Source organism: Bos indicus x Bos taurus, chromosome 7, assembly GCF_003369695.1.
Source record: "Bos indicus x Bos taurus breed Angus x Brahman F1 hybrid chromosome 7, Bos_hybrid_MaternalHap_v2.0, whole genome shotgun sequence".
In the NCBI taxonomy this organism is placed as follows: Eukaryota; Metazoa; Chordata; class Mammalia; order Artiodactyla; family Bovidae; genus Bos; species Bos indicus x Bos taurus.
The window spans coordinates 105,856,438-106,104,794 of record NC_040082.1 but is presented as its reverse complement, the minus strand read 5'-3'; the positions used below and the strand labels follow the sequence as shown (position 1 = coordinate 106,104,794).

The 248,357-nt window shown below is 54.8% G+C and overlaps 8 protein-coding genes, 1 non-coding gene and 1 pseudogene across 27 annotated transcripts; 3 read left to right on the top strand and 7 right to left on the bottom strand.

Annotated features, from left to right (window-relative positions):
• The first annotated feature begins 53,653 nt into the window (after positions 1-53,653).
• On the top strand, positions 53,654-61,458 carry COMP (cartilage oligomeric matrix protein). Its single transcript, XM_027548341.1, has 19 exons — positions 53,654-53,781; positions 54,033-54,118; positions 54,546-54,597; positions 55,023-55,192; positions 55,876-56,013; positions 56,281-56,355; positions 56,449-56,607; positions 56,695-56,799; positions 56,887-56,994; positions 57,201-57,360; positions 57,896-58,014; positions 58,239-58,291; positions 58,388-58,569; positions 58,770-58,948; positions 59,070-59,118; positions 59,334-59,530; positions 60,240-60,412; positions 61,030-61,169; positions 61,254-61,458. The coding sequence occupies exons 1-19, from the start codon at positions 53,703-53,705 to the stop codon at positions 61,298-61,300; spliced, it is 2,271 nt and encodes a 756-aa protein (XP_027404142.1). The 5' UTR covers positions 53,654-53,702; the 3' UTR covers positions 61,301-61,458.
• Positions 61,459-61,832: 374 nt separating this feature from the next.
• CRTC1 (CREB regulated transcription coactivator 1) lies at positions 61,833-147,036 on the bottom strand. Of its 8 annotated transcripts, XM_027548337.1 has the most exons (16): positions 146,867-147,035; positions 95,290-95,406; positions 94,097-94,144; positions 92,455-92,592; positions 91,319-91,380; positions 89,376-89,470; positions 87,340-87,425; positions 84,034-84,074; positions 83,352-83,572; positions 78,649-78,782; positions 76,336-76,488; positions 76,177-76,227; positions 74,076-74,180; positions 69,754-69,840; positions 69,023-69,203; positions 61,833-67,186 (listed from the first exon to the last, which is right to left on the bottom strand). In XM_027548337.1, the coding sequence occupies exons 1-16, from the start codon at positions 146,990-146,992 to the stop codon at positions 66,975-66,977; spliced, it is 1,857 nt and encodes a 618-aa protein (XP_027404138.1). In that variant the 5' UTR covers positions 146,993-147,035; the 3' UTR covers positions 61,833-66,974. The 8 variants fall into 8 exon arrangements, with proteins under 8 accessions (XP_027404138.1, XP_027404133.1, XP_027404141.1 ...); XM_027548332.1 differs by having other exon boundaries at positions 76,177-76,488; positions 146,867-147,036; XM_027548340.1 differs by lacking the exon at positions 74,076-74,180 and having other exon boundaries at positions 146,867-147,036.
• LOC113896700 lies at positions 86,880-86,981 on the bottom strand. The gene has a single exon (XR_003512079.1). It is a non-coding gene; the product is annotated as a U6 spliceosomal RNA (small nuclear RNA).
• A 12,393-nt stretch (positions 147,037-159,429) lies between the features above and the next one.
• KLHL26 (kelch like family member 26) lies at positions 159,430-186,275 on the bottom strand. Of its 7 annotated transcripts, none has more exons than XM_027548330.1 (5): positions 186,168-186,255; positions 167,124-167,299; positions 164,647-164,829; positions 160,642-162,219; positions 159,430-159,619 (listed from the first exon to the last, which is right to left on the bottom strand). In XM_027548330.1, exons 3-5 carry the CDS (start codon positions 164,826-164,828, stop codon positions 159,568-159,570), a joined length of 1,812 nt encoding a protein of 603 aa, XP_027404131.1. In that variant the 5' UTR covers position 164,829; positions 167,124-167,299; positions 186,168-186,255; the 3' UTR covers positions 159,430-159,567. The 7 variants fall into 7 exon arrangements, with proteins under 7 accessions (XP_027404131.1, XP_027404132.1, XP_027404129.1 ...); XM_027548331.1 differs by having other exon boundaries at positions 167,176-167,299; positions 186,168-186,249; XM_027548328.1 differs by lacking the exon at positions 167,124-167,299 and having other exon boundaries at positions 186,168-186,275.
• LOC113896712 lies at positions 183,570-183,669 on the top strand (annotated as a pseudogene).
• A 21,164-nt stretch (positions 186,276-207,439) lies between the features above and the next one.
• TMEM59L (transmembrane protein 59 like) lies at positions 207,440-213,451 on the bottom strand. 2 transcript variants are annotated; one of them, XM_027548322.1, is made up of 8 exons: positions 213,190-213,451; positions 212,112-212,271; positions 211,925-212,028; positions 210,348-210,500; positions 209,670-209,772; positions 208,523-208,640; positions 208,305-208,422; positions 207,440-208,063 (listed from the first exon to the last, which is right to left on the bottom strand). In XM_027548322.1, the coding sequence occupies exons 1-8, from the start codon at positions 213,352-213,354 to the stop codon at positions 207,935-207,937; spliced, it is 1,050 nt and encodes a 349-aa protein (XP_027404123.1). In that variant the 5' UTR covers positions 213,355-213,451; the 3' UTR covers positions 207,440-207,934. The 2 variants fall into 2 exon arrangements, with proteins under 2 accessions (XP_027404123.1, XP_027404124.1); XM_027548323.1 differs by lacking the exon at positions 210,348-210,500 and having other exon boundaries at positions 213,190-213,432.
• A 6,105-nt stretch (positions 213,452-219,556) lies between these two features.
• Positions 219,557-230,295, top strand: CRLF1 (cytokine receptor like factor 1). Its single transcript, XM_027548317.1, has 9 exons — positions 219,557-219,668; positions 224,753-225,034; positions 225,355-225,484; positions 225,635-225,804; positions 226,796-226,953; positions 227,044-227,212; positions 229,126-229,313; positions 229,428-229,470; positions 229,965-230,295. The coding sequence occupies exons 1-9, from the start codon at positions 219,557-219,559 to the stop codon at positions 229,976-229,978; spliced, it is 1,266 nt and encodes a 421-aa protein (XP_027404118.1). The 3' UTR covers positions 229,979-230,295.
• Positions 230,296-230,597: 302 nt separating this feature from the next.
• Positions 230,598-233,365, bottom strand: REX1BD (required for excision 1-B domain containing). 2 transcript variants are annotated; one of them, XM_027548319.1, is made up of 5 exons: positions 233,146-233,365; positions 232,969-233,051; positions 232,469-232,673; positions 231,461-231,540; positions 230,598-230,842 (listed from the first exon to the last, which is right to left on the bottom strand). In XM_027548319.1, the coding sequence occupies exons 1-5, from the start codon at positions 233,245-233,247 to the stop codon at positions 230,824-230,826; spliced, it is 489 nt and encodes a 162-aa protein (XP_027404120.1). In that variant the 5' UTR covers positions 233,248-233,365; the 3' UTR covers positions 230,598-230,823. The 2 variants fall into 2 exon arrangements, with proteins under 2 accessions (XP_027404120.1, XP_027404119.1); XM_027548318.1 differs by having other exon boundaries at positions 230,598-230,823; positions 233,146-233,333.
• Positions 233,366-234,874: 1,509 nt separating this feature from the next.
• UBA52 (ubiquitin A-52 residue ribosomal protein fusion product 1) lies at positions 234,875-237,347 on the bottom strand. The gene is made up of 5 exons (XM_027548316.1): positions 237,246-237,347; positions 236,214-236,327; positions 235,847-235,933; positions 235,153-235,255; positions 234,875-235,071 (listed from the first exon to the last, which is right to left on the bottom strand). The coding sequence occupies exons 2-5, from the start codon at positions 236,314-236,316 to the stop codon at positions 234,978-234,980; spliced, it is 387 nt and encodes a 128-aa protein (XP_027404117.1). The 5' UTR covers positions 236,317-236,327; positions 237,246-237,347; the 3' UTR covers positions 234,875-234,977.
• Positions 237,348-238,497: 1,150 nt separating this feature from the next.
• Positions 238,498-246,054, bottom strand: KXD1 (KxDL motif containing 1). 4 transcript variants are annotated; one of them, XM_027548311.1, is made up of 7 exons: positions 245,903-245,942; positions 245,230-245,388; positions 243,808-243,839; positions 243,267-243,388; positions 242,109-242,261; positions 240,290-240,336; positions 238,498-239,460 (listed from the first exon to the last, which is right to left on the bottom strand). In XM_027548311.1, the coding sequence occupies exons 2-7, from the start codon at positions 245,243-245,245 to the stop codon at positions 239,231-239,233; spliced, it is 600 nt and encodes a 199-aa protein (XP_027404112.1). In that variant the 5' UTR covers positions 245,246-245,388; positions 245,903-245,942; the 3' UTR covers positions 238,498-239,230. The 4 variants fall into 4 exon arrangements, with proteins under 4 accessions (XP_027404112.1, XP_027404114.1, XP_027404113.1 ...); XM_027548313.1 differs by lacking the exons at positions 243,808-243,839; positions 245,230-245,388 and adding an exon at positions 244,839-244,983 and having other exon boundaries at positions 245,938-246,007; XM_027548312.1 differs by lacking the exons at positions 243,808-243,839; positions 245,230-245,388 and having other exon boundaries at positions 245,938-246,054.
• Positions 246,055-248,357: the final 2,303 nt, after the last annotated feature.

The window sequence follows — 248,357 nt, the reverse complement described above, 5'->3', positions numbered from 1 at the left end:
GGTTGAATAAGTGAATGGGGAGAGTCCTTTCCACAGAGCCTAGCACACAGAAAAGGTGGTTGCTGCTGCTCTGGACAATGGTGTTATTCAGAGGCATGAAATAACAGCGATTGGGAGCACTGCTCTGGGTTGAAACCCAAACCTGGCCACCTACTGGCTGTGTGACTTTAATTATACAAGCGATTTTACCTCTCTGAGCCTAGCGTTTCCTCAGCTGGGAAAGGGAAATAATAGCCATTAAGATGGGATGAGGGGAACTTTCCTGATGGTCCAGTGGTTAAGAATCTGCCTGCCAATGCAGCAGACACTGTTTGATCCCTGATCTGGGGTGAGCCCACATGCTGTGGGGCAACTAAGCCCCTTGGACCACAACTACAGAAGCCCAAACCCCCTACAGCCAGTGCTCTGGAACAAGAGAACCCACTGGACTGAGAAGCACGTGTGCCACAGCTAGAGAGTAGCCCTGCTAAATCGTGTGAGGAGCATCCAAGACCCAACACAGCCAAAAATAAATAAAAAGGTGGGATGAGGAATAAATGAGCTACTCTTTACTCCCAGGTATTTACAAAGAAAAGTTCCATGTGGACAGGGGCTGACTTACGGGAAAGGTGCACAATAAAAGTTTAATTACTAGTTTATGAGCCTTAATCTCCTAACTCCTAGCCCAGAGAACCACCCCTCCCCCCCACTTCCCAAGATTCTGGGACTAGATACTTGAAGTCAGTTCACAGGGCTCCTGGTTTGCATGGCTGTTTCTAAAGTTCCAGCTGCTGCATGGTTCCTCATTTTCCAGTATTCCTGTCATGACATGATAAAAGATTCCTTTTTTCCTTCTTCACATCTTTTTTGGCTTCCTGTGCACAAAAACGTGGGAATATAAAAAATGAATAATTGGGTCCCCCCCACCCCTACAGGAAGACACAGTTTAAGGGAGAATCCTAGCAAGCTAACAGATGCTTTCAATAAAATGCAAAGCCCTCTATGGAAAGTATCCAATCGAATTGGTAGCATCATTTAAGACCAATCTGGTAAAACTTAGCAGTTTCAGTGCATGCCCTGCCCTGCCCTTGACCTAGTAATTCCACTTCTAAGGATCTCCTCTTTTTTCCTACATAGCCTCACATTTGCAGAATGACATTGTGGATGGTACACTGCTGCTGCTAAATCACTTCAGTCGTGTCCGACTCCGTGCAACCCCATAGACAGCAGCCCACCAGGCTCCCCCATCTCTGGGATTCTCCAGGCAAGAACACTGGAGTGGGTTGCTATTTCCTTCTTCAATGCATGAAAGTGAAAAGTGAAAGTGAAGTCGCTTAGTCGTGTCTGACTCTTAGCGACCCCATGGACTTCAGCCCACCAGGCTCCTCTGTCCATGGGATTTTCCAGGCAAGAGCGATGGAGTGGGGTGCCATTGCCTTCTCTGGGATGATACACTAAAACATATCAATTTAACACAGAAGAAGTTAGTAATGGAAGAATTGAAAAAAGACATGACATACAGAAAGCAAATAGCAAAATGGCAGAAATAAGTCCTTATCAGTAATTACACTAAATGTAAATGAATTAAACGCTCCAGTTAAAAGGCAGAGGTTTTCAGAGGTGTTTTTCTTTTTTTTTTAATCATGGTTCAGCTATGCTGTCTGCAAAATAATCACTTTTTTTTTTCTCTTTGCCACTTGGCATGTGGGATCTTAGTTCCCTGACCAGGGATCAAACCCATGCTCCCTGCATTGGTAGTGCAGACTCTGAACCACCGGACTGCCAGGGAAGTCCCCAAAGACTCACTTTAGATTCAGAAACAAAAAGGCCAAAAGTAACTGCATGGAAAAGGATACTCCAGGTAAATAGTAACCGAAAGAGAGCTATATTGGCTATACTAGTATCAGATTGGAGAAGGCAATGGCACCCCACTCCAGTACTCTTGCCTGGAAAATCCCATGGATGGAGGAGTCTGGAAGGCTGCAGTCCATGGGATCACTAAGAGTCGGACACGACTGAGTGACTTCACTTTCACTTTTCACTTTCACGCATTGGAGAAGGAAATGGCAACCCACTCCAGTGTTCTTGCCTGGAGAATCCCAGGGATGGGGGAGCCTGGTGGGCTGCCGTCTATGGGGTCGCACAGAGTCAGACACGACTGAATCGATTTAGCAGCAGCAGCAGGAGCAGTATCAAATAAAACAGATGTTAAGACAAAAATTGTTACTTGAGACAAAAAAACATTAAATAATGATAATGATAAAATTTCAATCTATCAGGAAGAAATAATAATTATAAACATGAAAGCACCTAACAACAAAACCCAAAAATACTTTAAGAAAAAATGTGATAAATTGAAAGAAATAATTCAACAGTAACTATAGTTTACTATCAAGGAAATGAGTCAAAAGCTTAGGGAGATGAAAATGTCAGAGTAGATTTATCATTTAAGACCTACTCACCCGCCTAAGCTTTTGAAGACGGATGTGGTTACCATAATGGACAGCAGAGTCAAAGTAGCAATCCGGAGAGAAAAAAAGCAGCAATCAGAAGAGTCTGACTTACAGAGCCCTATGGCATTGACTAGCTGATCATGGCGTTCTTAGAAGTAAAATAGTTGGGAAGCCTACTAAATTCTTACTTGATCTGTTTAAGCAGAAAAGTTTTAGGTCATGTGAATAAAAGTCTAATTTGAATCTTAAAAATGGAGTATCATGGCCCCTCAGCCTGTCACTTTCACTTTTCACTTTCATGCATTGGAGAAGGAAATGGCAACCCACTCCAGTGTTCTTGCCTGGAGAATCCCAGGGACAGGGGAGCCTGGTGGGCTGCCGTCTGTGGGGTTGCACAGAGTTGGACACGACTGAAGCGACTTAGCAGCAGCAGCAGCAGCAGTCAATTCTGACTTGATCCAATTCACAAACCCAGAACATCTTTAATGAAGAGGCTGAGTCCCCTTGAGGAAGGAGCCAGTACACTACCAAAAATTCTTATGTTAAGCTTTCTCCCAGTCTTCTCCAATGCCAAGGTGAACGTGCACTAGGCTAAAGGAAATACTTGGGTCTTTCACAGATTACTAGACAGTGGCTCTGAACCAACACAAATTTCAGGACACCCAAAACATCACTGTGGTCCATCAGTCAGAGTAGGGAGTTATGGAAGTCAAGTTATTATTGGAAGTTTATCTGGTTCATTTTTCAGTGGATCCCTGAACTCATCTTGTGTTATATCTCCAGTTCTGGAATGTGTAATTGGAATAGATACACTTGGCAGCTGGAAGAATCCTCACATTTGTTTCCTGACCTATGGAGTGAGAGCTCTTATGGTGGGAAAGGTCAAATGAAAGCCACTAGTACTGTCTCTTCCTAATAAAATGGTAAACCAAAAATAATACTGCATTCCTGGAGGGGTGGAAAAGTGTCAATTAGGGGTGGAATTAGTGTCACCATTAAGGACTTGAAAGATGCAATTGATTGCACATCCCCATTCAGTTCTGCTCCTGGGCCTGCGCTGAGGACAGATGGAGCTTGGAGAATGCCAGTGGGTTATCACAAGTAACTGGGTAGTGGACTCCGGCTGCAGCTGCCCTACCAGATGTGGTTTCATTCCTTGAGCAAATAAACACATCCTCAGTGTCTGCTATGCAAGCTATAGAGGTGGCAAATGCCTTTTCTCCATCCTTGTCCAAGACCAGAAGTAGTTTGCTTTCAGCTGGCAAGGCCAGCAATGTTCCTTCACTGTCCTACCTCCAGGGGTACATCAGCTCTCCAGCCATAAGTCATACGTTAGTTTGCAATATCTTGATCAAATTACCCTTTCACATGATGTCGCATTGGTCCATTATATTGACGACATTATGCTGATCAGAGAAGTAGCAATGATTCCAAACTTACTGGTAAGACATTTGTATGTCAGAGGGTAGGAAATACATTCAGCAAAAATTCAAGGCTCTTCTAGCTCAGTGATATTTTTAGAAGTCTTTCTTATATTCAGTTGACCCAAGATTTCTCTTTGGGCCTAGATTCCAGAAGATTCTGCAAAACATGCAGATCCACCAGAAGTGGACAGCTGGAAAGCTACAGCCTCTCTGTGACAGCCCTGAAGGGCAGCCATGAAGGGGAGTGCTCCCAGTGGGCAGAAGTTCAACCAGTACACTTAGCTGTTTATTTTGCTTAGAGGGAGAAATGGCCAAATGTATGACTGCACACTGATTCATAGGCTGGATGGTCAGGTATTTGGAAGGAACATGACTGGAATTTGGGGGACTAGAAAGTCTGGGGAAGACGGTGTGGATAGACCTCCCTGAATGAGAGGGTGGGGAATGTGAAGAGATTTGTATCCCGTGTGAATGTTCTCAAAGGCTGAACTCAGCAGAGGAGGAGTTTAATAATCAGATGGACAAAGTGACCTATTCCGTGAATACAAGTGTGTTTCTCTCCCCAGCCACTCCTGCCACGATGCCATGGACCACATCAACAAGTGACCGTGGTGGCAGGGACAGAGGTTATGCACGAGCTCAGCCATGTGGACTTCCGTTCACTAAGGCCAGTACAACTATCAGTTCATTTCGGTTGCTCAGTTGTGTCAGACTCTGCAACCCCTGGACTGCAGCACACCAGGCTTCCCTGTCAGTCACCAACTCCCAGAGCCTGCTCAAATTCATGCTCATTGAGTCGGTAATGCCATCCAACCATCTCATCCTCTGCCGTCCCCTTCTCCTCCTGCCTTCAATCTTTCCCAGCATCAGGGTCTTTTCCAATGAGTCAACTCTTCACATGAGGTGGCCAAAGTACTGGAGTTTCAGCTTTAGCGTCATTCCCTCCAAAGAAATCCCAGGGCTGATCTCCTTTATAATGGACTGGTTGGATCTCCTTGCAGTCCAAGGAACTCTCAGGAGTCTTCTCCAACACCACAGTTCAAAAGCATCAATTCTTCGACGCTCAGCTTTCTTCACAGTCCAACTCTCACATCCATACATGACCACAGGAAAAACCATAGCCTTGATTAGACGGACCTTTGTTGGCAAAGTAATGTCTCTGCTTTTGAATATGCTATCTAGATTGGTCATAACTTTCCTTCCAAGGAGTAAGCGTCTTTTAATTTCATGGCTGCAGTCACCATCTGCAGTGATTTTGGAGCCCAGAAAAATAAAGTCTGACACTGTTTCCACTGTTTCCCCATCTATTTCCCATGAAGTGATGGGACCGGATGCCATGATCTTTGTTTTCTGAATGTTGAGCTTTAAGCCAACTTTTTCACTCTCCACTTTCACTTTCATCAAGAGGCTTTTTAGTTCCTCTTCATGTTCTGCCATAAGGATGGTGTCATCTGCGTATCTGAGGTTATTGATATTTCTCCCGGCAATCTTGATTCCAGCTTGTGTTTCTTCCAGCCCATCGTTTCTCATGATGTACTCTGCATATAAGTTAAATAAGCAGGGTGACAATATACAGCCTTGACGTACTCCTTTTCCTATTTGGAACCAGTCTGTTGATTGAGAAGCTCACTGCACAGCAAATGAAAATGAAGTGTGGCAAGGAATTCACTGGTCTTACCATATTCCCCATCATCCTGGAGCAGCAGGTTTGATAGAGTTATGAATGGCCATTTGAAGACTCAGTTACAGTACCAGCAAGGTGCAGGGCTGAGGCACGGTTGTCCAGGAGGCTGCATGTGGTCTGAATCTGATAGCCAAGATTCACGGACCCAGGAACCGAGGTATGGATATAGAAGTGGCATCATCCACTATTACCACTAGGGAAGCCTAGCAAAATTTTTGCTTCCTGTCATTGTGACCTATGCTCTGCTGGCCTAGAGGTCTTTATTTCATTTTTGTATTTATTTTTTGGTTGCACTCGTGCGGCATGTGAGCTCTTAGTTCCCCAACAAGGTATCGAAGCCTCAACCCTGCACTAGGAGCACAGTGTCTTAACCACTAGACCACCAGGGAAGTCCCAAGGTCTTTATTTCAAAGAGAGGAGTGATTAGACTGGGAGAAAAACAATGATTCTATTGAACTGGAAGTTACAGCTACCTAGCCACCTGGCCATTTTGGGTTCCTCAGGCCCCTGAATCAACAGGCAAGGAAGGGGGTTACGTGCTGGCTGAGATGATGGATCATGATGTCCAAGAGGGAAAGTAGCCTGCTACTCCACAATGGAGGTTCGGAAGAATATGTCTGGACTGCAGGAGAGCCATGCAGGCATCTATCTGTTACTATTGTCGTTTGTCATTGTTCAGTCACTAAACTGTGTTCAACTCTTTGAGACCCCATGGACTGCAGCACACCAGGCTTCCCCACCCTTCACTATCTCCCAGAATTTGCTCAAATTCATGTCCGTTGAGTCAGTGGTGCCATCCAACCATCTCATCCCCTGTTGTCCCCTTTTTCTCCTGCCCTCAATCTTTCCCAGCATCAGGGTCTTTTCCAGTGAGTTAGCTCCTTGCATCAGGTGGCCAAAGTATTAGAGCTTCAGCTTCAGCACCAGTCCTTCTAGCAAATATTCAGGGTTGATTTCCTTTAGTTTCCTTTAGACTGGTTTGATCTCCTTGCAATTCAAGGAACTCTCCAGAGTCTTCTCCAACACCACAATTCAAAGGTATCAATTTTTCGACACTCATACTTCTATATGGTCCAACTCTCACGGGAGTATTATCGTGGTCGTGTGATTAAGGCCAATAAAGAACCACAACAACCCAGTTCAGTCAGGACTACTAATGATCCAGACCCTTCAGGAATGAAGTTTTGTGTCACTCAATGAGGTAAAGAACCATGATCACTCAGGTGCTTGCTGAGGGCAAAGGGAATATGGAACAGGTAGTAGAAGAAGGTAGTTAATACCAGCTATGACCACATGACCAGTTACAGAAATGAGGACTGAAATCATCATGAGTACTTCTTCCTTTCTAAAAAAAAAAAATTATTTATTTTTAATTGAGGTATGATAATTGCTTTACAATATTGTGTTGCTTCTGCCATACCCTTTATTTATTTTTTTTGCTGTGAATGTGTGTGTAATATCTATATAGCAAATATCTTTGCTTTCCTCATCTTATCCTCTGACCATGTAATGATATATTTCTTTATTTATTTGACTGTGCTCAGAGAAGGCAATGGCAACCCACTCCAGTACTCTCGCCTGGCAAATCCCATGGACGGAGGAGCCTGGTGGGCTGAAGTCCATGGGGTCACAAAGAGTCAGACAGGACTGAGCGACTTCACTTTCACTTTTCACTTTCATGCATTGGAGAAGGAAATGGCAACCCACTCCAGTGTTCTTGCCTGGAGAATCCCAGGGACGGGGGAGCCTGGTGGGCTGCCATCTCTGGGGTCACACAGAGTCGGACATGACTGAAGCGACTTAGCAGCAGCATCCAGGTCTTAGTTCTGGCACACAGAATCTTCAAACTTCATTGCTGAATGCGAGATCTTTTATGTAGGATCTTCTCACTGTGGCATTTGAACTCTTAGTTGCAGCGTATGGGACCTAGTTTCCTGACCGCATGGAATCCAAGCCCCCAGCATTGGGAACGTAGAGTCTTAACTGCTGGACCACCCAGGAAGTCCCAACGTTCAGTATAGTGACTATAGCACAACGTCTAAGTAGTCCTGAATATTCATTGGAAGGACTGACGTTGAAGCTGAAGCTCCAATACTTTGGCCACCTGATTCGAAGAGCTGACTCATTTGAAAAGACCCTGATGCTGGGAAAGATTGACGGCAGGAGGAGACGGGGGTGACAGAGGATGAGATGGTTGGATGGCATCACCGACTCAATGGACATGAGTTTGAGGAAACTCCGGAAGTTGGCGATGAGTTGGACATGACTGAGCGAATGAACTGAACTTCACATCGTAGTATTTAACTTACAGGATATCAAGGACAAAAGTAAATATTACCCAAGGACTTTGTATTCTCTGCTAGAGAAAGGGTTAGTACGTTTTCATTGTACACAGGAAAGTTGTAATTGTGTTAGGTAAAAGGATGACCTGGTTAGCATCTTTCTTTGAAAATTAAGTATGGTTTGAGGAGATGTGTATGATTGCCAAGTTGACAAGAGGTCGACTTGTGATGGTTAATTTTGGGTGTCAGTTTCACTAGGCCAGATATTCAGCCAAATATTATTCTAGATCTCTATGAAGGTATTTTTTGATGAGATTAACATGCAAATATTAACACTGAAATGAGTCAGGCCAAGAAGGACAAATACCATATGATTCCACTCCTGTGAGATACTGAGAATAGGCAAATTCATAGACAGGAAATAGAATGATGGTGGCCAGGATATGGGGGAGGGGGGATTGCAAAAGATACAGGGTTTCTTTGGGAGATGACAAAAATGTTCTGGAATGAGATAGTGGTGGTGGTTGTGTAACATTATGCGTATACGAAAATTCAATGAATTGTCGTATTTTTTGTGTGTTTTGTTTTTGTTCTGTTTGTCTGTTTTGGTCACACTGCATCGCTTGTAGGGTCTTAGCTCACCAACCAGAGATCAAACCTGTGCCCAGAATCCTAACCACAGGACCACCAGGGAATTTCCAATGAATTGTCTACTTTAAATTTTATGCTTCAGGATTTGAGTTCAATTTAAAAGTTGCCCTCTCAACATTTTGAAAGTTTAAAATATGTCCTCAAATTCTTTGACACTTCTTTTTGATTGCCCTCCCTTTGAGTGCAACTGGACTTAGTGACTTGCAGCTAATGAATAGAAGGCAATATAGAAGGTGACAGAAGTAATTGCATGATGCTGGAGGAACTGGGGACTCTGCCTTGCCCTCTCCTGGCCACTTACTCTAGGTTAAACAAGCCACCACGTCCTGAGGACCAGGGAGAGGAAACTAAGACCTCTCAAGTGGCTGCTAACTCACTTCAGTCGTGTCCGACTCTGTGTGACCCCATAGGTGGCAGCCCACCAGGCTCCCCCGTCCCTGGGATTCTCCAGGCAAGAACACTGGAGTGGGTTGCCATTTTCTTCTCCAATGCATGAAAGTGAAAAGTGAAAGGGAAGTCGCTCAGTCGTATCCTACTCTTAGCGACCCCATGGACTGCAGCCTACCAGGCTACTCCGTCCATGGGATTTTCCAGGCAAGAGTACTGGAGTGGGGTGCCATTGCCTTCTCCGTCTCAAGTGGAGACAGACTTTATTTTCTTGGGCTCCAAAATCACGGTGGATGGTAACTGCAGCCATGAAATTAAAAGACACTTGCTTCTTGGAAGAAAAGCTATGACAAAGCTAGACAGCATACTAAAAAGCAGAGACATCATTTTGCCAATAAAGGTCTGTATAGCCAAGGCTGTGGTTTTTTCAGTGGTCATGTACAGATGTGAGAGTTGGACCATAAAGAAGGCTGAGCGCCAAAGAATGGATGCTTTTGAACTGTTGGTGCTAAAGAAGACTCTTGAGAATCCCTTGGACTGCGAGGAGATCAAACCAGTCAATCCTAAAGGAAATCAACCCTGAATATTCACTGAAGGGACTGATGCTGAAGCTGAAGCTCCAACACTTTGGCCATTTGAAGCAAAGAACTGACTCATTAGAAGAGACCCTGATGCTGGGAAAGAATGAGGGCAGGAGAAGGGGGCTACAGAGAATGAGATGGTTAGATGGCATCATCAACTTGATGGACGTGAGTTTGAGCAAGCTTTGGGAGATAGGGGAGGACAGAGGAGGCTGGTGTGCTACAGTCCATGAGATGGCAAACAGCTGGACACAACTGAGCAACTGAGAAACGTAACCGTCAGCCAACACCTGCTGCCCCCCGCGTGTGGTGGTGAGCTCTGCAGCCTCAGGAGAGTGTCCTTTAGCTGAAGCTCTAGCCGCCATCTTGACCTCAAGCTCCTCAGAGACTCAGAGCCAGAAATGCCTGGACAAGCCACTTCCTAATTCCTGACCTTTGCAAACTATGAGATAACAAGTGTGTGTTATTTTAATTACTAACTTTCGGCGTAATTTGTTACATGGCAATGGATAACTGATACAGACATGTAAGGTGTTTACATGTGCATGTGCTCAGGCGCACAGTCATGTTCCTCTCTTTGCAACCCCGAGGACTGTAGCCTGCCAGGCTCCCCTGTCCATGGAATTTTCAGGCAAGAATACCAGAGAGGGTTGCCATTTCCTATTCCGAGGGGTTTTCCCAACCCAGGGATCAAACTCATGTCTTCTGTGTCTCCTGCATTGGCAGGCAAATTCTTTACCACTGCGACACCTGGGAAGGCCCTGCAAGATATTTAATTGCAAGTTAGTTGGTAAAAGCAAAAGATTCAAAACAACTTAAGTGTTTGTCACTAGTAACAAATGACTTGTCCCAACCTCAGATTGGGATGTTACATCCCTAAGGGTAGGTCAGCCCCAGCTGTCATGGGCTGGAAGATATCCTGGCTGAGGTGCCTCAGGAAGGAAGCCAGCCCTAGAATGTGGTCTGGAGCAGCTGAGCCTCAAGCCCTTCCAGTGCACTTTAGTTTTCTAGCCTTTTGAGAGACATGGTCACCAGAATTCCAGACCCATGCCTTATCCATCTTTTCCCAGTCACCCCAAGACCTTCCTTTCCCTTCCTCTGATGGAGCTCTTTTCACAACCAGAGTTTGTAACTGAGCAGTACCCTATAGGACCTTCGCAGGGCAGACCTCACTTCCCATGTCCTTCACCTGCCTCTCCTCTGTAGAAATAACTTTAGCCTCCTAGGCCTTCCCCAAGTTCCAAACAAATTTAATCAGAGAAGTGAGAAAATGTAGCAAGAAAGGAAGACAGTCAAGTGAGATACATAGTAACAGTTTAAATAAACAGACTCAAGAAACTTTAGTTCTTCCTCAAGGACTATAGATAATATTCTGAGTCCTGTCCTTTGACTTATTTTGCAGATATTGAACCCCCGACCAGGCAGAAGATGTTAACTGCATGCTGCCCACAGGCACACAGACCCCAGAGCTGTTGAAACCAGGAGGTTGATGATGTTTACTTCCAGTCACCTCACCACCAGCCAATGAAAAGAATGTCCACACGCTGATCACACACCCCAAACTCCCCTCCCTCACTCTGTCTTTAAAAACCTCTCCCTGAAAGCCAACAGGGAGTTCAGGCCTTTTGAGCTCTAGCTGCCTGGACTCCTTGCTTGGCGCCCTGCAATAAATGCTGCACTTTCCTCCATCACAACCCAGTGTCAGCAGATTGGTTTTACTGTGAGTGGGCAAGTGGACCCAAGTTTGGTCCCATAACTCATTGATTATAATTGTGATTAAATTATTGTCAGCATGATTTTTTGATGTACAGTATCTCTTTGGAGAGGATGCTGTAGTTGCCTCACTCAGAGCTCCTCTACTGGCCAGTGCACCCAACTCAGCTGTTGCAAATATTGTCTGCTAACAGCTCACAGTCACCCACTGTGAATGGCCCTCATCCTGACTGCCCAGTGGGGAGGTTACGCCTCCCAAAACACACACACCCTAGGCAAGCCCACACCAGAGACCCACTGGCAGGGGAACCAGCAAAATGAGACCAACTTTGCTGCTCTTCACGCTCTCGGGTCCACCCTAAAGAAGGGGAGGCTTGAGTCCAGCTGAGCCCACTTCCTTGCCTGCTCCTTCTCTAACTTGTCATGCATTCTCTTCTCCCTCACTGGTTTCTTCCAAACCCACCCAACCTTGAATCCCTATCTCAGGCTCAGCTTCTTGAGAACCCAACCTAGGTGGGAGCAAAAGTCAGTTCTCTGAAGGCAGGAACTGTGTCCATCTCATTCACTGTTCATTCACTGCTGTATGCTCAGGGCCTCACACAAAGCTGGGTACACAGTAGGTAATCCGTAAATGTTCCGGTGGTCAAGTCACAGCCCACATTAGTGCTCGGGGAGAACAGGGAGGAATCCTATTACCATGGTTATAGGGTAAAGGGATCAACATGCTTTGTCAAGATCTTCCATTCTCTGTTATCCCTGGCACATTTCTCCTGCAAACTCAAGATCCACCAACACCTTCACCTGCTTTGAGGGCCCCTCAGAAAAGAAGGCGGAGAAGGCAATGGCACCCCACTCCAGTACTCTTGCCTGGAAAATCCCATGGACGGAGTAACCTGGTAGGCTGCAGTCCATGGGGTCGCTAAGAGTCGGACACGACTGAGCGACTTCACTTTCACTTTTCACTTTCATGCATTGGAGAAGGAAATGGCAACCCACTCCAGTGTTCTTGCCTGGAGAATCCCAGGGATGGGGGAGCCTGGTGGGCTGCCGTCTATGGGGTCGCCCAGAGTCAGACACGACTGAAGCGACTTAGCAGCAGCAGCAGAAAAGAAGGCACATTGATCTACTTGTTTCCTCTGTTGCTTGTGCTGTGGGAGTCATTTCCAAGAAACCATTGCTAATCCAAGGTCATGGAGATTAGCTTCTGTGTTTTCTTCTAAAGAGAAGAAATTCACTGCAAGGAGATCCAACCAGTCCATCCTAAACATTGGAAGGACTGATGCTGCAGCTGAAACTCCAGTACTTTGGCCACCTGATGCAAAGAACTGACTCATTGGAAAAGACCCTGACGCTGGGAAAGCTGGAAGGCAGGAGGAGGAGATGACAGAGGGTGAGATGGTTGGATGGCATCACCAACTCAATGGACATGAGTTTGAGCAAGCTCTGGGAGTTGGTGATGGACAGGGAAGCCTGGCGTGCTACAGTCCAAATGGGGTTGCAAAGAGTCGGACACGACTGAGTGACTGAACTTACTTTCTTCTAAGAGTAGTATGATTTTAAACCTTATGTTCAGGTCTTTGATCTATTTTGAGTTAATTTTTGTGTATGGTGTGAAGTAGGGGTCCAACTGCCTTGTTTTTACACGTGGATATCTGGGATATCCAGTTGTCCTAGTGCCATTTGCTGAAGAGACTACTCCTTCCCCATTGAATGGTTTTAGCACCTGTTATAAGCTGAATGTTTGTATCCCCCCTAAATGTGTAATTGAAGCCCTATCCCCCAGTATGATGGCTAGGAAGTGGGGCCTTTGGGAGGTAATTAGAGTTTAATGAATTCATGAGAGTGGGGCTTAATAGTGGGGATTAGTACCCTTATAAGAAGAGATACCAGATCTCTCTGTCTCTCTCTCTCTTTCTCTGCCAGCTGAGGACACAGCAAGAAGCCAGCCATCTACAAGCCAGGAAGAGAGCTCTCACCTGGAACTGACTTGGCTAACATCTCGATTTTGGACCTAACAATTTCCAGAACTATGAGAAATCAATGCCTGTTGCTTAAGTCACCCAGTCTTCTGTTATTTTGCTATAGCAGCCCAAGCAGACTAAAATAGTACCCTTATTAAAAGTCAATTGATTGGGCTTCCCTGGCGGCTCAGTGATAAAGAATCACCTGCCAACGCAGGAGACATGGGCTCGATCCCTGATCCAGGGAGATTCCACGTGCTGCAGGGCAACTAAACCCATGCACCACAGCTACTGAGCCTGTGCCCAAGAACCTGCGTTCTGCAGCGAGAGGAGCCACTGCAGGGAAAACTAGAGAGCAGTTCTAGTTCAACTCCCAACTAGGGAGTCCCCCCTGCTCACCGCAACTAAAGAAAAGCCTGCACAACAGTGAAGACCCAGCACGGCCAAAAATAAATATTTTTTAAAAATCAATTGATCATGAATGGAAGGCTTTATTTCTGGATTCCCAATTCTATTCTATTGATATATTTGTTTATCCTTATGCAAGTACCATGCTGTCATGATTACTGTGGCTTTGGAATAGTTTTTGAAATCAGAAAGTGAGGTTTTCCAACTTTGTTCTTCTATCTCAGGTTGGTTGTTTTGAGGAAGAAATGTCTACTCACATCCTTAGCCCTTTTAAAATTGAGTTATTTATATTTTTGTTATTGAATGGTTAAAAAAAGTTATTTTTGTATACTAAATGTAAGCCCTTTGTCAACTGTATGATTTGTGCTTGTTTTCTTCCATTCTGGGGGCTGTCTTCTTCATTTTCTTGACGATATCATTTGCAGCACAAAACTTTTTAATTATGATGATGTCTAAATTACCTGGTTTTCCTTTTGTTGCCTTGCTTTTGCCATCACAGCTAAGTAGCTAGCTAGTAGCTAGTAGCTCAGTCGTGTCCGACTCTGCGACCGCATGGACTGTAGCCTATCAGGCTCCTCCACCCATGGGATTTTCCAGGCAAGAGTGCTGGAGTGGATTGCCATTTCCTTCTCCAGGGGATCTTCCTGACCCAGGAATCGAACCCGGGTATCCCGCATTGCAGGCAGATGCTTTACCGCCTGAGCCACCAGGGAAGCCCTGTTGCCTATTCTAAAGTTCCAGGTGGCTCAGTTGGTAAAGAACCCACCTGCCAATGCAGGAGATGCAAGAGATGCTAGCTCAATCCCTGGGTTGGGAAGGTCCCCTGGAGTAGGAAATGGCAACCCATTCCGGTATTCTTGCCTGGAAAATTCCATGGACAGAGAAGCCTGGTGGGCTACAGTGCATGAGGTCGCAAAGAGCCGTACCCGACTGAGCATGAGCCCAACCCACTCCATTCTAAGGTCATAGATATTTCCCCCATATACAGCAGGTATCCAGCTCTATACTTTCACATGTAGGTATCCAATCATCCCAACACCTTTTGTTGAAAAGACTGTTTATTTCTCACTGAGCACCCTTGTCAAATGCCTTTTTAGTATAATTGTATGCCATGCAATAATTGGGACAAATTAGGCTAAAATTTTTTCTATGTTTATCTGAAATTCAAATTTACCTGGGTCTTCTGCATTTGTGTTTTCTGAATCCTGCAACTCTATACTGGCATCTAGTGGGTAGAGGGCAGGGATGCTGCTAAACATCCTACAACACTCGGGACAGCTCTCCATAAAAAAAAAAAAAAAAAAATGAAATCTTATCCAAAATGTCTGTAACTCTGAGGTTGAGAAACCCTGGTGTGAAGCAGACACAGGGATAGCATTGCTTGACAACCAGCACCTCAGAAATTCGAAGAGTAGGAGGGCTGCCCATCTTCCAGGAGTGGAAACAGGTTCAGAGGAGGTGAAGCAAACCCAGGGGACACTGAGGGTGGGATTCACTTGGGTTTTTTTTTTTTTTTTTTTGATCATCCAGGATAATCTGTCCCCGAAGGGACAAAGGGGCTTTTCAAAAGGACCTGGGGTACCCGCTATGGGTGCAGGCATCTCAGATCAGTCTCCAAGGATCCCACCCACCACCTCTGATAGACACTTAGCCTGAGAAGAATGTGGGCAGACGCAGGCATTTGCATCTTAACACAACTCCAGGAATTCTACTCAATATTCCGTAATAACCTATATGGGAAAAGAATCTGGAAAAGAATGGATATATGTATATGTATAATTGAGGCACTAGGGCTTCCCTGGTGGCTCAGTGGCAAAGAATCCATCTGCCAATGCAGGAGACAGGAGCTCAATCCTTGATCCGGGAAGATCCCACGCGCCTCAGAGCAAGTGAACCAGTCTGCAGCAACGATTGAGTCAGTGCTCTAGAGCCCACATGGTACGGCTACTGAAGCCTGCATGCCCTGGAGCCCGTGCGCCACAAGAGAAGCCACTGAAATGACACACCCATGCACCGCAACTAGAGAAAAGCCACTTGCCACAACTCGAGAAAAGCCTGCGCAGCACCGAAGACCCAGCACGGCCAAAAATAAATCAATAAGTAAAAATTTTTAAAGATTAATCACGTCACTGTACATCAAAACCAATACAACATTATAAATTAACTATATTATAAAATAAAAACACACTCCACCAGAGCACTTCTTTACAATATCACATGAAGAGGATTAAAAATAAAATAATACTTGACCTAGCCACATTCTCACCACTGGAGCATCCGTGGCCACTTTTGGTTATTAGGTTGTTGGTCATTTTTAAAAGCCTACCAAGCAGCCATTGGTATTTGCCCCTCCAGCAGGTTGTCTGGTGTTCCCGCAAGAGATATGTCCAAGCCTTCACCTCCAGAATCTATGAATATGCTCTCATTTGGATAAAAGAGTCCTTGCAGATGTAATTAAGTGAAAGATTACAAGTGACATCATCATGGATTTAGAGTGAGCCCTAAATCCAGCGACAAGTATTATGAGGGATAGAAAAGGAGAAACACAGAGGAGAAGACCATGCAATAATGGAGGCAGAAGTCAGAGTGATGCAGCCACAGGCTAAGAAATGCCTGGAGTCCCCAGAAGCTGGAAGAAGCAAGGAAGCCTCCTCCCCTAGAGCCTCTGGAGAGAGTATGGCCTGCGACACCCTCATCCTGGACTTCTGGCCTCCAGAGCTGCAAGAAAATAGAAGTCCTGTTGCTTTAAGCCATCCAGTCTGTGCTGGCTTGTTATAGGACTCCCAGGACAGTACAGTCTCACCAGATGACCCTCGTCTCAAACCCCCTATTCAACCTTGTACTGTATTTATTAATAATCTAATAATTATTAAAATACATACGCACCTTTATTTTAATTGTGTAAAAGGCGTCAGGCTGCCTGTGATCTTGAGGTCACTCTTTTTCTCATGGTGATTCTATTTCTGAGCTGTGGCCATATTGGTGCTCATCCCTCTGAGTATACTTTTTAAAAAAATTATTTTTATTTATTTACTTTTTATCTTTGGCTACACTGGGTCTTTGCTGAGGCACGTGGGCTCTTTGTTGCTTCATGGGCTTTCTCTAGTTGAGGCGAGTTGGGGTTACTCTAGTTGTGTGTGGGCTTCTCATTGGCAGCTTTTCCTCTTGTGAAGCACGGGCTCTACTTGCAGCTCACATGCTTTGTAGGTGCAGCTCTAGAGCGTGGGCTCAGTAATGATGGCACACGGTCCCAGTTGCCCATATGCCCAGGAGCATGTGGGATCCTAGCTGCCAGAACGGTGACTGAACCCACATCCCCTGCACTGACAGGCAGATTCTTAACCTTTGGACCACCGGGGAAGTCCCCCTCTGGGTATGATTTTTGATGGCTGTATAATATTCCACCACCACTATCCAACATTCAGGCAGATTCCAGGTGTGGACACCTTCAATACATCTAGCAGTTTCTCCAGGATGTGTCACAAGGCATGTGAGTATTCCACTTGAGGAGGAAGAACCAGGATGTCCACTACAACATGACTGCCCCCTCATACCTGTCTATGAGTTTCCTAGAAGCCCCATTCCCACCACGCTGGGCAATTTTTGCCAACTAGCTGGATGCAGCATTATATCTCAGGTTATTCTAAATTTTTAAATGCAGTTCACTTAATGTAAAATTCACCACTTTGGCTATTTTTCCTAAATGACATTTAGTAGACTTACACTGCTGTGTGAATATCAACTCGTTCCGGAACATGTTCATCACCTCAAAACATACCTTCAATGCAACTTTAGAGCAAAACTAAGTAACTGTTTGATTGGTATTTAATTCTCTTTTTATACTTGTATTTCTTTCTTATTAGTTTATTTTTGGGTGTGTGGGGTCTTCATTGCTGCACAGGCTTTTCCCTAATTGCAGTGAGCAGGGGTTACTGCTTGTTGCAGTCCACTTGCTTCTCATTGCAGTGGCTGCTCTTGTTGCAGGACACAGCCCGTGGGGCACATGGGTTCAGTAGGTTTGGCAGGTGGGCTCAGTGGTTGCAGCTCCTCTGAGCGCAGGGTCCATAGTTGTGGCACACGGGTTTACTTGCTCCAAGGAATGTGGGATCAAGGATCAAGAGCGTGTCTCCTGTATTGGCAGGCAGATTTGTTACCACTGAGCCACCAGAGAAGCCCAGTGTTTAATTCTTATTTGTTTTTCCTATTTGGGAAAAAACAAAATGTATACATGGGGTAGAGGATCCCTGACTATAAAAGTATCATATTATTGATGCTGGAAAAGAAGATAATCAGATGAAATAGAAAAGTAGAAAGAATATAAATCTACCTGGAGTCTCAGAACACAGTGCCCGCCATGACCCCCTCCCCCAGTTGGCTAACATGAAAAAGGATGACACCAGCAAGTGTTGGCGAGGATCGGGAGGAACCGAAACTCCCATCCAGGCGGATGGGAACGCAAACTGCTGCAGTCACTTGGAAAACCGATTTGGCGGGTTCTTCAACAGTTAACTTGAGTCAGCCACTCCCTTTCCTCAGTATTTACCCTAGAGAAATGAAGGCAGGTGTTCATAGAAGACCTGGTGCATGAATGCTCACAGTGGCTTTATTTATTAGCAGTCGCACCAAACTGGAAATAACCCAAAATTTCACCCTCAGGGGAAGAGATGAACACACCGTGGAATGCTTCTCAACAATGAAAAGGTGTGAACTGTCGACACTCAAGCAACCGGGATGTACCTCCAGCCCATTATGCTGAGCGAAAGAATCCAGATGCCAAAGGCTACATACTGCATGATTCCTTTTATATGCCATCCTCGAAAGTGCAAGCTAATGTAAGCTGACAGGAAACAGGACAGAGGTCTCAGGGGAAGGGATAAAAGGAAGTGAGCCTTTAGGGGTGCTGGCTGCGTTCACTGTCTGAATGCAGAGACAGCATCACAGGTGTAAGCATATATCAAAGACATCAAATTGTACACTTTAAAAATGTGCAGGTTGTTGTATGTCCGCTTTAACTGAATAGTACTGTTTTAAATAGCAATGTCCTTGAGAGTATTATATGAAAAATGTATGTGGTAAGAAATGTGTATGGTAAGAAAAAAATTGTAACAAAGGAGACTTCCCTGATCGTGCAGTGCGTAAGAACCTGCCTTCCAATGCAGGGAGCATGGGTTTGATCCCTGGTCCAGGAAGACTCCACATGCTGCAGAGGAACTAAATTCAGCTGCCACAGCTGCTGAGCCTGCGCCCTAGAGCCCACAGGCGGAAGCTGCTGAGCCCGTGTGCTGCAACCACTGACGCCCGCTTGCCTAGAGCCCCTGCTCCACAGCAAGAGAAGCCCCCCCCAGTGAGAGGCCCGGGCACCACAATGAAGAGTAGCCCCCGCTCGCTGCAACTGCAGAAAGCCCTTGCCAAGCAGCCAAGATCTAACACAGCCAAAAATAAATAACTAAAAAAAAGAAAGAAATGTAACGAAGGAATTCAAAGTTGCGACTCACAGATACTTTCATGCGCGAGTTCATAGCAGCCCTGTTCACCGTGCCCCAAGGGTAGAAATAATCCAACTGTCCATTAGTGGATGAACGGGTAAAGGAAATGTGCTCTGTCCACACAATGGAATATTATGCAGCCATAAAAAGAAATGAAGCGCAAATCCACCTTAAAAACACTGTGTTGAGTAAAAGAAGTCAGACCCTAAAGGCTGTGTGCTTGCGTGTTGTGAGATTCTATTTCTATGAAATGTCCAGAACAAACAGATCCACAGGGACAGAAAGCAGATATTAGAGATTAACTAGGGGGTTGGAGAAGGCAATGGCACCCCACTCCAGTACTCTTGCCTGGAAAATCCGATGGACGGAGGAGCCTGGTGGGCTGCCGTCTATGGGGTCGCACAGAGTCAGACATGACTGAGCGACTTCACTTTCACTTTTCACTTTCATGCATTGGAGAAGGAAATGGCAACCCACTCCAGTGTTCTTGCCTGGAGAATCCCAGGGACGGGGGAGCCTGGTGGGCTTCCGTCTATGGCGTCGCACAGAGTCGGACACAACTGAAGCGACTTAGCAGCAGCAGCAGCAGAGGGGAGGGAAGGGGGTGATGGAAGTTATTGCTTAATCAGCACTGGGATTCTATTTGGGGAGATAAAAAGTTTTGGAAGTATCAAGTGGTGATGCTTGCACTACAGTTAGTTCATGAATGTACTTAATACCATTGAATTGTACAGATAAATGCTGAATTTTATGTTAGGTATATTTTTCCACAAAAAAAGAAGTCTGAAAAGAGGGCTTCCCTAGTGGCTCAGTGATAAAGAATCCACCTGCCAATGCAGGAGACGAGGGTTTGATCCCTCGTCCAGGAGGATCCCACATGCAGCAATAGCAACTGAGCCCGTATGCCAAAGCTATTGGACCTGTGTTCCAGAGCTTGGGAACCATAACACTGAGCCTACATGCCCTAGAGCCTGTGCTCCGCAACAAGAGAAGACCCCACAATGAGAAGCCTGCACACCGCAGCTCGAGTGGCCCCCACTCACCTCAACTACAGAAAAGCCCACACAGCAATGAAGACCTGGTGCAGCCAAAAATAAATACATAAAATTATTTTTTAAATTTAAATTTAGGTAATTTCAATTACCTAGGGTAATCGAACAAGGTAAATTTCAATTCAAGGTAAATTCCAATTAAAAAGAATAACACAGGGACTTCCCTGGTGGTCCTGTGGTTGAGACTCCATACTCCCAATGCAGGGGGTCCCAAGTTCAACCCTGGTCAGGGAACTAAATCCCCCATGCCACAACTAAGACCCAGCACAGTCAAATAAATAAATATTTTTGAAAATACAATACATGGCTGTGTTGATGGGTTTGGGTTAACGAAAGCAACTCTGGATTTACATTCCCACTCTGCTCTCGGTTTGCTGTGCGACCTCTCCTGAATGTCTTGGCCTCTCTGCGCCTCACCTGTGGAATGGGATTCTAGTGGCTCCAACACCCCCACAGTGTGTTACTCAAAGGGCATAAGGCAATATCTGGCCAGCAGCCATCCAGCACCATTTCTCACTTCTTTGCTTTGTCTACATTTTAACAATTCACCATTGAAAATTTTTTTAAAAAGGGACTTCCCCGGTGGTCCAGTGGTTAAGGCTGTGCAAAGGATGCAGGTTCGATCCCTGGTCTGAGAACTAAGAACCCACGTGCCCCGTGGTATGGCCAAAAAAAACAAAAATTTTTTAAAATTTATTTCAGACCATGCCAAAGTCCTTACAGGCCTCCACCACAGCCCAGGATGGATTCCAGGTAGATCTCAGCCAATCCCAGGGCTGTCCCACTCAGTGACTTAGCCCAGCACAGATCACGCTCCGGAATTCACTCTCCAGTCCTGAATTCACAACTCTGCCCCACATCTCGGTCAAGCTCCTCCTTGAGTTCCATGCCAGCCTCCAAGTCCAGGAAAATGGAATTCTTCTTTCATACCAAGAGAGGTCCCTCGAGGGTAAGCAGCGGCCATGGCTGCTCCAGGGAAATTCCAAGACTTTGGGGAAAAAAAAGACATTTAGGATCTTAGCTTTCCCCCAGCCCAGCCTCTCTGAAACCCCATCTGCTGGGGTCTTGGCCCCCGCAGAAGTGGCCCTCACCAGCCGTGCCTTGCTGAGTTGTGGCCAGCCCGGGCTGACTGTGGACCCCACTGGGGGCTCTCCCCAGGAACAGTGGGTGCTTGTGGGTTTCCCTGGGCACCGCCTTCCCCCGCAGCCCCATTCTTGCTTTAAAGGAGCCTCTTGTGGGACACGGATCTGTGGCCAAAGCCCCGGCAATGCTGGTAGGGAAAGAAAAATAGGCATGTGTGCATATTTTATGGCCTTCCTCTGCTCTCTGAACAGCCTCTTTGAAGGTGACGATGGGTCACAGCAGGCCTTGGGTGGAGGGGACAGCAGGCGGCCACCTTGATTCTAACTCAACCACAGGCTGCTTTTTTGGGGGATACACTGGGATGTCTGGAGAGGTGGGTTTTGGCCTGGCCTCAAAGGTCCAGTTCCCAAAGAGAGACTCAAGGCTGCTATTGTGGGTGGCAAGGCTCTGGGGAAGAAGGCAGCCTCCGGGGACCCCCATCCCTTCTCACACCAGGCTGCAGGCTGGGATATATTTGGGGTGGAATTTCACTGTGGCTCTTTTAGAAGGTGCTGGGGTGGGAGACTAAATAACATCTCCCAGTGGGCCCCGAGCCTGGTCACTCTCCCCACTTCACAGATACAGTGCGGTTGCTGCAGAAAAGTTCGGCTGTTCCTCAAAAAGATAAACACTGAAATGCCGTATGACCCAGAAATCTCACTTCTGGATATATATGCAAAAACACTGAAAGCAGAGTCTCAAAGAGGTGATTGTACACACGAATTCACAGCAGCACTAGGCACGATCACCAAGATAGAAACAATCCAAGTGTCTGATGAATGGATAAACAGAAGGTGGTGCCTCCATACTGTGGGATATTACTCAGCCATAAAAAGGAGCAAAGGTCTGATATGTGCTACAGTGTACTGAACCTCGAAAACATTATGCTAAGTGAAAGCAACCAGACATATGACTGTATTTCTATGAAATGTCCAAACAGGCAATGTCATAGACAAAGCAGATCAGTGGTTGCCAGAGGCTGGGGGAGCGGGTATGAGGAGTGACTGCTTAGTGGGTATAGGGTTTCCTTTTGGGGTGATGAGAATGCTCTGGAACTAGAAACAGATAATGGTTGTACACATAGTTGATGTATTAAGTGGCACTGAATTGTCACTTTCAGTTCAGTCGCTCAGTCGTGTCCGACTCTTTGCGACCCCACGAACCGCAGCACGCCAGACCTCCCTGTCCATCACCAACTCTCGGAGTCCACCCAAACCCATGTCCATCGAGTCGGTGATGCCATCCAACCATCTCATCCTCTGTCGTCCCCTTCTCCTCCTGCCCTCAATCTTTCCCAGCATCAGGGTCTTTTCCAATGAGTTAGCTTTAAGTGGCTAAAATGGTCAATTTTCTGTCATCTTTTTTGATCTGATTTTACCACCAGAAAAGAAAGCAAGGAGGTAGGGAGGAAGGAGAAAAGAAAGGGCTTCCCTGATGGTCCAGTGGTTAAGACTCCGAGCTTCCAGTGCAGGGGCTGTGGGTTCAAACCCTGATCAGGGAACTAAGATCTCACACGCAGCACTTTTGTGACCAAAAAAAATTTTTGTTCAGAAAAGACAGAAGAAAGTAGGTCCCTGAGGGGTAAGGTGGATACCTGGAAGTAAGCTGGGTGCAGAGCCAGTTTCAGATCAAATGTGTAACTGCAAATCCCTGCCCAGATGTGCCCAGAAGGTGAGCACGGAAGAAAACCCACCAGATGGAGTTAGAGGAGACTGCCTGAGTTTCCTGCAGCTCCTGTAACAATGTATCATAAACTGGGAGGGGGTGTTTAAAACAACAGAAATTTATTCTCTTGCAATGAGGGAGGCCAGAGGTCCTATTCTAAGCAGCAGCACAGTCACACTAGCCTTGATAGCTCTAGGGGCAGGTCCTTCCTTGTCAATTCCAGCTGCCGGGGGCTCCAGGCCTCTTGGCTTGTGGCTTCATCAGTCTCGTCTCTGCATCTGTCTTTACATCACATCCTCTTCTTCTTCTGCCTCTTATAAGGACACTTGTTACTGGATTTAATGGCCACCCAGATAATCCAAGATGATCTGATCTTGATATCTCCAACTTAATGGCACTTCCAGATACCTTTACTCCAAATAAGTTCACATTCACAGGTTTTGAATAGACATGTCTTTGGCAGCGGGACCACCATTCTACTCTCTAAACTGATTATTGCTTGCATTTACAGAGGGATGTCCAAGACTCAGAGGATAGAAGCTATTTCCTTGGGGTCACTCTGAAGTGTCTCACTCAGACCTGGGCAACATCGAAGTCCCTAGGAGGTGAATCCAAGGCCCGGTGACATTCACAAGTTCAACGTGACTCTCCGAGGGCTGTCCACTGAAGCGTGAGGCCCAAGGGATCGGAGGAGTTTGAGGGCAACACAGTGGGTGTTTGCTGAGTATCTCTGCATGCTGGGCACCCTCACCCCAGGCTGGGCAGAGTCTGTGTACCGAAAGCTCAGAGGGGCCCTGGGGCAGCAGCACAGTGGGTCTTGTTAGGGCTAGGGGTTCTGGGGACTTCCCTGGTGGTCCAGTGGCTAAGACTCCATGCTCCCAATGCAAGGAGCCAGGGTTTAATTCCTGGTCAGGGAACTAGATTCCACATGCCACCGGGAAGATCCCACATGCTGTAATTAAGCCCTGGCTCAGCCAATTAAAAAAAAAAAGGATGAGGTTCTGAATTTGATTCCTGATCCAGGCTCTTCCTGATTTAGGACCCTGTCTATACTCTTTTCTCATCCATCAAATGGGGAAAAATCAAATCCTTCGTGTATGAGTTAAGTTTCCCGCAGATAAACAGAACCAATCAGTTATATCAATATATAGATATAGAGAAAGAGATTTGTCATGAGCAGTTGGCTTATGTGATTATGGAAGCTAAGAAGTGCTACAGTCTGCCCTGGGCAAGCTAAGGCCCAGGAAAGCCAGTCATGTAGTTCAGTCCAAACCCCGAGACCAGGGGCGCTGACAGTGGAAGTCCCAGCTGAGTCCCAGAGATCAAAAACCAAGGTGCTGATATCTGGGGGCAGCAGAAGAGGCAGAGTCCAGCTTGACAGGGACAGAGCAAGTTAGCCCTTGCTCCATGCTTTTTCTGTATTCAGGTGCTCAGTGGGGTGGGTGATGCCCACCTGCACTGGGGACGGTGGACTTCCTTACTCAGTCCTCTGATGCAAATGCTAGGCTCTCTGGAAGTGCCCTCCCAGATGCAGCTAGAAATAATGTTTTCCCAGCTCTCTGAGGATCCGTTCTCTAGACAGATTGACACTTGAAATTAACCATCAAAAGCTAAAGGAGATACTGTGAATGCCTGATGTCACACTCACAAGTTCTCTTGTTAATTGCAGTGACTGCTAATTGACAGTTGTTATTTCTCTACGCTAAGCACATTTTTTTTCTCTTTTCTTATTTTAAGCACATTTCTCTACCCTAAGTTATAACAAACTTCAGTTCAGTTCAGTCACTCAGTCATGTCTGACTCTTTGCTACCCCATGGACTGCAGCACACCAGGCTTCCCTGTCCATCACCAACTCTCTGAGCTTGCTCAAACTCATGTCCATTGAATCGGTGATGCCATACAACCATCTCATCTTCTGTCATCCCCTTCTCCTCCTACCTTCAATCTTTCCTGGCATCAGAGTCTTTTCCAAGGAGTCAGTTCTTCGCATCAGGTGGCCAAAGTATTTGAGCTTCAGCTTCAGCATCAGTCCTTCCAATGAATATTCAGGGTTGATGTCCTTTAGGATTGACAGGTTGGATCTCCATGCAGTCCAGGGGACTCTCAAGAGTCTTCTCCAACACCACAGTTCAAAAGCATAATTTCTTTGGTGATCAGCTTTCTTTATAGTCCAACTCTCATACATGACTACTGGAAAAACCATAGCTTTGACTAGATGGAACTTCTTGGCAAAGTAATGGCTCTTTTTTTTTTTTTTTTTTTGGTGGCTCACTGTTCAGGATCTTTTTTTTTTTAATTTAATTTTTATTTTATTTTTAAACTTTACATAATTGTATTAGTTTTTTAATATGCTGTATAGGTTGATCATAGCCTTTCTTCCAAGGAGCAAGAGTCTTTTAATTTCATGGCTGAAGTTACCATCCATAGTGATTTTGGAGCCCTCAAAAATAAAGTCTCTTACTGTCTCCATTGTTTCCCCATCTATTTGCCATGAAGTGATGGGACCAGATGCCATGATCTTAGTTTTCTGAATGTTGAGTTTTAAGCCAACTTTTTCACTTTCCTCTTTCACTTTCATCAAGAGGCTCTTTAGTTCTTCTTTGCTTTCTACCATAATGGAGTGTCATCTGTATATCTGAGGTTATTGATGTTTTTCTCGTCAATCTTGATTCCAGCTTGTGCTTCATCCAGCTGGGAATTTTGCATGATGTACTCTGCATATAAATTAAATAAACAGGGTGACAATATACAGCCCTGACATACTCTTTTCCCTATTTGGAACCAGTCTGCTGTTCCATGTCTGGTTCTAACTGTTGCTTCTTGACTTGCATACAGATTTCTCAGGAGGCAGATCAGGTGGTCTGGTATTCCCATCTCTTGAAGAATTTCCACAGTTTGTGGTGATCCACAAAGTCAAAGGCTTTGGCATAGTCAATAAAGCAGAAGTAGATGTTTTATTGAAATTCTCTTGTTTTTTTTGATGATCCAGTGGATGTTGACAACTTGATCTCTGGTTCCTCTGCCTTTTCTAAATCCAGCTTGAACATGAGGAAGTTCGTGGTTCATGTTGAAGCCTTGCTTGGAGAATTTTGAGCATTACTTTGCTAGCATGTGAGATGAGCACAATTGTTCAGTAGTTTGAACATTCTTTGGCATTGTCTGTCTTTGGGATTGGGATGAAAACCGACCTTTTCCAGTCCTGTGGCCATTGCTGAGTTTTCCAAATTTGCTGGCATATTGAGTGCGGCACTTTCATAGCATCATCTTTTAGGATTTGAAATAGCTCAACTGGAATTTGCCTTTGGAGGCCAGTGGGATTTGATTACGGAATTTACACAGGACTGGGGAAACAGACTCTTGGAGGGCACAAACAAAATCTTGCGTGCACCAGGACCCAGGAGAAAGGAGCAGTGACCCCACAAGAGACTGACCCAGACTTGCCTGTGAGTGTCCAGGAGTCTCTGGTGGAGGCGTGGGTTGGCAGTGGCCTGCTGCAGGGTCGGTGGGCACTGCGTGTGGCAGTGTGTGCCCTGGAACTTTTGAAGAAGGTTGCCATTATCTTCATTACCTCCACCATAGTTTGGTCTCAGGTCAAACAACAAGGGGGGATCACAGCCTGTTTTCAACAGAAAATTGGATTAAAGATTTTCTGAGCATGGCCCCGCCCATCAGAACAAGACCCAGTTTCCCCCACAGTCAGTCTCTCCCATCAGGAAGCTTCCATAAGCCTCTTATCCTTCTCCATCAGAGGGAGACAGAATGAAAACCACAATCACAGAAAACTAATCAAACTGATCACATGGACTACAGCCTTGTCTAACTCAATGAAACTATGAGCCATGCCGTGTGGGGCCACCCAAGACAGATGGGTCATAGTGGAGAGTTCTGACAAAACGTGGTCCACTGGAGAAGGGAATGGCAAACCAGTTCGATATTCTTGCCTTGAGAACCCCATGAACAGTATGAAAAGGCAAAATGATAGGACCCTGAAAGATGAACTCCCCAGGTTGATAGGTGCCCAATATGTTACTGGAGAAGTGTGGAGAAAAACTCCAGAAAGAATGAAGAGGCGGAGCCAAAGTGAAAACAGTGCCCAGGTGTGAATGTGTCTGATGATGGAAGTAAAGTCTGATGCTGTAAAGAACAATATTGCATAGGAAACTGGAATGTTAGTTCCATGAATCAGGGTAAATTGGAAGTTGTCAAACAGGAGATGGCAAGAGTGAACACAAACCTTTTAGGAATCAGTGAACTAAAATGGACTGAAATGGGTGGATTTAATTCAGATGGCCATTATAACTATTTCTGTGGGCAAGAATCCTTTAGAAGAAATGGAGTAGCCCTCATAGTCAACCAAAGAGTCTGAAATGCAGTACTTGGGTGCAGTCTCAAAAATGATAGAATGATCTCTGTTTCCAAAGAAACCATTCAATATCACATTTATCCAAGTCTAGGCCCCAATCAGTAATGCCAAAGAAGCTGAAGTTGAATAGTTCTATGAAGACCTACAAGACCTTTTAGAACTAACACCCAAAAAAGGTGTCCTTTTCATTATAGGGGACAGAAATGCAAAAGTAGGAAGTCAAGAAACACCTGGAGTAACAGGCAAATTTGGCCTTGGAATATGGAATGAAGCAGGGAAAGTCTAATAGAGTTTTGCCAAGAGAACACACTGGTCATAGCAAACACCCTCTTCTAACCACACAAGAGAAGACTCTAGACATGGACATCACCGGATGGTCAACACTGAAATCAGATTGATTATATTCTTTGCAGCCAAAGATGGAGAAGCTCTATACAGTCAGCAAAAACAAGACCAGGAGCTGACTGTGGCTCAGATCATGAACTCCTTATTGCCAAATTCAGACATAAATGGAAGAAAGTAGGGAAAACCACTAGACCGTTCAGGTATGACCTAAATCAAATCCCTTATGATTATACAATGGAAGTGAGAAATAGATTCAAAGGATTAGATCTGATAGACAGAGTGCCTGAAGAACTATGGATGGAGTTTTGTGACATTGTACAGGAGGCAGAGATCAAGACTATCCCCAGGAAAAAGAAATGCAAAAAGACAAAATGATTGTCTGAAGAGTGCTTACAAATAGCTGAGAAAAGGAGAAGCTAAAGGCAACGGAGAAAAGGAAAGATACACCCATTTGAATGCAGAGTTACAAAGATATTACAAAATATAGTTACAAAAATAGTAAGGAGAAATAAGAAAGTCTTCCTCAGTGATCAATGCAAAGAAATAGAGGAGAACAATAGAATGGGAAAGACTAGAGATCTCATCAAGAAAATTAGAGATACCAAGGGAGCATTTCATGCAAAGATGGGCACAATAAAGGACAGAAATGTATAACAGAAGCAGAAGATATTAAGAAGAGATGGCAAGAATACACAGAAGAACTGTACAAAAAAGATCTTCATGACCCAGATGACCACAATGGTGTGATCACTCACCTACAGCCACACATCCTGGAATAAGTCAAGTGGGGTTTAGGAAGCATCACTACAAACAAAGCTAGTGGAGATGATGGAATTCCAGGTGAGCTATTTTAAATCCTAAAAGATAACAAATTTAGACAGCGTTTTAAAAAGCAAAGAAGTCACTTTGCCAACAAAGGTCCATCTAGTCAAAGCTATGGTTTTCCCAGTAGTCAAGTATGGATGTGAGAGTCGTGCCATAAAGAAGGGTAAACACCAAAGAATGGACGCTTTTGAACTGTGGTGCTGGAGAAGACTCTTGAGAGTCCTTTGGACTGAAAGGAGATCCAACCAGTCAGTGCTAAAGGAAATCAACCCTGAATACTCATTGGAAGGACTGATACTGAAGCTGAAGCTCCAATACTTTGGCCACCTGATGTGGAGAACTGTCTCATTGGAAAAAACCCTGATGCTGGGAAAGATTGAAGACAAAAGGAGAAGAGGGAGGCAGAGGATGAGGTGGTTGGATAGCATCACCGATTCAATGGACATGAGTTTGAGAAAACTCCGGGAGATAGTGAAGGATAGGGAAGCATATCAAATGTGTTATTGCATTCACCCTCCTTGACCAAGCAAGGACTTGCATAATCAGCATTGTATAGACAGACACCAAAGCTCAGAGAGGCAAAGTCACTGAGGCCACACAGCTGGGAAGTGTCTAAGCTGGGAAATCAATGCAGATCTGTTGGATTAAGAATGCCTTTCGCTTCCAGAAATTTCATGCTTGTCAAATGTCTTGTGGAAACTACAGTTTCATTACCAGCTCCCTTCTGTTTTCCCCAGAAGACCTTATTTCTGTTCTTCAAAAGCACATCTAGTCTCAGGGCCTTTTCATAGGCTATTCCCTCTGCCTTGAATGGTGTTCCCCACATCCCTGACTTACTAACACCTTCAGATCTTGGCTTGGATGTCAGGTTTCAGGGAAGCCTTCGCTGGCTTTCCCAAGATGATCAAATCACCCTTTTTTGCTTGTGCCATTGAACTGATTCCCTCTTCTCCCAGATATAACTTTATGTGGTGTGTCTATCTATCTTTCTCCTGCCTCCCTTCCCCTTGTGAAGTATTGTGAAGCTCTAACACGAAGTCTGTGAGTTTCTGGAGGCTGCCATATAAAAGACCACAAATGGTGGCTTCCAACATGAGAAATTGATTCTCTCACAGTTCTGGAGGCCAGAGGTCTGAAATCAGCAAGTCAGCACGGGGGTGGTTCCCTTTGAAAGTCCTAGAGAAGGATCTTTCCTTGCCTCTCTCTGATTCTGGAGGCTCGAGCATTCCTTGGCCTGTGGCTGTCTCGCTTCAATCTCTGTCTCCATCTTCACATAAAGTTCTTCTCTGTATCTGTGTCCTGTCCTCCATTTTTAAAAATTTTATTTATTTATGGCTGTGCTGTGTCTCCGTTGCTGTGTGTGGGCTTTGTCTAGTTGCGGTGCATGGGCTTCTCACTGCAGTGGCCTCTCTCGTTGCAGAGCACGGGCTCTAGAGCACGTGAGCTTCAGTAATTGTGGCACATGGGCTTAGCTGCCCGAAGATACGTGGAATGTTCCCGCAACAGGAATCAAACGCGTGTCCCCTGCATTGGCAGGCAGATTCTTAACCACCGGACCACCAATGAAGTCCCTCCCTGCATTTTATAAGAATAGCAATCATTGGATTAAGGTCCATCCTGCTCCAGTATGACCTCATCTTGATGACAACTGCAGATTCTTTTTCCAAATAAGGTCACATTTGTAAGTGCCAGGGGTTAGGATTTCAACTTATCATTTCCCAGTCAAGTTCAATCTATAAAGAGGTCTACCACACAGTCAGGCTCTCTGAACGCTGGTTGAACAGGTATGTAAATGATATTATATTAAGACTCCTTTCCAAGTTCCCACTAGTCCGCAGGGCATGGCCTTAGAGTTTGTCTCTGTGTGTGAAACTCAAGCGCTGCTCTCTTCCCAGCCTGAGTGAATTTCATGAATATCTGAACTATTTCTAGAGGGCAAAAACTAGCCCCCACTCCAAAGCAGGAAAGGCTATGAACCAATACATCATAGCAACAGTAATAATAATGGAAAAAAAAAGGGCTGAGATCTAAAGCAAGATAAAAAAGCATACAAATTGAAAGGTCAGTGAGAGGCATGACTGACTTTCACATTAGCCCTCTTCTAAGTGTGAGAGATAAAGCTGAAGGGATGAGGATGCAGTGATCAACTCTGTGTGTGTGAAATTCCCAATGGGCAATGTGGGAAAAGGGACTCAAGGTAGAGATGCACAAATCATTTAGCTGAGGCTTTGCACATCCAGCAATTTACTCGGATGAAGTCACACGGGCACCCATGGGGTGCAGTTCTGGGATCTCTGCTGCCATGTGGAAAAACCAGAAGCTACGTGTGCAGAAGGTACTTAATCAGAAGGGTCTGGTGAGTCGACTGCTGTGTGCCCTTATAATAGAATCTTATGTAGCTTTCAAAAAGGAGGTAGAGGGACTTCCCTGGTGGTCCAGTGGCTAAGACTCTGAGCTCCCAATGCAGGGGGTCCAAGTTCCATCCCTGCTGAGGGAACTAGATCCCAAAGGCAGCAACTAAGAGACTGCATGTCACGACTGAAGTCCCAGCGCACTGTAATGAAGATCGAAGGTACTGCATGCTGTAACTCAGAGCCGGCGCAGCCAAGTAAATAAAACAAAAATAAATATTTTTTAGAAAGGAAGTAGAGAGCCTTCCCTGGTACTTTGGTGGCTAAGAATTTACCTTCTGCTCTTCTCTGGTGAAACAGTGGGTAAGAATTTGCCTGTCAATGCAGGGGATCCAGGGCCAATCCCTGAGCCATTAAGATTCCACCAGCCAAAACTACTGAGCCCATGTGCTGCAGTTACTGAGCCTGTGTGCCTAGATCCTGAGCTCCACAACAAGAGAAGCCCCCCCAGAGAGAAGCCCATGCAATACACCTGGAGAGTGACCCTCACTCTCCACAACTAGAGAAAGCCCCCGCACAGAAACGAAGACCCAGTGTGACCAACAATAAAATTAATTATTAAAAAGAATGGAGAAGGTGATGGCACCCCACTCCAGTACTCTTGCCTGGAAAATCCCATGGACGGAGGAGTCTGGTGGGCTGCAGTCCATGGGGTCGTGAAGAGTCGGACACAACTGAGCGACTTCACTTTCACTTTTCACTTTCATGCACTGGAGAAGGAAATGGCAACCCACTCCAGTGTTCTTGCCTGGAGAATCCCAGGGACGGGGGAGCCTGGTGGGCTGCCGTCTATGGGGTCGCACAGAGTCGGACATGACTGAAGGGACTCAGCAGCAGCAGAGAAGATAAATAAATAAATAGGTGGCAAGTTCCTAAAAATGTTAAACACAGTGACTGCATACTAAGCCATTTAAGTTGTGTCTGACTCTTGTGACGCTATGAACTTGTAGCCCACCAGGCTCCTCTGTCCACAGGAATCTTCTGGCAAGAATGCTGGAGTGGGTTGCCACACCTTCTCCAGCGGGTCTTCCCAACCCAGGGACTGAACCTACATCTCTTGTCTCCTGCATTGGCAGGCAGGGTCTTCACTGCTAGCACCTCCTGGGAAGCCAAACAGAGTTACCAGCAATTCTGCTCCTAGGAATAGATTCCCAAAGAACTGGGAACGGGGGCTCTGAGAAAAACCTGTGAACAAACATCCATAGCAGCACAAGTCGTAATAGCCAAAAGTGGAAACAGGCCAAATGTTCATTGACAGACAAATGAACAAACCATGATGTGTCTGTGTGTGAGATGATAGAGAATATGTAGACAGATTTCTCCCACCAGTTCCTGGCACAGGAACAGCAACAAGAAACTCCTGTTACCCAAGAAGTGATAGAAGCACCAGGAGCATCTTTTGTTCAAATGAAGTGATTCTTATTGGGCTCCTGGATGGCAGCTGATCACCAGAAAGATGGAGCCATGAGTAGAAGATTGGAATTTTCAATCTTACCTGCTATGCTCCAGAAAGAGAAGAGGGGCTGGAAACGTAGTTAACAATTGACCACGCTTATGTGAGGAAGCTTCCATAAAAATTTCAGTAGTATGGGGTTCAGGTTTCAGGTGTGTGAACACATCGGCACAGAGGGAATGATGCATCCCAACTCCACACGGACAGTTCCTGGGCATAGGACCCTCCCAGACTTCGCCTATGTCTCGCTTCATCTGGCTGTTCATCTGTGTCTTTTATCATATCCTTCAATAAACTGGTAAATGGACGTGTTTCCCTGAGTTCTGTGAGCTGCTCTGGCACATCATTGAATCCAAGCGGGAGAAGGTCACGGAAGCCCCTTCTCGTCAAGTCAAACAGAAGTTGTGGGTAGCCTATTACTTGTAACTGGCCTCCGAAAGGAGGGGCAATCTCATAGGACTGAGCCCTTAGACTGTGGGATCTGATGTTTTCTCCAGACTGACAGTGTGAGAACTGAGTTGAATTGTAGTACACCCAGCTGGTGTCACAGAATTGCTCAGTTTGGGGGGAAAATGACGCATAGAGCTAGTTATCAGAAGTGTTGTATGACTGTAGTGTGTGAGTAAAGGAGACACACAAAAGGACTGGGTTTTCTTCTTGTACAACATACAATCCAATATTATTCAGCCGATAAAAAGGAGTGGAGACTGACACGTGCTGCAACATAGATGGAAACATTACACTGAGTGAAAGGAGCCAGACACAGACGGCCACATAGTGTGCTGTTCTGTGTGCATTAAATGCCCAGAACAGGGATGAAAAGCAGGTCAGTGGTTGTTAGAGGATGAGGGGAAGGAGGGAGTCAGGGGTGGCTGTTCAAGGCTACCAGGTATTTCGTGGGCTTGATAAAAAATGATTAGAAAGTGGAGAGAAACAACTTCCCACCACACAGCACAGGGAATTCTATTCAATATCCCGTGATAAACCGTAATAGAAAAGAATATATATATATATATATATATATATATATATATATGTGAATCACTGCTGCACAGCAGAAATTAACCCAACACTGTAAATCAGCTATACTTCAATAAAACTAAAAAGAGAAAGCAGAGAGAGCGGGTGATTGCACAGCATTGTGGATGTACTAAGTGGCCCCCAAATCATCCACTTTAAGATGGTGAATTGCATGTTAGGTGAATATCACATCCATGCAAAGGGGAGGAGCAGTGATAAGGACTGACCACCTGGATATGTTGTAAGTGAAAAAAAAACTCACAGCACAGAACAGGGCACAAGAGGTCTACCCCTGTTACCCCACACATGCGAACAACAGGGAGGTGGACATGGGTCCCTGAGAACATGGGTATTTGTGGAAGGAGCATAATCCAGGTACATCTAGAAAGGATTAGATGTGCTAGAGGTTTGTTGGAGCCCACGGAGGCCAGCAGGGCCATCCCAATAATGCAGGTGTCACCCTGAGAGAAGAGAGGGAAGGAAAGGGAATGAAGAGAGGATTGGGTAGGAGCAAGGAGAATTTTCCTGCCAGGTCAAAGTTCTCTTCCCTTTCTTAAAGATTTTATCTTGATGTGGGCGATTTTTAAGTCTTTAATCTGTTACAATATTGCTTGTGCTTTAATTTTTGTTCTTTGTTTTTGGCTGTGAGGCATGAGGGATCTTAGTACCCTGATGGGGGATCGAACTTGCATCCCCTGCATTGGAAGGTGGACTCTTAATCACCTTGCAAAGTCCCAAAGGACTCTTCCTGATCCAGTTCAGTTCAGTCCAGTTGCTCAGTTGTGTCCAGCTCTTTTTGACCCCACAGACTGCAGCACACCAGGCTTCCCTGTCCATCACCAACTCCCGGAGCCTGCTCAAACTCATGTCCATGGAGTCAGTGATGCCATCCAACCATCTTATCCTCTGTCGTCCCCTTCTCCTCCTGCCTTCAATCTTTCCCAGCATCAGGGTTTTTCCAATGAATCAGTTCTTCGCATCAGGTGGCCAAAGTATTGGAGTTTCAGCTTCAGCATCAGTCCTTCCAATGAATATTTCTGATTTAGGTCCTGCCTGATGTCAGCGTTAATCTCTGTTGCTGGAGCGTTCCAGATCATCACAGTAAATGGCATGAACCACGTATCACTCTTCTTTGACCCACGGTCCTTCTTGTCACTTGCCTACCACGTGACAAATGACGAAGGCGGCTGGCATTGGCCGGCTGGGTCACGCGGTCCACATGGTTGCGCCAAGCCTGCATCATGGTGGGTGATTTCCGTGTGCCGTTCATGCCGATACAGGGATTCCTGTGCTTTAGTCCACTCCCGATTGTCCATCGATGCCAGACCTCCTTGACTTTTTAAAAATTAATTAATTAGTTATCTTGGCTGTGCTGGGTCTTTGCCGCAGTATGTGGGATCTCGTTACGTTATGCAGGATCTTTCGCTGTGGCACCGGGCTCAGCAGTTGTGGCTTATGGGCTTAGTTGCTCTGTGGTGTGTGGTATCTTAGGTTTCCTGACCAGGGATCAAATAGTCATCCCCTGCACTGGGAGGCGGATTCTTAACCACTGGTCCACCAGGGAGGTCCCCTCATTGCGGTTTTGATTTGCATTTCTCTGATGACCATCGAGCGCCAATAAATTTTAGGTTAAGTATTTTCCACGTAGGGGCTTCCCTGGTGGCAAAGCAGTAAAGAATCCAAATGCAATGCGGGAGACGGGTGTTCAAACCTTGGGTCTGGAAGATCTCCTGGAGAAGGAAATGGCAACCCATTCCAGTATTCTTGCCTGGAGAATTCCATAGACAGAGGAGTCTGGTGGACTAGAGTCTGTGGGGTGGCAAAAAGTCAGGCACGACTTAGCAATTAAACCACCACCACCAAAGAGAGACTGAAGGGAAAGTGAAGCGAAGTGAAAGTCCAACTCTTTGCGACCCCATGGACTATACAGTCTGTGGAATTCAGGCCAGAATACTAGAGTAGGTAGCCTTTCCCTTCTCCAGGGGATCTTCCCAACCCAGGGATCAAACTCAGCTCTCCCGCGTTGCAGGTGGGTTCTTTACTAGCTGAGCCACAAGGGAAGCCTGACTTAAGGGAGATGACAACCAAATACAGACTTTGTTTGGAACCTGATTCTAACACACCAGCTGTAAAATGTCATCTTTTGAGACAGCTGGGGAAATTGGGAGATGGGTGATGCATCGTGGGAGCCTATGAAAATTCCCATTGTTTTTCGAGCCAAGTGGCAGAGAAACAGAGAAATGACTCAAGGCCTGGGAGCGCTTTAAAATAAAGTAAAAATGCATTGAAAATAGAGTAACCTTGAAAACATCATGCTGAGCGGAGGAAACCAGCCACACAACCCCGTATCATGTATGATTCCGTCGATCCACAGAGCTAGAAAGCCAATTAGCTGTTGCCAGGGACTGGGGAGGAAAATGGGAGGGATTGCTCATGGGGATGGGGTTTCCTTTCGGGGATGAAGGGAGTGTTCTAGAATAGAACTTAGAGGTGATGGCTGCACAACACTGTTTTAATATATTAAAAATGATTGAATTGTACACTTTGAAGGGCTTCCCAGGTGGCACTAGTGATAAGGAATCCACCTGCCAAAGCAGGAGACATTAGAGATGCATGTTTAACCCCTGGGTCAGGAGGATCCCCTGGAGGAGGGTATGGCCCACTCCAGTATTCTTACCTGGAGAATCCCATGGACAGAGGAGCCTGGTGGACTAGAGTCTGTGGGGAGGCAAAAAGTCGGACACGACTGAAGTGACAGCACACACATACACGTTTTAAAAGGATACATTACATCAAAATGACAGTGACGTATTACATCAAAATGACAGTGACGTATCCCCTCATACTGGTCTGAATGGCCATCATTAAAATGGCTATAAATAACAAATGCAACAGAGGGTGTGGAGATGGGAGCCCTCCTACACTGTGGGAGGGAATGTAAGTTGGTGCAGCCGCTATGGAAAACAGTATGGAGTATCCAGAAAGCTAAAAATAGGGTTGCCATACAATCCTGAAATCCCACACCTGGGCATATATTCAGACAAAACTCTAATCCAAAAAGGTACATGCACCCCAATGTTCATTGCAGCACTTTTCACAATACCCACAACGTGGAAGCAGCTTACATGTCCATAGCCAGATGGATAAAGATGTGATACATATATACAATGGAATATTACTCAGCCATAAAAAATGAAACAATACCATTTAGACCAACAAGGATGGATGCAGAGATTATCATCCTAAATGAAGTAAGTCAGAAACAGAAAGGCAAATACCATATGACATCACCTATATGCAATAAAATACGACACAAATTAACCTGTCTATGAAACAGAAGCTTCCTGGATATACTTTCACTTGTAGCTTGTGTGAAAGGTGTTTTAAAATAATGAAGAGGGTAAAGGAAGCCTGTGAGGCCAGTGCTTGACAATTTAGAGTCTGAGAAATGGGTCCATGGAGGGGGTAATATGTGATTCTCTCAATTTGGTGGTATGTTTCAACATTGCCTAGAGAATCCCATGGACAGAGGAGCCTGGTGGGCTATAGTCCATGGGGTTGCAAAAAGTTAGACATGATTGAGCAACTAATACTTTTACTTTTTCACTTTGAACATTTTTATAATGAACAATGGGAGTACTTCACGGAGGATGATGGACATTATTAAACCAGTGGTTCTCGCCTGCTCTAATAGAGCAAGATCCAAGTGGCTGGCAGCCCTCAGTGATATGTCCTGGTGGGAGGTGGACCGGGGGCTTAGTCAGGGGCTCAGGTTGGGCTGACTACAACCTGGGGCCAGGACCCAGACTCCGGTCAGTAGGACAGGACAGCAGTCACTCAGGCCTGAGAATTCCCTGTGCCAATGGAGTTTCAGCAGAAGGTTTGCTGAATCATGGAGAGAATTAACATGGACAGTTCCTGGGCACACGGTCCTGGGGCACTGTCAGCTGATTTCCTGGCTACCTGGTTCTGGGTGGGTCAGAGTGGCTTCTTGGGTCTGAATTGTCCAAAGAAGGGTTCATGTGTTCCTGGTTTACCAAACTCAGCATAATGAACCCAGCTTTGCTGCAGAAAATGTGGCTTCCCTGATAGCTTAGTTGGTAAAGAATCTGCCTGCAACACAGGAGACCCCGGTTCGATTCCTGGATCAGGAAGTTCTGCTGGAGAAGGGATAGGCTGCCCACTCCAGTATTCTTGGGCTTCCCTTATGGCTCAGCTGGTAAAGAATCTGCCCGCAGTGTGGGAGACCTGGGTTCAATCCCTGGGTTGGGAAGATCCCCTGGAGAAGGGAAAGGCAGTATTCTGGCCTAGAGAATTCCATGGACTTATAGTCCATGGGATCACAAAAGAATCAGACATGACTGAGAGGTTTTCACTTGTCGCAGAAAACAGGTTTGAGGTTTATCAAACAGTTCCACATGGAATTTACATATGATCCAGCAATCTCATTTATAGGCATAGACCCAGGAGAAGTGATGGAGAAGGAAATGGCAACCCACTCCAGTACTCTTGCCTGGAGAATCCCATGGACAGAGGAGCCTGGTAGGCTACAGTCCATGGGTCACTAAGAATCGGACACAACTGAGGTGACTTAGCAGCAGCAGCAGCAGGAGAAGTGAAGACACCTGTTTAAACCAAAATTTGCACACACATATTCAGAGGGGCACTAATATGGAGACTAAACAACATCTACTAAAAAACCAGTGGGTCGGCCTTCCCTGGTGGTCCAGTGGTTGAGAGGCTGCCCACCAATGCAGGGGTTGTTTTTGTTGTTCAGTCGCTAAAGTGCCCAACTTTTTGTGATTCCACGGACTGCAGCACACCAGGCTTCCCTGCCTTTCACTATCTCCCCGGAGTTTGCTCAGATTCATGTCCATTGAGTCGGTGATGTCATCCGACCATCTCATTCTTTGTCGCTCCCTTCTCCTCCTGGGACACATGTTCAATCCCTGATCTGGGAAGATCCCACATGCTGCAGGGCAGCTGACCTGTGAGCCACAGCTACTGAGCTCGCACATGGCAACTACTGAAGCCCATGCTCCACGGCAAGAAAAGCCACCACAAGGAGAAGCCCAAGCACAGTGGCCCCTGCTTGCAGCAACTAGAGAAAAACCATGTGCAGCGACAAAGACCCAGAGTAGCCAAAAATAAATAGGTTCATAAAAATAAAGAAACTAGCTTATAAGAATACTTTATTAAAACCAAAACCAACAGGTCAGTGATGAAATCAAAGAGGAGATCTTAAAATATCTTGAGACAAGTGATTATGAAAACAGTCATACAAAATCCATGGGATGCAGCCAAAGCAATTCTCAGAGGGACGTTCATGGCAATACAGACGGTAAAAGGGGATGAAGCAACACATTGTGGATGAACGTCAAAACCATTACAATGAGTAAAAAAAAGCCAGACACAAAAGGCTGCATGTCGTATGACTCCATTTATGAGAAACATCCAAACAGGTAAATCCATAGAGACAGAAAGCAAATTAGGGCTTGCCAGGGGTTGGAGAAGAGGGGTGGGGAGCAACTCTTAATGGGTACTAAGTTTCTTCCTGGCATGATGAAAAGGTTCTGGAATGAGGCAAAGGTGGTGGTTGCACAACATGGTGAATGTACTAAATGCCACTGAATCGTTCACTTTAAAATGGTGATTTCTACATTTTGGGAATCCAGCCGCAATGAGACAAAAGCAAGGTGGCTTTGGAACTGCTCTGCCTGTGTTGGGTGCTATGCCTTCTCTTACTTCCTGTATCATCTCAAGACAGCTGCCTCCTTCCCTGACCTCCTTTTGTAAGTTTTGGCCATGCCACGCAGCGTGCAGGATCCCAGTTCCCTGACCAGGGATTGAACCTGCGTCCTTTGCATTGGAAGCTCTGAGTCTTAGTCACTGGGCCACCAGGGAAGTCCCCTGGGCCCCTTTAGAGCCCTGTGACCTGGGGGTGCTGTAGCCCCCTTTCCCGGCTGATTCTGGTCCCCACTCAAGGACGGGTCGGTCTCCCCTTCTTCCTATGTCCCCAGCACCCAGCAGACAGCAACACACAGTAGGAGCTATGAATAAATGTTGGGAAAAGCATGAGCTCCCAGCTTTACCCTGAGCCTCTGCTTTGCTGGGGAATTTCTCCTCCATCTGGGGGACAGGGGTGAAGGGGGGCTCTGCTTGGCGAGGAAATCCTGCCAGAACCTGGGCGTCTAAGGAGGGCCCAGGGGGCCAGCAGGGTCCGAGCCGCTCTGCCGAAGGAACAGCGTCATGACACGGCCTTTCCACTCTGCGGTCAGCCTCCCAGACCCTAGAACCATAAAACAGCCCTGCTCGGACTGGAAACATTTTCTTTTTAATATATTCCTGGAGGCGTTGGCAGGGCCTGCGAGGAAAATTCCAGGGGAGTAAGGAGAGAGGTCTTTGGCGTCCACTGAGGGCCTGGAAGGGGTAGCCAGGCCTAGGGCCTGGGGGGCCCAGCTGTCCTCAGGGGAGGCCGAGGGGCCCCAGCAGGGCCATGATGCTGTTGGGGTGTTATCTGGGCCTGGAGGCTCCTGAAGACCAACAGACCTCCCCGAGTCCTGTGGTGGCGCAGATGGCAAGCGGCCTGGCCCGTCAGAGACAGTTCTCCACAGGAATTCATATAAAGCTGCTCTGAGATGTTCCCAGCAAATATGAGCAACCCGCAGGGTGCTGACGTCTAGGGAAGGAGCCTCCCAGTGCCCAGCACAGCGCAACGGGGTCCACATACCTCCCATGTCTCCCTGTTGCCCCAGGATGAAGTCTAGACTTCATTGTCTGGCCTGTCTCCCCAGCCCCCTGCGCTCCACCACACCCAGGTCTGGAAACACAGCCTTGTTCTCACCACCCTCAAGCTTTAGCCCACACCGGTCCCCCCAACCCGAGCACCCTTTGCGGACTCTGACTAGTTTATTCTCACAGCTCCTTCAGCTGGAGCTTAGATGTCCCCTCCTCCTGGCCCCCCATGGCTGTACCCCAATCACATCTCCAACCATTCAGCCATGTATTGAGAGTGAAATTCTTGCTTCTAAATTCTGGGGCATTGCTGGGAAGGTTAGGGGGCCGCAGAGGGGTAGATGTTTCTCAAACCTTGACACTGGGGCTGGTATATCCCTTCGTCCTCGAGAAGACAGCACTCCGTTTACTGTGTGCTGGGAGTGATGGTGCAGGCTGGGGGTAAAAGACTGTATTTCTATGAACACACACACAAAGAAGATAATTTCAAAGAGTGAAGAATGTTGGAAGAAAGTTGAGTGAAGGTAATTTTGCTCGGGAGTTGAGGAGGCCTCCTGAGGATGGTGATATTTAAGCTGAGATCTGAACGGCAGGAAAGTACCTTGTAAATATGAAGAATGAGAATTTCAGTTAGAAAGGATGCCTCATGCAAAGGTCCTGGAGTGGGAAATGGCGTGGCTGTTGGCAGAACAGTGAGGAGGCCAGTGTGGCTGGAACAGGGCAAGGGAAGGAAGAGATAGGCGGGAGGGATGGGTGAAGTCAGATCAGGTGGGGCCTTGCAGGCCACAGACAGGAGGTGGAATTTATTCTGAGAGTAATAGGGAGCCATGGAGGGTGTGTGAACCAGAGAGGAACAGGATCTGATTTATGAATCGGAGACATCCCCTGCGGCTATGCTAGGGAAGTGGGGGCAGTGTCCAGGTAGGAGTCAGCAGGGCGGAAACAGGGCCAGGCTGCAGGGAGGAGCAAATTGCTTGGATTTGTATGTTTTGGAGCCTGAGGGGACGAGGGCTGGTGACAGAGCGTGGCGGGGGGCGGAGGGAGGAGTCTCAGACGCTGCCCAGGCCTTAGGCCCAGCGTGCAGTGGATGGGGAGGCCGCTGGGAGACAGACGGCCTGGGAGAGATGACATCAGGGTACCAACAGCCGTGTCTTGGTCATGCGGTCAAGGTGTCTGGTTGGCACCACATGCCTGGGCCAGGCTGGTCGGGCTCCAGGTGGAACCGTGGGCCTTGTGGGCCAAGAGTGGCCTTTGACATCAGGCCTGGAGCGGCTCCACCTGGGAGAGGCAGGCAGGGGCACGGACCCGGCCCTAAACCCCCAGGCTTTGTGCAAGCAGGCAGGGCTCGAGTTTTCTCCATGCGGATCCTTTTGTTCCAGCTGGAAACCGGGACCGAGTCGAGAAATCCAGACGTGGAGTTGGAGGCAGCCCCAAGACCGTGCGGTCTGGGGAGGCCTGGCGTCCAGGCCTCCAGTGGGTCAGGCCTCCGTGTGGCATCACTGGCCATGGCCCGGTCGGCTGTGGGGGGCAAGAGCGTTTCAGCTTTGTGTCTCTGGCTGCAACTGCAAAGGTTAGAAAAATAATCACCAGTGCTGAGGCCTCACCCCTCCTGGTGTCAACCTAAGCGCCTGGTGGAAAAACAGGCTGCGGGCCCCCCGCCAACCCACAGAGCTGAGACCCGCCCAAGGGCCTGTTTAGGAGTGGTGACAGGGGTCAGGAGGGCAAAAAGCTAGGTCCCAACATTTCTCTGACCATGAAAGGTGACTCAGTTTCCCATCGGAAATGGAGGCATTGCTCTGCACTTTCAAGGCCTCCTGAAGCACCAGTTGCATGTCCTGCCCAGGACCATGCGCTGGGGACCAACCCCTCAGACCAGCCAAGGCCCACCCTGTCCAGAGGCCCTCCCAGGCCCACGGGACGGGGTTTGAGATTCGCTAGACGTGGGCTGTCACGTGCCTGGGCCTCAGTTTTCTGTCTCTACAATGAGGAGAACAACAGCCCCCACCTTAGGGAGTCAGCATTATCCTCATGACAACTTCCTCAGGTCAGCCCATTCACGACTCAGTTTGGCATCCAGTGGACAAGACCCCAGCAGTCCTAAACCTTCCAGAACAGGGGCACAAGTCAGCGGCTTAAAATCAGATGGGGTGAGAACCAAGTTGAATCGCTTTCCAGTCTTCTGATTCCAGTTGCTAGCAGGAAGTGGTTCAAGTGTGGCTTAAGAAGTGGGGAGAGGGGCTTCCCTGGTGGCTCAGTGGTAAAGAATCCACCCACCAATGCAGGAGACACAGGTTCAATCCCTGGTCCCGAAAGATCTCACATGTCACAGAGCAACTAAGCCCATTGCGAGCTGTGCTCCAGAGCCCGGGAACCTTAGCCAGAGAAGCCGCTGCCTGAGAAGTCCGTGCACCGCAACTAGAGACTAGCCCACACTCTAACCCAACTAGAGGAAATCAGGCCATCGGAGCATCAAAGACCCAGCACTGCCAAAACTAAATTAAATAAATACAATTATTAAAAAAAAAAAAAGTGGAGACAAGTGGCGGGGGCTGGGGAGTTACTTGATGGGGACAGAGTTTCAGGTTTTCAAGCTGAAAGTGTTCTGGAAATGGATGGCAGGGATGGTTGCCCAACAACGTGAACACATTTCATGGCAGCGAACTATACACTGATTATAATGGAAAGTTTTATGTTATGTGTTTTTTTTTAATTATTATTTTTGGCTGTGCTTGGGCTTCATTGTTGTGCGTGGGCTTTCTTTAGCTGTGGTGAGCTGGGATTACTCCCCAGGTGTGGTGTGTGGGCTTCCCATTGCAGTGGCCCCTCTTGCAGGGTTCTGGGGCGCAGACGTCAGCAGCTGCAGCACGTGGGCCCTCGAGCACGTGGGCTTCGGTAGCTGTGGCTAGAAGGCACCGCAGTTGCAGCCTGGGGGTTTAGTTGCCCCATGGCACGTGGACTCTTTCCAGACCAGGGATCAGACCCATCTCCCCTGCATTGGCAGGCAGATTCCTAACCATTGGACCACCAGGGAAGTCCATGTTATATGTTTTTACTACAATAAAACATAATTTTAAAAACAGAGAGGGTGGGGTGGGGGGTGGGGGGAAGGAGGCTGAAGACAAAGAGGCCGTATATAGTTATGACTGGTTCAAGTTGCTGTATGGCAGAAACCAACACAACAATTATCCTCTGGTTGGAAAAAAAAGGTGAAGACTAAATCAGATCTGCTTCTTCTTTACTGTGTGGCCCTGAGCAAATGTCTTGCCCTCTCTGGGCTCTGTTTGCTCCCTGCCTCCTTCCTTTTTCTGCTCTGGATTATGGTCACAAACCCGATCTTCATGATTCCTTGTGATTCTGTATTTCCCCCATTTCAACACCTCAGGGCTTGCAGTGGGGCTGGGGGAGTGAGGGAGACAAACGTCAGGTGAGCAGCCTTGGCATGAGTGATGGGATGAGAGATCAGTGACCGTGGGTTCCTCTGCCACCCGCCAGCCATTTGGAAATAATAAGACTATTGGTGGCAGCCATTCCAGGCAAAGCCTGTTTCCTTGTGATGTTCAAGGTTGCCTGGTACCCAGGGGAGGTCAAGAGGCCAGCAGAGGAAGGAAGGGCCTGGGCTGGGCCTGGAGCTGCCCCCAGTGGCAGGGTTCCAGGGAAGCCTGGGTCAGACCTGGGACCGCCACCCTCCCCACAAGCGGAAGGTAACAAGAAGCGCTTTGAACACAGCGTTTGGAAATGGAGGCAGAGCATGGAGGCTTGGCACACTACCAGGGTCACCTCCCTTTCAGATGGCATCCGACAGCCTGTAATCCCAGGATGGCCACTGAGGCAGGAGGCAGGGAGGGGGTCCAGTCTCCACTGTTCACCTCTGGTGGCGTCCAGGAGGGTCTGACCCTTTCCCCCCACCTCAAGAGGATGACTTCAGTCTCTGGCCTCTCCAATCAAAGCCCTGCCTCTACAGACAGGAACCTGAACTGGGCCAAGAAGCTTCAGTCCGAAGATCTCTGCTGGGCCTCGCGGGAGAAAGGTGCTCTGTTTCTGCTGGATCATGGGGATGGAGAAATTTAAGCCTGACCTGTCTTCGCCACTCCAAGAAGCAGGAAGAAGGCTGATGAGGGAGACGCAAATCAGAACCATAAGCAGACATCACCTCACACCCGCTAGGATGACCGTAATCAAAAAAATCTAAAAACCAGGTGTTGGCAAGAATGCGGAGAAACGGAAACCCTTGTGCATCGCTGGTGGGAGTGTCACGTGTTGCAGCCGCCGTGGAAAAGAGTGCGGCGCTTCCCCAGAAAGTGAACACAGCCCATCATAGAACCATAAGATCCTGCGGCTTCATGCGCAGGTATGCACCCAAGAGAGCTGAAAACAGGTGTTCAAAAAGTTGCACACGCATGTTCACAGGGTTCTTTATTCACAACCGCCAAAAGGTGGAAATCACCCAAATGTCCATCACCTGGTGAACGGATAAACACAATGAGGTCCGTGCATCCACTGGCACAGTAAGGAACGCAACTCTGATACTCGCTGCAGCGGGGATGAACCCTGAAGACAGGCTGAGTGAGGGAAGCCAGACACAGAAGGACACATGTTGTGTGATTCAATTTATACAAAATGTCTAGAACAGGCAAGTCCACAGAGAAAGCCAGCAGAGCAGTGGCTGCCAGGCGCTGGGGGCAGGGGGATTGGGAGTGACTGATACTGGGGACGGGTTTTCCTCTGGGGAGAAGATGAAACTGTTCTGGAACCAGATAGAGCTGATGATTGCCTGATACCACAAGCGTACTAAAATCTACTGAATTGTACGCTTTCAAATTTGTTGAAATGATAACTTCTATGTCATGTGTATTTCTTGACAATTCTTTGAGGAAGAAGACAGCTGAGAGAAACAGATCTTGAAGGCATCAATTGGGGTTCTGGATCCAGCCACACCTGAAGGTAACCCTGATGCTAAGGTAAGGCAGCAAGGGATGAGCTTTCTCCCCCTGTAACTTGGTGTTTCAGAAAATCAGCTGTTTTTGTTCATACCCATGTCCCCATCATGATGAGAGCTGCCCTCCCTGCAGGTGCCTGGGGCCTTGGGAGGGCTGGAATCCCCTCTCCCTGGCCCTCTGCTTCCCTGTCTGTAAGATGGAAGCACGGGAAAGTTCTTTCATGACAGCAGTGCCAGGTTCAATGAGCACTCACTATGATTGTGTTTCGTCCCCACAGCAGCCCCGTGAGTAAGAGGATCCGAGTTCAGCAAAGGGAAGGAATTGCCGAAGCCCAGGCTCCCGCCTTCCATGCTCTATCACATTTAGAAACAGGAGGATGGGGCTGGGGAAGCCCGAGAGGAAGCCCGTTTTGGTGGTGGCAAGCTCAATCTTAGCATCCAGCAGGCTTGGGTCTGGGTCTCAGCTCTCACCCTCATGATCTGGGCCAGCAGTCTTCACCTCTGGGCCTCAGTTTCCCCTCTCCAAAACAGATTCGTTATGCTGGGCATCAGGTGTCAGGTCTGCTGGGTGAACAGTCCCTGGAGAGTTCATTAATGCACGGATATGTCTGGTGCAATCCGAGCTGGGCTGTGACTCCTGGCGTGGGCAGAAGCAGTGCTGGGGGGCTGCTTCCTGTCGCCGCCATCCGGAGGCGATGCAGCCAGGGTACAGCCTCCCCCCCGAGTCATGTTGCTGTTGGCTTTTAAGAGGATGTGGATGTAGAAGGAACCCGTTGATTCTTTTTCCACTTGCTGCTGAGCACTCGGCGTCCCGGCGCGCCTGGCCGGAGGCTGGCACTGTTTCTCGGCACCTGGACAGCCTCACTTGGCCCTGGCAACAGGGGACTCGCTGAGTGTTTGGCGGCTGGCTGGCTCCAGGCCTTGATGACGGCGTGGTCCTTCTCTCCTGTGGCTGCCCCAGGGATGGAGAGAGAGTGCCTCCGAGCTTCCGTGGCCTCTGAGAGCCTCCCTGGCCAGCCAACAGGTGAAGGTGGAGCCGAGGCGGTGTTTCTGATGGGCTCAGTTCTGAGACTCCATCTTATGGCACCTCCTATGTGGGATTTCTGGGTGCTGTGTCTCAGGCCCCCCAAGATTCTGTGGCTTCCACCATCCCATGGTTCTGAGCTCCTGTTGACTAGAGGCCACATTCCCTGAGTCTGTGGGCTTCTAGCACTGTGGTCCTGTGGCCCTAGGATCCCACAGTGCCATGGCTTGAGCATGCTGCGGTTCCATGGCTCCATTAACTCACAGTGCTGTGACTACATCATTCCTTAGTTCTGTGACTCCCTGTCCTTTGCTTCCCGTTCTGTGGTCCTGGGATGCCTGGATTCACAGGAACTTCCTGACTTTAGAAAAGAGTAAGTCATTCAACTCAGCAGGAAACAGTCAGGAAAACTCATGGAGTGGGTGTTCCAGTGACCCCTCTCCCAGCACCCTGTGGGCCAGCAACAACAGCGGCACACCCCTTTTCCAGAGGGCTCCATGCACTTCTCAAAGGTTACCCCAAGAGTTGCTGTGGTTTGGCCATTCCTGGGAGGGTTTGGGGCTTCCCAGGTGGCTCAGTGGGTAAAGAATCCGGCTGTGACCAGGAGATGCAAGAGACTCGGGTTCAATCCCTGGGTCAGGAAGACCCCCTGGAGGAGGGCATGGCAACCCACTCCAGTATTCTTGCCTGGAGAATCCCATGGACAAAGGAGGCTGGCAGGTGACAGTCCATGGCGTCGCAAAGAGTCAGATACAACTGAGCGCGCACGGACACACACGCAGGAGGGTTTGATTGAACACTCAGTCCCCCTCCGTGGGGTGGGAATAGACACACAGGCTGGCCAGCCTGGTCTGGCCTGAGGGAGTACCATTTAGGTCAGGGTAAGTAAGGGTCAGTCAGGTGAAGAGCAGAAGGAAGAGTGCTCCAGGTGGAGGGCAAAGCCTGTGCAGGAGTCCTGAGGAGAGGACCCGAGGGTAGGAAGTTCAGAGGGAGCGAGTCAGCGTGGCCCGAGGGAGCCGCACCCGCTGCGTTTGTCTCATATGAAAGGTGAGGGAGGCAGAGAATGGACAAAGGCAGCTGCTGTGTGTTTCACCTTCTCTCTGGGTTGACTTCTCCAGTGACTCTGAGTGGGGCTGCCACATAGCTCAAGAGTTTCCAAGGAGGGGTGTCTGTCCATCCATCCGTCCATCCTCCCATCGGTCTGTGAAACATCCATCCACCCAGCCACCTACCCATCTATCCCTCTGTCCACCCATCTGCCTGCCTATACATCCACCTATGTGGTCACCCCATCCATCCACCCATCCGTCATCTATCCATCTCATCTGACTATCCATCCATCCCCTGATCCAGCCTGTCAGGTTATCCTCCATCCAACTATCTGTTTATCTATCCATCCATCCATCGTCCACCCATCCATCCACCCATCCGTCATCTATCCATCCATCCACCCATCCATCATCTACCCATCCATCCATCATCTGTCATCTATCCATCCATCCACCCATCTGTCATCTACCCATCCATCCAGCCAGCCGTCATTTATCCATCCATCCACCCAGCCATCTTCTATCCATCCATCCATCATCCGTCATCTACCCATCCATCCATCATCTGTCATCTATCCATCCATCCATCATCCATCATCTATCCATCCATCCACCATCCATCATCTATCCGTCCATCCACCCAGCCGTCATCTACCCATCCATCCATCATCCATCATCTATCCATCCATCCACCCATCCATCATCTATCCATCCATCCACCCAGCTGTCATCTACCCATCCATCCACCCAGCCGTCATCTATCCATCCATCCATCATCCGTCATCTATCCATCCATCCACCATCCATCATCTATCCATCCATCCACCCATCCGTCATCTATCCATCCATCCACCAGCTGTCATCTACCCATCCATCCATCATCCATCATCTATCCACCCATCCATCATCCATCATCTATCCATCCATCCACCATCCATCACCTATCCGTCCATCCACCCAGCCATCATCTACCCATCCACCCACCCAGCTGTCATCTATCCATCTATCCATCATCTGTCATCTACCCATCCATCCACCCATCCGTCATCTATCCATCCATCCACCCAGACGTCATCTATCCATCCATCCATCATCCGTCATCTATCCATCCATCCACCCAGCTGTCATCTATCCATCCATCCATCATCCGTCATCTACCCATCTCATCTGATTGTCTATCCATCCATCCCCTGATCCAGCCAATCAGGTTATCCTCTATCCAACTATCCATTTATCTATCCATCCATTCATCGCATCTGTCCATCCATCTATCCTTTATCCATCCATCCACCATCCATCCATCATTGATTTATTCTAATAAGTTCATAATGCAGGAGACATAGTGGGACTCAGTGGAGGCTCAGTGGAGGATGTAGTCACATGGCCATGTCATTCATCTGTGTCCCTGTAGCATGGTAAGTGCTGTGATGGACACTTGAGGCCCTTTGGAGGCCAGAGGAGCTACTAACCCAGGTGGGACAAGAAGGAGTGCACGATCTTAAAGGGGAAACTGCGCTCGGGAGCAGTCACTGTCCAGGTCAGGGCCTGGAAGGCAGAAAGAGATGGGGTTGAGAGGTCCATGGATCCCAAACATGGCTCAGGGCTGTGTCTACACAAGGCTCCCATCACCACATCACTTGTGGTCCAGCCTTCTCCCCTCCATCATCCCCTTGACCCTCTGCTCCAGCCACACCTGCCTCCTCACTGACTCTCCTACGTATCAGGCACATCCCCCGCCTGACCCTGGAGGCCTCCATCCCTGCTCTGCTCTCAGCCCTGGATACTCCTTACCATCTGGAACCCGCTCACCTGTTCAGGCCTCAACACTAACATTCCCTGGCAGAGCGGTCTCCCTGATTCCGGGGCTCTGTTTCCCAGCCCATCCTGCCGCAGCTGGTATGCACTTGTCCACCTCCAAGGTCCCCTACTGCCGGGCTGAGAGGCTGAGACCACTATCGTCCCATCTGCTTGTGCAGTGGATGACGTTATTTAATCTTACCCTATTGTCTGCGAAGCATTTTGGGGCACCTATTGCAGGCAGGGCTCCCCCTTTGGGGCTGGGGCTCCTCCCTGCCTGGTAGCCTCCCTCCCACACTGGCCCGTGCACCTCTGGGCCTCTGCCTGCCAGGTGGCCAGTCGGTAAACACACCCCACCCTCGGCCTCCTGCCGTCACTGGCTTGAACAAGGGCCTCCTGTTGATGAGCTGAGGCGGCAGCTGGAAGCAGACGAGGAGGAATTGGGGGCAGGGCTCTGTTTCCTGTGCTCTCTGCTGCCCACCCACCCACAGGGGCCCCTCTCCCTGCAGCAAGGCTGTGTACCTTCCCTCTCTGAGCATTCCCCAAATCGAGGAAGCATGCTGAGACTGCCATGCTGAGCCTCAGTCTGCCCATCTGTAGAGGGGGGACGAGAGCAACCACCAATATCGAGAAGTGCCAAGTGGGCATTCACCCTCAGCGATGGCCCATACTCTGTGGAGTGTGTTTCTCTCTGAATAAATCCACTTCTCACCTATCAAAAAAAAAGGGCCGAGTGTAGTTTTCATGGATTCATGTATTCGGGTTTTATGATGAGCCTCAGAGGTTGGGGCTCTCGTTGTCCTCATTTCACTTGGATTTTTAGTGCTGCTGATAAACTGCAAACAACCTCAGGCCTTTTCATGTTTCACTTCATTAGACAGAGAGAAACACAGACAGACTGAGGGAGAGAAGTAAACTTCTATAGTGAGCCTGTAGGCAGTCTCTCTTCATGCAACACAGACACTGGTTTGTTTTGCTGTTACCTACAAAACTCTCATTAAATGTGAGAGGAAAGGAGAAAAAAGTAGGGCGGTCATTTGTCCAGCCACAGTTATCCCTGGAAAATTCTGAAGATAATAGTGGTGTAAAACCATTCTCAGAAGTCAATGCCCATTGAATGCCGCATCGTTAAATTCCAGTTGGTTCCTAGTGAAGTCCTTTCTCCCCTGAGGCGACTCTGCAGTCCATTCTCTAAACTGGAGAAGTAAAAATCTACATTATTATTAAAAGTAAATCTACTTTTGAAGGTACCCTCCCCTACCCCATAAAAAAAAAAAGAAAGAAAGAAAAGAGGCACAGAGACGTTAAGCAACTTGTCTGAAGCTGCACAGCAGAGGTGGGATATGAAACTCAGGGTCCTGGTGCCAGAGACCGAGACTTCTTGGCAGTTTCCTGCTGCCTCCCATGATGGTCAGTTCCTGCCCCCTGAGGCTGTGAGGAGAGGGGACAAAAAGGGAAAACCCACAAAAGTGATGTGGCAAGGTTTTGAGCATTTGGCACTTGCTCAATAAAATTGTAGCCATTATATTTATTGTTATTTTCCTCTTTATTATATGTTTTGGAGAGCCTGAGATAAATGACGACACAGTCAGGGCAAATGGAGGATGGGAAAAGAGTCAGGGCTTGCCAGAGTTCACAGAGCAAGTCAGGGTGGGTCTGCCAGACTCCAGTGCTCAGATGGCACCCCTTCTGCCCCACCGCCCCGCTCCCCACTTCTTGGTCTTTCTGGAGAGTGGGGTGCAGCCGGGCCATCCAAGGCAGGCTGGGTCAGGCTCCTCAGCTGCAGATCCAGCAGTGGCTAAGTGGCCTCCCTCGCTGCTCTAATGAATTCCCCAGACCCTGAGCCTGTGGCTGGGCCCGCCCAGGGCAGGGCGGCTGCCTTCCCGACATACTTTCCCTCTGGATTCACGGGAGAGGCGGCTGGGCAAGCGGGGGGCGCCCACATGTCTCCTGGCCCAGCAGAACTCTGCCAGGGAGGGCTCCGAAGCCTCATCACACAGGCACCAGCCCCTCTGCTCGAGCCTGGCCAGGCTCCTGGAACCGCTGGGTCTAGCGTGGTGGGAAGGGGGGCTGGCTGGGGCGCCAGCCAAGGGCTCAGGCCAGGAGGTCCCGGGCAGCAGTCTTCACAGCTAATGAGGGGCCTGGGTTAGCATTTCTCATCTGCAGTCTGTGGCCGAGAGCAGAGAGGGGTGGTGTGAAGGCCTCAGGGGTCCTGCCTTCTCCAGGTCTAATCCTGGCTGTGTGAGCTTGAGCTGTCTCATTCCCTCTCTGAGGAAAATGTGAGTAAGAACAATCTGAGGTATAACTGACATCGTGTATAAGTTCCATATTGTATAATGAGGCTAACACTGGAGAAAGACACTGAGCTCATTCAGTCCTCTCAGCAGTGATCACTCCCACTTTCTAGGTGAGCCAACTGAGGCACAGAGAGGTCAAGCCACTTGCCTTAGGTCACACAGCGAGGCTATGCCCAGCTGACATTCGAACCCAGGCCGTGTGGCTCCTGAGTCTGTCATAAAGTACAGCGGGAGCAGGGGTTACTGTTATTAATAGTAACAACGGTACACAAATTATAAGAGACAATAACCATGTGCTACTCATAGTGGCAGGGTTCTCTGCGGGCCCAGGGGCCCCTGGGAAAGGAGGAACAGAACAAAACACAGACATCCCCAGTCCCCTGGAGAGGTCACTGTTTCTCTGCCAGAAATACTCTGTCAGGCATCCTAGGGGAATGTCACGCAGCCCCTAAGCCCTGCCCGAGAAGATCAGGGAGGGCTTCCTGAAGGAGGGGGCATCAGAGCCAGATCTTGGAGGAAGGAGAACGGTATTTGGGATGGTGGGGAACAGCAGGTACAAGGGCCGGAAGTTCACCCAGAGTGAGTGAGTGTGTAATGTGAGGCTGCCAAGGTGTGCGAGGGAGGAGGGGGCTGCTGCCTGGAAGTGGGATTTCAGAGCCAGTGGGATCCAGGGAGCAGGAACATTAAACCCGATTGGCCGGCTCCAGGCCTCTGTTGTCTAATCTGCAGACTGGGACAGCCTCAGGACTGCCATCTTCACCATTCCCTCTGCTGAGAATGCTCTTCTTCATAACTCCTCATGGCCCAGCCATGAACACGGCCATGCGTGCCCACGCTTCTAGCCCCGTGCCAAGCCTGTGGCAGGGGCCTGGCTTCCATGTGTCCTCATCCTAGCTGCATGAGGCACACGCAAGCCCAGAGGCCCTCCTGGAGCCGTGGTTTTCCCAAGAATCCCAGCACCAGCCGGGAGTGGCCCCCAGGTGTGCCGGATGCCAAGGGAAACAGGAGGTGAGCTCATGGTCCTGCCACAGGCATCAGGGCACAGGCTTCACTAGAAGTGCCCAGGTTGGGATTGACTCTTAGGCCTCCCCACCACTCCTCACTCACCCTCTGTGGTTCCCCATTGCCCTCAGGAGACAGCCCAAGCCCTGTACCACCTGGCACCAGTTCTCCTGAGCCCTAAGATTTCCCTACCCTGAGATCAATCTGTCCAGCAGACCAGACTCACTTTTGTCTCAGGGCCTTTGCACATACTGTTCCTCTAGCTAGAATGCCTTTCAGCCATCTCTTTATCTGGCTGTGGTCTCTTCACCTTCCTGGTCATAGCTCTGTGTTCCCCCCTCTTCTAAGAAACCTCCCTAGACTCCCCCTGATGCCCCAAGCTGGGTCAGGCACCTTCTTGGAGCTCCCACTGCTGCCTGTCCCTTGGGACGATTATGGTGGGCTCCCCACGAGGGAGGAGCCCAATCTGGTTTGTCCACTTCATGTCCCCAGCCTCATGGCACATAGCAGATGGTCAATGCGTTTGTGGAATGAATGAATGTGGCTGAAATATCCCCAACTTCAAGCTTCACATGTTTCTCTCTGCCAGAATTGTCACCTTTTTTATCCCCTGAACTGAGTCTTCCTTTCCTTTAGATTTCTTGCCACCTCCTCCAGGAAGTCCTCAGTGACTTCTCTGCAACCTCCCACTAGAACAGATCTGGCAATGACCCTATCTTGGCTTCATCCCTGCCCCTCACAGTGGCTTTCGGCTATTTGCTTCACCTCTCTGGACCTCAGTTTCCCTGCTTATAGAATAGAGGCTGCAAACACTGAAGGGTAGCAGTAGAGAGTGTTAATACCAGAAAACAGAGGTGTTTTGTAGCTTAAGAGCATGGCTGGGCTGGGAGGATTTTCCTGATTAGCAATAATTTCTATTTTTATTACAAGCTGTTCCCACAGAGCTGGACTGGAGCTCCGATGGTATGGGCAAAGTCTCGACAAACAGAAGCACAGGGCTCCCCTTCAGACCTCCTCCAGCCGGAGTCTCTTAATTTGCTAGCCCTCCTGCGGGGAGGGACACACACAGGCGGGTGCACAGACTGGGTGACTGAGTGGGCTCTGGCCTCTGGGCGACCAGGTTATCACCACTACCTACCCATCAACCAGAGAACGGCAAAGAGGAAAGACCAGAAAGGGGTTGGGGGAGGAGGTAACTCCTAACCTTAAGCCACTCTTGACTCAGTTTCCCCAAGTGTGAGCTGAGGGGAGCCGCTATGGGGCTCGCTTCGGTTCCAGCTATGGTGGAGGCTTGGCACGCAGCCGTCTCTCAAACAAGTGAATGAAAGGGCTGGAGGGCGGTCCTGACTGATTCCCCGCCCCACCAACCTCAGCCCAAGCCCCCGCTGACTCAGTTTCCTCGCCCGATCCGGGTTCAGCAGCGCTGGGCGGGGCCTTGAACGTGGAGGCCAGCGCCGTCTGTTTACCTTGTGGCTGGACGCTGGGCAGGGCCGCGGTGGGCCGTCCCCCTGGCCGGCCGCGCCGCCGGGATAAATAGGCCGCTCGGCCCTCGTGGGCGGCAGAGAGCGAGCCGCCGTCCAGCTCCCCGCCGCCGTCATGGTTCTCGCCGCCGCCCGCGTTCTCTTGCTCACGCTGGCTGCCCTCGGGGCATCAGGCCAGGGGCAGATGCCGCTGGGTAAGCCGCTCCTCCCCCACGCCGTGCCTCTGACCCCCAGAGGGACAGGACTCACGGGAGGCCTAGGGTCTCGCGCGGCTCCTTGATGTTCGGGGAAAGTTCACCGGGGCGTGCCGGGTGGAGACAGCAGAAAGTGGGGCAGAAGCTCAAGTAATTGGGTGGGCGTCAGGGATCCCTGCGGCGGCGGGGTGAGGAGTGGTGATGGGGGTCGCCGGTTCCCGACGCCCCACCAGCGCCCCCTGTCAGCGCAGGTGGGGACCTGGGCCCGCAGATGCTACGCGAACTCCAGGAGACCAACGCGGCCCTGCAGGACGTACGGGACCTACTGCGGCAGCAGGTGCCGGCCGGGGTTGGGGGGTTGGGGGTGCAGGGGAGAAGACAGAGACTTGGAAGAGGGGAAGTGGGTCTCGGAGGCAGGGGAGGGTGGGGGAGTGGGAAGGGACCGGAGAAGTTGGTCCTGATGGAGGTGAAGAGGGGCCGGGTTTATGGAAAGGAAGAGGGAGAGGAGGCGGGGCGGGGGGGGGGGGTCCCAAGGATGAGGCGTTCTACGGGAGAGGGTACGGATCCTTGAGGGGAGAAGGAAATCCCAGAGAAGGAGGAGAAGGGGCTGGGAGAGTGCGGATCTGGGGGTAGGGAGTCCGTGGGGAGAGGGTCCACGACGGTGGTGCCATGGGGAAGGAGTCTGAGAGAGGGAGAGGGGAGACCGGCGAGGGAGGAGAATGATGGAGCCCCGCTGACCACACCCCATCTCCCTTGCACCAAAGGTCAAGGAGATTACGTTCCTGAAAAACACGGTGATGGAGTGTGACGCGTGCGGTGAGCGCAGCCGGGGCGACGGAGACGGGGTGGCCGGGGAGCGAGAAGAGATGGGGAGACAGAAACATATCCAGAGAGCAGAGGACAGACCGGGAGCAAAAGAGACAGAGAAGAAGACAGAGGTTGACAGAGATGGAGAGATTGGATGAAAGATGGAGAGAGAGGAACAGAAAGGAGACAGAGAGACTGTGGGAGGGGGAGACCCCCAAAAGAGCCAGAAACCTTGCGAGAGACGCTGGGAGGTGGAGTCGCGGAGGGAGAAGCGAAAAAAAACGGTCGGGCGCAGAGATCCAGAGTCTGCAGAGACCTGGAGAGCGGAGCACTCAGTACGGGGCGGGGTCGCAGAACAGCCAGGATGGGAGCTCTGTCTCGATAGGCTCCACCCCTGGGCGTGGCCTTAACCACTCGCGCCCCACTCCCTGCAGGGATGCAACCCGCGCGAACCCCCAAACTGACGGTACGGCCGCTAAGCCAGTGTTCGCCCGGCTTCTGCTTCCCCGGAGTGGCTTGTACCGAGACAGCCAACGGCGCGCGCTGCGGACCCTGCCCCGAAGGTTTCACAGGCAACGGCTCGCACTGCGCCGACGTCAACGAGGTGCGTCTGCCACCACCGCCCCGACGAACCCCCAACGCTTGCCCCACAACTCCCCACCGCCCCGCCCCGACGACCTCCTCGTCCGCTGGGAGGACCCCCCTCACCTCCGGGGGCGCACGTCCTGACGACCTCCCCACCGCCGGCGGACAGTCACCCCTACCACGCCCCTCTCCACCTAGGACGCCCACCCTGACGACCTCCTCCATAGCCAGTGACGTCAGCCCCGACGACTCCCCTACCGCCGGGAGTGGTCCCCCTCAACGACCCCACTCACCACCGCCCGGGGTCGCCGACCCCAGCGACCCTTCCACCACCGGGGCTCCCCCGCCCAGGCAACCTCCTCACCGACGGGCACGCACGCCCCGACGACCACTTCCCCGCTCCGCTGGAGACGCCCGCCCTCAAAATTTCTTCCCCCGTCCATGAGCATCCAGCCCACCGGGTCCCAGAAACAGCCCCACTCCAGGCAGGCCCTTCTCCTCGCCTGGTCTTGCCCTTTCCCACATCAAGGCAAAGCCGTGTGTGACCTCTGGGACAATAGCCTCTGCCCCACATGGCACCCCCTCCCTCCTATAGCTAGCTGATGGCCCTTGAACTTTACAAGTTCAATAAGCCCTAAGGCGCCTCTTTCTGGGAGGCCCAGCTCCTCATCCTCTGATCCTCCCCGGCCCTTCCTCCTCCAGTGCACTGCCCATCCTTGCTTCCCTCGCGTTCGCTGCATCAATACCAGTCCGGGCTTCCGCTGCGAGGCTTGCCCACCTGGGTTCAGCGGCCCCACCCATGAGGGCGTGGGGCTGGCCTTCGCCAAGGCCAACAAGCAGGTGAGGGCCATCGGGGGTTGGAGAGCCGGGAGGAGCATTTCGGGGTGGGCGGCATTTTGTTAAGTAAACTCCAGCCTTGCAGCCTGCTTGGCTCCAGGTGCAACAGATGGGGACAGGAGTCTGGGGAAGAAGAAGTTAAGGGTTTCCCATCAGGGATGGTCGGGACTAGAGGCAAGGTGCAGGGAAGAGGTAGGATTCAGAGGATTCTTGAATCGGGTCTGGGGGTATCTGCCTGGAGCGTTGACCAGTGCGCTCTCTCCCACTCAGGTTTGTACGGACATTAACGAGTGTGAGACCGGGCAGCATAACTGCGTCCCCAACTCTGTATGCGTCAATACCGTGGTAAGGCCTGGGAGGAGAAGGAAGGATTGAGAGATGGAGGGTGGGGCGGAGGTGTCAGGCGGCGGGGGCTGACCTCCTGTGGCCTGGGCTCAGGGCTCCTTCCAGTGTGGCCCTTGCCAGCCCGGCTTCGTGGGCGACCAGGCATCAGGCTGCCGTCGGCGGCCACAGCGCTTCTGCCCTGACGGCACGCCCAGCCCGTGCCACGAGAAGGCCGACTGCGTCCTAGAGCGTGATGGGTCGCGATCTTGCGTGGTGAGTGCGAGCGGGCCAGGAGTGGAATGGGATGAGGGTGCGGGTGTAGGGCCACGCTAGAGCACCCACTTACTACCCCACCCGCAGTGCGCCGTCGGCTGGGCTGGCAATGGGCTCATCTGCGGCCGCGACACAGACTTAGACGGCTTTCCGGACGAGAAGCTACGCTGCTCTGAGCGCCAGTGCAGAAAGGTAGGGGGGGGTGCGGAGGGCGTGGCCTGGTAGAGGGTGGGCGGGCCTACTGGCCACGCCCCTAATGCCCGCAGCGCCCACCCCTAGGACAACTGCGTGACGGTGCCTAACTCAGGGCAGGAGGATGTGGACCGGGACGGCATCGGAGACGCCTGCGACCCGGACGCCGACGGGGACGGCGTCCTCAATGAGAAGGTGGGGCAAAAGTGGGGCCTGGGCGAGACCGGGTGGGGGGCGTGTCTCCGGGTGACTGGTGTGGCCTCAGAGGCTGATCTCGGGGTCCCAAAGGACTAGGGGGGAGGGTTCCATGCAGAGGAGGCGGGGCCTCGGAGCTGGACAGTCTGGGGAGTGACTTTTGACTCTCTAGGACTGCCTATCCCCTAACCGGCCCTCACCTCTAGGACAACTGCCCGCTCGTGCGGAACCCAGACCAGCGAAATACGGATGGCGACAAGTGGGGCGATGCGTGCGACAACTGTCGGTCCCAGAAGAACGACGACCAGAAGGACACAGATAAGGACGGCCGAGGCGACGCCTGCGACGACGACATAGACGGCGACCGTAAGTTCTGGGCAGGGGAGGAGAGGAGAGGAAAGGGCGGGCACCAAGGGGTGGGGTTTGGCTGGAGGCGGGGCTCAGCCTCTTCTGGAAGCCGGGGAGCGGGTGAGCTTGCCTAGGGCGCCATGGACCGCTGATCCTGCTCCGTGGGCAGAAATGCAAGCTGGGATGCCGAGGGAAAGAGGGAAGACCTTCTGGAGGAGGGAAAGGGGGACCGTGCGTTAGATGCTGCAGGGGAAAGAGGACAGAGCCGTGAGCATGGGGGACAGGGCCCCATGGAGGAGGTACCATTTTTACAGCCAGGAGAGACTCAAGGTGGTGCACATACTGAGCCAGTCCCTGCACCGCTCCATTTAGTCTCTAGGAGGCTGGGCACTGGGCACGAATACTTGGTTTAACTTTGTAGTTATTGGGAGCCAGCCAAAGGTGGAGTGGGGACTCTGTCCCAGACTAATCCCAGGTCTGCACCTGCTCTGCTGAAGTCAGCCTAACCCCGGCCCCATCTGGGGATCCGGTTCTGTTCCCCTGCTTCTCACAGGGATCCGCAATCCGGTGGACAACTGCCCCAAGGTGCCCAACTCAGATCAGAAAGACACTGATGGTGATGGTGTAGGAGATGCCTGTGACAACTGTCCTCAGAAGAGCAACGCAGACCAGGTGAGTGTAGGCCAGACTCCAGCTGGGGCAGACCCCCAGGTGAGTCCCAGACTGGTTAACAAGACTCCAGCCCAGTCTGAACAACTTGGGGTCGGGGCGGGGGTGGGGGTTGTTGCTTGGGCACAGGAGGATCTTGGCTCTGGAACTGGGGGTGGGAAAGAGGCTTCTGAATTCTTCTGCCATGATTATGAACGTCTGTATCCTCCCCCTCCTCTGGCCCCCAGAGGGATGTGGACCACGACTTCGTGGGAGATGCTTGTGACAGCGACCAAGACCAGTAAGCAGGCCATCTGGGGCTGAGGTGGGGACCCAGGGTGGGCAGCACCTGACCCGGCTTTCTGGGGTCTCATTGTCCCTGTTCCACCCACTCTAGGGATGGGGATGGGCACCAGGACTCGAAGGACAACTGCCCTACAGTGCCCAACAGTGCCCAGCAGGACTCAGACCACGATGGCCAGGGTGACGCCTGCGACGACGATGACGACAATGATGGGGTCCCCGACAGTAGGGACAACTGCCGTCTAGTGCCCAACCCGGGCCAGGAAGACATGGACCGTAAGGCTGGACGCAGGTCCCGTGTGGGGGATGGGGCCAGGGTGAGGTTAGGGGTGGGCACGGTGGGGGCAGTGGCATTTGTGAGCCGAGCTGGAGGCGTGGCCTGGGCAGGGCCAGTAGCTTGTATGGGCATGGCCAGGCCTGGGGCGGGGCCTGGAGCTCATTCTATCATTGCGGGGGGGCCTCCCACCTCCTCTCAGGCGACGGCGTGGGTGACGCGTGCCAGGGCGACTTTGATGCGGACAAGGTGGTAGACAAGATCGATGTGTGTCCGGAGAACGCTGAGGTCACCCTCACCGACTTCCGGGCCTTCCAGACGGTCGTGCTGGACCCTGAGGGCGACGCACAGATAGACCCTAACTGGGTGGTGCTCAACCAGGTGGGGGCGGGGACGAGGCGGGAAGTAGGGGGAGCCCAGGACCACCACAGCGGGTCCTAAACTGGGGGCAGGGAGCCCAGTCCTTCTGGCCTGACGCCCTTCTTCCTTTGAACCTCACCAGGGTATGGAGATCGTACAGACGATGAACAGCGACCCAGGCCTGGCTGTGGGTGAGACGCGGGGGTGGCCAAGCCATGCAGGGAGCTGCTCGGGGGGTGGGGCGGGAGGAGAGGCGGGACAGGGGCGGGCCTGGACTCGGGAAAGGCGGAGCCAGGTTAGGTGGGCTGGACTCTGGGCTTGGGCATTCTGTACTCCGAAGGGGCAAGGTTCAGGGACGGATCCGGATCCCGGTAGGACAGAGGCTAGCGTGCCTTCCTCTCCCCAGGTTACACGGCCTTCAATGGCGTGGATTTCGAAGGCACGTTCCACGTGAACACTGCCACGGATGACGACTACGCTGGTTTCATCTTTGGCTACCAGGACAGCTCCAGCTTCTATGTGGTCATGTGGAAGCAGATGGAGCAGACGTACTGGCAGGCGAACCCCTTCCGTGCGGTGGCAGAGCCCGGCATCCAGCTCAAGGTGCCAGGCCCTTCCTGAGCGCTTGGTTTCAGTGCCTTCTCTGAGGCCCCCTACCCTTCCACAGACCCACAAGTCTTGCAGTCCCCGGCATTATCCTACGGACCTCAAAGGCTTTCTACCGAAATCCTCCCAGTTCCTCCCACAGGCCCTCAAACATTCCCCCAGGATCCCCTGGTCTTCCTGTGGGCACCCAAACCCCCTCACAGAGCCCCAAGCTTTCTCTCAGGTTCTAAATCCTCCTGCAGACCCCCTAGAATAGATGCGCTCAGGCATGTCCGACTCTTTGCAACCCCATGGACTGTAGCCTGCCAGGCTCCTCTGTCATAGGATTCTCCAGGCAAGAATACTGGAGTGGGGTGCCATGCCCTCCTCCAGGGGATCTTCCAGACCCAGGGATGGAACCCCCATCTCTTGCATCTCCTCCATTGCAGGCGGGTTCTTTACTACTAGCGCCACCCGGACCCCAGTATTTCACTGAAACCCTGAAATTCCCTAAGTCCTCTAGACTCTAGTTTATCCTACCGACCACTGCTGCCCCCTATAACCTACCTGTAAACCTCCATGTGGCCAAGGCTTCCTTGAGGGTCTCCCATCCAGGCATACCAGGGGCCCCCACCACTCCTCTGTGACTCAAAGCTCCTTGCCCGTCTGGGGGCCTTGGTGGCCTGTATGGTCCCTGACCCCACTCCCCTCTTCCTGGATGTGGTAGGCCGTGAAGTCCTCCACAGGCCCTGGGGAGCAGCTTCGGAACGCACTGTGGCACACAGGGGACACAGCGTCACAGGTGCGGCTGCTGTGGAAGGATCCCCGGAACGTGGGCTGGAAGGACAAGACATCCTACCGCTGGTTCCTGCAGCACCGGCCCCAAGTGGGCTATATTAGGTGGGAACCCACCCTCCGCCAAGGGGCCCAGAGTCCCTGCTCATTCCTGGCTCTTGTGGGAGAGGGTTGCTTCGGGGGGCCTTGGTCCCCTAGCCTGTAAAATAGGAATAATACAGGCAGAAATAACTGGCCCTGGGGCATGATACCCCTCCGAGGACATGGGGAGGGTTCAGGTCCGGCAGATGAGCTGTTCATTGGGCGGGGCCAGAGGGGAGGCGGGGCCAGAGGGGAGGCGGGACAGGGGCGGGCCTGGACTCGGGAAGGGCGGGGCCAGGTTGGGCGGCCTGGACCCAGGGCTGGGGGTTCTGAACTCCGCACATACATAGCAGAAGGTGGGGTCTCACCCACTCCCCGTTTCCCAATCCCCACTCTGCGCTGCCAGGAAGTCTAGGCGCTATGTTTAGCATCTACTGTATGCGCGCCCTGCACATCCGTCGTCACACAGGGGAACTGAGGCTCACATCAGGAGCCCCCTCTGCCCTGAGTGTGGCCCAGGCAGGGAGACACACAGTTCCCTCTCCTAGAGAAGAGAAGCTAGTTCACTGGGCAGGGTGCTGACACTGAGAGGGGAGGGCTTGGCCTAGGGCCCCGAGTCACGGTCCCCTCCTCCCCTGCAGAGTGCGATTCTACGAGGGCCCAGAGCTGGTGGCAGACAGCAACGTGATCCTGGATACGACCATGCGGGGCGGTCGTCTGGGGGTCTTCTGCTTCTCCCAGGAGAACATCATCTGGGCCAACCTGCGCTACCGCTGCAACGGTAAGAGGACCCTCATCAGGGAAGGCGGGGAGTCTGCACCCCCCACCCTCACCCGCCTCTCACCTGCTCACCCTCTCTCCACAGACACCATCCCCGAGGACTACGAGGCCCAGAGGCTGCTGCAGGCCTAGGGATGGGGTTGGGGACCTGCCACTAGGTGACAGCCACCCGCACAACTGCCCTCAGCAGTTATGGGAAGTCATCAGCACCAGGCCCCAGGAGGCAGTCGGCCTGGCGGGGAATGAGAGGGGCTCAGGGAAGACAAAATAAAGTGTGTCTGTGTGGCGGAGGGGCTGGCTGTGGTCTCTGCTTCGGGAAGATGGTAGGGTCAAGTCTCTGAGGGGAGGCTGGCCCAGAGACCCCAAACTTAGGCAGTGGGGGTGGGGACTGCCACTGGCTCCCTGCTGACTGGCTGGGGCCCTAGCAGCCTGACTAGGAGTGTCGGGCCTCGGTTTGCAGGCCCCAGGCCTGCTGCTTCGTCCCCTCCGCGCCCCTGGAGCATCTGGCCTGGGATCCTGCGGTGTGTGTGTGAGGGGCTCAGGCCTGGGTGCCCGTGTTCATGGGTGCGTGGTCTCTGGGCAACTTCCACCTGGTGCGCCTGCAAAACCCACATCTCATCCTTGAGGCGGGAGAAGAGGGGAGGAAAAAAAGGGAGGAGGCAGAGACGAAAACAGTGAATTTTTATTACGTTTCATTACAAAGGATGCAAAGGTACAAAGACGATAGTGCCCACGCCAGAAAGGACGGGCAGGGGCTGGCCGAGTGCGCCCTGAGCGCCCGCCCCCGCCCACTGTGGGCACCCACGCGTGCAGCCCACGGGACAGCCACAGCACAATGTGCATGCTGGGGAGGGCAGAGCCAGCCTGGACAAAGGGACACAGGTGGGACGGGGCCGGGCCTGGAGGGTTTGCATATATCAGTGGTACTGCCCAGCTCCTGGAAGGGGAAGGGCAGTTTCCTATGGAGGGCATGGCAGGGTCAGTGGACCTCAGCTGCCAAAGCCCTCCCTCCCGAAGTCTGGTGGCAAGTGCCACAGCTGTGTCCCCTTGTCCCCAGTTGGCAGGAGGTCAGAAATGACAGGCTGGGCATCGACTGCCCCCAGATTCCACAACCCTGTGAGAGGAGGGCAACCCACGTGTCTGGCTCCTGGGGACAGGGTGCTGGGTGCTGGTCAGTTGGGCAGAAGGTAGGGAGAGCTGCCTGGAATCAGCTCCTGACATCTAGCCCCTGCCTCCTTCCCTGCCTGGGACGAGCCTGGGACCCGGATACCATGGACCTGAGCTCCTAATGACAAGAGGGAACTGAGGCCTTGGTCACAAGAGTCTTGCCCGCCCCTGGGTGCCTTCAGAGGTACCCCAGTCAGTGCCCAGGCCTGGGAGTGCAGGTCACCCCACCTCTGCTGGGGAGAATTCGTCTGTGGCCAGGCGCCTGTGGCACACCCATGGTTACGAGAGGTGCCTGAGCCCCACCAGCCAGGACCCCCAAAAGCTGAAGGAAACCACAAAGAGCTGGCTCAGGCCAAACTGACGAAGGAACGTCCCAGGGACCCCGTCATACACCGTGAGACTCCCCCAGGGGTGGGGGCCCAGGGCCCACAGAGAATGGAACAGGGCAGAAACAAACCAGGCTGCTGACTCACCCCAGGCAGGCCTCCCAGAGCAGGAGGCACCCAGTCCCCCCGTAGCTCTTAAGGTCGTGTGGCTGGGGTGCAGGCTCAGGCGGCCACAGACCCCTCACCTGAAGCATCATGCCCAAGAGCACCAGGTACGCTTGACCTGGCACCTCTGTGCCCCAACCCCACGCCAAGGGTACCCCGGGGCCTCTGACCACAGCTCCCTCAGAACCCAGGGAGGGTGGGGGGTGGTTGCTCCCGTTTTGTCACAACTAGGGTGGGGGCAAGGGAGGTGGAGGGTCTTTCAACCATACCAGGCCTCACCACCCCTAGCCCGCACCCTGGGGTGGGGACACCTTCTTTGGACATGCAGGAAACTCAGAAGCTGGAGTGGGGGCAGGAGGTTGGCAGCATGTCTGGTTATGAACTAGCTCAGGGTTGGCCCAGGCGTGGAGATCTGGGGAGAAGTGTAGCATCCCAGGAGAACTCAGCCCCCGGGAGGTCTCTGGGTCCACAGAAGCCCCTCAAGGAGCAGTGATCGAAGGGACTCTACAGGCCCCGGCCTCAGGAGCCCTGCCAGCCCCGCCACGGGCCTCACACCATCCCCCATCTCCCGTGAGCAGGCCGCAGCCAGCTCGCACCCGGCACGCAGCCCCTACAGTGGACAGCTACCCTGGCAGGATGGACAGACGACACAGGACCTCTCACCCTCCATGCAAGGGTCTCACCAGCATCTGATGGACAGACAGATGGACAGCCACTCTCGCCCACCCGCATGTGACACAGGGGCCTCATGACGGCCCCACGTGGCCAGCCATGCTCCTCAGAGGTGGGCCGCCCGAAGCAATCAGGCCCAACACACCTAGGATGTCCTAACTCTGCTGGCTCAGCCCTCAAAATCCACAAGTAGGTAACAGTACACAAAAGCCAGCCAAGCACCCAAAGCCGGGCTCCCAGCCCCTGTGCACACCCGCTAGGCAGGCAGGTGGCCCTAAGGCCAGTGGAGAGGCTGGAGGTTAGCACAGAGGTGGCATTCCACACCCACCTGCCCCTGCCTTCCGGCCTTGCAGGCCTGGTCCCAGGGAGCTCTGTGGACCGCGGTTGGGGTGGGGGCTGGACCCAATGCAATCAGGGTCCCTTCTGCTGTGCACCTGTCCCCAGCAGGGAGCCTGGCCAAGCTTCTGGGTACTACTGGCTGTGGGTCCCCAAATTTTGCTGAAGAACAGACCTGCCTCCTAAGCTTTCCATTGAGGGGGTCTCAGGGCCCTCTACCCCAAGGGGCTGGCCCTCACCCTTCTTGCCCAGGATAGTGCTGGGGGGAGCAAGGTGAGCCGGGAAAGTGGAGGGGGCGCTGCAGTCTACCCCAGCAGTGCTGCTGTCTCCCCTCTGGTAACGGCACACGTCCTCACGGGTACCTGTGACGGGGTATGACCCCCAAAGAGACCCGCCTTCTCCTCCCCCAAGTCCACCCTGGGCACTGCAGGGGGTGAAGCTGAAGAGCGGAGGGTGGGGCAGGGATACAAACTCTCCTCTCTGGAGAACACAGAAAGAGGCTGACCCCAGGTCTCATCCTCATGGGGGGACATGCTCCCCACCCTGGGGGCTCAGAGGACAGGGGGCAAACCGAGGCATGGCGTGTGCTCCCGAGGGACGGATGAGGGGAGCTTAGCCGCAGCGAGTGAGGGCGCGGTGGTGGATCTATGTACATGACGCAGGGGCCCCGGCTCACCCCTCACGGCGCAGCTTGCCTGGAATCACAGTATTTTCACATCACGAGTCAAAGGGCTGATTCCCCTAAGCTGTCCTGTTCCTAAAAGTCTTGGCAATTCAAGAATACTTAGTAGAGAAGTGATATATAAGAAAAAACCCAAATCCCCTGTTGTAGACCCCCCGGCAAAGGCCTGCCCAGGGCTAGGAGGGGGCAGCGAATCCTTTGAGGATGCCTGGCCGCTGGTTTCTGGCTGGGTCCCCTCCCCAGGAAAGCTCTGCACCCACGCCCCTCATGGGCCGAGGCTGCCGTGTTAATACAAAGTCACCTGTGCTCCTGGCCAAGGGATGCGAGAAACGGGCCACGGGGCTGGACACCCCTCCTTCCCTGCCCACCTGCACCAAGAACCCAGTGCTGGGCAGATGGGAAGTGTGGGCTGACGGGGTTCCCTCATGGGGTCCCCAGTGCCTTGTTTGAAAGTTGCATCCAGGAAAGTTGTTTGTAATTTTATTAAGGCCATTTTTTTTAAAAGTTCTACACACAAGTCTAATGGTAATCAAACCCTTCTATGTACATGTAGTTCTTCTTAAAAAAAAAACAAAAAACAGTCCCCATTCTTTGCCCCCAGCCCCTGCCACGCAAAGAGGACAGGTCCCTGACCTGGATGGACTGGCACTGTGTCCCCCAGCCAGACAACAGCGGTGGAGGCCAAGTGGCAAAGGACAGGGGGCTCCCCGTGGGTGTGGCCACCTGGCCACTTGGCTATGTGCTAACAGCCCAGCTGGGGAACAAGAGAGGGACGGTCACTAGGATCTGGCTCCCACAGACACGAGGCGGCGCTCCGGAGACCCTGATGGAGGTGGAAACGCACCAGGCAGGAGGGGCCAGCCCGGCTGGCAGGCAGAGAAACAAGTAAGAACTCAAGATGCGGTGTTGGAGGGAACCAAACAGAGGCTCCGGTTCCAGGGCAAAGCAGAATTCGAAGCCTGCCCTGCTGCCCGCTCGCAGGGCCTGGAGGGCTGATGGCCGGCCTCTGGCGCACCAGTGAGCCCGACAGATGGTCACCTGGGCCTCCTGAGGCACTTTGAGAAGCACCTGGAAACCAGCCTCTGAAACACACACTGCTCTTTGCCTCCAAAGCCAACCCTGCCGGGAGCGGCCACCAAAGAGATGGTGGGAGAGGATGAATGTTGGCTGGTTCTCGGGGCGGGCTTGCTGAGGACAGGCTCATCACTGGGGCGCCTCAGAGCAGAGGGGCCGCAGCTGCCGCCAGCCATGGGGTCTGGGATGGACCCGCCCTGAGGACTGGCTGGCACCTTCAGGAGACCCTTAATGCAAGCCGGGGCTCCTTCCCGGAAGTCGGTTATGGGACTGGAGGCGAGGCACTTCCGGCCGCTGCCGCCAGCTTTCACCGGGGTGTCCGCCCAGTCCAGCCTAACCTCACGTCCTTCTGGTTTGGGATAACGGAGCAAAACTAAAAAGACAGGAGATGCAGCTCAGACCTGGGCAGGCAGCAGGCTGCTTCCAGTTAGCTCACAAGTATTACAAGATTGGATTTCTAGAGTTAAAAAAAAAAAACATGCTCTCAGGCAAGTGTTGGCTTGAAGGAGTCAGTTACTCATCCACAACCAAAATGTAAATACAAACCAAAAGAAACAAACGAAAAGAAACACAACAAAAAATGCCCTGGCCACCCCCTCCCCACCCCATTCATTAAATAATAGTAACAGTGACCACAGTACAAAGAAAGATGGAAACAAGTTGCACCCCGCCCCCAGAAATATCTGCCTCCACATGAGTCCCCGACAGGCTGGGGTGGGGGTTTCACAGCACAGGTGGCCGCAAAGGGGCCTGGCCGGAGGGTGGGGGATGGGCAGGCGAGGCAGGGACCCTGGAGGAGACTCAGCTGCTTCCCATGCTGTTCACATGTTCGCATCCCACCTCCATGTGATGGATGCTAGCGTTCTGTGTGTGCACAGAAATATAAAAGACAGCAGTCCAAATAGTGTTTATTTCGCTTCACGTCCGCCCCCCTCTCTCTGGCACTTTCTCCCTTTGGAAGGGTGGGGCTGGCTCGCTACCTATCCAAGGGCTGGGGGTGCGGGCAGGTAGGGGGCCCAGGGACAAAGGAAGGCAGTGAGAGCTGGACAACAGTCGCAAGATGTACCTCAGCCCACCACCGTTGCAGAGCATGGTGCCCACCGAGGCTGGGAGCCCTGCCCAGCATGCTTTCCGCATCTTACAGGGGATGAGAGAGCAGGGAGGGTCCGCGGGGGCGACGACGCGCGGCCTCACGCGGGAGGTGAACGACCGGGGCGGGGTGGGCAGGGGGCGCTTGGCGGCATTGCAAGCTCAGAATCACAAGCTTGGCCGTTTGCGAGGGACGGAGCGCCGCTGTCCCCAGGCTCTGGGTGATGCCATCGGGACCACTGGCCGGCGGGGTGACAGAGCCGGGGGCTGGGCGGCCATGTGCCACGCGACCCGCTCACAGACGGTCCATCCGGAAGGTGTCCTCGGTGGCCGGGTCGGCCAGGACCATATCTGGGTCATTGAGCATGTGCAGTCCATCCAGGGTCAGGGGGTCAATCTTGAGTTCGTCCAGGGGGAACTGGTTGTCAGAGTCGAAGCTGACATCACCAACCCCGGCCAGTGTGCTGGTCAGTTCTTTAGAGAGGCTGGGAGGGGACTCTCCTGTCACTGGGGTAGGGGGTACACACAAAAGTCTCAGCTTTGCCCTGGCCCCTGGCACCCCCACTCTGTACCTCCACAGCCCCAGTCGACGCTCAGGCCGCACCAGGAAGCTCGCCTGAGTGGTCTGTGCTGCAAAGGACACCTGCAGTGTCTGGGGACATTTTCAGTTGTCACTCCTGGAGGGAATGCTACTGGTGTCGGGGTACAGGCTGGGGATGCGGCGACGCTGCTCAGCACCCCACAGTACACAGCGTGGTGCCAGCCCACATGTCGGGGTGCCAAGGCCAGGACGCCCGGGATGAGGTTTGTGACACAAACTTCAGCGTGACCTGAAGGGAGCAGGGGGCCTCTCCGACTCTGCCAGGCAGTCTGCTCTGTGTGCATCGGGGACTTGGCTGTGGGCAGGAGGGAAGCCCAGGTTTCTCCGCAGAGACCCAGGTTCAAACCTGGGGTCCTGTGAGATCATGGACTTCCGTTTCCCACTCTGGCAAATGAACACGTAAGTTCTGGTCTTTCTGGGCTACTGGACAATCAGAGGCCTGATCCTCTCATACAACCTCCAAGGCCAAGGCTTCTGCACTCAAGAGTATCTCCTGCAGACCCTGGGTCCAGGCAGGTGGCCCTGGGTCTAGTCCAGGCTGTGGGGGGCTCTGGAGAGAGAACCCTCCCATCCTAGAGATGCCAGAGGGACTGCAGAAAGGGTCTCATCCTCAACCCCAAGTCAGCCCTGGCTTATGAGGAAACTGCTTCTTCTTTGATAATACCAAGAACCTTTAGGGGCATGACAAAGGGTGGGGAGAGGACTGGAAGGTCTGAGCATGGCTGGGTGGAGACGTGTGTGTGTGCGCACACGTGCCCAGGCACTGTGTGTGTGTGTGCATGTGCACATGAGTGTGCCCGGGCAGTGTGTGTGTGTGTGCACGTGCTCCTGAGTGTGCAAGGGCACTGTGTGTGTGCGTGCATGCATGTGTGTGTGCGCGCGTACACGCATGTGTGCCCAGGCACTATGTGTGTGTGTGCACGCGTGTGTGTGCCCAGGCACTGTGTATACGTGCGTATGGGTGTGTGCCCGGGCAGTGTGTGTGTGTGCACGTGCACACGAGTGTGCCCAGGCACTGTGTGTGTGTGCACGTGCGCATGAGTGTGCAAGGGCACTGTGTGTGCGTGTGTGCGTGTGCCCGGGCAGTGTGTGTGTGTGTGTGTGCACGTGCACATGAGTGTGCCCGGGCAGTGTGTGTGTGCACGCACTCATGAGTGTGCAAAGGCACTGTGTGTGTGAGTGCGTGCGTGTGTGTGCCCAGGCACTGTGTGTGTGTGCACGTGTGCGTGTGCCCAGGCACTGTGTGTATGTGTGCGTGCGTGCCCAGGAACTGTGTGCATGTGTGCGTGTGTGTGCGCGTGCCCGGGCACTTGTGTGTTTGCATGCGTGTGCCCAAGCAGTGTGTGTGTGTGCGCACGCGTGTGTGCGTGTGCCCGGGCACTGTGCTTAGGCTGCTTGGGGATGCCCAACACAGTATGTGTGAGCTCTTATGTGTCTGTTGGCTGCACAGGACAAATCCCACTGGGCATGTTCAGCTACTGGGGCGCGCGCGCTGGGCAAGGGGTGAAGGGCGAGGTGAGTGAGTGGCTCCGTCCCGTCCCTACTCTGCACCCGGGACACTGGACTGAGTCCGGACTCAGCATGTGCACCCCGGCCTGCACCCCGTAAGCTCCGCAGGGAGTCAAGGTGGGGCTCTGGCCTCCACGGGTCTGCACTGAGGCAGGGCTCCATCCCCCTCTAGGCTCCCATGGGGACACTGACGTCAGGACCCGCCCCGAAGACGCCCTGATGGGGGGCCTCACCTGTGAGGATGATATTGGGGATGCTGCTGTGGCTGGGGTAGCCAAGCTGCTGCGTGTCCGGCAGGCTCCCATGGCTGCCCGTCAGGCCCATCATGGCCGCCTGGGAGTAGTTGAGCGTCGAACCTGGGCTGTACAGGCTGCTGGAGCTGATGGCGTTCTCCATCATGTTGAACTGCTCCAGCTGGAGAGGAAGCACGGGGGTGTGAGCCAGCTCCCCCAACGCTGGCCGGCCTGCCTGTGGCCGCCCGGCCCTCCCGCCCCACGGGACGCCCAGCACACTCATGCTCGGGGCTGCCAAGCACAAGTCGCCCTGCCTTCGGGTCTCCCCGTCTCTGAACCTGCCTGGGCTGGCCAGCACACGGCCCTTCCAAGCGTGTGGAGATGGATGGATGGATGGTTGGTGAAATGAGTGAACAGCTCTGAGTAGCAGTCCACCCTTCCCATGCACACACCCCCTCCACCCCGGGGTCCACGCAAAGCCAGTGCAACCTCCCGGCAAACCCACGTGCACGGCCCACACCAGGGCACTGCTGTCACAGCCACGGCCCGTCCCCACCAGCGTCCACCGCCTGCCCTTCCTCCCCCTGTGGTGGCCTCGTTCTTCGTAAAGGGTGCAGACGCAGGGGGACCAGGCCAAGCCACCCCCTCCAGGGCCGGGGCTGCCGCAGCCCGGGGAGCGGGCCGAGGAGTGGGCGGGGTCTGGCGAGCGTCTGCGGTGGGCGCCCGCTCACCTGGTGGGACAAAGCATTGGCCTGCCTGGCCGCCATCTGCTGCTCATAGAATGAGTCCCCAAACACGCCGCCCAGGCTGGAAGAGTGCTGCAGACAAAAGAGAGGCCCGCTGTCGTCAGGGCTGCCCGAGCCAGGCAGGGGGGAGGCCGTCGGGGGGCGCTGTGCCCGAGCCAGGCAGCGGGGGAGGCCGCCGGGGGTGGTGTGCACGAGCCAGGCAGGGGGTGAGGCCGTCGGGGGTGCTGTGCCCAAGCCAGGCAGGAGGTGAGGCTGTCGGGGGCGGTGGGAAGGTGTGCCCACAGGCGGGCTGCACCCAGACCCTTCCCCCAGGACTTCACCGCTGGCCTGGGCTGGGAGAAAGGGGAGGCCTTTGGAACTTCCTGGATGATGCTCGGAATGTGAGAAGCTGACCCCGTCCATCTCAGGGCTCCTGGGAAAGCCCATGCCCCCTGCGATGGAGGGGTGCACGCCTAACCTCAGGACGATTGCTCCTTTCCACCACCTGATCCTGGGGGGCCTTTGCACCCCAACTTCCCTAAAAGTGCCATCCCATCTCCTCTCTGTGAGCCCATTTTCATCAGATGGAAGCCAAGGGGCCACAGGGTCCAGGAACCCCATGTGACAGCCCAGAGGAAAGTGTGTGATTGGGGCAGGGCGGGAGGGTCTCTGGGTGTCTAGGATGCGATAAGTACCTTGTCAGACATGGGAGACACGGGACAGGAGGCAGGCCACACACGCGGGCAGGAAGGCTTCACAGAATAGGACGAGACAGGCACACAGAAGGCCCTGCCCCCTGGCCCCCACGGCTGAGAGGCCAGAAAGCCCCACTCCTGTTTGCCCAACGCCAGCTAGGGCAGAGGGATGGGGCTGCTGGGAAAGGAGCAGGGGGCTGGGGGTCCTCAGAAGCAGTGGAGATGCCAAAGAAGGAGCAGGGAGCTCCTGCCCACTCCTGAGATGCTGCCAGAGAGGTGGCAGGAGAGTCTGGGGGGACGCAGAGGGGAGCAGAGGCGGAGCTGTGTGCGTGGCCAGCTCACAGCACAGGCCAACAGACCTGGGAAAGCAAGTCCCCAGCCCAGCGCACATCCAGGTCAGTCTTCACAGACCACAGACCCTGGACCTCCTCCCTTGGAGCGCCCTGTTCTAGAAAGGTCCCCATGTTCTCCGACAACTGCCAAAGCTTGACTCTCAGGCCTCCACTGCAAAGAAGAGTTGGTCACAAAACCAGCAGCCACTCTGAGCGTCTAGTGGGCTGACCACAGAAAAGGGACAGCCAGCCAGGTGGAAGGCGGGGCGGCTCCTGGGGACGGACAGGCCACTAAACACCACAGAAGAGTTAAAAGCGCTAACGGAGCAAGAAGGGAGAAAAGCTAACGTGGCAAAAGGCCACCTCTGCCCTAAAAATCGCCAGCTGCAGGTTTGGAAAAGGGGGTGGCGAGGCTGCTGGAGGCGGCAGGTGACCACCTCGGCTGAGGCCGGGGGCATGTCTCTCCGGGGCACCTGACCCTGCGCCCATGGCCTTGGCCCCAGAGAGCCCCAGCGCACACACAGGAGACCCCAGCTTCCCGTGTAAAGCTGCCACAAGGGTCTGCCAGAAAGGTCTGCGCAGAAGGAAGCAGGGAGGGAACGGAACGGGCCCAATCCCAGCTGCCTCAGGTTCTGGCAGCAGCTAGACAGATCCATGCGAGGGCAGGCGTGGCAAACCGGCTGCCTCGTGCCTCCAGGGGAGATGCTGGCTGGGCCGGGAAGGTAGGGGCTGACCCGGGCCCAGGGGGCTGATGAACGCATCCTCTGAGATCCAGCTTCAGTGGGAAGCCCCGTCTGCCTTCTGCCATGGTTTGCCCCCAAGCAGAGCCCTCCCAGGGCCATCTTCACATCTGAAAGGGCAGCCTTCTTCCCCGCCGGCGCACAATGGATGGACAGACAGACAGACACAGACACGGGTTTGATGAGACAGCAACATGCTCTCTGCTCAGGATGGACCGCTCTGGTCCAGGCGAACCTCTCCCAAGAGAGATCCACTCCACTGTAACCTTCCTCTGCCACCTCACGCATGAGAAGGGCCGTTACTCAAGAGACCAGCCCAGGCAGGCTGCCCGCTGTGGCTTCTTCTGCCTGGAGCAGTGTCTCCCATTCCCACAGCCCTCCAGCTCACGTGACGAGACCAGACACAAGTGCACAGAGCCCACAGGATGGCTGGGGAGCGCGCAGACACCAGGCTGGCCCTCCGCACGCCCTGAGCTCACTGCGCCTTTCCTGTCTTCTGCAGAGCCGGGGGAGAGTCCCAGCCCCTGGTTGCCATGGTTGGTGGAGCGAAAGGCCCTCTTGTGTCAGTGAGCCTCAAGAACAGCCTCCGGTCCCCCCGAGGGGAAGGCCACTGTCCTGACATGCAGGGCCTGGCTCGGGGCACGCTGAGAGCCTGGCAGACGGGGAGAGCGGGGCATGCCCCCCACGGCCCTGCCTGAAAGAACAACTCCTGCTCTGCCCAGGAAGGAAAGCCCTGGCTGAGGGTGAGACGTCCTTGGGCGCTGCAGTGACTCCTGAAGTCTCTTGACTTGGTGACATTTTGGGGATGGGGTGGCAGGGTCCTGGGGAGGCTTCACTGCTATGGCAAGAAGCTTTGGGCTCAGACGTCAGCTTTTCGGGAACCCCCTCTCTGATGGAAGGTTCTGAACAGAATGCAGCCAAAGGGGGAGCAGCACCAAGGGGGATTCTGAGGAACCTGCAAAGGTGTGTGTGCATGTGTGAGACTGGGGACCTATGCTGTGCGTGTGTCAGGGAAGCTGTGTGTGTGTGTGCACGTGTGTCACAGATCGGGAACCTGTGTGTCAGGGAACCTGTGTGTGCGTGTGGTCAGGGACCTGTGTTGTGTGTGTATGTCAGGGAACCTGTGTGTGCGTGTGGTCAGGGAACCTGTGTTGTGTGTGTGTGTCAGGGAACCTGTGTGTGCGTGTGGTCAGGAACCTGTGTGTGTGTCAAGGATCAGGGTCCTCTGTGTCTGTGCATGTGTGAGACTGGGGATCTGTGCTCTGCATATGTCAGGGAACCTGTGATGTGCAGGGACTGGGGACCTGTGTTGTCTGTGTGTGTCAGGGAACTTGTGCTTTGTGTGTGTCAGGGATCAGGAACCTGTGTGTGTGTGTGTCAAGGAACCTGTGTGTGTGCATGTGTGCGTCAGGGATTGGGAATCTGTGCTGTGTGTGTGTCAGGGAACCTCTGTGTGCGCATGTGTGTGTGTCAGGGATCAGGAACCTGTGTGTATGTGTGTGTGTGTGTCAGGGAACCTCTGTGTGTGCGTCAGGGATCGGGAACGTGTGTGTGTGTGTGTGTGTGTGTGAGGAAACCTCTGTGTGTACGCGTGTATGCATCAGGGATCGGGAACCTGAGTGTGTCAGGGAACCTCTGTGTGTGCACGTGTGTGTGTCAGGGATCGGGAACCTGTGTGTGTGTGTGTGTGTGTGAGGGAACCTCTGTGTGTGCGTCAGGGATCGGGAACGTGTGTGTGTGTGTGTGTGTGTGTGTGTGTGTGTGAGGGAACCTCTGTGTGTGCGTCAGGGATCGGGAACGTGTGTGTGTGTGTGTGTGTGTGTGTGTGTGTGAGGGAACCTCTGTGTGTGCGTCAGGGATCGGGAACGTGTGTGTGTGTGTGTGTGTGTGTGTCAGGGGCCAGGGTCCTCTGCGCTGCCTCGTATGAAGGGAAACCTGAATCTGACGGACACGCTCCAGCCCTGCCTGCTGTCGAGGGTGAGCCTCGGGCTCTTCATCCATGCGAAGAGGACGAGGACCTTGGACAGGCCGCCAGGCCACTCAGAGAAGCTTCCCAGGCTGGAGGCCTGGAGGTGAGAGACACACCTTCACGAGGGGTGGAGGGCGCTGAGGAGCAGAGCCCCCGCACAGGCTGGCTGTCACTCAGCTGTTCCCCAAAGCGCGGGGAGCACCCCCCCACCTGCAGAAGCCTGGAAGCACGAGGTCTCGGGGAAGACATGGGCAGGGACAGAGCACAGGCTGCTGGAAGCCTGCTCTGAGCCGCACCCTGGGGTGAAGCTGGCACCGACACCACTGACGTGAATGGGGAGCCTGCCACCCTGAGCAGGGGCTCAGCACAGACTCCAGAGGTGCTGTGGGAAAGTGACGGCTCCAGGGGGAGGGTGCCTGCTCCTTGGCCACCACGTAGGGTGGCTGCGTCTCACCAGTCCCCACCCCGATGGAGTGAACAAGATGGCGTGGGGTGAGACAGGAGGCACAGATGCTGTACAGGTGCACAGGGGCCACGCTGGGGGCGCCAGCCAGGCTGGAGTTGGGGGGAGGATGGGGGCGGCGTCCCTTACTTGCGGGGAGCTCCCGGGGGAGAAGCCTTGATTGGAGACGGGCGAGGTGGGAGACTGGTTGGCTGGGGAGCCGGCGCTAGTGCGGTACTGCTGCAGAGCCGGTGCCTGCGATGACAGACAGGTCAGGACGCTCGCAGGGCCCCGGGCCTGGCCGCTCCCAGCCCAGCCACCTGGCGAGGTCCCCACCCCTCAGGTAAGCAGAATACCCGGGCATCTGTAGGAGGGCACCTGAGCCTTGGGCCATAAAGGGGCCCGGCCTCCAAACCCAAGTCTGGGAGGGGTAGGAGCACATGGTCAGAGTCCAGAACCCAGCCTCGCAGAGTTGCCCTGGGGGGCTACGGAAGGGCAGAGGGGTCGGCCTCTACTCAGCGGGTTTAGAGCACTCACACGAAGGCACACCAGTACCCACACACACATACACACAGCCATGCACACACCAACACACACGCTCAGGCAGGGAAGGCCTCGAGCGATGGCAGGATTGGGTGCAGAGCAGGGGTCCTGGTGCCCGGGGGTCACCATCACCAATGTTGCTTGGGACCAGCCCTCTGGGTTATGCACAGACTTCTAAAGGGCAGTCACCTCTTCACTTGAATGACAAAGGGTCTTGGCGTCTCACCAGAACGCTGGGGGCCAAGACCCGCTAGGCCAGGACCTGAATCTAGTCCCTGCTCTGGTCCTGCCCAGGGCAGCCCTGCCGCGTGTCTCTCAGCAAGCTGCTTGACCTCTCTGACCTGCCGTTTAATGAGACCCAGCTGGCCGGCGCAGGGCCCCCTAAGAACTACGTCTCCTTCGTTTCTTCTGTGGCCTAGAAGTCTGGAATGGGGGTTGAGCCCCATAGGGCAGGAGGTTCCGGTAGCAAGGCTTGAGTGTCCGAGACATAGCATGGTCGCTTGGCAGTGACTAGCTCAGGTCTTCTCGGGGCTGGGAAGATGAAAATGACCAGAGGGACATTCTCCTCGCTTGAGCGGGTGTGCAGAAGCTCACACAGGCTGCCCCTGGAGGCCGAGCCCTGAGACCGCCAGCTCCCGTGGGGGTGGTGGGTGCATTACCCCACCACGGGGCCCTGATCCGAGAGCTTGGCTCGGACACCCCGTGCCTCCACTGTCCCTCCAGCTCCAGCGCTAGGCTCTGCCACTGCAGAGTGTCATGGGACTGGGTGCCCCGGGCGGCTCCACTGTCAGAGCCTCCCCTGGAACTGCTGTGTCTCTGCCAAAGGCAAGGTTTGGGTGCAGTCCCATCCCGGGGACCCCTGAGGTCTGCCCTCTGAGGGATCAGAGCGGCTTGGACATGTGAGCCGCCCCCTGTTCGGGGACCTGCCGGCCCTGTCCGGCCCAGGAGGGCTTGTTCTTTACAGAACACACGGTGTTCTGATGACACGTACCCTGGGGCTGGTGGCCATGGGCCAAGTGAGCAGGGAGGGCTGGCTGGGCCCCCAGCATGCGTCTGTTTCTCTGAATATGGCCAAAGGTAGCTGTGACCACTCCCTTCCCACCAGGGCAACCTGGATAAAAGTCTGGACAGGAAGGCTTGCAGGTGCCATCAAACCGCCCCCAAAGCTAGCATTTGTTACCGAGCCTGGTCCCAGGCAAGAGGGTCCCACGGGCTGAGCTGCAGGCCCTGGGCCCAGAGCACTATGCGCTAAGAACCGCAGAACTGGTTTCACCCCTTCTGTTCCTCCTAGGTCATCTCCATCACTCTGGCTCCTGGAAGTCCATTCCCTAGCTCCTGCGAGCTGGGTGCTCCCCACCTCTGAGGAAGCCTTGGGTGGGAAGGGCTGAGGGGGGGATCCAGGCCCATGGGAGAGGGACACAGGTGGCCCATGCTGCGTGAAGTCTGGGGCACCTGACCCTGCTCATGAATCAGTTTCCCCATCTCTGTGGGGAGGACAAACTTGGCTTGAGGACTTCAGGCAGGATTCCTCACTGAGCCCCTGGCTGCAGACAGCGTTTGCCTCTGCTCCGACCCCTGGCCAAGCTGGCCTCAAAGCAGAGCCTCGAGGTGGCTGCAGATAAAGCCAGGAGCCCTGATGCTCCCCCCAGCCCCCAGGTTCCTCCTGCACAAGCCCCCCTGCCCCAAGCCAGGCCCCTTCCCGCCTTACCGAGGCAATGTCGATCCCCATCGGTGGCTGGCCCGCGTTCTCTGGGGGGGACTGGGGGAGAGAGGACGGTACTGTGACCGCGAGCGGGGGCAGCTGGGGCCCCCGTGTCAGGTTGGCACTTGGCATCAGGGAGCCGCCCTGGGGGAGGCCGACAGGCACCTGCGGGGGCTGCGGGGGCGGCTGCTGCTGGGAGGCCGGCGGCGGGGGCGGCGGGGGCTGAGGCTGGGGCGGCGGCGGCTGCTGAGAGCCCGCCTGGGTGAAGAAGGCGTAGGGCAGCTGCTGCTCCAGAGTCAGGGCGTCCATGGCCACGGCCTGGAGGGAGAGGAGGGCGTCAGGCAGGAGGCACGCTCAGAGGTGGGGGCCCCCACGGCCTGGTGTGCGTGGCAGCGAAATGATGGACAGACCAGAGGGTGTCCCGACCCTGGACTGGGACAGCAAAGGCTGAGCGGGAAGGCCTCCCCCAGGGCCCACAGAGGACGGGGCTGCAGCTCGGTGGGCCTGCCCCCAGCGAGGTTTTCTCCCCGCATGCCAATAGGGGGCACCAGTTTCCATATCTGCAGACTTAGAATCCTCTCCTCCTCTGCCCCTTTGAGCTGGAGCTTCCTCGCTGTAGGCAGGCATGGGGCGTACACTCGGGGAGCTCAGTGGGGAGCCAGCACCTAGCCCCTGTGGAGTCCTGTAAGGGGCAGGAACACCCTCACCACCTGCAGCCAAGGGGAGGCTGGTGAGGAAGGCACTGGCGTGGTCACTGGGCAATGACCAGCTCTGGGCTCTTAAGAGTTGGAAAGAGGAAAACAACCAGAGGGAAGTTCCATCTACACGGGCAGCTCCCCAGGCAGCCAAGGGCTCCTGCCTTCTGAGGGAGACTGGAAGCATCCGGGAACTACAGGATATAAACACTAAGCAGAAAGCCTGGCCTCTCATTAGCCAGTAGGCAGTTTGTGAACAGAGAGGAGTTTTCAAAAGAAGAAGGCAGGCCTCAGGGGTGGCGCGTGGCGGGGAAGGGAGACGAGGCTGGGGTCCCCCAGATGGAGAGACCAAAGGCAGTGGCATCAGGAACCATCCACGGCTCTGGCTCCTGATCTGAACAAGAACTGGATAAGAGGTTCTTAACCTGGTGGGGGAAAAGGGCCCAGGCCAGGCATGGGAAGATGTATTAACAGAACTATTGTTAAATTTCATCTTAGGTGGATAAGATCAACAAGGTCATGTTAAAAAACAAACAAACAAACGTTATCTACTAGGGATTATAAAACAGTCAACAGGGACAAACTCCTCAGAGCGCACAAACTACCAAAACGGACCCAAGAATCTGGAAAAGGAAGTCTGAGCAGATTGGTATCAAGGGAGACGTCAGATCAGGCACCACAAGCTTTCTAATGCAGATCCGTCGAGACTGTGGCACCTACGCTGAATTCTACCAAACATTCCAAGAAGTAACACAGATGCTTCTCAAACTCTTCAAAAAACACAAGAGGAGAGAATACTTCCTAATGTATTCCAGGAGCCTGGGCTAAGTAAAAAAAGATTAGATTCCAACTGTGGAAATCAAAAAGGAAAGGGGGAATGTAACTTTACAGAAATTAAAAGGATTATGAAAGAGTGGGCTTCCCTGATAGCTCAGTTGGTAAAGAATCCAACTGCAATGCAGGAGACTCCGGTTCAATTCCTGCAATGGGAAGATCAGCTGGCAAAGGGATAGGCTACCCACTCCAGTATTCTGGCCTGGAGAATTCCATGGACTGTATAGCCCCATGGGGTCGCAGAGTCAGACACGACTGAGCGAGTTTCACACACACCGCCTACAAACGAGCTTCCCAAGTGGTGCTAGTAAGTAAAGAATCTGCCTGCCATTGCAGGAGACTCAAGAGATAAGGGTTCAATCCCTGGGTCAGGAAGATCCCCTGGAGAAGGGAAATGGCACCCTACTCCAGTATTCTTCCCTGGAGAATCCCACAGACAGAGGAGCCTGGTGGGCTGCAGTCCATGGGGTCGCAAAGAGTCGGACACGACTGAGTGACTTAACGCACAGCCACTGCCTATGAACAGCTGTGTGCCAGCACAGGGGACAACCTTGATGAAACGGACCAATTCCTAGACACAATCTACCAAAGAAGCAGGTGAAGGAAACCTGGTAAAGTATTTTACCAGGTTTTCTTTTAACAGAAAAAGACTCTCAATACTGTATTTTGAGAGTTGGGACATGCCAATGAGATCCTAAAGAAGAGACTAGCATACTGAAGAACGGCCAGTCACACGGGCACAATCTATCAGCCGAGATGGACCCAGGGGACTCCAGGCCACTTGATTTCTACAGTCCCCATGTCTTTGAGAATTTGACCACAAAAAAACAAAACAAAAACAAAAACAAAAAAAGGAAGCTTTTTAGAATTCTGCTCCCTGGGAGGAGCATAAGGCCTCCCAGAGAGGCACACTCGGGCCCACCTCCCCTGCCCCACTGAGCCCTCGCACCTGAGTGATGGGAGACAACGGGGACAGGGTGGGCGACACCTGCTGGGCCTGCTGCCGCCTCGCCTCTGTGCTCAGCGACAGTGGGCTGACGCCGGCCGGCCGGTGCTGCGGTGAGGAGCCGGGCGTGCTCATCCCTGAAAGGGAGAGGGTGGATGTGACGCCAGCCACTGGGACCAGGGCAGGAGGCACTCACACATGAAGGGTCACTGCCGAGGACAGCCCATTCATTCACAGGTACCAGCAGGCACATCCTGATCGCCAAACCCGGGGAGCCCCCTCTGAGGCCCTAGTACCCTGACGGGAGGCTCCCCCAGCGCTGCAGGGGCTCCCACCTCCAGTGCTGGCCAACATGCTCCCCAGTGATCCTGCCATCCCCCCGGAAGGGGCGTGTCCCATAGGCCCAGCCAATCAGCACTTCCCCCACTCTGGGCTACCACACGATTGTCCCCTGGATGGACACCTGACCAGGCTGGCCAAATGAGATCCTGCCCAGGGGATTTTGATGGAATTCCAAGAAGGAAGGTTCAGAGTTGTGTGAGGGGTAACCACAAGGGAGCTGAGGGGCAGAAATAGCACCTGAGCCCCAGAGGCAGCCATGCTGGCACTTCCTGGTTTCAGGAGACAATGAATCCCCTCCTTTTTCTTTTTGCCTAAAATAGCTTGCATTTGATTAGCTCCAAAACCAAGTTGGTCTTGCCTGATGCTGCAGTTTCTTCCTGAACCTCATCGTTCTCCTCACCCTCATCCCTCCCCAGGACTGCTCCTTCGGCTAGCTCTCCTCTTGGCCCCTCCCAGCCAGGGGCACATCCACAACCTTCGCCGCCGCCTCCCATGCACTTGCCACACTGCAGCACCAACCCCACTAGTGACCGAACTGGAAACTCAGTTACTTCATCTTCTTCCTGCCGGAGCTCCTGCTGGGGCGCTCCAGGTCGCCCCTTCCTTCCCTCACCCTGGCCTCCTCCCCCAGCAAGCTGATCCCTGATGTGTCTGTTGTGAAGGAGCCAAGAGAGGTCAGGTTCAGTGTGGCAGCAGTTGAGGCCTGCTGGCTGATCTTGGGGTACAGGGCCAGGAAAGCACAGGCCCCCTGATGCTGGGAGCAGGAGGGGTGCCCTGGGGGCCAGGCTTGATGCCCCCCGACTTGGTTTCCTTGTCCCTTCCAGTTCACCGTGAGGCCCCAGTGAGGTGCTGAGCAGGCTTGGAAGAGAGTCTGGCTTGCAGTCAAGGCCAGGTGAAGTTGCCTGACTCACCAGGGGAGCTGGGCCCAGCCTGTGGAGGGCACCAGATCAACTTTATTCCAGCGGATGAGGTGGCAAGTTCAAGGGTGGACGAGGGTACAGCCTGCACACACTCCGGAAGGGAGATGACAGGCAGCCTTCCCTCCACCCTGAGGCAGCTATTTGCTGGGGCCGTGTCATCGGTGCTGGGCGAGCCCAGTCATGCCTGCACTTCCCTCTCAGATGCCCTGGCGGCTCCACTCAGCTGGACACTGAGGTGGGGGGCGGGGGCTGACACTGCAGCAAAGCCCCTGAGGGCCAGTTTCCACACAGACCCTGGACCCAGAATCCGGCTGCTGCAAACACAGCAAAGTCAAGGGAGCCGTCGACAGAGGCCTAGGTGGGTGGCGTCTGGAAGACGCCCGCTGAGGGCACCCTGGAGTCGGGACCCTGCACTGCTCCCTTGTCTTCTCTGAGCATCCAGTGCTCCACTCGTCCAGCAGGCCAAGGGATGCTTGCCGCCCACAGCAGGCGTGGATGTCGGGAACTGATAAGCACGAGAGGCAGATGCCAGGGGTGAGTAGGCTGGAGAGAGACAAGGCCAGGAGAGGCCTGCCGCCAACTGGAGAGCTCGAGTCCCTCTGAGGTGGAGGACCTTGGCCCACCACACTGGGCCTGATTCTTCCAGGGAGGACTGAAATCCAGGTTTTTACATGCGTGTTTGAATGTCCATTCAAAGCATCACACACAGTCGGAGGCCAGCCAAAACACACTGGGCGGTTAGGCTGCCCGCCTCTAACGTCTGTGCTGAACACAAGGGAGGTTTTTAATCCTCTGCCTGGCTGCAGTGAGCTCCAGGCCTCACAGGCGGGCAGGCACCACCCCTGAGACACCGGCTGGGCCGAGGGAAGCCTTGCTGCCGAATTCCTTCAGACAACCTGGATCACCTTTGGGAAAAGAAGTGGGGCCAGCTGGCAGGGAGGCCAAGCGTGGGCAGGGAGAGCTGCCAGGGGAGGGCAGGCCAGGTGGCGGGAGCCTGGCCCGGCAGCATGCAAGCCCTCTGTGCGGGGCTGGCTGACCCCAGAGGTGTGCTGCGAGGAAGGACCCCAGCCTGCCCACCTCCCACGCCCAGGAAACGACTTTAGCAAACGTGGAAGGAGAAAGAGGGGCCTCCCTCTTCCTCCTCGTCCTGACTGCAGGCTGGGCTGGGCAGGCAGGGGGAGGGGGCGGGCTCCATGTGTGCCAGGGGCCGGGTGGCGGCTCTGCTTGATGTAAAACGCGCCGGGAAAACGAGGCCCCGGCCAGGCAAGCTGCCGTGGAGTGGCAGGTTCGCAAACAACCGAACACATGTCAGACATTACTGGGCCGATGCGCCGAGCCAGGCAGGCTGGGGTCTGGGCCCCCGTTTGGGGTCTGTGCTCGGTCCTGCATCTATGGTTTTCACATGTGTTGTGTTTTCCTGTGCTTGTTTAGACTCGGCTCGGGCTGGAAGTGCGTGGCTCCTAAGCGGCCGCTGGGGCTGTGGGTGGGGGAGGGGCTGCCAAGGACCCTCCGGCAGAGGGGGTGGTGCTCTGGAGGCTGCAGCAAGGCGTGAGGAGAAAAACGGGGGCCAGGAAACAGTGACTTGGCGTCGGGGGGCCCTCCCTAGCAGCCCCAGAGGCGACCCTCCAATTTCTCGCCTTGCACAGGCCTGTGGACACTGCCCACCCACTGGTCTCTTGGCGGGCCCAGGATCTTGGGGTCCCCTGAAACTGCTTGTTTTGTGTTCTGGGCCTTCCCTGGAAGAGGGGGACGGGGCATGGCCAGGGCAAGTGTCTTCTGCCTGATGGCTGAGCCAGCTTTTCGCTTGAACACCTAGGGAGCGTGCACCGCCCTCAGCAACCCTCACCTGCCCCCAGCCCTGTCCACATCAAAGCCAGTAAGGGCTCCGGGTTCCTTCACTCCCAACTCCACCTGGCTCCAAGGCTGGCCCACTTCACCCTGAAACCTCTCTGTACAGCTGCCCACGGGGCTCCGCCCTGGCCCAGGGGCTGCTGCCCATTCTTTACAGTCGGCTTCCCCAGAGGAATTGCGGCCAATATTAATCTGAGTGTGTGATTCTCAGAAAATTCTGTGTGGCACCGCCCAGCAGGGGGAGCACGGGGTGGAGGTGCTGTGGGTCCGTGGACCAGGTGAGCATGGGGCCCAGGCTGTGGCTCCAGGCTGAGGAGGGCATGATGAGGTGGTGCTTATCAACCACTGAGTCCCAACACACGTGGGGACACATGCGAGTCCCCATGGCCCCTCTTGCCTGTCCAGGCTGCTGGGGGACTGCCCCTTCTCCCTGTATGCAAACCCACACATCCCACAGTCAGCATGGGTACAGCGGTCACAGCAAGGATGTGTGAGACCAAGGCCCAGCCCAGGGAATGATGAGAGCAAAGCAGTGACTTGACAGCAGCTGGGTGTGTGCAGAAAAGCCACTTGGTGTGAGAAGGGGCAGATCATGGGCAGGGGGTCAGGAAGCCTGCAGAAGGGAGAGCGGGTGTCTGAGCAGGGAATGGGGTGAGGAGCCTGGAGGAGGGGGGTCTGTGGGGGAGGGGCAGCATGTGCCAGGGTGCCCTGTGTAAGCTCACTGGCTGGCGAGGAGTCGGGGTGGGGAGCAGGATTAGGGGGCTCCCGGGGGCCTGAGCAAAGGAGAGTGGTGAGCTGATGGCCATTCTGGGTCGGGGGAGGGGTGGGGGGACCCAGCACGTGGGGGCCAGAGAGGGGAGTCTGGGGTCCTGTCTAAGTCACAGGGGGACGGTGCCGCTGGGAGTCCTCAGGACAGACAGGGCCAGGGTGGCACTGAGGGTTCCTGGGACCCTGGGACCCTGAGATGCCCTCAGGGATGGGTGGCTGCGCAGTATGGGGAGGGGGCCGGGCTGGAGTGGCCTAGGCTGTCAGTCACAGTGGGGCACGGGAAGGGCAGGGAGATGAGAAGGGGGAGGGGAGTGGGCGGGGCGGGACAAAGAACAGGTCAGTGGGGCGCATGGGGAAAGCCTAGGCTACCCCAACTCCCGGAAGCCCCCAACACCTGATAAGAATTGTGCTCTAATCCCTGGGGGCATGCGCCTTCCCGGCCCCGGGCCTCTGCCCAGATGCCCTTCCCCTTTGGTCGGCCTGGCAGCCCCAAATCCCCACGGTGGACTCTGCACACGCACACACACACGCACGCACGCACGCACGCACGCACGCACGCACGCACGCACACACACACACACACACACACGTCATCCTGTCGGGCAAGGGCGCCTGGGGCCCTCCACCCCCGGGAGCTGGCTCAGCCCTCACTCACACACACGCGCACATCATCCTCACTGGAGGGGCAGTCCTGTCGGGCAGGGGCGCCCGGGGCCCTCCACCCGCCGTGAGCTGGCTCAGCCCTCACTCACACACGCGCGCACGCCCTCCTCACTGGAGGGGCACCCCTGTCAGGCAGGGGTGCCCGCCGCCCGGCCGGCTTACCCTGGCCGGCAGCACCGATGCCCAGGTGTGTCAAGTTGGCTGCCAGGTTGCCGGTGCTGCTGGAGCTGCTCAGCGCGGGGAAGGTGGGCTCCTCGGGGTCCAGCGGGGTCGGGAGGGGGGAGGGGAAGTGGATGTTGGTCAGGTCAGGCAGGGAGCCCCCCGTGTTGTGGGTGGCGGGGATCAGGGCTGTAGTGTTTTCCTGGTCGGCGGATGGAAAGATGCTGGGGGGGAAAGGCCAGACAGAGGGGGAGGTGAGCTCTTAGGATGGCAGCTGGCCTATTCTCCCCCAGAAGCTGTGGTGGGGGCAGGAGAAGGCTGGTTGCAAAAAAAAAAAAATCAGCAGGTGCAAAATGACACCCCACAGTGAGGCGCTGCTCTGCTGGAGAAACAGCTACCAGCACCTCCAGTGGAAACTGAGAAGTGGCTGGTGGCTCGGGGCTGGGGGGAGGGGCTTCCCACTGACCAGGAACGGGGTGTGTCTGAGGTGCGAGGGGGCTGGGGAAGGGGCTCCGTCATCTCAGGCAGGCAGAGGTAGGAGTGTCCCCCAGAGTGGGGCTTGCTGGGTGGCCGTCAGCGGCACAAGAGCCCTTCTTATCAGGAGGTGTGGCCTCATGAGTGGATGGGAAGACCAAGCAGCCCTTGGTGGCCTTGGGCACACAGGGTGGGCCCTGCTGAGACTTACTTGATTCCAGGAACCTCGCAGGACTTGGGCCTGGGCCCCGTCTGAAAGAAAAGACAGCAGAGCCTGAGCCAGCCTCCTCACATGCACTGCAACCCCTCACAGTATGGCTGACCTCCCTACAAGGGCTAAGAAGTACTCCACAAGAATTGAGTTTACTGGGACTTCCCTAGTGGTCAGGTGGCTAACAATCCAGTGGCAATGCAGGGGACACAGGTTCGATCCCTGGTCTGGAAACTAAGATCCCACATGCCATGGGGCAACTAAGCCCATGAGCCCCGGAGCCTGTGCCTCGCAACAAGATAAGCTATTGCAGTGAGAAGCCTGTATGCAGTGACAAAGACCCAGCACAGCCAAAATTCAACAGATTAATTTTAAAAAAGAAGAAAGTTTAGTCTCGGATAAAGAATATGTAGCCCCAAAGAACAGAAGGAGGGGCTGCCCCAGACACACCCGGGGCAAAACCAAGAACTGTGTGGAGATGGCTTTCCTACAGCCCCTCCCGGCTTCACTCCACCTGGTAAGGTGTGCATGGGCCAGGGGTGGTGTGGTCCCGTCAGAGCAGGCATTGGGGAAGTAGAGGAATCCTGTCCACTCTTCACATCCGAATCCCCTGGGGCTGTACCATGGCTGTTGGTAGCCAGCGGGGGGGCAGGACCACTGAAAACCCACTCAGGTGCCTGGAGGCTAACACCCTATGTCACTCCTGAATCAAAGCAGGCAGGGCTCTGGTGGCAGAGGCTCCACTGCTCAGAGTCCCTCTGTCCGTGGCAAGGAAGGACGTCACATGGAGAAGCCTCAGGAGGCTCAAACCGGATGCCACAAATAACACGGAAGATGCTGACCACGCCCCCTGCTGACCTGCTTCCCATGGCACGGGGGCCTGAGCTGTGATTCCCAAGGGGACCCTGCTGCCGGTGTGCTCCCTGGCCCACGCTGCCCGGGGACGGACACTGTGGCTGCCCTGTAGACCAGCCCCGGGGAGAGGGTCCCAGAGAAGCTCTGCTTCCTCTTCCTCTTCTGTGAAGGGGGACACTATCGCCATCCAAGAACCACAGGCTCCAGGCAGGGTCCCTAGACTCTCGTCCAAGGACAAAGAAGGGACTCTCTTCCCCTGGCAGCGGACGTGACTGGGCAGAGCCTCGCATGCCAGCAGAGGGCTCGGCTGAGTCATGTCCCCTATTCGTCTCTGCCTCTCAGGCCCTCAGGCACACACTCCCCGTATTCTTTAAGGATTATCAGACAAGAACGTGGACACACCGGCAGAGGGCTAGGCCTGCCTTCCATGCGCACAGCCAGTGAGCTGGGGGGTGGGGACGGGGGAAGGCCCAACTGGCAGTGATTGGGGCACCGAAGGGGTGGCATGTGACCACCAGGCGTTTAGCCCCTGCAGGGAATGCCAGAGGAACGGGTTTCTACTTGGCCATAGGCTCCTTAATTCCGTGAGTAAACACTCGCTTCATTACCAGATTATTTTTTGCAAAGCACTTTGACAATGACTTTTTCTAAAGAGTCTTTTCAAACGCATTCCACGGATGTTATGGGATCCTAATGGATTTCTAAACAGTACGAAGAATTCACCCATCATCCCCCATCCCACCCCCAACGAATCCACAGGAATTCCTTTCCTGACATCCTCACAGATGTATCCTTTAGTTTCGAGTGGCAGTTAAAGGAGTCTCCCCCAGATGCTGGGCTCTGCCACCCTCCTCTCACTCCCATGATGCTGGGGCTCCTTCCCTCCCCAGTCGTGACTCTTGCTATCTTTGCAGCAGCAGCACACTTGGGCAGGTGCAGGGACCCCGTTCCCCTTACTGACGCACCTCTCTGCAACTGGACATTTCAGTTACTTTTTCCTTTGGGTTGTTAAGACTTTCAAAGGTTTTTACCGAGTAGGAAAATCACATGTGTTCCTCAGGCAAAACTGGAACATGCGGACCAGGTCAAGAGCGCTGGCCACAGCCGCATGTGCGTCTCCCCAGGGCCTGGCCCAGCACACCCAGGGATCTGTGGGCGTCTCTGTGTGTCTTCTGCCTCTCTAAGCAGCTTCATCCTCCTCTTTCTGCGTACCAGTTATCTCACAAGTCTCTCACGCCTTTAGATCCCAACTCACGCACACACAGCTTTCTACCCGAGGGCCTGAGGACAATTTCCTTATAACTCCCCCACTGGCAAACATTCAGGCTGTTTGCAGTTGATTCAGAGGCTGTGAACACACGCCTTCCTGAGCGCAGTGCTGCCTGCTTCATCATCCCCCTGAAGGGATGAGCGGTTTGAGTTGCTGCCCCCTTTCACTGCAGCTTGACCAGCAATAGGTGTCAATTCTTTTTTTTTTTACATTCAAAATCGCCTTAGTGTTAAATGCATTTTTGTTCTATTCAAATTCTTTGAAATCTATTCACCGCACAAATTCTATCTTATCACCAGATCTTTTTGTAGGCTGAAACTGAGAAATTTGTTTCGGGACCTAGAAATAATACAGAAATCTCAATCCAACTGGGAATTCCAAGCAGACTCTGTACTGCAATAAAAACTCCAATTATTGTGCAAATAAACGGAAGTTTATGTTTAAAGAAGACGACAAATGACCATAGTTATCCAACACCATGGGTTAGGAGAATGACCACAGGCTAAGAATTAGGTAGTGTAGGTTCTAAACCCTAAGTATCTTCACAAGCTTGTGCACATCACCTAACCTCCCTGTCTTCCATTTCTTTTTTAATTGAGATATAACTGGCATATAATGTTATATTAGTTTTAGGTGTACAATGTAATGATTCTATATTTGTATATACTGTGCTGATCACCATAATAAGTCTAGTTAATAGTTAACATTCACCAGTACATGTAAAAACATGGAATGCTTCATGAATCTGCCTGTCATCCCTGAACAGGAGTCATGTTAATCTTCTCTGCATTGTTCCAATTTAATACATGCTATCAAAGTGAACATGGATTTTAATTCTTTACATGGTTTTTCCCAGTGTTAACAGGCCTTCCATTAGCATTCAAGGCCTAACTGGTTAAAGCTATATGAGGTTTGGGGAATTCCCCGGCAGTCCAGTGCTTAGGACTTTGCGCTCTCACTGCCAAGGGCCTGGGTTCAATCCTTGGTTGTGGAACTGAGATCCTGCATGCTGGGACACAAAAAAAATAAATTAAAAAAAAAAAGAATGAGGTTCACATTTCAGGAAAGGGTATGTTCCCCCAACATACTATTTCACCATCTTCACTTGGGTTGTGCTTCTAAAAAGAAATTTTTAAAAGATCAAGAAGGGAAACGATTTTTAAAAGCGCTTAGGCTCTTACCTTCTTGGTGTCCCATCCTTGCTTGGAAAGATTCTTGTCCGTCTCTGACGCGGTCTCCTCCATACCCGGGACCGTTAACAGCAAGACTGGGGTGGGGTGGGGTTGGAGGAGAAGCAGAAAAGGGATCTTTGCAGCTTCGCAGTGGTACCAGGTGGTCCCCGACACACACAGCCACAACCGTGACATGACTGTAACTGCCCCAACAGTAACTACTGGGGGTTGTACTAAAGAACAAAAGAGCTTCATTTTTTAAAAGAAAAGTTAAAAAAAAATCAGAGGACCTGTGATTTTAAAAGAAATGAAACTGAAAGCGCTGGAGCTCAGGGCGTGTGTGGTCTACTCAGGCTTCAGAGGCCTCGGGCCGCAGAGGACCGCCAAGCGTCTCTCCCAGGAGTGGCTGTCTTGCCTCATGTGCCCCACCTGCAGCCCTGTGGCCACCGGTCACCTGGGCTGTTAGCACCCAGAGACTGGGCCCCTCTTGGGGTCTTGGCACCAAGCCACAGAGCTCAGCAGAGGCTGAGGTCCATCCACCATGGCAGCTACGGCCCCATGAAAGACCTGCAGTGCTAACCAGTCCCAGGGGGGAAAGGAGGGGAGGAAGGGGCTAGAAGGCATCACTCAAGGCCCTGGAACTAGCTGTACCTGAAGCCCCTTTCCTTAAACCTTTCAGGCAAGGTGAGAGTAAACACTTTATGAGATCCAATTTCTTTATGCCTGTTGAAGGTTGCTTTTCACCTGGAATAGCGGAATTAGGAACCTAGCCAGACGGGTTAATTCCTCCTTCTCAAAACCTAGACGAGGGCATGGGAAGACAACCAGGCTAATCCTAGACTCTGTTACTGCCTGGGCCCCTCCTAGACGAACAGGAGAGGTGTTATGTTTCCCGCCCCTGACCCCAAGGCCAACAGGACTCGGAGTTGCCAGGGGTCACAAAGAGTCCCTGGGAGGGCAAAGTCCACTTGTCCACGCCAAAAGCCCAAGCTTCTGCGGGGACCTCCCTCAGGGTAGACCGTGCTCTCTAAGTTCCCTCCAGCATCAGGACCAGGAGGGCCGCGACAGGTGCACTCTCATCCCCCCAGGAGTCTGGAATCCTCGCTTTATTATGGAGACATTCCCTTCCGCGATCTCGCTGCTGGTGCCCAATGAGCTGGAAAGCTCACATAAGCAGGGTGCCTGCCAGCCGAGGGGTGAAGCTCTGGTGCCCATCGTCCTCCTATCAGCACAATCTCCCCAGTGTGTTCACATACTCGCACAGTGAGATGCTACCAAAAGAGTGGGAAGCGTTTGGACGTCGGCGTACACGATTCATTCTCTGGTTTCAGGGTCCTGGAGCAGGTCAGGCCCACGTGGGTTTCGAGGGCTGGCCTCACAGCATCGCACTGCCCTCTCTGGGTGTCGCTGCCCCAGTTTTTAAGATGCTGTGTACCTCCCTGGAAGGTCCCAAGGACACTGCCTCCACGCCTGGCTCCAAGGAGGGACCAGGGCCTGGGTACAGATCTGCCCCAGCTACAAAGGTGTGTGCACGACCCAGCTGTAAAGGAGGCTCTGGACAAGAGTTAGGCAACAACTGGCCTCTCTTCCACTCACTGTTTCAGGATGGACCTTAGGGACCAAGCGGGTTCTGAGCATCAGAGCCAGGAAACGATCCAGTGTGAAGCCAGGGATTGAATGGTAGCTGAAGATGAACAACTAGCCCCAACTGTTGGTCATGAGCTGATAAAAGCCCCTTCTGCTTCGGCTTGCTGCTCCCAACATTTGAAAGAATCTGCAAGGACCCCTAGACTGTGAGGTCTTACCCTGAGTCCATCAACAGAAGCCAGTGTGAGTTCCCAGGGACTGTTTTCTCTGCCCAGAAAACCCCTACGCATCCCTCAAAATCCAGCTGAAGCAGTGCCATCTCTGAAAGTTTCTCTGAACTCCTCATGTTACAGGCATTGGCTGAGTCTTCCTTCTTAGGTCTGTGACCATGAGGGCACAGTGGCCACCTACTGGACCTGCCTGACCCTAGGAAAAGTGCCCGTGGGCTCTGCCGATACCTCTTTTCTGGTGCGCGTCCTGGGACCCCCCGGTAAAGGGCTCTGGCTGGGTGGGCGTCATCGTGCTCTGGTGCAGGGCGGAGTCAGAATTGGTCCTGGGGAGAGGAGAGAGACAGTGAGCCTCAGCCCCAGAGGGGACAAAGGGGTAATCTTGGCTCCACTCCATCTGGGACCCACACGACAGAAGAGGGTGACAGCTGTGGGACATTTTTGTGAACTGAGACCTGAGCAAAACCCTGAAGAACAACAAAGCCCCTGCCCGTCCCTGGGGGACGTCTCAGCTTTAGGCAAAGGGTGGTGCCTTCCTGCGGAAAGGGGGCGTCTCAGCTTTAGGCAAAGGGTGGTGCCTTCCTGCCGAAACCCTGAAGAGAGCGGGCCTGCCAGTCCCACAGCGGCCATCACGGAGTCCCCTACCAGTGACAAATAAGCCAAGGAAGGTCTTGCTCCAACCAACCCAATGCTGCCCAGCACCCAGGAGGGGCTCCAGTCTCTGCCCCAATGACATAATATTCCCTGAGCTGCAGAGGCCTGGAGGGAGGCTGCCTAAGAAACCAGAGGCAGCCTTGGGAAGCTGGGCAGACACACAGAGGGCAGGACCAGCTGCACAGCCAACGTGGGGGTGAGAGTAAGAGCCATGTGCGCCCAACAGGAATGTCCAGATGCTGAGAGTGAGGCGGAGGAAACCTGGTTCAGGGGCAAGAGCAGATGACAAAGGGCGGGGCTGTCTCTGACCCTGGGGCTGGGTGAGCAGTGAGGCGCTGGGGGATCCTGGCCCCCCTGCACCAGCTGTGTGTCCCTAAGCAAGTGTTCTGACCTCTGTGCTCTTATGCCTAAAGACGGGGAGAGTAACAGCCTCGACTCTATGGAGCTCTGAGTGTCTTACATCAGTTGATGCCTTACTGACTGGAGACACTATCAACGCCACAGGCATTCGTCTGTAGAAATCCCCTGGTCAGTAATGTGTTAACGTATGTGACGGTTGAAATAGGACCTAGGCTATGACTACGTGCTTGGTGGGCATTTAACTGTGTTACTCAATTACATATATTTTGTGGGTTTTTTTTAACAGCTTGCTTACTTTTGATCTTTGTTTCCTGAAATCACCTACGTGTATTTTTCTGTGTGTAAGTACTAAAATAAAGTTTGCCTTTTTAACCATTTTTAAGAATACATGCCTGTGTCATTAAAGTATATTCATGTGTGTGCACATGGCTATGTGCTAAGCAGCTTCAGTCCTGTCTGACTCCATGCGACCCCATGGACTGTATCCGGCCAGGCTCCCCCGTCCGTGGGGATTCTCCAAGCAATAGCAGAGTGTGATGCCATGCCCTCCTCCGGGGGATCTTCCTGACCCAGGGATCAAACCTGCGTCTCCTACGTCCCCTGCACTGGCAGGCAGGTTATCACTAGAGCCGCCTGGGAAGCACCAGGTACATTAACACTCGTGTCCAACTATCAACTGTGTTATTGTAAACATTTGTATTAGCTACATTATCGTTGCTGTATCTCCCTAGATGATGACATTATGGGTTTTTTCAATCTTCTGCATGTATTTACGTATTTCCCTAATTTTCTAGTAATATACAATACTTTCCAATCACATTTTCTATGGCTTTTTGGGAATGTGGGAAACAATCATAATGGCACATTAAATGAAATAAAGAAAGTGACGACACTGGATATTCCATACAATCCCAACTTTGGTTAAGAAGAAAAGAAAAAGAAAGTCATAAATCAGAGAAAGGGAAAAAAAAAAATCCCTGGAAGACCCCAAAACTGTGACCTCATTGTTACAGGGATAGAGCTGATTTCTAGCAACTTCTGGATGCTTCTAAGTTTTGCCATTTTTAAGGGACTACATCTTGGTTTTCCAAGTACGACCATGATGGAAGTATTGCTTTGTTTCCAATGAGAGGGCTGGGGGTTGGTTCTGGGTCACTGACCTTCTCCAGCTGGTGTCCGCAGGTGGCGAGAGGTACACGGTGCCATATGGGCAGCTGTCCACGTGCATGTGAGTTAAGGGGATGGTGCTGCTGGCTCAAGCCCTCCCTGAGCCCCGGGAACCCTGAATGGGCCAGCCCAAGGAGCCAGGCTGCTGGGAGGCTGCGAACAGCTGGGGCCTCGGGGCGGGGGGCCTTTCCTGCCTGGCTGCGAGCAGCCCCCAGGGTGCAGCCCCGTCCACCTAGCACTCAGCACTCACCCCCTGCAAGCGCACGTGCGGGCTGCGCCCCTTCCAAGAGAGGCCTCAGCCGTGAAACAGGGGCCCTTGGGGGCGGGGGGGCTGCAGGGAGTCTAGTTCAGCTGACCCCGGCCTTGACTCTTAATTCTGGGCTGACGGGGTGGCTCCCGGGGCCCCGAGCGCTAGGTCTGGGGCCCATCTGCTCAGGCTCCCCTAGCCCGTGGAAACAAGAGGCAGGAAAGAACAGCCTTCTCTGTGCTCGAGAGCTGGGCTTCCCAGGAGCAGCCACTCGGACGCTGGGGGCGGGGGAGGCTGGCTGGCGAAGCACCAAGGGGCAGCCAAGTCAGTGGGGGGTTGGATGGGGGGATTCTTGACAGTCTTCTCTTCTTGGCCAAGGTGCAAAGGCAAATTTTGTGTCTTCCGATAGCCTCCCTCTGATCTGTCTGGGTCTGGCTCAGGCTCAGATCCCCCTCAACCCCCCTGCCTCAGCTGGGCTGCCCTCCGTGTGGCCCCCGGAGGGTTCACCACCATGGCCCTGATGTGTGGATGCCTGGCTCACAGCTTTCCTGGGCCCCCCTGCCCAGGCAGGCATCTGAGTGCACCCTCCCAACTCATCTCAGGCTGTGTGCTCCAGGGGTCTCTTCTGTATCACTGTTTCCTGTCCCCTAATCCCCCGCCTGGCTAAAGTTTCCTCAGCTTGCACTGCCTCCTCCAGGAAGTCTTCTGGGGTTGCCATGTGATTGTACGCCCTTCCTGGTGGTGCCCAGTAGCCCTGGAAGACTGGAGCAGCCCTGATTCTATCATGGTGTGGGTAGCAGGCCGCTCTGTCAGCTGAAAGCGGTCCCCGCCTCAACCCCCACCCCCCACCCCCGCTGCCCACATCCTCTGGGAAAAGGATATCTGCCTTCCGTGTTTGTCCACTGACAGGGGTCGGCGATGCGGGGAGCCCAGCCGGCCACGCTCCCGGTACACTCTGTCCACTAGCCCATGGTGCCGGGTAGTTCGGCTGGTGTCCAGGCCTGAGGACTGGAAGGGTGTCTGGGGGTGGGGAGGGGACCGATGCGGGGAGGGAGGAGAGGAAGAGATGGAACAAGAAAAGAGAGGAACCCACACCACGGTTATCCGCTGTGATCCGAGATTTGACCCCCCAGAATCTGACCTCAAGGTCCCCCCAACAGCCCCCACCGCCCAGCTCTGGAGACACCCTCGGCTATTCCAGATGGGCCTCCTTTCCTCTGGGGCCCCTGCCCCCAGCCTCCGAGCACTGTTGGGGGTGGGGGCAGCGGCGAGCCGGGGGTCCCAGGCTCCGGGGCGGCAGGCGTGCAGTGCGGCCGGCATGCACGGGCCAGGCAGAGCGGCGCAAGCTCGGGGCCCGGTGCCGGCTGGGGTGCCAGGGTGCAGAGGGCCCCCCTCCAGCCTCGCCAGGTGCAGACGGGCCTCCGCCCTCTCTCTCCGGGCCTGGCCGACCTCCTCTCCCCACCTACGTCATCCCTGGAGGGGCCTGCCAAGAGACAGCCCCAGGGCTTCCAGCCCAGGACGTCAGGGGCCCACCTGGCCAAGTTCTGGCTCCCCGGAGGCTCCTCGGCGAGCCTGGGGCTGGTCTTGATTGAGGCTCGACCCCCGCGCACCCTCCCCCACGGCCTTGTCCCAGCTCCACCGGGAGCCAAGTGCAGGCGCTACTTTCTGGAGCCCTGGCCCACAGCTTGGCCGGACGGGGCTCCCTTCCAGAACCTGGGGCTGGCATGAGGCCCCCGGTCAGGCCCTGCTCCCATCCGGAGGTCCCCAGGAGCCTGCTCTCCGCCTGCCTTGGCGCCACGGGGCCCCCACACCATCTGATGGGGGCAAGACTGGCAGCCGTAGCCTAGCTCTGGATGCAGCTACCGGCCCCTACCCAGCCATCGGGCCCTTGGGCCCTTCTCTCTTCTCTGCGCAGCCAGGCGAAAAGCAATTTCCTTGGGAAGACTGCTCCTGGCGGCCTCATTGCTCTGCCCCACCTGTCCAAACACCTCAGCTAGCACTCGGGGCTGACTGCTCTCCCTGGCGTCCGGGGACCTGTCTTTCTTGGACCCTGCCAGCTTGGGTCTTTATGTGTTTCTGCTTCCAAAAGGCTGCAGGCCCGGGAGACGGCAGCGACCTCACCATCCAGGCATGGGTATCAGAGGGCACAGGCCGTTCATCTCCTCCCAGAGATGTCTGGAAACCCAGAGGGGAAACTGAGGCAGCTGAAGCAGAGCCAGAGGCAGAGAGCAGCTCAGACCAGCCACAGCCCCGCTCGCCAGGCCAAGTCTAGGACCTGAGCACATGTGTGTGCGTGTGTCACAGAACGAACCCATGCAGCGTCGGCGCGCATGCTCGGATCCCCAGGGCAGGGGTCTCTGGACGCGCCCACACGCACTTCCCCAGACCAGGGGGTGCAGGGCGGATCTGCTTCCACTGGCAGAGGGGACACCTCCCACGGGGCCACAAGGGCGGCCGCACAGGAGTACCTAGCGCCCGCGCACGTGCCAGGGATGCCGAGACCTCAGCCCAGGGGCTCATTTACCAGAGAGACAGGAGCCGCTGCCAGAGCCTCCCCCAGAAATCCGCTGGGCTGAAAATGCAAAGAACCAAGACTTTGAGACACTCCTGCCTCGCCTGGTCCCCCAGCAGGAAACCCCTCTCGGGGGCCCTATGGTAGCCCCAGACCGGGCCAAGCTTGGGGTGCCCAGAGAGACACAAACCTTGAGGAAGGAAGGGATGGGGAAAACAGAGGAAGGGGCGAGCAGGGAGGAGGGGAGAAAACCCACCAAGGAGGGGCCCTGGCCAAGATGAGCAAGACCGCCTGGTGCATGTGCTCTGACGTGGAGGCCGTCGGAGGAGGCCCTGGGGACTCAGAGCTGAGCCAGCCGGACCCCGAGCCAGCCCGTGGGATCCGGGGCCCCGTCACATCCCCACAGTGGTGTGGGAGGAGCACAGCTGGGGAACGAACGGGACTGAGCTCCCTGCGGGGCCGACCCAGCTCCGCCTGGCCTGTCAGCACACACCCGGACGTGGCTGTTTCTGGGGCTCTGTCCCAGCCATGGGACAGGTGTGTGGCTGCTCAGTGGACTTGTCGCTGCAAAGCCCAGACACCATGCTGGGGGGGCGGGGGCAGGCAGCTCTCGGCCTGGCTCCTGGGCCCACCATGCCCCAACTTCCACTGCAGATCAGGGTCGAGGGACGGGGCCCGGGGGAAGAGGCGGGCGGTGGGCCTTATCTCTTATTTACGATAAGGATGTGCGCGGCAGCTACGCGGCCTGCGGGAGCCGCGCTGTGTGCGTCTCTGCCAAGAAACGTTTGCAGACAAGTGGGGTCAGGCCACGGGGCGTCCTTCTGAGAACTGCTGGGCGTGCGGATTAGTGAAGCGGGACGGAGCCAAGCCCCAGAGGCCCTGAGCGGTTCCCGCTGCTGCACAGCCGGCCAACAGGTGTAGCGGCTGCCGAAATGCTCACCGCCAGACCTTGGCCTTACTGTGGGTCTGCTGACAGGGGACGGGCGGGGGGATCCAGGCGAGGCCTGGCCAGGCCATCCTAGGGGAAGGAGTGGGCGGCGGGGGCGGGGGGAATGTGTGGCAGGGGGACAGGGGGCAGCAATTGCCTGGGAATCCCCGACGTTCACAGGCTGGTACACAGGCACTCTCGCGCAGTGGACAGGGTGGGGCCCGGCCTGGAGCACACCCCAGTGGGGAGGTGGCGTGGGGGAGGGAGGGGGGCTCACCTGGAAGGGCAGATCCACGGTGCTGCTCCCAATCTGGTTCACGTTAGGCAGGGACCCCCCGTAGTACTGGCCACGGCTTGGGCCCAGCTGCAGGTACTGGGACTTCTGGAGCTGGAGCTGCAACAGAGAAGCTGACAGCTATAGTGGGGGAAGGGGAACACACCTCCGGAGCACACCCTGCGGAGTGCCATTCCCAAGGGCCCCACGCGAGACACCAGGCGCAGAGGATGTGGGACTCCCGTGACTCAGATTCTCAAAGGAGCCATGAACCAGCAGAATCAGAGACCCAAGATGCCCCAGGTGGCCCACCCCAGGCAGGGAAACTAGCCCCCCATCCGGGAGGGTGCTGCCTCCGTGAACTTGAGGGAGCCTCACCGGCTGCTTCGAACAACTGGTGAATAAGCAAGAGTATCAAGTGGACCTGGAGCCTGGAAGCCTGAGCAGGAGGCCCCTCACCCACCCGGGGGAGCCATTTCTTATCACGCCAAAGGCTGTGTTCCTGGGGCGCGGGCCAGAGGCTGCGAATTTACGCCCGGACACGGGAGAAATTGTCTTTCCACTGGTCTGAATCAGAGGGGCCGGCTCTGAAGTGCAGCGCTGGCTTTTCAAAGTACAGCATGAGCTGGCCTGCCAGATCCTGCCTGAGTTCTAAGGAGACTGGCCCAAGCCCCCAGGCCCCCTCTGCCTGTCCCGCCAGTCTCACCCACTGGAGAGCCTTCATCCGGGCTGGCCACATCCCTGCACAGTCCTCTGCCATTCACTCACATGTGGATTTGTCCCCTGGGCCAGGACTCAGAATCAAGAGCCCGGGGCTCCCTGACCGGTCACAGCTGCCTCCAAGCAGGGCTGGGACCTGGCCTTCCCTCGCCAGAGCATCCATTCCACTTCGCCAGGAATAGCAGATGCTCCTGACCCGGCTGACACCACCGGTGGCCTTCGGGCAGGTCCCCGAGGCCCATCAATCTGCCCTGGGATGAAGTACCGTGACAGAGGGGCGGCCGCTGGGCACCAGGGGAGGGGTGGGCGTCCGCCCCGGCCGGCTGGGATGGTTGCTAGGGTCGACACTGTGTACACAACAAGAGCAGCTCACGTTCCCTCACAAACAGCTCCTGGCAGCGTGCCGCGCGCTGGCCGCCCACGCCGCCCCACTCTCCCACGCCAGCCCCGGCTTCCTGGGGGGCCTTGGACACCGGAGGTGGAAGTAAAGCTCAGGAACTGGCCGCTGGCCCGGCCGAGCACCTCACCCAGGTAAACAGCTGTTTCCTGTGAAGGGCGGCGGGGCCGGGAGGGAGCCTAACCCCGCTCCATTCCTCCACGGGTGGCTCTCAGGCATTTGCTGGCCCCAGACCCTGACTCCAAAAGCTGGAGATGCTCACCATGAACACCCTGGGTCCCTCCTCCCCAGGGCCCGGGGGCACGCAGGATGAAACAGGCCAGCCCCTGGTCAGGAGGGGTCAGGCGAGGCCAAGCAGGGTGGGCTCGGGTGTCCTTGGACCTGAGACCCGCCCCCCAGGCCCTTCTTGTGTCTGAGCCACAGGGCAGGAACCCACATTTATCCCCACCGCTCAAGTACCACCTGGCCCTGGAGGCTGCAGCCCCCTCCTGGGCCTCAGTTTCCCCTCCCATAGAGTAGGCTGTCCAGACTGACTGTGTGTGTGCGCGTAAACACCAGGCGTGTGATACTGGAAGTGCTCACATCACACCTTCCGGGCCGAGGGAGCCCAGAAGGGGAACGCGCCGCTCACGGCTGTGTGTCTGCAATAATACTGGCCCTCCAAGCCATCTCGGCTGAAGCCTCTCCTTTCCACAGGGGCCCCCGAACCCCACCCACTTTGTTGCGGGAATGTCAGGCTTTGCGGTACGGCCTCCGGAGTGGACCCAGTGTGGACCCCTCCCTGCCTCTGGGGAACCCCCGTACTCATTCTTGGTTGTACGTGGAGCGCCACAGGCAGGCCTTCCCAGGCGGCTCAGCTGGTGAAGAATCTGCCTGCAGTGCAGGAGACCTGGGTTTGATCCCTGGGTCGGACCTGAGTTGGGAAGAGCCCCTGGGAAAGGAAATGGCAATCCCCTCCAGTATTCTTGCCTGGAGAATCCCATGGACAGAGAAGCCTAGTGGGCTATAGTCCACAGGGTCACAAAGAGTTGGAAAGACCAACACTTTCACTTTAAAGAGTTAACCTGGCCCAGGGCTGTTTGACCTTTGCTCCCAGCTCCTGGGAAGTGAAGGTCCTGCCACAGAAAAGTGTGCTTGTTTGCCTAGGGCCCCGGGCCACACTGGGTATCTCTGCTAACAGTGTGGGCAAGGGTGGGGGGCTCAGGCCACCGAGGTTCTCAGCTCTTCCTCTGCTGGGGCTGCGTCTGAATGGTGAACCCCAGGAAAAACCCTGGACCCCAAGGCTTGGGGAGACCCACGGCTGCCAGCCCCGGGCGTGCCACCACACACTGGTGCTGGGAGAAGCAGGCGCTGTCCGCGTGACTCCACGGGGAAAGGAGTCCTCCAGCTGTGTTCGGAAGTCTGCTGGCCACTGCCCCATTCCAACTGTGACCTGTATCCTCTCACTGTAGCAGACCATGACCGAGGGTGTCCCTGGCGGTCCAGTAGTTACAGAATCCACCTGCCAATGCAGAGGACATGGGTTGGATCCCTGGTCCAGGAAGATCCCACACGGCATGGGGCAAGTAAGCCCGTGTGCTGTGCTCCAGAGCTCATGATCTGCGATAAGAGAAGCCACCCCAACAGAAAGCCAGGCACGGCAACTAGAAAGGGCCCCCGCCTGCTACAACTAGAGAAAGCCCACGCAAAGCAACAGACCCAGTGCAGCTGTAAATAAAAACAAAGGAATAGATAGAACTCCTAAGAAACAGACCATGACCGTGAGTAGGAAGGTCTTCAGTGACTTCTGAGTCCTTCCAGTGAGCCGTTGAGCTGAGTGTAGTGTTGTTTTTTTTTTCAGTCGCTCAGTCGTGTCTGACTCTGTGACTCCATGGCCTGCAGCCCTCCAGACTCTTCTGTCTGTGGAATTCTCCAGGCAAGAACACTGGACTGGGTTGCCATTTCCTTCTGCAGGAGATCTGCCTGACCCAGGGATGGAACCCAGGTCTCCCACATTGCAGGCAGGCTTTTTACCATCTGAGCCACCAGGGAAGTCCCAGTATAGTATTAGGAACCCTCAGTCTCTGTAGCTGGTGTCAGAAGTGAAGGTGGTCTTAAGGGGCCCTGAACTTTCGCAGGGGCTGACTGCTGTCACATGCCTGGCCAGGAAACCCCAGGAGTAAGCAGACGCTGGGGTGGGGAGGTGCCAGCCTGGGCTCCACCCATGGGCCTGATGCCTCCAAGGGTGCCCAAGGAGGACAAGAGAGTGATGCCACTGGGCAGGGTCTGACCAACTGCTGGACACAGAGCTCAGGCCTCTTCCCCCGTCAAACCACAGTCCCTCCTCCTGCATCCCTCTGCCCAGAGAGAGGTTCTTGAAGGCACTTCCTGCCCTACCCCCAACCTCTCCATAAACCCAGCATCCAAGCCAGGGTCTAACCCTCAGCAGCACCTGCTGGTGGAACAAAGGAGCACAAGAACTCGGGGTGAGTAACCGAGTGAACGAGTGAACGAACATCACGGCTCCCACGCTCGGGAGCAGACTTCCACGAGCCAGGTGACAGCCCCACTTGGAGGCCACGCGAGAACCTTTCAGGACACTGACACAACCCCTGCTGCCCTGAGGCTTGGGCCTGCCCCTCCCCTTGCCCCGTTCCCGTGGGTTTTGGCGGAAGGCAGCACGGCAGGGTGGTGACGCCTGGACAAGACCTGCTGGCACAGAGGAGCTGCGCCTCTCTGGCTCCCCCTTAGCTTCTGGCCCAAGGGTCCGACAGCCTGGGGTCCAAGACCAGGCTCCCCCACTGTGAGAGCAGACCCCACTCCAGATGCGGAGGGTGGGCAGGTGCCCTGTCACTCACTTTCACAGGTGCCTCCCTGCCCTCTGCTCTCCCCATTCCTCACTCCCTCCAGACATCCAATACCAAAGCACCCTGAGTTTGTGCTCCCCCTACCCCAGGGAGCCGCCTGTGACAGCTCCACATCCACCCTGGAGGGGCCTCCCTGACACCCCACTCAAGGAGCAGGCCCCCCAAGTCACCTTCACATTGGCCTATGGCTTTGTTGTTATTGCTATTGTTATAAGGCATGTCGGATCTTAGTTCCCCAACGAGGGACTGCCTCTCTAACCCTGCATTCGAAGCACAGAGTTCTAACCACTGGAGTGCAAGGGAATTCTCACTGTTGTTGCTCTTAACCTCCATTTTCATTATCAAAGGTTTAGGTTCACAGAAAAACTGCGAAGATGGTAGAGGGAGTTCCCGAATCGCCCACCCAGCTTCCTCTAAAGCTACCCTCTTCCTCCACTGAGTTAAAAGGAAGAAAATCACAACAGTAAGAGCACCACTGACCCAGACTCTCCCCATATGCCCCTCGGTTTGTCTAGCCACATCTGCACGATCCAAAGTGCCTGGCCCTCGACTTCCCTACTGCTGCAGTGGCTGAGACTCTTCGCATCCAAGGCAAGGGGGTGGGTGCGGTCCCTGATCAGGGAACTAGATCTCACAGTTCAGTTCAGTTCAGTCGCTCAGTAGTGCCCGACTCTTTGCAACCCCATGAACCGCAGCACGCCAGGCCTCCCTGTCCATCACCAACTCCCGGAGTTCACTCAGACTCACGTCCATCGAGTCGGTGATGCCATCCAGCCATCTCATCCTCTGTCGTCCCCTTCTCCTCCTGCCCCCAATCCCTCCCAGCATCAGAGTCTTTTCCAATGAATCAACTCTTCGCATGAGGTGGCCAAAGTACTGGAGTTTCAGCTTTAGCGTCATTCCTTCCAAAGAAATCCCAGGGCTGATCTCCTTCAGAATGGACTGGTTGGATATCCTTGCAGTCCAAGGGACTCTCAAGAGTCTTCTCCAACACCACAGTTCAAAAGCATCAATTCTGCGCCACTCAGCCTTCTTCACAGTCCAACTCTCACATCCATACATGACCACAGGAAAAACCATAGCCTTGACTAGAGGAAACTTTGTTGGCAAAGTAATGTCTCTGCTTTTAAATATGCTATCTAAGTTGGTCATAACTTTCCATCCAAGGAGTAAGTGTCTTTTAATTTCATGGCTGCAGTCACCATCTGCAGTGATTTTGGAGCCCCCAAAAATAAAGTCTGACACTGTTTCCACTGCTTCCCCATCTATTTCCCATGAAGTGATGGGAAAGAAGATCCCGCATGCCGCAACTAAAGATCCCCATCTGGAGCCCGCCTGCCAGTGCAGGAGACACGGGTTCGATCCCCGGCCCGGGAAGATCGCACATGTGGAGTAACTTAGCCCACGCACACCTGCTGAACCTGCGTGCTGCGACTAGTGAAGCAAAGCAGTGGGACGTGTGTGCGCTGCAATGGAGAGCAGCCCCCATTCACTGCAGCTAGAGAAAGGCTGCTCACAGCAGTGAAGACCCGGTGGGACCAAGAATACATAAGTACTAAAAAGAAAAGATCTTGTGTGCCGCCACTAAGACTCAGTGCAGCCAAATAAACAAATTCAGTATTGAAACAAAACAAACAAATGCCTGAGCCGAGACCCTGCCTACCGTCCCCTTCCTGCCCCTCCAGGAGGTGGGCACCCGGGATGCACGGTCTGCCAGGCACAATGTGTCTGGTGCCGACCCTGCATGTGGCCACACGGGGCCCCAGGCGTGCTGTCATATATCTGGCCTGGCCTCCCACCAGCACTCTGCAGCCCCAGATCTTTCCAGAACAGTCCAGTTCATGCCTCTCAAACCTTCCTGCTCTCAGGTGTGAACCAATCAGCCAAGCCCGTGGGGCCACACCCTAGGGTCTGAGATGGGGCCGATGGGGCCACACCAGACAACCAGAAGCACAGCGCTGACCTCAGCCTCTCCTCTGCTCAGCATCTCCCCACCCCATGTGCCGCAGATGGCACCCCAGAGCCCCCCGCCACCATGGGGCACAGAGACCTTCTCTGTATCAGTGCATTTAAGCATCACAAATGCCCTGTCTTAAGTATCCTGGGCTGACTGTAACAAATTCCCATCAAGTGGATGGCTTAGAACAACAGGAATTCACTCCCTCACAAGTCCAGAGGTGAAGTCCAAGATCAAGGTGCGGGCAGAGTTGATTCCTTCCAGAACCACAGACGGAGGATCCACCCCCGGCCTCTCTCGGCCTGAGGGGGCTCTGGGCATCCTTGGCTCATGGCTCCGACCTCTGCCTCCGTCTCCACACAGCCTTCCCCTCTGTGGCTGTGTCTCACACCCCCTCTCCTTTCTCTCAGAACAATACCTGTCATTAGATTCGGAGCCCATCCTATTTCAGAATCGTCTCATCTTGGGACCCTTAATTACATCTGCAAAAGTGCTCTTGCCAAGTAAGGCCACGTTCCCAGGCTACGGGTGAGCATGTGGACATATCTTTTGAGGGGACACATCTCAATCTAAGGACCTTTGAGAGGGTTCCCAGCATACTCCACTTTCCAGATGGGAAAACTGAGGCTAAGCAGGCAAAGGAACGGCCTAGGGTCACCCGGCTCAGAAGTGGCCAAGTAGGGCAGAGACTCCACTCCTGGAACCTGACTCCTGGATAACCTTGTGGACCAGTGGGCAGCTGGGACCACAGAGCGTCACAGAGGCCACGTCACATCACAGATCAGAGCACACCACCTCATCTGGAAGCTTCGAGTCAGAGCATCAACTCGACCACGTCGGCTCTATCGAGGTGGGGATGCAGCACGAGTCTCACTGTAAAAAGCCTCCTCAGGGGGACTTCCCTGGTGGTGCTAGTGGTAAAGAACCCCTCTGCCAATGCAGGAGACATAAGAGACATGGGTTTGATCTCTGGGTCGGGAAGATCCTCCCTGGAGGGGGAAATGGCAACCCACTCTTGTACTCTTGCCTGGAGAATCCCATGGACAGAGGAGCCTGCGGGCTACAGTCCACAGGGTCACAGAGAATCAGATCTGACTGAAGGACTTAGCCCGCACACATGCATGCAGCGCTGGGCTGAGGGTTCGATCCCTGGTCGGGGGAACTAAGGTGCCAAGTGCCTTGGGGAAACCAAGCCCACGTGCCGCAAGCTACTGAGTCCGCACAGCACAGCCAAAGGCTCCACGCGCTGTGACAAAACGTTCCGTGCGCTGCAACCCAGGCCCAACACGGCCAGAAAGTAAGCAGATTCTTTAAAAGGCCACCTCAAGTCCTGCCTCAGCCCTGGGGCCCTTGTTTTTAGGCAGGAAAGCCCCTCTGGTCCCTGACCCAGCCTGAGTCAGGACCGACCCCCCACACCCATCCCCACTGCCCCTACAGAACGGTGGGGAAACGGTGACTTCTCCAGCTTCCCCCAACCCCCTTGCTGGAGGGACCCCACGGGGACAGAGCTGCCCTGCAAGGCGTGTATCCCATTTCTGTGTCCTCACCCCTACTGGGCACAATCGCGGGCCAGTGGCCCTGAGAGGCATGGGAGATGCAATCACCTCCCCAGGGCAGTCCCAATCCTTTGAGACCCCACAGGATGCAATGAATTCCCATCTGTCAGCTCCTCCCAGGCCTCGCTGTCTGGAAGGAGCCAGCCCTGCTCGGGCCCATCACAACCACCATGGCAACTGGCCAGCCTCCTAATGAGATTAAGGGGAGTGGCCACGCTGAAGGCTGAGCTCTGTCCTGCAAAGCCAGGGCAGGCGTGGGGGCCACAGTAGAGGGTCCGGGAGGAGCCTCGAGCTCTGAGCAGACCTGCTTCCCCCTCTCGCCACAAAGGCCTGCACTATCTGGCCCCTTGCTCCCCACGAGTCACCGCACTTCGCCCACCGAGGGGGCTGCCTCAGGGCCTCTGCACTGGCACTCCTTCCTCCAAGAGGTTCTTCCCGCTGGGCCGGCCCAACACGGTGCACCTTTCCTCTGTGGGGTCACCTCCACGGCTCACTCTCCAAAACCACTCAAGGTCTAACTCTTGCCATCAGACTGTCAGCCCTGCGAGGACCCTGGCACAACAATGCGGCATGGCATCCCCGTGGGTACTGAGAGACCGGACGCTGGAAGAACCTGTGCGTGCAGGACCAATGACTCAGTGTGCTCGGAACCCCAGGCGGGACCGTGTGCCTCCCGTGCCCACGTGGGACAGAGCACCCTGTCTCTGGGGAAACTGAGGCCCAAGGATGAAGAGACAGCTTCCCGGGCACACGGGCAAAGAACCACTCATGAGAGGGAGGTGGAGAGCAAATCCATCGAGAGGGCACCACCCTTTGGGGACCTGAGTGCTGAGCAGGACCCCAGGGGATTCTCACACCCTGGCCTGAAGCCCCGCCCACTGGGCTCCCCAAGGAGGAGTCCTCAGGAGGTGGCTGACGTCAGAGGGGCCCTTGAAGGGGCCACTTTGGAGGCTGTCCCCAGGAAGGGAGGAACCTGGGCTTTGCCAGGTTCTCCAAGCGTTCCAGCAGCCGGAGGGGCCTTTGGAGGGGCCACTTTTGGAGGCTGTCCCCAGGAAGGGAGGGACCCGGGCTTTGCCAGGTTCTCCAAGCGTTCCAGCAGCCAGAGGGGCCTTTGGAGGGAGGCCCCGAGAGCCCCTGAAAGGATCTGACTCTGAATCTCGTGGAGCTGCAGCTGCGTTTTCCAGAGCCAGCGTTCCCCACGGGTGCCTGTGCCCCACTTTTGTCTGGCTGTGTCCCTGCAGGTTCTTTCCAAGGAACCGGCCCCAAGAGGCTGCCCGGTCTCAGCTGCTCCAGCACCAGACGAGAGTTTGAGGAGGGGAGGCAGGCCCTCCCAGGCTGCATTCACCACAGCCGCCGGACGACCTGTCTCTCCCCACACCTCTGCTGCCCACCCTGGGAACAAACACCTGGGGCTCAGGCAGACTGCTGCGCTGGCACAGGCGCCCAACCAGGAAGGCCTGAGGGCGCTTTTTTCTCTTTTTAAACTTTTTCCTTTCTTCTTTATCAAAGTCACGCAACAGAATATGAACCATTTTAAGGTGCACAAATCAGTGTCATCTAGTACATCCAGAGTACTGTCCGATCATCACCTTTAGCTAGGTCAAGGGCATTCTCATCACCCCAAAAGAGACCCAGTGCCCATTAACAGTCGCCCCTCAGCCCCCTCACAGCCCCACAACCACCAACTTGTTTCCTACTTGTCTGCATTTGCCTATTCCTGACATTTCATACAAAGGGGATTGGGCTTCCCAGGTGGCACTGCTGGTAAAAAACCAGCCCACCGACGAAAGAGACATGAGAGATGTGGGTTCGATCCCTGGGTCGGGAAGATCCCCTGGAGAAGGAAATGGCAACCCACTCCAGTATTCTTGCCCGGGAAATCCCATGGACAGAGGAGCCTGGCGGGCTTCAGTCCGTAAGGGCTGCAGAGTCAGACACAACTGAAGTGACTTTAACACGCACAAAGGGGACCACACACTATTTGTCTGTGTCTGGCTTCTTTCTCCTGGCATGTTTTCAGAGTTCATCCGCGTTGTGTCAGAGCTTCACTCCTTTTATGTCTGAATCAACATTCCGCCGCATGGATGGGCCATGCTGCGTTTATCCGTTCGTCTGCTGATGGCCGGGTGTCGCCCCACCTCCTGGCGACTGTGACTATGCTGCTGTGGACGTGCGTGTACAAGCACCTGCCTGAGTCCCTGCTTTCAAACCCCTCAGGAACACACCTACAGGGAGAACTGCTGGGTCATATGGTAATTCCATATTTATCTTATCGAGGGACTACCAGACTGTCTTCCACAGCTACCACACCATCCTACGTTCCTACCAGCGGTGTACAAGGGTTCCCATTCCCCCACGTCCTCACCAACACTGGTTTATTTCTGCTGTTTTGACAGCAGCCATCCTGACGGGTGGGAGGTGGTACCTCATTCTGGCTCTGATTTTCATTTCCCTGACGACTATTGACGCTGAGCATCTTATCATGTGCTTACCGGCCATTTGTGTATCTTTGGAGAAATGCCAAGTCCTTCGCCCTTTTTAAACACCGAGTTGCATGTTTTTTTTCCTTACTGAATATATATTCTAGGTCTTTTTTTTAATTGAAGTATAACTGCTTTACAATATTGTGTTCATTTCTGCTGTACAACAATGTCAATCAGCTATAAGTATTAGTTGCTCAGTCGTGTCCAACTCTTTGTGACCCCATGGACTGCAGCCTGCCAGGCTCCTCTGCATGGGATTTCCCAGGCAAGAACACTGGAGTGGGTTGTCATTTCTCTTCTCCTGACCCAGGGATCGAACCCGGGTCTCTTGCTTTGCAGGCAGACTTTAATGTCTGAGCCACCAGGGAAGCCCTTGGTTAATCAGCTATATGTATACCTATATCCCCTTAAGCCTCCCTCCCAACCCCACCATCCCACCCCTCTAGGTCATCAGAGGACCCAGCTGAGCTCCCTGTGCTATAATGCAGCTTAACATCTGGAATCTTAACCTCTTATCAGAGCCTGGTGGGCCACAGTGCATAGGGTCGCAAAGAGCCGGAACACAATGGAAGCGACCTAACACACATGCACAGCTCTACGGTTGCAAATACTTTCTTTCTCTGTCTTTTCATTCTCTTGACAGTCTTTCGACGCACAGAAGTTTTCAACGCTGACAGGGTCCAATTCTGTGCTTGTACTTGTACTGCTTCCTTCTAGGAATTTTACAGGTTGCTCTCTTCCACTTCAGTTTTTAGGTCATTTTTAATTCACTGTCATTGGGAATGCCCTGACACTCCGATGGTTAGGACTCCACACTTTCTCTGCCGAGGCCCCTGTTTCAGTCACCAGTTAAGGGGACTTTCCTGGTGGTTCAATGGCTAAGACTCCCTGCTCCCACGGCAGGGGGCTCAGGTTCGAACCCTGGTCAAGGATCTAAGAACAAGTGCAGCCAAATAAATATATTAAAAAAAAAAAAATCCCTAGTTGGGGACCTAAGATCCCACAAGGCACAAAATAATAAAAACTCACTGTTGTTAACTTTGTTGCTACCCCAGCCCCACCCCAGCATGGGCCCCCACTCCAAGGGAGGGCTCCACAGTGGGGCGAGGCCAGGCTGACCCCCCCGAAGTGTGCCTGGTACACTGGAGTTTCTCATGACACGTCTGCTGAGCACAGGAAGGAATAATGAATGAATCAGGGAATGAATGAAAGCGTCACAGGCATGTGGCCGAGCTCGGATTCCAGGCTGAGTCACTCCAGCCCCCGGCCCCTGGCCGGTGGAGACACTCCCCAGCTGCCTCCTCGCTCGTTCCCAAAGTGTAAATACAGAACCAGATACACAAACACCGAGTGTGCCTCGGAATGCCTTTAATCAGCCTCGGCTGCCGCTGCCAAATCCCCAACCCTGGAGGAATCAGAGGGTCCGCTGTGAGCTCGTTTTGTTTCCTTCGGCGGTGGTGGTTGTTGAGCCCAGACGCTGGGGCTGGGGAGGAGGAAGGGTCCCTCGAGGTCTGAGTGCAGCACAGCTGGCGCCTGGGGGCCTCTCCCCCGGCCCGCCAGCCAGGCGCCCACTCTGGGCGGGACCCTGAAGCAGCCCTCAGAGGGAGAGGGCTCCCCTCCACTTGACAAGTAGGGAAACTGAGGCCCTGGGGGAAGGACAGGCTAGCTCGGAGGCCGCCTGAAAAGGGAACGAGGCCTCGGGTACGATCCAGACTCCTGCCCTGGCGAACTGCAACTTCCTGGTGGCCCAGAAGGCCCTCCCATGCCTCCCGCCTCTGGGCCCTTGCACCCATCGCCCCCTTTTCTGGAACCTTCCACGGAGTTCCTTCTCATTCTTTGGGTTTCAGCTCAAACACGACATCCTCAAAAAGCTTTTCCTGACCCCTTCCTTCCAAAATAACCCTCCGGGGACTTCCCTGGAAGTCCAGTGGTTAAGATTCCGCACTTTCAAGACAGAGGGTGAGGGTTCGAGTCCTCGTTGGGAAAGTAAGATCCCACGTGCCATGTGGTGAGGCCAAAAAAAAAAAAAAAACAAGGATTAAAATAACCCTCTGTATTAGCTCAGGTCACCATAACCAAATCCCACAGAATGGGCGGCTTTTATTTCTCACAGTTGTGGAGGCTGGAGTCTGGGAGGAGGCTGCCAGCACGACCTCCGGTGATCGCCGTCTGCAGGCAGCCGCTGTGGCCCAGGGTCCACGCGTGGCCTTTCCTCGGGGTGTGCTCAGGGGCAAGTCTCCCCCTCTCCCCCTCTTAAGAGAACACCCGCCCTATGGACTCAGGATGCCTCCCTATGACCTCACGTTACCTCAAGCACCTCTCAAAGCCCCATCCTCCACCTCTGGTCACGCTGGATGCTAGGGCTTCCACACAGCAATCTGGGGGCCGCAATCTGGCCCACAGCCCCCTGTCACAGGCAAGCAGCTGGCCTGTGTCTGGCTGGTGGGCCAGCCAGCCTGACAGCTGGGGCCCTGCGTGCCCAGCCTCCGTGAGCGCCTAGGGGACCAGCTCTCGTCCCCAGGAAGGGACCATCGACAGCTGTATCTGGAACTGGGAAGCCCAGAATCACCCCACACCCTGCGTCCTCTGGGATCACCCTCGGCTGGGCAGGCCCAGGCAAAGCCAGGGAGCCTAGGACTCTTCCAGCAGAAGCCCCCAGGCTACAGGATGGGGTGGCCTGCAAAGAAGGGTCTTCTCTGGGCCTGGGCTTGAGAGGCCGGAAGTCAGTGAGGCAGAGGTGACAAGAGATGCGTGCTGTCCCCGGGGCTGCTGGCAAGAGAGACATGATGGGTGGAAAACCACAGCTGGCGTTTCTGCAATCAGCTGCCTAAATGTAAAGTCATGTGCCTGCTCACCAGGGGCATGTGTGAGGCAGCACCAAGGCGCAGGACCAGCCTGGGGTGAATCCGCTCAGCCCCTCAACTCGGGCTGTAGGCCCATATGGAACTTCAGGATGGAGACTTGTCTGAAAACAGGTTTTGCGGTTGTAATTAGTTAAGGCTCTTGAGATGAGGTCACCTTGGATTTGGGGAGACCCCTAAATCCAGTGACTGGTGTCCTTACAGGAAGAGAACACGGAAGGCAGGAAGGAGGCCAGGTGAAGGTGGAGGCAGACATCGGGGGGCGCAGCTGCAGACAAGGGGCCTCAAAGGCTTACCAGCAGCCCCCAGAGCTGGGGGAGAGGCCTGGGATGGATTTCCCCTCGGAGCTCCGAGAAGAATCCAACCCTGCCCACATCTGGATCCACGGACTTCCTGTCTCCAGAACCATGACGAAGTAGACTTCTGGTTTTTGTTTTTTCCTGTTTTTGTTTTGAATCTCTGTTTGCATGTGTGCTCTGCATGCTCAGTCGCTTCAGTCGTGACAGACTCTTTACAATAACATGGAGTGTAACCCTCCAGGCTCCTCCACCCATGGGATTCTCCAGGCAAGAATACCGGAGTGGGTTGCCATACCCTCCTCTAGGGGATCTTCCCGACCCAGGGATCGAACCCGAGTCTCCTATGGCTCCTGCAATGCAGGCAGATTCTTTACTGAGGAGCCACTGGGGAACCTCTGGTAGTATTTAATCCTTTGATTTTTTTTTTTTTTAACTGCACTACGCAGCATGTGGGATTTTCCCTGATCAGGGATCAAACCCGTGCCCCATGCACTGAAAGCATAGAGACTTAACCACTGGACTGCGAGGGAAGTCCCACTATTACTGAATTCTTACATCATTATTAAATTCATTTCTTCCCCAAAGCAGACAGCTTTTATTGAAATACAGCTGACTTACTGTACTAGTTAGTACAGTAACTTACTTAGTTACTTAGTGTATTAGTTTCAGATGTATAGCAAAGTGATTCAGTTATACAAATAAATACACACACACACACACACACACACACATCCATTCTCAGATTCTTTTCCACTGTAGGTTATTACAAGACACCGAATACAGTTTCCTGTGCTATGTATCAGGAGTAGGTCCTTGTTGTTTATTTTATATAAAGTAGTGTGTATCTGTTAATCCCAAACCCCTAATTTATCCCTCCCTGCCTACTCCTTTGGTAACCAAAAGTTTGTTTTCTATGTCTATGGGCCTGTTTCTACTTTACAAATTCATTTGTACCATTTTTTTAGATTCCATATATAAGAGATGTCATGTGATATCTTTGTCTGGTTTACTTCATTTAGTGTAATAATCTCTAGGTTCATCCATGTTGCTGCAAATGGCTTTATTTAATTCTTTTCTATGGCTGAGTAATACTCCACTGTATAATTGCACCACATCTTCTTAATCCAGTCATCTGTTACTGGGCACGTGGGCTGCTTCCACATCTTGGCTATCGTAAACAGTGCTGCTGTGAACACTGCGGAGTATGTATCTTTTCAAATCAGAGTTTTCATCTTTTCTGGATACATGCCCAGGAAGAGACTTCAGTGGCTTCAAGCCTCCCGGTTTAAGGTTTTTTGCTGTAGCAGCCTCAGGAAACTAACTCTGGGGGCCCAGAGAGGAGGCAGGGCCTCTCAGAGCCCAGCTTGGGAGAGGCAGGGACCTTGAGAATGGATGATCGTGGAAGGCTGGATGATGGGAACCTTCAAGTTAACAGTCCACGGTGCAGACTGATCTAGTAAGTGTCCAGGCAGAGGGAATATTAAGGACAGAAGTGGAAGCCCAGGCAGAGAAGGAAGAGAAGGCCAGGCCAGCTGTGGTGGGCCATCACTGCAGAGTGGTGAGGAGGGCAGGACTGATGCCCAGACCAGGAGGGCACAAGGAGGCCATGAATGCCCAGGTGGAGACCCAGGGGAAGGTCCACCACAGTGGCCCTGACAGGCTGGATCGGGGAGGTCTCGGCGCACTGGGGGCTGCAGAAGAGCCTCTCCCTGAAACACGCTCCTCCTGGGAGGTCCTCGAGGTGTCCTTCCCCAACTCTACACCAACCCCACCCCAAGGTCCGAGGGGCTGCACTGAACAGGGCCGCAGGGATGTGGGGTCTTAGGGGGCGCAGAGCTCTGCCAGGACTACACGCCTGCCTCTGGCCAGAGGCCTGGGCAGTGTGGTGGCCGCCAGCCCCGGCACCACACACTGATCTGGGGCCACAGCACGTCACGGTCAGGCCCACAGGGGGCCCGTGTGCAGCAGGCTGGAGGGCCCATGTTTGCTCACCCAAGCCTGCCCTGTAAACGCCCCGACAGGCTCTGGAGAGGTGGGAGGGGCCCCAGGTGGGACGCAGGGGAGCCACGCTTTACAGGCCCAAACGCAGTGCGGAGACAAAGCCCAGTGTGCCAGCAGGACAACTGGAGGCGCTTCTCCCTGCTTCCACAGCCCGGTGTCCGTGGGAGAGGAGGCCGACTACCCCACAGGCCCAGGAGGACCTACACGTGAGCGCCGGCCCCGAGCCCATCTGTCCGGGCACCACGTCCCCAGTACCTGGCTGAGCAGCCCCCAAGGCAGGCGGCCGAGCCCCGCACACACTGAGCTGAGGCCCCTCCCAGACGGCCAAGTGCACCGGTTGCACCTGTGACCTCAGCAAGCTCTCTCGCCTCCATGGGGGCTACTCGGCCCTGGCCCAGCCGGAGGGTCTGGGGGAGGCCTCGGGGCTGGGTGGGAGGGAGACTGGAGGCCAGAGGGGCTTCCCAGAGTGAGACCAGTAGAATGGAGAGCATTTCGAAAGCAGATCAGGCTTGAAGAGCTGCCCGTTTCTATTCTGATTGTGGTCTAACTAACATAACTCAATTTCTGGAGCTGATAAGATCTAGATTTCTGATATTTTTAAGTTCAAATCCCTTAGACATTACAGTTCTCTTCTGGTTTTGCTGATCCACAATTCATTCCGCGCAACTAAAGCTGAAGAAGCCTGGGAATGAAGTTTGGAACAAGGTTGATAAAGTTCCTTGCCTGGTAACTAACTAAAGAGGGGGGCACTCTGGACAGTGCCTGCTCCCGAGCCCTGGTGGCCGCACTGGGCGGCAGGGCCCAGTGGGAGGGGTGCGTCTATGGGGGCGGGAACCCTGACCCCAGGGCCCTCTATGTCTACCCCCTCCTCTGAGGCACGACACAAGCTTCCTGGGGCAGACCTAACAAATGGCCACAGACGGGGTGGCCTAAAAAACAGGAGTGTACTCCCTCAGTGTTCCGGAAGCCACGAGTCGTAATTCAAGGTGTGAGCGGGGTGGGACCCTTCAGGACACAGAATCTGCCCCAGGCCCCTCTCCTGCTTCGGGGGGCTTTCGGCAGTCCCTGCTGCCCCCGGGCTTGGAGCCAGGTCACCCTGATCTCTGCCTCTGTCTTCACAGGACTTCTCCCTGTGTGACTCTGCTCTACCTGGATTCAGGGCCCACCCTGTTCCAGGATGGCCTCACGCTGACCTGATGAGGTTCTTTGTTGTCTTCGTTGTTGAGTCACCAAGTCGTGTCTGGCTCTTTGCAACCCCATCGACTGTGGCCTGCTAGGCTCCTCCGTCCATGGGACTTCCCAGGTAAGAGGACTGCAGCGGGGTGCCATTTCCTCCTCCAGGGGATCTTCCCCACCCAGGGATCGAACCCACGTCTCTTGCACTGGCAGGCGGGTTCTTTACCACCGAGCCGTCGAGGAAGCCCAAGAATGAACTAGTGGGCTAATAATTAATAAAGACCTGGGAGTTCAGGCCAAGAGCGGCTGGGAAGCACTGTCACAGGGCAAGAGAACGGCAGCACCACTCATTTCCTCGTTTTCCCTCTGGACGGGACGAGAGGGGCAGAGACCCTGTTTCCAAACAAGGTACCACTCACAGTTTCTGGTTAGATGTGAACTTGGGGGGCATCACTGGTGGTGCAGTGGCTAAGACTCCACAATCCCAGTGCAGGGGGCCGGGGTTCAATCCCTGGTCAGCGAACTAGATTCCACATGCTGGAACTGTGACTTGGCGCAGCCAAATAAAGAACTAAGTAAATGTTTTTCAAAGTGACAATAAATATACTTATTTTTAAAAAACTAAAGATTAAAGATGAAGTTGAGGGGGTGGGGCCGCTCTCTGACCCCAAAGTCACGCGGTCCTGTGTCCCCATGAGCCCCACACTGAACTCGGCCCCGCAGCGGCAGCCCCTCAGAGCTCCAGCCCCGGCCAGTGTGACCTCACACACAAGTGGCAGCTCACAGACGCCTGCCCAGTGTCCTTGGAGGGCGCAGGGGGGCACCTCCAGCTCCAGGCAGGCCCCCCAGAAGGCTGTGGGAGGAGCAAGCGTGCTGGGGTGACGTGAGGGGATGCTGGGTGGGCACTAGGGTGAGAAGCCCCTAAGTGACAAGGGCAGCGGAGACAGATGGTAACAGCAAGACCTAAGTGGCATCTTCCCGCATCCCAGCCAGGTGTGGCCTCAGCCCCCGACGCAGGTCAGCTTGGGCACAGGTGGCGGCCCCACTTGTGCCCCTAGAAACTTAAGTTCCCATCCTCACCCCAGAAACCGGAGACTCTGACCTCATTTGGGAAGAGGGTCTTTAGAGATGGAATTAAGTACCTTGGGATGGAGAGGTCTTCCTGCATTATCCAGGTGGGCCCTAAATCCAACAGCCAGCGTTCTTACAAGAGACAGAAGAGGATGGCGCTTCCCTCGTGGTCCCGTGGCTAAGACTCCGTGCTCCCAGTGCAGGGGGACCTGGGTTCAATCCCTGGTCAGGGAACTAGATCCCACCTGCCACAACTAAGACCCCGCACGGCCAACAAACGCGGAGACAGAAGAGCTAAGACCCCGCACGGCCAACAAACGCGGAGACAGAAGAGCTAAGACCCCGCACAGCCAACAAACGCGGAGACAGAAGAGGAGACACACCAGGAGCAGGTCTCAGGGAGAAGAGGCCGAGACCCGGGAGATGCAGTCAAAACCAAGGAGTGATGGAGCCACCAGAAGCTGGACGAAGCCAGAGAACTCCTCCCCCAGACCTTCAGAGGGAACCACGCGCCTGCTGACACCTTGATTTCAGGCTTTCGGCCTCCAGGGCTGTGAGGGAATAAACTGCTGGCTTAAGCCCCCCAGCGTGCAGAACCTGCTTCAGCAGCCCCACGACACTAGGAGCCACGGCCGGCCCAAGTCAGGACAGGCGCAGGCATCTCCTGCTCCCAGGGGAGGCCGGGTTGGGGAAGGGGGGGTGTGTGCGGGGGCAGACCTTGAGCCCCTCCCCCACGCACAGATGGTGACCAATTACCTCTTTCTTTCAACTTGAAAATGAACCTGAACTCCAGCCAGCCCAAAGATCAGCATGCCACATATGCCCACCTCAGTCTAACAGCTGTCACTGCTCTGTCACCTCGGGCTCTCACTCTGCCAGGGGGCCCTGATGATGCGGCCAGGGTGCCCACATGCCTGCCGGGCTTCCCTCTGGGCCACACTGGACCTATCACCCTGGGTGCAATGACTCACAACCTGACTCCTGAGGGGCTCCGAGGGGACAGAGACCAGGAGGAAACCATCTAGCTCCATCAGGCACCACCCGCCTCCTGCTCACAGGCCCCTCTGACCATCCAGGGCACAGGGCTCTCTAGGACACCCACCCCACCCCCGCACACCGCCAGCCACAAAGGGCCCTGAGGCAAGAGACAAAGCGGACGAGCACGCGCCCCTGGCCTTCCAGAGCTCCCCACGGGCTCCTCCATACAGCAGGCACCAAGCCCACTGCTGGGAGCACTGCCCTGAACCCGACACCGCCAGGAACTCCTGACACTTGAAACTGTCAGGAGGGTGCTGCCACATGTCCCAGGAGGTCAGGCAAGCCAGGCCCAGACCCAGCTCCGCACCTGACGACCCCAGCAACGTGCACGCCCGCCCTTCCCAGGGGCTTTCACCTCCATTCCTCGCCACGGGTACTTCCTGAGCTCCAAGGGGCAGGAGCACCGTGGAGGACGGAGCCAGGAGTGGGGAGACTTAAGGGCAGATGCACTGCTCACAACTGCCAGAAAGTGAACACAACCGACCCGAAGAAGGGATAAAAACAGACGTGCTCCAGCCGCCCCATGGAATACTACTCAGTCATAAAGAGGCCTGACGCGCTGACACGGGACGTGACGAGGATGAACCTTCCCAGCAGGCTGAGTGAAAGCAGACAGACGCGGAAGGCCGCAGCGTGCGAGACTCCACTTCCATGCAACGTCCGGGGCAGTGAATCCAGAGAGACAGAAAACAGATCCGCAGTTACCAGGACCTGCCAGAGGGGTGTGGGGAGCAACAAGCAACTGCTAACAGGGGCCGGGTTTCCCTCTGAGATGATAAAAATGTTCTGGAACTAGACAGATGTGACAGCCATCCAACACTGTGCATTTACTAAATGCCGTTTTATTCACTTAAAAATGGTGAATTTGGGGATTTCCCTGGCAGTCCAGTGGTTGAGACTCAGCACTTCCTCTGCAAGGGGCACAGGTTCCACCTCTGTTTGGGGAGCTAAGATGTTACAGGCTGCGCGGTGCAGCAAAAAACAAGTGAATTTTATGTTTTGTGAACTTTACCTCAGTTTAAAAACCGACAGCTGCTGGCAGTCCTTGGTGTTCCCTGGCTTATGGATCCATCGCACCCATCTCTGCCTCCACCCTCACATGGCCTTCTTAAAAAGACACTAGTCACTGGATTCAGGGCCCCCTCAACTCCGGACGATCCTAAGATCTCTGACACGGTCACACCTCCTAGGATCCTTTTTCCGAAGGTCACAGTCACATGTTCCAGGGGTTAGGACTTGGACATACGTGTTCGGAGGACACCATTCAGCTTACCCCACGAGGGTTGTCATAAGGCTGACCGCCTGTTTCTGTGCCAATCCCCTCATGCCCCAAACCTGTGGGCTGCCATGCTCCAGCCAAGAGACCACAGGCAAATGCATAATCTCTCAGCCTCAGTCTGCTCATCCACAGCATGGGGCTGGGCGTGCCTCCCTGGCAGGATGGAGGAGGGGTCAGGATGGTTCTCACAGGGAAGCACCTCGTGCTGGGACACGGCGAGCCTGCACAGGGACACCAGGGGTCCACAGCACACACACACAGACCCCCAGCTCTGTGCCCAAAGACAGAAGACCCCACTCACCCCTGGGCACCCTCGGCCTCACTGGGACCCAGACGCCCCCAGCACTTGACTGTAAGGACAGGCAACGTCACTGTACCTCTCAGGGAACTGGGACCTCACCAAGAGCCAGTGGACCTACCTGGTGGAGGGCTGCTATGAACTGAATTGTGTCCCCCGTCCCCCAAGTATACAGGCTTCCCTGGTGGCTCATATTATAAAGAATCCATCTGCAATGCAGGAGACCTGGGTTCACTGGGTCAGGAAGATTCCCTGGAAGAGGGCTGGGCACCCACTCTAGTACTCTTGCCTGGAGAATCCCATGGACGGAGGAGCCTGGCGGGACAGTCCACTGGGTAGTGTCCGACAGAGCTGGACACGACTGTGGACCAACAGTCTGAAACACGCATCTGCAACCTAATGTCGGAAACCTGGGAACGTGACCTTGTCTGGAGACAGGGCCTGCAGATGTCCTCAGTTAGAGCGTGGTCATACTTGAGTCGGATAAGCCCTAATCCGATGACAGATGTCTTCTTTTTTTTGACATGTAGGATCTCAGCTCCCCAATCGGGGATCCAACCACCAGGGAAGTCCCAGAATCCTTTTTTTTTTTTCCCATTAAAAAAAATTTTTTTGGCTGCGCTGTGCAGCATGTAGGATCTTAGCTCCCCAACCTGGGATTGAACGCAAAATCCCCTGCAGTGGAAGTGCAGCGTCCCAACCACTGGACCGCCAGGAACAGTCTCAAACTGGTGTCTCTGAGAGATGAGAAGTGACACAGACACACGAGGGGCCAGGCCGTGTGGAGACGGAGAGGCTGGGGTGACGCAGTCACAACACAGGAACGTTGACGGCACCAGCAGCTGGACCGGGCGAGAATGATCCCCCAATTAAGAACCTTCGCAAGGAGCACAGTCCTGCCCACGCCCTGCTTGGGACCTCTGGCCTCCAGAACCGCTAGAGGATCCATTTCTGCACTTGATTCACCTGGGTGGTGGTGCTCTGTTATAACAGCCCCAAGGCTATCATAAACGCACCCAGATAAGGCTGAGGTTCCACTCGTGCACGTGTGCTGTACAAGGAGAGAGAGAGAGGACTCTGGAACTCAGAGCTTCTTCACCTTGACCCTGAACACACATTGCGTCCAGAACATGTGAACACGTGTCTCTGTTTGTAGCCGGAAAAATGGACCCTTTGCAACTGAATCTTTTACAATAGCTATCATTTATTTGGCTGCACTGGCTCTTAGTGGCAGCACACAGGATCTTTTGCTGTGGCCTGCAGGATCTAATTCCCTGACCAGGGACTGAACCGGGGTCTCCTACACTGGGAGTGTGGCGTCTTAGCCACCCGACCACCAGAAAAGTCCTGCAGTTTAACCTTAAATCTCATCACCAACAGGAGGACACAAACCCCCAGCCGGGATGCCGGCCCCTGGAGACCGGGGCTGCCTCTCAGCAAGCAGCCCCTCGGCCCAGGTGTGGAGAAGAGCCTGACTTTACACTCGGATGGGCCACGATGGGTCCCGTGCCTACCTTTGCCCAGTCTGCCATGAAAACCTCAGGCTGAGTTTATCACAGGTGCCTCAGCCGCTTCGGGGCAGTGGGGCCCTGGTTGCAGGGGAGAGCGCGGCCTTCTGCACGCCGTGGGGGTCAGTACCCGGATCCCGGGCGCCGCAGGGCAAGCTGCCAGCAGCTGCTTCGGGCCGATGCCAAACAAATGACTTCTGAAAATGGCTTCCATGCAGAACTCGGGTTCTGGGTTGAAACTGCCTCCCCCAAGCAGCTCCTTCAACGCTGCCTCCCCGCCCAGGATGGCAGGGGCCACAGGAAGATAAGACAAAAGCGAGATGCCCTCATTACCACGGGCCCAAAATAGCTTTTATGCTCCATTTTTTTAGACATAGCACAACTCTGGAGTTACATAACAACACTCCATGTCGCTGTGTGGTCCGGGAGGCAAGATCCTGGACCTCTGCAGGCCCACCCCGTACCCCTCGGGCCCTGCCTGAGCCCCTAAGACCTCCAGCCGCCAGCAGGCCCCTGGGTGGCACCCACTCCACCCAAGAAAATGGTCAGGGTCAGCCCCGGGACTGCCCCACTGCCCTCAGGCCACACTCTTGGCCTGGCGGACGTGGTGTCCAGGGGCCATGCCCTCCAGGGAGAAGACCGCAAAGACACAGGCCCAGAAAGGTGACAAGGGTCCCCCTCAAGCTTGTGGGGACAAGCAACTGGGCAGGCAGACACGATGGGGAGGTCATGAGATGGTCAGGCCAGAGAGGCGGCCGCAACGGGCTGGAGAGGCCTGAGTGCAGGCCGAGGAGGCAGGGGTGGACAGGGAGCAGGAAGTCTCCACGGCTTCTGTCCCTCTCCCCGTCGCTTCCAGGAGCAAGCCCCAGCGGCGTCCCCAGCAGGGCCCCTGTGCACCCCCGCCCCAGCCCCCGCCCACATCCCCCCACACCAGGACGCCCCACCAGCTCCTCCCCAACCCCCCACCCGGAGCCCCCCTGCATCACTGCCACCAAGAGCACCTTTCTTTCCTGCTTTAATTCAGTTCAAACCGCGTCACGCTCCTGTTTTAAACACGCCAGTAGGTTGCCATCCCATTTAGGAATCAAAGCCGACCCCGGTTCGGCGGCTCCTGGACAAGCTAAAAAAGAGTTACCACGGGAGGCAGCTGTTCTACTCCCTGGCACACACCCCAGTCAAACGAAGACTGACGCTTGCACACACGTGTTCATGACGGCCAAAAAGGTGGCAGCAACTCCCGGGTGCATGGATGAGAAAACGGATAAACAAAACAGGGTCGTCCACACGATGGACTATCACTCAGCTGTAAAAGGAGCGAGGGCGCTGACACAGGCTACGACGCGAGTGGACTTCGAAAACACCATGCTGAGTGAAAAGCAGCTAGCCTTCGAAGCCCACGTAGTGTCTGAGTCCATTCATATGAAATGTCCAGAACAGGCAAACCCACAGACACAGAAAGCAGATCAGCGGCTGCCTGGGGCTGGGGCAGGGGGTCGGGGGGACCGCGCAGGGGGCTGGGGTTTCCTCCTGGGGTGAGGGGAATGCTTCCGGACTAGAAGGTGGTGGCTGCACCGTGAATACACTAAAAGCCATCCAACTGTTCTCTTGAAGATGGCTAATCTTATGTTATGCAAAATCACCAATAATCAATCAGTCCATGAAAATGGATCCTGAACCTGTCACAGGCCTGGCCCCGCCATGCCACCTTCTCCCTGCCCCGCCACCAGGGTCTTCTTTCTGCTTCCTGGGATGGCCACGTGCCTCTCCCCTCGGAACCTTTGTCTGTCCAGCCCCTCCTCCTGTCCATGCTCAACCCCCCAGCTCTGAGAAGAGCTGTGCCCCAACCTGGGTGGGGTCACAGGCCAAGCCCCCTCCTCCCAGAAGCCCAGCCTCACCTCAGAGTCCTGATCTGCTTCTGGCCCAACCCTTGGCCCTGCCTCCTTTACTGGGCCCAGGACAGGAGGAGAGTCTGCAGGCCTCCAAGCCCCCTGGGGTCACAGGGGGCTGCTGACGAGGGCAAGGCCAGGCCAGCCGCTGGACTTGGGAGGCGGCCATGGCCCCACCCCTGCACGTGGCATGGGGCTGCAGCCCTGATCCTCGTCACCGTCCCGAGAAGACCGGAGCCGGGCCCTAGGGCCACGCTTGGCCCCCAGGGCCACCCCTCAGAGGCTGGGAAGAGGCAGGAGCCCTCCCCTTGGCCCCTGACTGAAGCCCACTTGGACCCCCAAGTCCCAAATCCAGCAGCGTCTTCTCAGCCTCCATCTCACGCTTATCAGGATTCCCTCAAAGCCTCCCACATTCACGACTTCCAGCCCAGTGCCCGCCCCCCTCCCAGAAGGGCCGCACAATCATCCAGGTGAGACAAACACGTGTTTCACTCACATGTGTGCAGAAGCAGGTACGCACATCTGCACGCACAGGCTCACAGAAATGCACCCACAAACACCCAGCACTGAATGCACACACGTGCATGCACACTCACCCACACTACTCACGTGTGCCCACCCATCCACACACGTGTGTGCTCACCAACTGGTGCACACGGACCTGTGCACACACTCACACCCCTCCCACCAGGACTGCACCTGAGACACGCCCCCATCTCGCTCCCACACCTGCAGCAACAGCACGCGAGGCCCTGCCACTCCCCGCCTCCCCTTCCCTCACCTCCTCTGTCCACACCCAGCTCCAAGTACCCCCCCACCTCTGGTCCCACAAATGCTGAAGCTTCCTGCTTGGGGCCCCAAATCAACCCTGCAGCCCCCGAGCCTCTGTGCAGGGGGACACCAGAGTCACGCCAAACTGCCCACCCCGAGCAGGTAGGGCCTAGAGTGCCTTTCCTCACCCGGCCTCTGACACTGACCTTGGGCAACAACCTCTCCCAGCACGTGGGCACTGCCCCTACACACCTGCCCCTGCCCCCAGCTCTGCGGGAGCCATGGGTCAGCACCACCTCCAGCACTGACCCTCAGCCCCGGGTCCTGCTCCCGTGAAGGTGGGAGTGGGCGCTCTGCACACAGTGGAGCCCCCAGAGGTTGCTGGGAGCCCCCAGGATCTCCCCACCCACAGGCCAGCAGGGGGCTTGGCCCTTGGGGTCACCACTCCCACCAGCTCAGTTGCACAGGCCTCAAGCTACGAGTCTGAGAATGCAAATGGAGCTCCAAACAGCAGCAAATCGCAAAAGGCAGCAGGAGGGAACACCAACCCACGCCAAACTCAACCAGGGAACTTACTACAGCACTGAGCAGGGTGGGAAGAGCAGGGCACACTTGCCCTTTAGCCAACTCAGAGGAAGGCCAGCCCTGGGGGTCTATCTGCACACATAAACAGCACTTTATCCTGGATAGGAAAATACCCTAGATGTGAAAAGGATGCGAGCACAGGTGTGGCCCCCAGGGCTCTGCATTTGGGTCCAGGGTCTTCACTGTGGTGTTGGTCTTTAAGCCACATTCATATATTCCTTATCTTCCATTGTGGGTTGAGGGCGTCCCCGATGGTGCTACTGGTAAAGAACCCGCTTGTCAATTCAGGAGACGAAAAAGACACAGGTTCGATCTTTGGGTCAGGAAGATCCCCTGGAGAAGGGCATGGCAACCCACTCCAGAATTCTTGCCTAGAGGATCCCATGGACAGAGGAGCCTGGTGGGCTACAGTCCATAGGGTAGCAAAGAGTTGGACACGACTGAAGCGACTTCACACACACACACACAAACACACACACACACACACACACACACTGTGGGTTGAACTGTGTCCCTTAAAAAGATGTCCAAGTCCTAACCCACATACCTGGAACGTGACCTTGTTTGAAAACGGGGTCATTACAGATGTCGTCAAGTTAAAATGAAGTCATGTTGGAATGGGGTGGACCCTAAAACAGTGACGGCAGTCCTCATAAGAGAACAGGGAGGACTTCCCTGGTGGTCCAGTGGCTAAGATTCCGCAATCCCAATTCAGGGGGCCCAGGTTCAATCCCTGGTCAGGGAATTAGATCCTGCATGCTGCAACCAGGACCCAAGGCAGTCAAACAAACAAACGTTTTAAAAAAGAGAGAGCAAGAGAGGAAAGAACACAGACACAGAGAAGGGGATGTGAAAGCAGGAGATGCCGTTTGGAAAGCTGTGGCCACAAGCCAAAGAACGCCTGACGCCCCCAGAAGCTGGAACCGACAGGAAGGATCCTCCTCTAGAGCCCAAAGAAGGAACCAACCTGGGTACCATCTTGGTTTTGGACTTTTGGCCTCCAGAACTCCAGAACTGTGAGAGAATAAGTTCCTGCTGTTTTAAGCCACCAGGTTTGTGGTTATTTCTTGTGGTGGCCCCAAGAAACCTGAAGGGGATGACGGGACAAGACCGTTGGATGGCATCACTGACTCAATGGACATGAGTTTGAGCATGCTCTGGGAGGTGCTGAAGGACAGGGAGCCCTGGCATGCCACAGTTCATGGGGTCACAAACAACTGGACATGACTGAGCAACTGGACAGCAACAGGAGGCTACTAAACGCAGCACCTGGACTCTCCTGGAGACTCTCAGGGGCCCCCCAAGGTCACCTCCAGCGGGAGAATAAAGGCACCAGAGCCCAGCAGCAGCAGGAAAGGCCCTAGAGAGGCACTGAGGGGAGCATGGAGGTGCAGGCAACAGGAGGCAGCCTGCAGGGGGCGCCCCCGAGGCCATCTCCACCTTCCAGATGCGCGAACAACACCCTATTCCTAACCCACCATCCTGAACACAAAAGCTCTGCAGAGACCCTTCTGCTGCGTGTGGGACAGGCCCGCCAGCAGTAACACGACCAGGGGAGGAGAGGCTGCTCCTGTTTGCTCACAGAATATCAGTTTCGCTTTGAACTTGTTCCAGGTCCGCACTGTGAAGCTGCCCAGACCCCACCGTGTCTGCACAGGCCCTAGGCCACCTTCCTAAAGATGGAGCCAATATGATGCCTGTGATTTCTGGAGCACCCCTGACCCCTTCCTTCTCCCTGCTTCCCAGGTATGTGTGGCTTGCCTGGGAACCAGAGGGGGTTACTGTGTGAACCCCAGTGAGCATTGCTAGTCTGCTGCCTCTGGGTGGGCCTGGGAGTAAGGGGAGGCAGGCAGCATGGGCTGCCCACTGGAGGCACGTGGCTGCTATTTTCAGGGTGGGTTTCCACACTCGCAGGCAGCGCTGCACGGGCGTCCAGGAGCACCTCCCTGGGCTTGCAGTTAGGTGTGCATGAAGGGGTTCCCCGCTCTGGCCCACGCCCTGGGGCTCTGTGCCTGGTGTGTTATGCAACATCTCTGGGCCTTTATGTCTTCACATATAAATGGAACATTCCAGATGGACTAAGGCAGGAATCCCAGCCTGCAACGAGCCCCCAGACACTGAGCTAGGAGAAACTAGCAGTGAGCCTCACAGTTACAGAGCTGCAAGCAAACACCTCAAACCTCCACAATATAAAATAATATAAAATAGCTCCCAAGCTAGGGTGCAACAGAGAACATGGAGAGGGTGCTTTGCAAAACCAACTGGCTCTTGGAAGACGGTCTGGTGGGTCCTCAAAAATGAAAGAGAATTACCACATGACCCAAAGATCAGAGCTCAGGTGTTGAAACAGAAGCTTGTACATCCATGTTCAGAGCAGCACCAGTCTCGATCACCAAAAGGCGCAAACAACACACGCGGCCACTGACCGGTGACAGGAGAAACAAATTCAACTCACCCGTGCTGCGGAAGAGCACTGACACACGCCACACCACGCCGTAAACTCAGAAACACCATGTCGCCGCACTGGCAGAAAAACAGATACACAGTCCAGCGGAACAGAAGTGAGAGCCCAGAATCAAACCCTGGCGTGTATGAACAATCAAGACAAAGGAGCGGGACTTCCCTGGGGGTCCAGTGGTTAAGGAGTCACCTGCCAAGGCAGGGGACAGGGGTTCGATCCCTGGCCCAGAAAGATTCCACATACCGCAGGGCAACTAAGCTCGCGCACAACAGTGAAGCCCACGCGCTCTAGAGCCAGGGCCACATGGTAAGAGAAGCCGCCGCAGTGCGAGGCCTGTGCACACCCCACCTGCCGCAACCAGAGGAAGCCGGCACGCGGCGACAAGGACCCAGCACAGCCAATAGTAAACTAATTAAAAAAAAATGTAATGTCTAAAAAAAGACAAAAGGGCAAAGAAGATACAATGGAGAAAGGATAGTCTCTTCCATAAATGGTGCTGGGAAAACTGGACAGCCACATGCAGAAAACAGACCACCATCTCATACCATACACAAAATATCATCTCCAAGTGGATTAAAGACTTAAATGTACAACCTGAAACCATAAAATTCCTGGAAGAAAACATAGGCAGTACACTCTGCGATATCAGTCTTAGCAGTACTTTTCCAGCTATGTCTCTAGATAGACAAGGGAAACAAAAGCAAAAATAAGCAAATGGGACTACGGGAGACTAAAACATTTATGCCCAGCACAGGAAACCATCAACAAGACAAAGAGATGGCCCGCAGAATGGGAAGAGACGCTTGCAAACAGTGTATCTGCTAAGGGGTTAATATCCAAAACACATAAGGAACTCACGCAACAGCAAAACAACAACATCAACAAAAGCAAAAGGAGCCCAGTTTCAAAATGGGCCGGGCAGCAGGACAGACGCTTCTCCAAAGAAGACACACCGATGACCAACAGGCCACGCGAAGATGGTCAACATCCCTAACCATTCAGTTCAGTTCAGTCGCTCAGTCCTGTCCGACTCTTTGCGACCCCATGAATCACAGCACTCCAGGCCTCCCTGTCCATCACCAGCTCTGGAAATGCAAAACTGCAGTGAGATCTCATCTCACGCCTGTCGGAATGGTTATCATCAAAAAGGCAAGAAATGAAAAGTGCTGGCCAGGATGCGGGGAGAAGGGCACCCTCAGGCACTGTACAGGGTAAGCTGGTACGGCCGCTATGAAAAACGGTATGGAGGTTTCTTTAAAAAAAAATTTAAGAATAGGGACTTCCCTTCTGGTCCAGTGGCTAGGATTCCCAACGCAGGGGGCCTGGGTTCGATCCCTGGTCAGGGAACTAGATTCTAAGTGCTCCACTAAAAAACCTCGCACGCCGCAACGAAGACGGAGGAGTGTGTGACACAACTGAGACCCGGCGCAGCCGAGAGTATAAATAAAAATATTCTTTAAAATTAAGAGTAAAAGCACCTTATGATCCAGCTATTCCACTTCTGGGTATTTATCCAAAGAATCTGAAAGCACTAATTCAGTGTATGAAATTTAACTGAACCACCGTGCTGTACACCTGAAGCGAACACAATGCTTTAAGTCAACCACACTTCAGTTAATAAAGATACACGTACATGTCCGCACTGTAAGTTCACTGCAGTGTTACTCACAACAGCCACGACATACAGACAACCTAAGCTCCCATCAACAAGCGAATGAATGAATAAAAAAAGCTGTGGTGTATGCATACAACAGAATACTACCCAGCCACAAAAAAGAAGGAAATGCGGTCGTCTGAAACAGTACGGACGGACCTTAAGGATATGATGCTAAGTGAAATATGCCAGATGGAGAAAGACCAATACCATATGACTTCACTCTCACGTGGAATATAAAATAAATAAATAACCAAACAAAAACCAAACAGATACAGAGAGCAGAGCAGGGGTTACCAGGGAGGAAGGGAGTGGGGAGGGAGACACGGGTAACGGGAATCAACCCACTAGACGGTAACTAAATTTCTGCAGGTTCACAAACTACAGGGGAAGGCAGAAATAGGAATATAATGTTGTACACATTAAACTTACGTAAGGTTATAAACCAGTGTCACCTCAATTAAAAAAAAAATTAAAAGAAAACAATGACAGAAGCCAGACACAAAAGGCCACGTACCGTAGGATTTCACTTATATGAAGTGTCCAAAACAGGCAAATCCACAGAGACAGAAAGCAGATTAGTGGTTGCTGGGGGACGAGGGGAAGGAGGAGAGGGTGTCTCTCTTGGGGACGGGTCTCTTTCTGCAGTAATGAAACATTCTAGAACCAGACAGACAGAGGTGGCGGCTGCACGAACGCGAATGTGCTGAATGCCACTGAACTGTGTGCTCTAAAATGGTAAATTTCACGTGATGTGACTTTCACCACAATCAAACAATACACAAGAGAGAAAAAAAGCATTCCCAAGGCTCTGGCAATGAGCAAAAGGAACGTTAGTCAGGAGGTGAGCGGTGGATGAGACCCAGAGGCGCCTGTCCCGACCCCCCGCCTGCAGGACCACGGAGGGGAGGGAGGTGGTCACCGAGGACCACGGCGCAGCCCAGAGCAGCGTCATGTAACTGGGAAGCCACATGGTCCCACCACGGTCCCACACGTGTGCACAGAAGAGAAACACAGGCTGCCGATCGGAGACCCTGGGCCACGCGGCTTCTTGGCCACGGCTTGCCCCGTCTCAGGGCAGCCCACGGTTGACCTGCTGGGCACCCACTCCAGGAGTTGGGCGCCTCGGCCCACGTCAGAGCCTGTGACCTGGCAGGCAGCAGCACCACGGCCACAGCTGCGGCCTTCCTGGGGTCTAAGAAGCATTTCAAAAAATGCAAAGTACTGGCCAACTTCTAAATTTTGGTTTTGAAATTAACTTAAACATCAGATATTTGCTGGCTCCTCCTGAAACGCTGAAAGCGCCAACAACTTGGGGCCTGGACTCTGGCTCACGATTCATTATCAGCCAGTGTAGGGCCGTTCCCCACACCGGGACGTGGGGCAGCATGGGCCCCCTCACTTCCCCGCACCGGGACGTGGGGCAGCATGGGCCCCCTCACGCCCCACGTGTGAGCCTGGGTTCTCAGGGGTCAGCCAGCCTGAGGTCACCCACTTGGCTGCAGACCCGGGCTGCCAAGTCCAGCTTGTCCCTGCTGTCCTTCCCTCCAGCTCAGCAGCTGCACGGACTGACCCAAGGCCTGGAGGGAGGAAGACCCCACCCCACCCCAGAACCAGGCCAACTGGGGCAAGAAGGTACAGAGATAGGAGGCTGCAGGTGGGCCAGGCGAGGCCCGGAATGCAGGCCTCACCCTGAGCCAAACCCCTGGAAATCCACTGCTGCCTGTCCAGCATTTAACCACTAGTGGCTCCAGCCAGAGTGGACACCGGGAGGTCGGCAAGGCCCCGGGGAGGGGACAGTGGCAAAGACAAGAGGCCAGCAGCCAGGCCCAGGTCCATGTCTGCTCAAGAGCCAGGGGTTCCTGGGGGAGAGCCCACTGGGAGGGTCCACCAGGCACTGCCCGGGGCCTGCAAAACAGGAGGCCCAAGCGGCAGCTGGAAATACGGGGAGCCCGTCGAACAAGGGTGCTGGAAAGGTGACAGGCAGGGAAGCTGCCTGGGAAGAACTCTGTGGCTCACGCGCTCACTCATCAACATAAAGAGGTCCTGGGGGACTCCTGGCCCTGGGCTGGGCAGAGGCTGAGAACTTCTGAACGAGGGGTGGCCTGCAGAAAACAAGCAGGAAGTGGGGCGGGGGTGGGGGGAGCAGGTGGCCAAGGAGGTGACACTGGAGCTGGGAGGAGCACTCTAGGCAGGAGGCCCAGCAAGTGCAAAGGTCCTGGGGTCAGGGTGAGCATGAAGGGGGGGGGGGGGCCAGTGTGAAAGGGAACACAGGGACAGGCCAGGCCTGAGCGAGCCGGTGGGGGAGGAGGGCTCGGAGCCTCACGGGATCCCACTCTGAGTGTGACGAGAAGCCACAAGCAGTACTAAATGAAGCCAGTGACCTGGGACTTCCCTGGTGGTCCGGGGACTAATATCCACGCTCCCGACAGAGGGGCTCAGGTTCGATCCCTGGTCAGGGAACTGGATCCCACACATCGCAACTAGTTCACAGGCTGCAGCTGAGATGTGGCGCAGCCAGAAAATAAATTGAGATTTTTAAATAAACAAATAAAGCCATGACTTGAGCTGTCTCCCCTTGCAGAGTGCCGGGCAGGGAGGAGACGGACAGAGGAGTCAGTCAGGCAGGTGAGGGGCGAGCAGACCGGCCTGCCATGGCAGGCAGGGCACAGGGCAGGAGGGCCTCAGACCCCCAACCCCAGCCCCCTTCCAGGACGGGGCCCACGGCGACATGTGGACAGATGAGAGGTCGTGGAGGCAGGAGAAAAACTGCCCAGGGCAGGCGGGACCCGGACACTCGCCTGCCCAGGGACCAAGCGCCCGCAGCTGGCACCCCTGGGTGCACTTGCAGCTTCCCAGCAGGTCCCAGCCGAGTGTCAACAGGCAAATGGGCGCCCCCCAGTCTTCACCCAGAACCCCTGGCTGGCCACCAGGCTCTTTCTGTCTGTCCTGCTCATCTCCCCATGCAGATGCTGGCCAGCCTTCCTCCCAACATCTCCTTCCTTCCCACCCAGATCCCAACTCAGGCCACGCGACTGCTCCTTGAACAATTATGACAGGGGCCCCTGGAGTTCCCTGGTGCTCCAGTAGCTAAGACTCGGAGCTCCTGATGGAGGGGGCCCGGGTTCCACCCCTGGTCAGGGAACTAGATCCTTCATACCACAACTAAGAGCCTCGTGTTTGCACGCCAAGTCACTTCATCATATCCGACTCTGTGACCCTACGGACAGCAGCCCTCCAGGCTCCTCTGTCCATGCGCTTCTCCAGGAAAGAATACCGGAGTGAGTGGAGTGAGCTGCCATGCCCTCCTCCTGAGGATCTTCCCAACCCAAGGAGCGAACCTGCGGCTCCCTCATCGCAGGCGGATTCTTTACCGCTGAGCCACTGGGGAAGCCCAACTAAGATCTGGAGCAGCCAAATAAAGCAAGTAAATAAAAATAAATTGAAAGAAAGAAGGAAGGTGCTCCAGGGGTCTCCAGGCCAGTCACCTGCCGGTCCCCTGCTCCAGCGGCTGTGCCCCTCACTGCAGGCTTCCTGCCACCGCCCTCAGGATGAAGTCCCACGTGCCTTCAGGAGCACGAGGCCAGGACGGGCGCTCTCAGGATCCTGTCTCCTTGGTCCCCACCTTCTCAAGTGTACCCTCCCCCCATGCCAAGCCTCTGCAGCTGTTGTGACCTCTGCTAGGGGAGCCCTCACCCACTCCCTGGGCAAACTTCACTCAGGGCACCACTGAGCCCCACGTGGCCCCCTACACCAGGAGCAGCTGGGGCTTAGCACCTCCAGCACCATGCAGGCTCAGAGCAGGCCTATGGATGGGGGAGGGTCACCTCTCCAGCCTGATGCCCGTGGCTGCCCTTGCGAGGGGACCTCCTCCGCCTTGCTTCACTCCTCCCCCAGCCTCCAGCCTACGGTCTCCTCCCAGCTCCCTCCCACATGACTTTTTAAGGACTCAGGGTCCCTGCTTCTCACGGGTCGCCCCATCTGGGGAGGCCCTGGATGCCGAGTCAGCTGGCAACACCAGCGTGCCACCTGGTCCTGCGGAATGCTCTTCGTGATGCTCACGGGACCCTCCTCCACCCCAAGCACCCCTCACCAGGCTCGCGTCCCCCGAGACACTCCATTCCATTCCCCCGCGCCTCCTGCCTCTGGCAGACGACACCATGACCTTTCCCGTGCAGCAGCCAGAAACCCGAGGGCGGTCGTGTTCTTCTCTTCGGCCTCCCAGCTGTGGCTGGCCTGGTGGTCACTTCTCTGCCACAGCTCCTGGGCCCCCAAACCTCCCTCTCACCATGGTCATGTTCCAGGCAACCCCCCTCCACACCTCCATGCCTCAGGACATGCCGTTCCTCCTCCTCTCAGACAGTCACTCCCTACCCACTTCCTGTCCTACCACAGAGCTCTCCTCCTCCAGGCAGCCCTCCTGGCTTGGCCTCATGTTCTAGTAACCTCTGCTCCCTCTCAGTCAGTAGCTCCTCAGGGCAATTGGCAGGCACAGTGTGTGCAGAAACAGTCCTAATGGCTATTCACACACTGACAGGGTTGACCCCCTCCACAGCACATCTGAGGGGGGTCGATGGAGAAACTGACAGGGGCCAGTTATGTGATTGTCCTGGGTCACACAGCCGGCAGAAGGGGAGTAGAACTTCATATCGTTAGGATGGCAACGATACCCAAAGCAACCTTCAGAGTCAATGCAACCCATATAAAAATCTCAACAATGTTTTTGGCAGAAATAGAAAAATCCACTGTAACATTCATATGGAATCTCAAGAGACCCCAAATAGCCAAGAGCATCTTTAAAAAGAACAAAGTTGGAGAACTCACACTTCCTGATTTTTTTTTTTTTAAGAATTATTTATTTATTTGGGGCTTCCCTGGTGGCTCAGATAGTAGAGAATCCGCCTGCAATGAAGGAGACCTGGGTTCAACCCCTGGGTCAGGAAGATTCCCTGGAGAAGGGAACAGCTACCTACCTCAGTATTATTCTTGCCTGGAGAATCCCATGGACAAAGGAGCCTGGTGGGCTGGTCCACGGGGTCGCCAAGAGTCGGACACGGCTGAGTGGGTAACACACACACACATTTGTTCGTTTGGCCGCTTTAGGTCTTAGTTGCGGCGTGAGGGGTCTTTGACCTTCACTGATGAGAAATCTTTAGATGCGGCACGTGGGATCTAGTTCCCTGACCAGGGATCTAACCCAGACCCCCTGCGTTGGGAACAACACTCTTAGCCCCTGGACCACCAGGGAAGTCTCCTGATTTTTAAACGTGCTGCAAAGCTCCAACAACCAAGAGAGTGTGATACTGACATCAAGACATATTCACCAACGGAACGGAAGAGAGAGCCCAGAAATAAGCTCTCGCGTATACGGTCAAATGATTTTTGACAAAGTTGCCAAGAACGTTCAATAAGGAAAGAACAGTCTTTTCAACAAATGGTGCTGGGAAAACTGGATGTTCACATGCAAAAAAAAAAACGAGGCTAAACCAATTCTTATATCATATACAGAAATTAACTCAACATGGATTCCAGACCTAAAGCTAAAACTATAAAACTATAACTTTATAACAAAAACTATAAAAGCTAAGACTCCAAAGAAAACAGAGAGTCTCATAACGTTAGATTTGGCAATGACTTCTTGGCTATGACACCAAAAGCACAGTCAACAAAAGAAAAATATATATAAATTGGACTTCGCCAAAATTGAAAACACTTGTGTATCAAAGGACACCATCGACAGAGTGAAAAGGCCCCATTCCCATGGAATGTGAGAAAATGCTTGCAAATCAAGTATCTGATAAGGGATTAATATTCAGAATATATACATGGAACTCTAAAAACTCAACAGCAAAAAACAACTTAATTCAAAAATGGGCAAAGTAACACACACACAAAGAATTTGAAAAGATACATGCCCTCTTATGTTCATTTCCGCACTATTTACAATGGCCAAGATATGGGAACACTCTGAGTGCCCATTGATGGAAAAATGGATAAAGAAAATGTTTTATATATATGTATTTATATGTACACAGCACGACTCAGCCATAAGAATGAAGTCTCACCATTTGAGACAACATAGATGGATATGAGTGTTACGCTATGTTAAATGAGTCAGATGGAAAAAAAACAAATACTGTATGATTTCACGCGTATCTGGAATCTTAAAAAAAAAAAATGAACAAACAAAACAAAAACTCACAGAGAAACGATCAGCGATTTCCAGAGGGAAAAGGGGCTGGGGCGGACAAATAGGTGAAAGGGCCAACTGTGTGGCGACGAACGGCAGCCAGACCTGTGCTGCGGGTCGCTCTGCAGCGAGCACAGGAATGAACGAAAATGCTGTCCATTTAAAACTCACATAAAAAAAAATGGGCAAAGGACCCAAATAGATCTCTCTCCAAAGAAAACGTACAAATGGCCAACATGTGCGTGAAAAGATGTTCAGCGCTGCTAATCATTAGGGAAACGCAGATCAAAACCACAGTGAGACGCCACCTCACACCCACAGGATGGCTGTAATCAAAAGCTGCGAAACAAAAAGTGGTGGTGAGGACGCGAAACAACTGGAACCCCTGTGCCCTGCTGGCAGGAAGGCACAGCCCCTGTGGAAAACAGTATGGAGGTTCTTCAAAGAACTAAACATCGCGTGACCACATTATTCAGTGATCCTGCTTTTGGGCATATAACCCCTCAAAATGGGAGCAGACATTTGTACATTCGTGTTCACAGCAGCATTTCACACCATGGCCAAAAGGTGCAAGCGACCCAAGTGTCCACTGAAGAATGAACGGATAAACAAATGAGGTTCATTCATGCAATGAAGTATTATTCAACTTTAAAAAGAAAGGAAATTCTGACACACAGTACTACACCACGGATGAACTTTGAGGACATTATGCTAAGTGAAAACAAGCCAGTCACAAAAATAGACAAGCATTACGAGTCAGTCCACTTACATGAGGTCTCTAGAGTAGTCAAATTCTTAGAGACAGAAAGTGTTTAATATGAGAACAGAGGACCTCCCTGCTGCTCCAGTGGTTAAGAATCCGCCTGCCAATGCAGGGGACATGGAGTTCGATCCTCAGTCCGGGAAGACCCCGTGTGCCACAAGGCAACCGAGCCTGTGTACCACAGCTCCTGAGCCCACGTGCTGGAGCCTGAGAGTTGCAACCACTGAGGCCCAAGCGTCCATGCTCCGCAACAAGAGAAGCGCCGCAACCAGAGGCCGGTGCGCCGCAACCAAGAGCAGCCCCCGCTCGCCACAACTAGAGAGTGCCTGTGCACTGCAAGGACGACCCAGCGCGGCCAAAACTGAAGCTGTAGACACAGAATCCACCTGGCAATGCACGGGTCTGGGGTTTGATCTCTGGTCAGGAAACTAAGATCCCACATGCCATGGACCAACTAAGCCCTGACGCAGATCAATAAACAAATCCTTTAAAAATAAACAACACAAAATCAGACTCTCTCAAAAGTGAAAAAAAAATGAATGCTCCAGCCCCAACAAAACTGAATAGACAGTTTCTCAGCTGTTTCTTGGCACCTGTCACGTGTCTAGTCAGGGCATGTGGGGGCAAAGGGCAAGACCCTGCCCCCACAGCTGCCCCCCAGGTCACCCTGGTGCCCACGAGGTGTGAGGTCAAGTGCTTCGGGTGGGCACGTCATCCAACCTGTACAAGTCTACATGGGGGAAACTGAGGCACAAGAGGAGGTGTCATCTGGGGGAAGCCAGCAGAGACAGGGCTCTGAGCCACAAGAAAAGCCACTTTAGCCTTGCATGGGGAAGGAGAATATGGGCTCTTGGGCACAAGTGACCCCCTCCATCCCTGCAGGCCCCTGTTACTGACCCTCAGGGCTCCTTCATCTGCATGCGCTGAGCCTACAGGGACAAAATGAGCATCTCCCTGGCACCGAGGCCGCTGGGCCCATAAATCTCTCCGGAGGCTGTGCACTGAGTCTGTGATGATGTAATGAGCTGCTCCCATCCTAATTACAGCCATCAAAGCCCTCCTGCCTGGGACAACAGAAGCGATCAAAACAGCACAGGGCTTCCGGGTACAAAAGGACCCATGGAGGAGGGCCGCCCAAGTTTTTGTCTCTCCAAGTCACTTGAGAAACACTGAACTTGACCTCTAAAGTGGAAGAGGCTCTTCGGTCGGCCTGGACCAGGACACCGCAGCCCCTCAGGGGCTCCGGTAGGGCGGACGGCTCTCGGTCTTGGTGGGGCATGCGCCACCTCCCCGTGTCCCCAGCCCGAGGACTGGCCAGCCCTGCAGAGCCAGCCCTGGGCACTCTGCCTGGCTAGGCCGACACTTCCTCCCTGAGATTTCCGGGCGAAGGACCAGCTGGCACGCACCCAACCACCCTCTGCGCCCAGGTGAGCTGTGTCAGATGCACAGAGGCAAACAGAGTGCTCAGGGTTTTCTGTTTTCAATTCTCATCAAAGTTTTGATATATAAACAATTTATTTTTTTTATTTAAAAAAAGAAACAAAAAACACGACAGAGTGCATCCCTGCAAGCCCAGCTGGCCAGGAAGGGCAGTCTGCAAAAACTCTCCTGGAGCTTCTCCCTGGGTGACCATCCTTGCAGGAGCAGGGCAGCTCAGGAGGGACCACCGAACTCCCAGGCTGGACCCAGGGATGGAGGCTCAAATGCTACACAGCCATCGGGGGAAAAGATCGTCCACAGCAGAGACTCACCGCTCTGGAGAGGAGGCCAGGCCCTGGCTTTGGGATGAAACCCTTGTGAGCTCTGGGCTATCAGCATGGGACCGCCCAACAGAGAGGAAGGAATTTCACATATGAAATTAGGACTCAAGTCTCTTATCTGTTGTGGAAATGCCTTTCCTCATTACAGGGGGCCACCAGAACATGAAGTGAAAGCGATTTCATATAAACCTCCCCCGTCAGCCCCCTTGGGAATCAGCTTCCTGATTCTTGGGTGCAAGAACTTTGCCAAGTCAGCAAGTTCTGGTCTGAAAGGAGCTGGGTGTTCATCCCTAGCACGCAGTACCCTCCCAGGCCCCTGCAGCCCCTGCCCTCACTCTCCTCAGGCCTGTCCCCATCTGGTGGCTGGAGGGGTCTTGGCTAAAACTACATCACATGTCACTGCCCTGCTCGCCGCCTTCCTGCAGCACCCCGCCGCCAGACTCTGACCCATCACGGGGGCTCATGACACATCGCCCGCAGCCGGGCCAGACTCTCCCTAACAACGGGCCTCACACGCCTCCCCCACCTCCACGGTTCACTCCTGTGCCCTGTGGCTCAGCCCGAATGCCATCTCCCCCAGAGGGCCCCCCCACCCCCAGCCCATTTCCCTCGCACAGCCATGACCTCAGGGCGGGGACCGGCTAGCTGCTGGCATGGTTCCTCCCCAGGGCAGGGATCCCAGGTGACTTGTTCTGTCGGGTATCCCCAGGGCTCAGTACTAAGTAGGTGCTCAGTGACTACTGACTGAATGCATCAACTTTCCAGTCCAGGCCCTGGCCCCTGCATGGAGACCTCACTGGGGGCCCATGCGTCCCATGTCCCCCGACCCAGGGTCAAACAGGCACCACACTGCCCCAGGCCTCCCTCCAGCACCCACGGGGGTCTGCCAGTCCACCCCTAACACATCGTACACGGTCAACACAAACTCCAGGTTTCTTCCTCAAACTGTGCAGAAACACTGGAGTTCCGGGAAGACTTCACTATCCGCCTGGCTCCGTGGCCCCTCACCTTGGTACACAGACATTCCCCGGGGGAAACAGGACCTCACGCCACATTCCCACAACGTAAGGGGAGAAGCCGGACGGTGTGGTGGAAAGTGGCCCTTTCAGAGGACAGCTGCACCGAGAAGATTCCAGAATGAACTAGTGATAGGCCTGCCCTCGGAGAGGCCACAGTCCAGCGTCTGCTCAGTGCCTGTGGAGTCCCCACTCGGGGCCGGCTGAGTCTATCTGCCTGCAGCCTGCTGGGCACCTGCTGGGCACACCCTGTGCGCCTGCCAAGGGCCTGCTATGTGCCCGTCGGCTGTCCACTACTGCCTGCAGAGCACCTGCTGAGCACGAGCCAAGCACCTCCTGCATGCCTGTCTTTGGACCACCCGGTGCCCGGTGGGTGCTGCCACGCGCTCCCCGCACACACGCCTCCAGAATCTCAGCGACAGCGAGGGCCAATGTGCAAGTCCCATTCCAGACACGCTCCACGGGTTAACCCAGCTCAGTGTCACCACAATCCCGGGAGGCAGACAGCACCGTGACTCCCAGAGACCCCCAGGTCCAAACTCACCCGGGAGAGGCATGAAGACACCCAGTGGCATGCCCACCGCGCACCCTCGCCACCGCCATCCCAGGCGTTTTCTCTCCTCCGTGCCCAGCTGAGAACCCTGAGGAGGAAGCCCTGGCTACGCTTCACTTCCATCTGGCGAATAATAAATATTGACTCTCTCTGAATCCTTGGCCCACGAGGCATGCGTGGCTTCCGTGTTTGCACACCTGGACCCCCAGCCAGCCAGCAGCAGCAGAGCCACACCTGGCCAGGGCAGGGCGGACCCCCGGGAGACCCCAGGGCAGACCCCTGCTCTGGGACAGGGCTGGATGTGGTAGAGGGAGGGAGGCGAGGAGAGGGGGTCAGAGACACTCCAGCCAGAAATGTGGGGAAACCCATCCAACGTGCTCCAAGGTGAGCTGAGGCTCCCCATCCCCCCCTTTCTCCTCGGCTCCCCCATCACGCCGGAGAGGCCCCACCTCACCCTCCGTGCTGCTCACCTCTGAATAAACCCTGTCTTCATTATCTCTTTTGTTGTTGGTTAGTCACTAAGTCGTGTCCAACTCTCTGCAACCCCATGGACTGTAGCTTTGCCAGGCTCCTCTGTCCATGGGATTTCCCAGGCAAGAGTACTGGAGTGGGGTGCCATTCCCTTCTCTAGGGGGTCTTCCCAATGCAGGGATCAAACCCGCATCTCCTGCACTGCAGGCAGATTCTCTACTGCTGAGCCACAGACGGAAGCCCCCATTATTTCCTCTGAACTGCCCCAAACTGGCCATCCCTCTGTCCTCACCATGACCAAGTCCAGGGTGCTGCACCCCCTCCCTGCTGCAGGGGCCATGGAGACAGACGCAGAGCAGGACAGGCACAGGGAGCCCTCACGAGCCTCCCGGGCCGAGGAGTCAGAGTCAATATTTATTATTTGCCAGATGGAAATCAAGTATAGCTGGGGCTTCCTCCTCGGGAACACAATGAACCCCTGATTTGCAAAAAACCAGGGGAAACCTCCATGGTCCTCAACAGATGGATATGACTCAAAGCTCAGCCTTGGACAAGAGTCTTCAATGGCTGCCTTAAGAAAAATGTGAGCCCCGGATTCAGACCCAGGGTCAATCCCAGCACCTCCACACCCAGCAAACTGCCCAGTGCCCTGCCAGGCCCTGGCTCCTCCTCTGTGTGCCAGGGGAAACCACGGGCTCATCTCGGAGGGACCGCGACAAGTCGCTAGGCATTCACGTCCAGGCTCCAGCAAGTCTGGCCCCTGACACTCCCACACCTTCGTGTCACTCACGTCGCCATCCTGCTGGAAACTCCCATAACACTCCATGGCCCACCCTCAGGGCCTGGCCTGGGGTCCTCTTCCCCCTCGCCCCTGCCTTCCGCCCAGGCACTCTGCCCATGCAGAGTCCCCAGCCGTCCCCTCCACACACAGGGTTCCAGCAGCCTGAAAGGTTCTGCCCTGCCCGGACCAGTGGGCCAACACCCGGAGCCACATGAGACAGGAGAAAACGTGTAAGGGGGTGGGGGACTTCCCTGGCAGTCCAGGGGTTGGGACTGTGCTCCCAATGTAAGGGAGTGGGGATAAGTGATTCCTGATCGAGGAACTAGGATCCCACATGCTGCAAGATGTGGCCAAAAAAAAAAAAGAAAACATTTGGGGCCTGGGTCTGTCCGACTGGGGTCAGATCCCAGCTCTCCCGCCTCTAATGCTCTGTGACCTTCGCTCCCTGAGCCGCTCCATAAACCCAGGAGGAGGCCATCGGTCACCTAGGTGTTGTCAGGGCGCCAGGTTTGGGGTGTGCACCTCAGGGAACCAGGGGCCTCTGCCAACCCCTTCGCGCCTGCACAGCCCTGGCATGGGGGGCACAGGAGCAGGGCTTCTCCGCCTGAGCGCTGCTGACATCAGGGGCCTCGTGGGTGCTGCCCAGTGCAGAGCGGCGCCCCCGGCCTCCACCCACCATGGGCCACGTGCATACCCTGCCCCGAGCCGTGACAACCCGAAACGTCCCCAAATGTGACCAAACGCCCCGAGGCAGAGCCGGCCGGGGCGCGCACCCTGTGGGACCCGTTTCTATGCCCCCCACCAGTGAGCTCTTACTGGGCTTCCCTGGTGGCTCAGACGGTAAAGGATCTGCCTTCCATGTAGGAGACCCGGGCTCCATCCCTGGGTCGGGAAGATTCCCCTGAAGAAGGAAATGGCAACCCACTCCAGTATTCTTGCCTGGAGACCCCCATGGACAGAGGAGCCTGGCAGGCTACGGTCCACGGGGTCACACAGAGTTAGACACGACTGAGCGATTAGCACACACACCACTGCGTCCAGCCAGTCTCCCCAGGCCAGACCCCAGCCCTGACACGCACATGACGTTTTCCAAAAGGTCCCTGTTTAAAAAGAAATGCCCAACACCAAGGACTCTGCATCCCGACCTTCTCATGGACTGCACGGAAGGGAGACCATACCACCAAGCTGAAACCGGGATGCTCCCGGTGCCAACGACAGCAGAGAGCCAGCATACAGCCTTCCATGACATCCGCAGCAGGCCCGCTTGGGCCCGGAGCAACCTGAGCAACCCTGTAACCCCAACCAGGACCAGAAGGCCCGTGGTGTCAAGAAGAGGCGCCGACACCACGCCCAGGCCAGCCTTAGGGAGTGACGGCAGACCCTCCCTGGCCGCATGGACCAAGTGACCACCACAGCACTCACCGAGGCCAGACAGCCCGCTCTCCCATGCGATGGAGGCCTGGCAAAGCCCTGGTGAGCCCGCTGCCTGGGCCTCCCAGCAAGGCCTGAGCGGCAGGGTCCTCAGATCCCACTCAGAACTCAGGGCCCCACCAGAACCTGCAGAAACAGGATCTTGGGGGAGCCCAGGAATCCGCATCCTTTAGCTCTGAGGTGGTTCAGCAACCCCTGAGAGTGGCAGAACCACTGCCCACCGCCTTCTCAACCTTCCTTGTCGCTCTAGGTCAGTGGGGCTCAAACTGTGGGTGAGACTCATTGGCCCAGGGCCGACAAACTCCTCTGAAGGGACACATGGTGGCTATCTGCACCTCCTCGGGTCAACAGGCCTCCGCCGCCTCCGCCGCAATGATTCTACGGCCACAAACAAGGCATAAATGAATGGGCGTGCCCATGTTCTAATAAAACTTTCTTTACAAAAAACAGGCATAGCTTGTTGAACCCTGGATCAACAGGTTATTAAATCAATTTAGTAGGTCCCTGCTGGCATTTTATAATAAACAGAAGGGACCCGATTATATTAATTTTCCATACACACAGGGAGGGCTGGGCTCCTTGGAGAAAACTGTGTCAATTGAATGTTTGGTAGTGGCTGCTGGTATGTCCTGAAACACAGATTTCTAACAGTGGGTCCCAGTCAAGGAAATGAGAAGGTGGCCTGGCCTTGGAACTAGGCCCTGGGCGCCCGTGCCTGACCCTCACCCGCCACAGACATGTCTGGTTCAACAGCTACTGCAGGTCCAGGAAGCATTCCTGGATTACCCCCAGCACAGGGGTCCTCCTAGCACTACACACCCTGACCTGCGGCTACCACCTAGTCAATCAATAAGCCAGGCAATCCCACTTCCAGGCATATGCCCACGAGGTAAAAACAGGGGCTTGTGCAAACACTTACACACACACACACGTTCACAGCAGCACCATTCGTGACAGCGAGAAAGTGGAAACAGCCCGCAAACCCACTAACAGGTAACCCACACACTAAGGGTGGTCCACCCACATGGCTGAATGATCACGTGACCACGGGAAGGAATGACCCTCCGACACAAGCTACAGTGTGGGTAAACCTCAGAAGCATCACGCCGAGTGAAGAAGCCAGAAAGGAAAAGCCACGTGCTGTAACGACTCATTTACATGCAAGAGGGCCAATCCACAGAGACAGAAGGCAGATTGGGGGAGGGGAGGGTGGGGAGTGACTGCTCATGGGGACGGGATTTCCTTCTGGGGTGACGGGAATGTTCTGGAACTAGAAAGAGGTGATGGCTGCACAACACTGTGAATGTCCTAGATGCCACCGAAATGTACATTAAAGTGGTTCATTTCATGTGAATTTCACCTGGATTTTTTTTCAGGATTTTTTTTTTTTAAAGGTCACTCTGGGACTTCCCTGGTGGTCCCCTGGCTAAGACGTGGAACTCCCAGCGCAGGGGGCCTGAGTTCGATGCCACAACGAAGAGCTCACACGCCACAGTTAAAGATCCCACGTGCCGCAACAAAGACTGAGGATCCCAGTGCCACGACTAGGACCCGGCGCAGCCAACTAACTAAATTAAAAATATATACGTATTTAAAAAGAAGAAGGCAAGGGCCACTACAGTTTTGTTTTGTTTTAGTTTTTATTAAAAAAAAAAAAAAAAAGTCACTACTCTGCACAGTTCTGAGGGCCTGGGCTGGCCATGAGCTTCGGAAGGGTTCTCTATACAGGACCCCAGACGGGCAGGGCCACTCATCAGTCCCCTGAGGATGTGTGAGTGGAAAGGTCAGATCAGAACCAGGGCTCCCCAAAGACAGCCTCCTTCCAAATGACCACTGGACAAACTTATCTATAAGTGTGTCCCGTGTCGGCCACAGAGACTTTGGCAACCAGCCTGATCTGGACTGTGGCCTTCACGGGGAGAAGAGCCGCAGGCCTTGCACAGAGGTGTATGTGACAGTGTCCCAAGACTGCTGCCTCCAAGGCAAGGACAACTAATGGCAGGAAATATGGATTCCAGGGATCAAGTCAAAAGAGAAATGTGGGTGTGGCTGGAGAAACTGAGTCATCGTCCAGAGAAACCATGGCCCAAGTGGGGCCAAGTAGACTCTGGTGAGCAACAGAAGGTTCCAGTGTGTGTTCTTAATTCCTTGTTTCAGACATATCATACATGCTCATCCCAGGGCTGAACACCAGTCCTGTCTCTTCCCAACTGGGATGCAGCTCTGGGCCTCAGTAGCCCCACTGACCCACAGGCAAAGAAGACACCTCTACTCCATGGGCTGGCAGTGGGGGCGAGAGGGGGTGAGCAAAAACCACCCAGTGCCCAGCGTGGAGCAAGAACCAAGCCTGCAAAGAGCAAACGTGACCCACCCACCCAAAATCCTCATCCTGCACCCTTGCCACACTCTAATATATATATGTGTATTTATTTTTTTGGCTACGCTGGGCAGCTTGCAGGATCTTAGTTCCCCGACCAGGGATTGAACCCAGGCCCTTAGCAGTGAAAGCTCATAGAGTCGTAACCACTGAACTGCCAGGGAATTCCCATCCCCTACCACACTCTGACTGCACTCTTGGTCAGCTTCCTGACAACAAGATGCCCTCTCCTGGGACTTCCCTGCCTGTCCAGCAGTTAAGACTCCACTCTTCCAATGCAGAGGGCACAGGTTCAATGCCCGGTCAGGGAACTAAGATCCCACCTGCCACCCGACACCCCCTCCTGCCCTAGGGCCCGTGCTCCTGCTGTTGTCTTTCCGGCTTGTCCCCTGTCACTGCCAGGCCCAGTTCAGAGTGAGAGGCCCCAGTGCCTGACAATGGGTGAAATGACGGGTCCACTTGAGGCCTTGAGGAAAACATGACCAAGTGAGCTGCCAGAGAAAGACAAGCGTGCACATCTGCAGGTGACCCCTAAGGCCCACTGCCTCAAGGCAGCTTCCGCAAGGTACTCAGACCCTGCAGCCCAGGGGAAAGTGTCCTGGGGCTGCCATCATAAATGACTGCCAATGGGGAGAAGGCAGGGGCATAAAACAAAAGAAATTTATTTTTACACAATTCTGGAGGCCAGACACCCAGAATTGAGGTGTCAGCAGGGCCACAATCCCTCTGGAGGATCCTGTCTTGCCTCTTTCAGCTTCTGGGGGCTCCACGCATCCTTGGCTCATGGCTGCAACAGTCCAATCTCTGCCTCCATCATGCACGGCCTCTCCCAAGTGAGTCTGTATATTCTCCTCTTTTCCTGAGGGTGCCAGTCATCCGATCACCCTAAATTCAGGACAAGCTCATCTAAAGATCCTTATTCTACTCATATCTGCAGAGGCTTTTTTCAGAAATCGGTCATACTCACAGGTTACTGGGCTCTGCCGGTGGCTCAGACAGTAAAGAACCCTCCTGCAATGCAGGAGACATGGGTTCCATCCCTGGGTCAGGACGATCCCATGGAGGAGGGCATGGCAACCCACTCCAGTATTCTTGCCTGGAGAATCCCATGGACACTGGAGCCTGGCAGGCTATATAGTCCATGGGGTCACAAAGAATCGGCCACGACTGAGTGACTAACACTTCACTTCACACGTTCTGGAGGGCAGGATGGGGCCTATCTTCTTCAAGACCCCCATTCCACCCCCTATTGGGCAGGCAGCTCACAAGCTGGAGAGCAAGGAGACTGCCGGGGCCTTCTGGAGGCGGGCGATGGTGCATCCCATCCTCTCCACAGAGCAGCTCGGCGAGTCCTGCGTGCATGCGTGTGTGTGTCAAGGCTGCAGATGGCACCAGACACTTGAAGCAGCCGGCACAGAGGCAAACAGTGCCAAAGCCAGGACGGAGGCCAGGACTGGGGGCGGCCTCTACACTCAGCTAACCCAAGACACCACTGCGCGGTGGCTGAGGCCCAGGGGCCTGGTTTCCCAACAGCCTGTGCAGAGCCACCCCCGTCACAGGGTAGGACCCAGAGAACGCCCGCCTTCGGCACAAGAGCCAGTGGCCCCAGCCGGGTCCCCGTGGATCGCTTTGCAGGCAGGCTTTTTCTGGCCCAGGCGCTGCTCCCCAGGATGTTCAGTGATCGGTCACAGGCAGAGCCTCCTGTGTCCTGAGCCGCTGGCAACTGGGCGACTCGCCCACATCCCCTGCCCTCACCTCCCACATCCGATCCACCCACACATTCAGTCACCTCTGCTGCCAAAATATCACTAATACCCACTGTTCTGGGTCATTGCCATGGCCAACTTCTCCATTCTCCAACCCGAGGCTACCAGCGGCCTCTCACCATCTGCCTGCTTCCCTTCTCACCTCTCCTGCCTGTTCAGCTCTTGGCCATCTTTGCAAGACACGAAGCATCCTTAAATGATCAAATGGAGAGTTACCACTTGAGTGAGCAACTCTACTCCATGGTACAGACACCCAACGGAAAGGAGGACCTACGTCTATACAGGTGATCGGACGGGAACGCCCATGGCGGCACTACTCACAATGGCCAAAAAGGCAGGAACAACCCAAGCGTCCCCTGATGAACGAATGGATGCTCAAAACATGGCGTCTCCACACAATGGAGTATTATTCACCTTAAAGAGGACTGAAGCGGGGCTTCCCTGGTGGCCCAGGGGTAAAGAATTCGCCTGCCAATGCAGGGCACACGGGTCTGATCCCTGGTCCCGGAAGATCCCACATGCTGCGGAGCAACTAGGCCCGTGCACCACAACTCCTGAAGGCCCGTGCCTAGAGCCCAGGCTGCAAAACAAGAGAAACCACCACAGCAAGAAGCCACACTCCGCAGCGAGGACCCAGTGCAGCCAGAGATGGATAATTTTTTAAAAAAGACTAATAAAGCAACAGATGGTGGAGAAAGCACATACCACCACCGAACTGTTCACGACGGCTAAGACGGTACATGTATATTTTGCATGTTTTACCACTATTTTTTAAAAGGGAAGGAAGGACTGATATGCCCCACAACATGGATGAACCTCAGAAACATGCTGAGTTTATGTCTGAGACATCAGACACATAAAGCCACATCTTGCATGATTCCATTTCTCTGAAATGTCCAGGACACGCAAACCCAAAGGGATGGAGAACAGATCAGCGGTCGCCAGGGGCTTGGGGAGTGACTGCCAGTGGGGATGGAGCTTTCTTGTTTTTATTCTCATTGTTATTTTCCCTTTTCGGCTGTGCCAAGCAGCATGTGGGATCCTAGTTTCCCGACCAGGGACTGAGCCTGTGCCCCCCACACTGGAAGTGTGGAGTCCCAACCAATGGAAAGCCAGCGAAGCCCCAGGGACGGGGTTTCTCTCTGGGGTGATGAAAACGTTCTAAAGTCGACAGGTGATGGTTATACAACTCTCTTTATATGGTAAAAACCAGTGGACGGTACAGCTTCAATGACTGGTCGGAACATATTAGGAATGATATCTCAATAAAACTGCTACAAAAACAAGCAAAGGATCAGGCCGCTGACCATCACAAATCTTCCCAGGGCTCCTCGTTCAGGGGCCAGTTTCATCTCTCCTGTCTCTCAACATGCAGCTTCAACTGTGCCAAGCCCTTCTCACCTCTGGGTCTCTGCACCTGCCTCCCTCCCAAGGGACAACCCTCCCTGGCATGGGGGGCTCTGTCTCACTGTCCAAGCGTCAGCCTCCCGCCCTAGCCATTCCTAGCACATGGATTTGCTTCTCTCTGAGAGCATCTGCCTTGTTTATTGGAGCAAGTCTCTCCTGTCCCATGCTAAAACCATGCTGCCTCTCCAAGCACATGGTCCTCATGTGCCTCAATATGCTGCTGGCCCCACTGTGGTGCTGGGGAAGACTCCTGAGAGTCCCTTGGACAGCAAGGAGATCATACCAGTCAATCCTAAAGGAAATCAACCCTGAATATTCACTGGAAGCTGAAGCGCCAATATTTTAGCTACGTGATGTAAAGAGCTGACTCCTTGGAAAAGACCCTGATGCTGGGAAAGACTGAAGGCAGGAGAAGAAGTGGGGGACGGAGGATGAGATGGTTGGATGGCATCACCAACTCAATGAACACGAGTGTAGATAGTGGAGACTAGTGAAAGACAAGGAACCCTGGTGTGCTGCAGTCCTTGGGGTCACAGAGAGCTGGACATGACTTAGCTACTGAACAGCAACCACCCTAGAACCCAGCACTGTCTCTGGGATATGCTGGGCAAGTAAAAATGTCATTTTGTGCAGTAAGCACAGATCAGGAATCTGAGGCCCAGAGAAGTTAAGAAACCCACACTAAGTCACACAGTAGAGTGTCACAGCCCTCCCTGCACATCAGGCTGCCCAAGTCCAAGGATGAGGAAGGAAGGTTCATGCACTCACCCCTCTACCCTGCTACTCGCAAGTGGACCTCACTCCCCGTCCCCTGACCCGACCTAGCCCTTGGGGTCAACACAAGTGGTGCCACTCGCTCCGGGAGCGGACAGGCTGACCAAGAGAGGAGGCCCCAGCTGCGCCGCGCCCCGCCCGTCTGCAGGCGCGGGGCAGCTCCTGGCGCTGACCCAGGTGGAGGCAGCACGGCAGGCTGCGGCCACGGGGGGTGCGCAGCAGGAGACCCGCCCCAAGCAGGCCAGCTCCCCTGAGCCACATGCTGCAGCTGTACCGCGCCACAGGCAGTAGCGGGAACGGGTGGGAACCAGCCTGCCCAGCCCAGTCTCAGGCGCAGGCAACGGCCCACCCACGGTGGGTGCAGAGTTTTGAACTATCTGCCCAGGTACGTAGCTCGCACTCCCCTGCCCACACAGAGTTTCCTCCAAACCAAAGGCTTCTCGGCCCTGGCACTGCTGACAGCTGCGGCCAGACCACTGTCCGTGCATTGTGGGGTGCTGAGCAGCACCCCTGCTCTCTACCCACCAGACGCCAGTAGCAGCTCTTTGCCCAGTCGAGACAACCAGAAATGTCGCTGCCCAATGTCCCCTAGGACAGAACTACCCCCAACAGAGCACTGCTCTGTTTGTAAAAATCTAGTATAAGCTTACCTCTGCCCAGGGCCCAAGCCCACCCCACCTCCCCAACTTCCAATGTAAAGGAGGCCAACAGAGAGATGGGAAATGGTTACCAGGGGCCAAGGGAACTGCTGTCTGCAAATCTTAAAAAGCTTTTCTAGGGACTTCCCGGATGGTCCAGTGGTTAAGAAGCCATCTTCCAATACAGGGGCTGTGAGTTCAATCCCTGGCCAGAGAACTAAGATCCCACGTGCCGTGAGGCAACAAAGTCCGCACACCACAACTAGAGAGCCCTCGGGCCCCAACGAACCCCCAGCACAGCCAAAATAAACTTATATTTCAGAATCTCTAAATCCATCAACCAATAAATGGATAAACAAATGTGGTCTGTCCACACCCAGGAATACTACTCAGCCGTAAAAAGGGAAGAGGAGGACATGGCAACCCACTCCAGTATGCTTGCCTAGAGAATCCCACGGACAGAAGAGCCTGGCGGGCTACGGTTGCAAAGAGTCAGGCAGAACTGAAGCTACTTAGCACATAAAAAGGAAAGAAGTTTCCCAATAATGCTAAAATGTGGATGAAACTCAGAAACATAACACTGAATGAAAGAAAGCAGATCCCCAAGGCCACATCTGGTGTGATTCCATTTATCTGAAATGTCCAGAACAGGTAAATCCACAAAAACAGAAAAGTTGGTGGCTGCAAGGGGGCTGGGGGAGCAGCAAGTGAAAAGTGACTGCTAATGGGTGAGGAGCTTCTTATGGGGGTGATGATAACGCTCTGAAATTAGACAGCGGTGATGATGGCACAACTCTGTAAATATACTAAAAACCACTGAACCATACACTTCAAATAAGTGAATTATATGATACACAAACTATATCTTGAAAAAGCCGTTATTTTAAAGAAATGTTTTCAACAATAATTCATTTCCAACCTTACAGCTGAAACCTGAAGACTGCCACAAATCAGTGTAGCCCCTTCTTCCTGTCATACCACATACACTGGACACCTACTGCACTCTAGGACGCACTGCATGCTGGAGACAAGATGAAGTGGACGCTCCTATCCTTAGAAATCTTGACGCATGGAGGACACTCAGGTTGCACAGTGTCATTCATTCATTCACCAGTCACATCCTGGAGCAGGGACAGGCAGGACCTGCCCGACAGAGAGCACCCAATTGATAGGTGCTGAATAAATGCATGGAAATAGAGATACACATTCTAGTCTTAAGGTCATGATCTCAAAGAGAAACAAGCAACTTATTAAAAAAAAAAATAACATCACCCCAAAATCCCACCCGAGGAATCAAAGACTGAGGCTCACATCACAAAGGTACAGTGGATCTGCCTAGAAGAGTCACATGTTAGTTGCTCAGCCGGGTCCACCTCTTTCTAACCCCATGGACTGTAGCCTGCCAGGCTCCTCAGTCCATGAGATTCTCCAGGCAAGAATACTGGAGTGGATAGCCATTCCCTTCAGGGGATCTTCCTGACCGAGGAATCGAACCCAGGTCTCCTGCATTGCAGGTAGATTCTTTACCATCTGAGCCAGCAGGGAAGCCCAAGGACAGTCAACTCAGATGCCAAATCCAGAAACCAGTGAAGCAGGTGTCTGTAGCTCCCACTCAACCCCTCCCCAAGGCCCCAGGGTGCAGCATGGAGGTCCCATCCCTCCACAGGATCAAAGCAGAGATTTACCGCCACCTGTGCAAAGCATGCTCCCCTCCCTCAACCACCAGGAAGGGCTTGCAAGACACATTCCACAAAGGAGGCCACCGAGACCCAAGGAGTCTGCACTTCGTGGCGGTCGCCAGAAAGCTGAGGCCCAGAAGGAGAGCCAGGCCCCTGAGCCCAGCCACGACCAAGCCCCTGCTCCAGGCCCACAGCGGCTCCCCAGGCGAGGCTGGCAGGCCATCTGGCCTGCCCCTGCACACCAAATGCACCTGCCATATGACGAAGAACTGTCCCTCCACGCCGGTCCTGAGGGGCCAGGGGCCATCTGTGGCCAGCTGTCCCTTGTCCTTGTGGGAGGAACAACACCTGGTCCCCACCATATGGGCTGCATTGGGGAAGGGGCAGCTGTCGCCACTCCAAGCTCCAAGACTGAGTCCAATCGGCCTTCCTGACCCCACTCAGGTCCCCACACGCAAGGCGCCAGACCTTTCCCTCAGATATCCAGAAGGGAGAAACACCTATCCCACCTCAGGTCTGCAAGTAGGGACACCTGTCCTTCCCCAGCACTCAGGGAGTGAGTGCACAGATGACAGTGATGTGGAGACACCTGTCCTTTCAGGGAGCAAGGGTGAGGGGGCAGCTGTCCCCTTCAGGTACCAAAGATACAGGAGCACCTATCCCAGCTTCCCAGGTAACAGTGACGCTTGCAAGCAGCACCCAGTTCAAGCACCTCAGTATCACTCCCCTAGGAAGCAGTGATATAAAAGCACCTATCAGGTAGCAATGTGGGGACACCTTCCCCCTCAGGTAACAAGGATGTAGTGGCACCTGTTTCCTCCAACTAGTAATGATGCAGAGGCTCCTGCTCATACAGGTAACCGCGATGTAGTGACACCTGTCCCCCACTTCAGGTAGCGGTGATGGAGAGACACCTGTACCCCTTCAGGTATCGATGATGTGGGGGCACCTGTCCCCGCCCACGACGCCCGGGGCGTGGGGACACCTGTCTCCTTGGGCCGTGCCAAGCCCCGCCCCCGCCGCGCGCCCCGCCCCCGCCGCGCGCCCCCCGCCCCGTGCACGCGCGGGACATGCGCCCCCTCCCTCCCTCTCCGGCCCAGAGGGGTCGACGAGGGAAGCCCCCTTACCCGCGCGGCCCGCGTCAGGCTCAGGTCCTTCATGACCTCCTCGAAAGCCGCTGTCTCCTCCGCTTGCTTCTGGTTGTGCAGCGCGATCTTCTCGCTGAATTTCCGCGGATTGTTCGAAGTCGCCATCTTCTCGCCGCCGCCTCCTCCTCCTCCTCCTCCTCCTCCACCTCCTCGCCCCCCCACTCGCCGGTGCCTCCACGCAAGCGCCGACCAGACCCGCGGGCGGCGGGCAGTGCGCAGGCGCGTCGGCGAGCGTGAGAGCGGCGCGTGCGCACAGGAGAGGCGCGCGACGCGGGGGCGATGGCGCATGCGCGCGCTCCGGCGGCAAGCTCAGAGGCCAGAAGGGGAGGTGGGAGAGGGCGGGCGAGGACTTCGGCGCAGGCGCAGTGAGCCGTCTCCTGGCCCGCTGGACAGCGGCTGTCTGGCTGTTGGCCATGGTCCGGGAGCGGACTGGGGCCCTGGACCCCCCCAAGAGAGTGACTCCTCGAAGCAGATCCTTCCAGGTCACCAGGTTGGAGCAAGCACCCACTCCAAGGACAGGTAGCTCTCGAGGCTGAGCCTCGGCTCGGACCAGTTCAGCTCAGACAGCAGTTCAGGGCATTGCTCATCCATGCATGCATTCATTCATTTATTGAATGCCTATGTATGCCAAGCATATTGGGGAAACGGCATGAGCAAGGAGACGTGGTCCCTGCCCTCATAGGGTGCACAGTCGAGGAGAGCGGAACAAAACCCACCAACAAATGACCCAAAAACTTTTCAGATGGAGAGAAATGTGATGTGGAAAATAAAACTAGTAATGGATAAAGAGGAGAGTGGGCTTCCCTTGTGGCTCAGCTGGTGAAGAATCCGTCTGCAAAGCGGGAGACCTGGGTTCGATCCCTGGATTGGGAAGATCCCTTGCAGAAGGAAAAGGCTACCCACTCCAGTATTCTGGCCTGGAGAATTCCATGGACCGTATAGTCCATGGGGTTCAAAGAGTCTAGAGGAGAATGATGTTAGGAAAGGAGGCTCCTGTGGCCACCATAGTTTGGGGGGTGTGATCAGTCACCAACCCCAAATCCCAGTGTCATCCTTAACACCTTTCTTTCCCTATTCCTATTCCCTCTTCAGTCCCTATTCTCTGGATCCTTAAGCTCGGAAAACTGGAACTACAGAGCTTCGGCCTCCTCTCTGTGAATTTCTCCAGTCCAGTTTTACTCAAGGAAGTCCAGCTTTTTCATCAGGTGCTAAAGGACAGGTCCAGAAACCCCGCCCAGACCCAGCAGTGAAAGGGAGAGCAGAGTCTCCCCAATGACCTTGGGGTGGGGGGAGACCTAGGGAGGGGGGACTCTGACATCTACTTGTTCCTACCCAAGCAGAGGGACCAAAACCACCAATGTTGAAAGTTTATATTCAGGAGGCTCTAGGGATTTCAGGGCATGGGCAGGGCAGAAATCAGGAGGGGCAGCCAGCAGAATTTGGGGTACCTGTAATTTTATAACAAGCACACTTTTTACCAGGGCGAGGGATGACTGGAGGGGACACTGATGGAAATCATAGGGGGACACCAACGTTTTCCAAACATGCTTTTATTTACATCTGGTAGCATTTTAATGAAATGTCCACATTAAATACATACACACACACATCTTAATTTGGAGTGTTCTGGGGACTGCCATTTCATACTGTTAATGGGGTTCTCAAGGCAAAAATACTGAAGTGGTCTGCCATTCCCTTCTCCAGTGGACCACATTTTGTCAGAACTCTCCACCATGACCCGTCTGTCTTGGGCGGCCCTACATGGCATGGCTCATAGTTTCATTGAGTTAGACAAGGCTGTGGTCCATGTGATCAGTTTGGTTAGTTTTCTGTGACTGTGGTTTTCATTCTGTCCGCCCTCTGACAAGGATGAGAAGCTTATGGAAGCTTCCTGATGGGAGAGACTGACTGTGGGGGGTCGAAACTGGGTCTTTTTCTGATGGGCCGGGCCATGCTCAGTAAATCTTTAATCCAATTTTCTGTTGAAAAACGGGGCTGTGTTCCCTCCCTGTTGTTTGACCTGAGACCAAACTATGGTGGAGGTGATGAAGATAATGGCACCTCCTTCAGAAGGTCTCATGCATGCATTGCTGCACTCAGTGGCCCCGACCCTGCAGCAGGCCACCGCCAACCCACGCCTCTGCCAGAGACTCCTGGACACTCACAGGCAAGTCTGGGTCCGTCTTTTTTGGGGTCACTTTTGTTTGTGCCCTCCAAGAGTGTGTTTCCCTAGATCTGTGTAAGTTCTGTGGTCAAATCCCACCGGTCTCCAAAGACAAATTTTCTGGGAGTTCTCAGTCCCTTTACGAGATCCCCAGGTTGGGAACTCTGTTGTGGGTCCTGGAACTTTCTTAACTCTGCAAGAATTTCTTTGGTGTAATTGTTCTGCAGTCTGTGGGTCGTCTGCTCGGTGGCTCTTTGGTGGGGTTAATGGTGACCTCCTCCAAGAGGGCTTATGCCACATGCCATGTGTTTCAGGTCTGCTGCACCCGGCAGGCCCCTGCTGACCTGTAATTCCACAGGATACTCAAACACAGGTCTGGCTCAGTCTCTGTGGGGTCTCTAGGACCTGGTGCTCACAAGGTTTTCTTTGGGCCCTCTGAGCATCTCTGGTGGGTATGGGGTTTGATTCTAAATGCAACTTCGCCCCTCCTACCATCTTGCTGGGCCTTCTCCTTTGCCCTTGGACATGGGGTATCTTTTTTGGTGGGATCCAACATTTTCCTCTCAATGGTTGTTCAGCAGCGAGTTGTAATTTTGGAGTTCTAGCAGGAGGAAACAAGCACATGTCCTAAGAACTGATGCTTTTGAACTGTGGTGTTGGAGAAGACTTGAGAGTCCCTTGGACTGCAAGGAGATCCAACCAGTCCATCCTAAAGGAAATCAATCCTGAATATTCATTGGAAGGACTGATACTGAAGCCGAAGCTCCTATACTTTGGCCCCCTGATGCGAAGAACGGACTCCTTGGAAAAGACCCTGATGCTGGGAAAGATTGAAGGCAGGAGAAGGGGATGACAGAGGATGAGAAGGTTGGATGGCATCACCAATTTGATGGACATGAGTCTGAGCAAGTTCCAAGAGGTGGTGATGGACAGGGAAGCCTGGCGTGCTGCAGTCCATGGGGTCGCAGAGTCGGACACGACTGAGGGACTGAACTGAACTGGGGACTGCCACTGCTCTGTTTTTAGTATTTATTTTTATTTATTTGGCTGCACCAGGTCTTCTTTGCAGCATGTAGGATCTAGTTCTCTGACCAAGGATCGAACCCAGACCCCCTGCGTTGTAAGCTCAATGTCTTATCCACTGGACCACTGGGCAAGTCCTCATTGCTCTTTTTATCCTTCTTGTTCATACTGTTTTGAGCACTGTCTTGGACTTCTGGCCTTTTTGCCTACTAAGTATCTGCCCCCTGTCTGGGGTATTGACAACCAACTGCCCTTCACTTCCTAACTTTCAGTCCCTGATTTGTGGTAGAGTTGGTCTCATGGCTCACTCTCCCTACAAAGTCTCCCCCTAAAATTTGAAAGTCTTGGCCCATCATCAGAGCCACTGCTCTGACCATCATGATTGGATGAGGGTAGGCATGTGCCCCAGTTTTCCCAGTGAGATACAAGTCTGGAATTTTTGTTTGAAGCATGGGAAAGAGAAGCACTGTCTTTGCTTGGGTAGCTGATCTGAAGGATAACACAGACCCCTGGGCTTCCCTGGTGGCTCAGACGGTAAAGAATCCGCCTGCAATGCGGGAGACCTGGGTTCGATCCCTGGGTTGGGAAGATCCCCTGGAGGAGGGAAAGGCTACCCACTCCAGTATCCTGGCCTGGAGAATTCCACGGACTGTATAGTCCATAGGGTTGCAAACAGTCGGACACGACTGAGTGACTTGCACTTTCACTGCAGAGCTCTACGTCACCACTTGAAGAGAGGAGGCCTGGGGATTTCCCTGGTGGTCTGGTGGTTAGGATTCCTTGCTTTCACTTGAACAGCCTGGGTTCAAGCGCTGGTTAGGGAACTATCCTGTAAGCAGCACACAAGTACAGACAAAAGCAAAGGAGAGAGAGAGGGCAGGGCTTCCCTGGTGGCTCAGTGGTAAAGGATCTGCCTGCCAGTGCAGGAGACACGGGTTTGATCCCTGGTCCTGGAAGATGCCACATGCCACAGAGCAGCGAAGCTCAGGCTCCGCAACTATTGAGCCTGTGCTCTGGAGCCTGAGCTCTGCAACCAGAGAAGCCAGTGCAGAGAAGCCTGCGCACTGCAACAGAGCATCCCCCGCTCACCGCAACTAGAGAAAAGGCCCGCACGGCAGTGAAGACCCATCACAGCCGAAAGTAAATAAATAAATAAAACAGAAAAACAGAGGGAGGTGACCTGAGAGTGAACCCACACAAAAGCAAACAGGACCAGAGGGAGAGACCCTGTCTGAATTCCTGCATCTAGCTATTCCTGAAGCTAGACGCTCCTGCCTTTTCAGTTATATGAACCAATAACTCTTTCTCTCTCTCTCTCTTTTTTTTTTTTTAGGCTGCACTGGGTCTCATTGCTGACCACAGGTTCTTTATTGTGGTGCACAGTCACCAAAGCATGTAAGTTCAGTAGTTGTGACATAAAGGCTCATTTGCTCCATAGCATGTGGGATCTTAGTTCCCTGACCAGGGATCAAACCCAGTCCCCTGAATTGGAAGGTGGATTCTTAACCACTGAGCCATCAGGGAAGTCCCCGTTCTCTTTTATACTGAAGTCGATCTGAAATCCATCTTCTCTCCATAGCACTGAGACTGGAGCTTCTGGGAGTCAGATAAGGGGCTGGGCATTCCATTTATATGTGACTTCTTGTTCCTGCCACCATCTTGTGAGGTTGGAGAGGAAATAGTGACAGAGAGCAGGGACAGCAGCTGCCCGTAGCAAGTTAAGTGCCAGACCAGGACCAGAACTCAGACCTAACAGCAGAGATCAGCTTCCTTCTCTACACCAGGTTCTGTAAGGTTTAAATGAGGTTAACATGTGTCAACTGCCTGGCTCATAATAAGTGTTCAAAAAATGCTGGTTACCCTGATCACTTACATATGGCTGTATTAAGCCTGTTTCTGCACAGAAAGATGCAAGAGAAAAGATTTGGGGAATAACAGCAGCCACAGCAAGGGGCCATGCCTACAGGGCAGAGGTGAGGGGCCTGTGCATGCCCTCCTCACCCCCATTTACCCCACACCCCGGCGGTAACTTGATCCATCCGAAACCCTAGTGATGAGTCAGAGGGAGCCACAGGCTGCTTATTGCGCAATGGCCGGACAGTGACCCAAGCCCTCCTCCCACTCCACTGACCCCCAGCCCCGAGGAGGGTGAGGCCAGGGTGTCTGGTGACCCAGGCAGAACCCAGCCCTGACGTTTTCACTTTCTCCCTTCATCAAAGGCAGTTTCCACCACGCAGTGTGGCCCGGGCGGGACTTCTGGAGCAGCTCACGGTCTTTGTAAAGCAGGGTGGATCACATGCTCCATATCACATTCAAGGGGGAAAAAAGTCCACCCTCTTCCCAGTGGCCCGCGGGGTCCTTGCACACCCTGGCCCTTCACTCCAGCCACCCCAGCTTCTGTGCCGTTCCACCTCCAGATCTTTGCATGCGCTGTTGCCTCTGCCCACACTGCTCTCTCCCCAGGTCCTTTCACGGCTGGCACCTTCTCATCTTTCAGGGCTCTCTTCTGACAGACCCTCCCCGAGGGCCCTATCTACAGCGTACCCTCCCTTGGATGTGCGTCTCACGACCCAGGAACATCACATTCTCTGAAGGCAGCTATGTCTTCGGGTACTGTCTACTCCCCTATAGACTGAGCAGAAATTGGAAGCTAAAAGCATGTTCACCCAGCTAATACGCTCCAGGGCTTGAATTTCCTGTGGGACGCAGAAAGAACACAGACACACCCAATTCACTACTCCTAAAGCTTGTTCTTTGTGGATGGCTCTGAGCACTTTAGGCTGCATTTTATATTCATCTGTGTTCATTCTGTTTCCCTGGATCCCCGGGGCTAACAGAAAACTAGGCAGAGTGAGGGCATTAGGAAGTGTTTGTTGAATGATTTCTGACTAGGAAACTCCTATCTGTCCCTCAAAACCCACCTCAAATGTCCCCTTCTCCAGAAAGCCATTCCTGACCCCAAAGCAGACCTGTTCCTTCCTTTAGACTCACACAGCCATGGATCCTTCTCCAGCCAGCCCTGATCCAAAGGGATCAGGAGTATCCCATTGTTAAGAAGCTCCACTTGAGTTACAGAACACATCTGAATGTAAGCTCAGAGGCAAGTCAAATAAGCTACTTCTTGCTGCCTCCATGAAACAGTTTTCTCTCCTATGTTCCATAACTGCCTGGCCGCCTTTTTTCTCTGCCAGCTTCCTCTCCCACCCTTCCCTTTCTCGTGCTCTCCATCCAGCTTTGCTGATCTTGCCTCAGGGCCTCTGCACAGGCTGTCTTCCTGCCCAGAATGCCCTTTCCCCTGCATCCACACCACAGCACCCCTCAACATACAGCTTCTAGATACAAGCTGAATTAAAACCTAAGTTCCTGAGCATTTCTGTGTGGCCCAAGCCCTTCTCCAACTGTGTGACAACGGGCAAGTGACTTCACCTCTCTGAGCCTTGCTGACCTCCCATGTGAAATGTGGATAATTGCGCTCCTCAGAAACCAAGTAGGGTCCTATGGGGCTCCTGTACACAAAAGTCTTTCTGTGACCCCCGTTTGTCTGATTACAGGAAATAGGCTTCATTCAGTCTGCATGACCTCCCCTGAGTTCCAACAGGCAGATTCAAGCACATGTTAATTAGGAAAGGGAGGGGATGCAAGGCAAGGGAGAAAGAGTCAAGAGAAACAGTTGTGCAGGGACTTCCTGGGGGTCCAGATTAAGACACTGCTCAGAGTGGGTTCAATCCCTGGTTGGGGAACTAAGATCCTGTATGCAGTGTGACGCCACCAAAGAGTCGGGGGAGGAAACAGTACAGGCTTGGGGCAAGGTCCTGGCTCCCCTTGAAGGGATACACACAACCATACATTTGAGCTGGGTTTTAGTTTGTCTGTTTTTGCTGCAATGTGTATGGCAGAAGGAGTAAGGGAGCTCTCTAGGGTCTCTCTCTCTTTCCTTCTTTATTGGCTGCACTGGGTCTTCATTGCTGCACACAGGCTTCCTCTCCTTGCAGCAAGCAGGGGCTACTCTTCATTGTGGTGGCTTCTCTTGCTGCAGAGCATGAGCCCTAGGCTCACGGGCTCAGTAGGTGTGGTGCATGGGCTTAGCTGCTTCACAGCATGTGGGGTTCTCCCTGACCAGGGATCGAACCTATGTCCCCCGCATTGGCAGGCAGATTCCTAACCAGTGGGCCACCACAGAAGTCCCTCTTTGGAATTGTTTTGCAGATACTGAAACCCCTTCCAGGTGGGAGAAGCTAACAGCAGACGATGGTATGCTGCCCTCGAGCATGCAGACCCCAGACCAGTTGGAACCTGAAGGCTGATGGTGCTGACTCCCACTCACCTCACGACCAACCCCTCAGAAGAATGTCCGCAAGCTGATCACGCCCTCTTTGAACCGTTGCTGTAAAACTTCTCACTATCCTAAGTGGGGACATGTAGATTTTCAAGGCAGGAGCCCACTGTGTCCCCCTTTGCCTGGCAAAGTAATAAAGCTCTCCTTTTCTACTTCACCTAAAACTCTGTCTCGGAGATTCAATTCAGCACTGGTGGTAGAGGAGCTGAGCTTTCAGCATCAAGAGTAGTTTCTTGGGAAGATTAAATAGATAATGCATGTAAAGCACTTAGCCCAGAGCCTGCTTCCTTGCAAGCATTCAGTCACTGTTAGGGAAGCAAAACCCTACCTCGAAATGTTAGTTTTCATGGCTTGCTTTTCTGCACTGCCTTATATGGAATCTTAGTCAATCTGGGGTACCCACATTGCTGAAGGTGAACTCAGGCCATTTGGAGCAGGAAGACAAAGAGGAAAACCATCCAGGGCCCGTCTTTGACTTCCAAACCGGGCCCTCCTCAGACAGTTCTGAAAAGCAAAGCAGGAGCCAGGTTTGATTATGAAGCGAAAGGGAAGAACGAGGTGGGAAGTCAGAAACATCAGACGTGGAGCTCACTCCTTACGCAACTAAGAGGTTAGATGAGGACCCAGGCCTCTCGGCCTCCCACCCCAGGCTGAGTGAGGGGTGGAAGGCAGGGCAGGGCGGGCTGCTGAGAAGGCTGGAGTTAGGGAGCGGCAGGGGCCCACAGGGATGGCTCTGGGGCATGGTGGGGCGGGAGGAGCGCTAGCAGTCCAGTCCCTGCTGTAACCACCATGCTGAAGGGATATCTGGGGCAGTGACCCCACAATGCCCTGAGGCTTGGGTGAGCTCCGGCCAAACTCCCCACACAGAGCGCCCCTCCGTTGTCCAAAAGCTCGGGACACTTACAGCCCCAATCTACTCAACAGTAAAAGAGGAGGGTTCCCCATCTTCTCAGGGATAGTGTCTGCAGAAGAGATACAGCTGACTTTTCTTTCTGGTGGCCCAGCATCTGGAGGCTGGGGAGTCTCCATCATGGGAATTTAGTCCCCCACTGACAATAGAGGCTCCAAAGCCAATGGCTGTTGTTCAGTCACTCAGTCGTGTTCAACTCTGCAACCCGGACTGCAGCATGCCAGGCTTCCCTGTCCTTCACTATCTCCCTGAATTTGCTCAAACTCATATCCATTGAGTCGGTGATGCCATCCAACCATCTCTTCCTCTGTCACCCGCTTCTCCTCCTGCCCTCAATCTTTCCCAGCATCAGGGTTTTTCCAATGAGTCGGCTCTTCATATCAGGTGGCCAAAATATTGTAGCTTCAGCATCAGTCCTTCTAATGAATATTCAGGGTTGATTTCCTTTAGGATTGACTGGTTTGATCTCCTTGCTGTCCAAGGGACTCTCAAGAGTCGTCTCCAGAACCACAGTTTGAAAGCACCACAGAATTGCAAAGAATGTTTAAAGCCAGTGGTATGATCAATCAAATAACAGGCCTCCGCTTCTCATCTGTCTCCATGTTCTACTGCCCTGCGCCACCCTGCTGTGTATTCCTCCTGCACAAGGTGGGGGATATTTTTCCAACCCTGATTTTGACCTTGGCCACATTATTTGCTTTGGCCAAAGGAATATGGGTAGAAGTGACAGCACAAGAGTTCTGAATTTGGGTCTTAGGAGGCCTCACCTGATCCCACTTGTCCATTGGCACCACTGTAGGAGGAGAACATAGGTTAACAAACTGTTGGTCCCAGGAGGATGCAAGGCAGGTGGAGTTGAGCATCCCAGTTACTCCACCGTCTTGCACTTGGAAGCAGGGCTGCCCAGCCAAGGGAAGCCCAGAACAGACACCCTGCCCTCAAGCTGAGTCACAGATGTATGAAAAAATATTCATGTTTGCATGCCATTGAGAGTTGGGCTTGCTCGTTACTCAGCAGCAGTAGCTGACTAATACACTGATGTATTAACTTTCCCTACCCCCGGGCAGCTAATGCATTGGAACAGGACATGGGCTGGACCAACAGCATGTTTCCAAGCAATGGAAAGAAACAGCACTGGGGCAGGGGCATCTGGTTTCCAGGGGCAGCTATGGCGGAGTGCCAGTGGCAGTGCCATTTGAGGCATCTGGATTCTGTGGCGGTGGGAGGAATGACCTCACCAACAGTTTCCTGGCTTGATTTCAGCTGATCACCCTCGCCTTCTTGATTTCTACCATTTTCTGAGCCTGGTTTTCCAGCCTTCCTGCCACTTTTGTGAGGAACTGAACGGCATTCCAATGCATGTTCTTGCTATTTAAGTTGGCCAGTTTTTGTTACTTGCAAATTAAAACCTTGACTTACATAAGATGGGGAAACCCCAGCATCTGTTACACTTATAATTTTGGAACTGTTTGAATTACAATTATCAGAATATCTGACCACCAGTATCTTAAGCAACACAGACACTGTGATTGCTCATAAAAAGAAATCTGGAGGTTAGAGGTTCCAGGGTGGGACTGGTGCCCCCATGATTTCAGGGCTCTGGGAGGCAGCCTTTCTGTGTGTGTCTTAACTTGCTCCTCGTGGCCACAAGATGGCTGCAGAAGCTCCTGGCATTGTGTCCTTGTAGGAAATAATAAGGGAGGGATGGGGGCAACAGCACTTGTCCTATGTCCAGAAACCCCCACCCCCAGACTTCCCCTTAAAACTTGCTGGCCAGAACTGGGAAACATGCCCAGATCGACAACAACCCCACAAAAGACGTTGCCAAGAACGGCTCAGCCAAATGCTAAATTCACCCCCGAGGCTGGGCACCAAATCGTGGCTCTACTGGTAGGATGGCAACAAGCACGGGTCAGTCCCAAGAACTAAGCTGGGCCTTTGTTGTGGGCAGCAGCATGGTTTCATGGCCCCCTTGCCCCGAGGGTCTGTAGGCCCATCGTGCCCATGGATGCTGGAGCCGGATAGGCTCTGCTCCTACCTCCCCGCCCCCAAAGCTCTCATTTGTGCAACAAACGTTCAGGCTTGCCTCTCGGGATCCATGGCCAGGTGCCCCTAATAAAACCCGTGCGCTGAGGCTCCACCATGAGAAGCAAACTCTCCAGAGCCCGTGAGAACAGAGGAGCTGGGGCTGCGTTCTCAGAGATGAAGCCAGGGGCGCGTTTCCAAGCTAGCCAGGTCTGGGGCAGATTCCCACCTCACACGGCTCCCCGGAGGCCCCCTTGGCCCTCGCTCACTGTGAGGCCCCAGAAGTCACACTTGGCCTCCCTCTCTCGGGCCTCCATCCCACCGTCCCGGGAGAGGGCGTTTTCCCACAGCCCAAGCCCAGGTGCGGAGGGAGGCTCCTGCCGGCCGCATCCAGGGCCACGGCGGGGAAGCAGGACATCTGGAAGCCGAGGGGATCTCCACACACTCAGTCCCTACGTGCCCGAGCTGCGCTGGGCGAAAGGTGAAGGAGGTGACGGGGTGATGAGCTCCAGACCTCTGCATGGTGCTGTGTGGAGGAGAGTCAGGCTGGTCCTGGAGCGTGTGTGTAACTGCGCGAGCGAGCACGTGGGTGCACCGCACAAGCCTAGGAGCCAGGCTACCTGTGGGCGTGAGCGGGACCACGTGGATGAGCGTCTCAGATGCCTGCGTGCAGGTGTGCGTGTGAGGGTCTGCGTGCCTATGTGCACGCATGTGCCGCCTCTCTCTGAAGAACGCAAATGTGCACGAGAGTGAAGACTCAAGCCAGTTTCTGCTAAATTAAAAACAGCTTTTTCGTGTTTAAAGTTTACAATACGAAAAATAATTTTCCTTTCTTTGGGGATGGGGGGGTCCGTGGGTGGGTGTGGAGAGGGAGGGGCAGGGGGCCCCGGAACATTCCACGAACCAGCCCAGACGGTTATGCACAATCGACCCGGTTAGATACGGCAGCCCCCCAGCCCACCCCCTGCTCCGTGCCGGCACCCCTGCCAGCTCGCTGGGGACAAGATGTTCTAAGGTGTGAGCTGAGCTAGGGGGGACTTGAAGCTGGCAAAGGCTTCTCCCTGCCCCCCTGAAGGGGCCGTGCCTCTAGCAAAGAAGGGTTCTCTTTGGGGGAAGCTCAGGTTGGGGGGTGGGGATGAGAAAGGGCTGGAATGTTCTGGTAAATCCCCGAGGGCTGCTCTTTTCATTTCTACGCCACTGGCAGTGTGGACTCATTACAGGTTCCCAATCAAGTTTCTATTTCAACCCTGTCCCCCGACCCCTACACAGACTCAGCTTCACCCCCGGACCCTGATGGCCATGGCACAGGAGAACCAGGCCTGTGGATACATTTTGAGGGTGATCCCAGAAGCCGGCCCTTTCAGAAGGCTGTCAGAAAACTACATTCTCCACAATGCAGCAGTGGGGTTTGCAGCAAGGCCTGCTATAGGAGCTGGGACTGGGGGTTAATTCACGGAGCTCTGGGGCCCACACGATCATTCCTTGAGGACCCGCCCTGCTTCTCCCCTATCCCAGCCTCTGGGGTGAGGGCTCCTGGCTGCCCACCCTGGAGTCCTGCGACTGAGTGGATGGAAACAGAACCGCCAGGAGCTCTGGGGCTGGCTGATGGCAGGGGGCTGGGCTACAGGCACAAGGAGCAACATGGACAGAGTCTCTCCAAGGCTGCCCCTCCTGGGCCGGGTTTGCCCTCTGTCTTCCCCACTGGAAGTGGGAGTCCTGGCTGCACGCCCACATCCGCTCAGTCGTGTCCGACTCTGCGACCCCATGGACTATAGCCCTCCAGGCAGCCTCTGTCCATGGGATTCTCCAGGCAAGAATCCTGGAGCAGGCTGCCATTTCCTCCTCCAGGGATTTTCCCGACAGGGATCAAACCTACGTCTCCTGCATCTCCTGCACGGGCAGGCGAGTTCTTTGCCACTGCTCCACCTGGGAAGCCCACTGCCCCCTGGCTCTGAGCCGAAGGCTGGTCCTGCTCCTCTGCAAGGCTGGAAAACGGGGAGTGGAGAGAGAAGCCCCAGACACGCAAGGCCACGAGGAACCTGCGAGCCGTCACGCCCCACAAGCTCAACACTGGGCCCACTCCATCTTTTTACCATAACATTTTTATTAAATATAAGGAAAATAGGCGATGACGTCTGCTAAGGTCTGAGGTTAATTCTTCACATGGTGCGAGGGTCACAGAGACACGACATCAATCGTCCATTAGCAGCAGAAGAGACACTTTAAGTTGCCCCGAGGGTACAAATCTCGTTTATAAGACAGCAGTGCTGGCCTCTTAAGAAAAAGCAAAAGAGAACCAAACAAAAAAAAAGGTTTTGAGGTTTAGACTCCAAAACAAACGTGGCCACAGATGCCACAAATCCCTCGCAGGGAGCAGCCTCACAGCCTGCCTGACTCCCCGCACCAAGTGGGCACAGGCCTGGCGGCACGTCAACCTGCACACAGGGCGGGGGTGGGGGAGCAGAGGGCTAGAAAGGGGCAGAACTAAAATCACTGGACGGGCCTGCAGAATGCGGATGCGCTGTGAGATTCCAAGGCCAGCGTCCCCGCTCATTCATGGGACAGGGCCGGGGACGAGGAGCCTCACCCCCATTCTTGTTACAGCCCTGCACGTCACCCAGAGCCAAGTGGAAGGCCTAAGGCCCCTAAGGACCACCTCTGGGAGGTGGCTGTGGTTTTCCCTCCTGAGAGCAGACGATCACACACCCTGAAGGTGCCAGGACCCAGGTCAGGAATGGAGATGAGCACTGGGCCCCTCCCACTCAGCAGCTCGGGCTCACTGGGGAGGCAGAAACATGCCCTTCTGGCCCCAGTCAGGTGGTGCCCCAGTCAGGCACCTCCCAGCCACCGCTCCTGCTCCTGTGTGTCACAGAGATCTGGGGTGTGTTTTTTTAAAAAAAGACACATGCAACTCAGAAAGGGTGGGGGGGAATTGGAGGATCAAATGAGTTCACATCTGAACGTCTCAGACCTCCAGGCAAAGGGAGGGGAGAGAGGGGAGACCCCAACTCCCACCCACCAGGGGGAATACGAGGTGGGCAAGAAAACCGCGTTGGATGTGAGCTGGCAGCCACAGCACATCAGCCACGCTGCTGGCAGGCTCCCCCCGAGGGCGTGGAGCCAGAATCTGCTTCAGGAAGGAAGCAGGGGCGCAGAGGGTGCCGGACCCACATGGCAGGCCCCAGGAGGCCGGCCCAGGGGTAGGGTGGCCCAGCTCTCTGCGGGGACCCGCGCCCACCGAGCCCCTGGCAGAAACAGCAGACAGCCAAGCCGGTAACCGGGGTCCGGGGAGCTACCTGCGGGGCCCGGCCCGGGGCAGCAGCACGGGGGCACAGGCAATGCCGGCAAAGGACTCGGGAAAGTGCAGGTCGCGCTCCCACTCGTCTGTCTCGGTGTTGTACACCTGCACGAGGCCAGTCACGTTGTTGAGACGCCAGTTGTAGCCCCCAACAATGTAGATCTTCCTGTCCAGCAGGCAGCAGCCAGCCTCGGACTGGCCAGCCCGCATGGGGGTGACGCTGGTCCACTGGTCTGTCTCGGGCACATAGTACTCCACGGCCAGCACGTCGAAGCAGCGGTCCACGTGGTCCATGCGGCCGCCGAGAGCGTAGATGCGGCCGCCGGCGCCCACCATGGCGTGGAGCACTCGGGGCTCGCTCATGGGCGCCTTGAACTCCCACTGGTCGGCCTCAGGGTCGTAGCAGTGCAGGGCCTTCTTGTCCTCCACCGAGATGCCATAGCCACCCGAGATGTACAGGCGGCCCCCCACCGAGGCGCCCGCGTGGCCCCACGTGCGGCGCTTGAGCGAGCAGGCGTAGCCCCACTCGTTGCGCCGCGGGCAGTACCGCTCCACTGAGGCCAGGCTGCCGGCCCGGTTGCGCCCGCCCGTGGCGTATACCATGCCGCACAGCACGTTCAGCTGGAACTGGATCCGGCTCTCCTGCATGGCTTGCAGGCGCAGCCAGCGGTTGAGGTGGGGGTCGTAGCGGTAGCAGGCGTCCACAGCGCCCTCGCCACTGCGGTACTGCAGGTGCTGGCCCCCGGCCACATACACGAAGTTGTCCAGCACCGCCACGCACGTGTGGCTGCAGCCCACCTCCATCTCCGTCAGCTCACGGAAGTGGCGGGCGCCCGGCTCGGGCAGCTGGTACACCTTGCTGCTGACGGAACGGTCACTGTCGGTGTACGGGGTGCCCCCGAAGGCCACCAGCGAGGGCACGTCTGAGCGCACGGCGGTGCGTGACGACTGCATCTCGTGCTGCCGGAAGGGCAGCACTTGGTAGCTGAAAGCCTCCAGCAGGTATTGGCGGCACAGCACGTCCTCCACCATGATGTCCAGCGTCTGCACGCTGTCCACCAGGTCCGAGGACCGCATGAGTGGGAAGCGGATGTGGCAGAGCACATGGCTGGCACGCAGGCGCCGGGCTGGGTCATGCTGCAGCCAGCGCACGGCCGCCCGGAACAGGTCAATCTCAGCGCAGCTCTGCAGCCGGTTGCTCTGCAGGAAAAAGACCAGGCGCTCGAGCGGCAGGTGCAGGAAGTCCTCCTCCTCGGCTATCTGCAGGAAGTGCCGGAAGGTGAAGGCATCCACCGATTCCTTGAGCGAGGCCAGGCTGAAGGTGGTGGCCATGTGGCCGATGTGCAGGCAGGTCTCGACGCTCATGGCGGCCTTGAGGAACTCCTCGCACAGCTCCACCACGGGCAGCATCTGCAGGAACACGGCGGCGCCCAGCACATCCTGCACGCAGTCCAGGTCCAGGGTCACCTCAGCGCTGTAGGCGAAGTCGATGATGTGCCTCAGGCCGCGGGCCGACACGCCCTTCAGCTCAATGACGTCCTGGCTCGCCTCCCGCATGCCACCCGTGAACATGGCCCTGAAGGTCGGAAACACAGCGTGGGGCCTCAGGCCAGCCAGGGGCTGTGTGCTGCCCAGGAAGGCCTGGCCCCCTACACCCCGGACACTGCAAGCAGAGCATGACCAGTTGGGGGAAAGCAGGCTGGATGTTCATCAAAGACACGCAGAAAGGAAAAGAAAGATTTTTAATCTACCCCCTAGTCACGTATCTTCCTACAAACGGCAGCTCCCCACGAGGGGCCCTGCCAGCCTAACCCAGAGGTTAGCAGTGCTAGGGCCCACGGACTCAGAGGGTGAAGACCATGGGTTGTGTGCTGCGGGGTGGGTGCAGTTCCCCAAGAGGAGACCAAATCTTGGGTTTGGCTTTGACTCTGAGGACAGGACTTTCATCGGAAGGACTGATGCTGAAGCTGAAACTCCAATACTTTGGCCACCTGATGCAAAGAACTGACTCATTGGAAAAGACCCTGATGCTGGGAAAGATTGAAGGCAGGAGGAGAAGGGGACAACAGAGGATGAGATGGTTGGATGGCATCCCCAACTCAATGGACGTCAGTTTGAATAAGCTCCGGGAGTTGGTGATGGACAGGGAGGCCTGGGGTGCTGCAGTCCATGGGGTCACAAAGAGTCAGACACGACTGAGCGACTGAACTGACTGAGGACAGGTTCCCCTGGCCCACCTTAACACCCAGCCCTGGGAGAGCTCCCCCACGGCAAGTTCCGGAGACAAAGCAAGGTCTCCCAAGGCAGTATGCACCGTGGTTCACGGACAGCCTGGCCCACCAGGGCAGGAGGCTCCACCTTCCCCAGCCTGGGTCTTGGGTCACTGTCACAGGGGTTGGAGAGGGTGAGGGTCCCCAGGTCAGAGGGCCCGTCAGGAAGCTATGCTAGAGTCCGTGTCATCTCCAGAGGCCTAGGTGATCAGGGAAGCCCCCTGAGAATGGCCTAAAGGAACACCAGTCCATTGTGAGCCCCACCCCAGCAGCAAGTGACCCCGGCTGTCAGCCACGCGCTTCTGTCCCGAGAAGCGGTGTTCACGTGAGTGCTGGTGAGACACACGGGCCCTGGGTCCCAGCCCCACAAGGCTCCAGAGGGTCCCCTACCAGGAAGAGGGGTGAGAACCCCAGTGCCTGCTCAGGGCTCCTGGCAAGTTCTAGAAGATGGAGAGTGGCAGGGTCCTTTCATGGGACCAGCTGGCACCTCATCAGAGTTGTAACTCCCATCAGCACACATTCGTGACAGCCGCCTGAGGGGAGAACTTCAGACACCGCCTGGCAGATGCGCATCCCTAGTCCCCCGCTGGGTGGGCCCAGCTCAGGCCAGGAGCAGAGACAGCCGAGCTGGGGGCAGCTGGGGGCCACCGACTAATCACCACCCAACCCTTGGCAGCAGCACTCCACCAGCCCCCAGACCCCGCTTCTTCTTGTCCCCACGAGTCCCATCAGCCCATCGAAGGCAGAAGTGATCACGGCGATGGGAGGGAGCGTTGCCTTTTAAGGCCTCTCGGACTGCAGTGCCAGCGCAGAGGAGCCTTTAAAGGGCATTTCTGGCTCGGCCGGCCCGCCCGTCCCCAAATCCAGAATAAAAATAGAAGCGGCGCCCCAGATGGCTTGGCTGCTCCAGCTCCCCAGAACGGCCTCTGTGAGACCATGGGGCGGGCAGCCAGGGGGCGCACCAGGCAAGGCACCCAGTTGCAAGGACCATGAGACCTAGGGTGGGCACCTGGGCTGGGACTCTGAGAGACGGCCGGCAAAGTGGGGCTGAAGAACCACCCCCAAGTGGCACCCCAGCTCTCTCAGGCGGCAGGAGGAAGCTGACCAGTTGGTCACTGAGGGAATGAGGGAGACTGTCCCTGAGCTGTGATAGCTTCCCACGGGTGAGAATGGTTGGGTGGGACCCTCACTCCCCTGCGCAGCCGAGCTCTTCAGGAAAGAGTCTTTGGGCAGAGAGACCCGGACACCCAGCAAGGCCTCACTCATAACACGGCGTCTTGGACAGAGCCTGGTACCCACAGGGGCTGCCGACTAGGTCTACCATCCATCCCCCGGCCTGCACACAGGCTTGCAAGGGCAGAACTCGTGCCTTTGATCACCACCAAATTTCCAAGGCCCAGAACAGCGTTAGGCACAAGCAGGCATCAGACAGAATGAAAACCCAATGGCGCCCTGCCGCCTTCGCAGGGCACAAGCTGCTAAGCGGGCTCCCACCTCTGCCCCCAGGCATGCCCGGCTTGTCTGCTCCGTGTCCCCCAGGGTTGAAAAAGCAGCAAACCTGGTAAAACCTGTGGGCTTACTGGACATCTGGCTTCTCTCTAAATCCAGAGATAGGCGAACCTCAGCCTCTTTCCCTCAAAGCCATCCTGGGCTGGATGCAGCTGGAGGCACAGCCCTGGGATGGTCCCTCTGGGACAGGCGGTGCCCCCACTCCACCCCGGGGCCCTGCACACCTGAAGTAGTCGCTGCAGGCAGCCAGGACCACCTTGTGCGCATGGAAGGTCTCTCGGTTGACGGTGAGCACGACGTCCAGGAGCTGGCCCTGGGCGCGGAGCGCAGCGAGGCCCTGCAGGAGGCTGGTGCTGTGGCCGGGGGCCGAGAAGGTGCACTTGAGGGCCCCGTTCTTGTCAGCCATGCTGTGAGGGAGCAGAGGTGGGCAGGCAGCTGAGCGGCCGTGGAGCCATCTGCTCTCCACCCAGGGGCCCTGAGCAGGCTTGGCAGGAAGCTGCCCCTGGGTGGAGGTGAAGTTGCCAGAACCCATCCCCGAGAAGCGGAAGCCGGACCTGGGTCCCAGTGGTGACTGCCACCTGCCCGCTGGCTGGCCTTGGCAGCGGAGGCACATGTACAGACTCCAACTGTCACCTATGAAATAGGCGAGGTTTCATGCAAGACCCACAGAGGCTCCCACATAGCCTTTTCTTTCTAACTGAGGTGAGATTCATATAACAGTCATCATTTTGCAGTGTACAATTCAGTGGCATAAACTCCACTCACAAAGTTATGCAACCATCACGGCTATCAGCAAGGTGAAAGCAGACCCATACCCATTGCCAGTCACCCCCCAGGCCCTTCCCCAGCCCCCAGTCACCACTACTCTGCTTCCTGTAGCCATCTGCCTGCTCAGACCAGGGATCAAACTCGGGCCCCCTCCAGTGGGAGCGTGGAGTTCTGATCACTGGACCAACTGGGGCGTCCCAACCTCATGGCCCCAGGGCTGTGGAGGACACAGGAGGACTGAACCCGAGGAAACAGCAGGTTGCATGGGATCTTCCTGTCACCCTGGGGCCAATATAAAGAAGCAATAAAACCAAGTATAACTCCCTTCAAGAAGATGGATTTACCTGTGGGGGCAGCTTGCTAGGGGGATGGGAGAAGGAAGACACATTCTGGCACATCCCATCAAAATAAGGATGCACAAGGCAAAGGCTGTCTTACAATAAAAATAAAGTTTTGAAAAGGAGAGGGGTGGCCACAACCCAAATGCCCACCAGTGGATGAATGGATAAATGAAATGTGTATGCATGTGATGGAATATTACTCAGTCATGACAAAGAATGGAGCTGATTCAGGCTACCATAGGGAAGAAACTTGAAGACCTCAGGCTAAGTGAAAGAAGCCAGACACAAAAGGTCACATGTTGCATGATTCCATTTATATGAATTGTCCAGAAATCCACAGACAGAAAGCAGATCAGTGGTTGCCAGGGGCTGGGGGTGGAGGGTGGGGAGTGACTGCCCATCCAGGCTTCCCTTTGGGGTGATGAAAATGTTCTGGAACCAGAAAGACATGATGGTTGCACAACACTGTCAAAGCACTAAATGCCACTGAATTATACACTTGAAAATGGGGACTTTTATGTTACGTGAACTTCACCCCAAAAAACAAAACAAAACTCAAGGTCCTTGGAGCCTTCTCAGGGCCTGTGTGAAATGAGCCATGACCTTCAGGGCCTCACAGTACACGAGGTCCTCTGTGGCTCAGTCCCTATTGTTCCTACTCATTCCCCTTCATCCCCTACCTCCTAGCCACTGTCCCCTTTGCTATTTCATCTTGGAAAACTTTTGCAGAAATGCATCAATAAATGAAGAGTTTATAGAGAAGGAAATGGCAACCCACTCCAGTATTCTTGCCTGGGAAATCCCACGGACAGAGGAGCCTGGAGGGCTGCAGTCTATGGAGTCTCAAAAGAGTCAGACACAATTTAACAACTAAACAACAGTAAAGTAAAAAAAAATAAATAAGAGTTTAGGAGGCCCTAATGTATCACTTCATCTCCAAATGCAACAGAAACAGACAAGGCCTGGACTTCCCTGGCTAAGACTTTGAGCTCCCAATGCAGGGGGCCCACGTTGATCCCTGGTCAGGGAAGTAGGCCTGCATGCCACAACTAAAAGAAAGTTCACCTGTCACGTGCTGCAAGGAAGATCGGAGATCCTGCACGCCGCAACTAAGACCCGGCGCAGTCAAATAAATACATACATATTTTTAAAAACTCCAAACTTATAAAAAAGAAAGAAAGGCACATGCCCCTCAGCCTCCATGGACTCAATAACCTTCCCAGGACTCTCCCAGCACCCCCCGACCCAGGCAAAGGCCAGCGTCCCCAGTCCTCTGCTCACTCCCCATGGCCTCCAGCTCTCTGGAACGTGCTTTCCCATTCCTGGGACGGACGCCTGCCCACAAATGAGGGCCAGGAATGTGGGCACTGGTCTTTCCAAGAATGCAGGAGGAGAAAGAAGGATTCTTGGCTCCCACTGCCCACCAGCTCCCCAACCAGGGGTCAAGCACACGGCATTCAGTTGCTGCCGACAGGAGGTCCCCGACTCACACAGGCTGCCCACCTCAGTGGCCCTTCTAGAAGCCTCAAGAAAGGAGGTGAACTAAGTCAATGGGCAGAGGGGCTGCAGGGCCCTGAGCGCTGCCCACAGACCTGCAAGGTGCTCAGGACTCCAAAGGTGTGGGGATGTGTCGGGGGACACCACCTGCACTGAGTGGAAAGCCGTCCTGTCCCCGGAGGCAGGAACGCGTGCGACTCAGAGCATCTGCGCCGGAGAGGCCAGGGGGCCAGTGGCACCAGGAACCGGAGCTGGAGGCTGGGTGTGCAGACTGTGGAAGGAGGGAAGGAAAGGGGCCCAGGAGGACCATGAGTCTCTAGCCTGGCTGAATGGAGTGGACGCCCACCTCAGATGCCCCCCCGCCTCTCCCCAGTGCTGCTGCATCCAGGCTATCCTTCCTGGACGGGCCACTGCTAGGACCCAAGTCTCTGTTCTTTTGGTTTCCCAAGACCCGCGAGTGACCCCCATTCTGAAGATTACGGATCCTCGGGATTCAGAGGACCTCAAGCTGCACCCATCCCCTGGCCAGGACATCTCCAGGGACAGGGTCTCACTGTGTCCTCTCGCCGACACTCCACAATGGGCTCTGGATCGCCAAAGCCAACACTGTCCCACAGGAGCCTCCAAGTATCCTTGAGGTGCTCGGGTCCATCCCGAGATCCTCAGGGCTTTCTGTCAGCCCCATGGCCCCCTCCCAAGGCTGGGAGGACACAGTATGAATGAGACAGAGCAGCCGGCCCTTGCCAGGCACACAGTCAGGGAAACGGGGGCCCAACATGGTCAAATTATCCAGAACAGGCATGTCAGTGTCCCGTGGGAGGGAACAGGAGCTGGGAAAAGAGAGGGGCAGAGGCCAGAAAGTGGAGATGTCCTCAGCTTCTTCTCCTCCCAGCTCTGCCACCCCTGAGGTTAGACAGGGGCGCCCAGCCTCTCCCTGGGAGCAGAGGGGTTGGTAGCATCCTGGGTGTTGGCCCTATAGCCTGGCTTCCATCAGGGCCATCCCTGTGTGGGGTCACCTTCCAGCCCGCAACGGGCCTCCTCCTGCCTGGGGCCAGGCGCCCCCATCTTCCCTGCACAGCACAGCGGCCTAGGATCAGAGACGGCTGGTGGGAACCTCCCTCCTGGGGCCCGGCGGTGGAGAAGAGGCCCACCTCAAACCAGGGACGGTGTTAAGATGTCGACGCACACTCTGCTGGTCTGGGTGACCCCGGGGACGGCAGAGCCACTCTGCACAGACGCCACTCAGTGTGCACAGCGGGGCTGCGGGGTGAAAGGTGACGTGCAGGTGGCACCAGCACGCCACACGCACTGCCAGGGCCTCCTAGTCATCCAACCGGAGCCTGGCCCTGGGCAGTGTCTGGAGCGCGGGGCCAGGACCCAGAGCCCGGGAGCTCATCTCAGCCAGACCCACTCTAAAAGCCTGCTGGGCTGCACCCAGCATCTGCCACTCCAGGCCCCGGCACCTGGAGTGAGGCGCAGAGGGCAGGACTCCGAGGCCGCCCTGCTACCTGCCAGCCACGCAACTCAGGCACATTCCTCAGTCCTCTGAGTCTTGATTTTTCTCAGCTCTCAAATGGGGCAGAGGGCTGCCAAGAGGCTCCCGGGCCGCCATCACCTCCCAGGAAACGAGGGATGGCAGACTCCCTATTTTCCCCAGCTTCACTTTGGGCTGGCCAGGCCCAGTGGGGGGCTGCACCCTGCCACCACCCCTACAAGCTGCCCGCCGGCCTTTGAATGGGGCCAAGTGCTTGGGAACTTGAAGCTTGGAACCACCCACAGAGCACTGGCTCATGGCAGGTGCCAACTGAGCCTGGCTGGCCTCTCCACGGACACCTCGCCTCACACATTTTTACACTCCCACTACCCAGCCTTTGCCATTTTGCTTTTAGCCGGCCTTAGTTTTTTCTTCGAAGTTCCTCTGAGAGTGTGAGGCAAGGTGGGAGGATTTCCTGTGTCCACTGAGCCCTGGGAACTGGTACACCCATGCGTGTTTTCACCAGAAGAAAAATCTCACACCTGAGGTAACTTCACCCTGGGGCTGCTTGGTCCCTGAGTATATATTTACTGTGGTCCTTAATATATAAAGAGCACCAAGAAATCAATACAAAGCCAGCAATGTCACAGAAAGATGTGCAAAGGTTGTGGGCTGACGGTTCATGGGAAAGGAAGCACATCTCGTTGGAAGGACCTCAGAGCCAGCTTCACTTATGATAAGAAAAGTGTGCTTGTCAAAGGACTGGCTTCGCCCCTCAGGTGGACAGAGTCATCAGGCAGGCCATCTGTCAGCAGACACTCCTGTCTATTTCCAGATGGAGTTTGAAATGGGTCAACACCCAGGAAGGTAGTTTGAGAGACCTAGCAAAATTCTAATGGCTCATCTTCTCAACCTAGCAAGTCTGCTTCCGGGATTTTTCTGAGATACACTTACTTGCGCAAGTTGAGAGATGTGTTGAGGATATTCACTGGGGGCTGGAGATGGGAAACAAACTAAATACCCTTTAAGAGAGTACAAAGGGCTGCCCTCCAGCTGAGCATGGAGGCCGTGCATACTCTGAGCATTAAAAAGCTCCTATAGGGCTTCCCTGGTGGTTCAGAGGTAAAGAATCCGCCTGCCAATACAGAAGATGCAGGTTTGATCCCTGGGTCAGGAAGATCTCCTGGAGAAGGAAATGGCAACCCCCTCCAGTATTCTTGCCTGGGAAACCCCATGGACAGGGAAGCCTGGCGGGCTACAGTCCATAGGGTCGCAAAGAGTCGGCCACAACTGAGGAACTAAGCAACAACAACAATGTGGGGTTTAGGGCACCCCAGCCCAGAACACCCCTACCAAGCCCAGAGCACTGCCCCTTACAGGGTGTGGAGCCTACGCTGCGCCACGTGGGCAGGAAGCAGCCCCTCTCTGCGCATGCCTCGCCCTCCCCAGGCCCGCCTCCGTGTGCCGCCAGCAAGGCGCCCAGCACCTCAGGAGGCCGTTTTCCTCCTCCCATCTCAGAAATGGGACAACTGTCTCTGAAGCCCTGACATCTACCCCCACACACACCTCGCAGCCTCTGGGGAGCTCGGGGAGGGAGAGAGGCAGCCGGCCTGGACAGACAGGCAGGCGTGGCTGGGCGGAGGTGGGCAGCAGGAGGAGGGAGGGCCGGAGCCTGGGCCCGATGACTAAGGGAAGGCCCGTTACTCAGGCCGGCCCAGACAGGGGGCGGCGGCGAGGCGGGGCCACGGCCCCCAGGAAGGCGGCGGCGGCAGGCCTTGAGCTGGTCCGAGCCTCCAGACAGCCACCCGAGCCACGGTCACCCGTGCTGAGTCATCGGAGCCAGTGCGTCAGCAGCCGGGTCAGGGCGTCTCTGCAGGCCACCCCGGCTGCACCCTCAGCCTGGATCTGGCCACGGAGGGCATGCCCCTTGCTGTCCCGACCCCAGCCCGCACACCATGTCCCCCTGGCACTGTCATCGGGCGCCCTCGGGCATGTGCAGGCCCAGGCATGACACGGGACACGGCGGCTGCCTCCCTAAGGGTGTCCCTGCCCAGGGCTGACGGCTGGTGGGACTGCGTGGGGGAAGCCCCCCCAGGACACCCATGGCAGGATCCCAGGGCCTCCCCAGCCGGCCAAGCCCACCGCCCGCACCGTCACCAGATCCTGGCTAGCACCCCCTGCATGGGCTCCTTCCTTCCTCCTTAGTTGTTCATGAGGTCGACACCCCAAAATACACCATGGGCTAGAGCCATTGCCTCAGAACCTGCTTTGAGGGGACCCAAGTCCAAGGCAGAATGGCCTAGTGAGGGGCGGCCGTGTGAGGTGCGGGGCCACGTGAACAGTGACGGCCCCCCGGGGGCACTGAGAGCTGTGAGGAGCAGCACTCGGCACGGTGGGTGCTCCCCACCTCCTGCCCTCACCCGCCTGCTGGCCCTGGTCTCCACGATCGGTTTCCCAAGCTCACAGGAGAGATCTGAAGCCCCGGAAAGTTCTTTTCATTGGAATGTCCAAAAAAAAAAAGAGAGAGAGAGAAAGAAGAGGCAAGAACAAGAAAGAATTTCATGGAAACATTTCTTTGGGGTTTTGTAAAATCCTTTCCCACCCCCACATGGAGCCCAAAACTCAGGCCAGAACAGAGTCTGACGGTATTGCCCCTTTAACATACTGTTCTGACATGCAAATTCCCTCACTTCCCCTCAAAACGGAGAGCACTTCCACTTTCAAAGCCAATTTTGGTTTTATTGTCCATGTGGCTCGATGGAGCGCAGCAGCGCAGCACAGCTGGTTGGCTCGCGCCCCGGCCGACGCAGTACCAGGGAGTTCCAGGCCACTCCGCCCCAGGGTCCTGGGTACAGCAGCAGGAAGACGCTGCACTTGGTGGGGGACACAGGGGGCCAGAGACCCCGAGAGGGAGTCAGAAACACACAGAGAGAGACAGAGGCCAGAGAGAGAGAGAGAGAGACCCAGAGAGAGACAGAGACCAGAAAGAGACCCAGAGAAGAAGACAGAGACCAGGGAGAGAGAAAGCAACCAGAGAGAAAGAGAGAGCCCCAGAAATGGGGGAACAGAGACCCAGAGAGAAAGAGAGACCCAGAGATGGGGGACAGAGACCAGAGATGGGGATGGGGGTTGGGGACGGGGCTGGGCTGTGGACGGAGAAGCATCGGCTACCCGCTTGCCACTTCTCTGGCCTGGCTCTCACACCACCACCCCTGGCCTCCTGTCCAGCCATACTGGAAGCTTCTCTGGCTCGCTCCTCCTGCCCGCTTGACTCCTCACACAGCAGGCTCGTTGACAGAGCACATGGGCACAGCCCAGGAGGGCAGTGTGGCAAGTGTCCTCTTCAAGATGGTGAAACTGAGGCCCAGAGTGCCCCCCACCCCCACATCTGCAGGCTGCTCCCACTTCCTGCTCCTCTGCAACTGCTGACTCGGCCAAGGCCACTGTGCTGACCCCTGGGGTCGCAGCGCCACGGATAAAAGGTGCGTCTGAGCCAGGGTCCCACATGGCCCCCAAAGGCAGACACTCGCAAGCTGCTGTTGCTGTGGTTACCACAATATTTCACAGCTCTGGGTCCTGCGCCCCCAGCCCGAAGGATGGAGTCACCGTGTTTTGGCACCTGGCAGCAGCCCTCAGACGCGCGGGCTGGCCTGCGGCCCCCATGCTAACGTCAGTTCCTTCCCTCCTGGGACCACTCGCCCCAGGCCAGCTCCGCCCGCCTCACCCCCAGGCAGCCGCAGGCCAGCAGTAAGGGGCAGCCTGCGGTCCTCTGGCAGAGCTGGAGCCCCAGCCTCTTTGGGCAGCGGACCAAGGAGCAGGGCTGCTGGGTGGACAAGTGGAGAACCCAGGAGCAGATGAAGGTCCTGAAAGCAGTGTCCCAGCAGGCCGGGATGCCAAACCTCTGAGAGAGACGGTGCGGGGACAGAGATCCAGAGAGAAAGAAAATCTGGCCAGGGCCCAAGACCCCATGTGCCCCTGAGCCTGGGCGCTCTCCACAGCATTAGCAGTTATGTTGTTTATTTCTCCCTGCTGGTCATCATGCTCGTTATTTCCTACATCTTCTGCTGTAATTCCAATCAGGATGCCCAGTGCCAAGGCGGATCTGTGCACCCTGCGGGAGGCCAGGCGGGCCAGGCAGGGGCACAGACTCATCACGGCTTCCCACCTGTTCTGCCTCCTCCAAGAGCCAGGCCATGGGCACAACTGGGGCCCCTGTGAGCTCAGCTTGGGAGCACGGCACCCCCAGAGATGCTCGCCCTGAGCCCCGCAAAGCAGTGCCAGGCCACACCTGCCCACCTGGCCTTCAGGGCATCAGCGTGCAGGGCCACCCCCGCCACGTCTGTCCATGGCTCCTCCCTGCCCATGCCTGCGGGACAACGCTGAGGTGACAGAAGAGAGGCGCTGCTGGGGCGTGCAGGCAGGAGGGAACCAGGCAACCTGCGGGCACCTGGGACTGGTGACCCTTGAGGGCCCTCACGTGACAGCCAGGAAGGCTGGGGGTTGAGCCCGTGGCTGGGCAGGCAGATGGGTTCTAGAACCCACGTCCACCGCAAAAGAAACATCATGACTCCTCCCAAAGACCCAGGCAAGTAAAAAGAAGCAAATTTCCAGGGGCTTGGAGCAGAGGTGGGGGTCTGTGCGGCCCCACAAGTCACCAGCCTCGAGAGACCCTGGCGAGATCCCACGCAGAGCCTGGCGCCAGACGGCCTCACTCGGTGCTGGCTCTGTTCCAGGCTGAGGGGAACGTGCTGCCAACACCGTCCTCCTGCCCTTCTGTGGCAGGGACACACTGCGTGGGTCCCTGCACTCCCCCGGCACTCACTGGGGTGTCGCCGAGAGCCCCGCAGACACGGCCCACTCTCCCACCAGCAGCAGGCGACGCCGACGTTCAAGGTGACTCCCTGCGGCTCCCCACGCTTTGCTCCTCAGGGCCACAGTGCGTGCAGGGCCCCCCAAGTCCCGCTGTGCCTCCTGCTCAGGCCCTCTGGCCTCAGCCCAGCCTCTCAGTGGTGCCGCAGGGAGCCCAGGACGTGTGGGGTCTGGCCACTGCTGATGGACCAAAGGACCCTGTGGGCAGCAGTTCCTCAATCCCAGACCGGCCCAACTTCAGCAACTTCTCAAGGCGACACATAGACCACCCCCTTCCCTCACCAGCAGCAAGCACTCTGCCTACAAGGTACCCCCCTCCCCCTCCTGGCAAGCAAGCACCCACTCTATGCAGGCTGGAGAAGTGCCGACCCGGGTCCCAGCTCATCTCTTGGTGGGCAGCCTGGAGAGGGATCCACCACGACTGCCCCATCTTATAGATAGGGACACTGAGGCACAGAGAGGTTCAAGCACCCACCCAAGGCCACACGGCACATAAGAGGTCAGTGTCAGCCTCTCTGCAGCCCCAGATGGATGGCCCCCTGATCATCTCCATGATGCAGATGGGAAACTGAGGCTTGGAGAGCAGGGACCACTCACCAGGAAGGCCGAGCCAGGAGGTGCATGTGGAGCCAGACACCAAGGAGGGCAGGACACAGCTCCTGGGTGGCAGCCGGGGCAAGGGGGTGGACGAGCCTGTTAACTCCCCAGCTGTTATGAGGGGGGAACCCCACTCTGCCAGGTCACCAGTAGCAAAGCCCCACCCAAGCCTGCACACCACTCTGACCCCCCAACCCAGCTCTTTTTGTCTTGCCTGCCCATCACACCATCCAGTAAACCATCCGTTTCCAGTCTGTCTGTCTCCTCCAGTCTGAGTCAGGAGTCTCAACAGGCAGGGCAAGGTGGGCTCTGTCTCCTGCTGTGTTCCAGCACCTGGCACCGTGCCCAGCATGTGTTCAGAGCTCGGTCATGCCTGTTGATTAGATGGCCGGATGGCTGAGTGCATGGATGGATGGATAGATGGGTAGATGGATGATAGATAATGAGGGACGTGGTAAATTAATTAGACGAACGAGCAGATGGATAGATGGCTGGATGGATGAGTGGATGGAAGGGTGGGTGGGTGGAAGGCTGGCTAGATGGAGAGATGGACGGACGGATAGATGATGAATGGGTAAGGGGGCAGGTAGACGGCTGCTAGGTGGCAGCAGTGGCTGGGGCCTGACTCCCATCTCTGCCTGTCCCATATACCTGCTGCTATCCCCTCCACTCAACCCCCTGGTCCAACTCCTGGGAACGGGTATGTTATCCTTGACTGGGCTCAACCAGGAAGCCCTCAGCAGGCTTTTCTCTGGGATGTCGTACCTGCACACTTTGCTCATGCTATGCCCTGAGCAAACAGCCAGCTCCTTCCGTCCCCTTCACCCTTCCTCCCCATGCTGCACTCTCCAGCCCACCAGCTCTGCCACGCTCCTCCAGCATCCACCCTTCCAAGCCTTCTCGAAGGAGAAGGTCTCCCCCAAGGCTTTCCTTGCCCTCACGGCCTGGGCAGGGCTCCCTACAGCCTCCACGACCCCTCAAAGCTCAGCCAGGGCCCCCATGCCAGGGACGGAAAGGGTGGCTAATAAGCAGATCTCGGGCTGAAGCTTCACTTGTTTTGTTCCCACCCACTGACAAGAGGCTGATCCCAGTAAGTCCCCATCCCCCCACATTATCCCTGCTGCCCTGGGCTTGGAGATGTGGCCACATGAATGAGCACAACCTCTTCCCTCTACACATCAGGCAAGTAGGCACAAGACTGCCTGGCCCCAGAACCCTGCTGGGAAATCCCGTGAGATTCCAGCACTGAAAATTCCAACATCTCAGGACCCAGCCCAGCTGCCTCCCCTGGCAGGGAAGGTGTGAGGCTCTGAAAGGGACAGTTCTGCCAAATGGCACATGCTCATGCCCAGTGATGCTAGGTCATATACAAGCAGACAAAGATACAGGTGTGGCTCAGCAAGGATCTTCTAATAGCAGCATAGACTTAGGCAAGAAAAGGGGCCAATCATGAATATCTTCATTTGGGGTGGGGGAGTGCAATATCCCTTCCTTCCTCTAATAAGGAACCCCTGATTTCCTCCTTCACTCTCAGCCCCAGCGGTAAGGATAAGCAGACCCACCCCTGAGCTGAAAAGGGAGACTCACAACCCACCCTGGCCAACCAGAGCCTCCCAGGACCCAGCCTGGTCCCAGGAGAGGGGGTGTGACCCATCTGACCCAATCAGAGCCTTCCCTGGGACTTTTGCTGCAGCCACCAGGATGGAAGGCTGTCTTCCCCCTAGGGTTGCCAGGATGGTGGGAAGCAAAGTCACCTTGCCCAACCAGGAAGGAAGTCAGAGAGCTGAGGGACGGGAGACACAGATTGCAGGGGAATCATCTGAGGCCTGTATGTAATGTACCTAAAACTGGAATTCTCCCTGAACTTATTTTTTACATGAACGATGAGCTTTTATTTTTTAACTGAAGGCAGTGAGCTGAGGTTTTGGCTCCTGGAACAAACGGGGGCCTTTGATGTCAGAAGTTTCAAATCCGGGGCTTGAACTCCAGACGAGCCTCTGGAAAAACCACTGTGGAGTCAACACTTTTCCAGCTACCATCTCTCCCTGCCATGCACACAGCTTTCCTGCCCTGGGAGTGGAGGCGAGAATGCCTCGCGGCTCTGCGGGCCAGTGAGCGGTGACCAAACAGACAGCCCAAGCCCCGCCTGCCTGGAAGGACACAGCCAAGGTCAGCAAGCTCCCCGTGCCCCTTCTGTGAAAGTTCAGCAACTCTAAACGCTAAACTGCGGAAAGCATGCCTAAGGCCGGAGCTGCAGGGCCGCCCGATGCCATCAACCTCAGCAGGGAAAACACCACTCAGAGCTTCTGCAAGTGACTCACGTGGAGCATAAACACTTGTTCCCAGCCTCCCCACCTTACGGGCACAGGGGCTGCCATTACCCCTCGCATGACAGCAGCGGGGAGAAAAAAGACCACAAGAAGCCCTCCGGGACCAGACTCCACCACGGCAAGCACACAGTTATGGCTTTCGATGACAGTCCTGGAAGTTTTTTAAGTGGAGTCTGCCTCAGGGTCTACAGTGGGCCCCCTAGATGCCTGCTGCTTCGTGGGCACTTTGTCACCACCCCCCCAGATGCCCCACTCTTAGCTCCAGCCGTGGAAGATTCTGGGTGACCATGTCTGCCTGCTCCCGCTTCCTCCAGCAGACTGTTTCAAATTCTAACATCCCTTTGAGAGGCAAGCTCTCCGGATATCCAGCCCAGCCCAGCCCAGCCCCGCTCGGATCCCGTCTTTGACCCCTGTGGAATTTTGCAGTTGTGGCGTCAGAAAACGTCTTCGGCGCTCGATCCTCGGGTGACCCCCCCTTGAGGCCTTTAAAAGCCCAGAGGTCCACCCCTCAAGATTTCCTCCAGGCCGAGTGTGTTCAATTCCGGAAGCTGCTTCCCTCACAGGAAAGGTCTGTGATTCCCCCCAGGTGCCGGTTACTTCCTCCCGAATCACAATATTTTCAGTGTGTGGCGAGGTGGTCCACGGGAAGAGCTCAACGGCTGGGCTGCTCGGCGAGGGGTCTGAAATCACCCTGGATGCGCCCCAAAACCCACTCCGCAGAGGAATGTTAGGGAAACGCTCTCCTGGCCATGGGGGGATGAGCTGTGAGAGTCCTGAGCAGCCCTCTCTGGAGGGAGACGGGGAGGGGCGGGGGAGGAGGAAGGGACTGGAGACTCGGGGTTAACAAGTGTTAAGAGCCGTCTGCACAGCTGTGGAGCGGCTACCACAGGAGGAGGAGGAGGGCCCCAGCCCCCCACTTCCCCCTGCAGGCAGCTGGACACGGAGAGCGGCGGGACGTTTTCTCGTCTTCAGCGCAGCACTGTGACTCTGGCTGTGAACCCCATGAAGCACATGCACAAGGGTACTGCCCACTGGCTGCTCTCTAATGGAGGCGGATTCCCTGACCGCACGCCCGTGACTTTCTGTTTCTCTGCCTGAACCATGGCGCCACCGACCCAACAGACATGAGTCTGAGCGAACTCCGGGGGATAGTGGAGGACAGGGAAGCCCAGCCCGCTGCAGTCCATGGGGTCGCAAAGAGTCGGACACGACTGAGCGACTGAACAACAACATTCCTGCCATTAACTCAAATCAGGAGAAGCAGAGTGATCCTGGCTCAGCCGGAGTGGAGGGCTGTTCCAGGAGCCTCCAGTCAGGCCAGCTCCTCTGGCAAGTCCATCGCAGACTGTGGGGAGAATACCTGCTAGGCTGTATCAGGGCCTCCACCATGAAGCCCTGCCCTCAGGGAGCGCACATTCCAGGGGACACAGAATGGACCACAAGCAAGGGCCAGAGAACAAAGGGGCAGGCAGCGGGGTCACAGTGGGCAGAGTGGCCAGGCCCCGAGGAGGCAACCCTGGAGCTGTGCAAAGCCCTGGGACAGGTCACTCCAGCCAAGGGAGGGCGAGGTCAAAGGCCAGGAGGGGTGCCAGTGTGCGGTTGGAGACGCAAGCTCTGGAAGTCTGGGGAGCAGTGGCAGGGGCCAAGGGGCTCACGTGGAGAAGCGGACTTTGTTCTGACATTGTTCTGAGAGTTAGGAAGCCCCTGGCACGTGTCAGGCAAGGGAGCAGCCCAGTCTGATGCCCGCCTTGGGAGGGTGCCACCAGCGGGAGTCGGGGGACAGGAAGCAGGAGGGCAAGTCAGTGGGGGCTCAGGGCAGGATGAGGAGAAGGTGGAAGAAAGGGCCGGAACTAGATGTGGCTCAAAGGTGGAAACATCACCGTGTGTCAATAGATTAAAGGAAGAAAGAGCAAATCAGTGCATGCCTGGTGAGTGCTCTTAAGGAGGAGGTCAGAGTGGAGGCGGGAACCAAACTGGGAAGGACCAGGTCCTGGTTGGTGGGAGAGCAGAAGCCCTTGAGCAAGGAGAGGTGTGAGGACTTTCCAGGAGAGGGGGGGGGACCTTGAGCCATCCAGGCCAGATGTCTGTCTCTGCTCCCTGCCTCCTCCGGTTGCTCTCAGACAGCAGAGACTCTCAAGCCAAGTGGGGCCTCCTCCTGCCTGAGGGGTACCCCTCAGCACTCACTCCTTGGTCCATGGCAGAAGCCTGAGAACTGGTGATGCCCCGCCTGGCTGTCACCGTGGGTCAGCATGTCACACAAGACTTTCCACCTTGAATCCTCCCCAAACCCATTCACAACTCACCATCTCCACGGCCTCCCGCCTTGGCTCATCTCTCGCCAGAAGGATCCTTCCGAAACATGAATCTGACCCAGGCACCCCCTCACCCTAACCCTACGCCCGTGCCTCTGTCTCCCCCTCCTCCCTCTCACCCTCTCCAGTTCCTCTCTGCCCTCAGGAACCCTAACAAGCCAGGCTCCTCCACCTTTAGAATCTACACGTGCCACTTGCCTGTACCCAGAAAACAGTCCACCTCCGGAGCCTCCCTTCCCCCAAGCTGATGGCCCTAACCTTGAGCCTCTGGTCCACCTCATTTGTAAGGGGGTTCCCAGAACCTTCTGGAGAAGACAGGAATCTCCAACTCGGCCTCGGGATCATTTATGGCAACTGTGGGGAAATGATGGCCCAAGAGTTCCACATGCTGGGGTGTGAGCAACCCACATGGGCCCACACCCTCTGTCCAGGGGCCCGTATGTCCAACACCACACAAAGCGGTGGGGACACAGGAGGCAGGTGACGACTGCCGGCAGAACAAACAGGCGCCAGATGAGTGCTGAGTGCTGTCCGCAAGAGAAAGGACGTGCTGAGAAGCCGCCCTCCCTGCTCCCTTCTCCAGGGCCTTCAACCCCGAGCCTGAAACATGCCCAAAGACCACAGGGCGGGAGTGCAGAGAAGCCCCTCCTTAAAGTGGGCGGGGAGACAGGCACAAACCTCCGACCTGGCCTCACTGAGCTCTCCCATGAGGATCAGTAATAAAAAAATAACCAGTTAAGGAAAGTTAAGGATACTGAGCCCACTCCCTAGAGACGGCACAATGATAGCGGAGGCTAATAAAACCTTCCTACCCCATAAGAATGGCCGACGAGAAGGCTGTCCCCTGGGGGTTGCAGCTACCGGCTGGAAGCAGTCCAGCTGTGAGATAATCGGGCTGCACAATTCGGGGCGAAGTGTGCAGCGTTCAGAGCTATTTCACATCATGAGCTCAAGGGACCCTGCCGGCCAGAAGGTGAGGAAAGGGCGCCTCACTCTCAGAGGCGGCCCTGCGCGCCTCCAGCTCCGCGTTCCCTCCCTCGCCCCAGACTCAACTGCCCCCACCCTTGTACTCTGCCAAGGCCCACCAGCTCAGGCTCCACTCTGTTTCCAGCGGTAGGCTCACGTGCTGCCATCTGCACTCGTGCTGCTGCAGAAGCAGCTCAGACTTGACGCGTTCCGTTCTCCCACTGACCCTGCTACGTGGCCACCAAGTAAACATATGAGTGTCCTTCAAACTGCTCAAGCCAACTACCAAAGACTGAAAATTCATATGTGGAGACCTATGTGATGGTCTAAGGTGATGGTATCAGAAGGCAGGGCCTTTGGGGGGTGATTAATTAGGTCATGAGTACGAGGCCCTCATGAATGGGATTAGTGCCCTTATAAAGTGACCCCAGAGAACGGCGTAGAGCACAGCAAGGAAACTGTGTCTATGAACCAGGAAGTGGCCTCTCCAGACACCAAATCTGTCGGCACCTTGATCTTGGACTTCTCAGGCTCCAGAACTTTGAGAAATAAATCTCCGCTGCTTAAAAGCCACCCAGTCTATGACATTCTGTGTGGCAGCCTAGACTAAGAGACCAGCTTTCTCTTCCCAACCTGCCACCCCAGCTCAGTAACAAAACCAGCAAACACCCCAGGGTCCCTTTGTGGCCACGTGGGCCGTGCACAGAATGCTAACGGCACGAGGACTGCAGGACAACCCTGCCACCTGCACACTCACACACACACGTGCAATATGCCGGGTGCCCTTGAACACTTCCCAAATGAAGGCTCTAACACCCAGAGGGTTGCAGACATGCCCAAGGCAGGCAACAAGCAAGCGGGTCTCACAAGGTGCCTGACGCTGCCACATTCCCAGAACTCCTAGGAGCCCCTGTCCCTGGAGGGTCAGACTCCTGCCTCTCCCTCTCAGCTGAAAAGATGACGAGGCCAAAGGAACAAGAACCTTCTCAGAAGGCCAAATGATCTCCAGTCTTTCACACAGGGGTTGGGGGGGCTGGCTCTCCCAGAGCCTTGGGGATATGTGGAGAAGATCTAGGGTGCACCCAGAGAGGGCTGGTGAAGGACGTTTAAACAAGCAAAAACCACCAAGCCAGGAGCAGATGCCGCAACTGAACCGTGCCAAACCCACTCTCGCGGTACCCCAGGTATGGCTTCCCAGGGAAACAGCTGTGGCTGGCGTGGCCCTCTACAGATGCTTCTGCCTTGTCCCCCAGAAGCCGCGTGAGTCAGGGAGACCGGGCCCCATCCAGACACCTGTAGGAAAGACGGGCTGAGGAAAGAGGAACGCCAAAGGCCCAGCATCTGAAGAGCCTCTGTGGCGAGAAGGCTCCTCCTGAATAAGCCAGCCGGGTTCCTCACAGCAATGGAATTTTAGTTGTGGTGGTGCAACTCCCAGGAGAGTTCCCCCTCCTTCTCACAACACCCCACAAACGTCCTCTCTCTCTAGGAGTCTAGACTCCCGTCACAGGCCTGAGGTGGAGCTGGGAGGGGGCTGCCGCAGAACAAGGATCTTTGGTGTGACGGAGCCTTGGAGCTAGGATCCAAGGCTGAGCTAGGATCCCCTCAGCAAGCCCCCAGCTAAGGCGGCCACGCTCTGTCCATCCTGGAGGTTCGGCTTGGTCATTAACGACCATCTCTACTAGGCAACGGGTTTTTTTGTTGATCCCTCGAGATAGGAAGGAAAGAGAATAAGCTTTTCTCTTTCTTTTTCCTCCCCACTGGTTGCAGAAAAGTGAACTCGGAACAAACAAGTTACGTAATGCTGGGGGTGTTGTTGGGTGGAGGGGGAACGCCATCACTCCTAAGGACAGTTCTCTGAGTTGTGGGACTGCTGGAAGGGCTAAGGGAAACACAGGAACCGCCCCCACCCCTGGCCAAGTGACAAAACCCTTCACGGGACAACAAGGCAGATGCAGGCACCACCTGGAAGGCTGGGAAACCAACCACCCTCACAGACAGGGCCAGCCTCCCCCCAGTCCTTGGCAGCCTCACAAGTCTCCCCAAGAAGACAAGGGACAGACGTGACCACCTAGTAGGGACTTCAACCAGCCAGACTGCAAGCCCTAGAGAGCTTTTCCACACTCCACTCATTCATCCATTCGTCCCGCCCCATCCCTCCCTCCCAACCATATTTTTTGAACACTTCCTTCCTCTGGGCTGCCCCTGCTCCAGGCATACAAGACCAAGAGTGGACAAGACAGACATGTTCTCCACCCTCAAGGCATTTCCACTAACAAGCACACCAAGTAGTGTTGGGTGGTGAGTGCACGTTCCAGGACACACAGCAGCCGCAGGACCCAGCAATTCCACTTCTGGTACAGACCCCCAAAGAAGTGAACACAGGTGTTCAGGCAAAAACCTGTATATGCATGTGCACAGCAGCATTATCCAAACCAGCCAAAAGGTGGAACCAACCTAAACGTCCTTCCACCTAGTAAGTGGATAAACAAAATATGTCCACACAATGGAATGGTACACAGCCATAAAAAGAAATGAAGTACTTATACATACGACCTTGTGAATGAACTGCAACCCACTGCTAATGGGAAAAAGATGTCCTTTTCGGCTGATGGAGGTGTTCTGGAACTAGACAGAGGTGATGGTTGCACAACACTGTGAATATGCTGGATACCACTGAATGGTACACTTTAAATTGGTGAGTTTTATGTTACATAAATTTTACCCCAAAAAGCCAACACAACAAAGTGACCAGAAAAAGTGTTCCCGGGGCTAGCTGAGCTCAGGGGAGTCAGGCAGGTGCCTCTAAGGGGCCATGATCTTAGAATGGAAGGATGAAGAGGTATGAGGTACAGGCAGGTCATGTACTGGTATGGTTGGTTTGGAATAAATGAAGGAATGAATAAATGACCAACCCTACAAGGGCCTCTACATCTCAGAAGGATCCTCGGGAGAATCTTGTGTGCAATCTCTCTCCAATTCTGATCTCCATCTCACCATATGAAGGATTCTTGCTCTTTTCCCGCATGAGCATCTAAGGGATAAGACCCTCCCCGCGTCAGCTGCTCCAGACAACAGATTTTTCATTGGGATGGATGGTAGGAGGCAAATGAACATCTGAGAGATGAGGGAGATATCTTTTAATAAAATGACTCCAGGGGACTCACCTGGTGGTCCAGTGGCTAAGACTTCGCCTTCCAATGCAGGGGGTGTGGGTTCAATCCCTGGTTGGGCAACTAAGATCCCCCATGCCCCAGAGCAACTAAGCCTGAAGGTTCTTTAACATCCAAAATTAAATAATAAATATTTTTAAAAAGAAAATGCCTCCAGGACTTCCCTGGTGGTCCAATGGCTATGCCACTGCACTCCCCACGCAGGGGGCCCAGTTTGACTAAAAGAGCCTGTGTGCCATAATGAAGGACCAATGATTCCACGTGCTGCAACTATGACCCAGCACAGCCCAACAAGTAAACATTAAAAAAAAAAAAGAAAATGCCTCTGTTTAGAAAAAATTTCTTAGATATGAAACTAGAAACAAGATCCATAATGCAGAACTAGATAAAGGAGACCTCCTCAAGATGATAAAACTTTTGCCCGATAAGAGATACCATTAAAAAACAAAAAGGCAAGCTACAGGCTGGGAGACAATAGTTGCAAATAGTACATCTGATAAAGGACTTGTATCCAGAACACGAAAAGAAGTCCAAGTCAAGAAGACAAGCCAAGGAAACAATGAACAAAAGACTGGAAAAGACACTTTATCAAAGACCTGCGTGGCCACTGAGACCAAGAAAAGATATCCCACATCATGAGTTAATAAGGATATGCAAATAAAACCAAAATAAGATACCAACGTACACTTAGAATGGCTAAAATTAAAGACTGGCTATGTCAGGTATTGGGAGCAACTGGAACTCTTGCACATCACTGGGAGGAGTACAGTCAGGGTGCAGCCACTCTGGAAAACAACTTGTCAGTTCCTTAAACCTACAAGAGCTGCTTTGGTAACACATGTACTAAAACTGGAACAATATTGAAATTCACATGGCTCCTGAACAAGGATGACACTCAAATTTGTGAAGCATTCTGTACTTTTTAATCTAATCTCAAAAAAAGGAAACAAAAGTACAAAGATGTGATGAACTATTTTTTACATTTTTCTGGGATACAAAGGCCCTGCTTGTCAAGGACCTCAGTTGTTAAGGTGAAGGGCTGCACCACAGAGTGCTTCATGGATTCCTCTGCCATTTTGCTCTGTTTTATTACCACTCCTATTTGTTCATCACTCTAGTATTTGTGGAAAGATGTTCTGTATTTTGCCACATCATGATAATAATAGTCCTAGTCTGACTGGTTGGTTTATAAGTTTAAGTACAAATAAATAAAAGACCCATTTTACCTTGAAGAAAAAGAAAAAAATACTTAACCCTGCACCTACCATAGGACCCAGACATTCCACTCCTAGAGGATGAAAGTGTATGTCCACACAGGGACTTTCCTGGTGGCCCACAGGCTAAGACTCTACACTCTCAGGGCAAGGAGGCTGGGTTCCATCCCTGGTCAGGGAACTACATCCCACGTCACAACTAAAACATCCCGCATGCTGCAACTAAGGCCCACTGTAGTCAAACAAATAAAAATAAATGTTTTTAAGAAAATTTTTTTAAAAAAAGAATGTGTATGTCCACACAAAGACGCATACCCAGATGTTCACCACAACTTTATTTGCAATTGTCAAAATGGAAACCACTCAAATGTCCATCAGCCAGTAAATGGACAAACAAATCATGTCCATCAGTACAATGGAATACTAGGCAGCAGTGAAAAAGAATGAACTTCTGATACTTGGGACACATATGAAACTTCAAAAATGTTCTGTTAGGGGACAGAAGCCAGACACAAGAAGCTACATATTACATGATTCCATTCATATAAAATTTCTAAAAAGACAAAACTACAGGGAGTGACAGCAGATCAGAGTGTACCTGGGGCCACAGCTGGGAGAAGGATTGACTGCAAGGGGCTTGAAGGAATTCATTGTGGTGATGGACACCTTCTGAAAACTTGGATTGTGTTCATGGATACATAACTCTATAAATTATTAAAACTCAATGAGCTGTTCAGGTAAAATGAGTGAACTGTACAGCATGTTACTAATTATACCTTGGTTTTGCCCCAGGTTATCTTTACTCAGGGCCCAAAGCAGGGACTAGGGTTCATGTTACCTCTTATCTGTCCATTACATGCCACCTCCTGCTGGTCACCAAGTCCTATCCACTCTACCCCCCAGAATGTCTTCCCAAATCTACTGATTTCTCCCTGCTCCCCACTACAGGCCTCTAAAGCCCAACTCAAGCACCCAGGTCCCCACAACGAGGACTGACTCTGTAACACACCAGTATTAACCACTTTATCATTTATCACGTTGGCTGAAATTATTTGCTCCCATAAGCTCACAAGCGAGAAAAAGGCCAAATTACTTGCTCGGCCAGCCAGTGGTAGTAGGCTGTCCTGGTGGGCCTGGATGAAGAGATCTAGACCATGCTGGCCTTGGGCAATGGAAAGACAGAGGAAGGTCTTGCATCGTAACACAGGTGTTCTTTCCCTCTGAGAACCCAGAACAATGCATATAAATACCTTCAATTACTACGCCAATTCTGGGGTTCAAACAACCATTCTTAGGACTCGGCCAAAGATAAAGGGGGCCTCTCTCAGACCAAAAGGGGTGAATTCTTCCACCATGATCTGAAGGCAAGACCTTGCTTCAAGTTTTTTGCCCTAGGGAGTGGGAATTTACACCCCAAGAGGATTAGAGGGAGGAGCCCCAAGATGGACCCTCCTCATATATTTTTTTTAAAAACCTTCAGGCTTTTTAAACCATTCTCAGGCTTCCCAAGACCCACTTCAGCCCCTTAGGATCTCCAGAACCCCCAGACCCCTCCCTGCCCATCAGAACTCACTGGGACCACCAGCTTCCACTTTCAGATTCTCCCAGATCCCTTGGGTCTCTTTCAGGCCCTCAGGTTCACTTGCACCTCCTACTCCCAACCTTCTACAGTCCTCACCCACCCCAAATCCCCTCAGCACGTTCTCAGGACCTCAGGACCTCAGGTTCTTAGAAACCTCAGGGTCCTTCAGCACCCTCCAGGAAGCCCTGGGCCTCAGCCCTCCAAGCTCCCCCAGTCCCCTCTTCACAGTCCCCAGGACAGCCTCAACAACTGCAAGATTGCCTATGGCCCCTACTCAGGACCTCCCTGCCTCCCAGACCTCTTGGCATCCTCAGTTACTCATGGCCATATCACAATCAGGAACCCCTGGGATTCCCTTCAGATCTCCATGTCCCTCAAAGCCCTCTCTGGCCCCTAAGGACACATGCAGATGCCTGGAGGTCCGGGGGCCCCCAAGCCGCCATCAAATGCCCCATGAATAGCCCTCAGTCCCCCCAGTACTCCATGGCCACCTAAAGCCCGCAGCCCCCGTAAAGATCCTCGAGCTGGTCCAAGCCATCCCGCACCTCTCAGGACCCCCAGGACTCCTCATAGGCCACTCTTGCCCTGGGGCAGGTGCAGGTCCACCCTGCGGGCTGGGTCTCACCTGCTCGGGCGCTCGGGGCCCGGACCGGCGCCAAAGCCGCCGCCACCAGCGCCACCGCTGCCGCCGGACTCCGCCATCTTCCCGCCGCCGCCACCGCGCGTGCTAGTGACGGGAACCGCGCGCGCCGGCTCGGGAGACCAAATCGCGGGGGGTGGGGCGGGGCCTGCTCTGCGGAAGGGCGGGGCCCTAGGCGAGGGGCGGGGCCGGGTCTGAGAAGGGAGCGGGTCCTGGCCCGGGAGGGGGCGGGGTCTGAGAATGGGCGGGGGGGGGCAAAGGCAGGAGCCGGTACTGCTCTGGGACAGGAGGGGCGGGGCCTGGGGAAAGGGGCGGAGTCTGGGAAGAGGTGCAGGCATGGGTCTGAGGAGGGACGAGAGATTGGTGGGCCAGGGAAGGGGCGGGGGGCACGGTCTACGAAGAGGCGTGGCCCGGGTAGGGGGAGGGGCCTATCTTGGAGGGGCGGGGCGAAGGCAACCTGTGCGTGTCCTGGAGTAGCCTCTCGGGAGGAGTGAGGCGACAGTGGGATGCGGGAGAAGTGGGTGGAGAGGGAGAGTTCACTCACAGGAGTAGGAGCTGCCCGATGGTGAAACACTGCACTTCAGAAGCGGGGTCTGTTCTGGGAAAGGCGAGTGGCGGGCCCCGAGCCAAGATGAGAGGAGGAACTTGGAGAAACTGATCTAAGAAAATCTGAGACCCGCTTTCTCTTTCCTTCCAGGGTCACTCCCTCCCCGAGACCTCCCTAGGTCTCAGGAACTCACCTAGAGCCCAGGCATCAGACTTCCAACCCAGCTTTGGGTCCCAATCCTCCCCCATCTTCCCAGAGCCACCTCTCCCACACCCGAGAATCTCCACCCTCGGATTGCGCTCAGATCACCAAACCTCCTGCTGAACCCTCAGTTCTGGTTCCTATACCCCCAAACCCCTGCCCTCAAGTTATCTCCCCCATCCTCCACTCAAATCCCACTCCCTCCCCCAGATCCTTGCCTACAGACCCTTCAAACCCACACTTACACCCCCAAAGTCCATTTCACCAGACCAAGCCCGCTTGGACCTCCCAGCTCGAGAGGCCCAAAAACCCTAGTCTTCAGCCAGGGTGCAAAGACCTGCATCTGTTTCCTTCCTTTTTCTCTTTGTTATTCTTTTTTCTTGCCTTCCTTTCCTCTCCTCCTTTCTGAACCCCATGGAGCTGAAAGCCAAGAAGGCTTCTGTAAAGCTTCCAGAGATTTCAAGGCCACTGAAAGCCTAGAATCTTCACCCTGAAGGGGTCCAAGCTTCCAGAATTTTCTTTTCAGGGTTGAACCCATTTATTTTTTCACCTTCTGAGTTAGAAAGCTCTTCCTTGTGCAGCCACAGGCAGGGTTGTTGCTGTTGTTCAGTTGCTAAGTCATGTCTGACTCTTTGTGACTTCATGGACTGCAGCACACCAGGCTTCCTTGTCCTCCACTATCTCCTGGAGTTTGCGAAGATTCATGTCCACTGAGTCAATGATGCTGTCTAATAACCATCTCATCCTCTGCCTCCCCCTTCTCCTTTTATGCTCAATCTTTCCCAGCATCAGGGTCTTTTCCAATGAACTGGCTCTTTGCATCAGGTGACCAAAGTATTAGAGCTTCAGCATCAGTCCTTCCAATGAATATTTAGGGTTGATTTCCTTTAAGATTGACTGCTTTGAACTCCTTGCAATCCAAGGGGCTCTCAAGAGTCTTCTTTAGTACTACAATTTGAAAGCATCTGTTCTTTGGTGCTCATACTTCTTTCATGGTCCTGCTCTCACATCCGTACATGACTACTGGAAAAACCATAGCCTTGACTATACAGACCTTTGTCAGCAAAGTGATGTCTCTGATTTTTAATATGCTAAGTTTGTCAAAGCTTTCCTTTCAAAGTGCAAGCGTCTTTTAACTTCATAGCTGCAGGCACCATTTGCAATGGCTTTGGAGCCCAAGAAAATAAAATCTGTCACTGCTTCCACTTTTTCCCCTTCTATTTGCCATGAAATGATGGGACCAATGCCATGATCTTAGTTTTTTGAATGTTGAATTTTAAACCAGCTTTTTCACTCTCCTCTTTCACCCTCATCAAGAGGCTCTTTAGTTCCTCTTCACTTTCTGCCATTAGAGTGGTATCATCTGCATATCTGAGGTTGTTATTGTTTCTCCCAACGATCTTGATTCCAGCTTGTTATTCATCCAGGCCAGTATTTCAAATCATGTACTCTGAATATATTAATAAGTTGGGTAAGCAGGGTGACAACATACAGCCTTGTCATACTCCTTTCCCAATTTTGAAAGGGAAAGTAACACCTGTGTCCGGTTCTAACTGTTGTTTCTTGACCCACATGCAGGTTTCTCAGGAGACAAGCAAAGTGTTCTGATAGTCCCATCTCTAAGAATTTTCCACAGTTTATTGTGGTCCACACAGTCAGCGGCTTTCGTGTAGTCAATGAAGCAGAAGCAGAAGTTTTTCCGGAATTCCTTGTTTTCTCTATGATCCAGCAGATGCTGGCAGTTTGGTCTCTGGATCCTCTGCCTTTTCTAAACCCCGCTTGTACATCTGGCAATTCTCAGTTTACTGCTGAAGCCTAGCTTGAAAGATTTTGAGCATAATCTTACTAGCATGTGCAATGAGAACAACTGTACAGTAGTTGGAACATTCTTTGGCATTGCCCTTCTTTGGGATTGAAACGAAAACTGACCTTTTTCAGTCCTGTGGCCACTGCTGAGTTTTCCAAATTTGCTGATATATTGAATGCAGCACTTTAACAGCATCATATTTTAGGATTTGAAATAGCTCAACTGGAATTCCATCACCTCCTAGCTTTATTCATAGTAATGCTTCCTAAGGCCCACTTGACTTCACACTCCAGAATGTCTGTCTCTAGGTGAGTGATTACACCATCATGATTATCTGGGTCATTAAGAACTTTTTTGTACAGTTCTTACATATATTCTTGCCACCTCTTCTTAATCTCTTCTGCTTCTGTTAGGTCCTTAGCATTTCTGTCCTTTATCGTGCCCATCCTTGCATTAAATGTTCCACTGATAGCTCCAATTTTCTTGAGGAGATCTCTAGTCTCTTCCAGTCTATTGTTTTCTTTTTTTTTTTTTGTATTGTTAACTTAAGAAGGCCTTCTTATCTGTCCTTGCTATTCTCTGGAATTCTGCATCCAGTTAGGTATATCTTTCCCTTTATCTCTTGCCTTTCGTGTCTCTTCTTTTCTCAGCTATTTGTAAGACCTCCTCAGACAACCACTTGGCCTTTTTGCATTTGTTTTTCTTTGGGATGGTTTTGGTCACTGCATCCTGTGCAATGTTGTGAACCTCTGTCCATTGTTTAGGCAGGGTCCAGGGGTCCAAATGGGGCTCAGAGCCTTCCTGCAGTCAGTGCTGGGGAAAGACAGTGGACACAGGGTTGGAGGTCCCAGAGGTAGAACCAGACGGAACCGATCCATCTCTAGCAGAGGGTCTGTACGCAGTGGGTACTCAATCATTTGTGTGTGAAGTGTTCAGGAGTTGACACTGTGAACGTTGATAGATACCAGGTGCTGAAGGGCCTTGCTGACCCCCACAGCACACAATAAGCACTCAAATAAATACTGAATGTGTGGGGGCATGAGCAGCTCACGTTCCTGCTAGCTCTGTACACACCCCCTCACCCTCCCGTGGTCTGCCTGCCACTTGAGCCTTTGTTCCAGATCAACCACATGCAGGCGTCAAACCCCACTCAGCAGAGACCTACAGCTCACACGCCTGACACACATACAGCTGCAGTCAATGGCATCCAGATGCTCGCACACTTCATAAACACCCAGATTTGACCCATATGTCAGACCCACAGTTGAAGATAAGCACGAAGAGGTTTGCTGGGCCCCTGGCTGTGTACTCACACGTAGCACACTGCAGACACGTGATCTGTGGGCACACTAGGTACTTCAAGATCACATAGCACAGGAGAGTCGGTGCAAAGGCCCTGGGGTAGCATGCCCAAAGTATTGCATGTTGGGAAAGGGGGAGGGAGAGGGGAGGAGAAGATGGGGTGGGCAGCAACGAGGGGTGCCCTAGGTCATGGAGAGGCCTATGGACCACAGTGGAGGCATTTCCCCTGCGTGAAATGAGGGTGGGATGGGGGCACTTGTGAGCAGAGGGAGTATAACCAACACTGCAGTTGAGGCAGTATCTTAAATTAGAGACATTATTTAGGAAGCAAGATTTCCTGGCCAGAAATGGTGCTCATCCCAGGCTGGTGGCCAGGGAGGAATGGGATCCTAGCCAAGATGTACTTTGCAGGTGGAGCCAACAGGAGATACAGCAGGTGGGATGTGGCAGGGAGGCAGAGCAAGGCCACAGATCTCTCCAAGGTTCTTGGCCTGGCTGTGATACCTGGAATGAGACACAGGCAACTTCGGACAGAAAGGACCCAGGAAGGTTACTGCTCAAGTGCTCAGTCACTCAGTCGTGTTGGACTGTGTGACCCTATGGACTGTAGCCCACCACGCTCCTCTGTCCATGGGATTCTCCAGGCAAGAATACTGGAGTGGATTGCCATTTCCTCCCTCAGGGGATCATCCCAACCCAGGGATCAAACCCATGTCTCCTGCATCTCCTGCGTTGCAGGCGGATTCTTTACCACTGAGGCACTAAGGAACCCCAGGTTACTGCACACCATGGTCCAAAAATGATGACCTGTGGTCTGGCAGAGTCCACAGGCAGGGACATGGCAGGCAGCGTCCGCAGGCCTGGCCGCCATCTGGCCCACAGCTGGCACGGCTCTCCCAGAGGCAAGGGCCTCACCACCTGCTCCCCGCTCCAGACCAGCTGTAGAACTCACGGTCCCAGGTCTGAGCTGGGAGGCCTCCTTATAACCCCCAGGTGTTCCAGAGGAGGAAATTGAAGCCTGGGACCTAGGGGATGTGTTGGTTTCCTCCAGCCACATGCTGAGGCCTTATCCACCCTGTCTGCCCTTCACCGCTGAGTCGTCTCAGAGCCTGCTGCTGGAACTCCTGGCATCACCTTCTGTTTCTCTATAAACTAGACGTGTGTGTGTGTGTGTGTGTGTGTGTGACTCAGTTGTGTCCAACTGTTTGCAACTCCATGGACTGTAGCCTGCCAGGCTCCTTTGTCCATGGAATTCTCCAGGCAAGAATACTAGAGTGGGTAGCTATTCCCTTCTCTAGAGGATCTTCCCGACCCAGGGATCGAACCCAGGTCTTCTGCATTGCGGGCAGATTCTTTACCATCTGAGCCACCAGGGAAGCCCAGAAACTAGAGAGGTAACCATGAAATCGGAGAAGGCAACGGCACCCCACTCCAGTACTCTTGCCTGGAAAATCCCATGGACGGAGGAGCCTGGAAGGCTGCAGTCCATGGGGTCGCTAAGAGTTGGACACGACTGAGCGACTTCACTTTCAGTTTTCACTTTCCTGCATTGGAGAAGGAAATGGCAACCCACTCCAGTGTTCTTGCCTGGAGAATCCCAGGGACGGGGGAGCCTGGTGGGCTGCCGTCTATGGGGTCGCACCGAGTCGGACACGACTGAAGCGACTTAGCAGCAGCGGCAGCACAACCATGAAATAAATGCTCTTGATGTTTGTTGCTACTGCCTTTAGTTCTGCACCCACTGCTGGTTTTTTGATGAAGTATTTTTTATGAATTTTCTCTTCTTTTGGCTGCACTCGGTCTTTGTTGCTGTGCAGGATTTCTCTAGTTGCAGTGAGCAGGGGCTACTCGTTGCAGTACACAGGCTTCTCACTGCAATGGCTTCTCTTACTGCAGAACGTGGGCTCTAGGTGCAGAGGCTCAGTAGTTGTGATTCAGGCCCTTATTTGCTCTAAGGCATGTGGGATCTTGCTTGCTCCTTGGAAGAAAAGCTATGACAAACCTAGAAAGCATATTAAAAAGCAGAGACATCACTTTACCAACAAAGGTCCATCTAGTCAAAGTTATGATTTTTCCAGGAGTCATGTATGGATGTGAGAGTTGAACCATAAAGAAATCTGAGTGCCCAAGAATTGAGGCTTTCAAACTGTGGTGCTGGCGAAGATTCTTGACAGTCCCCTGGACAGCAAGGAGATCTAATCAATTAATCCTAAAGGAAATCAACCCTGATTATTCACTGGAAGGACTGATGCTGAAGCTGAAGCTGAAGCTGAAGCTGCAATACGTTGGCCACCTGATTCGAGGAGCCGACTCAATGGAAAAAAAGACCCTGATGCTGGGAAAGATTGAAGGCAAAAGGAGAAGGGGGTGGCAGAGGATGAGATGGCTAGACAGCATCACCAACTCAATGCATATGAATTTAAGGAAGCATCAGAAGACAGTGGAGGACAGAGAAGCCTGGCGTGCTGCAGTTCATGGAGTGACAGAGTCAGGCATGACTTAATGAATGAACAAAAACAACAATATATGGGCTATTCCTAGACCAGGGGTTGAGCCTGCATCCCCTGCAATGGCAGGGGTATCCTTAAGCACTGGACCCCCCCAGGGAAGTCCTGCATCTACTTCTTATCAGTCTTCATGCCTTGAGTGGGTTGCTCCAGCTCTACACATTCGTTTTTCCATCTTTAAAATGTCCTTGAGGGACTTCCCTGGCCATCCACTGGTTAAGACTCCATGCTTCCAAGGCAAGAGGCATGGGTTCTATCCTTGGACGGGGAATTAAGATGCCACAATACCATGGAGCACAGGAAAGGGTGTTCCTGTAACTATGTTGGTCGCTCAGTCATGTACGACTCTTTGTGTCCCCATGGACTGTAGCCTACTAGGCTCCTCTGTCCATGGGATTCTCCAGGCCAGAATACTGGAGTGAGTGAAAGTGAAGTTGTTTAGTCGTGTCCAACTCTTTGCGACCCTATGGATTGCAGCCCGCCAGGCTCCTCCTCCGTCCATAGGATTTTCCAAGCAAGAATACTGGAGTAGGTTGCCATTTTCTTCTCCAGGGGATCTGCCCGACCCAGGGACCAAATTCAGGTCTCCCACATTGCAGGCAGACTCTTTACCTTCTGAGCCACCAGGGAAGCTGGCAGGAGTGGGTGAGGAACCCATATATAAAATGTCTTTGTGAGACAGAGCAGGGGCCATGATGAAACAAACATATACAACACTCAGGGCAGTTCAGGTTGTAGGCCCTCACTCCAAGTCAGCTGTGGGCATTTCCTCTCTCCCACACCTGCCCTTTGACCTCCTAGCCCTGCTTGATTTTTCTATCTAACAAACTCTGTATTTTAGGTTCCTTTTTTTTAAAATTCAGATACAATTCCCATACCATAAAACTCATCATTTTACAGTATACAATTCAATGGCATTTAGTGCATTCGTGGTGTTATGCAATCAACACCTCTGAGTGAGTGTGTGCTAAGTTGATTCAGTCTGTCTGACTCTTTGCAACCTTATGGACTATAGCCCGCCAGACTTCCCTGTTCACGGGATTCTCCAGGCAAGAACTTTGGAGTGGGTTGCCACACCCTCCTCCAGGGGATCTTCCAGACCCAGGGATCAAACCCGCATCTCCTGCATTGGCAGGCAGGTTCTTTATCACTAATGCCACCTGGGAAGCCCAATCAGCACCTCTGTCTAGTTCCAAGACATTTCCATCACCCCAAAAGGAAACTCCATCCTCATTAGCGATCACTCCTCTTTCCCTGCCCCAGCCCCTGGTAATCACTAATGTTTCCCGTCCCTATGGATTTACCTATTCTGAACATTTCATATAAATGGAATCACATATGTCCTTCTGGCTTATACTTATCAGCATGATGTTTTCGAGGGCCATCCCCGTTGTAGAATGTGTCAGTGCTTCATTTCTTTTTATGACTGGCTCATATTCCATAGTACGGATGGATCACATTTTATTTATTCACTCATCCATTGATGGGCATTTCAGTAGTTCCTCTTTTGGCAACTGTGACTAGTGTTGCTGTGAACACACGTGTACAAGTGTCTGTCAGGCCTCTGTGCTCACTTTTGTAGGGGCACATACCTGGGAGTGGGCTTCCCGAGTGGCGCTAGTGGTAAAGAATCCCCCTGCCAGTGCAAGAGACATAAGAGATGGGGGTTTGAGTAGAATTGCTTGATGAGGAATTTTTTGAGGAACTGTCCTGCCTTTTCTTTGTATTTTTTTTTTTGTTTGTTTTTACCATGCCTTGTGGGATCTTATCTCCCCCACCAGGGATTAAACCCCAGGCCCTTGGCGGTGAAAGCCAAGAGTCCTAACCACTAGACTGCCAGGGAATTTCCTGCAATTTCTTTTCTTCCTTGTCATCTGTCATCTCCACAAGGGACAGGGACTTTCTTTTCTTCCTGGTCACTCCACGGAGCCCTGGGCAGCACCCAGCACGTTAAGTAAACACACAATGCATAAACAAATCATCATGACTCTTGGCTGAACAATAAGTCTTAGGTTCTCCGGGATCTCAGTTTCCATATCTGCGAAGTGAGTATGAACACAGTCCTTCCCTTGGTAAGAATTAGTCCCCTCTTCCTCCAAAAAAGGCTCTGAGCCTATTACTCAGATGTCCTCAGAGTAAGCACCACGGGCTGCTAACTGTCCCCGAGCAAAGAATCACCAGTTCTGCATTTCTTCCTCCCACTCCTGCCTCCACTGATGCCCATGGCTGGGATCCGAATGGCCGAGAAGGTCAAGGGCAGAGAGGGTGAGGGAGCTCTGCAGTCACCCAGGGAGGGCTTTGGGCTCTGCACCCTTAGGGAGTGGCCCATATGGCAAGCTGAGGCAGAGGCGGCTCTGGGGACCCCCACCTCGGTTGGAACGCTGGGGACAGATGCCAGTCCACAGCCGGGACTGCTGCCTGGAGGTGAGCCAGCCCCTGGGGACCTCATGGAGGGTGGGCAAAACAGGCCCCAGTAACTGATCCCAGTGGCCTCTGGGTGAGGGAGGAGGTGGGGATCTCAGTTTTCCCTGCTGTTTTTTTAAAGACTTTTGATATGGACGTTTTTTTTTTTTTTTTTGGTCTTTATTGAATTTGTTACAATATTGCTTCTGTTTTCTGTTTTGTTTTTTTGGCCCAGAGGGCATGTGGGAATCCTAGCTCCCCAGTCAGGGATTGAACCTGCACCCCCTGCATTGTGAAGCAAAGTCGTACCCACAGGATCACCAGGGAAGTCCCCTCCTCCACTGTCACTATTAGTAACGCAGTGGCCAATATGGACCAAGCATTGTGACAGGTCCTTCCAGAAGCTTCTTCCTATGAGCTAGGGGTCCCAGTAAATCCCCCAGCCCAAAGTCACATGTGAGTCCCCCGCAGAGCCCTGCCTGAAGCCAGATCCAAATCTCACCTCATTCCAAATCCACACTCTTCACTGCTGACTCATCCTCTCCTAGCCTCAGTTTTCCCATCTGTACAATTGGCTTACACCCAAGAGAAGTGAAATCAGATGTTTAAACAGATACACATGCACACAAGTTCGCAGCGGCATTAGTCACAATCGCCAAACAGAGGAACCAGCCCAAGTGTCCATCCAGTGATGAATGGGTAAGCACAACGCTCTCCATCCAAACAATGGACTATTGCTCAGCCGAGAGAAGGAGTGAAGCTCTGACACATGCTATTAATACAACGCGATGAACCTAGAAAACATGCCGAGTGAAAGGAGCCAGACACAAAAGGTCCCCTTTTGTATGATTCCATCTATAAGAAATGTCCAGAACAGGCCAATCCATAGAGACAGAAAGCAGATTAGCAGTTGCCAGGGGCTGGAGGAGGGGGTGTAGGGAGTGGCTGCTAATGGGAACAGGGATGGAAGTGTTCTGGAACTAAACAGAGGTGATGGTTACACAACATTCTGAATGTACTAAACGCCACTGAGTTGTTCATTTTAAAGTGGTTAATTTTAGGGAATTCCCTGGCAGTCCAGTGGTTAGCAGCTTCCCTGGTGGCTTAGTGGTAAAGAATTCACCTGCAATGCAGGAGACATGGGAGAGGTGGGTTCGATCCCTGGGTCAGGAAGATCCCCTAGAGGAGGAAATGGCAACCCACTCCAGTACTCTTGCCTGGAAAATTCCATGAACAGAGAAGGCTGGCGGGCTGCAGTCCATGGGGTTGCAAAGAGTCAGACATGACTGAACGACTCACCCACTCACGCACCAGTGATTAGGACTCCACCCTTTCACTGCCGAGAGCCCAGGTTCAATACCCAGGTGGGGAACTAAGATTCTACAAGCTGCAAGGCGAGACCAAGAAAAAAAAAAAATGCTAATTTTATATTATGTGGTTCTCACATCAATGAAGAAAAAAAAGAAAGAAGGGGCATATAGACCACTTCCTTCCAGGATCCTGAGAAGGGCTCAGTGACAAATAAACACAGGGGCCCTTGATCTTCTCTCTCGCTGTCAGCCCAGCTGGCCGCGTCGCAGCGCCCCCCTGAGGTCTCCACTGGATCTGCCCTTTCTAACTTTACCTTCCGGCCTAGAGTAGCCCTCCCCCACACCACTATAGCTGCACCTCCTAAGATCCTACCAGGTAACTTGGAAAACTCGAGACTTTGACATTTATCTCCACTATAGCCTTGCAAAGTGGGTAAAAGTGAGGCTCAGAGAGTGGAAGTGTCTTGCCAAGCAAGGCTCAGGAGAAGGAAATAGGACCCCTACTCTCTGATCCCAAAGCTACGCCCTCTTCCAGTACCCCATGCTGACTCCCTCCCCTTCTGTCTTTTTCTTTGAATATTTATTTATTTATTTGGCTGCGTTGGGTCTTAGCTTCGACAAGTGGCGTCTTCGATCTCATTTGCGGTGTGCTGAAAATTTAGTTGTGGCATGTGGGATCTAGTTCCCTGACCAGGGATCGAACCCAGGCTCCTTGCCTTGGGAGCACAGAATCTCAGCCACTGAACCACCAGGGAAGTCCCTCCTCCTGTCTTTTATTCAGGCATTCAGCAGCACTTATTGACAGCCCCCTGTGCCCCAGACCCTGTGACAGGCACAGAATACAGGCTTCAGACAAGGCAGAGACAGCCCTACCCACGAGAGAACAGTCCCACTGCAAATAAACTGAACAAACACTCTCAATGTACTGGGTTGAATGGTGACCCCTCCCCACAAGACATGTATGCCTGGAACCTCAAAATAAGGCCTTTTTTGGAATAAGAGTCTTTGCAGATATTATTAAGGTAAGGATCTCGAGATGAGATCATCTTGGGTTGGGTGAGGGAGCTAAATGCAATGATTGGTGTCCTTGAAAGAAGAGTGAAATCCAAACAGAGAGACCACGTGGAGATAGAGGCAGAGATTGAAGCGATGTGGCCACAGGCCAAGGAATGCCTGGGTCTATCAGAGTTGAAAGAGGCAAGGAAGGACCCTCCTCTAGAACCTTCAGAGGGAGCACAGCTGCCAACACTTTGATTTCAGACTTCTGGCATAGCAGAAAGGATGGTCAAGTTGGTCTTGCACACCTTCTCACATTCTTCAAATCCAGCTCAGGTCTCTTCCTCCAGGAATCCTTCCTGGCTGCTCAGTAGAGCTCCCATTTCCCCTCTGCCCAGTCTGGCTGCCTAGCCTGTATTTATATTAGGGCCTTTCCGGGGTACCAGCCTCTTGAATCAAGCATTGACTGGCAACGAATCTGTTGGTGAATGAAAGAATGACATTTTCCTGTGCTGGTTCTGCTCTGGCTTGCTTTCCGCATTGCAGTCTCTCTTGGGTCTCTCAGGGTCCTCACTATCACCCCAGAACCCAGCCCTCACTGGGTCTTCCTATAGGGGGAGAGGGTCTCCACCCTGAACTCCTTGTATATGACTTCTTCTGGGAAAGAGCAGAAAAAGTTCAATACTGAAGACATATGGAACTGGATTTGCACCTTCTCTGCAACTTTTTTTTTAAGTTACCATTTACAGAGTGTTTTCAACTCTTCGCAACCCCAGGGACTGTAGCCTGCCAGACTCCTCGGTCCATGGAATTCTCCAGGCAAGAATACTGGAAAGGGTCGCCACCCCCTTCTCCAGGGGATCTTCCCAGCCCAGAGATTGAACCTGGGTCTCCTGCATTGCAGGCAGATTCTTTACCACTGAGCCACCAGGGAAGCCCCCACACCTCAACGCCCAGAACTGTGCTTTCTCCTGTATTCTCACCACACCCGTGAAGAGTTATTACTGTCCCCATTTTAGAGATGAAGAAGCGATGGCTCTTACACTCATGGTGGGAATGTCATTTGGTATAACCACTTGAGGCAGCCGTTTGGCAATATTTGCTGAAAGGGAGTGTTCCTACACTCTAGCAGTTCCATCCGTGGGCATTTTATGAGTATCCTGGGGCTGCCTAACAAATGACCACAAAAAGGATGGTTTAAAACAACAGACACTCACTCTCTCACAGTTCAGGAGGCCAGAAGTCCAAAATCAGGATGTTGGCAGGATTGGTTCCTTCTGTGGGTCTCTAGGGGAGAATCGTGTCTCTCTCCCAGCTTGTGGAGTTGTCCGCTATCTTTGGCATCCCTTAATTTGCAGCTACATCACCCCAGTCTCTTCCTCCATCTTCATGTCGCCTTCCTATTGTGCCTCTCTGTGTGTTGATTTCTGTCTCGTACCAAGACACTCTCACTGGGTTTTTGGTCGGCCCTCATCCAGTTTGACTTCATTTGGATTCTTAGCTAAATTTCATCTGCAGAGACACTATTTCCAAATAAAGTCACATTCTGAGGTTCCAGGTGGACATGAATTGAGGGTGGTAGGGGTACCACTCAACCCACTACAGATATTCATCCCACAGAAAAAGGGACATGATCTCATCCAAAGATATAAACATAAATGGTCATAATAGCCTCGAACGGGAAACAGCCCACAGGTTCATCAACAGGTTGATGAATAAACAGACAAGGACATGGCCACTGGTGGAATACTACACAGCAAAGAAAAAGAATGACCCACTGCTATTAATACATGTATCCCACAAGGGACTTCACCGACACTGAGCAAAAGAAACAAAGAGACACGTGTTGTGATTCCATTTATGTGAACTTCACAAGTAAGCCACACTAATCTATGGAGATAGAGGCTGGGCCGGGGGCTCCTGCTGGAGATCGTCAGGGAGCAGAAGCAGTGGCCACACAGGGGCATGTGGCCCTGGGGTGATGCAAATGTCCTATATCTTGAATTATGGGGCAACAGCGGGGGTTACATTTGTCAAAATTCATTGAGCGCTTAAAACAGTTGCATCATTAAATGTAAAGTTTGCTTCACTAAAGCTGGTTTATTAAACAGAATAGGAAGCTCCCTGTGGCCTAGTGATTAGGATTCCAGGCTTTCACTGCTGTGTCATAGGTTCGATTGCTGGTGGGGGAACTGATCCGCAAGCCACACAGCATGGTTAAAACAACAACAAAAAACAAGTCAGATGGAGCCTAGGGGATAGAGGTCAGACGTGGGACTACCCCTGGGAGGTGACTGGAAGGGGCACAGAGAGCCCCTGGGGACTAGGAGTACTCTGTATTTGGATCACAACAGTGAAACCAGTGTGCTTTGTTTATAAATTACACTTGGATTGAAAAGCAAGACCCTGGGGCTCAGAGAGGTAAGGAACTCACCCAAGTTTCCAGCAGGACGGTGTCAGAGCTGCCTACCCCAGAGCGCATCACCACCTCCTGGTCTCTTCACCCCTTTCCTCCATCCAACCAACAAGCACTTATTGGATTTCCCTGGTGGTGCAGTGGTACAGAATCTGCCTGCCAATGCAGGAGCCACAGGTGCCACCTCTGATCTGAGAAGATCCCGCATGCCTTGGAGCAGCTAAGCCCGTGTGCCACGATTATTGAGCCTGTACTCTCAAGCCCAGGAGCCACAACTATTGAGCACATGTGCTGCAACCCCGGGAGCCCGCGTGCCCTAGAGCCCCTGCTCCACAAGTGATGCCAGCGCAACAAGAAACCCGCAACCAGAGAGCAGCCCGTGCTTGCCACAGCTAGAGAAAAGCCTGCACAGCAACGAAGACCTAGCACAGCCAATGCGTCGTTAATTAACTTTAATGGTTTTAAAAAGCAAGAACTTATACATCAGCTATGCACGAGGGGCTAGGGTTTCAACTGTAAGCACACCAGACATGATCCCTACCCTTCATGTTCCAGAGTATTCTGGAATGTGTATATTGTTATGGGAAGGACAAACCTGAGACATACGAACCAATAAAGGGCCGAGATGATTTTAATTGCCACGAAGGCCATGGGCTGAGAGTGACCCAGGGGGGAAACTGTTTTAATCCGGGGGCAGAGGAGAGTCTCTTTGAGGAAGTAACGTTCCAGCTTTAATAAAAGCAGGGAGAGAGAAGCAGGGAGGGGTGTTCTGGGACATTCCAGAACATTGTGGAAGGGCCCGGAATGTTCCAGGACATTTCTGGTGGACGTCATGGGTATGGACCAACTGGGTGCAGGAAAGAGCCCCAGGGATTGAGAGGAGACCACATTGGCTGTACTGATGTGGAGCTAGGAGGGAGCGTGTTGACAAAGATGTATTGAGGGCAGCCTCCTCAGTGTGTGGGACACAGCTGTGACCGAGACTGCTACAGTGTCGCATCTGGCAGAGGGAACATTTATTAAACCAATCATCACACAAGCAAAAAAGCAATAACTTAATTGTCAACATGATAGAGGCTTAGGGTATAGTGATTTAGCAGGGCTAGGCTGAACCAGGAGGCCAAGGAGGGACACTCAGTGTGAAGACTCAGCTGGGAAGAGAGCAGAGCCTTCCAGCCAGAGGGAACAGACTGTGTGGGGGCACTGAGAAGGGAGCATTCCAGGAGCCGCCTAGAGCCTGATGGGACTAGGCGTGAAGGGGGTGGTGGGCAGCCTCCTGTGACACAGGACCCCAGAGGCTTCAGCTTCCCTGTTGGGCTCACAGCCTGGCTCGGAGCAGGGACCCCAGCAATACTCAGCTGGGGTCTGGCCTGAGCCTCCCTCTTCACAGGAAAGACATGAATCCCCATCCTTCCTTCCGAGTACTTGCAAAGTGTCTCCAGGGACACCTCCCTCGCTCCCCTCCCACCCCTAAGCCCAGAACTCAGGCCTGTCGCCAGGGAACCAGGACTGCCGGTTGCCATGGCAACCCTCACTACGGACACATGGGCGCTCCTGCTTGTTGCCATGACGCCAGTCACCCACCCACCCTCCACCAGGTCTGCATTGGGATGTGAGAGGAAGGCAGAGGGAGGCGCAGAGAGGGCGGCTTCCCAGATGCCTTGTGGAGCTGGGGAGGGCAGACAAGGAACCTGAGGTTCAAAGAACTGCAGCGAGTCAGGAGTTATCCTCAGGTCAGCTCCCTGGGAAGGAGCCTCAGATGGAGGTGAAGGGCCCCCTCTCTCCTCAGACTCCAGAAGAGTCTTCACTTGGCACTCAGGGCCCCTTCCCCAGTGAAACCCTGAGAGAGACAGGTAATGTGACTAGATATTACTTTTCTCTGAATGCACACATACACCTATACACCTGGGACACCCTCCGTTGTCCCTGGATTCTATCCATTCCATTCTTCAAAGCCCAAGTCAGCTGCCATCTCTTCCAGGAAGCCATCACTCACCACCTGCTTGGAAAGGACTCCTCTCCCACCTCCACACATCCGCAGGACTCAGTTTCTACCGGCACCATCTGACATTATTCATTCCATACCTATGAGGCATCTACTCTGGGTCCAACCCTGGGATGCTCACAGGGGTTTCAAGAATTAATGCATTAGGAAAATTCCTTGGTGGTCCAGTGGTTAGGACTCCATGCTCTCCCTGCCAGGGGCTTGGGTTCAATCTTAGGTCAGGGACCTAAGATTCTACAAGCCAAGCAGCACAGCAGAAAAAAGAAAAAATAACCAATGCGCTAGACACATGAGTGAGTGAGTAAAGTCGCTCAGTCATGTCCAACTCTTTGCGACCCCATGGACTACCAGTAGCCCCCCAGGTTCCTCCATCCATGGGATTTTCCAGGCAAGAATACTGGAGTGGGTTGCCATTTCCTTCTGCAGGAGATCTTCCCGACCCAGGGATTGAACCCGGGTCTCCCGCGTTGTAGGCAGATGCTTTATAGCAGCATACAAACAAAACTCTGTCCTTGCAAAGCTCTGTCTTGAGGGAGGACAAAGAGACAGGGATCAGTCACAATTTTCAGTTCCAAGGAGCCCCACACAAATGGGATTAAGCCAAAAATCAAGGACAGTTCAGTTCAGTCACTCAGTCATGCCCAACTCTTTGCGACCCCATGAATTGCAGCATGCCAGGCCTCCCTATCTATCACCAACTCCTGGAGTTCACCCAAACTCACATCCATCAAGTCGGTGATGCCATCCAGCCATCTCATCCTCTGTCGTCCCCTTCTCCTCCTGCCCCCAATCCCTCCCAGCATCAGGGTCTTTTCCAATGAGTCAACTCTTCGCATCAGGTGGCCAAAGTATTGGAGTTTCAGCTTCAACATCAGTCCTTCCAGGACTGAACACCCAGGACTGGTCTCCTTTAGGATGGACTGGTTGGATCTCCTTGCAGTCCAAGGGACTCTCAAGAGTCTTCTCCAACACCACGGTTCAAAAGCATCAATTCTTCCGAGTTCAGCTTTCTTCACAGTCCAACTCTCACATCCATACATGACCACAGGAAAAACCAAAGCCTTGACTAGATGGACCTTTGTTGGCAAAGTAATATCTCTGCTTTTCAATATGCTATCTAGGTTGGTCATAACTTTCCTTCCAAGGAGTAAGGATGGCTTTATTGTTTCAGGACTTCCATCAGTGGCATGAAGACACTGTCTTTCTCCATGCCTCTTGCTTCAGACAGATGCTTCATTCTCCCAAGCTCAACAATCCCAGTTAACAGGGCATGTTTCTCTCCCAATATATCCCATCATACCTGAGGAGGCTGGGTCATGCTGCTCAACTTCCCCTAAACCACATAGGTGTGGCCAAACCAAATCAGTTCTGTTAGGAAAGAAGAGATGACTGTGCCAGGTGCCAGGCTGATTCCTACCAAGCCTATGACGGTATCTGAGCGGAAAGTCTTAGTTGCTCATCGAGTCTGACTCTGTGACCCCATGGACTATAGCCCGCCAGACTCCTCTGTTCATGGAATTCTCTAGGTAAGAACACTAGAGTGTGTAGCCATTCTCTTCTTCAGGGGATTTTCCCAACCCAGGGATCGAATCCAGATCTGCTTTGCAGGCAGATTATTTACTGTCTGAGCCACCAGGGAAGCCCTGAGCAGAAAGTAAAAGTGAAAGTTGCTCAGTCGTGTCCTACTCTTTGTGACCTCATGGACTATACAGTCCGTGGAATTATCCAGGCCAGAATACTGGAGTGAGCAGCCATTCTTTTTTCCAGGGGATCTTCCTAACCCAGGTATCGAACTCAGGTCTTCTGCATTGCAGGCAGATTCTCCACCAGCTGAGCCACAGGGAAGCAAAAGAATACTGGAGTGGGTAGCCTATTCCTTTTTCAGCAGATCTTCCTGACCCAGGAATCAAACCAGGGTCTCCTGAATTCTGAGCAGAAGGAGAAGCTATAGCAAAGGTCTGCAGGCTAGAACATTGATGCCCCTTCTGTCTTCAGAATGAAAGGTTGGAGGAATATTGGAGGTGGTGGCTGCCAGCATGGTGGATTTTAAAAACCCTTATAAGGAAGGCAGAGGAAATTAGGTGGTATCCAAGGGCAACAGGAGCTTGTAAGAGAGGGACAAGGTCAGAGCCCACATAGGGAATGGATTTGACTGGATGATGCTGCTTCTGGGGTCTGAGAAGGAAGCAGGAAGATACCCAATCAAGAATAATTACTGATTACCTGCTCCATGACAGTTTGCACGTGAAACCCTAGGGAGCTGACTTCACGGAGCTCGTAAGATTATGTTAAAGGAGGCTGACACTGAAACAAATAATCATTAATCAACCATAAATGTGGTCAGCACAGGGAAGACGAACAAGGAGCTGAGCATTGGTGTAACAGGGGATGCTGACCCAAACTTGGGTGGCGAGGATGTGATTGGTTGAGGAGGAGTCCTTTGTGCTGAGAACTTGGTTAGAGTAGGGATTCAGGGGTGTTCCTCCCAGAGGGAAATGCAAGTGCGAAGACCCTGGGGTTGGAAGGAACAAGGTAAGTTCAAGGAATCTAGAAAGAGCCTGTGTGGCTGGAGCATAATGAGCAAGGGACACAGCTTCATAGAAGTGGTTGGAGATGCTAATTGGGCCAAGTCATGGGGGTACCTGTTGGATCATGTGGATATTTGGGCTCCTCTAGAACCCAGAAGCAGGTGATGTCTAGGATTAGATATACTTTATACCAATGGCTCCCCAGCTGTTGCCTGGAGCTAGAGGGTGGCCGGAAGGGAAGCAGGGAGCCCCAAGAAGAGATGGGCACATTTGTTGGGCAAGAGATGAGGGAGGTTGGACCTTGGCTATTGCCAAGGAAAGCAAAGAGAAGCATGTGGGCTGGAAGCCAAGAGGAAAATCACTGCTGAAGCAGCAACATGGAGTGAGGACAGAGAGGAGTCAAGGTGCCACTCAAGCATCTAGACTCACTGAGATGGGGAGGCCAGGGGCAGGGCGGATCTACAAGCGCAAGGGCAGCCAAGCTCCCCTTTAATCTGGGCTAAGGGATTACAACCACCCTTTAAATAGATGATGGTGATAGCTCCACAACACTGTTGCTGTTGTTCACTAGCTCAGTCGTGTCCAACTCTTTGCAGCCCCATGAACTGCAGCACACTAGGGTCCCCTGTCCTTCACCATCTCCCAGAGCTTGCTCAAACTCATGTCCATTGAGTTGGTGATGTCATCCAACCGTCTCATCCTCTGTCGTCCCCTTCTCCTCCTGCCCTTAATGTTTCCCAGCAGCAGGGTCTTTTCTAATGAGCCCAGCTCTTTGCATCACGTGGCCATAAAGAACTTCAGCTTCAGCATCAGTCCTTCCAGTAAATATTCAGGACTGATTTCCTTTAGGATTGACTGGTTTGATCTCCTTGCTGTCCAAGGGACTCTCAGGAGTCTTCTCCACCACCCACAGCTTGAAAGCAACAATTTTTCGGTGCTCAGCCTTCTTTATGGTCCAGCTCTCACATCACTACATGACTGGCTTTGACTATACCAAAAAACCAGTTGCTTTGACTATACATACCTTTGTTGGCAAATTGATGTCTCTGCTTTTTAATACACTGTCTAAGTTTGTTATAGCTTGTGGGTGTACTTATTGTCACTGAATTGTACACTTAAAAATGGTACAATTTTTAAGGGGGAGCTTCCCTGGCGGTCCAGTGGTTGAGAATCCACCTGGTAATGCAAAGAACACTTGTTTGATCCCTGGTAAGGGAAGACCCCACATGCCATGGAACAACCGAGCCTGTGGGCCACAATTAATGAGGCTGCACTCTGGAGCCCGTGAGCTGCAACTGCTGAGCCCACATGCCGCAACTACTGAAGCTCACACGTTTCGAGCCCGTGCTCTGCGACAAGAGAAGCCACCGCAGAGAAGCCCTCGTACCACAACCACACAGTAGCCCCCAGCTTGCCGCAACTAAAGAAAGCCCACGAGCAGCAACAAAGACCCAACACAGCCAAAAAGCAAAACAAAAAGCTGGCTAAGGGACTTCCCGGGCAGTCCAGTGGTTAAGACTCCACGCTTCCGCTGCAGGGAGTGCGGGTTCGATTCCTGGTTGAGGAACTAAGATCCCGCATGCCGCCTAGTAAAAAAAAAAAAAAAAAAAACCTGGCTAAAATGCCATATTTTACATGATGCATATTTTTTCACTGCCACAAAGGAAAAAAAATAGAGGAAAAACCTTAAATGTACATCAACGCAAATGAAAGAAAATGAGGAACACAATCGAGTCGCATTAGCCATATTGCGAGAGCTCTGCAACATCGTGTGGCTGGAGATGGCACAGACAGAACACTTCCATCATCACAGAATGTCCTACAGGGCAGCACTGGCTTGCCATCACTTCTCATTTCTGCCCAGGTTGTATTTCCTGGTGACACTCCTAGGGGCTTCCCTCAAGGGCCTAGATTGCCTTTTGATTGAATCCCGATGTTCATGATATCAGGCAGGGTCCAGGCAGCAAGCAGGAGTCAGTCAGAATGGACAGTGCAGGAGAGTGGTAATAAAGGTGATATTTGCAAAGTGCGGCAGGGGCAGGCAACTGACATGGCGTGGTGCAGCACACAGGAGGGCAACAGTCAGGAGCCTTTAACATGCCTAGGCTGACAGTCCAGTTGGTGGAGCTGTCATCTTGGGTTGGGGGATATAGAGAGAGAAATGGGGAGAGAACACTCCCCGCCCCTCCGGGCCCCGGGGAGTTCTCATCTCTCTTTCCTTCTGCCTCCTGCTGGTGGCCCCCTCTGGCCGACTCTAGCAGAAGGCTGAGGGTCCAAGTGAATCAGCTTCTTGGGACACAGGGCAGGATGAAAAGTGGAAGGGCACTAGCCTCACTCAGCCTAATTCACCTCCCCCCAACCACCCACCCACCACCCACAGGCCTCCATTAGCCCTTGGAAACGTCTGCCCCACTGACCACCATGTCCATCATCCCAAACTCTTCCCAGGAGATGTGGCCTCCACCAAACAAGACTCTCTGGTTGCCAGCAACAGAAACAACTCTAGCCTACTCAACCAAAAGATTTATTGAGAGGCTCTTGGGGAGTCTGCAGAATCGACAGGAAGAATGGAGGGTCATGGCTACCGCCTCATCACGGTGGGCTGCTCCTGTCCTACAAGACTCCTCTTGATTATTTATTTATGGCTATGCTGGGTCTTCACTGTTGCACTTGTGTTGTCACTAAGTTGTATCCAACTCTTTGTGACCCCATGGACTATAGCCTGCCAGGTTCCTCTGTCCACGGGATTTCCCAGGCAAGGACTCCTCTTGAATGCAGAGTGCAGGGAAAGAATGCCAGCTAACCAAAGCTGGACCCCCTGGGTAGGGAAGTGGGGAGAACCTGTGGACAGGGCCCTAAGACTGCCTCCAATGGGACAGAGCTCCATCCCCAAAAGAAAGGGGGATGGAAGCCAGCTGGTGACAAAATTAACAAATGTCCTCTTTGAGATGTGCCCTGTCCATTTCACAGGAACAATACGGAGGCCCAGGAAAGGGCACTGACCCACCCGGGCCAGGCAGGTGGCAGGAGCCACTTTGCCAGAGTCACCCCTAGCTAGGAGTATGATGTGTGCTGGTTGCTTTCAGGTGGCAGCTGGTTCGCACCACTCAAGCCATGGGGAGTTCCTGGGGTCCCACATCTCAGGAAGGGCCTGGTGGGCAGGAGTCATGGCCACACTCAAGTCTCCCCCCAGGAGGCAGACAGAAAGACCAATAGCAGTAAGCTCAGTCCAAGATGGCTTTATATACATGGTTTATTCCTTCTGACCCCGATGTTGCAACACCAGCCTCATTCACCCTCCCAGCATGGAGCTACCCACCGCCCCTTCTCTTGGGGGGACCTCCTCTCACGGGGCACTGTCTCCAGAGGTGGGGTGGGGAGAAAAGGGGGAGCCTTAGCACAAAGTGGCTCCCCTGTGGCCTCAGCCCCCCAGAGAGGGGAGAGAGGAGGAAGGAGGAAGGCAGCACAGAACTGGGGTTCAAATACTCAAGAAGCTACAGAATAGAAGACAAAATAACACACGGTCTGGGGAAGGGGGACAGGGAGGAACCAAGGTAGATCCTGCCCCCCAGGAGGGGCACAGCACCCCCAGGATCCAAGAGATGAGGGGCGGGGCTGGAGAGAGAAGAATTTGGGGGAGGGAGGAGCCCAAGGATGGTCCCACCTTGACCTGGACGGTAGGCACAGGGCAAGTGAGACCCCCGGGACCCCTGAACTTGGCAGTGGAGGCCTACAGCTTGGTCAGGTCCAGTTTCAGCTTGTAGGGTGGGGGGCTGTCTGCATAGGCGTGCGACGGGGGAGGGTACAGGGACCACTCTGGCTCCACCATATAACCCTTGTGCTGCTCCAGAGTCAGGGGCTGTAGGGGAAAGAAGAGAGAGAGAGGGCCATGAGTCCCCACCCTGGCAAGGCTCCTTCCCACCCCAAATCTCAGGTTGCCCCTACTAAGGGTGGGAGTCGTTCCTCTCATTTCATGAGAGTGAAGAAACTTGCCTAATGTCACATAGCAAGTCAGGGGTCCCTGTCTCCATGGGAAAGGGGTGGCCCCATCCAGATGTGGAACAGTTTTCTTCCCCTCTTTGCCCGTGGGCCCTGCCCACCTGGAACTTAAGGTGCTGGCCAGGCGCAGTCACCAGGGTGGAGCAGCTCAGCCACAGCATCACCAGCACGGACAGGAAGAGGCAGCAGGCCAGGATCCAACGAGGAAGCCCCGAGCGCCTGCCCCGCCCAGCAGGCATGTTCAGGGGCCGCGGTGGGACCAGACAGCCTCCTCCCTCAGGCCCCACCCCGCCACCATCCCCAGGGTTCTGCCACCCACCGGGACATGCAGCTGAGGAAGTCATTGTCCTGCAGCTCATCGGACTCCACCTTTGCCTTGCTGCTGGTCTTGACTCGAATCTTGGCCTTCCTTACCTTGTCCAAGGGGCCTACAGGGTCTGAGAGAACAAGTCACTTTCAGTAGCCTCCAGGTCTTAGCCAAGAGGTGACAGTAGCCATGGAGAGTGAACAGGGGGCCAGGACCTGAGGCAATGGGCCATGGGGTCTTGGAATAAATCAGAACCCTGAAAGATGGACCATGGAACCCAGGGAGATGGACCATGGAACCCAGAAAGATGGACCATAGAACTCAGGGAGATGGATCATGGAACTCAGGGAGGAAGACTACGGAACCCTGGGAGATGGGCCATGGAACACAGGGAGATGGACCGTGGAACCCTGGGAGATGGACCATGGAACCCTGGGAGAGGGACCATGGAACCCTGGGAGAGGGACCATGGAACCCTGGGAGATGGCCCATGGAACCCTGGGAGATGGACCATGGAACCCAGGGAGATAGACCATGGAACCCTGGGAGATGGATCATGGAACTCAGGGAGGAAGACCACGGAACCCTGGGAGATGGACCATGGAACCCTGGAAGAGGGACCATTGAACTCTGGGAGATGGACCATGGAACTCAGGGAGAGGGACCATGGAACCCTGGGAGAGGGACCATGGAACTCAGGGAGAGGGACCATGGAACCCTGGGAAAGGGACCATGAAACCCTGGGAGAGGGACCATGGAACCCTGGGAGAGGGACCATGGAACTCAGGGAGAGGGACCATGGAACCCTGGGAAAGGGACCATGAAATCCCTGGGAGAGGGACCATGGAACTCTGGGAGAGGGACTACAGAACTCAGGGAGATGGTCCATGAAACTAAGGGAAGTGGACCATGGAACTCTGGGAGAGGGACCAGGGAACCCTGGGAGAGGGATAGAACTCAGGGAGATGGACTATGGAACCCTGGGAGAGGGACCATAGAACTCAGGCAGATGGACCATGGAACCCAGGGAGATGGATCAAGGAACCCCAGGAACTGAGGAAATGGAAATACCAATCCTCAAGGGTTCATTTGCCAGGAGAACCCCTTGTGACAGGGGAGCCACCTTTGGAAGGAACACCGGTCTAGGTTTGAACCTTACCAACATGCACCTCCAAAGCCTCAGGGTGGGATCCCCGCCAGGTCACCTCCACTCGCTGCAGACGGGCTCCCTCATGCCCCAGGCTCTCTACCACAGGCTGGGTCTGGGCCAGGAACAAGACAGCACAGAGAAGCCCTTTAGAAAGGCACCACCTTGACCCTAGCAGGCACCTCTCTGCGCCCCACGTAGGTTACGTTATCCCATGCCAAGCTGGTACCTAGTTCCACTGGGGACAGAGAGGACACAGCTGCAGGCTGTGATATTAGGGATAATGTTCCCTGCTATTGTGGGATCCTGATTTGTCTTGACCGCATCCTCCAACACCTAAGATAGGGACGTGATTCAGGACTAGCCAATAAAATCACAGGGACTGGCTGAGAGGTCATCACATGACTCAACCAGGGCCAAACAACTTAGTTAAAACCTGAGAGGTTGTAATCTAGAGCCGTAGGCATCCACCTTGCTGTGAGGAGGGACATGTTTGACTGAGAATGAAGCTGCTGAAGAGGACAGCAGAACCCAGGGGTGGAGAGAGACACAGAACCCCTGGATCCAGCTGTGCTTGAAGCTCACTGACCTGTAGACTGCACATCCCATGAGCCAAGAGCCAATTCATCCCACCTCCTTACCCTGACCACCCAGCCACTTCTCTGGTGTGGCCCCTGCCAGAGCCCTCACCTGGAACACCACCACCTTCCCATTGTCAGTCTGCAGGTAGTATGTCCAGGTGGAGGAGACGAAGCCCTGGGCCGAGTTGACAAGGTCATTGCAGAGGGTGGAAAACAAGTCCAGGAGCGAGAGGGCCCCACTCGGAGCTTCCAGGACCTTTCTCTGCCAAGGGGAGGCCCAAGGCACAGAAATGTCACCAGTGTAGGGTGTTAAGTGGGAGGGGAGCTGGGAAAATTCACTGTGATCAAAATTCACTAAGCGGTTTGGGGCAACAGGGCTACATACTATGAACAGAGATCTCAGCACTGCATTGTCTGACTGACTGTGTGCCCTTGGGAAAGTGGATTGCCCTCTCTGAGTCCTACAATGGGAAATGATTCTCTTCCCTCAGGGATCTGCTATGAAATTTCAATTAAACAATAGCACAAGGGCTTCCCTGATAGCTCAGTTGGTAAGGAATCTGCCTGCAATGCAGGAGACCCTGGTTCAGTTCCTGAGTCGGGAAGATCTGCTGGAGAAGGGATAGGCTATCCACTCCAGTATTCCTGGGCTTCCCTTGTGTCTCAGCTGGTAAAGAATCTGCCTGCAATACAGGAGACCTGGGTTTGATCCCTGGATTGGGAAGATCCCCTGGAGAAGGGAAAGGCTACCCACTCCAGTATCCTGGCTTGGATAATTCCATGGACTGTATAGTCCCTGGGGTGACACAGACAAAAAAAAGCACAAGTGCCTAATATATAGTAGCTGCTATGATTAAAAACGTTACCATCATCATTGTTCTTGTTTTAACAGCATCAGGAGAGAACATGGAATGGAAAGAAATGATGGTGCACAGGGCTTTCATGAACAGGGGAAGCCTGGGAAGGGTGCAGGAAAATGAGCGATGAGAGGAGAGAGCTTTCTCTGGAATCCCAGCCCAAGGGTTTCTGACTGGAATGAAGGATGTCCTGTGCCTCAGTTTCCCCTGGTGCAGCACTGTCTAGACTCACGGGGTATGATAAGTGTACAGTTATTATTTCTCCCTGGGGTGGGGAAGGAAGAGCTATGTGGGCTTGGGAGGCTCCTCGTCCCTACACTTCCGTTCTGACCACCTGTTCATCACAAGGACAGGGCTTAGACCAGGAGCTAACATGTAGGTGCTCAGAAGTCAGCTCTGAAGATGAGGGAGGTGAGGAGTGATCATAAGCCCTCGTGGCACTGGCTTTAAATGCCACCTCTGCACAGCCCTGGGTGACCTTGGCCAGTTGCTCCGTGGGCATGAAATGGGGATGACACTGTCTCAGGTGCCTCGGGTGGCACAAGAAATTTGGGACAGGCTGAAGTTAGGCCTGGAGCAGGACAAAAGCTTGCTAAATAATGTAAATGGTGGCAGTGTGGGTGGGAGAGGCGGCGGGGGTGGGGGAGGACTTCCCATGTCACAGAGATGACAATTGAGCCTTGAGATGTCATATGGCTTAATCCAGGACACCCAGGAGGCCCGGAATGGCATGGAGAGCCTGGGAGAGACTGGATATGAGTGCAGATTTGGGGAGGGTGGTAGAGGAGAGGCGGGACAGGCCTGGGGCCGCAGGTGGGAGGGCGCCCACCTTCTGCTCCAGCTCGGGCTCAGGCTCCGGCTCTGGGTTCTGACTCCAGCAGCCCTCGCTGCAAGCTTGCTGCTCTGTCTCCTTCACATAGGCCTCCACACAGGCTGCAGGGGCAGGAGGGGGTAACTGGGGGACAGTCCGTCCCAGACCACCTCTCCCCACCCTGGCCCACCCAGCCAGCACTCACCTGCTTCACACTCAGCCTGGGTGGCATTGGGCTTGGAGCTCCTGGCCACGAATCGGCAGATGGAGAAGAGGCGGCAGCCTCGCTCGCAAGCGCTGGTCAGGACGGCCCTGTCATACGCCTTCGCTCTCCTGGATTGAATGGGGTCCTCCCCCAGCTCCTCCTGGAAGCGAAGCTGCGGGCTCAGGCAGGGGGAGGGGCAGGAGGCGGCCAGCGGCGCAGGAAGGCCTTGGGGAGGTAGAAGACTTGATCTCCCCAAATCTTCTAGGGGGTTTGGGGTGAGGCTGATGAGGAGATTAAGAATACTAGTGGGGGCTGTTAGCTCCAAGGAGGAGAGGCGGGGGCTTGAGGGGAGTAAACAGTGGGTGCTGCTGGGTTTGGGTAATGGTTGAAAAACTGGAGAAGATGAAGGGCAATGATCCTCCCCTCACCCAAAAAAAAACCCTTCAAAGAGGAGGGGTTCTTGGGCCTGAAGAAGGAAGGGGAACTCAGAGGAGGTTCCGTCATCCTTCAGGCCTGGGAAAATTGGGATCTGACTGGGGGAGGGGTGGTCAGGATCGGGGTGGGACCTGGTAGCTCTAAGGGGGGTAGGGAAGAGGATGTGGAAAATGCTTGAGTAGAGGGGGAAAAGGGGACTGTCGGGCCTGAGGGAGGTGGGGGTTCGGCGCCCCCAAGGCCCTGGCCCAGCAGAGGGGAGCCAGAGCCCGCTGGGTAGCAATAGAGCCTCAGTCCCCTCCCGCCTCCGGCTTGGAGGGACTCCCGGAACCCCGAATTCATCGGAAGGACTGGCATCACTAACCACCACCCCCGTGTCAAAAGGACCCCACGGCCCCTCTCCCCACGAGAGAAACATCCCCACCTTCATCGGAGGGACCTCTGATCTCTGCGCTCGCCCCCGTCGAAGGAACGCCAGCCCTTCCCCCACCACAGGGGCCCACCATCATTGAAGAACCCCCTTCCTTGACCCCTTCCCCCTCCGAGGAACCCTGGCCTCCCGCTCCCAACGTAAGGAGCTGCATCCTCAACCCATCCCCCACTGGAGAGCTCTCAGGTCCTTCTGCTGGCGCTGCGCGCGCCTCACCTGAGCAAGCTGAGGTTTAGGGTAGCGGTCTCGGCACCGCAGCTGGCAGTTCTGCGTGTCCCCAAGCTGCAGGGCGAAGGGGTCGCGGACAGGCGGCGCGGGGGTGGCGGGCGGAGGCTGCAGCAGCAGCAGCAGCAGGAGCGGCATCAGCGCGACGGAATCCATGGCCAGGCCGAGCGCAAGGAGCGCGGGGGACGCCGGCTCCTGGCGGGCGCGGAGGATGCGGCGGCGGCGGGGACCGGGTCGCTGACGTCACCCGAGCGAGGCAGCCTGGGAAGGGGGGGTGGGGGATGCGGAGAACGGGCGGGGGCGCGGCGCTGCGGCACCGTTGGGATACCCGCAGGGCGAGGCAGGTGGATCGTGGCCCCTGCTGTCTGTCCCACGTCGGGATCCCATGACACCTCACTAGTATCCACAGACGAGGGGATCTCAGTCATTGCTAGGGGCCAAAAGGAAACAAATAGGGTGATAGAGTGGAGGAGAGATCTACTCGCCTGGGGATCAGGGAAGGCCTCCCAGAGTAGGCGTTATTTCGAGCTGGCGACTCGAGGAGGCCGCCGAGGAACAGCGAGGTCCGGACGAGCTTGTTGGAAAAGGAAATAGGAGGGCGGTGGGGCTGGCTGGAACCCAGCCAGAGTGTGGGGATGGAGGGTCATGAGGGTCGCAGAACTGAGTTAGAGAAGCTTCATCTTTCTGAAGCTTCATCTCTTTTGATACCCAAATCAGAGAGCCGGTAATTTATGCGCAGTTTGGCTTCTGTAGGAAGCTCTCCAAGTCCCTCCAGGGTTCCCCTAGCCTCGCCTCTCTCTGGCCCAGCCCTGATCCGCAGACCTGGGGGTCTGGCCCCTGCTCTCCCAGACTGGGAGTCCTTCGACCTGGGTCTGAGTAGGAGGGGGCACAGACGGGGCGATGGGGTCCTGCTAAAATTTCTAATTCTTGTGGGAAAACATGGGACAAACAGGAATACTTATGGCTTTCATAACTGACGCACTTCAAGCTGACAAAGGGTAGCCCCGTGAATCTTGACCTAACTTGATCTTCGCCGGGCATGGGGGTGAGGACGCCCGTCTAAGTTCGAGAACCTGCAAAAGCGGCACCCTCGCCCTCGCTGGTGTGCCGGGCGCGCAGGTGCCTGCCGCCCGCGCATCCTCCGTCCACTCTCCGCCCCAGCAGACTCGGCGGCAGCCACCCGGGGTCGGCGGGTCAGAGGGCGCCGCAGATTCCGGCCGAGGAGGAGGGGCCGGGGTGGGGGGGCTAGCGCACCCTCCCTCCCCCGGCCGGCCGCCGCGCTTTCATCTCCTCCGCCTCAGCCAGCCCCCACGTGGCTTAATCAGGCGCGGCTGTGCCTGGCGGACCCTGAACATCTGGATCCCCGGGCGGCCCCTCCCCCGCCCCGCCCCTCCCGGGCTAGGCCGCCGCGACCCTGCGGCGAGGGCCTCCAGCCTGCGGTTTGTGCGAGAGCCAGGGAACCCCGCGTTTAGCCCACCGCGCTCCAGGCCCGCGCTTTGGGGAACAGCCAACGGTTCTGACCAATACTGTCCTCCGTTTCACAGGTGGCAAACTTAGTCCCCAGGACCCCTCTGCAGAGCCAGGATTCAAGCCCACACATGTCAATTCCAGAGCCCCGCTCGCTGAAGCCTTCCACAATTACTGTTATTCATTCATTCCAAACAAAACACTTCCGCAGTATTTTCTTGCAACAACCCTATAAAGAAGAACTGGTAGCGTTATCCAATTTACAAATGAGGAAGCTGAGGATCAGATGGTCAAAGGGGGTCGGCCCAGGTGACAAGCGAAAGAAGCAAAGAGAGGTGGGCAGACCCCCGCCAAGACTGGGAGGTGGGGCGTCAGGGTAATCCGGCTTCAGAGGCGTCTCTTACGGCTCAACGGAAAGGGAGGACACCCGCGGCGTGTGTAAAGTAGAAGGGAAACTGAGGCTGGAGGAGTTGGGACGCTGGCCTAGGTCACGGCAGAGGAGTAAGAAGGTTTAATTGCCTCCTACTCACCCCCTTTTCCGCTGCAAAAGGCCGCCTGGGGCGGGAGCGGAAGGAGGACTTGACCCCGGCCCCCAGGTGAGCCCCCGCGCCCCTCCTGCCTTTCCCGGGGGAGCTGGTCCAGGTGAGGGGCGGGCGGGCCGGCGGGCGGCCGGGGTCGGGTTTCAGGAAATCCGCCGACATTCCTTCGGGGCTTAAGAGGGAAAGTTGACTCGGCGCCGCCCCTCGCCCCCCCCTCCACTTCCTACCCCCCGGGGCGGCCCGGCCGGGGCGGCTAGCGGGGAGTCGCTGCGGCCGGCCTGGGCGTGAATCAGAGGCGGGCCAGGCGTCCGAGAATCGGCGGCCGAGGTCAGGGCGGGCATCGGACAAGCACCCTTTGTCCCTTGCCGCCCTCGCCACGACCCCGCTGACCCCCACCCCCAAGCCGGGTACAGCCTGGGGAGTTAGCAGGGCACCATGGCGCCGGCGACTTGCTGACAGTGGGTGGGGGGAGGGGAAGAAGCACAGCTGTCACCCCCCGACATAGCTGGCGCCGCCTGGACCCGAGACATCGGAGGTTTTCCAGGGTGCAGAGGGCAGGGAACCCAGACCTCCCAGGCAGGGTGAACACCGGTCCTGATTTGGACATAGGCAGCTCTGCACTCCTGAGATCTCACTTCCAATGCCTATGGGGTCTGGGTTTATAAATTACATACTGCACAAAGCTTGGGACCCCGGAATCCAAGCTCCTCCAGCTGAACCTCCAGGGTGGAAATGATAAAGCCCCACCTTCTCCTGCATACAGGTCTGGAACTTGGGTTCTGCTGCTCTAAGCCCACATCCAGGCTAAACCCTCACTGTCCCTGCTCCCTGGGAACACTGGCCTGGAACACAAGGCAGTTAATCCCATACTGAGGGGCCCTGACCATGTGGGTCTCAGCATGGGAAAGGCAGCTCTATGCCCTCCTCACTCCCTAGGGGACTCTGAAGGTGCTGTTACCACTGCCCATCCCCAGGGGCCCCTCAGTGCCCTGGAATTCGGCAGGGAGCTGGGCTGGAGGGTCTCCCCCAAGGTAATTCTTAAGTGCAAAGACTAAGGAGGAGCCCCTCCCCCTGGGGGCCCTCCCTTCATCCGCCACCTCAGTACATTCCCAGCCACCTTCGAGGACTTGGGTCAATATTTGCCAGAAGTTCCACCAGAGCTGGTTCCCCTTCCTGCACAGAGAGGCAGCGGGACTGATGAGGAAGGGGTTAAGCTGCCTGGAGAACCAAGGGCAGGGAAGGATGCACCTAGAGGTCAAATCACTTTCCTTAGAAAGTCAAAGGTATGAGGTTAAGGTCACCCTGAGGGCAGAGGGCATGCTCCAGGGAGGGAGTGAGCCAACAGTGCATACCCTTCTACAGGTTAAGGACCAGAGAGGGGTGGCTACCAGGTTGGGTCACAGAGCAAATCTGGGGCCTGGCTGGGACCCAAGACAGCATGATTCACTGGGACTGAGTTTTCTTGCTACTCCAAGGGACTGAGAATTCTCCATCCTTTCTCTTTCTTTCTTTCTCCTTCTTCTTCTTCTTCTTCTTTTTTTTGTAATATACTCTCACCTCCACTTCCATCCTTTCATTTCTGCTAATGTTCACTGAGCTCTTCTCCCGTGGACCTCCCTGGGTGCAGGCTCTCCGGATGCCCACAATGTAAAGAAAATGTCTCAAAAGAAGATGATGTTTGAAGAATTGTGTTACAAAGATAATTTTAAAAGAGGAAGGGGACAGAGAGTACCTGGAAAGGTTGGGGGGCCCCCTCTGAGAAAACTTGACCTGTGACCTGATGGAAAAGAAGGTGCTAACTGGAGGAAGAATTGGGGGGGAACTGCATCCCCGCAGAGGGGAACAGCAAACGTACAAGCCTCGGGGCTGGAGCAGCGTGAGGGAGAGGAAGAGGAGAGAGGAGAGAAGGAGTGGGGAGAGGGTGGCAGGACAGAGAAGACCTGCTTTGCTTCTTTTAAAAGCTCCTTCTTCCCAATGTACAAACAAGGGCAGGAGGGTTTACCCGGGAATCCTAGGAGGCTGGGCAGCAAGCATACCAGATGGAGATGGTGGGGCCTGGACCCGGATGGGGTGGAGAAAAGAGGTCCGAACCTCAGAATGGGGATGCGTTTTGGAATCAGAGCCAACAGGATTTGCTGATGGATTGGACGTGGGAGATGAGCAAAGGAGAGAGTTGTCACGCGCACCTCCAGGTCTCTGGCCTGAGTACCTGAGTGGATGGGGGAGCTTTTTCCCGAGACTGGGAATGACTGGGGTGGGGGTGGGGAGGAGCAGAGATGGGGTGGGGGAATATTGAGATTTTTTTCTCCAGAAGCCTGAAGCCCTCCAGGTGGAAGTCAAACGTTGCTGAACCAAGGCTGTGGGGGAGGCTTGGGATATATCCTGAAAACACAATTCCAGCCAAGAACAGCCACCTTCACTTAATTCTCTGGCAGGTGGGACTGTGGCCCCATTTTTCAGAGGTGGCACACTGAGACTCCAAAAGAATGTGCCCCAGTGCCAGGCACTGTCCTAAGTGTTTAGACCGTGGAGCCTTCTGCTACCTGACAGATTCCCACAGAAAGGCGTAGGCTGGCTAGGAGTCCCCCATGGTGCGCAGGAGGAAACTGAGGCAGAGGGGCCTGATTTTCCCCAGGAAATGATAGTGCACCATGCCAGGGCTCAACTCTCTCCTTCACAAACTCATCCAGCCCAGATTGGGCTTGCGGGGTGGGGGGCACACCCGGGAGTCCGGCCTTCAATCCTCTTTTTTGATAGTCTGAGGTCTGAGTTGGGGACCTCAGACTACTTACTTAGCAGGGGTGGTGGAGGGGCAGCCTTAGCCAAACGAGGCGGGAACTCCTGAGCCCTCCTCAAACACTTTTACCCCCTTGGCTAGTTAGGGACCTGGAGGGAGGGTCCAGGTCTCTAAGGGAGCCCCTGAAGGGGGAGATAGAGCCCTTCTTCTCTGAGGGCACATGGCTGTGGGCGGGGCTGCGACTCCAACGATTGGGCAGGAGGCAGCCCCGGAACTCTCATTTCAAGCTCCCCCCTCCACTGGGGCCTTGGAGTCCAGGAGCCCTTTTATCGTGGGCGCCCGAATCGGGTGAGGACCGAGAGAAGGAGGGTGAAGCAGCGGGAGGGGTCCCGAAAGCCAAGCAGTGGCCAAAAATAATAACACGGAGAAGGATCCCTGCGCAAAATAAAGGAAGACAAACTATGCGTCGCTCGGGGCAGCCGGCGTTACCTGGAGTCGGCGGGCGGCGGCCGCCCCAGCGATTACTCACTGCGTGGCGCACCCCACCCGCGGGCCGCTGAGCGGATTTTTCCGTGGGGGGGGGGTGTTAGCGAGTCGGGGGAGGGCCTGCTTACCGCTCTCCTCCTGGGGGATCCCTCCTGCCCGCACACGGGACCCGCGCAGGCCCCCGTCTCCTTTCCCACGGGGCCCATTTCTCCCCTCTTGCCCACGCGAGAACTCCCTTCTGAGGCCCCCGGGCGCCCCCACAGAATCCCGGCTCGGACCCGCCCGAGGGGGACAGCTGAGCCTGGGCGAGGTCCGGGGACTCCAAGCCTTGCAGTTTTTGCTCCGTCTTCCCTCCAGCAAAGCCTGGGGCCGAGGCTGCGCGCGCGGAGCACCAGAAGAGGCGGGATGAAATGGGAGGGGGAGCGCTGGGCCAAAACCTGTGGGACCCGCGCGCCGAGGGCGTGGGGCGGGACGGAGGGCGACTCTTAGGCCCTCGGGGAGGAAAGGGGCTGGAGATGCGAGCAGGCGGGGCTCAGGGACCGCTCAGTAGGGGGGGGGGGGGGGGCGGGGCCAGAGCTGGGGTGGGGGCCGAGACGGAGGATGGGGGGGGAGGAGCGGACCAGGGCTAGGGGCTGCAGGCGACGCTGAAGGGACACACGGCTGAGGGCTGGGTGCGAGGAAGTGGGCGGGGGGTATGGAAACGCGATTGGGGGCCGCCAGGTCCCAGACTGGGGGTAGGGAGCCTGGAGCTGGCAGGGTCGGAAAGGGAGGTCCCAGGTCGGTAAGGGTAGAGTTGGGGGTTTGGGGCCGCGGGAAAAACGGCGCGTGCGGTGCGCGGCGGGGCGGAGGCCGGACGGGTGGGGCTCGCGGTGCCCTCCGGCGGGCGGGCGGGCGGGCGGCGGGGAGGCCGGTGCGGGGCCCGCCGCCCCCCCGGGGCCGGGCCGGGGGCGGGGCCGGGCGGGGCCAGCGGCGTATTAGCGCCTTGTCAATTCGGCTGCTCAGACTTGCTCTGGCCTCCGCGCCCGCGCCCAGCGACGTGCGGGCTGCTTGGCCCGCGCCCTCCTGCGCCCGGCCTGCGCCCCGCGCCCCTCGCCGCCTCCCGCCGCGCGCCCCCGGCAGCGCCGGCCCCATGCCCGCCGGCCGCCCGGGCCCCGCCGCCCAATCCGCGCGGCGGCCGCCGCCGCCGCTGCCCCTGCTGCTGCTCTGCGTCCTCGGGGCGCCGCGAGCGGGATCAGGAGCCGGTGAGTACACGGCGCCGTGCTCCCTCCTTCCCGCCTGGGCCGAGAGCGTGCGCCCCGGGGGCAACCGCGGGGGGGAGGGGGCGCGGGCGCCACCTGGATGGCCCGGGAACAAAGAAAGGCGCCCCCGGAGCGGCCCTCGGGGCGCCCTCACCTGTGGGGCGCACGGCGCCGAAGTTCCCTGGCCCGAGGGTCCGGCTTCCGCTACCGAGGCCTTCTTACCTGGGCTGCCCTGTGGAGGACGCCCGACTCGGCCCCAGGGGGTCGAGGAGCCGCGGCCTGGGACCCTCTGCACGGCGGGACGCGGGGGGCGCACGCGACAGCGTCTGCTGACTTGGAGTCGCGGAGACTGCGGGTCACCGCACCCGGGCGGGGGCGCACGCAGTAGGCGCGCTGGGTGCCGGCCCTGAGCGGGGCCCCCCCGGGTGGAGGGATGAGCCCCGTGAGGAAGGCGGGGCGGGAGGGGGCCGCTCTGGCCGCCTGGCGCGCGGCCCGGGGTCCCCGGGGACGCGCCTCTCCGCGGGCCGGCGCCGCGGCCCTCCCCCGGCGGGACCCCGCGCGCGGGGCTCTACGGAGTCCCCGCCACCGGCGGCGTTTAGAACAGTTCCCGGCCACGCTGCGCCGGACTAGGAGACTCCAGCGAGAGAAATCTTTGTGAGAGAGTGGGTGAGAGGGAGAGGGAGCGGGAGCCAGCGAGTCCGGGCACCGTGGGCCCAGCCTGGGTGTGTGTGTGGGGGGCAGTCACCGGGAGCCCCCAACCCCTGCAGGCCGAGAGACCCCCACCCTGTTGGGAGCTCCTGGCCTCCGGCACTCTCCGGTCCCCCACCCGATGCACACCCTGGCCAGGACACCGTCTCCACATCCCGACCCACTCTGGGACACACCCAGAGACACACAAAGACTCACACTGGCTTGTGGCCCATCACCCTCGCCCTCGGATGCGTGCACACTGCATCCCAGATGCACATTCTCACACCATCGGGGCGCGCACACACACATTCCATCCCTGACACACACACATTCATGGTCACACACTCTTTCCAAGGGGGAGGCGACACAGGGCACACACGAAGGCACAGCCTGCCCTGGATGTTCACGGTCACCCCGAGGGCCCCATGCAGGCTCGCAAGTCGACCAGGAGGAGCACGTCCCTCTCCCCTGGTGGACCTACACTGCACAGAGCTGTTGGCAGGCTCCCTGCGGTGCTCCTCCAGAAGGCTCAGGGTCCCGTGCCCTGGGGGCACTTGCTGAAAGCCTAGCATGCCCAAGGCTCCTGGACAGGTGAGGGGCTGCCCCAAGGCCCTCCTCGGATTCCTGACAGCTCTGCCAGGCAGTGGGCAGCACTCGTGAATGCCACCTTTAGTGGCAGGCTTTGTTTTCCATCCAGCAGAGCAACAAGCAAAGGTGGTGGTGGGATTGTTGTGCGTGTGTTTTTTCCTTTAAGGGGGAAGAAATTAAATAAAAGATTCTCACACCTCAGCAATATGTTTCTACTTACGGTGTGTCTTAGCACCTGACCAGCAGGCGAGCAGGTCGTAAAGTGTCTGCAGGTACCAGCAGGACAGGAGATGGGGACCCCAGGATGGAGGCCACCCTCCTGCCTTGCTTGCAGAGAATCTCACACTTTTCGCTTTTAAAACACATGGTGTTCCTTTTTAATAACGGCAGTGGCTCCAGATTGGGAAGGGGGAGAGGAAAAAACTTTTAAAGGCCCCAGCTCTGCGGGAAAGGGCGGGGAGGCAGGGAGCATGGGATGGGGGTGGGGGTGGGGTGGGGTGGGGGTGCTGTCCAAAAGCCTAGCCCAGGGATCTGCTTGGGGAGCCTTCTAGGAAGCCCCCAAACTAGGCCAGGCACCACCCCCCCAACCTCAGTGGACTGTCCCCAGCTGCTTTGCCGGGGCTGGAATGTATGCATCCCAGTTCTGCTGAATGCCTTGGCGCTTTGTTCGTGGAGGACTGGAGAGAGTGCACCAGCCAGCCAGGACCCCAGAGCCGGGAGGGGCCCTGATCCCAACAGCTCCTCTGCACTTCAGTGTGTTGGGCCCTCTCGACATCATGAGCTCATCGCATTCATGTCCCCAGCAGGTAGAATGGATTTTCCTCCCATTTTACGGAGGAGGAAACAGAACAGGAGAAAGCAAGCCAATTGCCCAGGTGCTCCAGCTGAGATGGGCACCCACATCCTCAGGAGGAGAAGGCCTCCCTGTGACCTTTCCTGCTGGAGCTTGGGTTGGGGGACCGGCCTGTCCAAGCCCGCCTGGCCTTGCCCTCTCGCCCCGTCCCCCGCCCAGCCCCGGGAGGGCAGCTGCAGCTGCTGGCAGGCAGGCCACACCAGCCCAGGCCAGGCGGGTGGGGCAGAGGGGCATTGCCCCCGCCTCCAGCCAGGACCCCCCAGAGCGCCCCCTTTCTGCCCTGGCTGTGGTGGTGGGTGGGGGACGGGAGGGGCGGGACCCACCCCTGAGGGTTGAGGATGGGCCTGGGGTCTGGGCAGGCCTGGCCGTGCCTCCCACCCTGCTGGGGGGGCCCAGGCAGGAAGCGGTGGGTGGGCCGGGGCAGAGACGCTGGCACGCCCGAGTTCATGCCTAAGGAATTCCGAATTAGCGGGCGGCTGGCTGCCTGGGACCTCCGGGGCGGCCCCCTGGCCCCCCGCCCCCGGCCGCCCCCGCCTCCTCAGCTCTGGCCCGCTCAGCCGGCTCCTTCGCACGGACGCTGAGACCTCCAGCGAGCCCTGGGCCAAGCCCCAAATGCAACTGCGATCCCAGGCTCTAGCAAGACATGGCCCTCCAAGCCAAGTTTGCCCGGGAAAGTCATCAGGGCCGGCCTCGGAACTGCGTCCACCCCATCTCACCCATGTGGGGCAGTGGGGAGCCAGCACAGGGCAGCTGCTGGGGGCCAGCACAGGGCAGCCGCTGGAATGTAGGAGGCCTACAAGGGGACTGGGATTGCCCTGTCCTTGGCTGCCAGGGAAGCTGGTCTGCCCCCCGCCCCTCTGTCCCCTCTGAAGTCCCCTGTTACAGCTGCCTGGTGATCCTTTTAAAACACAAATCCCTCCCCTGCTCAACTCTGGAAGAACTCCTCTCTGAAGGTCTGGCCCCTGCTGACCTCATTTCCTACCACCTGTACCCTGGGATCTTTGCACTTGCTGCTCCACTGTCTGAACACCCTCTTCTATATATTGTCATGGCTACTTCTTTCATTTCATGCACTTCCCTGGTGGCTCAGACAGTAAAGAATCTGCCTGCAATGCAGGAGACCCGGGTTTGATCCCTGGGTCAGGAAGATCCCCTGGAGAAGGGGATGGCAGCCCACTCCAATGTTCTTTCCTGGAGAATCCCATGGACAGAGGAGCCTGGCGGGCTGCAGTCCATGGGGTCACAAAGAGTCAGACATGACTGAGCGACTAACACTTCCATTTTATTCACATCTCAGGTCAAATGCCACCTCCCCAGACAGGCCTCTTGGGTCAATTAGCTGCCACCATTGATTCGTGCTTTATTTTCTCCCTTGTTTGTTCTTTTAGATACTAGTGCTTTTTCCTGCTGCTCCCTGGGCTTCCCTGGTGGCTCAGAGGTTAAAGCGTCTGCCTGGACTGTGGGAGACCCGGGTTTGATCCCTGGGTCGGGAAGATCCCCTGGAGAAGGAAATGGCAACCCACTCCAGTACTCTTGCCTGAAGAATCCCATGGAGGGAGGAACCTGGTGGGCTACAGTCCACGGGGTCGCAAAGAGTCGGACACAACTGAGCGACTTCACATTCCTTGGACTCAAGTCCCACAAGAGCATGAATGTTGAGTGTCTTGGTGACCATTGTGCCCTCAGATCCTGACGCATTGTAGGTGCTCCTTGAATTAGTGAGTGAACAAATGAATCCTTACAACCACTCTTGGTGGAGAGAGAGCTTCTCAAAGACTCAGAGACGTAAAGAAACTGGGTCAACTTCCAGAGTGAGCTGAGGGCATTCGAAACCAGGTCAGCCTGGCTTAAAAGTCCCACAGAGTTGTCCTTAAAATTTTCACTCTTCTCAAACAACCCCATGTGGTGAATACCATGATGCCCATTTCCCAGATGGGGAGACTGAGGCTTAGAACGACATCTAGGACTTGAACTGGGTACCCTACTCCCTGTTCTGTGCCTTGATTTCCTCCTGGATAAAGACAGTTTCCTTTTAGATTCTAATCTTCAGAAGGAGAAGCCATGGGCTGCCCCAGTGGCAGTCGGGAAGAAAGGCATCAACCATGGCCTCCCCGAGGTTCCTGTGCTCAGAACCCAGTTCACACACAACCCAGTTTAGGAAGTCACTCACTTCCCATCTGATCTTTCCAATGGCCCTGAGGACTGTGAGCTTTCTTGTTCCCATTTTGCAGATTAGGAAAACTGAGTTGAGGGGGAGGATGATGACAATGGCCAGATCTTTGGGATGAGGGTTGGGAGCATAGAGCTTGCCACAGCCACCTTCAGTTCTGGTGGCGGTGCAGAGCAGAACTTTAGAGACATGGATACAGGTTTAGTGTGCCTGTCTTCTATTTGGTGACCATAGGCAAGGGCCTTGATCTCTCAGAGCCTTGTTTTTTTCCATCCATAAAATCAGCAGGATTCTAGTAGGGCACCTCTTTTTGGAAGTGCTTTCCTCCCCCTAGAGACATCTACTATGTGTGAGGTTCTGAGAGATATCAAAGAAGGAACACACAAATCTGTTATTTCTAATTGCCAAAAAATAAAATGAAGTTTAAAAGAAAAAAAAGAAAAAGCAGAGTGCAGTGGTTGTCAGAAGTGTGTGCAAAGTAGGAGTTCCTTGGATCTGAATGAGGTTTGTCACCGATCAGAAAAAGCCCTGAGCAAGTCAATAAGGAACTGGCTTGGAAGGACTGAATTGTGGAATCAGACAGTCCTGGGGCTGAATCTCAGCTTTGCCACCAACCTTAGGTTGGTCATTTGACCTGACTGAGCCTCAGTTTCCTTCTCTGTAAAATGGGCGGCAATCATAAACAGCTCCTTTGCAGGACTGCCATGAGCCTTGGAGGTCCTAGGCTGGTGGAAGGCCCAGGGCAGCTCCATCCCAGCCCTGACAGGTGTTCCTCTCTGACCCCAGACACGGCTGTGATCAGTCCCCAGGACCCCACGCTCCTCATCGGCTCCTCCCTGCAGGCCACGTGCTCGGTGCATGGGGACACCCCAGGGGCCACCGCCGAGGGCCTCTACTGGACCCTCAACGGACGCCGCCTGCCCCCTGAGCTCTCCCGAATGCTCAACGCCTCTACTATGGCCCTCGCCCTGGCCAACCTCAATGGATCCAGGCAGCAGTCAGGGGACAACCTTGTGTGCCACGCCCGCGATGGCAGCATCCTGGCCGGCTCCTGCCTCTATGTTGGCCGTAAGTGGACACCCAGGGGCAGATCTTGGGGGTAGCATCTCCCTCTGGAGAGGGGTGTGAATCATGGGCCCTCTAGTCTTGGCCTGAACAGTGGGTATACTGGCACAAGTTGAGGGGCATGGGCCCCCCGGGTGGGCATGAGATCCTGGAGGTGCCCATACACCATTCTCAAGAGAGCTATGCAGGTGGCACTGCCTACGTCCACTCTGTCCATCCTCCTTCTGCTCCAAGGGTGGGGGGCCCCCGTTGGCAGCCAACAAGTCCCCCTTCCACCTGTCCGTGGCCAGCCCAGACCTCAGCCCCCATACCCGCTCCCCCAGTGCCCCCAGAGAAACCCTTCAACATCAGCTGCTGGTCCAGGAACATGAAGGACCTGACATGCCGCTGGACGCCGGGGGCCCACGGGGAAACCTTCCTCCACACCAACTACTCCCTCAAGTACAAGCTGAGGTTGGTGGTGGCCCTTGGGTGACATGTCCCAGCCCAGCTCTGTGGCCTGGGCCACCCTCTCTGAGCTCTGGGGTCCTGTCTGCACTTCTGGGCTGGGCTGGGGAAGCCTGGGGGCCCCTCACGTGTCCTCCTCCCTGCCTGTCCCTGCAGGTGGTACGGGCAGGACAACACGTGTGAGGAGTACCACACGGTGGGACCTCATTCCTGCCACATCCCCAAGGACCTGGCTCTCTTCACGCCCTATGAGATCTGGGTGGAGGCCACAAACAGGCTGGGCTCAGCCCGCTCTGACGTGCTGACGCTGGACATTCTGGATGTGGGTGAGCCCCACCCCCTACAGAGGCCAGCGTGGCCCACCTGCAACCCTCACCTCCAGGCCTCCCCCACCGCCTGCAAAGGCCCAGCCACGGCTGCAGCTCAGCTGAGGTCTCAGGGACCAGGCTGGTTGGGGATGGGAGGAGCGAGGCATCCACCCACTGGTCCCCAGCCCCCTGCAGCAACCAGGATACCCCTACTCTGCGGAGAACACCTGGCCTGGCTGCCTCCCCCATCAGCAGCCCAGGTGTGCGGGGAGAGGGCCCAGGGGAGCTGGGAGGGGGCGCCCAGGTCGGGAGGCGCCCCAGGAAGCCGCAGCCTGGAGCTGAGAGGGGGTGCAGGCAGGAGGCAGGAAGTGGATGATCCGCGAGCAGAATTGGGCCTAATCTAATTAGGGTGTTTCTCAGCCCCGAGCAGGCCTGTGCCTTAACTCTTTCAGCCCCTCACCAAGGCCTCAGGGGAAGAGGCCAGCCCTCCTGCGGCCCAAAGGACTCCCTGAAGGATCCCTGGAAGGCTTGCAGCAAGTCCCTCCTCTTGCTTCCCACTTTATTTCCTCAAATCCTGAAGGGGCTGTGGGCATGTCCCAGTTGTCCCTTGCACCTTGCTGAAATCGGAAGGAGCAGGAGGTAGGCAGTGGAGGGGTGTGTCAAGGGGAGCTTCCCAGGGCTCTGGCAGCCTAAGGGCCCCCTGCACTCCTGGGCATAATAATAATAATATCATCATCCAGGCAGGGTCTGCTTTTTACATAGTTCCCTGAAGATAGGATTATGTTTCTCCTGTCACAGATAATTGTGGTGATAACAGCTAACATTAATTGAGTGCTTCTGGGTGCTGAGTGTTACCCGAATATTATCTAATATAATCCACCCGTCCCAAGTCGGGGGAGGGAGAATGGAAGCAGGTGCCATCTAAGCCGCGTGCTCTGGTACTTGGACCCAGAGGGTGCCAGCCAGGTCCAAAGAGATCCTGGTGACGAAGGCCTGCCCTGCCCCCTAGTGACCACCGACCCCCCGCCGGACGTGCACGTGAGCCGCGTCGGGGGCCTGGAGGACCAGCTGAGCGTGCGCTGGGTTTCACCGCCTGCTCTCAAGGACTTCCTCTTCCAAGCCAAGTACCAGATCCGCTACCGAGTGGAGGACAGCGTGGACTGGAAGGTGCCTGCCCCGCCCCTCCCCGGCCGGCTCCTCCCTCCTCCCATCCCTTGCCGCGCTGCCCCCGCCTCTGACCCTGCGCTGGCCGCCCAGGTGGTGGACGATGTGAGCAACCAGACCTCCTGCCGCCTGGCAGGCCTGAAGCCGGGCACCGTCTACTTCGTGCAAGTGCGCTGCAACCCCTTCGGCATCTACGGCTCCAAGAAGGCCGGGATCTGGAGCGAATGGAGCCACCCCACTGCTGCCTCCACCCCCCGAAGTGGTGAGCACCCCAGCGGGGCTGGGTGAGCCTGAGACCAGCTCCAAAACGGCCGGAGCCTCTGTTTCCTTATTTCCTTTGGGAGAGTCCAGGTCTCAAACTCTTGGTCCTGCGGTTGGGGGGAGGGGGGCAATTGTGGCCCTTGAATCTATTTTCTTAGCCTGTCATTTGGGGGCGGGGGGAAGTTTGAACCACTTGCAGACTTTTAAAAACAGTCACAATACTCTAGATTCCCTAGAAAAAGTTGTCTGTAAGAGGACAGAGTTACTCCACAGCCCTCCTCGGCAGAGGCTGCCCTCAAGTCATGGCCCTTGCTCTTTTGGTTGCGTCATCCCCACTTGGCCCCTTGCACCCACATGGACCCCTTCCCTAGCGCCTAGGGGCAAGTGAACTTGAGACCCTTGCTTCTCTAAGACCGTGGGCTGCCAACTCTCCCTACAACAGGCTTTGGTTTCCCCTTCAGATCAAGGTAGGGGGATGAGATGATCAGACGCCTGGGTCTGATTCCCTTTGCCATCTTCTCTCCTCTGTGAAATGGTATGAAATTTTGCTTGGTACTTCTGGCCTCAGCTTTCCCATCTGGAAAGTGGGGATCACAGTCATGCCTGCCTCAGGCTATTATGAGGGCTAGATGAGAGAGAACCCACGGAAAGTGCCCTCATGGTGGGTGCCACCCAAGTGTTTGCAAGTAATAGTTACTGAGGCTCCTATCGCCTGCTCCTGCCATGGTTTCACCCAAGGGAGGCCCCCTTTTCTCAGACGAGGACCCCAAGCCCCCAAGAGGTGCACCCAGCCCCCCAAAGTTACACAAGGATCTGAACACAGTTCCCTCGAAGTCCAGGCTCACGCTCTTGGAATGATGGGGAAACCAAGGCCCAGAGAGGGTCCCAGAGTCAGGGAGTGGCAGAGCAAGGCTCCAACTAGTTCCCCAGCCCCCATCCGGGGCCCCTCCAGGTTCAGGGGTGGGCGGGAACTAGCACAGCCAGGAGGGGCTTGAGCCTTGGCCCCTGCTCGTGCCCAGCACCTGCGATTCTTGCACGGGAGCCAGCAGGCGGCTGCGTCCGCTGGGGAGGCTGGGGGAGGCCAGGGGAGGCCGCCAGGGGCAGTGGGGGCCGGGGCTGTGCCAGGGCCTGTCAGCGGGTCCCCGGCATTATTTATGACGTGAGGCCGATGTCCTTATCCGCCGGCCCGCTCAGGCTGCTCAGGCCTGGCTGCGGCTGGCGGCTGGATGGACAGGCCGGCCTCCCACCTGGCCTTCCTGGCCCACTCCCCATCCATCCGGCTGTACTCTCAGGCCTGTCCTGGGGACTGTCCCTCCCCTCAGAGTCACTTCGAATTGTCTACCTCCTTTCATCTGTCGCTCACTCTCTTTCCCTGTGTCTGTCTTTCTGCCTTTTTTGGTTTCTGCGTCCCTACATCCCCAGTGTCTCTGTCCCTTCCTGTTCTGGCTCCCTCTCCATCTCTCCACCCTCTGCACCTCCTTGGCTGCCCCCCGTGGCTTTCGCTCCCCCTGTATCTGTTTCTCTTTGCCTCCATCTCTTAACGTCTGCCTTGGTCTCTCCAGCTTTCTCATCAGCGTCTCTCTCTCCTTTCCCCTGCCTCCTGCTCCGGCTTATCCCTCTGGCCCTGGCCCTTCTCCTCACTCCCCCGCTTTCACATACACCTGGCTCAGGGTGCCTGGAGATGTGGAGGAGGAACCCCTTCCTCCCCCTGCCCCCTGTCTCCTCGGGGGCGCAGCTGGGCTGCAGTGCTGGGCCGGGCCGTGGGGCGGACCGGGTCGCGCTGAAACAGGGACGGGCGCGGGGGGCGGGGTCCCCGAGGAGAACGCGGTCCTGCCGCGCGAGGGAACCTCCCTCTCCTGCCCGCGCGCGCCCTCTGCTGGCCGCGCCCTGACGCTGCCGCTCCGACCCCATTAGAGCGCCCGGGCCCGGGCGGCGGGGCTTGCGAGCCGCGGGGCGGCGAGCCGAGCTCGGGGCCGGTGCGGCGCGAGCTCAAGCAGTTTCTGGGCTGGCTCAAGAAGCACGCTTACTGCTCGAACCTCAGCTTCCGCCTCTATGACCAGTGGCGAGCCTGGATGCAAAAGTCACATAAGACCCGCAACCAGGTAGGAAAATGGGACCCCTGGGAGAGGGGTGGAGGGGTGGGGCCGGGTGGGGGTAAAGGGGATGGGAGGTAGGCCCACAGCCCTCAGACACTGCCTCCTTCCTTCCAAGCACAGGACGAGGGGATCCTGTCCTCGGGCAGACGGGGCGCGGCGAGAGGTAAGGGGGACCCCAGGTGGGTGGGCAGGCCAGGAGTCAAGAGCCCTCCTGGTGACCACAGGCCGTGGGCCCTCCATCCTCAGCCTTAGAGTTGCTGAGGTACAAGTCTTTCCTCCAGCATTTATTTATCAGCATTTACCTAACACCTACTGTGTGCCTGACCCTGTGGCCTTTAGCCAAGTAAGAACACCCGGAACCCTTCAAAGTGTCCAGAGGGAATATCATTCTCAGGAATGAATGCACATAGCCACCTGCGGAGCATGTATGAGCACCTACTGCATACTGGCCCTGTGCCACGTGTGTTCTCTGCAGGACAACCCATGGGATGGATAGATATTACTCCTCAGATAGGAAAACCAGGGCCCAGAGAGGGGCAGCAGCCTACCGAGGGCAGCTGGCTGAAAGTGGTGGGCCCAGGACCTGGGCCTCATTTGCTCTGTGGTCCTGGCCCCTCCCAGGCTTCTTGCTAAGCCTGGCTTTCCCTCTGCCTGCAGGTCCTGCCAGATAAGCTCTAGAGGCTGGGGCTGCCCTCCCTGCTGCATGGAGATCCAGGGGCCACCCCAGACTGGGGGCCATCTCTGTACCCTCCCCTCAGGGTGCGCTAGCCCTGTCAGCAGCAGCGGGGGCGAGTACTCCGAGCTCTGAGGGCCACAACAGCTCTGGCCTCCATGTGAGGTGCACCCCAGTGGGGGGTGTGTGTGTGTGAAGGGGGGCTTTGCTTCCCAGAATGCTTGCAAGAGCTGAGTGTGAAGAAGGGTTATTACTCCCCCTACCCAGAACCCCCTCCAAGGAATCTTTTTAAATAAACATAACTATTTAGGTGCCCTGATTGTGAAGGTGAGTTCGGGGCTAGAGTGGCCTAGGGTGGGGGGCTGTGGGGCTTAGGGAAGGCACGTGGAATCCTGATGACCCTTTGGGATGGGAATCTTCACCTCCCAGAATTTCCAGCTCTCTCCATGATCTGAAATATCTGGTTCTAAACTCCTTGGAGAGTGGGCTTCAAAACACCAGAGTTTCTAGAGTTATGCAATAGGGGTTGGTGGGAGGGATTCTTGCACCCAGCATCCCTGACTTTGTGGGACCCCACCCCAGCACCCCAGCACACAAGAGATAGTGGAGCAGATGCAGACAGAAGATTCTTTAGGTTCTTTATTATGAGAGGTGAAGTGAACTCAAGGAGGGTCAGTGGTCCGTTGGGGTGTGACCCCAGCCAGCTGGGTGGTCAGGGCAGGGCGCCATATGCCCCATTTTCCATCTCTCTTGTCCCTGCGGAGCCACCATCACTCGGCAGATTCCGCATCAAACCTGAGGTCCTGGAGAACCTCACTGATTGCTTCCATGGTTTTAATTACCCTACAAGAGTGGATGGGAACTATAAATAAAACCCAGATGGGGTGAATTAGCCGCCGCAGTGCAGCTCCAAGGGGGCTGTGGCAAGCCCCAGGCCCTCCTGCCTCCCGCCAAACCTCCAAGCAGCACTAGCAGTGGGAGGATCATTTAGGTGCCTGGGAGAAGGGGTGGTCCTGTGGGTCAGAGTGGCAGGAGGAAAGGTCATCTTGGTGAGTGTGGGCCATCAGGAAGGTGTGCAGGGCGACTGTGGCAGATGTCTAGTGGGTGTGCACATGTGTGTGTCTGAGAGGCGAAAGGCGGGAATGTGCAGGTGTGTGCCTGGTAGGGCCTGGGCAACCATGTCCAAGCTCCGAGTGGAGCCATGTGAGCAGGATCGACGGGTGTGAGGTATGCAGCTGTGTCCTGAAAATACACAGCGAGTCTGGTGTGAAACGGCAGGGCATATGCACCGGGGGAAGGTGGGTAGTGCATCTAAGGTCACCAGGTGAAGGTTCTGGTATGCACAGCCAAAGGCTTGTGTGCAGGTCCAGAGGGTTGGGGTCTGACCTTGCCAGCCCTGGGGCATGCCTGTTTGGGGCTGGGTGCCCAAGGATGCCTACGCAAATCTAGCACGGTCAGCCCACAGGGAGGCAGCACTCACTTCATCTTCAGCTGGTGCATCTGCAGGCTGTCCTCCTGCCCAGTCAGCTCTGGTGTCCCCATCAGCTGCAGCAGGGCCACCTGGTTGGGGGAATGGGCAGCGAGGAGGACGTCACGGTTGGCAGAGGCCGTGCCCTGACCTCCCACATAGGAGGGTGGGGGAAACACTGAAGCCCCCAGAAAGGCAGCACAAGGGGGAGGAGGGCAAAGCAGGCAGGAGTCTCAAGGGCAGCGGTACTTTTAACGCTGGAGGAATCTAGGATTAGGTTTAGAGGGGCTCCTGACCAGGGGGGCCGAGTGGGCGGGCCCTAGAGTCAGCGCAGTGTGGGTGTGGCCTCATGTAGGCGGGGAAGGGGAATGGGGTAAAATCTCGGCCAGGGATTGGGGGACAGGAGTGGTGCAGTTGGAGGTATAAGTAGGCGGAATCTTAGTCTCAGAGACCAGCCAGGGCGTTATAATCCCAATTTGGAAGTAGGCCAAAAACCTAGACTTGGGTTGGGTCTCTAAAAGAGGGTGGCCTGGGAATCCCAGCGGCGAGTGTGGTGTGGGCGTGGCTTCACGTGGCCTTGTATCTCGATCAGGATTGGCTGTGAAGGCAAAGTAGGCCGGGTCACAGGCCCACAATTTAGGCTGGGATCTAGGGTTATTAAGAAGGGGACTTGACCTGGAGTTTCACTGCACCCAATCTGAGGGTTGAGTAACAGATCTGGGGCACTGGGACAAGCCAGAGAGGGGAGGAGCGCGCTGTAGAGGTGGGGTCTGGGATGGAGCGGGCGTGTCCTGGATAAAAGTGGGGGCAGAAAGGAGGGGGCTAAGCCTGAGACTCTCAAGTGAAATCTTAATGGACGACTTAGCTGGGACATGTAGAGGGGACTGCTGGGGCGCCAGGGGCGGGGTTTGCAGGGACGGAATGTGGCCCCTCCCCCAAGGGGTGCACCGTGGGCCAAGCCCCGGGAGACACAAGCCGTAGAGTGGGCGCGGGGGAAACGGCCGGGGGGCGGGGCCTCACTGTGGTCAGGCGCGTCTCCTCCAGCTGCTGCAGGCTGCGCACGTGGCTCGCGAGCAGCGGCTGCGCTCGGGGTCCGGCTAGCTCGGCCTCCACCGCCAGCACCTCTCTCGAGGCGGCGGCGAAGACCTGGGTCACCTCGTGGACCGTGCTCCGGTAGCGCGGGAAGTCGTAGGGCGGGCCGCTGCTCAGGTACTGGCGGTGGCCTCTGCGGCAGGTGAGGGTCCTGAGGCTACGGCCCCGGCTCTCAGGCCCTGCACCCGCATCGACCGCCTGAAAGCCGCCCAAGAAGTGTCCCTCGATCCCAGAGTGTGGAGGCTAACCCGAGACGAGCGCACCCCAGCGCATAAGGAAGGGAGCGATCTGGTCTCCTCGCAAACCCCGCTCCACCTCCGACACTGAGGCGCACGGGGACCCAGTTCCTCCCTCAAGACTCGCCCATCCCCAGAGTGGGCTGAGGGCCGAACATTGGGACCCCTCCCCTCCCATACGCCCACACTCACTCCTCCAGCCGGCGGAAGGCCTGCGCGCGCTCAGCTTGCAGCTGGTGGATGCGCTGCACCAGCTCCCGGATCGGGGCATCTTTCTACGGAGCGGGGAGCATGGCTAGGGCATGAAGCTGGTGCCCCCGGGCCTGCACCGCCCGCCCCACTCATGTTCCCGCTCGGGCTCGAGCTCACCCAGGGCCACACCAGCTCCTCGCGCTCTGGGACTCCAGTGGCGGCCGTATCACCCGGCACCGCAGGGACAGTGGACTCTGATGCGGCCTCCGCTGTGATCATGACTGCGCAGCTCTGGCCCCGCCCGGGATCAGGTTGCTCCGATGCGCCTGGCGCCCCCTGCAGGCCGGGAGGCCTCGGAACGTAGCCTGTGGTGAACAGCCAACCTGGAAGAAACCCCGGGGAACAATGGGAAGCGAATACTGGAGGGCTTCTCAGGTCTGACACCCTCTACCCACCCCACCCCGTGTTTATTCCTGTCCAGCGCTTGCCTTCTTAAAGTTTTTGATCTTGAATATAAGGTTCTATATACAGCAAGGTTTTGTTTCTATACAACTGTCAACACCCAACTTCACTTCCTCACATTCCATTCCCACACAAAGAAATCTGGGAAGTGATATTCGTCATCAGAGGCCACAAGGCTGTGACAAGAGTGGGATCTGAACGCAGGTTCTGACATTGGAAAGCTCAAGTCGCTGGAACCCAGCCTACAGCAGATTCACTAGCAGGTCCTATGTGAACTGGTTGGAAAAAGAAAGTGAAAGTGACTCAGTCCAGTCTCTTTGTGGCCCCATGGGACTCTCCATGGAATTCTCCATGAATACAGTCCATGGAATTCTCCAGGCCAGAATACTGGAGTGGGTACCCTTTCTGTTCTCCATGGGATGTTCCCAACCCAGGTCTCCAGCACTGCAGGTGGATTCTTTACCAGCTGAGCCACAAGGAAAGCCCAAGAATACTGGAATGAGTAGCCCACTCCTTTTCCAGGGGATCTTCCCGACCCAAATCCAACCAGGGTCTCCTGCATTGCAGGTGGATTCTTTACCAACTGAGGTATCAGGGAAGCCCTGATTGGAAGTAAGCTGAAAAAAAAGCCCCTGAGATGGGAGTCCAGGGCAGGGCAGGGAGATGGTGGTGGTAGTGTTTCACATGAAGAAAAGGCCTGAGAGCTGGATACACACAGCCTAATTTGAACTTCAGAACCTCCCTCCTCTAGGAGTAGACCAGGTAGACCAGGAAAATGGCAGCCTGGCCACAGGGAGGAAGGGGCAGCTAATAAGAAACTCAACTACCTGAGACATGAAGTGACAGCCTTTAACTGGCACTCCAGGTCTCAGCTATTCTCAGGCATCACTCTAGGCCTGAGTTGTCACCTACATCAAGCCCCAGTCATCCCAAGACAAATAAAAACACAGCCTTGCCAGGGCACTGCAACCCTCACCCAACACACATCAGTCCTGGGTAGAGCCAGGAGGGCTAGTGGTCAGGCAAAATGGAGAGAAGGTGTTATTACACTAGGGGGTATGCTCCAGCCTATCCACCCATCCACCCACACCCAAACACCTCCAGGGCCCAGACATAAGGGCTGTTAAATGTGCCTGACCAGGTCCCACCGGTCACTTGGTGAAGGTCTTTATTCTCTATTTCAGATGATAAAACCCAAACGGGTGGGCTCACTAGGTTATGTGGCAGAGGGCCAGGTCTGAGACTTCCTTGTGCTGTGGTTCTGACAACTTCAGATGTGAAGGGCAGGGACCATGGTCCAATTTACAGATAAGACAACTGGAACTCAGGACCCAGGACCCCCAAGGGCTATGAAGAGCTGAGTGACACGAAGTCCCATAGGTGTCCACATCTCAGTCACCTCCCCCCCCCCCCTCACTGGACAGACCAGCCACAGGGACACCAATTACTGCTCCAGTCAACGAAAGGGAAACTTTATTGAGGCCCAGGACCACGGGGCTTGGGCAGGAGGCCGCCCTGCGGGCAAAGGAGAAGCAGGTGGAAGAGCTTTATTTGACCTTCTTCTTGGGGCGCAGGTTGTTGGTGTGGCCACACTTCTTCTTGCGGCAGTTGACAGCACGGGGGTGCAGGCGGGCGTAACACCTGTGCAAGGACACCAGGGAGGGTGAGGGCGCATCCGGCCCATGCCCAGGGCGGCCCCCGCCCCCATGCGTGAGCACATACTTGCGGCAGATCATCTTGTCGCAGTTGTATTTCTGAGCGAGCTGGCGGAGGGAAGGCTCGATGATGCCGCCTCGCAGACGAAGCACCAAGTGCAGGGTGGACTCTACAGGAAATGAAGGGCAGAGACACTGTCGGAGCCTAGCCTCACCACCTCAGTCCCACGGGTGGAGGGCGGCCTCCAGGGCCCTCCAGACCACAGCTTATCAAGTATGATGGGGCTACATCAGAACCCCTTGGGTATGTGCACATGGACATGCCACCCCACAGAACCTGCACCTTGTCATGTCACCAGTCCTCACGAAATCGGAGACTAATATAAATATACACCAACAGTGGTATCCACCTCGGTTTCCCCACAGGCAAGGCAATTTCTAAGAGATGCAAGGATAACCTTTTATTTTGCTAGGGAAAAAGTGGTGATTTCCTTTACAATACTTGTAACATTAATACACACACACAGGCCTTAAAAGAAAAGTGACTAAGAACATGAGAAACCATGGGCATTCGGAAAACACTGATGGAGACCCTTTTCAGCGATGAAAAGAGCACTTTACAGAGCAACACTCCCTAGCGCCATCTGATCCCCACCTTAAAGACCACCCTCCTCTACAGCTCCCTCCTAGTGACAGACTGTCAGCATTGCATCCTGGGTCCTAGGCCTCGCTGAGGCCCTGCTAGCCACCGCACCCCGTACCTTTCTGGATATTGTAATCTGACAGAGTGCGGCCATCCTCCAGCTGTTTGCCCGCGAAGATCAGCCGCTGCTGGTCAGGTGGGATGCCTAAGGAGAGAGGACCTCCATTACAGAGGCTCTTGCAAGCACACTGCTGGCAGCTCCCGCCGTGCCCCGCCCACCGCCACCACAAGGCTGTGCCAGGATTACCCCAATCTGTCAAAAGGGAAACTGAGGTGGGGAGGGCAAGCTGCCTTCCCAAGATGACACTGGGGAACACTGGCATGGCTGAGATCTGTTGAAGCCCAGCACCCATTGCACACAGGATAGCAGAAACCCAGGGCTGAGGTTCCTACTGGGCGCAGCACTCAGACTCAGCCCAACTCACCCTCCTTGTCTTGGATTTTGGCTTTGACATTCTCAATGGTGTCACTGGGCTCGACCTCAAGGGTGATGGTCTTGCCCGTCAGGGTCTTCACAAAGATCTGCATCTCTGCGCCTGCTGGGGAGACAGGGTTAGCATGGATGGGGGGGAGTGGTGATCGCTAAAGGTCTGAGCAGCCCCAGCTCACAGGCTGACCAGGTTTAGTCCAAGCCAGCCCCATGCATGCTTCGACCTCAACTGCAGGCCCACCTCACTGCCTGGTTCCTTCTGCCCATCTGAGCCTGCACCTTCAACTTTAGGGCACCACCCTGCCAAGCATATTTTCTCCAAGCGTGGTCTGAAGGTCCCACCCTTCCTCTCCTCACCAGCCCCTGCTCTTCCTGCAGCCTGGGTGGGAATCTCATCTTAGTAGCATCCCAACACACACACCTTCCTCCCTACAATCCCTTTTCCTCTCCAATACCAAGCTCAGACACCCAAAACTCCGGCTTCCTTCTGGGTTACACCCGAATGCTCAGACCACACTTCCTGCGTTTTATCCAATCCATAAATAACAACTGCTAACCACGTGCCTGGTACGTGTTTACAGAGGTATCGTTTTCATTTTCCAAGTTAAGAAAACAGTTGCTACTACCAGACTCTCTTTACAGACTTAGAAAAAGGCGACAGAAACCCAGCTGAGGGGCTTCATATTTTCGAAGGGACTGGCACGGTTTCCGCCACGAGAAAAATTTAGTTAATACCCCTCCGCATTAAATTAGATCATACCCGAAGGACACACGCTCTCCCCAAGGCCTCCTCAGATAGCTGGGGCCGGCAGAGCGGGCAAGCTCCCCTTCCAAATGCCGATTTCCCTCGCGGGGCCCAGTTCGGGACCGGAACCCGGCCCAACGTGCCTTGCTAAACCACCCCGCAGAACCTGGCCCGCCTACACGGACTTCAGGCCGCCGCCTCCGTCCCCTGGGCCCCCATAGTCCCCCGCACCCTACAAACCAATCCGGCCCAGCGCCAACCCGCAAGGCCTCCACCACCAACCTGCTCGGCCGCCTGGTTGAAGAGAAAGAGGGCGGCGGAACCGGAAACCGCCGATTCGCCGCCGAAAGCGCCTGCGCACCGAGCACGCTGCGTGCTTGCGTCACAATCCGCGCCGCGCGTCGTGCCCCGCCCCGCCCCCATGGTGGGTGCTGGCGAACGAAGTCGCGGCGCCTGAGTGGGACCTTGGCCCGCTAGCTTCCGGCTGTGAGCCCCACCCATCGGGTCACGTAGTAAGACGACCGCACCTTTCCAGGTGTTACTGCCCTGTCTCCAAACCTCCTGGAAGACGGCCCGCACACAGCGGGTGCTCCGGAGATATTTAAACAGATTAGGAGAGACCTTTGTGCTGAAGGAAAGGAATTAAGCCGCAGGTCCAAAGACGCAGGGGTCGAGGCGGGAGGCGGCGCGGGGGCTAGACCCCTGGAGCCACTGGAGGCTCTCTGGCTGCTGTGCATAAGTGGGTATCAGGGCGGGTGCGTACAGGAGCACCGAGGGCAGGTGGGGTTGGTGCATTCCCTCAAGGAAATGAGGTGGGACCCAAGGTCTTGTTTCTGGGACGGAAGAAGTTAAAAAGTGCTGAGCGCTGGGAACAAGTGAGGACGAAGTTACCCGTGGATTTGGCAGCGTGCTGTGCTGAATCGCTTCAGTCGTGTCTGATTCTGTCCCTGTAGACTGTAGCCTGCCAGACCCCTGTCCATGGGATTTTCCAGGCAAGAATACTGGAGTGGATTGCCATGCTCTCCTCCAAGGAATCTTCCTGACCCAGGAATCGAACCCACGTCTGCACTGTAGGGGGCTTCTTTACAGTGGAGCCTTGCTCAGGGTACCTTCTTCATTGACCACTTCCCGGCGCCCCCTATGGACCAGGCAAATGTAGACACTCTGAGGTCTGGGAAGAGACCTTTAATAACTTAATGGAAAGTGCTTCAAAGATGAGGGGACTCTGTGACAGTGTCTGATGGGGAATGCGACCCCATCTAGCTTCCTGAGGAGCCCACTTTGGGGCTGAGATTTAGAGGAGTTATTCAAGGAAGTAAGGAAATGATGTGAGCAGTGGGAAGGCCTCTGTGGTGATAGGAAGTGGGGTCGTTGTGGCTGTCACCACTGGGGACCCCCACCCAAAGCAGCCCCACCTCCTCCTAGGCCAGTGGTGCCTGGCACTCCACAGCCAGCCTGTCCCACGTGCAGCACCTGTCCCTGTTTTGGGATGCTGGGCCCAGGGATGGAAGGAAGTCACTGTTAGATGCACCTCCCCTTTTTAGTAACAGAGTCTCTTTATTGATAACTTCCCAACAGCATCTGTAAACATCGGGTACAAAAATATTCCACTTAACTCTGTTCTCCAACGTTGCTCGGCTTGCTCCACAAAGGCCCTAGGAGAGGCTTGTTAGGCTCTAGAGGTCTACACCTCTGGTCAGAGAAACAGGCTTGGGGCTGAGTGGATGGCTAATCTCTGTCTTGAGCCTTCTACAACTGTTTCAGAAACCTCCTTGAGATAATGATTGGAGAAAGGATTCAGTACTCTCATTGGAGGAAGGGGCAAGAAGACCAGAACCAGTAGGCGCAGGGGTGGGCTGGGTGGACTCGGATGACAGTGCTTGACTGTCTTGAGGGGGCTCTGACCAGGGGGCTGGGGCAGGGGACATCTGGCTCTGGTCTCTGGGAAGCTTGAAGTGTTGTTCAGAGTAGACCTAAGGCCTGACTCTGGAAAAGCTCCCTGTGCCCAGCCCAACTCCAGATGGACTGGTCATCCCCAGTTTGATAGAGGAATCTACAGAAAAGATGTTCTCAGTGAGGAAGGAGGAGGAATGAAAGATCCCCAGGAATTCTAAGGAGGGAGCCTTGTCCCCTCAGCAAGCCCTAAATGACAGACTAGGGTGGCAAAGCTGAGTATCTCGAGGCAGGGTTCTCCATTGCCACTTCAGACATCTGGGGAGTGACGCTGCTGCTGCCCTGAGACCCCCTCGGAGCTCCTGGGAGCAGGGCTACTCGCCCGGCATCTCCTCGTCATCTGTATGGCTGCGACCGTTGATGGCAGGGGAACCAGGCCGGATGTGGGACAGGTCCTCGAAGCCAGGGCTGAGGGAGGGCGAGACAGTGTCGGGACTGGTGTCACACGAGCCTGTGCTCTGTTCTGAGGTGGCGATGGTGGTGGTGGTGCTAGGCGGAATGGGGTCTTCATCTTCGTCCTCCAGGAGAGATGCCTCTGGGATGTCTGGGGGAAGACGACCCACGAGTTGGCTGAGTCACTGTCATCACTGGGCACTGTGACGAGGGATTAATTGGGCCCATGACCCCTGACAGCTATCTCCACCCCACAGGACAGGACTTTGTTCATTTTACAGAGGAGGAAACTGAGGCCTTGGCAGGTGAGAGGCCTCTCTTCAAGGTGAAGTGAGGTAAGGACTCAGGTTCTCCGGAGTCTGGCCTACATGGGCCCTGGGCGGTGAGCCTGAGCCTGGCTCTGCCCTCTTGACTGTGTCACCTGGGCCTGGCCCCTCACCTGCCTGTGCCTCAGCTCCCCGCTCTATAAACTGGGAAACGATGGCATTGCCTTTGTGCCTGTGGTTTCAGCAGCCCTGTGGTGGGGAGCTTTTGGCCCATTCAGCAGACTGGGTAAAGTGAGGCTCGGCATGGATGATGCTGTGCTTCCGCTGCCAAGTCACTGCCCCTCTGGGCACAGCCCCCACCTCACAGGTGGCTACGGGTAACAGCCTGCCTCGCAGTGGGTGCATGACACTCACTGGGCTAAGGACTGTCATCCTTTCTTTTTTTTTTTTTAAGGACTATCATCCTTGTCAACACCCCGTTGTTATGACCTCTGCCGAAGGAGGAGATTCTGATCTCAACACTTGCTCTGCAGGTTGCCAAGAAGACCAGGCCAGACCCCTGCCCCACGTCTCTCTGGACCCACGACCCACCAGGGCCTGGGCCTGCTGTCAGCCCTTGGGGTACATTCCAGAAGCCAGCCCTGGGCTGAGGGCACTGACATCAAAGGGTGCAGAGCCCAGAAGTGGGATGCAGGAGTTCTGGGTGACACTTACGGCTGAAGGCCTCCGGATGCTGTCTGGCCAGCTTCCCTTTCAGTGTCCTGTTGGGGAAGGGAAGGCACACAGGGCTGAGCCTGCTGAGGAGACAGGCTGGGCCCGGTGCAGGCCAGGGCCCCCCTGCTCACTGCTCCAGGCTGGAGGGGGCTGGGCGCTCAGCCTGCCCTCCGACCCCCATGATGGGTGGCAGCTACTGTTCTGCTGTCGCCCAGCTTCCACACGGCCTTAGTGCTGGGTCCGGCCCCCACCTGTAATGCCTCATGTCTCACCCTCTTCTACCAGGACCACCTTCCAGGAGGCTCCCCTTCCCCTCACCTCAACAGCCACTCCTCTGGGGACTTGTCCCAGCCTGTCTTTCCATCCTGGGGTGAGGATGTCTGTACAGGGGCCAGGAGGGCCTGCCTGTCCATGCCCCAAACACCGGCACTCATTAAACTGAAGTTCACAGAGAGGCACCTGTTTCCCTTTTTTAACTGCTGGTTTTTTCTTCGTACCTGAAGTAATGCAGTTCTGCTTGGGCTTCCCTGGTGACTCAGATGGTAAAGAACCCGCCTGCAATGCAGGAAACCTGGGTCGGGAAGATCCCTTGGAGAAGGGAATGGCTACCTACTCCAGTAACCTTGCCTGGGAAATCCCATGGACGGGGAGCCTGGCGGGCTGCAGTCCCTGGGGTCGCAGAGTCGGACATGACTGAGCAACTGAGATTTTCACTTTTTTTACTGCAATTCTGTTTACAAAGAGTTACAAAAGGACCTTCAGAACAGCCTCTCAGCCTTGACTCTGGTCAGCCAGCACCGTGCCCCAAACCGTCCCCCAGAGTATCACTGCTGCGGCGTCCCTGCCTGGGCAGACACACTCATCTCCTTCCCGAGGGACATCAGGGCTTCCCTGGTGGCTCAGACGGTAAAGAATCTACCTGCAATGTGGGAGACTCGGGTTCTATCCCTGGGTCGGGAAGACTCCCTGGAAAAGGAAATGGCAACCCACTCCAGTATTCTGGCCTGGAGAATTCCATGGACAGAGCAGCCTGGCAGGCTACAGTCCATGGTGTTGCAGAGAGTCAAACACAACTTGCTGACTAACACTTCCACCTTCACTGAGTGACCCAGATACACGTCAACCTTTGGGGTTCCTGCTCTAGCCCCATCCCTGCGACACCACACGTGGGCGGGCAGCCTGGTGAGAAGCCCCAGAAAACATGCCCTCTTATGTAGCATCTATCTGGCCTGTTGCGTGATTTCTGCGTAGAGCTTGCTCCAACCTGTTGCCCTCAATCTGTGGCACCTACTCTGCCAGCAGACGTGGCTGCTCCTGAAATAGCAGAAGCGGCACGGTGGGCCAGAAATGCCACTGTAGCTGGTTCTGGGCCCAGGAGCCCAGGCTGTCAACAGCAGTGTGAGCTCTGGGGGTGCGGGTGTCAAGCGTTCTGTGTGGCTGGGGACTTGGACAGTCTTTCCCTGTCCTCATGGAAACCGGCTCGAGGAGCACCCACAAACCCCGGGAATCTCATTTTTCTCTTGAGAGAAGACCTGGGTGGAGGCCAAGGCGGACAGGAGGCTAGCCTTTCACTGTCTGCTCTGGCCTACCTTTTGCAGTATGGGTCTGGTGCTATGTTGCATGTTCAAAAAGAAATAAAACTTAAGTTCAGAAACTCTAAGGTTTTCAGTCCTTCTCCAATACTAAGTGTGCGGTGAAGCCTTGTAAAACAAACAAGCTGAGTCTCCCACCCTGCTACGTGGAGAGGACGGCCCTCATCGAAGAGGAGAGGAACCTGAAGCATGGAGTGGGAGGCGGAGGCTGGAGGGGGAGCACCCACCTGATCCTGCGGAAGATGCTGTCCAAGTCCCGTTTCATCTCCACCAGGGTCCTTGTGTGGTGCAGGAAGCGCTCGTTCATCTGCTGCAGGCGGGCACTTGACAGGTTGTTGAAGTTGAGCAGCATCTCGTTGGTCTTTTCAAAGCGGTCCAGCCTGGCAGCAGAAAAAGGGCACCGACTCCTCTGCTCAGCCTCCAGGGCCCTGCCAACTGATCCTGCTAGGCCTTTTCCTGCTCCGTGACCTCGGTGTACATCATTCCCGTGTCCTGCAGAGCTCTACCTGGTGTCTGAGACAGCTAGCAAACTCCTATTTAGCTTTCAAAACCCTCCTCAAGGGTGCCCTTCTCATGTAGCCTTCACCCTCTCCCTCAAGCAGACTCTTTGACTCTCCTGCTTCCCCAGGTTCTTTCTCTGCTCCGGTCCTGATACCCTGAGGCCAGGAAGGTTCAAGTCTGATTTTGTCTCCTCTCAGCCTGGGCGTTCCCCCAGGGCCAGGTCTGAATCTGGCCGTAAGACCCAGGAGGGAGATGGGCGCTGCCGAGACCAGGCAGAGTCAGCACCCTTGTCACAGGACGAGAAAGGTAAGGTATCAGGTCCCTGCTGTGCCATAAGTGGAATGAAGAACTTTTAGCTTCAAGACACAAAGATAAAGCCCCAGGAGACTGATTCCACCCCAAGATTGTGTCAGAGAGCATGCTGGAATTAGGGGGAAGTTGTGGTGGCTACAGTGCCAAGCCCCAAAGAGGGCAAAGGTCATTCCTAGAGCTTCCAAGTGACCCCGCATGCACTGCAGAGACAGCCTTGGCTCTGAGAACAGGCGCCCAACAGGAAGTGAGCCATGGCTCCCTTAAATCCCACAGCCCCTTCCTTATCCTCCCCCCAACCCAAGTCTCCCCACCCCAGGCCTCAGGCTAGGAGCTGCTGCGGCCCCCGCCAAACTGTCCACAGCTGCAAAACTGTCCCAGGGCCCCGCTTCCTGTGCCAAGGCCTCGCCTCCAGGCCAGGAAGGAATTTACTTTGGAGCCAGCCAGAAGATTTGCTCACTTCCTTCATTTTATCACCAGTGTGGGACCAGGGTAGAGGCGGGCAGGGCAAGAATGTTGGCCAGCAAGTGGATTCCTTCCCACGCCGGGGACCCAGGGCCCCTGGCCTCACTCACATGTTCTTCTGGGCCAGGATGATGGCGCTGACATCGTCCGCATTCACCATGCTCAGGATGCGGCTACAGAAGACCCTCGAGGCCGAGTCCGGGGGGTCCATCTCTTCCTCCTCCTCCGCTGCCTGAAACAGGCAGGAAGAAAGAATTTTTGGTCTGCATCAGAAGTGGGGGAGGTGGGATGGATAAGAGGGTCTGGCTACCCCGCAAGCCACATGAAGTGGGTCATGCCACCTGAGCCTCAGCTTTGTCATCCCAGAAATTCAGAAGTGTTTTGAGAATCACTGGAGTTCATATTTATAACTTGTACCCAAGCACATCAGAATCCCATCACCCCTTCTACCTCCACATCCCCAATTCCCATGTGCCCAAAGTCACAGGCAACTTCCTCCTGCATAGATCTGCCACCCTCCTCCCACACGCCCCTGCCTTTGCACCTGCTGTCCCCACTGGGAGAACATATATGGCTGTCCCCTCATCACCCCCCCCCGCAATGCCTTCTCTCCCAAAAGACCCCCCACTCTGGTCACTCTCATCACTTCACCTTTTTAAATGGTTCCACTGTCTCATCTCTTCCTGAAATTATTTTAGTTATCAGGTGACCCATTTGCCAGTCACCCCCACAGTGTCAGCTGCAGCAGAACAAAGGCATGTCTTTCTGGCTTGCTGCTTTCTCCAGAGCCAAGCCCAGAACCCAGCTCACAGCAAGGCATTGCCAGAATTTAATTTGGTGAGAGCAAAACAGAAACTTTCAAACTCAGCTCTGAAGCTGGACTTCTATTAGCAACTTAAAGCCAGGCAGTGAGCCCCAGCAACCCAGATGGCTCTGCAGCTCCCAGCTTCTCTGGCACACAGATTACACCCCAGCAGGTGGGGACTTCCAAGACCATGCTAGGGCAGGAGGGGACACAGCTTCAGCACTGGCCCTCCTGAGGAGATTCAGGAAAAACCCAGAATCCTGACATAGCTTGGCTCTGGGATCTGCACATTTAATGGCCAACAGAAAAGCCCACTTGCAACTGGTTAAGATTCATGCACAGGATCAGGAAGGGCTTTCAGAGTCCACGTCTACCCTCCTCTTTATTGAACATCAACTCTATGCTAAACAAGACACCAATTTCAAACACCAGCAACTATCATCCTTATTTATGTATGAGGAAAATGATGCTCAGAGACTGAGGTACTGGGCCATTGACACACAACCAGTAACCACGGGTCACAACTCAAATGCCCGCGGCCCACAGGATCCACAAATGCGAGACCTGGATGTTCAGTATCTGCGTCTGACAAGACAGCTGCTTCTTACTGTCCCTGATTCCTGCCAGACTTCTGATTCTTTCCAGAAAAAAAAAAGAAAAAACCAAAACATGGATTTCTTGTCCCTGTGAAATCACCTCATTTACAAATGTCAACAACTAATATTTACCCCATAGAGGCCAAGAGTACATTTCTCTTTGTGCTGAATCTGGCTATTGGTTTGCAGCCCCCATGTGCCTTCTCAAGGTAAACTGTCACACCTGATGAAATATAACTCCCCCCCTCCCCTCACCCTCCAGCGCCAGTCACCATGCTTACTGAGCTCCTACTCCGTGCCAGGTATGGACACCAACACCCTCCACATTTCCAAAGAAGATCATGTATAAAGGGACACTTGGGCTCTCAAAGGAGAGTCGTGTGCTAGTCGTGTGCAGCTAGAGCCTGGCAGGCACAGCATTTGGACCTGTGGAAAATGGTTCTGCTTCAAAGCAGGGCTCTTTCCTGTCTCTGGCTCCCAGATGTGAGGGCTGAGGGATTCAAGGCACACTCTCCCACCAGATGCCTCGTGGAGGAAGCCTTCCCCAACTGTTAGTCTGGCCTATACACAGAGTGGAAATGACCCAGCATAGGCTCTGGTCCTGCTCCAAATACATTTATGGGGAAAACACGCAGAGAGGGAGGCTGTGTGACCTTGGAAAAGTCATCTCACCTCTTAAATCTGTCATCCACAAAGTAGGAATAACAAAGAATTAGAATCTCACAACGCTGTTTGTGAGACCGAAACCAACAGTGATAAGAGGCGCTGGGTTCCGGGCAGGGAGCTTCTCCGAGGGCAGCGTGAAGAAATCTAAGGATGGCCTCCCCAGTGCTTCCAAGAATAAGAACAAACACTTGTACAGCACTTCATTTAATCCCCAATTCCCCCTACAAGGCAGACACTACCCCTCCGAGGGCAACACAGGGGTGGGCTCCATTGCGCAAGGTCACACACCAGTGCGGGAAGGGGCCGCTACTCCACCCAGGTCTTTTAACAGAATTTAAAAGGGCTGCACAAGCTCAGCAAAACCCGCGAGTGGGGTGGGGCTCCCCAATCCTCTCATGCCCCGCCCTTGTGAAACCGGGAAACTGAGGCCCAAACAGGCCAACGCCCGGTTTTGGAGACAAGGTACAGCCTGAATACAAGTGGCCCCAACTCTCGCGCCGCGGATCCGGATCCTGCCCACAGCGCCACCCGCGCCTCCACTGCGCAGACGGGGAAACTGAGGCCTGTGCGCAGGAGGGGTGCCCAGATGTTGCCAGCGGCGCGCCCCACCCCACGACAGCCCGGAGACCGCGCCCAACCCGGCCTGGATCCCCAGAGGCCCCTGCGTCCCCAGCCCCACCCAGAACTCGGCCCGGGCGTCGCTGGCAGTAGCACCTGCACATCTGGCGGCCTTGCTCGCGCTTCCGGGATGGCGCCCGCGCCGCCGTAACGTCACCACGCACCCTGCGTGCGAGCGCGCGCGTGGCGGCGACGTGCCCAGGGCCAACTTGCGTGAGTGGAGGCGTGGCAGGAAGGGGTGGGGCTTACATGTAGCTTCTATTTGCGGGCTCAACGCAACAAATAGCCAATCAAACAGTCCCTCTCGCGCCGGCGTAGTCTGCAGAAGCTGAACTCTGCGGCAGTCCAGAACCGGGAAGGGACGTAGGAATAACGTAACCTTTTCAATAAAAGGATATAATCAGCTTCCTTCTTAGGAAAACCATGCCTTTTTGTAGTCTCTAAGTTCGTATTGGAGAAGGAAATGGCAACCCACTCCAGTACTCTTGCCTGGAAAATCCCTTGGACGGAGGAGCGTTGTAGGCTACAGTCCATGGGGTCACAAAGAGTCGGACACGACTGAGCGACTTCACTTTCACTTCAAGTTCGTGTAAACAAATTGCACATGGCGACCCCTCCCCCACCTAGCTGGTTCACGGTTCTCGCCCGTCCCTTGAATTAGCCAATCGCGCTAGCTTGTGAAACCACGCTAAACAGAGCGGGCTTCCCACTCAGTGTGCTCGCCGGTCACACATGCTGGTTGTGCATCCTTCTGCAAAAGTAAAGTTTGCCTTGCCAATCCATTTTCGGAGCGCGCGGCTCCGGCGGAGGACATTTCCAACTACTTGGGGGCTCGTCTGGGATCCATGTCATCTGGAGGGGTCGAATGAACGCTCCTCCCCACCCCAGGAGATGCATCCCACTGTTTCGTTATGGTGGCCTCCAGGGAGGGGAAATCTGCTACCCCTTGGGTTGACAGTGGACTCCGGGTCGGAAGTCCATCGGCAACGCAGGGGAGGGGCCCAGGCAGGCACACTGGCGACCAGGTTACTCCCTGCAGGGACCAAGGTAGGAAACGTCACGTGCGTGCTAAGTCGCTTCAGTCGCGTCCGACTCTGTGCGACCCTATAGACTGTGTTGCCCTCCAGACTCCTCTGTCCATGGGGATTCTCCAGGGAAGAATACTGGAGTGGGTTGCTATGCCCTCCAGGGATCCAACCGGAGTCTCTTAGGTCTCCTGCATTGGGATGTGGGTTCTTTACCACCAGCGTCACCTGGAAAGCTCTAAGAAACGTCACAAGAGGTGACAAAGTATTTCCTTGGTGGCCGGATCATCCCGGAGACTGTCTTGTGTGCATGGGACCTGTGAGTGGAAGCGAGTGTGGAGTCCTGATCCATAGTTCCCTTAATATCCTTTGGTGATTTCATATGGCATAAGGCAGTCTTTTCCGACCTAATCCGGGGCTTATACCAACCAGCCAGTAGCTAAGAAGCTAAGAGCAGAAATATACTCTCCTCTGGCATAGTTCTCCCTTGAGGGAAACGACCAGAGACAGTCGAAGTGACTCGGGAAGAGTGCAAGAAACCTCCGAAGAAAGAAAAGGGGGGTTGAGGCTCTAATCAAGAGCACACAATCAGACAATAGGGATGGGTAATAAGAATTTTCTTTAGGCAGGAAGGATTCCGAGGAGAGAAAGACCAACAACGAGATTCCCCTAGACAGTCCCCTAGGACGCACATTCCAATACTGGGGAGATAGTCCTATGATGAAAGGGAAAAAGAAACAACAGATGATAAAGTATTGCTGTTTCTTTTGGACTCAAGAACCTATATTGAAACCAACAGTATTTTGGCCTAAGTTTGGGTTTGATGAAGATTGGATCTGCCAATTGCTTGTACAGTATGTTAATGACAAGAGTCCAGTTGCCCAGGAAGAAATAGATTATGCTCTTTGTTGGAGAAAGGGGCTGGTGGTTCTATTCCCCTTAAAGATGGAACTAGGTTAAAACAAGGAGAGGGAAAATAGTAAGTGGGATCCTCTCGACTATGTGCCTCCTCCTTATAACTCAGGAAGCCTATAGCCTTAACTGCCCCAGGAATAGCCTAAACTGCCTCAGGAGAGGAAATAACAGAAGAGAGAGAACTCAAGCTGGCCATCATAGCCTCGGAGCCCTCTCCAGCACTACATCCCTCACTTCCTCAGTTGAGGAAGGACATAGAACAATGTAAAAGGGACATTCAAAATTTACCCTTCCCTCCTGAAAGACAGGAACCTTAGGCCCTCTAACCCCTCCAAGAGGGTCCCCTAGGAGGAAGAGGAAGTGGATTTGTGAACAACCCCTTCTTAGGAGCTCTGAGGTTTGAGAATTGAAGAAAGAACTGAAGCCCTTATTAGAGAATCCCCCTGGGGTCGCAAACCAGTTAGATCAATTTTTAGGCCCTCAAATTTTCAAGTGGGCTGAGCTTATATCTATTTTAGGCATTCTGTTTTCCAGAGAGGAAAGATCAATGATTTGGACAGCAGTGATGGCCACTCG

Excerpts from the sequence above, each read along its gene's own strand:
- KLHL26 (XM_027548324.1), bottom strand. The coding sequence starts at position 165,035 with ATGTGCCTCCGCTGCCAAGGCCAGCCAGCGGGCAGGTGGCAGTCACCA. Across the intron at positions 162,220-164,646 it reads GCCTGCAGCGACTACTTCAG|GGCCATGTTCACGGGTGGCA; the intron begins GTGTGCAGGGCC and ends TCCGACCTTCAG. Across the intron at positions 159,620-160,641 it reads CCCCGGGCCGGGCCCCGCAG|AGGCCAGCACTGCTGTCTTA; the intron begins GTAGCTCCCCGG and ends CTTTTTCTTAAG.
- COMP (XM_027548341.1), top strand. The coding sequence starts at position 53,703 with ATGGTTCTCGCCGCCGCCCGCGTTCTCTTGCTCACGCTGGCTGCCCTC. Across the intron at positions 54,598-55,022 it reads GATGGAGTGTGACGCGTGCG|GGATGCAACCCGCGCGAACC; the intron begins GTGAGCGCAGCC and ends CACTCCCTGCAG. Across the intron at positions 56,356-56,448 it reads CTGTATGCGTCAATACCGTG|GGCTCCTTCCAGTGTGGCCC; the intron begins GTAAGGCCTGGG and ends GCCTGGGCTCAG.
- CRLF1 (XM_027548317.1), top strand. The coding sequence starts at position 219,557 with ATGCCCGCCGGCCGCCCGGGCCCCGCCGCCCAATCCGCGCGGCGGCCG. Across the intron at positions 227,213-229,125 it reads TGCCTCCACCCCCCGAAGTG|AGCGCCCGGGCCCGGGCGGC; the intron begins GTGAGCACCCCA and ends CGACCCCATTAG. Across the intron at positions 229,314-229,427 it reads CACATAAGACCCGCAACCAG|GACGAGGGGATCCTGTCCTC; the intron begins GTAGGAAAATGG and ends TTCCAAGCACAG.
- REX1BD (XM_027548318.1), bottom strand. The coding sequence starts at position 233,247 with ATGATCACAGCGGAGGCCGCATCAGAGTCCACTGTCCCTGCGGTGCCG. Across the intron at positions 233,052-233,145 it reads AGGAGCTGGTGTGGCCCTGG|AAAGATGCCCCGATCCGGGA; the intron begins GTGAGCTCGAGC and ends CCCGCTCCGTAG. Across the intron at positions 232,674-232,968 it reads GCCTTCCGCCGGCTGGAGGA|AGGCCACCGCCAGTACCTGA; the intron begins GTGAGTGTGGGC and ends CACCTGCCGCAG.
- TMEM59L (XM_027548322.1), bottom strand. The coding sequence starts at position 213,354 with ATGGATTCCGTCGCGCTGATGCCGCTCCTGCTGCTGCTGCTGCTGCAG. Across the intron at positions 212,029-212,111 it reads CCAGGCTGAGTGTGAAGCAG|CCTGTGTGGAGGCCTATGTG; the intron begins GTGAGTGCTGGC and ends CTGCCCCTGCAG. Across the intron at positions 208,641-209,669 it reads GGCTTTGGAGGTGCATGTTG|ACCCTGTAGGCCCCTTGGAC; the intron begins GTAAGGTTCAAA and ends TTGTTCTCTCAG.
- UBA52 (XM_027548316.1), bottom strand. The coding sequence starts at position 236,316 with ATGCAGATCTTTGTGAAGACCCTGACGGGCAAGACCATCACCCTTGAG. Across the intron at positions 235,256-235,846 it reads AGATTACAATATCCAGAAAG|AGTCCACCCTGCACTTGGTG; the intron begins GTACGGGGTGCG and ends CATTTCCTGTAG. Across the intron at positions 235,072-235,152 it reads GACAAGATGATCTGCCGCAA|GTGTTACGCCCGCCTGCACC; the intron begins GTATGTGCTCAC and ends GTCCTTGCACAG.
- CRTC1 (XM_027548332.1), bottom strand. The coding sequence starts at position 146,992 with ATGGCGACTTCGAACAATCCGCGGAAATTCAGCGAGAAGATCGCGCTG. Across the intron at positions 78,783-83,351 it reads CATCGGTGCTGCCGGCCAGG|GGATGAGCACGCCCGGCTCC; the intron begins GTAAGCCGGCCG and ends TCTCCCTTTCAG. Across the intron at positions 67,187-69,022 it reads CCCCAATATCATCCTCACAG|TGACAGGAGAGTCCCCTCCC; the intron begins GTGAGGCCCCCC and ends CCCCTACCCCAG.
- KXD1 (XM_027548311.1), bottom strand. Across the intron at positions 243,389-243,807 it reads CAGTGGAACCATTTAAAAAG|GCAGCGGAGGAGGAGGAAGA; the intron begins GTGAAGTGATGA and ends TGCCTGTTTCAG. Across the intron at positions 242,262-243,266 it reads ATCCTGGCCCAGAAGAACAT|GCTGGACCGCTTTGAAAAGA; the intron begins GTGAGTGAGGCC and ends TTCTGCTGCCAG.